Raw genomic sequence first — 263,998 nt, forward strand, 5'->3', positions numbered from 1 at the left:
TATAGTTGAATCTACACATGCATATTAACACGTCAGTACACAGACAAGTGATTTCTTCTGCACAAATGAAACCTCATACTAATGAACCCAAAATTTGCTATTAGATGATGCCAAGTTTGTTCATCACGTTTAATGACTCTATGATTCTTCTGTATACTTTTAAAAATGATAAATGCTCTTTGTGATTTATTTAGGAGAAAAATGTATCAGTGGCTGTTTTTAACTCGTGTGTGTCTCCTGTGTCTGTGTGTGTGTGTGTGTGTGCATGTTGTAGAAGATCAATCAAGACTGATCTACGGCCGCAAGCAACTGGAGGACGTCAGATATCTGTCTGACTGTGGCATCGCACACATGTCAACTATTCACCATGTTTTCAAGCTACGAGCCGGGTGACTTCCGGGTGACGGAGAAGGTGGAATGGGTGACAAGCAGGGCCAAAACCGAAGTAAAGAAACACTCTCTAACTTGTAAACCTACTCTGGATGTATCAGAGCTTTGTTTGCTCCTACTAAACTCTCCTGACCTCGCATAAAACAGAAACATTTTCTATGAAACCATGGAAACCTTCAGACTCATGAAGACCTAAAGGAACGTTCAAATGTGTCACAATGGTTGAGCAAAGCGGTCTGTTGTTCTAACACTAGAATTTCAATAAACATGTAAAAATGTGTTTTTTAATTAAACTCCTTTTTCAGTCATAAAAATTGTGGTGTGTGTCGTCATCAGTCAGTTATTCTTGGATTGGCCTACAGAGGGCGCTACAGCTCCTCCTCAACCTCTGGAATACTGTCTGTGTGACATTCTGCTTCACTTCCATACCTTTGTGAGCATAATTAATCATTTCAGCTACTCCACATGACCATAATTATTTATTTTTATTTTACATGTGGTTAACTGTTATTATTTTGCTGTGATTTGACCCTGTTAAACGTACAGGAAGTGTATTCACACACACACACGTGTTAGATATCAACACACATTCAGCTTTAAAGTAAAGAGACATTTTATTACTTGATGCAGTTTTAAAGATGAGCCATTACTGAGCAGACTAACATTTGTAAGAAGTAACTATAGTAGCATTATACGACATTATGAGGGAATACAGCAATAAGCCTGAAATAACGATGAAATCAAAAAGGAAGAGTTCAGAAGACGGCTGTAAGTGAAATCAGAAGTAATGAGTGTGCGCGCTGATTCCCTCTTAGTTTCTGCGCCACACAGGTATGGAGGTTTGTCTCGGGGCCACACCATCGCTGCAGTAGACGAAGTGAGTGGTCGTCTGCAGACACTGGGGAGTGAGCTTCAGACACACGAAGCAGAACTCCACCATGCAGCGATTACAGAGGATGTTCTTACAGCCCGTTTTGTCGTGCTCCACCCTCTGACCGCAGGTGGGACAGGCCCGGATGGAGGGACACGCGGTGACCCCCCGCACCTGAGAGAGCGTGATGGTCTTGCAGTTCTTGAGAAGCTCGAGGTCGTGGTTGGTCACGAAGCAGGTCAAAGCAATCAAGAAAAACTGTAAAATACTGTCAGGATGTTTTATTTTGTGTAGATGTTGGCGCCCCCTGTGGACAAAGTAGGAAGTTTTATTTAGAGCACTGGTCATCTGGATTTTGTGATCTTTCAGTCTGTATCTGGATAAATTGTGGATAAAATTGATCCAATCCAGTTTTACTTTGAAAAACCAGGATAAAAGTATGCTGGATTTCCTGATCCTGGATGGAAAAAAGTGGATTATTGATCCACATTAAACCTTTTGAACAACCGGGCCCAGGTGTTCAGGTAAGATTCCATTCAATGTTTTGAAACCCTTTAAAATAATAACAGAATATTAAATGACAAAGTTGTGACTGAGAGGAACACACATATCTGTTGTGGAGACAAACATTACAAACAGCCTGCCATCCAAGCGCTTTTAACATTTCTCAGAGAGACACGATGAGAAGACAAAACCAAAACAAACATTCACTTTATTCAAACATTTTAAAACCTACGACCGGCCTATCATTATAATAGACTTAGCCTTGGTTTCAAACTTAAACTTGTTCTACAACTGGACGTGCGTTATTCATCATGATTTCAGTGTTTCCTTTTTCTTTTCATTCAAATTTTGATTTATTTTATACTGACTACATACAAAACCAAAAATACAAATGGAACAGAGATGATATGGAAGAATTCACAAGGAAAGAAAAGGAGAGGGACTATCCCCCTTAAAATAAAAAAGAAAGAAAAAACAGTATGACAAGAAAAAAGAACCAAAATAAGAAACAAAACAACCCCCGGCACCCCAATAGGTCAAACATCAGTATATTCATCTACACATGCATGCACTTTTATCGTATGTACATGTCTACTGCACCTTCTTGCACGCACTCTACACTAGGGATAGACCGATTATCGGTGCCGATATTCGGCATTTTGACGCATATCGGCATCGGCCTTTTTTTTTAATCCGACGGCCGATAAGAGATCAATTTAAAACTGGGTTATTTTGGCTCTGAGGCAGCCGCGCCTCTCTGTCTGCAGCCACTACTCTGTCTCCAGCATTGTCCCACCCACAGCACTGATTGGTTACTCGCAGAGCCATGGCACGGGTAACAGCCAATCAGCAGTGAAAGCTGTGCATGCAGAGTGCTCACACACACGGCGGAGAGGAGAAAAAGTTCATTTCTTTGCAAATTTGATTTAACTTTGTTTTATTTACTTAATAAAACTTCAGGAAGTTATTTATTTATTTATTTACATTTTCAGTTAACTTTATAAGAGATGCTGCTGACCCTGGGAACTGTTTAATAAACATATGCTTAAAGGCATTTAAACAAAGTTAAGTGTTGGAGTTTGTATTATTCAAAATTTTGACGCCAATATTTTCACTTTTACTGCAAATGAATATCGGCTCCAAATATCGGTTATCGGCCTCCTTGACTACTAATAATCGGTATCGGCCCTGAAAAAACCATATCGGTCTATCTCTACTCTATACCCTCTTAAATGTGCTGCACCTCTAATATAGGCCATAAAGGCCTTCCATATTGGGCTAGTTTTGCTTTGTACCTTATTTACCCGAGCAATCATTATTTCAAATCAGTTGTTTGAGAATTCTTTGTTTGAATTACCAGTTTATATAAAGGACAATTAAAAGTTTGAGGAACTATTTACAGCAACACTATGTAGAATATGTGTGAAACAGTGCTTGTTGGACATTACACATGAAGTAGACTACACCAATTCTGAAGTAAACACCCTTGTTTGTATTTCCATTGGGCAGTGGTCCCGGGCCTCTCCTTACATTTTTTATGGTTGCATGAAATATCATCTGACTCAGAGAATCCTAAAGAAATGTTGGCGATGTGTTATTTTGTATGTAGATCAATGTGGACATTTTTCAACTGTAAGATTTTCAAGAAAAAATCAAGAAGAAACACACTTTTTTATTTTTAACATTTCTTATAATATCAAACAGCTTTTCCAGCCTTAATGCTTGCCATCAGTCATAACTGTTCAATGTAATTCTTTAGATTGACCTATAGAGGGGGCTGTAGCGCTAGTTTAGCCTGTGTTTAATCTTATGAGTTCCTGTTATGCATAAAAGTTCATACAAATGTGCACATTTAACATTTCCCTGCGTGGGTAAAATGAGCATTTTTAGCAACTTATGACAATATTAAATAAATATAACATCATATTAATATGTAAAATATCTATCTTATATTTTGAATTTGACGTCGGCAGTGTTTTTCGCCCTTTTAAGAGATGTAAAAACATTTATATTTGAGAGGAAATGAATGACAGTTGATACGCTCACTACCTGAGGTGACAGTAAGTTTCTAGGTTAGAGCTAATTTAAATGTTCTCTTTGAGGTGAAAGGCGGGTGTGTGTTTCTTTAATTTGAGGGATGAAAGTGAAAGTTAAATGTTTTCAGCTCGTCTGTTTTCGTGTTAGCAACCTGACAATCTGAGTGCTATAGAAGAAGACAAACACCGCAGAAATGGTTGTACAAGTCGTCGTGAAGTTAAACAATGGGAATATTGCCAAATTGTTACCCCTGTGCTACACCGAGGAGCAGTTCAAAAGCGTGACGGTGCTGCAGCTAAAGACGAAGATTCGTGAGCTGGAAGGCTTTCCAGGTACCTGATTGCAAACATTCACGATGAAAGTAGACACTTCCGGTTATAATGCTTACAGCATACAGTTCACATTAATGTTTATCTGATGTAACATGAGGTTGCATTTGTGCCACAAAACCAGTTGTCTATGTCGACTGAACATGTGCTAATACGTTTGTCTGTGTATTAAACTATTAATTGTAGGCTACCTTCAGTTGTGACGGAAGTATTTTCACAGTGTCTGTTGCTCACTTGACGACACATTTGTCTGTCAATCCAGAGAGAGAGAGAGAGAGAATGTTGACCCACGATAAAGGTCAGTGCTACATGTGAGTAGAAAAGAGCAGAGGAGCAGATATGATAGTTGACCACTGTGGAGATATGAACAGGACAGGCTCCTGCTCACACCAGAACTGGCCCTTCGCAGCACCTCCAGTGCAGTAGGTTTAGTGCAGTCTGAGCTGTAACCTTAAGATAAGATCAGCTTTTATTGATCCCGCACAGGGGTAATTTGTTACAGCAGCTCAAGAGCAAATAAAAAAAATGACTCAAGTAATAAAATTAGACAAAAAGTACAGTTAGCGATAGGAAATGGCAAAAAGAACAATAATCCGACAATAGAAATAATAACAGTAACAAAAATAATAGCAATTAAACTATACACACTATCTACACAATTTTCTGTGTCTGCATGGGTTTATTCTTGTGCACAGAAAATTGTTCAGCCATTTGAAAAGATAAAAACACGCATGGTGAGTCGCATGATTAAAACCAGAAATGAGAGAAAAGATATTGCAGTAGTATTGCACAGTGTAGCAAAGGTTATTGCACAGCATTTATGAACTTTGTATGTATCATTGGAGTATGAATGTTGGATGATAGTTGCAGTACAGTTATTGCACTATAATGAGGTGTCATGAGACTGCAGACCACCACAGTGTCATGAAATGTCCCTAACAGAGTCCTGCTCACCCCAAAGGACCTCAGTCTCCTCAGCAGGTGCAGTCGACTTTGGCCCTTCTTGTACAGGACGTCTGTGTTGTGTGACTAGTCCAGTTTATCGTTGAGGTGAACACCCAGGTACCTGGATGTTACAGTTACAGTTATAGTTGAATCGACACATGCATATTAACACGTCAGTACACAGACAAGTGATTTCTTCTGCACAAATGAAACCTCATACTAATGAACCCAAAATTTGCTATGAGATGATGCCAAGTTTGTTCATCACGTTTAATGACTCTATGATTCTTCTGTATACTTTTAAAAATGATAAATGCTCTTTGTGATTTATTTAGGAGAAAAATGTATCAGTGGCTGTTTTTAACTCGTGTGTGTCTCCTGTGTGTGTGTGTGTGTGTGTGTGTGTGTGTGTGTGCATGTTGTAGAAGATAAATCAAGACTGATCTACGGCGGCAGGCAACTGGAGGACGTCAGATATCTGTCTGAATATGGCATCACACACACGTCAACTGTTCACCATGTTTTAAAGCTACAAGGCGGCGAGGGGCTTCCGGTTGAGGGAATTGGTGGAATGGGTGACAAGCAGGGCAAAAACCGAAGTAAAGAAAGACTCTCTAACTTTTAAACCTACTCTGGATGTATCAGAGCTTTGTTTGCTCCTACTAAACTCTCCTGACCTCGCATAAAACAGAAACATTTTCTATGAAACCATGGAAACCTTCAGACTCATGAAGACCTAAAGGAACGTTCAAATGTGTCACAATGGTTGAGCAAAGCGGTCTGTTGTTCTAACACTAGAATTTCAATAAACATGTAAAAATGTGTTTTTTAATTAAACTCCTTTTTCAGTCATAAAAATTGTGGTGTGTGTCGTCATCAGTCAGTTATTCTTGGATTGGCCTACAGAGGGCGCTACAGCTCCTCCTCAACCTCTGGAATACTGTCTGTGTGACATTCTGCTTCACTTCCATACCTTTGTGAGCATAATTAATCATTTCAGCTACTCCACATGACCATAATTATTTATTTTTATTTTACATGTGGTTAACTGTTATTATTTTGCTGTGATTTGACCCTGTTAAACGTACAGGAAGTGTATTCACACACACACACGTGTTAGATATCAACACACATTCAGCTTTAAAGTAAAGAGAAATTTTATTAATTGATGCAGTTTTAAAGATGAGCCATTACTGAGCAGACTAACATTTGTAAGAAGTAACTATAGTAGCATTATACGACATTATGAGGGAATACAGCAATAAGCCTGAAATAACGATGAAATCAAAAAGGAAGAGTTCAGAAGACGGCTGTAAGTGAAATCAGAAGTAATGAGTGTGCGCGCTGATTCCCTCTTAGTTTCTGCGCCACACAGGTATGGAGGTTTGTCTCGGGGCCACACCATCGCTGCAGTAGACGTAGTGAGTGGTCGTCTGCAGACACTGGGGAGTGAGCTTCAGACACACGAAGCAGAACTCCACCATGCAGCGAGGACAGATGATGTTCTTACAGCCCGTTTTGTCGTGCTCCACCCTCTGACCGCAGGTGGGACAGGCCCGGATGGAGGGACACGCGGTGACCCCCCGCACCTGAGAAAGCGCGATGGTCTTGCAGTTATTGAGAAGCTCGAGGTCGTGGTTGGTCACGAAGCAGGTCAAAGCAATCAAGAAAAACTGTAAAATACTGTCAGGATGTTTTATTTTGTGTAGATGTTGGCGCCCCCTGTGGACAAAGTAGGAAGTTTTATTTAGAGCACTGGTCATCTGGATTTTGTGATCTTTCAGTCTGTATCTGGATAAATTGTGGATAAAATTGATCCAATCCAGTTTTACTTTGAAAAACCAGGATAAAAGTATGCTGGATTTCCTGATCCTGGATGGAAAAAAGTGGATTATTGATCCACATTAAACCTTTTGAACAACCGGGCCCAGGTGTTCAGGTAAGATTCCATTCAATGTTTTGAAACCCTTTAAAATAATAACAGAATATTAAATGACAAAGTTGTGACTGAGAGGAACACACATATCTGTTGTGGAGACAAACATTACAAACAGCCTGCCATCCAAGCGCTTTTAACATTTCTCAGAGAGACACGATGAGAAGACAAAACCAAAACAAACATTCACTTTATTCAAACATTTTAAAACCTACGACCGGCCTATCATTATAATAGACTTAGCCTTGGTTTCAAACTTAAACTTGTTCTACAACTGGACGTGCGTTATTCATCATGATTTCAGTGTTTCCTTTTTCTTTTCATTCAAATTTTGATTTATTTTATACTGACTACATACAAAACCAAAAATACAAATGGAACAGAGATGATATGGAAGAATTCACAAGGAAAGAAAAGGAGAGGGACTATCCCCCTTAAAATAAAAAAGAAAGAAAAAACAGTATGACAAGAAAAAAGAACCAAAATAAGAAACAAAACAACCCCCGGCACCCCAATAGGTCAAACATCAGTATATTCATCTACGCATGCATGCACTTTTATCGTATGTACATGTCTACTGCACCTTCTTGCACGCACTCTATACTAGGGATAGACCGATTATCGGTGCCGATATTCGGCATTTTGACGCATATCGGCATCAGCCTTTTTTTTTAATCCGACGGCCGATAAGAGATCAATTTAAAACTGGGTAATTTTGGCTCTGAGGCAGCCGCGCCTCTCTGTCTGCAGCCACTACTCTGTCTCCAGCATTGTCCCACCCACAGCACTGATTGGTTACTCGCAGAGCCATGGCACGGGTAACAGCCAATCAGCAGTGAAAGCTGTGCATGCAGAGTGCTCACACACACGGCGGAGAGGAGAAAAAGTTCATTTCTTTGCAAATTTGATTTAACTTTGTTTTATTTACTTAATAAAACTTCAGGAAGTTATTTATTTATTTATTTACATTTTCAGTTAACTTTATAAGAGATGCTGCTGACCCTGGGAACTGTTTAATAAACATATGCTTAAAGGCATTTAAACAAAGTTAAGTGTTGGAGTTTGTATTATTCAAAATTTTGACGCCAATATTTTCACTTTTACTGCAAATGAATATCGGCTCCAAATATCGGTTATCGGCCTCCTTGACTACTAATAATCGGTATCGGCCCTGAAAAAAACATATCGGTCTATCTCTACTCTATACCCTCTTAAATGTGCTGCACCTCTAATATAGGCCATAAAGGCCTTCCATATTGGGCTAGTTTTGCTTTGTACCTTATTTACCCGAGCAATCATTATTTCAAATCAGTTGTTTGAGAATTCTTTGTTTGAATTACCAGTTTATATAAAGGACAATTAAAAGTTTGAGGAACTATTTATATCAACACTATGTAGAATATGTGTGAAACAGTGCTTGTTGGACATTACACATGAAGTAGACTACACCAATTCTGAAGTAAACACCCTTGTTTGTATTTCCATTGGGCAGTGGTCCCGGGCCTCTCCTTACATTTTTTATGGTTGCATGAAATATCATCTGACTCAGAGAATCCTAAAGAAATGTTGGCGATGTGTTATTTTGTATGTAGATCAACGTGGACATTTTCAACTGTAAGATTTTCAAGAAAAAATCAAGAAGAAACACACTTTTTTATTTTTAACATTTCTTATAATATCAAACAGCTTTTCCAGCCTTAATGCTTGCCATCAGTCATAACTGTTCAATGTAATTCTTTAGATTGACCTATAGAGGGGGCCGTAGCGCTAGTTTAGCCTGTGTTTAATCTTATGAGTTCCCGTTATGCATAAAAGTTCATACAAATGTGCACATTTAACATTTCCCTGCGTGGGTAAAATGAGCATTTTTAGCAACTTATGACAATATTAAATAAATATAACATCATATTAATATGTAAAATATCTATCTTATATTTTGAATTTGACGTCGGCAGTGTTTTTCCCCCTTTTAAGAGATGTTAAAACATCTATATTTGAGAGGAAATGAATGACAGTTAATACGCTCACTACCTGAGGTGACAGTAAGTTTCTAGGTTAGAGCAAATTTGAATGTTCTCTTTGAGGTGAAAGGCGGGTGTGTGTTTCTTTAATTTGAGGGATGAAAGTGAAAGTTAAAGTTTTTCAGCTCGTCTGTTTTCGTGTTAGCAACCTGACAATCTGAGTGCTATAGAAGAAGACAAACGCCGCAGAAATGGTTGTAAAAGTCATCGTGATAACCCTCTGGGGGAAAAAAATAGAGATAGACCTGTGTGACACAGAGGAGCAGTTCAAACGCGTGACGGTGCTGCAGCTAAAGACGAAGATTTATGAGCTGGAAGGCTTTCCAGGTACCTGATTATATTAGCAAACATTCACGATGAAAGTAGACACTTCCGGTTATAATGCTTACAGCATACAGTTCACATTAATGTTTATCTGATGTAATATGAGGTTGCATTTTTGCCACAAAATCAATTGTCTATATCGACTGAACATGTGCTAATACGTTTGTCTGTGTATTCAAATATTAACTGTAGGCTACCTTCAGTTGTGACGGAAGTATTTTCACAGTGTCTGTTGCTCACTTGACGACACATTTGTCTGTCAATCCAGAGAGAGAGAGAGAGAGAGAGAGAGAGAGAGAGAGAGAGAGAGAGAATATTGACCCACGATAAAGGTCAGTGCTACATGTGAGTAGAAAAGAGCAGAGGAGCAGATATGATAGTTGACCACTGTGGAGATATAAACAGGACATGTATGTATCATTGGAGTATGAATGTTGGATGATAGTTGCAGTACAGTTATTGCACTATAATGAGGTGTCATGAGACTGCAGACCACCACAGTGTCATGAAATGTCCCTAACAGAGTCCTGCTCACCCCAAAGGACCTCAGTCTCCTCAGCAGGTGCAGTCGACTTTGGCCCTTCTTGTACAGGACGTCTGTGTTGTGTGACTAGTCCAGTTTATCGTTGAGGTGAACACCCAGGTACCTGGATGTTACAGTTACAGTTATAGTTGAATCGACACATGCATATTAACACGTCAGTACACAGACAAGTGATTTCTTCTGCACAAATGAAACCTCATACTAATGAACCCAAAATTATCTATTAGATGATGCCAAGTTTGTTCATCACGTTTAATGACTCTATGATTCTTCTGTATACTTTTAAAAATGATAAATGCTCTTTGTGATTTATTTAGGAGAAAAATGTATCAGTGGCTGTTTTTAACTCGTGTGTGTCTCCTGTGTCTGTGTGTGTGTGTGTGTGTGTGTGCATGTTGTAGAAGATCAATCAAGACTGATCTACGGCCGCAAGCAACTGGAGGACGTCAGATATCTGTCTGACTGTGGCATCGCACACATGTCAACTATTCACCATGTTTTCAAGCTACGAGCCGGGTGACTTCCGGGTGACGGAGAAGGTGGAATGGGTGACAAGCAGGGCCAAAACCGAAGTAAAGAAACACTCTCTAACTTGTAAACCTACTCTGGATGTATCAGAGCTTTGTTTGCTCCTACTAAACTCTCCTGACCTCGCATAAAACAGAAACATTTTCTATGAAACCATGGAAACCTTCAGACTCATGAAGACCTAAAGGAACGTTCAAATGTGTCACAATGGTTGAGCAAAGCGGTCTGTTGTTATAATACTAGAATTTCAATAAACATGTAAAAATGTGTTTTTTAATTAAACTCCTTTTTCAGTCATAAAAATTGTGGTGTGTGTCGTCATCAGTCAGTTATTCTTGGATTGGCCTACAGAGGGCGCTACAGCTCCTCCTCAACCTCTGGAATACTGTCTGTGTTACATTCTGCTTCACTTCCATACCTTTGTGAGCATAATTAATCATTTCAGCTACTCCACATGACCATAATTATTTATTTTTATTTTACATGTGGTTAACTGTTATTATTTTGCTGTGATTTGACCCTGTTAAACGTACAGGAAGTGTATTCACACACACACACGTGTTAGATATCAACATACATTCAGCTTTAAAGTAAAGAGACATTTTATTAATTGATGCAGTTTTAAAGATGAGCCATTACTGAGCAGACTAACATTTGTAAGAAGTAACTATAGTAGCATTATACGACATTATGAGGGAATACAGCAATAAGCCTGAAATAACGATGAAATTAAAAAGGAAGAGTTCAGAAGACGGCTGTAAGTGAAATCAGAAGTAATGAGTGTGCGCGCTGATTCCCTCTTAGTTTCTGCGCCACACAGGTATGGAGGTTTGTCTCGGGGCCACACCATCGCTGCAGTAGACGTAGTGAGTGGTCGTCTGCAGACACTGGGGAGTGAGCTTCAGACACACGAAGCAGAACTCCACCATGCAGCGAGGACAGAGGATGTTCTTACAGCCCGTTTTGTCGTGCTCCACCCTCTGACCGCAGGTGGGACAGGCCCGGATGGAGGGACACGCGGTGACCCCCCGCACCTGAGAAAGCGCGATGGTGTTGCAGTTCTTGAGAAGCTCGAGGTCGTGGTTGGTCACGAAGCAGGTCAAAGCAATCAAGAAAAACTGTAAAATACTGTCAGGATGTTTTATTTTGTGTAGATGTTGGCGCCCCCTGTGGACAAAGTAGGAAGTTTTATTTAGAGCACTGGTCATCTGGATTTTGTGATCTTTCAGTCTGTATCTGGATAAATTGTGGATAAAATTGATCCAATCCAGTTTTACTTTGAAAAACCAGGATAAAAGTATGCTGGATTTCCTGATCCTGGATGGAAAAAAGTGGATTATTGATCCACATTAAACCTTTTGAACAACCGGGCCCAGGTGTTCAGGTAAGATTCCATTCAATGTTTTGAAACCCTTTAAAATAATAACAGAATATTAAATGACAAAGTTGTGACTGAGAGGAACACACATATCTGTTGTGGAGACAAACATTACAAACAGCCTGCCATCCAAGCGCTTTTAACATTTCTCAGAGAGACACGATGAGAAGACAAAACCAAAACAAACATTCACTTTATTCAAACATTTTAAAACCTACGACCGGCCTATCATTATAATAGACTTAGCCTTGGTTTCAAACTTAAACTTGTTCTACAACTGGACGTGCGTTATTCATCATGATTTCAGTGTTTCCTTTTTCTTTTCATTCAAATTTTGATTTATTTTATACTGACTACATACAAAACCAAAAATACAAATGGAACAGAGATGATATGGAAGAATTCACAAGGAAAGAAAAGGAGAGGGACTATCCCCCTTAAAATAAAAAAGAAAGAAAAAACAGTATGACAAGAAAAAAGAACCAAAATAAGAAACAAAACAACCCCCGGCACCCCAATAGGTCAAACATCAGTATATTCATCTACGCATGCATGCACTTTTATCGTATGTACATGTCTACTGCACCTTCTTGCACGCACTCTATACTAGGGATAGACCGATTATCGGTGCCGATATTCGGCATTTTGACGCATATCGGCATCAGCCTTTTTTTTTAATCCGACGGCCGATAAGAGATCAATTTAAAACTGGGTTATTTTGGCTCTGAGGCAGCCGCGCCTCTCTGTCTGCAGCCACTACTCTGTCTCCAGCATTGTCCCACCCACAGCACTGATTGGTTACTCGCAGAGCCATGGCACGGGTAACAGCCAATCAGCAGTGAAAGCTGTGCATGCAGAGTGCTCACACACACGGCGGAGAGGAGAAAAAGTTCATTTCTTTGCAAATTTGATTTAACTTTGTTTTATTTACTTAATAAAACTTCAGGAAGTTATTTATTTATTTATTTACATTTTCAGTTAACTTTATAAGAGATGCTGCTGACCCTGGGAACTGTTTAATAAACATATGCTTAAAGGCATTTAAACAAAGTTAAGTGTTGGAGTTTGTATTATTCAAAATTTTGACGCCAATATTTTCACTTTTACTGCAAATGAATATCGGCTCCAAATATCGGTTATCGGCCTCCTTGACTACTAATAATCGGTATCGGCCCTGAAAAAACCATATCGGTCTATCTCTACTCTATACCCTCTTAAATGTGCTGCACCTCTAATATAGGCCATAAAGGCCTTCCATATTGGGCTAGTTTTGCTTTGTACCTTATTTACCCGAGCAATCATTATTTCAAATCAGTTGTTTGAGAATTCTTTGTTTGAATTACCAGTTTATATAAAGGACAATTAAAAGTTTGAGGAACTATTTATATCAACACTATGTAGAATATGTGTGAAACAGTGCTTGTTGGACATTACACATGAAGTAGACTACACCAATTCTGAAGTAAACACCCTTGTTTGTATTTCCATTGGGCAGTGGTCCCGGGCCTCTCCTTACATTTTTTATGGTTGCATGAAATATCATCTGACTCAGAGAATCCTAAAGAAATGTTGGCGATGTGTTATTTTGTATGTAGATCAACGTGGACATTTTCAACTGTAAGATTTTCAAGAAAAAATCAAGAAGAAACACACTTTTTTATTTTTAACATTTCTTATAATATCAAACAGCTTTTCCAGCCTTAATGCTTGCCATCAGTCATAACTGTTCAATGTAATTCTTTAGATTGACCTATAGAGGGGGCCGTAGCGCTAGTTTAGCCTGTGTTTAATCTTATGAGTTCCCGTTATGCATAAAAGTTCATACAAATGTGCACATTTAACATTTCCCTGCGTGGGTAAAATGAGCATTTTTAGCAACTTATGACAATATTAAATAAATATAACATCATATTAATATGTAAAATATCTATCTTATATTTTGAATTTGACGTCGGCAGTGTTTTTCCCCCTTTTAAGAGATGTTAAAACATCTATATTTGAGAGGAAATGAATGACAGTTGATACGCTCACTACCTGAGGTGACAGTAAGTTTCTAGGTTAGAGCTAATTTAAATGTTCTCTTTGAGGTGAAAGGCGGGTGTGTGTTTCTTTAATTTGAGGGATGAAAGTGAAAGTTAAATGTTTTCAGCTCGTCTGTTTTCGTGTTAGCAACCTGACAATCTGAGTGCTATAGAAGAAGACAAACACCGCAGAAATGGTTGTAGAAGTCGTCGTGAAGTTAAACAATGGGAATATTGCCAAATTGTTACCCCTGTGCTACACCGAGGAGCAGTTCAAAAGCGTGACGGTGCTGCAGCTAAAGACGAAGATTCGTGAGCTGGAAGGCTTTCCAGGTACCTGATTGCAAACATTCACGATGAAAGTAGACACTTCCGGTTATAATGCTTACAGCATACAGTTCACATTAATGTTTATCTGATGTAACATGAGGTTGCATTTGTGCCACAAAACCAGTTGTCTATGTCGACTGAACATGTGCTAATACGTTTGTCTGTGTATTAAACTATTAATTGTAGGCTACCTTCAGTTGTGACGGAAGTATTTTCACAGTGTCTGTTGCTCACTTGACGACACATTTGTCTGTCAATCCAGAGAGAGAGAGAGAGAGAATGTTGACCCACGATAAAGGTCAGTGCTACATGTGAGTAGAAAAGAGCAGAGGAGCAGATATGATAGTTGACCACTGTGGAGATATGAACAGGACAGGCTCCTGCTCACACCAGAACTGGCCCTTCGCAGCACCTCCAGTGCAGTAGGTTTAGTGCAGTCTGAGTTGTAACCTTAAGATAAGATCAGCTTTTATTGATCCTGCACAGGGGTAATTTGTTACAGCAGCTCAAGAGCAAATAAAAAAAATGACTCAAGTAATAAAATTAGACAAAAAGTACAGTTAGCGATAGGAAATGGCAAAAAGAACAATAATCCGACAATAGAAATAATAACAGTAACAAAAATAATAGCAATTAAACTATACACACTATCTACACAATTTTCTGTGTCTGCATGGGTTTATTCTTGTGCACAGAAAATTGTTCAGCCATTTGAAAAGATAAAAACACGCATGGTGAGTCGCATGATTAAAACCAGAAATGAGAGAAAAGATATTGCAGTAGTATTGCACAGTGTAGCAAAGGTTATTGCACAGCATTTATGAACTTTGTATGTATCATTGGAGTATGAATGTTGGATGATAGTTGCAGTACAGTTATTGTTATTACTATAATAAGGTGTCATGAGACTGCAGACCACCACAGTGTCATGAAATGTCCCTAACAGAGTCCTGCTCATCCCAAAGGACCTCAGTCTCCTCAGCAGGTGCAGTCGACTTTGGCCCTTCTTGTACAGGACGTCTGTGTTGTGTGACTAGTCCAGTTTATCGTTGAGGTGAACACCCAGGTACCTGGATGTTACAGTTACAGTTATAGTTGAATCGACACATGCATATTAACACGTCAGTACACAGACAAGTGATTTCTTCTGCACAAATGAAACCTCATACTAATGAACCCAAAATTATCTATTAGATGATGCCAAGTTTGTTCATCACGTTTAATGACTCTATGATTCTTCTGTATACTTTTAAAAATGATAAATGCTCTTTGTGATTTATTTAGGAGAAAAATGTATCAGTGGCTGTTTTTAACTCGTGTGTGTCTCCTGTGTCTGTGTGTGTGTGTGTGTGTGTGTGCATGTTGTAGAAGATCAATCAAGACTGATCTACGCTGACAAGGAGCTGGAGGACGGCAGATATCTGTCTGAATATGGCATCCAAAACATGTCAACTATTCACCATGTTTTAAAGCTACGAGGCGGGGGGCTTCCGGGTGAGGGAGAAGGTGGAATGGGTGACAAGCAGGGCCAAAACCGAAGTAGAGAAACACTCTCTTACTTTTAAACCTACTCTGGATGTATCAGAGCTTTGTTTGCTCCTACTAAACTCTCCTGACCTCGCATAAAACAGAAACATTTTCTATGAAACCATGGAAACCTTCAGACTCATGAAGACCTAAAGGAACGTTCAAATGTGTCACAATGGTTGAGCAAAGCGGTCTGTTGTTCTAACACTAGAATTTCAATAAACATGTAAAAATGTGTTTTTTAATTAAACTCCTTTTTCAGTCATAAAAATTGTGGTGTGTGTCGTCATCAGTCAGTTATTCTTGGATTGGCCTACAGAGGGCGCTACAGCTCCTCCTCAACCTCTGGAATACTGTCTGTGTTACATTCTGCTTCACTTCCATACCTTTGTGAGCATAATTAATCATTTCAGCTACTCCACATGACCATAATTATTTATTTTTATTTTACATGTGGTTAACTGTTATTATTTTGCTGTGATTTGACCCTGTTAAACGTACAGGAAGTGTATTCACACACACACACGTGTTAGATATCAACACACATTCAGCTTTAAAGTAAAGAGACATTTTATTACTTGATGCAGTTTTAAAGATGAGCCATTACTGAGCAGACTAACATTTGTAAGAAGTAACTATAGTAGCATTATACGACATTATGAGGGAATACAGCAATAAGCCTGAAATAACGATGAAATCAAAAAGGAAGAGTTCAGAAGACGGCTGTAAGTGAAATCAGAAGTAATGAGTGTGCGCGCTGATTCCCTCTTAGTTTCTGCGCCACACAGGTATGGAGGTTTGTCTCGGGGCCACACCATCGCTGCAGTAGACGTAGTGAGTGGTCGTCTTCAGACACTGGGGAGTGAGCTTCAGACACACGAAGCAGAACTCCACCATGCAGCGATTACAGAGGATGTTCTTACAGCCCGTTTTGTCGTGCTCCACCCTCTGACCGCAGGTGGGACAGGCCCGGATGGAGGGACACGCCGTGACCCCCTGCACCTGAGAGAGCGTGATGGTCTTGCAGTTCTTGAGAAGCTCGAGGTCGTGGTTGATGCAGCCCTCGTTGTCGCAGCGGTCAGAGCGCGGAGCTCTACCCTTCCACGGCTTCAGACACTGCCAGCAGAACTGGTAAGCTGTCTTCTTGTCAGCTCTGCAGATTGTGCACTGCACGTTGAGGTTAGTCAGGTCCTCTCGCTCCAAGAAGGTTTTGCACCCAGGACACTGTTGGTCAGGAACATTAAAGGAAAGGTTTAATATTCAAGGAAATAAATATATTGTTGAGTTAGGTAAGAGAAACCTCTCTCAGATCTGTCTGGTGAATATGTAGCTAGAGCTAACACACGTTTAGCTAAACTTAGCTTAAACACAGAAAGCAGGAGGAAACAGTTAGTCTGGCTCTTTCCAAAGGAAACTTTATCTGCCTAACTGCACCTCAAACGCTCCTATTAAAATAGGTATTTTCTATTTCTTCATCTAGCAACTGGTTTTAAGGTGCTGGCTTAAATGTGAGGCTAGCTTCTTCCCCCTGTTTCCAGTCATTGAGCTACGCTAGGCTAACTGCGCCTAGCCTCCAGCTAAATATTAAAATAAAAACAATCTCTCTCCTGACTAAACCAGTCTGCAATTTTTTGAAGGTCCACTCACTGTTTTGAATTCACAGAATTCTGTGGCAGCCATTCGCGCGATGTTCTCTTCAAAGTGCTGCATCTCTTCAGCTGTCAGCAAGGCCAGACGCCGCACCTCTTGATACGACCACACTTTGTTACACTTTTTATTGGTGCCCGCCACCCCAGCAGGACACTTAAATTTATACTGGCCCTGAAATGCAAAGGACAGAACCTGCAGTTATTGTTTTGGCCACTTGGGGTCCGCAAAAACAAGTCTTATGCTGTTGACATTCTTTTATTTACACACCTTAAAGTTACGGATCAACATTATCACTCATTTAGAGTCATGTTTGTCTCCACCTGACAAACAAAAGTCCAATATTCACTCTCTTTTTACTCTGTTTTGGTTTCAACACTAGAGGGCAATATCTGCTAAACGCTCCGCTATGTTCACAAGCTAATTGCTAGCTGATGGTTAGCATTTTAGTATACAGCGGGTTTTTGGAGATTCTTTGCTGAAAGCAGCTGCCCTGTATGGCCAGAAAATATGCTAAAGAAGGAGTAAAATAAACGAAAACAGTAAAAGTTGTAAAATACAGTCAAAAAAAGGACTGAAAGTCACTATATGTAGGCTAAAACTCCATGAAGCTGGTTTGGGTGTTAATTCTCTGTAAGACGGTGTGACATATCAGACATGGCTAATTCTGCTAAAAATATATGCATCAAAAGTGTCAAAATACCTTTCAGACAACAAAAAGGGCTTCCGTTTTACTGTCAGTGAAATACAATGGCATATAAAACAGATGGGTAATTGTTAGGACACATTTGGAGCCGAATTCTGCTCACAGAAAGTGAAACACATCTCTGTACTCTATAAATAAAGTGGTGGAAAGTACCTGATCGATGAGGCTGCGACACCACCCAGTGAGAGACTCTGGAGTGACCGCGTGACCGCAGGACATCTCTGCGCGGAGCCCCTCTGTTGCTGAGGAGCGCACAAAAAGGGCAGACATTGAACTCAGCATCACATAATGCACATTCAACATGGAGGAAACGATTTTACCTGCCTTCCTTTTAGAGAGCAATTAAACATAAACACAAGTCAGTGCGACAAATTCAAAAGTAACAATGTCGTCGTTGCTCACAATACGGATCCAGATCATCAGGCCTGTTGACGAACTTCAGAGTCGTGTCATTGGGGTCGTATCTTTTCTCCTCTTGCTCCTGAGTGCTCATTTTGTTTCAGCTCTGTCGACAAACTTCGTCTCTGTGTGCGATCTGATTAGAAGCCCCGAGCCTGTTGCCTTCACTGACTCCACCAAGAATTTTTTTTCTTATAACTTTCATTTTCCCAGGTTGAAATTCGAAGAAATCACGTGGGTGGGGTGGGCATAGCAGAATCAGGTGATTTCCAGTTGTCGTTACAGTTGTTTTGTTGTTGTTGTGTTGTTGTTTTTATGATGTCAGAAAATAATTATATATATATTATATCATTAAAATCATAAGTGATGATGATACTTCAATAAATTCCAGTTATTTTCTCTTTTATATTTAATATTATTTTAATAGTTTCCTTGTTGTTTTTCACATTGACGAAAGTGAAAGTATTTTCGTTCTCTCCCTTTTTATGAACAACACCCTGAACTGTGGCATGACATTACCTCTCAGCGTCAGAGCCGACAGCATCGCTGCAACTCGCACACCGAAAAAAAGACAATCAGCGCGACGATGGGGAAAATCTACCAGGTCATGATTTCTGGACCAAGAGGGGAGAAAATGCTGGTCGACCTGTGCAACACGGAGGAGCAAATGAAGAGCATGAAAGTCCTGCAGCTGAAGGAAAAGATAGCAGAGAAGCTTCCGGAGAGCGCAGGTACTTGAAGGCACCAAAATACGTTTATATAAATATATATAATTTCTCTATTAACAGAATATACACAGTTTTTTATACCACTAAACCAGGGTGGCCTACGGGCAAATCATTATGCAGAAAGGCCCATTTCAGAGTTGTGTATTCTGTAGCTATAAGTCTTTATTATTGAATTTGCACGTTTAACTAATGTATCGACAAATGAGTTTATTTTTTTAACAGAGTTGGTTTAGATGAAGCTGCTTATAACTGTTTTTAACCATTAACCACACGTGAAGTTTAAAGCAGCACAAAAACACGCAGGCTACAGCAAAGGTACATACTTAGTTTGATTTCATTTGTTGAAATTAAAAGTGTTTTTATGTTTTAACTGTTTAAAATAGCCACATTGTTCTGTTTTGTGTGTGTGTGTGTGTGTGTGTGTGTGTGTGTGTGTGTAGGACTGGGATCGTTGCGGCTGATTTTCGCAGACAAGGCGCTGGACGATGACTCTGATCTACTGTCCACATATGGAGTCCAGAACAAGTCCATGATCATGATGGTGTTGAGAGTTCCGGGAGGACTGACCGCCTGACAGAGACCTCCTCCTCCTCCTCCTGCTCCTCCTCCTCCTGCTACCGCTGTTCAGCCCATGAAGACTCCTTACACCTTTTGCACATTCTTTGTGAGCTATTTTATAACAGTTGTCCTTTAACACTCTGATGTTGTCTCGAAATGTTTTAAATTTGGCTTTTGTTGTTGTTCAAATAAAGAAAAGTTGTCTGTTATCCCTCCTCATTGATTATGTGTTCAGACATCAGCTGGTCATTGGCAGCACATCAAATACTCACAGAAAGTATAAATCAGCTGCTTAAAGTGTGGAAAAATGTAACATTAAATCAGCAATTACTAATAAATATTTCCATATATATGTGTGTGTGTGTGTGTGTGTGTGTATAGATAGATATGGATATCTGTATGTACACACACACACACACACACACACACACACACACACACACACACACAACTGCGGTAATAACTAGGTATCCTGTGTAAATAAATAAATATAGAAATATTTATAAACTATACATACACAACACACACAGAAAGAGAGAGAGAGTTTATAATATATATATAATATTATATTAACTCTATACTGATCAATTCGTCCCTTTATAGTCACAATTTGTCTAAAGCATAATACCTACCTACTTTGATCTGACAACACAGAGGAAGCTTTATGGTACTGCCAGTAAAGACATTTTGCAGAATTGCATTTCATTTCCTTGTTAGTTGTGTGAGCAGTCTGTCAAAATCTAGATAAAATCCGACACGCCTTGAATGCAGCATTCCAGCAGGGTTTGGACGTGAGGCGGTAAGTGAAAGAGAAAGTTTGTCTAAGCTCGCGTTTTTACAGCAGAAAGAGACGCTGCTTGTTGGGTTGTTTCGCACGTTTGAGTCTGACAGCAGAAGGTAAGCTCTTATTTTAGATAGATTTGTTTTTGCGATTGATTTATTGTGAAGAATTAATGTCAAACGTAAAATCCTCTGCAGCTTTATACAGCGATTACGCGGACTGACAAAACTGTCCGACGGAAATCAAAATGAGTTACTGGTTTTACAACGTTCCTTCAGGTGAGATTGCCGCTGTTACACTGCTTTATAATCCACCAAATGAGGACAGGTGTGTTATTTACATTATGAACTATCTCCTCCAACAGTTAAGTATAAAGGCTTGCAAAACCAGGGGGCTACTTGTTACCTGAACAGCGTGCTGCAGGTGTTGTTCATGACTGAAGACTTTAGAGAAGCAGTGGAGAGGTTTGTGACTACATGCTCATTTAAAGCCCATGTGAGGACCCAAAAGTTCCTCACAGCAGCTTTAAGTTTATTTGAAGCTCCAGTTGTGTCTCTTCATGACCGCTTTGTCTTAACTTTGCACAGGCACATCAAAGAGAATCCTGGCACTGACTGTATTGATCGTCAGCTTAATAGCTTGTTTGCTGAATTAAACAAAAGAGCAGCGCGCACCGATGGCATCACAACAAAACTGGGCATCAAACGAGGTACGTTAGCACACAGAGCTTTTGAAGCTACCGGACGTTTTAATTTGGGAGTTTCAATTCAGGTGTCATGCTGAAAAATCATGTATTCCTCTCCTGTTTCAGTGTACGAACAGCACGATGCTGTCGAGTACTTTGAGAAGATTTTAAGCCTGACCAGCAATGAGGCATCACAGGTAAAGCAATCAGTACTAAAAAGGAATATGTACGTTAACTTAAAGAGCAGCTCCAGTCATGTTTTAAGACAAAATGCTCTGCTTTAAATAATAAAATGTTTCTGTCATGTAAAATATGTTTAATTACCTTGTAAAAATCCTCCCAAGGCCTCTCCTCCTTCTCCCTCATTACAAAATCACAAATCTGCACAGGCCCCGCCCTACTTAGCTAGCTTGAAATGTAGTAATTAGTAGCAGTAACGTGATCGTTAGTAGTCAGTGGTGAGTTAGCAAAAATGACGATGACGGTTACAGCTGGCTCGCCCATCGCCGGAGTGGTTGCCATAGGTTACACATAATGATATGCATAGCGTCGCCCCGTCCATTAACGGGATTGGCTCCTTAGGTTTGTGACGTCTCAAACCTGCCAGTCTGAAAACGTGTTGTTCAGCCTGTCCTTGGTACACTGCAGTTTAAAAGCAGACAGGCCCAGCCATGATGACTGCTGATGTTGTCCCTGATATGTCTTGTAGCACATGAAGAACACCACATGGAGATGTTTACAAGGTTAAACACTGGAGTTTCCCTGGAGGGGGTCTTTAACAACCAGTCTTTGTATTTTTGTCTTTTTCAGATCTTCCACGGCATGTTGACACACAGGAGTAAATGTTCTGCAGGTCATGAAGGGGCTGACACAGACGCGCTGTTTTGGCATCTTCCTCTTACACTGGTTGATACCAACACTGAATACAGCGTGGTATGAATCTGAATACCTGCACATTTTAAAGCATTTCTGTGAAGCTAAGGGATCTAGTGAACTTGCAGACTAGCATTAGAACAAAAACACTAACACAACTGACCGCACTTCACGATAACATAAAGCTACTAAAAAGATCAAAAACACACAAATTCCCGCCAGGATAGCAACTCCTGATGTCAGAAAACCAAACTCTACTCAGGAAACAAGCGTTTTTTAAATCATTTCCTTTAGAGATAGACCGATATGGTTTTTTCAGAGCCGATACCGATTATTAGTAGTCAAGGAGGCCGATAAACGATATTTGGAGCCGATATTCATTTGCAGTGAAAGTGAAAATACAAACTCCAACACTTAACTTTGTTTAAATGCCTTTAAGCATATGTTTATTAAACAAACAAACAAAAAGCGCAGGGAGTTCCCAGGGTCAGCAGCATCTCTTATAAAGTTAACTGAAAATTTAAATAAATAAATAAATAACTTCCTGAAGTTTTATTAAGTAAATAAAACAAAGTTAAATAAAATTTGCAAAGAAATGAACTGACACACTCAGCAGGTTAAGACACCTTCATGGGGAAGGCGCTGATATCCTGTCAGATTTTAAGACACTTGGTGTATTTCTATCACTCATTTGCCTGATGGTTGGTTGTCTGGTTCTGGTTGCATTAGGTGAATGGCATTGAGGAGTTTTTCCGACCTTCATATTTCAGCGGAGAAAACCAGATGTACTGCGAGCAATGTGATGCCAAATGTGATGCCACCTTTGTGAGTAATGCCAAAACATGTGATCATAAAAATGTAGTATTAAAGGGGAATTCCTCTGTTTATTAAACAGGTCCCTATTTTAACATATTTCAGGGTCTAAATGACAAGGGCCTGTGTCCACTAACGATGTTTTTTGTGCTGGCCACGCCCACAACCTCAATATCAGAGCGCTTCTCACTGGCACTTACTGTTGCTACGTTACGAAAGTTGCATCACTGCACTTCCACTTCCCTTGGTAGTGACTGTTAAAGGAGCAATTCGCCCCAGTAAAAAGCCACTGCCAGTCACAGCTGGTGTTCTCTGTAATCGATAGAAGCAATAATATTTGAAATTGGCGCCATAGCTGTGGAGAAAGTTGTACAAACAGCTCGTGGTGTCGCCCTTTCTACATTCCTACAAATACCCAGAGTGCATTGCGCTTAGGATGCTGAGAACTGAAAACATTGAACTGCTTAAGTATTGTAGAGAAAATGGGCGCTGCCAGCACAAAGAACAGCATTAGTGGACACAGGCCCTTATAGGTATGATTGCTCCAGGCTGTAATGGCTGCAATGTAATGAGTAATGTAAAGTACGTTAAAGGCTCGCATAGTAATTTAAAGTGTCTGACAACATTACCAACAGAATCCATGCCGAGATAAACCTGTTTTTTAAAGGTAAGATTGTTCTTTTTATTCCAGAACCAGATTTTACATCGCTCCTTTCAAAGCCACCAGACTTCATTGATAAAAATAGTAATTTAACCCTGCAGAACATGGGAGTTGCTGGTCTACCGCTGCGTCTACAGATGCGTTTGTTTTTTACTGATGTGTGATTTTGGTGTTTTAAAGTGTAGGCACTGGATCCTATGCAACTAAGTAACAATAAGAATTAGAATTCATTAACTAGGAGCAGTGTCAGAACAGCAACTCCCATGTTATGCTAAAATAGCTGTTTTTGTTAATGGAGTCTGGTGGCTTTGAAGAGAGCGATGTAACAGGTGTTTCTAGCCAAAAAGTAGGATCTCTCCTAACAAAAAGGTATTTTTCTGTAGCATCAGACACTTTGAATAATAATCCATCAGTGGAAAATGAAGCACTTAGTGGACATATGTTGATCATTTGCCTCCAAGTGTAGCAGCCATTACAGCCCATTTCACAGCTGCGGGCTGAAGTAACGTACTATACTATACAATGTAGACCCTTAACTATGTTCAAATCTGGCCTGTGTTGGTGTCCTTAGGGAAATATAACCGCATGATAATAATGATAATATGTTCTGTCATTCAGGAATGTGTAGTAAAGCATCATCCAGAGGTTCTGATGCTGCTGCTGAAGAGGTTTGACCTGGACTACTATTCCATGACTTACTTCAAAATCAACCGCTCTGTCCGTGTTCCCTCCACCCTACAGGTATCAGAGGTATGTATGGACAGTATGTTTCAGAAGGCTATTTAATGACACCAAATGTTTCTTTTTAATTCCCTATTCTTACGCCTGTCATTGCTCCCATCTGCGATCAGAATCAGACGTATGAACTGTACGCATATGTGGAGCATGTTGGAGATCTTAGAAATGGACATTACACTGCAACAATCAAGTCCCAGGAGGATGACAGATGGTATAACTTCAATGATTCCAGTGTCACATTGGTGAGACGGATCTCTTTTGAACTTAAAGTTCAATATTACAATGCAGAAAATCCTCATGACAGATGATGTATCATGTGATGTTTGATTATTCTTTTCACCAACAGCCTGAAAACCAGCCATTCAAGACGGAAACCTTTGAGAGGTTAGTGTGATCTAGTTATTGCCTCGAGTTTGGCAACTTGGTCGCCGCCATTGTTTGTTTTCTGGAGCCAGAAGTGACCGCTGGAGAGAAGCAAGAAATTATCAAAGCTAATCAGCATGTACCCATGGCTAATTCATTAGCCTGCAAATTAGCTAGTTAGTTAGCTAGTTTGTGGGACATAGTGGACTCTTGTACTAAGCAAGTCCACATAACAAGTATGTGATCGCTACTACCCACTGCGTCTTCTCTACAGGCAAAGCCAACAACATACCCGACTTCAATGCGGGAGCCCACACAATTTGACAAACACTGAACGAGCTAACTGGCCAGGTATAGTGAGCCCAGACACCGATACCTGCTTATTAGCGCTAATTTTGAGTAAAAATACACTTAGCGAAACGATTTACCGCATAGCAACTCGTATAATTCGTCTGATACTTGCATGCCAAGGCTTCAAACGGTACCAACAACACAAACACAGCTGAGATATGTAGTTCAGTGACTGATTAAGCTGTGTTGATGTCTAGCTGAAAAGTAGCGGTATCCACTTGTCACTCAAAGGGACCACGCCCCCAAATATGCACCACTTTCAACATTAATACAATTGAAACAAGTCTGTAAACATGTTAAACTCTGCTGTAAAGTTGGACATTTTAACATGGAGCGTAATGGAGCTCGACTCACTTTTGGAGCCAGCCTCTAGTGGCCACACGAGGAACTGCAGTTTTTTGGCACTTCTGTTTTAGCTACTTTCTCAGCTCTGCAGGTTGCTGCTTGGTATATATATTTTTTAACAAGTTTACAGCCGCAAACACAAAGCATGAATTTAGCTGTATTTGAGAATGACCCCACTTTCTTTTCCTATTTCTCTCCTTAGATCCGACAGCGCCTATCTTCTGCTCTACAGGAACAAGACTGGTAAGATGATGAACATCTTTGATGCTTACTTATTAGTCGTGTAAATGAATGTTGCCTGAATTTGTTTTACACCTGCTTTCCAGCGCGCGCTGCAGATCCTTGTTCTCCACAAGACAACAAGGAGGTGTTTACTCCTGAAGGCTCCTCTTCTCCAACCATCGATGACAAATGTCAAGAGGCTGCGAAGCGGAGTGAGGAAGAGGAGGATAAGGATGAGGGGGCTGCAGAATTGACAAAGGTCACTGACATATCTGGAGAACCAGGGATTAAAGACATTACAGTCAATGGTCAGCCCAGGGGAGAAGGGCTGTCACATGACCCTAACTATCATGTAGAGGATCAGGAGAAGGGAGTTGATGCCAGGCAGAGCGTCACATACGATGATCAGGAGTGTGATGAAAAAAGGAATGACGTGTATCAGCAAGGTCAAGAGAAACAAAGAGATGAGGGGGGAATAATAGCAGGTGATGAGGAGGTTAAAGGAGAGAAAGCAGAGGCTGATAACCAGGCAGAAGATGAAAGTCAACGTGAAGAGAGTGTTGATGATCAGGGCGACATCAGCGACATGCCTGGGAGACAAGAACAGTCTCCTTCAGTTTGTGTGGACATGCAGACAGAAATGGAAGTAGGGGATGAAAAGAGAGACAGGGATGGACAGATTGAAGACGATGAACAGACGGAGAAGAGAGGGAAAGGACAGCATCAGGACCATGAAGGATTAGATGATGTCAGACAGGACACGAAAGGAGATCTGGGAGTTAGACAGGAAGTTGGACGAGACTTTGACCCCAAAAGCGTAGACAAACAGGGAGGTGAGAAAAGGACGACAAGAGATTTTAAGGCCGATTCGGGAGTAAAGATTGGAGCAGAGGAGAGTGGAAAGCGTTCTAAGAGTCAAGACGATGTAAGAGTTGGTGATAGGAAACAGAACATGGCTAAAGATCATCAGAAATGGAAACAGAGAAGCTTTAGCAGTTTTGAGCAACATGGAGAGAGGAAAAGGGATGTGGAGAGAGTTTTACAAAGGGGAGAATTATTGATGACAAAACGTCCTGAGGATTCAGACGATGTGAGACAGAAAAGACCACAAATCAGTGCAACACACCCCGCACATATAGAGACTAATGTGGCAGGAAATCAGGAAAAGAGGGGAGATGAAGAACAAACTCGAGACAGGGGCAGCTCTTCTTCTAGACGAGCAGGACGGACAGGAAGCGGAAGAATGACAGAGAGCAGTCAGGGAGAAGTAATGATGAGACGAGATGGAGCTGAATGTGACCAAGATGTGGGAAAATCTTCAAAGAAGTCAGGAGCACTTACAGTGAGGATATATGAGGAGGAAACTAAACATAGTCCAAGTGGTGCTCAAAGAAGCAGTGAGATGAGGGAGATCTCAATAGAAGCTCATCAAGAAGCCCCCCAAGAGGAACGTAAGAGTTCGGTAGGAAGAAAGAAACTAAAGGCTTTAAGAAACTTATTTACCATCCGTCCAAAAAGAGGTGAAAAAAGTTTGTCTGAAGGTTTGGGTAATTTACAAGTTAGCGAGGCATCACAGAAACACGGAGTAAAAAGAGTCATTGAAAATGTACAGGAGGAGAATAAGACAAATCCTTCACAGACCAAAAAGGTGAAAGGAGCACCTGGAACACAAGAGCAGGCAGCTGGAATAAAACATAAGACATGGAAACGCTGGCGAAATAAGCATGGCAAGGATAAGAAAAAAAAGAGGAAAACGATTTCTTGTTTTAATCTTTTAAAGAAAAAACAGACTTCAGATTCAGAATAACGAGGAATCTACACAGGCAGCGTATTTGAAGTGGATTTCTGACACGTGTGTGCCGGGACAGAACCGCTCCAATGTTATTCAGTGCTGCAATCTCCACCAGCTGCGTTTGCTGCGCGGCAGGACGGCGTAATACGCGAGTAATTTTCTGCCTCTCCAGTCGTTTCTTACATCAAGTCAGCAGATGCCCACAACCAAGGAATCCATGTTAAACGATGAGATCTCTTCATTTTGACTAACTTCGATTTCAGTTTCCTTTTGAAGTTACTGATCGGCCAGATGAGCAGGCAAGACTAATTTAAAAGAGCGATGAATATGTACATTTCCTCAACATCTGGGTAAACCAGTCCTGTTAATTCATCCTCATTTGACTCCTACATAAATACAGAATTTAAGCACAAATAGTCTGTCTCATGTTTTGACCTACAGAGGCTCATATTTATAGAACTGAAGAAGCCTTTGGATGAGAGGTGAAACATCTTTGAGATTAAGCTTAAAATTACAAGTTGTCTTCTTCTTTCCGGCACACGGCACGCTTTTTGGCATCACTGCCACCCCCTACTCATGGCCTGAAATCGCAACTAACTTTGAGACTCTTTGCTGTAGTCACAGCCGGTGTAGATTGCAAAATAGCTGCTGCTGTGAGCTCGTTCCTCTGACACTACAGTGTCCGTGTAGATTCCCAGTAAGATGAAAGAATGCAAGATTCATTGAGGATGATGCGAATTGTAGTTTTTGTTAGAACTACATGTCATAGTTTCTAATTGATGCTGATTCAGTTCACTTTACTTTACTAGGCAGTTAGTGTTCAGCTGGAGCACACGTGTCCAAATAGCATTTACTGACTGTCTCCATGTGTTAAAATTAATGTAATCTAATATGTGTGTTTTATTAACCGGTGTTTTACATGATTACAATTTTGTTTGGATGACTTCTTTTTCTTTTAACCTTTGTATGATTTGTATGAGTCTGGCGGTGATTAAAAATTACACATTGGACATGTGAAATAATAATAAAGAACAAAATAACAACTGATGTTGTGCAAAGTCTTTAATCATGAAACTGGAGCGATTACCTCACACACAAATACCTCAAAACAGTCAGTCAGTCTGTGTTGCTGTTTTCACTTTCACTCTCTTACACAGTTACGAGAATTCACATGACATGTCAGCAATCAGGGTTTGCCTCTGCATCATTTCATTGGATTGTAATAAGGCCAAAGCTATAAGGGTTCAATGACACTCTTATTTTGGCTCTTTGGTATTTGAAATTCGAATAAGCAATGAGTGTTACAAACATCCATCCATTCATTATCTATACCGCTTATCCTGTACAGGGTCGCCGGAGCTGTCATTGGGCCAGAAGCAGGGTACACCTACAATTCTGTGTGTGAGTTACACGAGACAGTTTTGACGTCCATTTTTTATGGTTGATTTTTGAAGTCAGTTTTTGACCTACATTTTTGACCTACATTTTTGACCTAGATTTTCGACATCAGTGCGGGACTTGTGTCAATGTCCGTTTTTGACCTTGATTTTCGCCGTCAGTACCTGACCTGTGTCGACGTCCGTTTTTGAGGTAGATTTTTGACCTCGATTTTTAACGTCTGTTTTTGAGGTAGATTTTGACTTCAGTTTTTGACCTCGATTTTTGCCGTCAGTACCTGACCTTTTTTTTTTTTAAATTTATTTATTTATTTATTTTATTAAGGCTGATTCATTGACAAACATTAAGGCAGAAAACGATAATACATTCCTCTTAACATACAAGGCACATTAGAATAGGAGAGAAGAAGATATAACATATAAAATAATAACATGATAGAAAATAGAAATTAAATACATAAAATCATAAAATAATTTATAAAAGTAAAATAAATAAAATACAGTATAATACTTCTACATTCTTCCAGTTGCATTAGAGGTCCTCAAATATTTTCCGTTCTTCATAAGCTCTGAGAAGAGACATTGCATGTTTTCTTTTCATTAGTCTTAAAGCACTGAGATGATTGTTCACAAGGTCCCTTTTGAAGACAGAGAAAAGGGGTTTCACTTTCCTCCATTTGGATGCGTGGATGAAAAACTTGGCCAGGAGTATCAGGTTGTTCAATATCAAGTCACTGTCAATGTCCTTCATGTTAATACCAAACACAATATTATTCCTTGTGAGAGGAGCAAGTAGTTGGATTTTGGTTGACAGCCAGTCCTGTAAATCCTCCCAGAATGTCACAGAGCACATACAGTGGAAAAACATGTGATCTGCACTTTCAATTTCAGTATCACAGAAGCTACAGTTATTGAGGGTCAGTACCTGACCTGTGTCGACGTCCGTTTTTGAGGTCGATTTTTGACTTCCGTTTTTGACCTAGATTTTTAGGCGACTGGACAGGACAAACATCTTTAATATAGTTAGAAAATAAACACACTGGTCTTAACAGTACACTCTTAGTAATAGGCAAGCATAACACAGGCAGATGTGATTAGTGTAGGCAAAAGGAGACAACATGTCATGATGTATTGTGATAATATAAAGAAGAAAGTGTATGACGGTATTTTTATTTATTTTTTAGATATAAGGTAAATATTAGCTATTTGATCCACACTCCATACCAGTTGGTGGCGGTAATGCACCAAAACGTTGCTTGCCAAACGCCAAAAAAAAACAAGAAGAAGAAGAAGGCGAAGCCGAAGTCGAATATTGACTTCTTACGCTTTCCGTAGCAGGTTAATATTCCAACATGGCTGCCATCAGGAGCGGGGTGACTCCGGGTTGCCTGGCAAGATGTTTCCTCAGGCAGACTGGAAAACCGAGAAGAGGCAGTCACCCTCTTTCAGACATTCTGAACCATGTAGGTCTTCTCCACATTTTGACATCTGAAACTTTATCCGTGCTTCTGAAACAAGGACGCAAACAGCGATTTTGCCAAGCTAACTCGCTAGCCGGCTAGCATCCTCGCTGCGTAGAAGTGCATGCCTTCTGTGTGACTTTGACAGGAGCAGCCTCACTTGTAAAGAGAGTTCTCAGCTGTTTAGTACAGCTGACATGTCACCGGTCTTTAAACAAGAACAACACAGGCAATGTAGCTAAAAGCACTGAGACACGTGCACTTGTTTACAAGGAGTTTTTCGAATATAATCAAAGTATACCTGTGTGGTCCTCAGGCTAGCAGGCTCTGTTAGCAGATGCTAGCTATGTCAACAACTACATCACAACAACTTATTCTTAGGGGCTAGTTGTGTAAATCTGAATTACCTAACTAGTTCTATAGTCTTATCTAATATATAGATTATATTTTTACAGCCAAGATTATAAAACTAATTTCTGAAAGTTCACATCCTTACCAAGTGTCAAACTCTCTGTCCCTCTGCTTGGCAAACAGCGGTTGCTCCAGAAGTCCCGTCTGCACACAGTGTTTGAGTGTCGCAGTCCTGCTGCCAGGTCTCTGCTCGGCTGCAGGCACCATGGGAAGATCCTTTGGGTGAACGCCGTGGCAGTCAGACACAACAGCTCACAGGTGAGTTTGCATACAGGTGTTGTCGTCTAATGGCAATCCTCTAACACATTTGTAGATTTAGGTTGATGATATGGTTGCATGTCTTTGCTGAGTTATCCACCTTAGGGGCGCTGTTGTAGATAAAATGATGGGTCCAGTGTGATAGCGGAAATACGCTAGTTACTGCGTTTTATCGACAACAGCGGTTCTTTCTAAATAAGTGATTACAACTTTTTTCTTTAAACAAATTAACTGGCTTTACTAAGATGTCTTTGCGGAGCTGTGGCTGTGGCTGTACCGACAACCAGACGGAGCTAAATCTGTGGGTTGATCAACAGTGTTTCGAACATGCACTGAGTACTAAAAGGGATTGTTCCTGTGACCAGCGGTGCAGTTTATCGCCTGTGGCTGAAAAACCTGAACTTAAAGAGACCACCGAAAACATAAATATCCCCGTCTTTCCCTGTCTGACTGCATTCTCAACCTACGCGAGTAAATCGTCCGTTATAAAACACCCTCAGCGATGACATCAAAGCACAAATCAGCCGACATGTTCACCTTCCGCAGGATTGCAGCTGCGTAAGGCTCAGGCTAGGCTCTAATGTCTGCTTTGAGATACATGAGTTTGTGTCCCACCTCCTTTAAAAAAACCGTGACCGACCTTTAAGGATGGGTACCGAGATCTGGTATTATTAACCGGCACCAGGGGCTGAATTATGAAATACCGCAGTATTGATAAACTTCTGATGTTTTTGGTTCTGCTGTCGGTACTGGAGAAATTAAGACAATGACTGTCCTGCTTATTATTGCTCCAAAAACCTTATCCTGCACATTTAATGTCACCATTAAGATTAAGACATGATTGTGTATGAGCCTGAGCATAAGGGGCGGCGGCAGCTCTCTCTCACACACGCTACAGCACACACGCAGACGCGTGCGCACAAAAGAGATCCTGCTGGTGACGATGGCGGAGAGAATTAACTTTTAAAAGTGCGGTTACGCTTCACCAGAGTCGATGCCGACGATGCTCGTTGCCACTTAACGCTTGTAAGGGCGGAAACACCAGCGATCAGTCCAAACAGCTGTCTGAAGTAGGGATAGACCGATTATCGGCCGGGCCGATTATCGGCGCTGATATTAGGCATTTTGACGCATATCGGCATCAGCCTTTTTTTTTTTTTTTTTTTAATTTAATTTTTTTTTTTTTTATCCGACGGCTGATAAGAGATCAATTTAAAACTGGGTTATTTTGGCTCTGATGCATATGCCTAAAGGCATTTAAACAAAGTTAAGTGTTGGAGTTTGTATTATTCAAAATTTTGACGCCAATATTTTCACTTTTGCTGCAAATGAATATCGGCTTCAAATATCGGTTATCGGCCTCCTTGACTACTAAAAATCGGTATCGGTATCGGCCCTGAAAAAACCATATCGGTCTATCTCTAGTCTGAAGAGCCCCGCCCACTACCAGCCAGCTAAATGTGTTTTATATTTCCATCCTCACAACTGTTCTGATCTGTTCTGAACATCAGCTGTGAATAATTCTTTATTTTACATTTCAGAAACTAAAGCTTAAATCTTTATTCTGTTCTTAATTTTTTTTCGTTTTTCTCTTAGAAATAAAAAAAAAGAACCGTTAAGAATACCGTTAAAGTACCGGATCGTTAAGCAGTATCGATAAGAGGAGTAATACCGTTAAAATATTTACGATCCCCATCCCTACCGACCTTGTTGCTGTGGAAGTACTGGTAGAGCTTTTCAGAGCTTTTCAGATTGTTCATAGCTTCAGTAAAGCACAGTCAATGAAGTAGCTAAATATGCTAGTGTACGTTGTCTGAGGTTGACCTCCCATCACTCGATAGTAGAAGGCAGCGGTGTGATAATATGATCCCGTTTGAGGTCTAAAAGTTTGTGTTTTATCCCCCAATCGCTTCAGAAAAGAGGATTAGCGTTAGCCGTTAGCATGGAAAACACCGGTTCCGTCTCAGTGACAGAAGCAGCGGCGGAAGTCGCGCTCATAATTCATGCCAAGGATCATGGGGGCATCTGAAGTTGATCGAATCATGTTGAACAGCTGATCTAATCTTACACTTGCACCATGTTGATTTTGATGCTGCTATTTCCAGATCCCGCCTGAGGGAGGGAGCACGGCAGCTCCAGTGATGGACAGCCTCTCCGTCTCTCTGCCGGCCGACCCCGCCCGCATCATTGCACAGCCAATCACAGAGCAGGTGTGTGAGACTACATTTCATTAAAACTATTCAACACTTTTTTTTTTTTTTACCTTTTAATCTAAATTCCATTTCGTTGATATTTTCAGATCCCAGCACCAGTAGTGGACGTCTCCCCTCCAGTCCTGGCTTCCCCCCCTGAGCTCGTGTCTGCAGACCCCTCCCTTGTTTTAACGCAGCAGGCGTCCGACGTTGCACCGACTGCAGTGGAGGTCCTGCAGGCTGCGACCACAGAGACGAGCTTAGCAGAGCTGGGATTGGCCGGGCACACACCAGTAGGGCTGATCCAGAACATGTTGGAGTTCATGCACGTGGATCTGGGTTTGCCTTGGTGGGGGGCCATCGTCGTGGGTAAGTACAGATATACATTGATTTCAAGCGATTCAGTCAAAGTGTTGCCTGTTACCTTTGTAATTGTCGTCTGCTTCCCTGTTTCTATTTCTTTCTCGTCGTCGTACAGGAACGGTGTTGGCTCGTCTGGCCGTGTTTCCGGTCATAGTGAAGGGCCAGAGGGAGGCAGCCAAGCTCAACAACGTTCTCCCTGAGATGACCAAACTCACCAACAGGATGAACGAGGCCAAACAGAGTGGAAACAAATTTGATTGTAAAGTTTTGCTTTGCGTTCGTCCTTTCAGTTGAAATTCAGACATAACTCTTCATCTTGTAACGAGCCGTTGTTTGCGTCTCGCAGTTGCCAAAGCCTACTCTGACCTGAACTTGTTCCAGAAGAAGCACGACGTGAATCCTCTCCGTGGCTTCCTGGTGCCTTTAGTGCAGGTCAGTTCTTCTCTGTTCATACTGTTTTACTTTCATGTTGTGCGGCGCTCTGACAGCAGTCATGTAACTGTTGGCTTTAAGCTCGCCCTCAATCTCAACTTTGCAACGAATAAAAACAAAACGTCTATCTAATTTATCAACTTGAACGCATGCCTGTGTCTGATGAACATATTGTGTAGTTTAGGTTCTGTCCTTTACTAGCATTTTACTATTATCTCAGCAGTAGCTGTTCCTTTTTATGGCCACTAGGTGGCGCCAAATATAACAAAGCTGAGGACTTTGAGATGATGTGGCACCTTCCGACAAATGAATACACAAATGTTGATGATATGAAAAACTGTCGTTTTCCTCCAAGTAATAAAAACAGTTCAAAACAATAAAAGTTGCATTATGATGAAATCACTGATCCGTCTGCTCTCGCAGGCGCCAGTGTTCGTCTCCTTCTTCATCGCGCTGAGGAAGATGGCCTACCTGCCGGTGCCCAGCTTGCAGACAGGAGGCATGCTCTGGTTTCTGGACCTGACGGCTGCAGATCCTTTTTACATCCTGCCTTTTGCCGTCACTGGAACCATGTTCTTCATCCTGGAGGTGAGACGGATCTTACCCAACCCGTCAGAGATAATATCGGTGAGAGAGACACCTGGTGTTATCTTGGTATAAACCTTTTTCTCTTGTAGCTGGGTGCAGAGTCTGGTATCGACAACCCCAACCTGCGAGCCATGAAGACCGTGTTCAGGGTCATGCCCTTCGTCATCCTCCCCCTCACTATCAACTTCCCCACGGTCAGTCGATCGTTCGCTCACTTTAGTTTCAGGAAGTACATCTTCACATCATAAACCTGCTTACACTCAGCGTTTAAAATCCTTTCTCCTCTCAGGCCGTGTTCACCTACTGGCTGACCTCGAACTGCTTCTCCCTCGGTCAAGTCGCCCTGCTCAGACACCCCCTGGTCAGAGACAGGTTGGGGATCCCCGAGAGGATCAAACACCCGGCCTCCGCCATGCCCCAAAACGACGGCTTAATCGAGAGCATGAAGAAAGGTTGGTATCTTGACGTTCATGTGATGGGGCACATTTCATGGACGGATATTTGCTGTTCATTCACCTTCTGCTTTGTTCCTCAGGTTGGAAAAACGCTCAGCTGGCGCAGCAGCTGGAAGAGAGAGACAGGAGAATAAAAAACCACCTGGACCTCGCTGCTAAAGGTCGGTGTCACCACGACGTCATCAGCTTCACAGCAACAGACTTTTTAGTCCTTGTTAGGATTCATTTCAGCAGAGTGCCGCTGAGAGACGGCTGCACGTAGAGATTGGTGAATGGTTTACAGTGTATAATATTATCCCTATAATTATTCAGGATCTATATATTTAATAATAATAGTTCTATAGTGCTCAGCTGATCAAATATTTAATGGACAGATTCATTGCTTCAGTGTTTTAAAAAGCACCTTCTGGTTGTCTTAATCCTTCATGACGCTAAACTCAGTATCTGCAGCTTTTGGACTGTTGGTCGGTCGATCTACGTAGACTGTGTTTTGTGGAGCAATCAGATATTTAATGATTAGAAATAAGATTTTTAGATTAATCGATAAGGAGAGTAATCTTTATCAGCCATTCTGTGTCGGACAAACATGTTTCGTTAACCTTTTTTTAAATGTTTTAACGAAAAGAAGACAATCAGGGCTCTAGTGGCAACTTACAATAAAAACCTCAGGACATGAAGTTTCTGACTCGTGCTTTCAAAAAAGGCAAACTTATATATAATCCAAAGAGGAAACAAGATCGATGTAAAATGAAACAATCAGATGATTCATTCCACAAAAACAAACAGTTCTCGTCACTATAAATGTCGTCTACAAGTTGCCCGTTACTATATATCTGACAGTCTGAAAAATGTTGCTCCCCGTCCTGCTCGGTTGAATACCTTCTCCCCGAGAGCCCACATGGCACTTTACTACAATTAGCTGCACTTTATGACCGCAGGTCAGATGAAGGGAGCGTTATTAATCTGCTTGATAAACACAAATAATATCGATTTGAGATAAAGATCAAATATTGCTGAAAGATACAAATTAAAGACTTAATTATTCAAATGCGACACAATCTGTTTTCTCTGTGTCTCTAACGAGGGCATTTGTCAGATGTTGGTATGACAAAGGCAACATTTGAGGTCTCCGTTCTTTTTGAGCTTTCTCACTGTGTAAAACACAACCTGAACACTAGGGGGAGCTGTTTGCCCTGATGTGTTTATATCTAATTAGGAACACTGCACATGTGTGAAATGATCACATTCCCCTAACGTCTTCCCTTCATTTCTCTCTGCAGGTCCACTGAGGCAGACTTTTACCCACAATCCCCTTCAGCAGAATGCAGCATCTGATAAAAACAAACCTGCTGTTGAAAAGGCGAGGCCCTGGAAGGACATTTGATAGATCAGACTGGCTGATCGCTCGACAGAATCATGAATTATGTACATATTTATGGACGGAAGTGAGAGGACGGGGTGGGAGACGGTTGTTGTTATGTATTATTCTAATTAAAATGTCAAATCTGCCTCGAACAACCAAAAAACTTTCTGTGTCTGTTTTTAATTGTATCACAGCAAGCTGTCAATCAATTAAAATATTTAATCGCGATTAATCGCATGGTTGTCCAAAGTTAACTCGCGATTAATCGCAAATGAATGGCACATTTTTTTACCTGTAGTAAATGTACCTTAAAGAGATATTTTTCAAGTTTCTAAATGGGAATGAACAAATGTGCTTCCTTTATGCAAATGCATGTTTATTATTACTGCAACATTCCAAAACAATTACAAATACTGTCCAGAATATTCAGAATAACCTCAAAGGTACTGCATGCTCAAAAAATATGCTGAAAGCAGACGGCATATTGACCTGAATGTAGCTTTCCTAAGTAATAAGTCATTGAGTCTGTAGTAGGAGATAAAAAATAACATTATTTTAGTCAAAGTTTAATCACTTACGGACTTCTTTCACAACCTGGGGCTCTCTGCATCAGCTGTGTGCTTGGCCAGCAAGTGGTATTTAAGACTCGACGTACTCCGGTGGTAACTCCGTTCACATTGACAGTAAACACAAATAACTTTAGTCTCGACCAGAGAACCATCTAGCAGGGCTTTGAGGCTGAACTTGCCATTTAAAACACCCTTTTTTTTTATCCATTTCTGCTCACGGAGGTTTGTTTCTGCATGCTTTCCACAACATTACCGCTGCATCGCTTCCTGATTTCACAAACTACGGGGCGGGCGGAGGGTCATAATAATAGAACGCACGTGTGTTAATCGCGCGTCAAAATAAATAGTGGAATTAAAGGGAAAGTGCGTTTCTGTAACGGCCCTAATCACGACACATGAACGTGTGTTGAAATAAGCAATTTCAAGCTTCGTATTTCACTCTGTGATACCTGTGGAGTAGCTTAGCATCATTTACAGTTTCAAAGACAACTCTCACACTGGTGCTCTGTGCAGGCCCTCACACAGCCTCTGCCTAAAACCACTCAGTCAGCTCTGTCCCTTTAAGAAACCCCGCCTCTACAAGCCCGCTTTCTTCTGATTGGCCAGCTCTCCAAAGCCTGCGGTAGAAAGTGTGAAACAGCATAACACCGCCTCTTTAAAAAAAAGAAGAAGAAACAAGTCGATTCATGTTGTCAACAAGTAGTTTTATTATAAATACATGTTTTTAGCTTAATTGTCTCAAACTATTTTACGTTTAACATCGTGTGTTTGAGTCAGACGCTGCGGAAAAAATGTGTTAATCTGTTTAAAAATAGCCCTTCACTAGACTAGTATAAAACATCTCCTGCTTTCACCACCACATTATACTCTAATCTGTTTTACTGCGAAATTTTCTTTGTGCAAATATTAATAATAAAACCCAGACTGTTTCTATGGTCGGCAGTGCTTTTTATGCCTACCGATAACATCAGATAACATGGTTGTGATTTCTTTTCATATCAATTAAATAATTCTCTACTAATACATACAGTTCTGTAATAAAAACAGGTGTTGTTAAAACGTTCTCTCTGTAGTCTCAGTCAGCTTTGCCAGCAAGCACGTGGTTGTCATCATGAACACATTCATGAACATGATGATTGACAAAGCAGAGAGCTGTCCAGCACAAGCCTGAATGATTCGTCCACTGAGACGTCACGGCGGCAACAACTGGCCAGGATGAGTTCAGATTCTACATTTGTGCGTTGTCGGTCTCCGGCCGGGTGTGAAACATCTACTCTGCTTTGTTGTCCATTTCAGTCAGAACAGAGTAGCACACCTTCTGAATCAGCAAGCCAGATTTAGCTAAAGGAGGAGGAGACAGGAGCATTTATTATCAGCCTGAATCCAGCTGAAAACACAAGCGCAATTTAAACTACAAGTACTCTACAGCCTTATATTAGGCTATACTTCAGGCTCAAGTAGTTTGAGACCCTTGAATGAATAAAGATAATTTTTTTAATGTATGAAAACAAAGAGAGAATCCTGTGTCTCTTACCAATGGCACGCCGTACCCACATTGGCCTCTTAGTGGCTGGAGTGTAGCAGCACAGGAAGTAAACGGGCACACCTGACAGGGCGATGCCGATGCCGATAAGGGAGTTGATGGTGTCACTGTAGAGCGGCACCACCACCAGGAAGACGGTGAGTAAACAGAAAACGATGGGGTAGAAGAGGCTGAGCTGAGGGAGGGAAAGAGGAAAACAAGATGAGACCAGGGTCAGAATTACCTCATGTTTTTTTTTTATTTAACAGTCTGTCAAAAAAAGTTGTTCAAAATCTTTGGTAGCTCTAAACGGAGCTGCACACGTCTCATAAATTGCCTCTAGTGATGTCACTTGAGTCAGTGTGGTTTAACTGATGTTTGAAGACAACAAAAATCTGACGACGTTAAAGTTAGAATAAAGTTTCCTGTACCTCTGTAAGCTGCTACTAATCTTTGTTTCAGGCTAACAAGCTACATTAGCTGCTACTAGCGTACCTAAATCTCTGATTAAACTAGCCGGAGCCAAGCTGCATTGTGGGTAATTTAACAAAGATAATTGGAATGAAAAAAAGACAATATATCTTTGTTTCTGCTGAACTTTTTTTTCCATCCTTTTTTTAAAGATATAATCTCAAAGATTTATAGTCTTCTTCATCTATCGCCCAATGAGGTAACACAATGGTGACTGAGCCTATGGCCCACTGATGAAAGCCTTTGCATTTGCAGTATTACAGACTGGGTGTCTGTGGCGACATTCGCAGAAAAAAAGCAGCGCCCAGTTAGTGACGTGTTTTCCATCAGCCAGCAGTGGTTGGTCTGCCAGAGAGGGTAGGCGGAGCTAAGCGGCTGTTTTTCCGCTCTCTGCAAGTGTTGCGAGTAAACAGTTATCTACTATGGCTGAACAAACAAAGAAAAGATGGATGACTACAGATACAACTTCAACAATAAGTGAAAATCCAAAGAAGAAGAAACAAACTCGACGCTCAGATGAAGCAAACAGTCTGAAAAGGAAAGCGACCGTCAGCCAGAAAAATCAAAAGTTACAACCGTTAGAAAGGGAGCCAACTGTGGACGTCTGATTATCTGGGAAGTGTGCTCCCATAAGTATAATTTATCGCCATTTGGTAGTTTCAACGAGAACAGAACTGAAATCTTTGAGATTATATCTTTAAAAGAGGCCATCACAAGTCGAACACTGTTACAGGAGTGAAATGCTACCTAGCTAGCAATGTAGTGCAGTAGAAGTGTGTTACCTTGAGTGGTCTCTTTCTGTCAGGCTGCTTCCACCGCAGGTACAGTTGCCCCAAAATGGACAAACCAACAAAGAACCAGTAGCTGAAGCTGTAGTAGTTGATGAGCCTGAAAACGTCTTCTACGCACAGGTATATTAAAGCCATTAAGCCCTGCAGAGACGTACAAGAAACACTTTAAGTACAACTACAACAGAGGTTTTTTTAAAAGATGCAAAAGTGGGTTGAAAAAACAAATTTAAAGACAATAAGACAACGGGATGGTTGACTGACGTTGAATAGCAGGGCGGGGACGGGAGTGAAGCGGTAGACATGGATCATGCACAGGTAGTCGGGCAAGTGACCCTCTCTGGAGCCGACGAAAAACAGCCTTCAAAGACAAAAGATATGCAACAGAGTGGTGATGAATGATAAACAAAGGATGTGATGGCAAAAAAAATAAAAAATCATATTCAAATGTAACCCTTCACCTGGAGGAAGCCAGGATTGAGGCGTTGAGTCCTCCGAAGCAGGAAAGAGCTACAGCGAAGGGAATAGTCCAGTTCATCACACCAAACACCTGGTCTGCAAACGTCTAGAAAAAAAAGGTAGAATCACGTAAAGCTCGGTTGACTATAAAGTCAAAGTAAAGTGATTTATGCGAGTGATAATGCCCTTCAAGGTGTCTATTATCAGGAATGTATTAACCGTCCGACCTGCTGCTACCGTGGAGTCCTGATAATGAACACCTCCAAGAGCATTATCCTACTTATACCATGGTCAGTTGCCTGCTAGCCAGCTATCAGCCAAAAAAGCTAACGGTATGCTAGCATGATTAAAATGTAACAACAGTGCGTACAGTTCACATAAAGTATATATAATTTGACAGCACGTTTAACCACAAAACTAGCTAGCTAACCAGCGATGTCATTGTCCCCAAAGCCACAATAACACTTGCTACTTCCAGCAGCCCGTTGTAGCAAGTTGTCACTTCATGTTAGCATACATTGTTAACGGAAGCTTTGACCGCGTATCTTTTGCTATGGTTACTCATTTTAGATACAGGCTGCTATGTAGCGACCGCTTTCAATTAGAAAGATGAACAAACTATTCCACCGGATGTACTTAGAAGGTGTTCATTTGACCGTAATCACACAGCAGCCATCTTTCTCTGTCATTACGCTCAGGGCAGAAAGCTTAATATTGTTGTACCGCTGTGTTCTAATTTCGGGGATCTGATTAATCATTATCATTTCAGTGAAACAGTGAAAATCTTGACGGAAATCTGGCCGAATTTCCAGTTTAAACCTGGTGGCTACGGTCAGACAACAGCTCACGTTAGCATTTAGCCAAATTCTAGCTAATGTTACTGTTAGCTAGAACGTGACTGAAAGGTAATACTGTTTGGTAGTGCTAAATAATACGATAAGAAAGGCCTAAATTCCCAGAATGTTAGCTAGGAATGAAGGTTACTTGCTAGCAAATCTAGTGTTAGCTGGGAACTGGTTGAATGCTAATGTTAGCTGTTGTCTCTTGGTAGCTAACGGCTTACTGACTATCTTGTTTTACTTTGAAATAAGGCCAGATGTCCCTCCGGATTTTCACTATCAATTCTCTTTTCAGTTGCTCATTAATCTGGAAGCGGTGAAGTGATAAGATTTACGACCTGTAACACTTTACAACTTTCTAACAGCATTGGAGCTTCCCACCTTGAGGAAAATGGCTGAGTAATCAATTTACATCATACAGCCAATCAGAATCGAGTATTTACCCAGACTATGGTATATTGCAGCTTATATGCACTTACCACAGCTACAGCATCACTGACTAAGATGCTATTCATGGGCAGGATGGTGTAGTAGGCCACGTTGGTCAGAATGTAGATCACCGTCACTATGGGCATGGAAATGGCGATGGCGAGCGGCAGGTTCCTGCAGTTCACACAAACAAACAGCAGGGGGAAGCAGCAGAGATGAGATACAGAGCATGTAATGACTTCCTCAGGAGTCTCTGGTCAACAGCAGATCAACCTCGTGTGTGAGGGGAGGATGGGGATTTTGATAAGGTGTGTGTGTGCGTGTTGGGGGTGTGGGGGGTGGATGTTTGTCACTTAATCTGCCTGGGAACTCTGGGAGAGCGTGTGAGCCAGTCACATGTGTGGTCTTCAGTGCTGGAATGTAACTAAGTACATTTACTCGATACTTAAGTGCAAAAAGGAATATTTCTTCTAATCCGGAAAGAAAGTGTACTTTTTACTCAGCTTCAGCTCTAGTTACCTTTCCGACTCTTCACACCCTGTCGCTTCAGTGGAACCATGTATCTCCAAATGTGGTATTATTTTCTGATAAAGGGAAGGATTAGGTGTTTCTTCATTTGGAACTAATACCTGGTTGGATTAGCTTGAAAAATGCATCGTGGAAAACAGAGCTCATGAATACTGTTGACTTCTCAGAGACACTCTGTTCTCACTCGACAGGAACAAACAAATATGATGCACACATGCAGTTAAAAACGTCATGTGTACGAGTAAAACTCCAACACAGAACATAGTACTGCACACTTTACTACTTTAATGTTACATAAGTAAGGCTTTGCATACAGGACTTTTTCTGCTGCTTTCACCGGAAGGATCTACTTCAACCATGTGTGAACAACAGTAAAAACATCCACACACGCACATGTGCTGCGGTCTAACGTGCTTCCTGATGTGTGGTTTCCTGAGGATCACAACAGACTGATTTATTTTCTTTCCCGTGTCACTTCGTCAGAATGTACCATTTACTACTTCATGACACAATGGTGATGGAGCCTATGGCTCACTGATGAAAGCCTTTGCATTTGCAGTATATAGTATTATTACAGAATCCCAAGCAGCGCCCAGTTAGTGACGCGTTTTCCATCAGCCAGCAGTGGTTGGTCTGCCAGAGAGGGTAGGCGGAGCTAAGCGGCTGCTTTTCCGGTCTCTGCAAGTGTTGCGAGTAAACAGTAATCTACTATGGCTGAACAAACAAAGAAAAGATGGACGACTACAGATACAACTTCAAAAATAAGTGAAACAAACTCGACGCTCAGATGAAGCAAACAGTCTGAAAAGGAAAGCGACCGTCAGCCAGGAAAATCAAGAGTTACAACCGGAGCCAACCGTGGACGTCACACATGCAGCACTGTCTGCAACACCCGCAGTTACCGTGTATTGCCATAGGTGCCGCCAAAGAGAACCAAACTGAGCTCTTCGAGATTATAACTTTAAGTTTATAATGTTTTTATCAGATGTATGTTGTTCATGTTTACAGCCTTGTACAAAAACGGCTGTAGTCTCAACCAACACCTACACAGGAAGTTACTTCATGATGAGCTAGAAGACGTAAGATGGTAAAATAATGGCAAAAAAGAATGGTCAAATGTTTCTTGTTGCAGCTGTATTACAGCTACTACGTTTTACAACGTACTTTCATCTGATGTGATGCATTTGGACAAGACAAGAGGAAACTAGCAGCACTCTCAACACTCTCAAATCGACTCGACCCCCTCACCTCTCTGGGTTCTTGATCTCCTCTGTGACGAAGTTGAGGGTGTCCCATCCAGAGTAGGAGAACAGAGCCGAGTACAGAGCCAGAGCGAGGTCTCCTGGATCCTGAGAGGAGCCCTCAAAGAGGCCTTCAAAGTTCTGCGTGTGACCTGGAAAACACCAACACAATTGTGAGATGAAATTACCTGGAGCATCAGCTTCCTTATCTCACGACAGAGGTAGGAGGAAGGAAGGAGAGGGGTTAGCACCTTGTCCGATCTTCACCAGGCCTGTGATGATGACAGCGATGAGGGCGATGACTTTGGCGTAGGTGAAGAAGTCCTGGACCCTGGTGCCCCACTTCACGTAGGCACAGTTCACGAAGGTCAGCAAACCTGTGAGAAAGCAGCCACACATAAATACACAATTATACTCATACACACACACGCAGAACAAACGGTGTGAGCGGGTGACATTTGCTCTGTTAACTCTTGAGTGTGTGCCAGCGTGTTTCTGTGTCAGAGTATGACGGCCTTAAGGAAACGCTGCTGCTGACTCAAGCGGAGCGGCCTGTTGTTTTTCAGATGAGGAAACAGCTGAGTGCAGCACATACAACCTCACACACACACAGGTACAGTCTCAGAAGCCAGAGCTACAAAGGATCCAAAGGCCGTGTTTATTTCCAGATTTTGGTTTGAACATTTCTGCCGTATGACCCAGATTCTGGAAGAAGGAAAAAGTGGTTTCAACTGCTTCTTTATCTCTCTCACCGCCTTCGCTTTGAGCAGCACTGATGTTCTTGGGAAACATGTTTTCGTGCTTCACTCTGCGACTTATCTCCCCTTATCAGCACATGATCCTGTAGCTCATAAAAGTGTGGATAGTAGAAGTGAACGAGCCATTAAGGAGTGATTTTCAAAATAAATCACACTTCCTGTCGTTCGTAGTCTGTAATTCCTGTCAAAAACCTCTCGAGGTAAAAGCAAAAACATTTTATTTTGAAAAGCTTCACCAGTTCACCGTTATCCTCAACATCACCCAGACACTCAAGGATGAGTCCAAACAGGATTACATCAAAGCCCTCTCCTCCACATGGACCACCGGTGTGACACAGTGAGGGGACGAATCACAACACTATCGTCTTCCACCTCAGTGACAGGTAAGGGATCATAATAAGCCCGCTCCCGACAGGAGGTCCGGGCAAACACAACAAAAACACAACGCCCCGGACGGAGTGAAGGAGGGGGAGGCTCCGCCAAACAGAAGTAAAGGAGTGGTGTGTTGACAGTGAAAGGTTAGACGGGTGGGAGGTGTGAGATCGGGCTGACTGGCAGTGGAGGTCGAATGTGGTCCACAGGTGGAGTGTAATGGAGATCCTCAATAACTCATTGAGGGGCTCCCTGGCTGTGAGCTCACGTGTAAGAGGGAAGTTTGATATCCAGGACGTTCCTGCTGAAGCTGTTATTTACAGGTGATTTCACTGGTAAACAAACGCATCAACAGATTTCTTCTCCCCCTGATTTTATTTTTTCCAGATGACACAAGATAGTGTGTTTGGAGTGTGGGGTTACATCATCTCTCTCGCACAGAAGAGGCAGTCTAGTCCGTTATCCAGATATCCCATGGCTACATTGAAAGCCCTTAAAGAGGCAGTATTACGCTGACACATTTTAACACATATATATATATATAATGTTACAATGTTGGATTTCCAGACTAAACGTGGGTGAAGTTTCAAATCTGTAGGTGAAAGTATGTTGGAGTAATCCCCAGGCCTCTCAGCTCAGGCTGCAGGCTGCTTTGAACGCCAGGTTTTACACTGTTTTTTCTACATGCTGCACTTTGTGACATCACAAAGTGCAATTCAATTTTTATATTTTATTTTAAAAATAAAAAATAGAAATAAAAATATATTTTTATTCCTATATTTCTATTTTTATTTTTATTTATTAAACTTTTTTTTTCCTCTTACTTCATGCTTTCCTTTATATGGATCTGTGCAACATGGGTTACGTGCAATACATGTTTGTGGTCTTGTTGGTATGTACTCTTGTCTACATGTGGATTGTGTTGGTTTCTATTGTCTTTAATTTACTGATCCTACTGTATTGGGAGCAAAGTGTGTGCAGCATTGGAGTCCAAGACACATTTCCTTAAGGGGACAATAAAGTGTATCGTATATGACAATAAACTTCTTGAATCTTGTAGGGGCGGGCTTTCTTAAAGGGACAGAGCTGACAGAGTCGTTTCAGGCAGAGGCTGTGCGAGGGCCTGCACAGAGCACCAGTGTGAGAAAAATTAGGAGTTTTTTTAACTGTTGATTATGCTAAGCTCAGCACAGGAGGAGCAGAGTGAAATATGAAGCTTGAAATTAGCATAATACCCCCCCTTTAATATTGGCTGTTCCCAGAGGCTCCCTCACAGTATCCATGTAACACAGGGATGTCAAGGGATGTGTCAAAGGTTTAGTTAATAAAACAATTGCAAGAAAAGTTAAAAGTACTTTACTTTGTTTGGTACTAAGCCGACATTTTTTTTTACCATTAAAAAGTTATTTTGCCAAAATTCTTAAATAATACAGTCAGTCAAATGTCTGACTTAACTACGTCGTGATCATGAGATCTAAAGTAGAGATAGACCGATATGGTTTTTTCAGGGCCGATACTGATTATTAGTAGTCAAGGAGGCCGATTACCGATATTTGAAGCCGATATTCATTTGCAGTAAAAAATATTGGCGTCAAAATTTTGAATTATACAAACTCCAATGCCTTTAAGCATATGCATCAGAGCCAAAATAACCCAGTTTCAAATTGATCTCTTATCGGCCGGCGGATAAAATAAGTAAATAAATAAATAAATAAAAGGCAGATGCCGATATGCGTCAAAATACCGAATATCGGCGCCGATAATCTAAAGTATGATACAGCTAGAATAAATGTTGCGTTATTAAGCCAAATCTTGAGATAATAAGTCATAAATGTGGCACAAAAAGTAAAATAAGAGTAAAGAGTAAGCCTATAGTTTGACTTAATTAGTTAAAACTTATTAACTTCATTTTTACTTTAATAACTTAACGTTTTTTCCTTTTTTTTCTAGCATTTTTAACTTTTTTTTTTTAAATTTTTCAGTCCAAAATGTTCTTCCGTACAAAATGGACTTTTCAAGCTAACACATATTTAAGGAAATTCAGGGAATAAAAAGTGTTAAAATAAACTAAACCTAACAATAACAGAATCAGTAAATAGTTATTTTATTCTCAACTAAAACTGACGACAAAATGAGGTCTCATATCATCCTTTCAGAGCAGCAGAGGCCCTGTTTCCCAGCCTCTGCCTCCCGCAGAGAGAAAGTGTTTTACTGTTAGGAAGCTTATTAGTTTAGTTATGAGCCTGCCTCCTGTGCTGAGCTGTCAGTAGCCTGTTAGCCTCTCAGGTCAGAGTCTCCCTGCAGGACTTTACCTCACAGCTATCAGCCCTCCTGCTCCGAGCGCTGCTTATCGGTGCATGCCTCGAGTGTGCGTGAGCGTGTATTCCAGTGTGTCTTCATGCACGCATTCCTTTTAGGCGGGTGGGCGGATGAGGGAGTGATATTTATTGCAAAATAGGCGCAATATGTATCTTGAATTTCAGGGCTTGTCTGCAGGATATCACATTAAAAAGCTCTTTTTCAGTCGTTGGTTACTTGTTTTATTGCCTGGTTGCCTGAGTGTTGGTATTTCTGTTGCCACGGTGAGCACTTTTGTGAATTATTGTTTGTTTGATTAAATCAGTTTGTCAGCTTTGCTCTTTTGGAGCCTCTCCTCTCATTGTGTTCGGGTAACCTTGGCTATCTGGGGCGCATCCTTACTCTAAGGTCACCCCTGAATTTATGAATCGCTTCCTGCTTTTCCCACAGATAAAACGTTGTGACTCAGTGCTCATGTGCAGGACAGCATGCTGAGATTTCTTAACCTGTGTTTTTTTCCATTAGTCTTCTTTAAATTTTAAACCCCTCCACTTCCTCTTTCGTGCGATTTCGGTGAGTTTTTCAGCCTCAGACCTGCTGACCGAAGCAGTAGCGTCACCAATTTTCACTTCTCTTGTCTGTACCGCTCACGTGTTGCGGGACAAACTGTGGCTGCTATAGACATCGCAATTGCCTCACTGACTCGCACACATGCACACAGACTCACACTCCAGATGTGTACTTACATATACAAGCAGCCGCCAGCAGCCTATTGGCCACATACGGGGCTATACAGGTGGGGAAGATGGGCTGCACCATGTAGTTGGAGAAGGTGATGGCGATGACGGCCTGGCTGGTCGGCTCAATGATCAGCAGCGACGTCCACAGCCGAATGAAGGCCATGAAGCCCCCGAAGGCCTCCAGGATGTAGGCGTAGGACGCCCCCGACTTGGTGATGGTGGTCCCCAGCTCGGCGTAGCACAGCGCCCCGAACACGGAGAAGATCCCCCCGATGGTCCACACCACCAGGGAGAGGCCGTAGGAGGCGCTGTGGATGAGGACGCCCTTGGGGGAGACGAAGATCCCCGAGCCGATCATGTTCCCCACGATGAGGCAGACCCCGTTCAGGAGGGAGATCTCCTTCTTCAGCTTCATGGACTCCCCGGCGTCTTCAGACTTCGCCGACTTGGGGCCGCCATTGGTCGCTTCTTGTGTCGGGGCGGGGCTGTAGGAGGCCATTGTTCGTGTTTTTGGCGGTTTATTAAGTTATCTAGTAGGACAGTTTAAAAATTCCCTCAGAAGAGTCACAAATTAAGAGTTTTGTGCGACTGAAGACTTAAACTTCTCTGTGATGCTCTCCTGCCATCTGTGGAGGAAACACAGGTCATATTAGGGATGCTGGTACAATGGCAACAGAAAATACCTGCGTCGTTTCAATCCGCTCCAAATCCAGTCAAACAAGAACATTTTCACATGCCACGAGCGCTAATGTGGACACACAAAAAGAAATCACATAATACCACACGAGTGTGCACGCTGTCGGCTATGAGAGCAGGTTTGTGGATATGAGAGCCATTAGTCTGCACAGCAAATGGCCTTTTAAGGTTGAGTGTATTGACACAGAGAGGAGCAAACATGCCTGAAAACACTGGCTCTTCATTAGTAACCACACGTGGAGCCGAGGTAGAATTACTGACAGAGACAGAAACACACATTTTGACTCAGAGCAGCCCAGAAATCTGCCCACACACACTCACACACACACGCACACACACACACACACACACACACACACACACACACACACACACACACACGCGCGCAAAGTTTGAGAGTGAGAGTCAGCACAGTGGTCGGTCACATGTTTGCCAAAGTTCATCATCCTCAGCATGAGTGAATAGTGATGATGAGACAGACACGTCCTCTGCTAGATTAAAAACAGCCTTAAATTGGATGAAATGTTAATGGAGTTTTGAATGAGAGAGGGCACACGACAAGACCAAGATTTCAGTGACGCTACACTAAGATTTTTAAAGAACAATTGTTAGTTTGCCACACTGAAATGAAATTTAAGGGTTACTTAAGGGTAAAATATGTTTAAGAATTACGTGAAAGACTATCTGCGAGTTTTTCTACCTTCTAGTTCAACCCATGTTTCAACATTGACCTTCCTGCAAGACAAGCTTCAATAAGTAAATATCACTCTGTTAATGCACAAATAACTTCAAAACTGCCTTAAATTTTAAAAACTGTTAATGGGGTTTTGAATGAGAGAGGGCATGCTAACTCAAGGCCAAGATTTCAGTGATATGGCTTCAATCGAATTAGGCCCAAATGCAGACAGCCTTAAATTGACTAAATGCTTATGGAGTTTTGAAGGACACAGTCGTGGCAAAGATTTCAGTGGCATGGTACTTTTAAAGAAACATGATGTGTGCCAGCTGACAGGAAATTTGTTTTCATTTTTGGGTTGATTTAAGTTGTGCTAGCATACAAAATATATTTGCTTTAACATCAAAAATGTTTCTGCATCAAAAACACTTTCTGCAACTTTTCCTTATTTCTAGCTGACAAGTTTTAACCTGCCTGACGGGCTTCAATCAGTAAATATGTCTCTGCTATTGGATAAATCACTTCTTTTAATTTTAATAAATGTTAATGGGGTTTTGAATGAGAAGGGAAACGCTACATCCAAGATTTCCAAGAGATTTCAGTGATATGGGATAAAGATTATTAGGGACATATTGTTTGCCTGCTGAGTTGAAATGTGTTTTCATTTCAAAAACATTTTTAAGACAATTTAAAGATGAAAGACGTCTAAGAAATAAGAATACATCAGCTTTAAAAGTGTAACATTAGATTAAGCCGTAGTTTCAAGGTGATTTCAAAGACTGTCTGAAACTTTTCCTTCCTTCTGGCTGACCTCAAATTTTAACCTTCACCTTCCCCCCCGACTGGATTCAATCAGTTAACGCCACTCTGCAACGTTGCACTTTGAAAAAGGGCTTAAATTTGATTAAATGTTAATGGGGTTTTGAATGAGCAGGGGTAGGCTATGTTAAGGCCAAGATTTCACTGATATGGGATTAAGATTTTCAGGAAAAAGTGTGAGCCTGCTGCATTGAAACGTGTTTTCATTAATGACGACAGACGTCGATGAAATAAGAATATATTTGCTTTAAATTGTAATATTAGATTTAGCCGAACTTTCAAGGTGATTTCAAAGACTTTCCGTAACTTTTCCTTCCTTCTGCTGAACTTTTAACCTTCACCTTCCTGCGTGACTGTCTCCAATCATGTATGGCCATTCTGCAACTGTGTAAATCACTTTGAAAACAGGCCTTACATTTGATTAAATGTTAATGAGGTTTTGAATGAGAAGGGGAGAGCTACGTTAAGGCCAAGACTTCAGGGATGTTACACGAAGGTTTTAAAGAAAATCAGAGCTGGAGTGTGTCTTCATCTCTTATTTTTAACCTGTTTCAAAGACTGTCTTTAAGTTGTCTGAACCCAAAGTTTAAACCAGGCGACTTTTCACCTTCAAATCACGCTGTTTAAAGGATATCTTGATGAGCCGACCAATAACAGTGACTTAGACTGTTGGAAAATAGAGGTTAGAAAAGCAAACAAAAATCCAGATAGAAAACACAATGAGGTGTATAGACGTACAAATTGATCCAAAGATAGTGAACAGGAGACACAAAATACGTCATTCAGTGTTGGAGATACAGAAGAGACTCAGGCAGAGGAAGGATTAGACGCGAATATGAAAGAAGGAAGGATGTGCAGAGGAGGTAAGAGGGACTGAAAATCTCAGATACCTTCAGGCGGCAGCAGCAGCAGCAGCACGTGGGTTCACACACTGCAGAAGGAAGAAGAAGGGACGGTAGATTGAGTGTTCCTGTATGTGATCAAACGCCTGCTGCAGACACTGGGAGGCGAGGCTCTTACAGAAAGAGAGAGCAAGGTCCAAAAACTGCTGATAAGTAGTCCTTCGTGTGTTGGTTTCCTCAAGGTTACATCCTGGATCCTCTTTATTCCTCTTTTTTTCTTATCATGAAGATTATTTCATGTGAATTTGAGTTATATCTTACGTAAGATTACATCGAGAGACCAGGTGGTGCTTGGCTACTACCTGTCCTTTGACCCCTATAAACACTTTAATTTGATCATCTAAAATATGATCAGGCTAAATCTAGCTCGCTTAAAGGGCTTGTTTGATTTGATTACAAGTGCTAAACTACAATAAACGCACACGTGGGTGGACGTTACAGCTTAATCATACACAGTTTGTGTTGCAAACTTCACTGTGACTTGTAACAGTTGTCACCTGCTTCAAATATAAAACACAGCCTCGTTGAAGGAACAGCTGTTTTAGGAAGACTCACCTTCTCGTGATGTTTTTCGGCTCCGTTTGTGACCAAAAGTAACGTCTTATTTCGTGTTCCTCTTTCCACGCGCGCGCTCCAATTCTTCTGTCACGGTGTCAGAGCCAATGAGAAGCGTCCTCGGGCGTTTTGCTGCTCTGTCTCTGTTTCCTTTTGGTGCGGCTCTGCTCTTCGCGTGTGTTCAGCATCGCATGAAGTTGTGGCTTTTAAGCACTTCTGGTTTCTGGCGCTTTACAACCAAGGAAACGAGTCCGAAGTGGGAGGGGGCTGATTGTGCCCCTTGAGTGAGTTTCGCTGTGTAATGAATGAAATGCTAAATGTTATCATCAAAGGTAGAGGAAGCGTTCTATTACCGGAAGTCCTTTGATTAATGTAATAATGCAATTAACAGCAAGGCACTGATTTGAAGGATTTTTTTATATTGTATTTTTTACACATATCATCTTATACAGATAAAATGCAATAAATATATTAAAATACACACTCAAAGCCCACACGGTGATTATAGCGTGTCAATGTAGATGAATGAAAGAAAGCAGTCTGCATTCATACATGAAATATAAAGTCTTGAAAGAGTGAAATCTGCCTCTAAATAAAACAAAACAAATATAAACAAGGGGGATTACTTAATGTTCGTTATTTCTGTGCTGGATAGACGACAGTAACGTTGTAACAATCATGTCAGTGTAAAAGAATGAGTTTGTTTTCTCTCGCTCATATGATGGGTGGCTAAATATTGGACGATAGCTCCCCCTTGTGGAGTTCAAAGATACTGACTTCAGAATACTGACAGATTTACAATCTCTTGTTTATATTTTTTGTGTGTTTCTAAAATCACAATATTAGAGTTTCAAAACTATATAAAGGTGGGAAATCACCCAAGGTTTGACTTAAAGAGTGTAAAAAGTCAGATTTAGTACACGCTTGCTAAACTGTTTGTAACAGTTGTACGCAGCTTTAATTATGTTTTTAATTTAAATCAATAAGTAGTAAGCAGTAATGTAACAGAAAATCAATAAAAACAATACAATCACCCCCACCCCGCAAAAAGAATGTAATAAATAAAAGAGGAAGCTGACAAACCGAGGAAACACGATCATGTAGCCTGTTTGTAATGAGGAAACACAGGAGGTTAAATAAAAGTGTTAAAAGTCTAAATAGCAAAATAAGAAAATAAATACATTTTAAAAAGCTTATAACACAATAAAAGATCATCAGGAATAATAAAATAGAATTAAACAATATTAAAAAATCGATTAAAATGTGAAATATATAAGAAAATAAAGATAAAAAATATATAACTTGATTAAAAAACTATAGATAATTACAATAAATACATTAAAATAAAATAAATAAAGTTACATAAGATAAAATAAAATGTAATTAAAGTAATTAAAATCCAGACTCAAAAGGTACGTCTAGAGTTTGCTCATTAAAGTATTTGTAGTATTTTCAGGAAGTAATATTTTTTTATTATTACTATTATATAATTATTATCTGTTTATACACGAGTGTATCCTGAGGGTTACAACAGGAGGAACTCTGTTGACATACATAAACAAACTCTTTAAGCTGCTTACAACTTCATTACGATGTGTTTGGTTTTAAATGATTTATAATGTTTATATATTCCTGTTAAAGATGTTAAAACGAAGAACAAACATTACTTGTTGTCTGCAGGCGGTCTCAGGATGAAGTCACAATCCAGCTGAATGTTCTGTAATGAGCAAAATCAACTGTATTAATGACCAATAAACACTTTCTTTGTCTCCCAAGCGAGTGTTGATCTTTATATGTCGCACACAACACGACCTTTAACACCACTGAGAACTTTTGTTCTCTCCACTGAAGATCATTGATGTTCACAGGAAGTTGATTAATGCTTATTGATTAGAGGTAAATGTGATTAAAGTCTGCGACTGTCACCATCCCATCACACCTGTGGACTTTTGTATTCACCTCCAGCTCCGTGTTTCTTCTTAAGATTGAAAACTATTAAAGTGACTTTTCTTTCTTTTTCTGTCTTTTTTTTGTTTTTGATTGAGACACGTCTCTTGTCGCCTACGAACGCATGTGGACAAACTTCTCACACATGGCTCTTTTCACTCCTTTTGTCCTCCTCTCTGCCCTGAGCATTCTTTGCCTTGGTTACTGGTGGTCATGGTTTCGAGAGCCCCTGTAGGCTAAAAAACTGGAGGGATTAAAGGCGGCCATTTTGGGGACAGCTGGGCCAGGTTGGTCCCTGTTGCCCCCTGTCCCGCTCCCAGTCACTTTGGGGGGAAGAGGGGTGGCATTGTGTGAGGATTAGAGCTTCCTGTGTGTCAGCTCATTACATGGGGTGGGAAGAGGGGTGGGGGAGAACAGGGGTGAGGGGGTGACGGGGGTGAGCAGAAAGAGTGAGGGAGAGAAATGAAAGAGAAAATGAAAGAGCGTATGACACAGAGAGGGGAGGGAAAGGCAGGGAGGGAGGGAGGGAGGGAGGTGGCGGCCTCTACAGCTGCACCCTCAATCACACTCATACAGGCTCTGATTATCCTTTTCACACATACACACACACACACACACACACAGAACTGGGGAACTGAAACATATTAAAAGACATTGAGGGCAAAAAAAAAGGCAGAATTAGGAGACAGCAAGCCCAGCGCCCCAGACAAAGGACCCCTCGATCCAGACACACAGAAAGCTGGAACAAACAAGCCAAAACTAACCAACAGCGTACATGCAGGCGCACAAAATAAGAGTCATGCACACAGAATACGTAAACAGATAAATTATTCAGAGAGACACAGGCCTACGCTGAACCAAGACAGAAAAAAACAAGAAAAAAACACACGTCTCCAATTCCGATCATCATTGTTTTATTTATCTTTTTTACATCACATGGGAGGCATGGGAACATAGTTTGTCGTCGCTACAAAAAAGGGTTTACAAAGGGAAAAGCAAAGCATACAAATACTAAACTGGGCAAAGCAGGAATGCAGTGAGCGTAGACAATTTCTGCAGGAGCAGAAAACTCTCAAGTGCTTTGAGAGAGGAGAGCAGGGGGAAGAGGAGGGGGAAGTTACAACGGACAGGGCTCATCCTAGTTAGACAACAAGAAAGCCCGTTTACAATCATCGGTAAGAATAAGGTCATCTGCTGGTAGCGAAGATTACAGCTACAAGTACAAGAATGTTCACGAAAGTACTGATAATCTAACACAATCATCGCCATCATTATAATAAACATCATCAGGGTTATCGTCATCGCTAACATGTTTCTATAAGTCGATGTTTCGGCAGCACAGGACTCAGTGCAACTCACAGTGCAACTCACAGTGCAACTCAGCACATCAGAAACATGCTTTCAGCAGCATGGCATCAAAGAAAAAGGACAGATGAAACTAACATAAAAAGGCATAAAATGTGCTGCAGCTCGTATTTACAAACGTCGGCCATTACTAATTTAGCCTGTTTTGGTATGGAGTTCATCTTGTAAAAATTCTGGACTGCCTCTTATTCAACTCAGCTTATACTGGTTGTTCAATATTGTACAGTATGTGCTTAAAAAAAAAGCGCAAACAATTAATTCTCATTTTGACATTGCTATGAAGTGTAAGATAAGGCCTCACTGTGGTCTTTGAAATACAAAAATACATCTCTAAAATACTACATTCACGTATCTCTCGTAACGTTGCTACAATACAAACTAGATCTATCTGCCTAATACAAAAGGTAAACATGAATTAGAATTAATGACTCTAGAAAACAAATCTATTAAAAAATACATTCCCTTGTCAGGACCCTTTAAAATGCTAACTCTTCTACACAGTAGTGTCCATAGGCTCGTCCGCCACGCTAGAAACAACACTGGCTGGCGGTGGATCTGTGCTGTCACCTTTCTCGGGAGATTTAGCCAATAGCTGCTCTTCTCCCGGCTGCTCCGGGTTTTTATTGGCTGAATGTGCACTGTGATCCTCTTCAATGTCATTGTCATTGGTTGGAGCTTTGGAGGGGGTATTGGTCATCGCTCCGGGGTGAGTTTTCATATGACCCTGTTGATGGACAACAGAATGGTTATTTACCCTCAAGTCTCTCATAACCGCTGAAATATGTTCCTGCTACAACAGCATCCTTGGCTCAAAAACAATGTAACATTATCTTACCTTAAGTCCACTCCGGCTGGCGTATGCCTTTCCACACTGTGAGCAGCTGTAGGGTTTGTCGGAGCGAGGAGCCTGGGTGTGCTGTTCTTTTGCTGGTACAGAAGACTCCGGGTCCGCTGCAGGCTTTTCTGGTGCACTGTTACCCTCCTCCATTTGAATGTTCCTCTCTGGTTCTGGATCCAAAACTGGCAAGGGCTCTCTGGGTGTGGTGGTGTCACTCTTGCCCTTGCTTTGGGCAGCATCTCTTTCTTGGGACTCCTCTGGTTTACTGCCATGGGCTTCTTCTGCTTCAGGGTTAGCTTTAGGGCTGGTAGGTGGAGTGAGTGCAGGTAGGGGGTTTGCAGCGATGGGTTTGGGGTTCGAATCAGGACTTATGGAGGGTTTGACATCATCTTTATTAACCCCTCTATGCAGCATATCATTTTCTACTCCAGACTTCGAAACACAGAGGGAAAGAGGTGTGTCCTCTGTATCTCCATTCACTGCTGAATGAGAACCGGCTAAGGGTGCTTTGAAAGGACTGGTGCTACCCGGGTCAGCACGGGTCTCTTCCTCAGAGTACACAGAGCCATTTATAGGGCTACCATTAGCTAGGGGTGTGTCTCCCAGATGCAGGGGGTCCTCAGCTCCTGCTGAGGGGGGGTTACGGGTCAGAGGTGGGCTTACACTGGATGTTGAGCCCTCTGATTCCTCCAGCTTCACAGAAGTAGCATCAGCAGCTGTGGATTGCTTAGAAGTAGACCCTGAGTTAAGAGCACCAATTGAGGACTTGGAGCTTGTTGTTAAGGCTAGTGGAAGGAGTTGTGGTGCTGACCCTGTGGAGTCATTCTCCTCAAAGGTGGCATTCTGGGTTTCTGGGCCATCTTCAGGAGGCATATCTTCGTCGGGTGGTATTTGCCCTCCTAGATGTAAGCGGATATGATGCTGAAGAACCAAGGCATTGGTGAACTTGCGTGGGCACAAGGGGCAGGAGTTCAAAGCACGGGAGTTGGCTGGTCTTGCACGGTGAGTGGCCAGGTGAGCCCTAAGACTGCCCTTTGTAGAGAAGGAACGACCACACAGCTTGCAAGGGAACGGGCGCTCTCCCAGATGTGTTGCCTGGTGCAGACGCAGAGCTCTTGGGCAACTGAGGACACGCAGACATACTCCACACTGATTAGCAGCCTGAGCGGTAGGCAGAGAAGGGGTAGTTGTGGTTGTTGTAGTGCCAGAACCTGATAATCCCTGGCTGCTCATCAGTCCAGCAGCATTGGCACTAGGGCTTAGGCCAAGAGCAGCCAACATTTCCCTGCGATAGGCACTGGAGGTGGTAGTCAGATCATGGCCATGTGTGTCCCCATTGGCTTCAGCAGGGGATTGTGAGGTGGTGGAAGAACCTCCATGTGGCTGCTTTTCAAGTTTCTGTACCAGGCGCTGCAACTTAGAGGTGTCCGAGGTCTGGGTAGAGGTGGTGGGAGAGGATGAAGAGGGGGAAGAAGTTGATGGTTTGGGGAAAGGTGGAAAGGGGAAGGGCAGCTGATGAGGCGAAGTGAGGTGGGAGGTGGATGGGTGGCCTGGGGGCCGGAGAAGTGCAAGGTGGTGAGGGGAGGTACCTCCAGGGAAGAGAATCTTGGGGAGGTGAGCCAGTTGGGAGTATGGGGAGGCCGTATGGAGGCTGGAGTGAGGAGGTGTGTTTTCATCAAAGCGCTGATGCTTTGCTCCTTTGAACTGGCTTCCCATGGAGGAGGAGGACGAAGAGGAAGATGGCAATCCAGTGCTAGATGCGCTGGCAGCAGATGAAGCCGAGGCTCTGTTCAGCTGTAGCAGTGAATGGGCTGTGGAGAGCAATGCCATGTCCACTGAGGGAGGAAGAGGTAGAGAGGAAGGCGAGGGCCGAGTGGATGCACCTGACAGGAATCCTAAAGCCATGTTCTCAGTCACCCCTGGAATGCTTCCTTTCACTCCATTAAATGGCTCGTCATCATCAGCACGCCGTTTTCTCCTTCTCTGGATAGCACCGGAAGCAGAGCCACTTTGTGTTTGCTCAGACAGCGCTGGGGGGAGCAGGGAGAGGGACAGCTCTGGGTTTTGCTCTCTGTGGCGCAGGAAATGGGCTTTGAGGTTCCCTCTGGTTGTAAAACGGCTCAAGCAGACTGGACACTGGTAAGGCCTTTCACCCGTATGTGACCTTAGATGGATCTGGAGGGATGAATCGCTGCTTAACACCTTTCCACAAAAACGGCACACATGTTGAGGGCGTCCTGATGAGGAGGCAGAGCCCAGGGAGGAGCTGGACTGGAGATCCAGGGAATGGCTGGTGGTAGGAAGGGGGGGAGTGGGGAAACTCATACCGTTGCTATGACCAAAGGAGGAGGTGTTGGATGATTTCTCATGGAGGTAGCGCGGTGGTAAGCCCAGTGACAAGGAGAGAGGGTGTAGTGAGGCGACAGAGGAGCTGATGGTAGATGCAATAGATGAGGAAGATAATGAGGAAGAGGTAGAGGAGGATGGAGCTCTGCTTCCATTGACATGTGAAGCACTTGATTTGGGAATGGATGACTGGGGGAAGAGGGAAGATGGAAGGCCAGTAAAAAGTGTTGATGCTGTGGTAACTGGTGTGGCAGTGGAGGGGTGTGTTGGTGACGATAATACTACTCCTGTAGACTTCTGGTTGTTGTCGGTACCACTTGCTTGTGTGTTATTATCTTGGCCAAAGACAGCCCCTCCAAGCCTTAGTACGTGCCTACAGATCTCCTCTGTTATCTGCATCTGGTGGATTTGCCTTTGCTGTAAAACTCTCAGCTCCTCTAGGAGTACTGCCAGTGTTGGCGGCACCTGGATCTGTCCCTGCTGCCCCGGAGAGCCAGAGGCCTGCTGGTGGCCTGGACTGGAGCTGTCGCGGTGAGCCGGCATACACTGAGAAGATGAGGAGGAGGAAGAGGAGGAGGAGGTAGTGGTGGTGGCTGAGCTGCCCATCGGAGGGGAGGTCATGGTGGAGTGAGAGTTTCCTTGGTGGGGCAGGCTGTGGGAACCAGAGGTTTGACCCAAGGGAGGAGGTGAGTGAGTCTGGGACGACAGTGAGGGGTGAGGGAAGTCTGGGGAGAGAGAAGAGTGGGTGTTCGGCAAGGAGGTGGTGAAGGGGGCAATGTGGCTGGGCCAGTGGGGAGGAGGCGAGCTCTCGCTGGGTAAGGAGGGCGCGTGGAGCCCACCAGGGGATGGGCGAGGGGCCAGAGGCGGCTGGCAGTCTTGAAGAGAGGTGGGGGATGAGGAGGAGGATCCTGATGAGGTCACTTCTGAGCCAAGAGACGTGGATGGAGACTTCATGCCCAGGTGTTCATCTGAGGATCGACAGGAAAAAAGGAGAAAACTTTTTTATTCTTTTGTTTCTTTGCAAAGACTTTTTTATGCAATATCCAGTCTTCATTATCAGCCCAGCCTCGGTATGTCAATTCATTTAAACTTTCTGCTTCATCTTAATTTCAATACTTCTGATTATTTTTTGAAAAGATAGTTTGCAAATGTATGTGCCAGCCAAATCCTGTGACGACTTGAAAAGAAATGCCTGAAAAGAAATGGACTTCAACAAAAAAATAAATAAACAAGTGGAAGATCCTCTGCAGTCTATGACTCTTTGTAATGTCTTGTCTCAATCTGTGCTCTCCGGAGCAAAACTCCTCAAACATCTTGCACACACAAAAAAGCTTACAGACCACCTTGCTGCTATGGCAACACATTTTAGAGGACAATGGGCATCACCAAGACAACCCATAACCCCTCTTAACCCACCCCCTCCCTACTGCAGTTACGTCTTTCATCTCCCCATTCACCCTTCCCCCCTTACGTCACAGGAGAGGTCAAGGGTCAGGCCACGCTAAGGGTTCTGGGCACTGTCCAGGCACTCTGATTGGTCAACTAATCTGACCTCTGCAGCTCAGGGGTCAAATTCTTTCAGAATCTTGAGCACAGAGTGAGAAAGAGTAAAAAGAAAAAGAAGGGGGGAGGGTAACAACAATGGAGAGACAAACTAACTATTCCCTCCTGGAGAGATATAGTGATGGAATGAAAGACTGTACCTCTGTGAAATTCCTTCCCTGTGACTTATCAACAAACCTGAACCTGCAGGAAACTGAAAACTAGCTCCTGGAGTAAACTCTTGTTTGTGGAAGTTTACCTGCAGGGAGACTTAAGGGCATTTGAAGATAAAACCAATTGCGACAAAGGACAAGTGCGAGAGCAATCTCTCTATCCCATCTGAATCCTTTTTCTCAACCATCGAAGTCCCCCCCCCCCCAAGTGTGTAGGGGTATACAGTCAATAGGACTGGGGGGCGAGAAAGAGGGAGAAAGAAAAGGGGGAGGGAAGTATTGAGAATGTGGAAAATGGGGGAAGAGGGGTGCATAAGAGAGAAAGGCATGGACTAAGAGTAAAAGACGAAGAGAATAGAAGGGTGGAAGATTAATCTTTACCAAAAACACTGCCTTCCCTTCCCCCCACCCATGCACCTTATTGTTAACAAATAAGAGAGTGCGCTATACTAATCAAAGACCTCCAGCAGTCAGCGCTGAGCAGCCTGTTGGTTTCCTTGAGGACGAACAGCACATGAAAATGGCCACAGATGTATGTTAGTTAATCCTACTCTATTCACTTCACAGGGACAAGTTTATTGGCCCCGACCAAAGTGCCTGAGGCCTCCATTTAGTGGGGCCCATTACAGTGAATGACAAAGCAGGAGGGGTTTCTTCAGTTGACAAACTTAGATCTTAAACTTTTTTGTCAGTTAAATCAGGTGCGTTTGTTGGAATTTGGCCATGCATAAATTTAAACAGAAACTCACACAGTAAATACACAACTCATGCAAATCTTAACCAAAACTTTTGCTTCTGTAAAGTCCTATGAAGACTTTAAGATAAAAAGGTCAATTCACCATGCAGCTCCATTAGGTTGCAGTGTGGTTGCCCTCTCTGGAGAAATTCAAACACAAAAACGCATGCAAACTCGTAAAGATGTTTTCTCACCGTGAGATAGCAGCCGTGGGCCCCCTGGATCCGCGTTAACGAGATGCTGGGGTCGCTTCTGCTTCCGGCGTGACATGATTCACGACGAGTCAGACAGAGGGGGGCATCAGTCGGTTGAATGACACTCGGCACGTTTTTGCGCACTTGGAAAGCGCTCCTGAAACCATCCAAGCATCTAAAGCTCAAAAGTTGGAAAGTCCGCAAGCATTGGGATGCGAAGGATATTTAAAATAACGCGAATGATGACTTCTAAACGTCAAAAAGTACAATAATAAAGCGTAGGTGTTTGGAAATCCGCAGGTCGGTCGCACCGTGTCATATGAAGCTGCAGTGAGTGCGTGTGTGGCTGTTTTCTAAAGTCTCCTCTCCCCCCAAAAACTTGTCCAATTTGCGCCCCTCCTCTCCCACTGCTGCCCCGCTGCATGCACATACAGAGAGCACACACACTCATACAAACACACGCCATACACACACACTAACACACACAGAACCACTCCTTGTTCTTCAGTGATATTTGCATTTCAATGGCGTGTAACACACAGCCTCCCTGGTTCTCTCTTTCTCTTTCTCCCCAGCTTTATTTTTTCTTTACACACTCTCGCAGCAGCTATAAACTTTCAATAAAACATGACAATTAGGTGTCAAAGCCGCTGGATCCCAAAACAACACATTTGAATTGATGTTAGAATTGTCTTTTTGTTACAGATAAATCTTTCCATGATCCTTAAAAAGAATAAAATCAGTGATGCAGTAACGTGTAAAAGAAGTCTAACAGGTGACTAATCAATCACGTGACATCTTTTTAGGACCCCAGGTGAACTGCATCTACTTTTTAACTCTGAGCAAGGCAGATAACAATGACATCATACTCGTATGATTGACTGGCAGGTGGTTTCCATCTTCATGTGTCAAAAAAAATCGTCTTCCCAGCGGTGTTATTGTAACGGACGACGAGTGATCAGGCGATATTTCTACCCTTTGTTTTCCATAGGGCCAATTATCAACCACAGTGCAGTGACTGGCTGTTTTGTGCAAGAGGGGCCACACAACCATTCCACATGCATGCATGTATTTCGTGTGTTATCACCAAGCGCATAATACCCCCCTCCTACTGCCCCCCCTCAAAAAAGCATCTTACACTGGAGCTCTATTTAAAAGGCAGAGAATAGATGGGAATCTTTGACAATGGCGTGCTGGACACAGTTGAGTGAGCATCTCCCCTCTCTCACTATGAACCCCCGGATCCACTGCTGCACAGCACAATGCCCCTCTTTCACCCCCCGCCTTTACTCCTGTACCACGTGGAGAAATGGATAAAAGAGAGAGAGAGAGAGAGAGAGAGGTGGGAGGTGGAGGAGGAGAAAGAGGAGGGGGGTATATTTAAGTAGGTGTCTCACATTATACATACATCCACACAGAGGCTGCGTAAGAAAATAGGGCGTAATTTGATTTGGGGGTAAATAACTGCCATGTTAACCTGAAGGATAACAGATTAGGCTGCTCAGTAAAACATATTCCCTCATTCAGGCTCATTTGCATCACAAGTGTCATATTCAGAGTGAATACAGACTTTTTACTCAAGTAAGTGGCATTAAAAAAACGGCATAAAGTTCTTAAGTATAATCAGCATATTAATACCAAAGCTAAAAGTACTCAATATGCAGAATTTTATAATAATATACACAATATTTTCTTTTTGTCTTTCAACCATAAATGTAACACTTTTAAGGTATGTTTTGGGACATTTTAAAAAATATTTGAAGGAAACGATTCAATATTGAACGGCAGAGATTTTGAGTTGAGATCAGCCAATCAGATTGCAGTATTCATTAAGCGTCACCTGCTGCCGCCTGCTGAGTGAAGGACTTAACTGGTGAACTATCGAATTAAAAGTCTAAATAACGGCTCAGCTACATTATTCTGTTAAAGTAAAGGTATTGGTTTAATTTTTAAAAATGGTTTTAAGAGTCAGAGTTGTTTTTTCTTTCAAAAGCAGCCGTTGAACAGAAAGAGGAAACAACAGTTTGGCTTGCTAATGCTAATATTTAACGGCAGTTTATATAGCATTAAGCTAGCTATGTACCGGTAAGCTAAACTGACATACATAGGCTACTGCTTCATTCAACCGTTGATTATACTTGGAGCGTTTATTAATTCTTTATCCAGCTTTAATAATTTAAAATAGATTACATATTAAATTTCAGTTAGTAAACCGTTTGAGATAACTTAAAGTTGTTAAATTGTTCTCATATTTAAAGGTAGCAACCATTGATACAATAGTAATATTTTGTCGTATATTTAAATGTTGGCATCAGCTACAGACAATAAGACCCTGAATTAACAAGTGGGGTTTTTACCAAATATTAAAATACAGCTACTGTGTCTTTGAAAAATTGTTACCATTATTACATAATGTTTTAAACAAAGAAAATGAAACCCCGGAAATGCTTTAATTTGCTTAATTTATTCAATATTACATGATTTGTGATTTAAAGTCACCCGTTTTCCTAAAAATAGGACCTTAAATTCTTTAAACATCATAAAATTTAATGTCAAGCAAGTTTTATGTGTAATACATACATATAGGGATGCATGATATTATCGGCACGTTATCGGTATCTGCAGATTATGGCTTGGAAATGACAGATCAGCATTTGCAGATATATAATTTTTCTGCCGATATTTTCCACCAATAAATAATATAATAATAATATAATTATTATTGGTATCAAAATCGGCAAAAAGGGTTGGAAAATATCGGCATATTATATATTGGGAAAAAATCCAATATCATGCATCCCTAAATAGCTACATCCACACTGAGGATTTGCTTATTTTCATCACCTTGATAAAGTAAAGGTCTTTTAAACTCAAAATGTACGTGATTGCTCAATAAATGACTCACCTATTATTACAACTCTCCAGCAATTTCCAGATACAGCCATGTCTGTCAGCGACGACGCCATCCTCTGTAACTTCCCAAAGTGTTGGACCAAGCTGAGCGGCTTCGCCTGGGTCACAGTCTGCTCACATGTTTTCTGCGATCAGCACGGGTCCGGTGAGTTCAGCCTCTCCCCCGCCATCTGCCCGGCCTGCTCCTCTGCGCTGTCCGGGAAGTGGGACGTCGTGAGGACGGATCTGTCGCCCTCTGAGGGGTACAAAGCCATGGTGCTGGCAGGTCTGCGACCAGACATAGTTCTGGACATCAGCGCCCGAGCTTTAGCCTTCTGGAGCTATCAGGTCAAACTTCCTCCTCTCTGTATACATATCATGAAGCTTTGCATCCTTGAGCCCTGAAAAAAAGTCTTCCCTATTTTTCTTTACAAACAGGTCCGTCAGGAGCATATGTATCAACAGTACAGTCTGTCAAGGGCGGAGGCACAGCTGAAGCAGATGGAGAAGGTGTTGAACCAGCAGAACCAGAGCAGAGAGCTGGAGCTCACTGCCATGAGAGGGGAAATCGCATCCCTGAAGAAAGTAAAGCACAGTTCTTAAACTCAAGTTCAGATATAATAGATAACAGAGATAATGACTGAAGTACCTAACATATGTATGTCAACAACCTTCTTCTTTAAGGTGATGGAGGAGTATAAATGGAAGTACAACGAGGTGTCCGAGCGGCTGATAGAGAGGAACAAGCAGTACCAGAAACTACAGGCGCTGTACGAGTCTCTGAGGCTGCGCAACATGGTGGTGGGCGTGGGGGAGGGAGACACGCTGACACAACCAGGATATCACGACTACAATACTGGTAAGGACAACGATAAGAACGACAAATGTAGATGGATTAACTCCTAACATTTCTCTCTGACGCTCTCTCTTTCTTACTTGCTCGACCACTCGCTCACTGCGCACTTACTGACACAAGTTGCAGCGAGAGGAGAGGAGAGCTGGGTTTCTCCGCCACTCCAGATTCGGGGATCTGAACCCGACAGAAGAAAATAAGTTGCAATAAATAAAGTTAAAAAAAAATAGGGAAAAGAAATAAAGAAAAAGGGGAGGAGAGGTGGGTTCAGGTCCAGGTGGAAAAACTCAAACTCCATCTTTTAATAGAGGGGAGGGTAGGAAGTCCTCTGTAGTACGTTCTCAATAATGTTTTAAACGACATATATTGTTGTTTAATTTGCTTGCCGTACTCGTACAGAGAGAGAGAGACAAATGATGGAGAGATCGTGAGAGAAGAGAGAGTAGCATGATGATGAGAGGTGCAGCGCTACGATGCAACTCTGGTCAGTTAATGTTACATGATAGCAGATGAGGTACAACTTTTTAAGGTTTCAATGATTACTTTGTGTGTCAATTAAGAGTGCATAGAGTCCCCCAGACCCCCCTTACTGGGGTCTAAGGCCCCACTATACCATCATACCTTAGTAGGTAGGAAGCTCGATCTTTCGTGAAATATTAAATCTGTGTTGCAACAAATTGTGGCAACAAATCTTGTCCTTACATTTACACAACATTTACAATATGATCCTTATAAACAAGAATAATTATTAACAGCAGAAGATATTTCGTATCTAATTCTCCCAGTAAATGTTTTTTGAAAGCAGCAGGGAAAAACTTTCCAACACTAGCTTTTCAACAAAGACTTAAAGGTCAGATGTCCTGGAAAACTTTAGGCTTTTTATTTGACCAATAATAGACGAAATTAATCAATACAATTGTTGATAATAAATTAATTATAAAGCAGAAATGTAAGAAATCTGCTGACTGGGCATAATTTCAGTGCCTTTTAGAGTTTGGAGCACTGGCCGGACAAAAGAAGCAATATGAGGTACATTGAAAAAGACTAATTAATAAATTAGGCCATGTGTATGAAAATAATTAGTAGCTGCAGCCCAACACAATATGTAAAGTAGATTAAATGTGCTGAAAATATCCCTTTCATTCATTGCAATCAAAGATAAAAGGCTTTTGTGTGTCTGCCTGAGAATTAAAAGCTTTCATTAAATCAGTTGTCTTGTAGCGCCCACACTGATTAATGAGAATAGGAAGGAAGCACACAGAGAATAATGTTAACAGACAAGCTGTGGGTGTTCTGTCATCAAGAAGGAACAGTAGGAGCAAAGAGCTGATTGTCTGTGTAAGGGAATTTTACCTGCCGTAACAATGAGACACGTCCGTCAACCCCCTGCGTGTCACCCAGGGGCGGCTCGGCAGGCGACTCCCCAGAGAAGCCCTCAGTTCCTCCCCGCGGGCCTGGACGGGGACGGCAGATTCTTCTCCTGCCTGGAGGCCGACAGAGCCAAGACCTTCGTCCAGTTCAACTCCTCCTCCAGAGACAGAGCGTGGCCGCTCGTCAAGAAGCACTGAGGCGGCAGCAGGTTTCACGCTGACTGTGGCACATTCACGTAACTACACGTATTTATTTATGACAAGATGTTCTGTTGTTTTAGGATCAGCTTGGTTTGCGGTGTTTGCACAGAGTTTATTGAGCTCTTTTTGATAATTATAAAAATGTGATTAAAAATAGCAGTGAAATCAAATGTGAGACTTTTCATCCTGGTCTCTACTAAAGCTAATTTATATTAATAAATACTTTGTAACATAAACTTTGTGTTCACGCAGAGCTCTGCCTCACAGTCTTCTCTGTTAATGTAGTGTGTGTCAGATGTACTCCAAGTTTATGGTCAAAAACAGACACATTTAAGGAACACGTGTAATCAGGAGGACTGCATCGTGTGTCTTTAAGAATTTGTGTGCTTCATATATTATAAGATTAGTTTAAAGGAGCAGTTCTCCCCTTGAAAAAGCCTCCGTCAGTCACAGCTGGTGTTCTCTGTGATCGATAGAAGCAATAATATTTGGCGCCATAGCTGTGGAGAAAGTTGTACAAACAGCTCGTGGTTTCACACATTCTAAATTCCTACAACACCCAGCATGCATTGCGCCTCTCCCTCAGAAAGGAACGGCCCAGCCAGAGACGCTGGAGTGAAATACCGTTTTCGCTCCAGGCAATGACTGAGAGCGGGACAGAATCCGAAACACGACGAGAATATTCCGGTGGATTGTCTAAAACATCTTCAGGTGTGCAGTCGACATTTCAAACCTGACGATTCTGAACGAGACATCAGAGTCGGGCGTCCTAGATTGAGGAAGTGTAGTTTAGCGAGCTCCCTGGCCTCCGCCAGATGATGCGTTTTACGTTGTCTGGTGGAGGTTTTCCAGGGCCCATTGGAGAAGCGGATAGCGTCCTCCAAAGACACAGAGCCAAATTGTATCTTTTTACTGCCTTAATGGCGTTAGCTCCCCATGATAGCATGATAGGACTGAGGGGTTAAGTTAGAATTGTTAGTTAAACCGTAACCCTAAATGACAATAGACGGTTTGTTTTGGGCGTACAAATAAAAATAAATCTGTATCGTAACTTAATAAAAAAAAAGTCCTTACTGCCGGCTCAGATGTTTACACTGACGCCGTTTCGCCTCTGTTACTACCTCCGATGCCGGCTCACCTTTACGCCTCCGTGCATTTTACATAGAAGACGAGATGTAACAGGTGTAATAACCCCACCTTGAACTGGCAGTATAAGGTAAAGTATAAGGGGCTTATCTGTCAGCCCTGTGATTGACCACGTCTCGCCTAATGACAGCTGGGATAGGCTCCAGCCCCCCCGCGACCCTGAGCAGGATAAGCGGTATAGATAATGGATGGACAACTAAAAAAAGACATGAAAAGTAGAATCATATCTTACTAAGAGAAGTGTCTGCTCTGAACAGGACCCACTGTTAAACCCAGAGATAATACAGGTATAGTACCTTTGAAACAACATCGCCATATGACGGCACTTATAAACAGCTGTTTTAAGACATCACACAAACAATATGTTTTAGACAAAAGGATTTTTTTAAGGTAAACAGAAGTTATAATGGTGACATCATATTCTCATCATCACAGGTTCACTCGTTTCCTAAAGAACTCCCACGTTGTCCCAACAACAACAGAATAAAAAAAGAAATATTTATAAATATACACAAAGTGTCTCTACAGACAAAGTAACGGGGTGAAGTCTATTTACAGGACAGCACATAAAAGAGACAAACTTTGGAAACGTAACACCTCCAGAACTCTCCACACTTGCTTTCAAAAACATTTGGTCCTCTCGCTTGTTGGTCGGCTCATTCGCTCTGCGGTTTGTAGCTGACGGAGGCGGCGATCTGACTGTGGGCGTTCTGCTTCTTCCCGTTGACGATGAGGAGCAGAGGAGAGTCCACTCGTATACTTCTGAAGTCAAACGACTGCCGGATGGAAGATGCGTCAAAGTCAGACCATTTAGAAAGAGTTCATTTTAATCATTTAGCTGCACGTGAAACACTCACCTCGTCTTTATGCGTGATGCTGTTTCGTTTGACCTGAGGTTCAGGAATGACCACAGTGTCTCCTATGAGGACGCCCCAGCTGTCCGCTGTGTTGTACACCATCACCACGATACACGTCTCCTCGCTGTCCACCATGCCGAACGTGCTGCAGGAACACAGAGCGCACGATCTCACAACACAGCTCCACTGATACACGTGTTTCTCCAAGCAAAGCCTGAGAATAAACGATAAACACTCACAAGGCCATGCGACCCTCAGAGGCCAGGCTGAACACCACCTTGCCCAGGGCGGCCACCCCGGCGTGGTGACCGTGCGTGAGGGAGGAGAGCGTTCGGGGCTCCAGGCTGCCGACGCGGCCTGCAGGGGAGCGGAACTGAGGGGAGGAGCAGGGACCCAACGCAGACGTGTTGAGGGTGGAGAGCATCGTCCGTAACCGACGCGCCTTCACCTTCCCCTGGAGAGGAAACAGACTGAAGGTTAGGACTGGAGACGAGATGCTGCTGCCATCTAGTGGTGAGAAATAAGATCTTTAAATGACTTACACTTCATTATTTTACACATTTCTTTCAATTAAAAAACGGTGTTTCCCTACAGTGTCTTTCAGTAAGTTACCTCTTCCCTCCCTCCCTCTTCTCATAGCAGTTTGCTCCATTATGTTAGTTATTATTTCTTTCTGATGTTCAACAACAAAATTAGGTTTCATGTTTATAAGTAGGCATCTTCAAAGCCCGCCTCCAGTGAAAATCCAGAGTTTAACCTTGTAACAGTTTCATGCGCTACAAGACATATCAGGGACAACATCAGCAGTCATCTCCATGGCTGGGCCTGTCTGCTTTTAAACTGCAGTGTACCAAGGACAGGCTCTGTCCTCCAGAACCTCCATGACTTCCTGTTCCACAACACGTCCACTTCAAAGTCCTTCTTCTCCCCCACAGAGCCCTTCATAACCAGGCCTCTTTGTACCTCACAGACCTGCTCCACCGCCACGCTCCCTCCCGCAGCCTCCGCTCCTCTGATGTTTTAATTGTGTGGTTTCCTCTTATTGTGTTTCTTCTGTTCTCATTTTGTTTCTTTAGTTGTTTTAAAAATGGAAAAGTGCCTTTGATATCATGAAAAACGCTATATAATTATTATTATTATTCAAATAGGTTTGGATTTTGGCCTTCTGACAAAACAAGACCTTTAGAAATGTCCTATTTTCTCCGGAAACTTCTGATCGAAAGTTTTCACTCTTTTTGGACATTTTAAAGACAAATAACAAATGACAGATCATTCGAGGGAGTGTGAGACTCTCCTACCTTGTTCTGTATGAGTTCTGTGACCTTCCTCAGATACTCCAGCAGCTGCTTCTCCCTCTCCGGCGGCTCCTCCCAGCCCGGGTCGAGCGCCGCCGCTCGGCTGTAGCCGCAGAGCGCGGAGCCGAACATCTCCTCGTACTGGAACAGAGTGGATCGGTTGAAATGCAGCTCCGGGTAGCAGGAGGCGGCTCTGTCCACTTTCTCCTGCAAATTAAGAAGTTAAATGTCAGTACAATGCTGCAATAAGTGCTTTAGACTCTACGAAGCGTGTTAATACTCACAGACTGTGCATAGGCGCTTAGAGCTTGTTGAGACAACTGGGGATTCTGTCCGCAGGAGAAGAACAAGGACACATAGGCATTTCCCAAGATGTCTGGAAGAACAAACACATTAGATACAAACTATTTCAGGTAAGTAAACAGCAGCAGCAGCAAATTGAGCGTCCTTTAGTGTCAACACATTTAGATTTCTAGAGTAATAAAGACATCAGACGCTGCTCTTTGTCTCCATCTAATGGTTAAAAAATGCCACTGCCTCAGCTTTTATTTTGAAAGTAGAAGAAGTTCTAGCAGGATGAGCCTTCTCTTCCAGTTTTGAGCATTACAAGCGTAAAAAAAAGAACTTTCTTATTTCTGATGTCGCAATATTTCTATACTCACACCAGGACGTCCCGTCTGTGACGTCCAGCTGCACCGCCTGTCGGGCCATGTCCACGCTCTCCATCACCTGCTTCCCGTGTGCGTCCCTGTCCACCGCTGGCAGCTGTCTCAGCACCATAGAAAGGTTACGTAGAGACACTTTGTTCTTGTTCTGCAGATAGAGCACAAAACAGACGAGCCAATGAGTGAAAGTTTATCACAGATATAGTATACAGGTTGGGTTTTCAGATCCTTCTTTCTGTCTGTCTTTCTCTACCTGTTGCAACGCTCCAGTGAAGCAGTTCTTGGCACCGATCAGGTCTCCTTTTTTCCAGTACTGCTCCCCTAACGTGTTCCAGCCCTCCACCAGGCCCGGCTCCAGCTTCACCGCCCGGGAGAGGCACTCTTCTGCTACGGCGCTGAAGTCAGGAGCTACGTTCAGACACCTGCCTTTCTGCAGCAGGAACTCTGCTTTGTGTTTTAATTGATCTATAATCACAGAGAGGCGGTGGGTGTGAGTTATTTCCTTTGAATTAAAGAGCTTGCTTGTTGTGAACACAGCGCTCACCTTCTTTCTCCTCCAGCTGCCGCAGAGTCTTTTCCATCTCCTGCGCGACATCGCTTTGTTTCCTCCCAGCTTCCTCCACACTGTGAGTCTCAAAATAGCAGTCTCTGAAATTATACAGGTCATCCACGAGCTCCTGTAATGGGGAATGTTTGACAGATTTATAAATAGATCAAAGGCAGCAGGACTAAAGGCAATATTGGTATTCCGAGAAACTTGATAATTTTGGATATACATTAAAAATAACAACATCTCTCTTTGTGAAGATTAGAACAATGAAGTCCTCGTGTTTGTCCCTGGTGTTCTCACTGTGACCGCACCTTTAGCAATGCTTAGACATGTCATTTAAAGTCTGAGCAAAGAAATATTGAAAGCTAAGCTAACTAAAGACTTCTTTAGTAAACAAGGTATTGGATGATTCAAGTAGACATTACATTCAATAATTCAAGCATAAAAAAGTGTATTTAAATGTGCATTTTAATAGGTAGATCGTTTAGGTTAAATTGGCTATTATTTATACAGGTGAACAATGTAAAAAATGTAAACACCTGGACCTCAGACTTAAACGAAAACCTGCCCAACATAGTGGGCCTATTAGGTTTGATAGATAAAAGGCTAACTTTAGAAAATTAAATACTGGTGTATCTTCAATATGGAACCATGTGCGCATTGGGACTGCATCTGTACCGATTGCAAGTAATATTGTGTAAGGTTATTCATAAAGGATGGTTCAGATTCAGAGAGCATATTAGCGCATCTCAGTGTCCATGCCGATTGCTTTTACACTGACAATCTGGTGACTCAGCAAGAAGTAGGATGGGTGCAACCAAAGCATGCATGTTTAAACTCATTTTGTAGGCTGTTAAATGTCGCTAAATAAAAACAAAAGGTGGCAAATCCACAGTCAAAGAAAAAGCATGCAATACATTAACAATTTATATTAAAATACAGGCTGAACAGCAAGAAAGGTGTGTTAGCGTGACAGTTGTAGCCTGTTGTTATAGTAACGACAGTTTCAGGACATGTCCAGCGAGGAAATCAGGACAAAACGCGACTCTGATCTCACGAGAAGTCAACAAAACTTGCAGGCACGAATCACTTCTTCGATAAGATATGAATCTGATGTAATTAAGAAAAAGTACCTTCAAAATTTGCAGTTCGTTCTTGTCTTTCACAAGCTCGCCACTCTTCTCGTCTTCCGCCATCTTTGCGTCTGCTAGCTGAAAGCAGCAAGAGCCCGATAGCGCAGGAGGGCTGCTTTAGGTAAATAAAATGCACAAATTTACGGAGCGAGTGTTAACAGGAATGTTCTAATGTAATATAGCGACAGAGAAGAGTAATTTGTTTCCTAAAATAGCACGAATTCACTACATTTTACACACAGGAAACAGACTTTTAATTTCAGTGACGCCGGAAGTTGGTGTGGTCCGGTTCCAAAATGAGTCCGACAATGAACCGTTTCATAAAATAGGTAATGACACAGAGAGCCCTTTATAGAGTTGTTTATCGGTCCGAAATAGTAGTAAAGCAGATACAAGAATAATGGTATATTTATTTATTCAGATAATAAATATTTTTAAAAGAATTCGTTAAAACACAAAAAGTGAGGCGGAACCTTTAATTTTAAATCACGATGCCCGAGACTTTTTCGCCGTGTACCATACATTTCTGCGCTCCAAACAAGGCGGACTGTGTTCAACTGTTTGTCTGCAAACTATTCTACAGGACTGGTGTACTCATTGCTATTGAATCCAGCTCGTCATGTCGGACACATGGAGCAACATTCAGGCGCACAAGAAGCAGCTGGACTCTCTGCGGGAGAGGTTGCAGCGGCGGCGGAAAGACCCCGCACAACTGTCCGCGGGTACGTTCAGACCGGGGAGCGGGTACCAGCAGGGAGGCAACTATCGATTGTTTTTGTTATCAATTAATCAATGAGGTATTCGTCCGGCCAGTTAGTTAAATATTGCGCATACTGAGTCCATAGATGGTGAAGAATTAAGTCAAATGTGCATGTTTGGTTTTGAGGCCACAATAATGCATACTATTATCAACAAGTACTGGAAAATATAAGGTGTCAAACTGTTTCCTTCAAACGTCTCAGCAAGTCAATATTTCTTCTTGCTTATTATTTATTATGCAATAACTAAAATGCAATATTATGCATTTATTTATTTATGATGCAAAATGTCAAGTTTGGTTCTTCGGATTTTGTAAAAGATGAATTTTATAAAAGTATTTTAATTTTGCATCCAGACGACAAACCTTGCAACAATTACACTGTTGATCTTTGTCGTCTCCTCTCCGTCAGACACCGGAGGCGGCAGCACGGACAGCTCCACAGCCAGGAGTGACAGTCCAGCTCCGTCTGCACCGCTGCCCCCTCAGGAAGAGACGGAAAAACCACCAGACCCCGAGCTCGAGAAGAGGCTGCTGGGATATCTGTCTGACCTGAGTCTTCCTATGCCGACAGACTCCCTTGCCATCACGGATGACCTCAGTGTGAGTATTTGTCTTAAGCACTAAAATGCATGCTTCAAAAAGTACACCGGTCTTTTATAAACAACGTTCTCTTTTCGCAGTCTGAGTCAGCCGTCAGTCACGGATGCATCCAGAGTCTGCTGCTCAAATTTTCTGCTCAGGAGCTCATCGAAGTCAGGCAGCCCACCTCGGCCTCTTCTTCTTCTTCCTCCTCCCCCTCAGTCGTGGTATCGGTGGACCACACAAAACTATGGGCCATGATCGGGACGGGGGCCGGAGCCCAACGAGCCGGAGTCAAGCGAAAAGCAGAAGATCAAACTCAGCACAAAAGAGCAGCAGGCTTCTCACCCTCGCTTCAGAGCTCCGCCTCTCCTCCGCGCCCTGCCTTCTCCTCTCTGACTCCGGCTGTCTCGACACAGCTGGCGGGGGCTTCGGCGTCAGGGAGCGGGGCTGAGAAGAAGGGCAGGAGCAGCAAAAGCCAGTCGTCACATGTTGACATGGAGATAGAGAGCCTCCTGAACCAGCAGTCCACGAAAGAGCAGCAGAGCAAGAAGGTATGGAAAAGAGATCTCGTTGTGTTTCTTACAGCGTTACAGAAAAGTGAAGCGCGGTAGTTTGAAAGTATGAATGTTGGTCATTCCCAGGTGAGCAGAGAGATTCTGGAGCTGCTTAACGCCAGCACGGCGAAGGAGCAGTCCATCGTGGAGAAGTTCCGGTCTCGCGGACGAGCTCAGGTCCAGGAGTTCTGCGACCACGGGACCAAAGAGGAGTGTGTGCGCTCGGGGGACACACCACAGCCCTGCACCAAGCTGCACTTCCGGTCAGTGTCGTTAAACATGATTAAATCTCTCTGCCTGACACATCACGACAGAGCTGCAAAGGTCTGGTTTTTTATTAATTCAGTAGATAAAAAATCTGCATTGCAGTTCAGTGTTTTCCCTCATTTCCTGTCATCTCTCTGTCAGAAAAACAGTCAAATTCAGGCAAAATATGACCAAAGAAATTACAGAACAGAAGAAATACCTTTATCGGCCTGAAGGTGTCACTATAATCAAGGTTAAAACATTATTCCAACCAGAAGAAGCACATTATGGTAGTGATCTGACCTCCATGATGCCTGTAGTGTAAATAATATGTATCTAAAATACATATATTTATATTTTTCTCCTCGTAAAAATGACATAACACCAACATGTATTTATGCAGCTTTGTTACATTTCCCAACACGTTTCCTCCTTCAGTCGCATCATCAACAAGCACACAGACGAGAGCCTCGGCGACTGCTCCTTCCTCAACACCTGTTTCCACATGGACACCTGCAAATACGTCCACTACGAGATCGACAGCCCTCCCGAAGCCGAGGGGAGCCTGCTGGGGCCGCAGGCGGGGGCCACGGAGCTCGGCCTGTGTGCGGGGGACGCGGACAGCAACGTGGGCAAACTGTTCCCCTCACAGGTGAGAGGAACGGAGGAGAGGGATGACGATCATCGGTATATTTGGTGTGTTATAGAATTCACAGATGTTTTGGGGGTTCTTTTGCAGTGGATCTGCTGCGACATCCGCTACTTGGACGTGTCCATCCTGGGTAAGTTTGCCGTGGTGATGGCCGACCCGCCGTGGGACATCCACATGGAGCTGCCCTACGGGACGCTGACTGACGACGAGATGAGGAAACTCAACATCCCCATTCTGCAAGACGACGGCTTCCTCTTCCTCTGGGTCACCGGCAGGTAAATACAACAACAATCCGAACAGTCTGAACAAGAAGAGGCCTAGTTCTCTTTGACATCAGGAGAGTTTAACAGCTGATTAACAGATCTGAACTAAACCCTGATGTCCCTGCCCGCTTGAGAAAACCGTTCTATTAATTATACTCTGAGTACACTCGTATTTATGTTGGCTTCTGCAAAAGCATCTTCTCTTCTTCTCTTCTTGCAGGGCAATGGAGCTGGGCAGGGAGTGTCTCAGTCTTTGGGGGTAAGTGCATGAGCTTCCATCAGGGCATCATTTTGTCGTAACACCATTTCATTTCTTACACTTTTTATTGCTCTGTTTTCCTCCCTCAGCTACGAACGTGTCGATGAAATCATCTGGGTGAAAACCAACCAGCTCCAGAGGATCATCCGCACAGGAAGGACGGGCCATTGGCTGAACCACGGGAAGGAGCACTGCCTGGTATGCCCTCGTATATTTTACACTGTAAGAATGATTTCCCTCTAATGAGGAATCCTGCCTGCAGCAGTCTTTGCGCGCTCGGGCGTGAGAGAGGACGCCCTGTAGCCGGAGGGTGTGTTGGCAGCTTCACTGTTAGTAAACATGCCTGCAAAAGCGTGTGCGATAAAAGATATAAAACACAGCCTGTGATTTGTTTTTCAGGTGGGCGTGAAAGGAAACCCTCAGGGCTTCAACAGAGGGTTGGACTGCGACGTCATTGTAGCAGAGGTGAATGATTACATCCTCTGGTATTGTGTAAACCCTGTATTGTTTCTACATGCGGAATAGGTCGCTTCATTTCACACACTCCCTTCCAGGTCCGCTCCACCAGTCACAAACCAGATGAGATCTACGGCATGATCGAGAGACTGTCGCCCGGCACCAGGAAGATCGAGCTCTTCGGTCGACCCCACAACGTCCAGCCCAACTGGTAACTTACCATCATGCTTTCATTTAAAGAGGGGGGTAATTATGTTGTTGCACATTTTAACACATATATATAATGTTACAATGTTGGATGTCCGGACTTAACGTGGGTGAAGTTTCAAATCTGTAGGTAAAAGTATGTTGGAGTAATCCCCAGGCTTCTCAGCTCAGTCTGCAGGCTTCTGTGAATGCTTGCTTTGTGATGTCACAAAGTAGAGGAACTCTATATTTGGGCGTCTGCCCGAGACATAGCAGAACTACCTGCCCCTGGCACAGTTCAAGGACATGCCCACCCAGCAGCTCAGTCTGCCTCTGCAATGTTTCTCACTCCACCTCTCTGCTCGTCAAGTTTGTTCTGAATGTCTTGTTTCTGTGACCGTGAAGGAACGACATCAGTGTTTACTTTACCAAAGGACGAGCGCAGGAGGCATTCATGAAGCTTACTCTTTAACAGCTCTGTGACACGGCCACAGGGTAGGAGGCATGCCTCAAACACTGAGTTCTTCAGAGAGCTGGCCAATCAGAAGAGGAGCTTGTAGGGGCGGGGTTTCTTAAAGGGACAGAGCTCGTTTCAGGCAGAGGCTGTATGAGGGCCTGCTCAGAGCACCAGTGTGAGTTTTTTTTACTGTAAATTATGCTAAGCTACTCCACAGGTATCACAGAGCTAAATATGAAGCTTGAAATTAGCATAATACCCCCCTTTAAACTAACTGTTCTACATATTAAACATGTAATATCTGCTCTCTCTCGCCTCCTCTTGCAGGGTCACTCTTGGAAACCAGCTCGACGGCATCCACCTGTTGGATCCTGATGTCGTGGCCCGGTTTAAGGAGCGTTATCCAGACGGCGTCATCTCCAAACCCAAAAACATGCAGTGATGACGTCATCACAGGTTTGGGGGAAGTTTGTCTAAAGACTGCTTTTTGCTTTTCTGTTTTTTATACTTGTTTCTTAAATAAATGTTAACAAGATGCATCGTCTGCGTCTTGTTTAGGAAATGATTAAAACCAGGTGAGGAAATAATGTGGGCGGCTTCATTTCATAACTTCTGTACATATTTAATGCTGTAAAACTTCATAATAAAAAAACAACAAAGGAGACTTTTTTTCATGTAAATCTTTTGTTATTTTGTTAGCAAAGAATAAAAGGTATTTTGAAACACTGTAGATTTGAAGAAGTGACAATTATTGTTGCATCAATTTAAATGTATCAATCCCAGCAGGTTTCTCACAGTCATCAGTTCATTTCAAGCAAACACAGAACCCTTTTCATTCTTTAAAACCTGCTGCTTGTTAAAAAAGTAAATACATTTGAATATCAAATAAAACCAGGAAGTCGTTTTCATATAAAAATATACAAAGATAAGAAACGAGCCGGGGGAGCAGAAGCCAGACGGGACCGACTGAATAGTTAAAGCTCCTGTGAGGAGTTGAAACGGACTGAAATGATTCTGAGGCTTTTATGAGCTACAAAAGCAAACCAGAGCATCAGCGACAAGATTGATTATTTCTATAAAGTCAGACGAAGCGATTAAACGATTAACTGCACGCTGCCTTTGTTTACATTTTCCAGGGCAGAAATTTAAAGTGAGTGAGACACATGAATGTTAAAGAAAGCAGATTTTTTGTTCAAATACACCAATATTCAACCTCAGTCCTATCAGGTTATTATGAGGAGCTAATGCCATTATGGTAGAAATGCACTTTGGCTCTGTGCCTTTGGAGGGCGCTATCCGCCTCTCCAATGTTCCCTGGAAAACCTCCACCAGACTACTTAAAACGCGTCATCTGGCGGAGGCTAAACTACACTTCCTCAATCTAGGACGCCCGCCTCTGATGTCACGTCTCGTTCAAAATCGTCAGGTTTGAAATGCAGACTGCAGACCTGAAGATGTTTTAGACGCTCCACCGGTATATTCTCGTCGTATTTTGGATTCTGTCCCGCTCTGACTCATCGCCTGCAGCGAAAACGGTATTTCACTCCAGCGTCTCTCGCTGGGCCGTTCCTTTCAGAGGGAGGGGCGCAATACACGCAAGGTGTTGCAGGAATGTAGAATGGGTGAAACCACAAGCTGTTTGTACAACTCTCTTGACAGCTATGACGCCAATTTCAAATATTATTGCTTCTGTTGATACAGAGAACACCAGCTGTGACTGACAGAGGCTTTAAGCACAAACCGAAAGTTCCTCACAGGAGCTTTAACAGAAACACGTTTCGCTGAGCAGCTCAGTTTCCTTCACGCTTTCAAAGCTGAACAAACTAGAGGCAGAAAACTCCTCAAACCTGGTCTGCAAACATAACATCTCATATGCTTCAGTTCTTCAGTGTTAAAGCAAAAGACAGAAACGTCAGCATCAGGTTCAGAGATACGATTCTTTCACTCTTTGACTAATGATGGAGCTCAGATTGAGATATTCCTAATTTTAAGGTTCGCTCGTTTAAACTGCTTCTTGAAAAATCTGCGTCACAAAAGAAAATAAGAAACAAAGCTTCCCAACAGAAAAAAAGTAAAGCACTTTTTGGCTGTGAATGCTGTAAACAAGTCTCTGTCTTGTCTCCTCTCACGTCCGTCTGTGAACTCTTAATGCACAGAGATGGAAAACCAACTCTGCTTCAGTCTGTCTTCCTCCGTCCATCGTTGAGTCGAATCAATCATTGACAGCTTCTTCGATGGCAGCAAGCAACGAGGGGTTAAAACTACTGTTAATGTTAGACGCGTTGTGTTCAGGTGCGCGGGTCCTGGCGTGAACAGGCAACAGGAAACTTTGATACTGGAGTCCATTGATCTCCTCCGCCCTCCTCAGTAGGTGGCGTCCACTGCGTTGATGTTGCTGTCCAGCTGGTGTCTGAAAGACAGCCGGGCCTTGGTGGAGAAATATATTTGGGAGCCGCGGCTCAGGCTTCCTGCTCCTTCGCTGTCGCTGCCCCAGGAGGTCGTGGAGGAGAGGCGGGGCTTCATCTCCTCGATGGGAACTGAGGGGAGGAGGACAGAGAAAATGTGGCGTGACTAGGCGGCACAAGCAGATCTGCATCAATCAATCAATGCAGCAAGATCACAACAATATACATCATAGACTGTTTATAAGAAGTGGGCGTAGCCGCTGTGATGTCACCAGTTGGGTTGTGGATAATTTAAAGCCTTAAGTTCTGCATTTCAGCCGTCGCCATCTTGGTTCTTTGGAGCCTTAAGTTACCATAGCTGTGAACATAGCTGTGTCCCTATCCAGGGGCGGCATCCTTCGGAGGACATATTTGAAAGCCGACTGTGTCACAGCGGCGCGTCGAAGGCTCCTTCAGATGCGCCCTCCTTTTCCCGGGGAGGATCCATCGGGTGCATCCTTCGCGGCCGGACGTATTTTAGATTCATTGCACGCCAATTCAAACAGACTCTCAAACGGCCGAGGAACACGCTTTGAATGTAAAAGTTTTTGGTTTCAACTCAATCAAATAGCTAGCATTACACATAGTTAGCCCACTAGCTACCTGTTGCTAGGCAATAGGAGCTGCGACTGTCTCATTTCAGTTCGGCCTGAGCGGTCTACACAGGCTACGAATGACTCATCCTCAGTAGACCGCGTCCTTCGAAGGATGCAGGAGTTGAGACACGGCTCGTATTTGGACGTCAGGACGGTTAGGTAGCCATTGATAATTCTCTAGACTGATTGACAGGTCTCCGATGTATCAACTTATGAATCACAGGAGAAAGAATAACCTGCTGTATTGTCGAATTTCCTCATAACTGGACCATCATTTACTAAATGAACACTGTTTTATTGAAACTAGAAACTGAGCCAATAAACTCGTTGGAATCATGTTTCCAGAGGTCATAATTCTTTCAGAGAAGTCGGGCGTTTTCACAGACTTCAATACAATCTGCTGTTTTTGTAACCAGCAGAGTCGCCCCCTGCTGGCCATTAGAAAGAATCGCGGTTTCAGACATTTGGCTTCGCATTTCAAACGTAGAGACGACCTCCGCTACGATTTTTTCAACGTGCAGCCTCGGCAGGCTTCGGGGCTGGCCAATCAGAGGAGGGGTGGGGTTTCTTAAAGGGACAGAGCTGACTGAGTGGTTTCAGGTGGAGGCTGTATGAGCGCCTGCACAGAGCTTGCAAGATTCAGATTGTAGTTGGCGCTCACCTGCAGCTGGGGGGCACTGTCTGCTCTTGCAGCGCTCTTTACAGCGTCTGTAGAAAGGAAAGCACTGCAGCATCTTCACTCCCATGGCAGAGACGTCTGTGAACAAAAAGATAAGAAAAGTTGAGCAACAGAAACAGAAATGATGGTCTGTTTTACACCACTTGAGAAACTCTTCTTGGACACACAACGCAACACTTTCCAGGATGCTCACTTCCATCATAGCGGCCGTCTAAGCTGCGCCGTCCCGCTGACACCATGTCTGAGTGCCAGGGCCTCCTGACAGCTCCTTGAGCCCTCACCAGGTCACACTTTAATGGAATTATGATCCTGCACCTCAGCGACCTGATGGTCTAATTTAAGCCGACAAATTCATTGAATGGCACCGTCCAAGAACCAAGCTGATCAGTCGGTATTTACTGTGCCACCATCCTCATCCTCCATGCCGTCTAATCCTGGGAAAGGACGTACACGGGCCGCGGCAGCCAGAGGAATTATTAAGCCCTCATCTGACACTCGCTCACAGATTACATAGAGGTCGTCTGATGTATGCGAGTTATGACTAACAGGTGCTTAAAGCGGGACACGGCTACAGAAAAGCTACTTTAAAGTCACCCCACTGCAGATCTAGATCTAACCGTGCAGGTCCTGCAGGTCTGAGCACTGAGCAAAAAGTCGGACTGAAGCATAATTTCCCTGAGGATTCTCCCTCTATCTGTGGCAGCGATAAGATAAAGCCAGGGCCACTCGTCGGCACTGAGCTCTATTTACTTAGAGTAAAAAAAAAAGGTATTTATTTTAGTCTAATCAGGTTAAGAAATGGGTCAGGTGAAATGGAGCAGGAGGGAGGCGATGGATCTCCACTGTTTCTATTGTAACGCTGTTTTGTGGTGAAAGAAGAGCCGTGCAGTTTTAATGTTTCTGCTGCCAGTTAACTCTTAACTTTTATTTGAAGCCGTTACATGATCAGACATCAACAGAGACGGGAACAGCCTGCATCCAGATTTCAAGCTTCCCCCAAGTTAACAAAGTATAACTATCAAAGTGTAACTAGAGCTTGTAAGCCACTTCATGAGAGAGGGGCAGTTTTTCAGATGGTTTTTCCACAGAGTGACAGTTTTGACACTAAACGGACACTATGTTTAAAAATAAATAATTTCCATTACAAAAAGACAAATATAGAAAAGGTGACACATCAAGTATCCTGGTCAGAGGGGAGGCACCGCCACAAAACAACTACAAACACCCAAAATGACCACAAAGAGATGCAAAGGGACATCAAAGAGAGACAACAAGCAACTACGAAGAGACGCAAAATGACTTGAGAGACAGAGAGACGTATAACCACTAAAAAAACATTTAAAATGACAAAGAAATAAAATACAACTACAGAGATGCAAAATCACTACAAAGTGATGGATAACAATAATTGATGCCAAAAGACTTCAGTGACGTAACATTACAAAAAGAATGAACGACTACAAAGACATAGGAAACAAGCAAAAGTGATTCAAAGTGACGACAGAGACACAAAATGACTAGTAAGAGAAACAAAACGCCGACAAAGTGATGCGAAATGAGTACAGAGATGCAAAATGAGTACAGACACAGAAGGACAAGCAAGAGATACAAAACAATAACAAAGTGAAACAAAACAATCAATGATTCCAAAAGATAAAATGATGATAAATGACTACAAAACCACGCAAAACGACTAGAAAGAGAAACAAAACAACTACAAAGCGATTGGAAACAACCACAAAGACATGCCAATCCACTACAATGTTACTACAGAGATCCAAAACAACTACAAAGAGATCCAAAACAACTACAAAGTGAAACAAAACGACTACAAAGAGAAACAAACGACTACAAAGAGAAACAAACGACTACAAAGAGAAACAAACAACTACAAAGTGAAACAAAACGACTACAAAGAGATCCAAAACAACTACAAAGTGAAACAAAACGACTAAAAAGAGAAACAAACGACTACAAAGTGAAACAAAACGACTACAAAGAGAAACAAACGACTACAAAGTGAAACAAAACGACTACAAAGAGAAACAAACAACTACAAAGTGAAACAAACGACTACAAAGAGATCCAAAACAACTACAAAGTGAAACAAAACGACTACAAAGAGAAACAAACGACTACAAAGTGAAACAAACGACTACAAAGAGATCCAAAACAAATACAAAGTGAAACAAAACAACTACAAAGAGAAACAGAACAATAATAAATAATGCAAAGACTTCAAAACGATGTAAAGTTACCACAAAAAGATGCAAAATGACTACAAAGAAATGAACACCTAAACGATATGGAAAGTAACCTCACAGAAGTATGCATCTGCAGTGACTCCAAAATCCTGCAAACTAAACAAACCATCACACAAAAATGACAAAACTTCAAACACAGCTCCTTCTTCAGTCTGACAGCTAAACCCACTATTGTGACCGAAGCATCAACCCCCACTGCTCATTGATCACACACACTGAACGATGTGGACACCTCATGACTTTGATTACAACAGCTGTCCTCTGTGCTGTTCCTCATGCGGCCTGACTCAGGGAGGCGTTTTCGTGGGGACGTGACAGCTCGCACATACACACAGAGTCCCAGAGCTGCTTTAACACATTGCAGACACACCAGGGTGGAGGCCCTCTCTGTGCAACTCTGATTTCAGGCTCTTTTTTTTTTAATGAATGAACACAGAAAAAAGGCTCCTTTTTCTCCTCCTGCTTCTTCACCACCTATAGCACCTCCCTTCTTATTTTCACGCAGGTGTGGCTGTGAAATCCTACCCGCTTTACAGACAGTGAAGCCATTATGTTAAGTTCAATTCAGTCTGTCAAATGAGACCTCACAGTATAGCACACAGTATAAAAGGACGGTAAGTATATTCCCACCTAGTTTCATCCCTCTTGCACAGAGAATTTAAAGTCTTTGTGCATAAATAAACACACTCTCTCTCTCTCTTTGAAACTAGTTTGTAACACAGTTCACACAACATTAAGGCCCTGGTCAGTGGAGAGGAATTTGGGCTCGGATCATGATTGGCTGTGGGGGTCTGGCAGCACGCAGCAGCCTGGAGGAGAAAAACAACCTCAGATGGCACACACACGCACACACACAAACCTAAGCAGAAAGCACAGACGGTGCCCACATTGACCGCACAGCGGAAGGAGAGAAAAGGAGATGTAAACCAGAAAAAATGTGTGCGTTGACTTCTTTTCCTCGAACTGGAGGCCCCAGCCTGCAGCCGTCCGATTCGAGCGACGTGCGGCACCTGAATAATGCAGCTCTACTTGTTCAATTGGTGGTGGCTCACTGAAAAATTGCGCAATCCTTCCAGAGAAAAAGTAGCGAGGGACTTTTGGTTGTTGCTTTTTTCTAGAGTTTTCAGTGCATGTTTGTGCATGTGTGTGTTTACAGGGAAAACAGCCTTAATCATGTTTGCTCAGCTTGATCCCGACACATTCTCCAGTTTTAAACTTAACTTCTCTCCCTGCAAACCGCCTCACCGGTGCGCACTCTGCCCTCTTATCTGCTGTGTAAACAATGTCAAAGCAGGCAGCAGGGCACATGCGCTTACAGTAACATGATAACAATCTTCCCACTGCCCCACATTTCCTCTGAGCTCCCCTTTTCCACTCGCTCCCAGAGGCTTTAAGGGGAAAAAAAAAAAAAAAGAGCCGTGCTGTGTCGCTGCCTCCAACACAAAGCCTCACACAGGCCTGCCAGAGGGTATGACGCACACACGACTCTGTGCATGTATAGCTGCACAAGTGTATGTGTCCATTAATAGCTGCATACAATCCGCCTTCGATCATATTCATCGCAGCCATGTGATGCTTTTAATGTGTTTCTAAGGAGCTCCATTGATGATTGATGAAATAATGTTGGTTATTGCTAGCTGTGAAAAGTATTAAATACTTAAATACACTTTTAAGACAAGTGTGACACCTCAGAGGCAAATATTGTACTTTTCTGCAGAACATCAGTTTTCATCACTTTACTGATAAACATTTATGGGGCTAACATGTGCTCATCCAGCAGCGTACACGTCAATATATCAGTGAAATCATACGGCCATATGATTTATATTTCATGCTCTGAAAGGGATCGTTCTGCAAAATTAACACTTTCAATTGCTCGTCAAATTTTAGGGACCGTGTAAAAATTACTTGGACGATGAAAAAGGCTGAACCTTCGCTTCCCAAAAGTTAGTACATTTTGTGTAATCCTCTTATAAAAGTACTGCAACACCGTCCCTTGTAACCTGTCAAAGTAACGTGTTTAAGAGGAACAACTTGTTGAATCGCGTGGCTAAATTTAAGCCTTAATATCTTAATGAAACTAGTGTACACATCAATTTAACTCTGATATAGAGACAGTATTGAACCCCTCCGTATAAGGTAATGTGCACTTCTTTGGCAGGTTATGCATAATGAAAGTTGCCTTTGATGTAGGTTATTAAATTATGTTACTAAAAAAGGTTTGAGGTTTTTTGGAAAAGAATTAATATGGCCAAAAAAACTGAGCATGTTTGTATTTTTATAGTTTAAAACGGGAGAAATCCAGCAATTACAGTCCGTACAAAACCAACACCTAACTTCAAAAAATTATCAAAAACTTTTATGCCATTTAAAACCTGCTGTTCCTAAAAGCCAGATTATCATACTTTAAGCCAAATAAAAATGTATCCTCCCCCTTTTTCTGCGCTCTTTTACCCCTCAAATAATTTCCGTACAGTCCCTAACCTGTCAGGGACTTTTAATAGGATAGCGGTTTTATCATTTTTACATAAATAAAGAAATGTCCTCCATAACTTGTGTCGTATTTTCTGGCCAATTTATACACCTTCAATTGCAACTACATAGGTGTGCGTGCAAGACGTGGAGGCTTCAGTGCGCGTGCGGGTGAAAGGTTGAATGAAAACGCGCTGCGCCAGACAGGATAATCTGAGCTTTCATCTAGATCACTATGCATCACTTATCTCCTCAGAGTCTCCGTGAATAACCTATTTAAGACGCGCTTGTTTACATAATGGACGCGGGGGAAGTGGAAACACTCTTTATCTGCTTATTTAAAGCATGAAGAAGACACGTTGTCATGTCGGAATTCGACCCTAATCAGTGACGCCAATTAAAATGTGCGACTGGACCGTTAAAAACAACAATAGGTGACTTGATCAGGCGTGTAGAATAAAGTTTGACAAGTGGTTTAAGCTAACAGTAGCCCACAAAAAGAACTTAGCATACCAAACAGGCTCATTTATGAGCACGAGCCCTCCCACTGACACACCTCCTGCCCCAAAACAACACTCATGTCAACTTTTCCTTCACTTTTTAGTCCCTTAACTCATTCCCTCCGGTTATATTATGTTGTGAAAGCAGCAGTTTATGCATTTATTTTCATTCAAAGTTTAAACAACTTAAATAGCGGTACCCACCTGGCGAGGCGCTGGAAAATGGATATTCTTGATGAGCTTCCGGTTAAAAAACGACTATTCTCGCTTCATGCGTGTCCCCGTCGTTCCCCTCATCAAAAAGTGGTTCAGCAGAGTGTGTCCTGCCCGCTTCTTTACGTCCTCATGCGTCCTTGTTGGCAGCATGCAGCGGTCTGTGTGACTGAACTTTAAATAGCTAAATCCCTGGTGGAGCATGGTGAGTGGACACGCCTGCTTTCTGCCCCCCTCCCTCCTGCCTGAGCTCCCCACTCCTCCTCATGCACACACACCTCCTCCTGCATGCCTTACTTCTGTTTTGCCTTCACCTCATTCACACGTTTGTTGTTACAGATAACACAAATTTAATCAGAAATAGCTCCTGGTGTATAAATAGCGTCTCCTCCTTGAAGTCGGGGAGGATGAAGTCATCTGTGCAGCAGGCAGAAGGTCAAAATTACTCAATAAGATCATGAGTGACGGGGATTTAAACGCTTAAAGTATCATCAACAGGGTGTCATTATAATCTAACAATAGACTCCTTGTTATCTGGAAGAGTATTAATCACAAGTTAAGTAATATTTTCTCCACATTCAGATACATTTTAAGACATTTTTTGGACACCTTTGGAGAGGTCAAAGGTCACGACAATTAAAGGACCATATCCCTGTTACCTGTTTGGTTTGTTTCCTTTTTAATGTATTTTAATATTTAAGCTTCTCGTTTCCTTTTATTTTTCTACAGCACTTTTAGCTAAACTTAAATGCTGAAAGATGCTAAATATTAGTTATTACCATCATTATTATGGGACTATACAGAGTAATTTAGATATACTGGTACTTTGAAATCAGCAATTTTAATTGCAAAACAGCTGGATGGTATTGCAGCTAGCAGCTGGTGCTAGATAAGGAGACAAAATTTGATGCCTAAATGACGTGAATCCCTGCTGTGACAAAAACAGACGAGGCCTCCCTTCTTCACATGTTCTGTCTCAGTCTGGAAAACTTCTGGAGGGAGGTCTTGCAGACTTTATCCCAAATCTTAAGTACTACCTCAGAGCCTAACCCTCTGGTCGCCTTTTTGGCACTACTGGGGAGGATGATGCGTTCAAATGCCGTGCATTATCCTTTGCTTCTCTCCTCCCTCGGTGTGCTGTATTGCTAGCCGCTTTCCCACTGGTCAAAAAACCTGCTAACACTCGGCTTTTTTCGCTCAGTGAGAAAGATTACAATCGGCATTCAGACCCGGGTCAAATGATTCTGCAGTAGAACCGGGTAATCATCGTCTCGGCTCCAATCGGCATTGATGGGAACACAAATGAATGAGTAATAGATACAATAAAGACCTAACCACCGTAACATCTTCACTGCTTACTAACCCTGTCTCCAGCGCGTTTGTGACGTCAGAGGGTGACGCAGCAGAAAAGAGGCCGACAGGAGGATACTTCACTGGCAATGGGAACAGAGACAATCAGCATTTATAAGCGGGTCTACCCGGGTCTAAAAAACGTACGTCAACGCACTAATTTTGGTGGGAAAGGGGTTTATGATGGAGGGATGCTGCTCCGCCCACCTACATTCAGTGGTTGAGGGAAATTATGTCCTGTTTTGACCTCCAAAAAATCAGTTATTCAGTCTCCGGCTGTAACAAAACATTTGCGGGGAACTCTTCTGAACTGAGTAACTACTTCCCCTCTCTTTTTTATGTTATACTGTTTTTTGGCCTTTGTTTGTAAGACGTAGAAACTAAAGGGTTCCCCACCTCCAGCACCTTTATGCTTGACTCCAAGGTTGAAGTACTTTCATGAGTATGAAATCCCGGCTGATAGTTGGGGACTACATGGGGAAGAGGGATTGAAGCATATAAGAGGCAGCACTTTTTAAACACTGGAGCAAATGCAGACATAGCTCTGGAGGAAATCCCGACCTATCCCATTAGAGCGAGAGGGGCTTTAGTCTGAAGGGGATCAAACCTACAGAGAAGAATTAACAAGCCGCCGAAGCCCCTCCAGACCCACCTTTTGCAACAGACGTCACTCGACACCTGAGCTTTCTTTTGAATAGACTTTCAGAGCCTCGATATGATTCAACGCGGACTTGGTTTAACCTGTTTCTGCTTAGAATTACAAAGACATTTGTTCTCTGTTTTTAGATGTCACACTGAGATCCATGCAAAGTGCCAAAGGCCATAAACATAACCTTCTCTGGAGACGCGAATAATGCTGCCAATGAATAAAGGTGTGCCGATCTGGCACCGCTGGTTGGACGCTAAGGTTAGGTGTTTTACCATCACGTCTGCCAAAGCAAACCTTTTTTTTAGTTGCAGTTGAAACCAGGTTGTAAATCAGCCAAACAGTGACGGTTTCAGAGTCTTCACCCTTCAGTGACACATATAGGGCAGGGAGATCGACGGAGGAGGCCTCGGCTGTTCTCGGCCTGTTAGATGGTTTACTGCAGCTCATTAGCTCTCAGGTCTGTGTTTATGGCTTACTGAGGGCATTTCACTGCTCGGGCGGATTTGTCCGAGTGGAAATTTACCCAGACGAGCTCTCAGACTGAGTGTGCGCCTGCTGGTTAGAAATCACCCAGGAAACAGTCTGCGTAGCAGCAGGCACACTTTGTGAAGCAGCAGGGACACACACACACACACACAGAGTCATTTTTACATACAGGTTATATGGAAATGTTAGACTGCTATCAGGTCAGGATGAACGTGGTGAATGGTATATCTGTGACCGTTGCATGTTTTACAGCAGCTTTAAAATGTCTGTATGGCTCTCCAGTGTTACCTACACAGACATGCATCACATACAGTATGTGCACGTATGGGCCTTTCTGTGTGGCGTTTGCATGTTCTCCCCCGTGCATGCGTGGCTTCCTCCTACGCTCCAAAGACATGCTCGTTAGGTTCATTTGTGACTCTGAATTGCCCGTAGGTGTGAGCGCGAAAGGTTGCCTGTCTCTGTGTGTCAGCCCTGTGATTGACTGGCGATCAGTCCAGGGTGTAACCCCGCCTCTCGCCCAGTGACAGCTGGGATAGGCTCCAGCCCACCTGCGACCCTGAACAGGATAAACAGCATTCTTCACCCCGACTTTGTGCAGACTTTTTCCTGCCAGCCTCCTGGTAAAATGTCCGAAGAAGAAGAAGAAGTCGGGCTGAGCCGTTTATATCAGTGGTTCCCAACCTGGGGTCTGGGCCCCCCTTAGGGTCTGCACTGAGATTGTCAAGATTAGATTTGCACATGTTATAAAACCATTAAAACACCTTACGCACATGTATGCACACAGATATATTTTTTGACATACATGCATGCAGAAATGCCTACATCCCCATATTTCAATTGAAATTAAAGGAATGTAAACTAAAACGACAGGCTGTTTTGGTGTACGTGTGTGCGGGCGAGGGGGGCTCAGCCTTTCTTAGATACAAGCAGGAGGGGGGGGGGCTCCAAGGGAAAAAGGTTGGGAACCACCGGTTTATGTCACGTGACCAGAGAGGCGACACATAGCAGGATGATTTAACACATCCGAGTTTGAAGAAGACGGATCGTTTACAAGACGACAACAGCAAAGACGGATAAAGAGCTTCTGGCTGTGAGGGCCGATGCCGAAATTGTACCGCCAGTTGCGGGTTTCCTGCCCCATGAGACCCCCTGGAACCATCACGTAATCTGAAATTAACACCACACTTATATCCTTTGAGCTTTTTCACAACTCCTAACTTCTAACTTTAATAGTATTAAAGTCGAGAATTCAGCTTTACAACCATTTTAACTCGTACAGTTCCTGGTTGTTCAGCAGTGCACTCCAGTGAGATTTAACCTTCCCCAGTGCTCATTTCATAATCTGAAAGCTTTAAGTTATGAACACCCTGCAACAGATTCCAACCTTGCTCTGATATACAGAGAGTCAAGTGGTCACCCCCTCGCATTCAGTCACCCGTTCCTCTCCTTGTAAGGTGACAAGTGCCAGTGTGCCGGTGGCCTGAATACTATCATGAGCCCACACGGTCGCTTCCTGTGAGCCCACGAGGACGCCGTGATATATCAAGAACTGAACCACTCCCCCTGTCCCATTGGCCTAAAGTGCCACCGTGATATCAGACACTCTCAGCCGGGGGGACCGACGCGGTGGCGAATGGAAAGTGACATTGTCATAATACTGACATCATCCCCTGTGAATTCCTGCCTCCTCTGGAAACCGAATCCCTCGATGCTGCTGCTCCACTGGCCGAGAGACGGGAATAGCGGCGCTGTGAACGTGCAGCAGGAGACGAAGATAGAGCCAGAAGGAACAAGAGACGGAGGAGGGTCAAAGTAGTCCATCCATTATCTAAAAATACTCACGTTTAAGACACCCGTCATAATAATTTATTCCTCCTCTTAAAATTTTGACGTTTTAAAGATAAATTTGACCTTTGATTCGGTTAAGAAAGGGCGTATTTTGATCAACTAGTTCCCATTGAAGTTCGTCAAATTACGACACTTCGTTATGCCTTTTTTTAGTCTTATATACATACACACAATTCACCCTTTTGCGTCCAGTTACGGCTCCTTTTCTGCACCTTTATTCCTAAAGACAAGTGGTTCCAAACGATCCTAGTTTTGGCCCAAATCTAGGATCAAAATCCTAAAGTGTATGAACCATCCATCGCACAGACTTCCTCGTTCTTTCTACTTCATCACCTGACTTCCCACGTGCAGGACGGCAGGTGCAGTTGCTCCGACTGTCCTATATTTCTGCAGATTGGTTTACACGGGGCTAAGTTTAAAACCTGGTGCATCTCAGTAGCCCCTTTCATGCATGCACTGCACTTCTGAAAATGTCCCTGCATTGATAAGACAAGAGAGCTTTATTAATCCCGAAGACAATTATAGTGCCGGATAGCTCCAAAAATACAAAATTGGAGAAACACAAAAAAATGAAATGTAGTGAAGGTACAGGGCAGGTTTCCTCCTCCGCAGCCATCGTCTCCTCCCGGCTCTGCAGCCCCGGTACTTCCTCCTTAGATCCTGGGGGATTTCAGGTCTATCGTCTGAGTCCCATCAGCTAATCCCAGGTGTAAATAATACCCCTTTCCCGCCAAAATTACCATGCTGACGCAGGTTTTTTCCAGACCTGCAAACCCGCTAATATATGCCGATTGTCTGTTTTCCCATTGCCAGTGGAGTACACTCCTGTTGGTCTCTTTTCTGCCGCGTCACCAACCGTCTTTTTATCAAACTTGCACTGACCAATTTGGAACGATGTTTGAGCGCTACTTGGACGGAAACGGGCGTCATAGCATCGCGCCGGAAAGGGGATGGAGATTAGCGTGTCGACCCGGGTTTTCTGTTCCTATCATTGCCGATTGGAGTCAAGCCGATAATTACTACTGCAGAGTAGAGTTAGAGAGAGAGAGTTTAAACAAAAAAGCCGTGTGTTAGTGGCTTTTTTGACCAGAGGGAAAGGGGCTCAATAGAGCCCTGGCACAGCTCTGCTTGGACGGGGATCCCGCCCGGTAAAAGTACTCCAAACACGAGGAAAACAAGAAAGAATGTGCGAGGCCTCATTTTTTTTATAGCCATAAGAATTACAAACTAATTACATGAAAAAGAAAATTGAAAAGGGTAAAAGATATCAAATACAAGACGATGAGGTGCGACTCTGGCAGGCTGGCGCCCTGGACGGCGCCGGAAGTAAACTGGAGGGCTGCATGTGTGAAAGCAAACAGACGGATTTTTAACCCAGACTTTACGCAGACTTTTCCTGCCAGCCTCCGGGTAAAACGTCTGCAAGAAGTCGGTGTGAGCTGATGTGTGAACGCAGCAGGTCGTACTCAGGAACATTCACCATGAGCGAGTGGGTGGGGTGATGACGTTCATGAAATGCAACCAGAGAGGCGGCACATACGGGATGATTAAAAACATCCAAGGTTGAAGAAGGAGGATAATTTACAAGACAACAATAGCAAAGATGTCTGCACTACTATTTTTAACACATAATTATTTCACAATAAAAGCATTCAGACTTATTAAAATGCTGCCAACCTAAAATGAGGTCATTCAGGATCAAACCAGCCCAGTCGTCTGTGTGAATGTTTACTGGTCCCCACTGTTTACAACTTGTTCCCTCCCTCCTCCCTCAGCCTTTCAGACGTTCCCACACCCAGGATTTGTTGATTTTCTGTTGATGTTGGCGTGGTTCTGTGGAGCCGGGACCTGGACGGACTGAGGCTGGCTGAGGTCACTCAAGGCCGATTCCAACCGCATCCTTTATTCTCCTCTGCCTGCTCCCTGGAGATACAGCGTGTCTCTTATCTCACGCGTCATGCTGTGTTTTAATGTCATCAAGAGAATTACGACACATTTATTGTTCTCTGTGATTACATTAATCCTGAAGTAAAAGATCTAAGCATGCCTGTAGCCTAAATACCATGCTAATCAGCTGATAATGCTAGGTGTAGTAAATAGACAGATATTTGGGGACAAAGAGCAGGCTAACGTTACTTCTCGGAGAGCTACAGAAGCAGAATGTGCTCTTTGAAATTTCAAAGTGCATAAATCTTGTTTTTCTGGGTACATTTGAGTTACTTCCAAACCAATTAATATGAGTGTATATTTAAAAGTACTTCAATGACGCTCAAATCCTAATCGAGTCACAATATGAGCTGGCAGCTGACGTCTTAGCTTGCTAACACTTAGCTAGTTAACATTAGCGCTGGAGTGAAGGATTGGACTTAACCGTGACCTTATTTAGTTTTGTAAAATAACAGAATTGCCAAGATAACATACCTTAAAATTGATATGATTCATCTGATAACAGCTGAGGAATGTTGATGTTAATCTAGTTTAGCTTTCGTAAAGCCTAACAGGAACTACCTTACACGCTAGCTAGCGTTAAAGTGTTTCTGCGCTAGTTTCTGTGTGGCAAAAGAAATAAACTCAACTTAGTATTTTAAGTTAAGCAACTGCCTCTTGTCTAATAGGACAGATTTGAAGGTGCTGAGTTGATTTAACCAACTGAATTTCTAAACATCAAAGCTACACACAAAACAGAGGATTTGCAGTATAGCTAATTTTCTGTTTATGCTAGCAATAAACAATGACGCATAAAAATACCTAAGAAAGAAAAGTGATGCTACTTCTTGTTAGTCATTTGTGGTTAAAGTGTTAAATATCATGTTTAAGGTTTTTATCATAATATAGCAGCAGTAACGCAGGTGCTGTTAGCATCTTTAGGAAATTAGCTTTAGCAGAAATAGCAACCAATTATTTGGCAGAATTTCTCCTCAGTGTTGTAAGATACTGACTCAAGTTGATTTATTGATAGAGAACATTAAAAACAACGCTGACAGACAGGTGTCAAAGTACGTTAAACAATAATTTAACTAAGAGTTAGAAGTGTAGTTTATCTTAAATTTATCAATGTCAGACTTGCTGACACTTGTAAATAAACTGCTGAGTGTGCCTGACTGTCTTCCTTGTGGCTTGGCTGGGTCATTCATAATGTGGCTGACATAATTATTGGGTGGTGGACACTGCTGAGCTATCACGTACGTGTGTCTGAGTTTGTGCCACCAGTGACAGCATGACTGTTGCTTTTAAACGGGGCTGCGGTTTGTGGGTGTGCTGGGGAGATTTCAAACTAGGTGCACATAATAAGAGACAAAAAAAACAACAATATTTGAAAAATATTACTTAAATTAACAGTGTTCATCGGCTCGTACAGGTTGTTCTGTAGGTGTCCTGCTCTTTTAAATCAGGAGCCTGTTCCAGAGTTCAGTTCTGCTTCATTTCACCCTGTTTTTCCCTTCTGCCTCCCCTTTGTTTGTCAGTCTGGAAAAGATCAAGCGGGGAGAGAGGGGAGGCGAAATTTCGGGAAAGGGGTACATTTCAAAATAAAGGCCTCACACCAGGTTCTTAACAAGGTCTTTTTGACCTGTTTTTGCGGGGGGTCTATTTTCTGAGGAATCTCTTTCTCTCATTCAAGTCTCCCTCAGCGCTTATGTGCAATTACATCATTGTTTATCCACCACGCCATTAAAAAACACTTTCTTGGCCTCTCTGGATTCTTTCACAGGGGCTGCGATTTGCATGAGAAGTGGCTGAGAGCGGGCCCCTTTCCCGTTTTCCTCCCTTTGTCCCACCATTCTTTTATTCCAAATTCTTCTCACTTATGCTCCTTCCTCGCTTTGTGCCGCGCATTATATAAGAGAGCTGCAAAACACCGGCTAATCACTTAAGTTTAAATGGACGCAGGCCTGATTTCCACAGCTATAGTTTCCCCTTCGTGTCCGGGAGGTATTTGAGCACAGAAACAGTTGAATAAAAACTCTATTAAAGGGGCCACTGAAGCTCAGCTATGTGTTTATCTGTTCTGTCAGAGACTTTAGCTTTGAGCCACAGCTTTGTGTTATTTGGTCTCCCTCAAGACACTGTGTCTATATTTACCCGTGTGCCGCTCTGCAACAGGCTTTTAACCTGAAAGTTAGGTAACAATTACCTAGAAGAGGCTCCTTGGCAACAAAGGCTTATAAGCTTAACCTGCACCTATGCTAACAGGCGCTGCTGGTCCAGATTGTGTACAGTTTATGCAGCTGCAGTGCTCGGAGTTTCCACAGGGGGCGATCTGACCTTTGACATCGTCTCCGCTGCACAATAATCCTGTTAGATCTGGCTGTCTGGCTGCTTGGGCACAGCACGGGATGAGTAATTGACAGTGATTGTGCAAAAATTCTTCAACTGGATAATCAGCGTCACAGTTGTTGCACTGGTTTCCGTAAATATCCGTGTGTATGAGGGGAAGCATAGTTGCACTTATCACACAAGAATCCAATCATAAAAACATGGACAAATACTGAATAATGTTTGTATATTTTTTATTAATTAATCAGCTCTTAATTCACCTGAAATACACGCTATGCCACATCAAACAACACAGATTATTATCTACAGCAGTTCTTTGATCTGTATGTCCCATGTGGAGTCTTCTGCACACAATAACAATCAGCTCAAATACAATTCATACATTAAAGGCTTTAAAATATATGGAAAAAAAACATCCAAGACAAAATTCTGCTGTGAAACATAAGCATCAAAAAGTATCAAAAAAGAAACCACCCATGTGTTTCATATGGATGTATCCCTGAATATGAACTCGTGCAGAGAAGCCTCCGGCCTTTTTGAAGGTTGATTCTTCCTCACGTTCACAATCCACCGTCATCCTCCTGAAGGACAGAAGTCACATGTTTATTTGTGTTTAGGACAGGAAGCGCGCTCTCAGATGACTGACAGAGCTGTAAATGAATAAGAGCATCACCTTAATGTGTAATGTGATACAATACACAGGTGGATGTTTCTATATTTTCTGAGAATTGTACAGAAGGGTACGGAGCATTTAGGTACGGTAACGGTCCCTTTGCCTTATTTGTGTGCATATGTGTTGGAGTCAGCAAAAACTTTTTAGCACACTTAGCTTTACGTTCAACCATGTGCTAAATCTGAGTTTAATCTTCAACCGGTGGAGACATTTCTGTTCAAAAGTACACGTCCAAAGTTCTCACCTCACCATATTTTTAAGTCACTGATTGAATGAGTCAGCATTTTGGGAAAAATTGTATTTCTTTCTAAGAGTTCGATTAGAGGATTCATATCACTCTTATGTCTATCCGCTGAATTTAAGCTATGCTAACAGCTGGTTAGCTTACCCCAAAAATTAAGGCGACGCATAGCTTAGCTTTATGAGAAATCTTAAAAATATATGCTAAAATATAAATATGCTAATTAGCTTTCTTGACATGAGGTAAATAAGAAATTGGATATCACGCTTGTCTGTTTGCCAAACTTATACTATGCTAGCAGCTGGTTAGGTTAGCGCAAAGACTTGGGGAATAGTTAGCCTGGTTTTACGCAGAGATTTAAAAGATCCAGTTGCCTGAAAGAAAAGTTTAACCAGTTAGGAAATATGCTAATTTGCTTCTTGCCATGAGGTAAAGAGAAGACGGATATCACTCTTGTCTGTTGGCCAAACTTATACTATGCTAGCAGCTGGTTAGCTTAGCGTAAAGACTTGGGGAATAGTTAGCCTGGCTTTATGCTGGGATTTTATTCCTGTGAATGAAAACATATTGGAAAATTGCCTGTTTTGCAAGAATGATGATTCTATTGTCATGTTTGTACAATAGATTATGAGCTGCAGCTAGTTAGATTAGCTTAGCATATGAACTAAAATCCAGAGGAAACAGCTCAGCTCTGTGCAAAAGTTACAAAATCCACTGACCAGCACCTCTAAAGTTCACCAGCTAACTTGTAACATATTTTTTGTTTAGTCTATACAGTGTAAAAAAGAGACACAAATAGCAAACTAGTCCTTTAAGTGAGTGCAGCGAGTCCATTTTCCTGTTTTGTTGCGCAACTCTCGCTACAATCCCCACCAACCCACTTCCTGTCACACATTATGACCACGGGGTCACAATGTTTTCCCTTTCCTGTTTTCCATGAGCGTCAGCCCTGATAGAAATCCAGAATCACTTTCAAAACAGCACTAAATCAACACTGTAGGACCCTGCTATAAGCCAAGTCAGTCACTTTCAGCAACCAACATGTTAGGAGATATGTCGCTTCAAGTTGTTGAAATAGTTTAAAATTGAATTGCTTCCCCCTTTTATTGCCTCTCCAGATTCTTTGTGTGTCTTTTATTGCTCAGGCATAGTTCTAAAACCTCATTGTGTCATTTTAATGATTTTCATGCATCCATACTCCAGGATTTGTTCACCTACATCTTTGCTGCTGCGACAGTCCCCGCAGATGCATCCCAAGCAGCCGTTGACCACCTGGATGCCGCATAGCACCAGCTGCAACATCCCCATCGCCAGCAGAATGGAGAACAGAACGACGTGCCACATCACTGCGTTCTTGGGGTACTCGCAGATTGACCACATAGTCTGGTTTACAAGGTAGCTGCCATTACCTCTGCAAGAACAACAGCAAAGCATGAGCTGAATCCAACAAAAACAAAGCAGCATTAGTGAAAATATGTAGAGCAGGCCAAGTTTGGGGATGCAGGGAGAAAAAGTGTGATGACTGAGTTGAGGAAAAATGTGTCAGTAAGGAGGCGAATGGAACAAGTGAGGAGTGGAGAAAGAAAGCACATAGAGAAAGGAAAGGAGCTAAAAGAAAGGATAGAAATATAGAAAAGCGTTCACAAGTTAGAATTCACAGTGGAGTATTTAATAAAAGGATTTACATTTTGGAAATGCTGCTTTCTCATCGTCTTGCCATGTGTTAGATGAGAAGATTAATACCTCTCACATGTCTGTACAGTAAAGGTGTTGCTGCCACAAGAGACTGCTAGCTTAGCTAAGTACAACGCCTGGAAACAGCTAGCCTAGCTCCACCAAAAAGCTACAAAATCTGCCCTCCAACACTTCTTATGCGTATTAAATAACATATATCTCATCCATACATGTGTAAAGATGACACCTTTTGTCGTTCAGTTGAACAGAGTCAAGCTAGCAGTTTGCCTATATTCCTAGTCTTTGTGCTAAGTTTAGCTAACCTGCTGCTGCTAGCTGTAGCTTTATATTTACAGACAAGAGAGTGGTGTTGGTGTGATCCTCTAACTCTGGGCGATAAGGGCAGTAAGTGGACTAACCAAATTGTGAACTATTGATTTAAACAAACTAATATTTTTAATCCGAAGTCCTTAAGTGCTTAAAACTTGAAATAAGGGGCGGCGACAAAGACACCACAACAGGGCTAACTTCGTTATACCCCTTCCCACCTAAATTTAGCGTGTTGATGCAGGTTTCTGCTCCGTCACCGTCTGACATCACAAACGTGCCGGAGACAGGGTTAGTAAACAGATGTTACGGGGGTTAGGTCTTTATTGTATCTATTACTCAATCTGTCTGTTTATCAAATCCGGCGCTGACAAATTTGGAACGATGTTCGAGCGCTACTTGGACGTAGACGGGTGGAATTTGTAGCTGAGAAGACAAGGAGTCGCAGAAGTTCCCGATGGAGCATAGCATCACGGCGGAGATTAGCGCGTCGTCGTTTTGTTTTCCCATCAATGCCGATCGGAGCCGAGGCGCTAATTACCCAGGTCTACTGCAGAGTCATTTGACCCGGGTCTGAACCTTTCCCATTAGCCAAAAGAGCCGGATGCTAGCGGCTTTAGTTGCTGGTGATTTTGTCTTCAAACAAAGTTATTCAACCAGGAAAGATACATCAAAGTTGAAAATACTTTTGCAAAAGCGATCGGTCCAAGCTTCAATAGTCTTGTTTTGTTCCAGCTAAAAGATCCTCTCTCTTTTACATGTGAGTCAACTGATCGTTTCAGTACTGTCAAATGTACTGGGTGACTAAGTAAAGTCTGTTCACTCAGTAAAAGTAAACAGAAGTTTAACTGAAAAAAAAGAGGAAATTGAGGTTTGCAGGAGGAAGAACAAACTAAGGTTGAACATTAATATCCCACCATTGTTCCCTCTCTGACGCCCTTTAATCTGCTGACATCACAGGCAGCACTACATATTAACAACATGCTCTTATTTATTAACAATTGTTCCAATCAGCTGATGGGCCTCTGTCAGGTGATTCAGTCTTTCCTGCTTAAGCTTGTAAAATACTTCAGTGGTGCCAATCCTGTTATCCTCTGAGCATTATCACTGTTTCTGGGCCTCATGTTGTTTTGGGGCCAGAAAGGACACAAAGTATAATAGAGCAATTGTTCCTCGACTGCAAAAGCCAAGAATCATAATCTGTAGCTTAGCAAGAGCGAGCTAAAAAAGAATTTTCCCAGGCATCACTGCTGCTTTTTTCAAGTGAAGCTGCAAAATGACACAAAACAGGAAGTGCTGGTCCAGTCTGCCACCTGCTGGATTTAAAAAAATACTGCTTTTTTCTTCTTCAATAATGAAGAACTGAAAGCTCCCTGCAGCTCTAAAAAGGTCATTAAATTTAGAAGTGGAGACAACAGAGAAGGGCAGACAGGCAGCATACCGGAAAAAATGAGGAAGAGCTGTGAAACATTTGTTAGAACACTGTAACGTGAGATTTAACTATATGTGAGTGATGGGGTCAAACACTCACGTGCCAAGGTCTTCAAATGGGTAGTCCCATTTGCCATTTTCCAATCGACATTTGGGTCCAACAGCAAGACCGGCTGAGGCCACGCTGGTGCAGTAGATTGCTCCGACCAGGCCGAAAGCAGACGAGAAGACAGAGTTCAGCATCTGGAGGAGGGAGGGGGACACAGTGGGTCCTTAATTTGCTATTTTGTATTAAGTGAAATTCTTGTGTCTCTTTAAGGCTTTTAATGTGACCTTTGAACTGCACTATGCGCAGCCTGACTACATATGGGGATATATTTGATAATCTAATTTTAAAAGATACAAATAATGTCCTGATTGGAAAAATCGGAGTAAAAAAGTACTTTTACTCCGACTTGTCTTTTGGCCCACTTTATCATTTATAATATCAATAAACACAACAATCAATTCAATTAATTAAAGCTCCTGTGAGGAACTTTCGGTTTGTGTTGATTTTGGCGCCCCCTGTGGACAAAGCCGTACCTCTTATCGCTTTGCTGATTTTGTCCTGTTCATGCTTAAGTGGTGGTTTTTAACAAAAAAATCTCATCCTGCTTTCTTCATGTATAAGTCACTTAATCTTGAATCCTTTCAGATCACATCATAATATTGTGCATCTATTTGACAATATAGGCCAAAAAAATACAGAAAATCCATTTCTTCGTATTCTTATATCAAAATCCGATCATTTTTTTCTTCTGGTAAAATCAATCAATCTGCAACATTTAGCCGCAGAGCACCAAGAACGCTCGGTCAGTTAGCTAGCTACTGCGCTATGGAGAACGTTTGTCTACGCTCACTTCTCAACGATCAAATCAATTTCAACGTCCTGTTTCACTCGGAAAGATACGGAAGCTAGATACTCTCCAAATGCCGTTTCAGCTCGACTTTAAGATTGTGAAGGTCAAAAGATGTACTTTCACACTCAACAGAAACTACTATAAAAGGGATTTAAACAATTAGAAAATTAGATAAGAAAAGCTACAAAATTTCCAAATAAAACGTGCAAATTAAAGGCAAATTACACTCATTATCTTTGCTTGCAGACAGCTCATTTTAACTGTCTCTACTACTGACCAATTAGCAGTTTACTCCCTGATAATTAAAGAGAACTTCTGCACTTCTGTTTAACATATTTAACACAAACAAAAGATATATAATCCTATAATAATGTGTTAGTACTGTCCATATGGTGAATTGTAGATGAAAAACACATCATATGAGTTGTAAACTTCACCCTTGCCTTTGCCTTTTACCACCGATCATTATCAGTCAAGTCCGGTCACTTCACTGAAATGTAGACCTTTAATGACTTTACTCACCCTGCAACGGTTTCCACAGCATCCTGCTCCACAGCAACCCTTGCCCCCGGCCCTGATAGCCGAACAGCTAGGGCAGAGGATCTGAAAAGTCAAACATGCGTATATTTTCTTATTTATGAAGAGAATCACAGGTTATATCGTACTGTAGGTTTATTAAATGTAAGCTTTAGGTCTGATGTGTCTTTTTGTGCGTTCAAAAACCCATAGCAGTAAATTAGCTTTTGTGTGTTCTCTTATCTCTTAAACCAAATATTTGTGATTTGTAGTTTCACTCTGTTCTCATCCGAGCAGGTAATGACATCAAACATCCACTCGGTTTGAATGTAAAAGACTTCCTGGTTGTAAACTGTAATATCTTAGTGATAAAGTAGAGTCTCAAAGGTCTGATCCATTAGTGAGATTATATTTTATCAATTATTTATTCTACTCGTCAACCTTTAAAATGGTGGGATAATATCGGTGGCATTATCAGATCTGTAAAGTGTGTGTGTGTTAGGTTCATAAGTACAAAGTTTAATCTCTTTATGGTTGAATTTTCTTTAAAAGTCAACTTGTATCAAAACCTGTGTTTCCAAATATGAGATGTTTGAGCTATTGCTTTTATCGTTACTATTAGTCAATGTAGCAACAACACAGTATAATTATACCCCATTACACATAAAAGTATTTTATTGTATTACAAGCAAAAGGTATCGAAGGTCAATTAAACTCTATGAAAAAAAACAGTTAATAAAAACAGTGCTACACTTTTATACATTATATTTAATTATCTTATAAAAGTCTAACATGCACTTTAATCTTAAACGCCTTGAAGTGGAGCTTATTTTCTGTATGTATTTGGTTATTAAATAACAATTTATTCTTTAATAAGTGGATCATATGTTTTGTATGAAAAGTCTTCATTTTTAACATAAATATAGCTGCGAACATGGTGGTGTAAAAAAATAAGTGTATTTTTTTTGGTACAAGTTGAAGTAGATTCAAAGTAACAAAGTAGCATCAAGTACAAGTGCCTTAAAATTGTACTTGAGTTCAACGACACAAGATCTACATCCATTATTCTTTTTTTTGATAGTTTTTTAATCTAGACTACAATTTTAAATAAAGTTTTCTTTCTGTTTGGACTTTGATTGACAGCTCAATATCTCCTTAAAATAATACGCCACTAACATTAAAGAGTTTTTTAGTGGGGGAAAAAGTGGGTATCCAATAACTGTTGTTCACTCAACATTAAAAAAGAAAAGTAACATTTTTTCAATGAAATTATGAGACAGAAAATGTTGTTATATTTCTACAAATATCTCTCCAGTTATTCCCCCAAATACTCAATAAAACACCATTTAAGCACACAATGATATTTTACAGGTTTACACAGAAGTGAGATAATGACTGAACAACCCAATAAACCACACAATAAAACATCACACCAGACTTTATATATGTCCACACATCATACTCACAAACAGGCCTCCTCCGATGAGCCCCCCCATGAGCCAGACCTGGAGGGAGATCTCATCATTTTCCAGACTTTTCCCATCGGGGAAGAACAGCAGCAGGTTGGAGATCATGCAGATGAACGCTGACGGCAGCAGGATCAAGCCCACCAGGCGGGCACACTTTCCCGTACAACACATGTTTTTTTTGTAATATTTTTTTCTGATTTCTGCTCCCTCTCTGTCTCTAACCTCACGATGAGTGCGTTTAAGTCAGAGGGAAGTCTGTGATAAGTGGGCGAAACTATAAAAAAAGGAGGCGTATGATACAAGCACACCTCGCTGACACACTGCGAAAGTCAAATACGACCAGTGACAGTTAGAGCAGGAAAGAGAGAGAGAGAGAGAGAGAGAGAGAGAGCACAGGAGAAGTAGTGGTTTCATGTCATCTGATGTCCCTTTAATCTAATAAAGGGTCTCAGATAAAATTCTCATCTTCGTGGAGAAATCTGTCCTACAAATGTTAAAATTCAAATGCAAAAATTAAAGAACACAGAGGAGAGAGGTTGGTGTGTGTGTGTGTGTGTGTGTGTGTGTGTGTGTGTGCATACGCACGTGTGTGTGTTCAAGGGGCTCTATCATGCAGTTCACTGCCCTTTGGTAACTGATAAGAGCCTGTTTGTTCTATTTATGGCTGCCTGAAAACACAAGAAAAGGCTTGGCTGACAGTTCGGCTTAATAAAACCAAAGATGTAGCGAGGACATATGGGGTGTAAATTAATAGGATGGCTTTTGTTACCAACTGGGGACCTTTACCGGTAGGCTATATACCTTACGGGGACCTGTGGTCCTTATGGGGACACAAGTCATTTCTGAGGTCCTTAGGTTAGTGTTTGGGGTAACATTTAAATTGAGGCTAGTTTAAGGTGATGAATTTCAGGGTCAAAGGGATGCCCTTATAAGGATAGCTGTGCAAACGTGTTTTGGTGTAATGGGGAGACACTGGGTGTGAGTTTTAGGTGTGTGTATGTTTAATCAAAGCTTTACAGATATGAGTATTACATAAAAAAAATCTACCACCAAATTAATCTTATAAATGACAAACTGAGAGGTGAACACAACAATTAAATATGATCATGAATCCACTTTTCTACAGTTATCATTCAGATTCTTTAGTTCAAATCAATTATATAAACCAAGCTATACAAACTAAGATATGGATTCTTATTTGTAACCGAAATTTCGAGGATCCTGAAGGCAGCAGATTCACTGTTTGGCAATTTGATCATTTACATATTTGTCTGCTTATGATTTCTTAATAATCTGATGTAATACATAATTAACTACTACTTATTGTAGTTATAACTGTTCTCAGTGTCAGTTCTTTGGGTCATAACCAACCTTTTTACAAAATCTTGAGCAACTCTGTGAATCCATTTGGAAGTTGCCTTATTGCGATAAACCACTCCCATTGCCACGGCCCCCCAACTTGACCTGCAAATTTTAGCTATCCGGAGCCATCACAGGATCTGATTTTTTTCCCCCTTTGGAACAACAAACAGCAATCCATATCTTACTTTCACTTTTGTTGTATTGTTGACATTTTTGGAATGACATCACATGCTAACGCACATAGAAACAGGCTAAACCTGTTCAGTATGGACATCAGCTTCAGAACACATCACCTTGTAGAAATCCCCAGTGGTTCCCATAAATATCTGAGGCTCTCGTTGAGTAATTGTACGAAACGTTACTGGAAAGGAAGCCTCAGCTGCAATGTCAGGCAAGTTTGTTCTTGTTAAGTTGCATGAAAATGCATTTTATATGCTGGGGCTGTTGGTGTGTCACGTATTTCAGATGATCTCTGCTATATTCGGTAAAGTGTAGCCGACTACTACTTAAAGAAATGGCTGGTCTATAAAAATCTAATTCAGTGAATTATTTAAAGAATCATTTGATTTTGCGTGCATTTATCTTGTCTCAGGTTATTTCTTGTGTACTTAAGCCGCAGATGTACGTCCTATATTTGATTATTAAGAGTTGTTTAAAGCTATTAAACTGTAGAGAACTCGTGATAAACACATCACACATAAACAAATTGCAGCAAATGGTCTGATGGAGTCACATCTAACTTACTTTTCTAAATGTTTGAGCGTCAGCAGTCCTTTCACTTTCACTTTTGGATTTTATCTTAAAAGTGAATGTAATACAATAAAGAAAAAAGACAATGTAAATGTATTTAATAGTGATGGTTATAAAAAGGGACAACCTATACCTGCATTAGATGAGGTGCATTCTGTGCAAAAATTGTTGGGTACTTGCTCTTCTCCCATATCCTTTCTCTCCATTCCTCAACAGAGGATGAAACGGTTGTGTTTTTAAGTGGCCTTAAGATTTTGCCATTTGTGTGACCATAAACAACAATGAAGTGCACAACACATATACAAAAGTGTTGCAACTCAGGGATAATAATTCCGGTTTATATGTTTGCTCTATAGCCCCATCTACAGGTCGCCCGGTGACAATAACTGTTGCTGCCGTTTGGAGACTTCAGGTGAAACCCCAACCCAGACCCCCAAAACTGACAGGTGAGTATAATAAAGACTCAGACACCAGTTTATTTGGTACACAGAAGAACTTCTGTTTAATCTAATGTTGAATTGTTTTATACTGAGAGACGTTTCTAATATGTTTACCCATGAGTGATTTAAATTTTGTCAAACTACAGATACATACATTTCTTAAATAAAAATACAGGGACCATAATCAATTATTGCTCTGACTTTAAGTGTCTTAAGGGTCTGTTTAGCATTTAGCATCACATTTAAGTCAATTTTTCTGTGACGTTAAGTTAAGAAAGTTTGGTTAATAAGCAAGATTTTGGTCATAGTCTCATATAATTAAATGTTATAATAAAAATTGCCCAAAAAACAGACATTTCTGTGTGTTTTTTAATGTAAAAACGACACTCAAATATGACTTTTATCTCTCATTACAAATTGAATGTGACCTTTTGTTCAATTTGACCCCTCTAGTTGCAGCCACAGTTGGATGGACTGTCTTAATTCTGGCACGAGTCATCTTTGGTCAGTGTGCTCTTCAACATCATATTTAACTATATCAACTTTTAACATCTCTTAATCATTCTTTAATCACCATCCATCCACAGGTGTTGTGTATTTGAAGGAGTGCCCTCAGCAGCCGAACATTCCCAACTTCCTGTTAGGGCTGGCTTTGATTCAGCTGCTGTTGGTACCATTCCTGACCCTCTCGTGTGAGATCGACGCAGCTCATCCACAGCAGCAGCCCAGAGGTGCCAAAGCCTGTCTGCTGTGTTTAATAGTCGTTTTTACCAACATGTGGATCCTGGCAGGTAGAGATGAAAACATCACATTTCTTTACATCTTGAATTAAAACACTACTACTAAATGTTTGTATCATTTTCCCTTACTGTACAGGTGACGTGTGGGTCTTCTCCATCTATCAGCCAAACTATGATCACACAGCAGTGGATGGCCTGTACTGTGATAAGAAACTGTACACATTCGCTTTCTGGAACGCAGTGTGGGAGACGTTTGTGATCTGGCTCATCCTGGCCAAACTCTGCAAAGGACTGATATGTTGTGTGATGTTAAGTCCTGCACCCGCAAACACTGAATTTTACAGGAATGTATAAGGTACGGATAGATCGTCAAAGATTGAGAAATGTTTGTTTATGTTGCGTCTGAGTTGGGAAGTTAAGGTCTTTGTGTCTCAACAGTTGCAAACTATTCAGTTTAATGTCACATAAGACAAAGACAGGCTTAAAATCTTAATTAAAAAGATGGAACAAGGGAAAGACTGCTTTCACTCAATTATTAAAACTGTGCAAGTTATTCTTCAAACAACAAATAAAAGACTTATTTTTCTTTTTAATTTTTGCTGTTAAGAATTGTCATTAATTTTACGTTTCCCTGCAGAAAAGTGTGTGAATTTATATAAAAGTATAAACTGTAAAAGTGTGTGACTATATGTGACTTTTATGAATGAAATGTATGACTTATTTTATATCATATTTGGTTTTGTCAGAATTTCCCTTTTAAATAAAGTTGTAAATTGTTTTTAAAAGCTTTGTGTAGCGTTTTTATCAAAATATGACGTCATACTGGTGATGTAGTTCCGCCGTATATCAGTGAAGTAACGGAATATGAGTGATTTGGGGTTTTGGGGTACTTTTGTCCTAGCAACCGTTAGATTAGAATCTTTTTTTCTCGCGAAAAACCGACAAAAAATCAAGTCCCATCCCGGTCACCACAGACCAGCCCCAAGCCTGTCGCTGACGCTCCGTTCAACCAGCCAATGACGTCAAAGGTAAACAATGCGCGTGCAGCTGACCCCGCTGCTCTCTCTCCTTTTTGTCAAACCCGATAGGTTGAATCAACATTCATTTTTAAACCATTAACAGGGATATCATCCTTTTTTTGGTCACGTGACGGTCAAGCTGTTTAGGGTGAAAGTCCGAAACTGACCCCTTCTGACTGCGGACACACTTCTTCTACGATGACAGGCAAGTGCCCCTCTCAGTGACACACTCTAACAATTTACACGTTTATTGACGCATAACTTTTCCATTATATTTCACATTTAAATGTGAATACGTTTACAAACCTGTGTGTTAATTTCTTGTGGTTTCTGTCACGCGCAGATAAAGTTAAAGAGCTCGTTTCAAAGTGCCTGCAGGCCCGGGACATGGCATACTGTCCGTACAGCAAGTTCCCGGTCGGTGCCGCCATATTGACAGCAGGTGGCGCTATAATTACAGGTAACAACGACACAGGTGACTTTTTCTCCTCTTTCAAGTGTGTGTCAAACTGACTGAAAACTGTAAGTTAAAAATATGATGCATTTCATTAAAACATACAACAATAATCAATCAACAGTAATATGCTGCTTACACATTAATGCATCAGTATAAATGATAATATATTTCATTAATGATAGTATCAATTAAATACAATAAATATATATCATTAAACTTTCTTGTGATTTTTGTAATGTTACTCTTTATTTTTACTTCCCAATGGTGTTTATTTTGTTACGTAACTTTGTGTTACTTTGTCTCATGTTATATATTAAAGCCAGCAATGCGTAGTATTCTCCTTTTTTATAGTTTAAAGTCAATAAAATTCATCTGTTCTTGTACCTCTTGTCTTATCTTACATAAGAATTCTGAGGTGTCTTACAGCACATCGTTATACTGTAAATTAAATTACGAGAAAGTGTATAAAAAGTTGTGTGTAAGTTGTAAAAATGCTGCAAACACACAAATGCATCAGCAAAATCCAATATCATATAACAATATAACACTAAGAGGTGCCGAACTGACGCGTGATTCATTTTTACTTTTGTTGCTTCAAGTTAACTTCATTCATAAAACACAAATATAGAAATTTACTGACTTTAAGATACCTTTCATAGAATCTCAAACTAACTTTTAACACCGTGAAAAAAGTAAGTCTGTGTATTTGTGTGTCTTCAGGCTGTAACGTGGAGAACGCCTCCTACGGTCTGACAATTTGCGCCGAGCGGACGGCCATCCAGAGGGCCGTGGTGGAAGGACACCGACAATTTACTGCCATTGCTGTGACATGGTGAGAACCTAAGTATAAAAGCAATAAACGTGTCATTTAGCACATGTTCTCATGCATTCATCCTCTCTCTTCCTCTTTTATGTACGTAGTGATATCAAAGACCGTTTTGTTGGGCCATGTGGAGCATGCCGACAGGTTCTTATGGAGGTGAGACGTCTCTTTTATGACACAAAACACCATCACTAACACGTGATTGAAGAGTGATACACAGAAAAAATTATGATGTCTATAATTTTCCCATAAAACTTGCCATAAGAGCACCTTTGCAGTTTTTGTTTTAAGAAAGTTTATGAAATAAACTGTGTAAATGAATTCACAAGAAATAGTTCTTATAAACCAGGAACACACACAGATCCTTCCTGTCAGATCTGTCTTATACTTATACTACACAGTGGACGTATGTAAATGAGAATGAGAGTATTTTAAAGCCTTGTTAAACATTAATACTAATATCCAAGTTCTGTAAAATATTGTAGCTTCCTCATAATGTCAAGCAACATTACTTTAGACATTTTGAAATGAGGTATCCAAGAGTAAGTAGATTTTTTTGTCTGTTTTCTCAGTGGTTAAGAAGGTGTCAAATTGACAATTACAATAACCAAGAATTTTTTTTACCAATGTTTTCTTTCCATCTTCACATATACAATTTTAAAACCATGACTAAGACAGAAAAACCTTTTTTAAACTTCTTAATTTCAAATGAAACGTAGTATTTGTCAGGTGATTTGGGGTTTGAGCAACATGGTGATTTTTTTATGTGCTGTTACCAGTATTTTTATAACAAAAACAAGGAGATATGGGATTAATCTTTAAATCTTTATTTTGGAAAAATGTATATATTAAAATTTGGGGGTTTTGGGTTTCTACAGCTTTCTATATACATTGCATGATGCACGTATTTCTCCCTCTCTCCAGTTTGGAGCAGACTGGATTGTATACTTAACCAAGCCGGATGGATCGTACAAAGAAACCAGCCTCAGTGAACTGTTACCTCTAGCCTTTTCCCCAGCACACCTCGCGAAGAACTAAGGAATCATCTCCAGCATCTTTAGACACCATTACTTCCCTCTTTAGTACTTTTTAGTCACAACGTTTCTTCAGTTGTGTTTTTGTAACACTGCAAATTAAATAAACAATAAAAAAATATATATTTCCCACCTAAAAGTGTCATTGTTATTATTATTATTATTATTATTGAGACCAAGCAACAGAGAATTTACCAGAGATCTACGGGTGACGTCTCCAACAGATGTGTCACGTGATAAAAGTGGGCGTGTCAGAAAGACGTTTCCGGAAACATGGAGGCTGTAGTGAGCGATGTGGTAGCTCCAGAGGACCTTTTAGTAAGTTTTCAAATCATAATACTTCTCTCTCTACTCATTAGACCCTTGAATGACACACATTACAGTTCTTACAACTCATGTTGACTCGGTAAAAAGTCAATTTAAAGAAAATGGGACGTGTCGTAGGTTACTTTGTCGCGTGACGTAGCTAGCTAATGCTAATGATGATGTTTGTAATCACAGTGTCGGAACTGGAACTTGGGAACTATATGATCTTCTGTGACCTTTTATACCACAACAGCTGGAGATTAAATACTTGAGTACTGAGTAAACATGAGTGCTACACCTGCTAAAAGATACACATTTAAGTTAACATGTTATATTAGCAAACCCAAGTGTTGCTGCGTCACTGCCTTGCTTTACAGATGTTTTAATAGAGTTAGACACAACATGGATAGTGAAGTCGCTTCATGTCGGATGCTTTCTGTTTTGTTTTGAAAGAAATTTGAGAAGAAATACAACAACGAGAAGGTGAAAGGAGCCGTCTCCAAGGACACGAAGTTTGAATATGCTTGGTGTCTGATCCGGAGTAAATACTCAGACGACATCAAGAAGGGAATTGTGCTCTTGGAGGGTAAGATAATGTTGTTATAAATTCTGTTTATCAGATGGTATTTGTTTCTCACATTGAAGCATAACATGTTCTCACATTCAAATATGTACTTGGACATTTTACAGTCCAGCCCTAAAATTGTAAACGGGACATATTTAACATATTTTTGGCTTTTCTATATCGCATATTCTTATGTTATCAGCTATTATAGCTATCACAGCCCTACAGATAAACCTCATACTTTTTGTTTGTTTTGTATTAGAACTTGTTCAGAAAGCATCAAAGGAAGACTCCCGGGACTTCCTGTTCTACCTCGGAGTGGCCAACTACAGACTCAAAGTCAGTGTCATTCCTAAAGTCCAGACTTGTTGACTGAAAGCATTTGTTTTCACTTGTCCATGCAGCATCACCCACTGAAGCTAATGCATCATTTAAAATGCACACATCTCAGAGTGCTTTCTATTTCTTCCCCTGCTCTTCTTCCAGGAATATGAGAAAGGTCTTAAGTACATCCGGACTCTTCTGAAGAACGAGCCGGGGAACAAGCAGGCTCTGGATCTTGAGAAACTCATCGACAAGGCTTTAAAGAAAGGTAACAAACAATCTATAACATAACAACAAATTGTGATCAGTTGTTTGAGTGAATAAAAACAGAATACTTACTCTCACATGTTGTCATCTAGACGGATTGGTTGGCATGGCCATCGTCGGCGGGATCGGCCTCGGTGTGGCCGGTTTAGCGGGACTCATCGGCTTGGCTGTGTCAAAGGGAGCCGCTAAGTCCTAACGAGGACACGGGGCGACATTTTTTCACTTTGCTGGACTGATACACTGACCTGCATAAAAAATGTAAACTTTGTGGCAAAAGCGTGAAGGATTTTCTTTTGAGGTTGAATATAAATAATATAAATTAAAGGGTTTTAATAATGACCTGCTTTCATACTTTAACAGGGTTGATTTTCATGATACATACGCCACTACCTAGCTGTCTATTCAAACACCATGCCACGGCACTTTCTCATTGTTTGTGTAAATATAATAGGATAGTCGAGGTGCATCTCAACTGTATGTAACTTCTTCGTTGGTTTGCACCTCTGCCTAAACTTCTTAAGTTGAAAATTACATTTTTTAAATAATTAAAGTGCAGTTGTGGTTCTGTAAATGTATATTAATTGTAATGTCAAAGGAAGTGTTATTGGTCAGTTGGAAGTGCAGCTTGAGATGCCAAAAGCAACAGTGTGCTTTGTTAGCTCGTTAGGTAGCAGCGATTCTGGCATGAAGCTGCTGCTGTGGAGGCGATGAGGAGATGTTTGCATTTGTTTTGGTTTCTTCTTATACGTTCTGAAAACTACTTTGAAATAAGGGAGGCAACGCACTTAATGCAAATTAAAACCTTTTGTTATGTAGAACGCATCCTAACATTTAGCTGTGCTGCATTTAATCGGTTGTGTTTTCCATCTTGTTAATTAAAATGGTTTTGAACTAAACTAAGATTTGTGTTACCAGGAAGTTATTGTCGAGCTGTTCATGAAAATGACCTCTGTCTGCCTGGCAAAGAAACATAATTCTATTTTACACTGCTGTTCCACCACAGCCGCCTTTGCTATTTTACATTAGACCAGGCAAAATAAACAGCGAGTGCGTCACACACACACACAGACCCTGCCGGCTCCACAGTTTACACAGACACCGTTTCGCCTCTGTTACTATCTCCGATGCCGGCTCAGAGGCAGGACGACTTCGCCCCACCATTCCGCCTCCGTGCATTTTACATTGCAGACGAAATGTAACAGAGGCGTAATAATCCCACCTTGAACTGGCAGTGTAAAAAGGCCTATAGTCCCGTAAATGCTGCTCCACCAACAGCATCAGAAATGTCTTTAAAACATTTACATCGTTTGTTTTGTCTCGCCAATATCTAGACTAAATAAACAGAAAAAAATAAAGTAATAAGCAAAAATAAAAAATGAATTTTTGATAAACAGTTGCCAGTTCATTTCCTGTCTTGACTGAACAGTTTTAGCCCTAATTGCATACACTTTTGGAATGATTAAACTAACAAAGCATTATATTTTATAGGCTCTTTATACTGTATTTTTTGTGTGTAAATTCTTAATTTAAAGTAGCTTGTACTTACACTGTAAGAGACAGAGGTATACTCAGGGTGCAATCACCCCCCTTGGTGCCCCCATGTCTGAAAAAGAAAAAACACAGTGAAAGTGCCCTCATTGATGCGTCTGTCATTGATTAAAAAAAGTGCCCTCTGGGCGTCCGGAAAATAAGTTGGCCATGGTACACTATAGGTGTGAGACGATGTGCCTTCATGGGATCGCTCTAAAGCTCAAATGAGCCGGTGAACAACAGATGGACGACACGACAGCTCCCTAAAAGTGAAGCCAAAACATTTCGGGCGCCCCCTGCTGACTGGCTGCAGTATAGATCATAAAGCCCGCCTCCTTCATGTTAACAGATGGGACATGAGTCAAACTATAAAATCAAAATACACGCCAGATAAATGTTTCTCAAACATGGTTTCTGTCATTATAGTTAGTTCTTATCATGCTGATTTATGTCCAAGTGTTCATTTTTCTGACTAGATTAGTTTTAATTAGTTATTTGATGCTGTCAAATTGACGATTGACAGCTCTGTTGACAAATTCGGCTCCTGCAGCCGATCAGTTCTGGGTGAGCAGAGGAGAGGACGATCTGCGAGTGGAAACGTAACTAAAACAATCACTACAGTCATTGAAGTTTCCATACCTGTGAACGTTAACCTCAGACCAACACAAGAAGCTGTTCTGCTGTTAAACACGCCGGTGTGCGGGATCCTTGCTGTTTGTTCGGTGAGTTAAGTGTGTGTTTGGGTTAGCGGAAGTGGCTATGGCCGCTTCACTAGCCAATCTCTACTGCGCAGTCTCTGGCTCCTTATGACGTTGCCAGCGCAAGATGGCAGCGCCTATCACAGGGGCTATTTTGGCATCTCTTTCGTACAATGGGAGCAGATGGAGGCGCGTCGTCCATCTATATATACAGTCACTGATCCAAACACAGAAGACATCTTTGTGGCAGGACAGAAAAAGTCAAGAGGATCAAAGTCATAAGGACCGATCCTCTGGGAACCATGACCGCTTGCATGTTTTTTTCTTTCAATGTATATAACGGCTGACAACAAAGCCATTCATAGAACCATGATGCGATTGTGGCTTTAAGAGCATATTAGCCCTTTTAAAGTGTTCTAAAAGACAAGCTTGTTTTTCTGCAGCTGGTGCAAAACCCACAATAAAACCAACAAATAAACGTGACTGTATCATGGGTAAGATCTCCAGATAACTCCTGTTATCTACATAGATAAAGAACAAGTGTTTCCTTTTATCACCTCACATCTTGATGCCCTGGAAAGTACAATCTAAGATCGCAATCAGCACGGTAAAAGACGCCACATTAAAATCACATCTGTGTCACTGCCTGTCATAATACACAGTGTCAGACAATAACCTGCTGTTCTCCTGGATTACACAGTAACTTTAAATGACTGTGATGACATGAAAACAGGGTGTAACACGATGAATGCACAATGTTCTCAGACGTATTCCCTTTCTTCGTGGCGATTACACATTAATATCCCTCAGCTGTGTTTAAATCTGCGGTTACTCAATAAACATTGGCCCTTGTAACTGAAACTCACTGAAGCGGATCTGAATTACACTGTCTTTGATGAATCATTGATGTTTGTAAAACGGCACACGGGATGAGTCTGACGTCGATGTTGGTCATTTATTAAGCGTGTTTTCTGCCCTCTTTTTGGATTTCAGGAACCATTTTGGGGACCTCTACCCGCCTCGCTATCTGCTTTCCTATTCTCCTTCGCCCACTCGATCACCTCGTTCACACCAAAGGAGATTAATGTCCTGACTGTGGAGTTTCGGTCCCGTCAGGCGGGTTAATAAGTAACACCCCACGAGGCTGATAACGCCACACACATCTGATAGCCTCCAAAAGCCTTCCTGTTGTAAAACAGCGACATGAATCTCCCCGCGGGTCAAGACGAGCGGATGATCGCCAGCAAGTGAAGTAGGCCAGGCACGTTTTTGTTCAGACGTGTACGGCCTTATCTCAGTGCTGGCGATAATGAGCAATCATGATGTCCTCTCCTACCAAGTGTCAAACAAAAACTGCATTGTAAATTCAATCATGTCCATAAATGGCAGAGATAAGATTTAAATATTGGACTTTGCCCCATACACCAAAGATTCTCGTGACATAAATTTGATAAATGGTTGAAGGTTTAATTGATGGAAAAGAAACATTTCCTCATCTTTGATTACAGTTAAAAACACAGGAAATATTATCCCCTTTTATGCAGGTGATACCATTCTTTACCTTTATTTGAAACTATATGTATAACTTCCTGTTTTGTATTTCTCTATTTAGCGCCACCATCTAATTAAAATTTGTCCAATACTTTTTATAGCCAAATACCTGCAAAACTAGTGCCTCAGCTGTACTGAACGTTTAATGCTAATTAGCATGTTAGCACTAAAATAGATTAAACTTAAATGTCTGCAACAATGACTGTATATAGGACTAGTCTCCATCTGCTCTCATTGTACAAAATTGAAGCCAAAATAGCCCCTTGTGACAGGTGCTACCATCTTGCGCTGGTGACCTCATTTGGAGCCAGGGCTGTGCATTAGCCACTTCCGCTAACCAAAACGCACACTTAACTTACCGAACAAAACGGCAAGGATCCCACACGCCGGCGTGTTCAACAGCAGAACAGCTTCTTGTGTTGGTCTGAGGTTAACGCCTCTCGCCTTTCCTTCTCTACTCTGCTAATCCAGAACAGATCGGCTGCAGGAGCCGTATTTGTCAACAGAGCTGTCAATCATCATTTATACAGCATCAAATAACTAATTAAAAATAAACTTGTCAGAAAAATGAACACTTGGACGTAAATCAGCATGATAACAACTAACTATAATGACAGAAACCATGTTTGAGAAAAATGTATTTGACCTGTATTTTGATTTTATAGTTTGACTCATGTCCCATCTGTTAACATGGAGGAGGCGGGCTTTATGAGCTATACTGCAGCCAGTCAGCAGGGAGCGCTCGAAATGTTTTGCCGTTACTTTTACGGAGCTGTCATGTCGTCCATCTTTTTATACAGTCTATGGTTTGCTAATAAAACAAGGTAAACACGTTTTGTTTTAGCTAATTTAGCTCAAGACACATGTTCCTGTGTAAAACCTCACAGTGCTGCTAGCCTAGCTTTATCTTAGCTTTGTTAGAATATATGTGCAACACTTGTCAATTATTTACAACAAAAGCACAATATATATTTTTAACACTAAGAGGGTTTCTGATATTTTGAAATGTTACAACAATTTCTCTGAGATTTTGTTGAAAAATGCTAAAGCCCCTTGAAAAAATATGGTGTAAATTTAGCATTTTTGAAACAAGCCCACATAATCTGCTGCATCGTGACTGTGTGGGTGTGGCTTGATCAGATGTGAGCAACACATGTCTGGCAACATAAGGAACACCCATTGTCAAGTTATTATAAGTAATGCTACAGTCTCATTGGTGCAAAGAAGCATGTGACACTATATTTTTCAAACTAAGCCACACCCACTTTTTTTTCTTAATTAAGCAAAAATCTCGCAGAGTTATTTTCAATTAAGATTTCTTAAAAATCGTATTTTTCTTTGCTGTGCAGTCGTCCGTGTTGTCCATCTTCATCACTTGCTCATCCCACTTCTCTTTGATGAGTCATCCCTCACGAGCACATGAAAAAGTTATGGGCTTTTAAGCTTTCACTTAAATCACATAAAGTTTGTTTTCACAGACAGAGCCTCTGTTATATTCAATGTCATCACACAAACTCATTAACAGCCAATGCTGGGGACGATTGAGCTGTAAAAAAGGGCTTTGCAAACAGCTCGACCATAAAAGAAAACATTTACGACAGGGCGGGATCCAGTTTTCAGAGCCATGCCAGTGAAGGTGAAGAAGGCTAGCGGGTTCAGATTTACCTGTTTGTGGTTTGAATTTCTGCCTTTGTTTGAACACAAACTGAGACTGATAGCCTCATAACCCTGGTTTTATTTATGTCAGCATAGTTGCTGCTTCACCCTCGGTGGTTCAGACTTGAGGTTACTGACAGCTGACTGCTTCCTAAAGATCTAGCAGGCCCTGAGTTAAATATTCTTTAAGGTGAGCAGAATTGTATCTCAGCCCAAGGTTATTGGGTGATCTATAAACTTGCGGCAGCTCTTTAAAACCTATTCTTTAAGTAGTGTATATATTTTATAACTGATATGATGTGCATATCTTTTGGTTCTCGTTAGAGCTCCAGCAGCAGTGTCACGAAGAAGTCTGATGGTCATAAGACCAAACAAAAAGCAGTAGTCCACTTTACTGGAAATGACTGGTCTATATTTGCATTTTATATTCACAATGACCTGGTGAAATAGGAGAAAAAGTAAAGCTAAGTGTCGTCTGCATAGACGTGAAGAGCCACATTATTGTCCAAACCTTATTAGAGCATTTTGTGAAATACTTACAATACTTATAATATATTTAATAGTGGTGGGAATCGTAGGATTACTCATGATACGATACACGACACTTGCCACATGATAACGATAATATCACGGTACATATATAAGGATACATCTCGATATCTGAGTAACTTCTTTGGCCAATTAATATCTGTTCACGTTACCCTCACTCATGTCATAAGCGCCACCGTGAAGAGTCATGAAGTAGTGACGCAGTGAGTAAGAAACACAGATAAATCTGTTTAGAGCGGCATATTTTTGTAAATTAAAATATCGATACTTGGCACCATTATATATCGATAAGTGTATTGCAGGATGGCGATATATTATCTTATCGATATTTTGTCCCACCCCTAGTATCTATAAATTAATGTACTTAAAATGTTCTGTTGTTTTTTTGATAGTCAGCTTCACTTTCAAACAAACATATTTCAACACAGTAGATTTCATGCAAAAGAATGACATTAGGAGGTCATGTGACAGCCAGAAAGGCCGCGCCACCAGGTGGTTGAGGTGGACGAATGGGTCAAACAAAAACAGGACTGTCACCCAGGAAACACCAATTGGTGTCTCGTGAGAACAAACTGATGTTAGTGGTGTACAAACATGACTAAATTACCTTTTTTATTTTTCAGTGAACTAGTGTATTAACCCTAACTTAGTTCTTTTTCAAGATTATTTGTGGGCTAAAAAATTTGCCTGCTTGGTGAAAGAGAAAGGCCTCTGTGATGTAAGAAGACCTGAAGGATTACCAAACACATAATGCAGAGTTCAGAGGTCAGGCTGACTGTCATGAAAAAAAAAGACTAATTCAGGTCCCTGTACATGAATCCTATAGATCATATTTTGCTCTCTGAATCAGGGTTGTGTCGTAATGTCTGATTTAACCTAGCTATAGAATGTAAAGGTTTGAATAATAGAGGCCCGAGAATGGAACCCTGGGGAACTCCACATGTCACGGTGACCCGCTGAGATTTATGATAACCAGTGGCAGCATGATAGCCTCTGTCTTAGAGATAGGGTCTGAACCATGTTACAACTTGTCCAGATGTTACCACACAATGTTCCAGTCTGTCAAAAAAGTGTTTTATGGTCTACAGTATCAAAGGAGAGAAAGCAGCACCAAAACTGCCTTTGAAGACGGGGTTGAGATAATTAGCGGCACACTAGGTCCTGTCCTGTGCTGGGAACATTCACTAGTAGCATCGTCCTTGTGGCCTGGACCTCATAGTTATCAGTAGGAGTTTGCTATATTTTATCCACAATCAGTTGTGTTTACTGAACATGCTGTGCTTTTATCAGACTGGGAGGACAGATTACTGTTATGATGCTGTCAAATTGGGGTGGCAGACGTAGTAACTGACGCTTAGCTTGTGCGAGGGGTGACATCAGGGGGAAGTTAGGGGAGACAAAATAGTATTTGGGGGGAACTCCTGACTTGTTTAGGCATCTATTGTTTTCATTGTGCTTACTCTTTTAGGTCTTTTAAAGCAAAAACACCTATGATCAGAATTTGAGGTCTTTTCGCTAGCTTTCCTTGTAGCCTTTTGCTTTCATGAGTACTTCCAGTCCTTTATCATTATCCCAGATATCAGGGTGCTGCCCGTTTCAGAGGGGAAGAATTCATTCCTTTACTTTTTACTTGTAGAGTTCCTAACAGGACTACTACTTGCAGATTTAACAGCTATAAACCTGATCCAATAAGTTTGGCGGATATCTGGAGGAAGTGAGGCGTGTTTGGTGTTTGCTGTGAATCATCTGCAGTGACACAGAAATGGTAAAAATGTAACCAAAATCTATTTTTACCACATGTACTTAAGAGAATTGAGAAATCGAATTGAAAGTTTGTTTCCGGGTTATAAACTTGAGTCAACAGGCCATACTCATTTGTTTTAACATGCTGCGGATGTTGTGCAATTTAATCTGATGAAATAAACCAATTACAGATAACAGCATTTTCTGTGATAACAATAAAAGCTAGGACATGTTGTCTTTTTTTCAGTAGAAGAATGCAGTGGAACTTTCCAAGACATGTCTTCCCCAGAGGATGCACCCTAATAATCTTGGTAATCCCCAGAGTTTAAGCTAATATCTTTGATTGTAATATATAGCTAACAGTTACAGTAAGCTAATCCTTGAAACGTATAAACAGATAAAATAAATACAGATAAAAGATATGGCTAACACCAGACTTATTGCTTTTATTACTTCTTCAGCACTGCAAGAGTGTTACCTACAAACAGTACAAGCCTTGTGCTGTGTCACTGCTCTGAGACCTGAGAACTAATATGTATGCGTGTACATATTAAAGGTTTAAAGGTATAATAAGAAGGACTTTCCTCAAAAAATAAAATATAGACATTTACAAATATAATATAATATAAATCATCACTTATGGGCCACTATACATGTGTGTTGGTGAGTGTGTGCAGACCCTGTGAGACCCTTCCCCCTGCATCTATTCTGTTGTATTGCTTTGCAAACATTTCAGGAGGGGCGCTGTTGTGGTTACCTGAGCCAATCACAGCGTATAGGTGAGTGTGGGAGTGGTTGTAGCGAAAGAGCGATGCAGAGTTGGCCTTCTTTCTGTTGGACAGGTAGGCGCCTCAAACTGGGTAGGACAAGCTAACCGGCGGTTAGCAAGCTAGCGTAAAGCTAACCGGCGGTTAGCATGCTAGTGCAATGTTAACCAGCGGTTAGCATGCTAGCCAAAAGGTAACCGATGCTCTCGGTGTTAGCTTGGCGGAGTGGGCATTTTCTCAGACGAGAGAGCTAGAGTTAGAGTGAGCTTCTGGTGACGAAGAGCCCAGGAGGAGGAGGGCCCAGTTTGAATGTGTTGTTGACAAAATGAAAGGACAAATCTTACTTATTACACCTTTAATATTTAATGTTTAAGTGTACAAAGAAAGCAAACGTAAACTTGAGTCAAGTTCCTTGTTTGAGTATATACCTGGCCAATAAAGCTGACGCTGATTCTGCCCCTGTGTGTGTGTGTAGTAGTCTTGTTGGTGTTAGCTAGCTACGCATTAGCATTCTCATGTCCACTGTTAAGGGTTCAGAGTTCATAGTAAATTGGTTATAATCCCAGTCAGTATATTCACCTCAACAAAAGCTTAATTTGAAACACTGCAATTTTCTATGGAATTATTTGAATGCCCGCTTGCTGCTAACAAGCTTCTGCTAGGCTAACGCTAGGTCTCACAGCAAACGGCTTGTACTGTTTGTAGGTCACGCACGTGCAGTACTGAAGAAGTAATAAAAGTGACAAAAAGTCTGGTGGTAGCCTTCTGTATCTCTTGTCATTTAAGGTCCCAGTGATTTATACATTTCCAGGATTAGCTTACTGTAACTGTTAGCAAAACAAATTAGCTAGACTACATCGCTCGAGTATTAGGGTTCATCCTCTGAGGAACACACGTCTTGGAAAGTTCCACTGCACTCTCCTACTGAAAAGAGCTGTTTCGTATTGCAACCTGTCCTAGCTTTTATTGTTATCATAGAAAACACTGTTATCTGTAATTGGTTTATTTCATCAGACAAAATTGCACAACGGCAGCAGCATGTTAAAACCAAATGTTCACACAAGTTTATAACAAAAACACGATCTTTCACTCGGGACGGTTTGAAAAATGGTTTTAAAAAATCTGTAAATGCGGTAATGACTTTTAAGGTGTAAAAATAGATTAATTTGTACCATTTGTGTGCCACTGCAGATGATTCACAGCAAACACCAAACACGTTTCACATCCTCCAGAAATCCGCCCGACGTCTCGGATCAGGTTTATAATACTTAAACTGAAGTGTTTCTATTTCTGGCGCCTCATTCTTGACCTTTAAACAAATGAGTTTGCTCGTTCAGAAATCTCCTCGCCGCTACACACTTCACTGAAATGCGGGTTAAGATTTATCTCAATATTATCAGCGCTGTGAACTCGGTGTGCCCTGGATTTGGCAACGCTGACCCGGCAGCTTATCAGGGAGATAATTAATGAAGACACACAAACACAGAAACCACAAACTGAGAAGAGCTTTTGTCTCAGCTTTTAGCTCAGACAAATTACAGGCTGGTACTTTATGAAACATTACAAAACGCTGGGTGTGCTGCTATGTGATTGTGACCTTGGCCTTGAGATTTTCAAAATAAAACAATAAAACTAACCAGGCCCTTTTTTTTTTATATAAAAAGAAGTTTGAAACTTGGGTTAAAAATACAGATATATCAATATTTTTGAGCAAGACTTTTCAGAACTTGACATAAAGTTAAAGTCAGATCAAACCTGATCAACTCCTTGTCATCAGGTGCATTTTAAAAGTTAAAAACGTGATAGAAAACGTTTGATAAACACACACAGTGCTGTGTCATTAGCAGCAACACATGACCATTGGACCCTGAGAGCGAGCAGATAAACACCTGTTCCGTTTCAGGGGTGTAAAATGCAAAAAAAAAAAAAGCTGATGGAGTTTGTGTGTGAGGGGAGGAGAGACAGCGAGTCATATAAATCATTATACATATTTGTGCAGCTGGGCACATCTCACAGTGGCAGACGAGACACCACACACTCTCACACACTCCCTGCCTTCAAAATAAGAGCTTTTATTTTATTAATTAAAAGGAAACAAGATCTGGATTTACTTTCTTTGACTGCTGGGCCGAGGAGGCATCATGGATCCGATTGTGGAAGTAGTGGCTTTTATTTTAGGGTTCGTCGGTTGGGTGATGGTCGGGGTCACGCTGCCGAACAGGTACTGGAGGACCTCCACCGTGGACGGGAACGTCATCACCACCTCCACCATCTATGAGAACTTGTGGATGTCATGCGCGACGGATTCAACCGGGGTCCATAACTGCAGGGAGTTCCCTTCTCTGTTGGCTCTGAGTGGTACGAAAAATTTGTCAGCAAATGTGAATGAAAAGTTTGTTTGTTCATTTTACAGCCCCCGAGCTTTGTTACTGAACTTCATAAAAACATGTTTACAAGCCGACATTAAACTCTCACTCGGCCTTTAATCACATGATCGTTTTAAAGGCAGATGACGGGTAAAAGATGGTGCATTCAGTGCCTGTTTTTTGTTTATTCCCACACTTTTTTCAGGCTACATTCAAGCGTCTCGCGCCCTGATGATCATATCCATAGTGTTTGGCACCTTTGGACTGATTGCAGCCCTGATAGGAATGCAGTGTTCGAAGGCCGGGGGGGAAAACGTCGTTCTCAAAGGGAGGATCGCCGGCACCGCTGGAGTGCTTTTCTTACTGCAAGGTAACAAAGAACCTAATAAGATTAATTATTGCACATTTAAATCAATACTCCATGAATCTCTTCCTGGTTTCCTGTAAGATTCTTGACCTCTGGAAGCTCCTGACTACCTTTTACTGATTATTTTTCTCCATCTAAAGGTGTGTGCACAATGATCTCCGTGTCCTGGTACGCCTTCAACATCACTCAGGATTTCTTTGACCCATTCTACCCCGGGATAAGGTGAGACAGTGAGTACAGAGGGGTCACTCACTGAACATTAGGCTCACAGGAGGAATGGCTGACTGATATTTTCGTGTGTGTCGCAGGTATGAAATAGGAGAAGCACTTTACATCGGCTGGTGCTCGGCCGTCCTCGCCATGGCAGGAGGAGCCTGTCTCACCTGCTCCTGCAGGATGGGCCAGGAGGAAAAGTAGTGAGTACAGTTGTTGCTGTTTAATCCCATCCTGTAGGCCAAAGTGTCATTTGGTTGATGTGTATACTGGAGGTAAAAGTGTGAGGTCACTTTTAAATGTAAGATAGTGAAATTATTGCAGAAAGAATTAACATAAAGTATTAATATCAATAAATGTATCAACTAATGACACAAAAATCGCGTCAGGCTGGGAAAATAATATCTAGATATATAGTTGACGTTAAAAACTAACATACAGGTTTAAACAGGAAGTGACGAGTAACGTATAAATAAATGTATAGATACATTTCATGTATTTGTGTTTTGGCTCTCCATATATTCTGACGTTTGCCGAATCTTTTATAATTTTCATACGCATGCCGAACACGTGATCAATGTTTTGCTGTCGGACCAAAAAACACTTTATCAATCATGAAGACAGAAGTTTTCGGCACTCTGGCGCCCCGCTGTGGCCAAACTTTAGAAATTCACCTGTGGGATTTATCGAGCTCTTATTAAACGTCATCATTAAACTTGACTTATTTCTAGCATATTGAAAGTTTTATTTTGGGCTCTATTTGGAAAATACCTTTTTTTTTTTGTCAATATGCAGGATGGGATAAGTTATAACAAAATATTAAATCAACAGAAGAATATAGTAAAAAAAATACTGTTGTGGCAGTCAAAGATCCATTAAACAAATAGAAAGAGGTAAGAAATATAAAAGGGGCACCTGGTTATTGGAGTGTTTGGACGGTGAAAAGACAGCTTCCGGTGTAAACTGACTGCACGCGACCAATATACACATCGGTCTAGCCTCGCTGGTCACTTATTCGTGAGAATTGAGGAGTCTTTTCAGTCAAACTAACACCCTACAAGGTTTATTTACTAAAAAGTATATCACCCCTTTTCTTTAAATGCATAATTATGACATAATGAGGGAGAAAAGCAGTTAGAAAGTGGCGCCGCTTGCCTGGTGCAGGTGATTCGCTGCTCAAAGCATTCTGGGATACCTAGCAACGCGCAACAGGTTACTGGCGTCACTTTTTAATAGCTATATTCATCCATTTTAAGTAAACGATGTTATACTGTTAAGTATACAAGACTGTGGGGAGCTGTCTGGGTTGAAAAGACTCCTTAATTTACGCCGACAGCTTTTCTAGTTAAAGACACTCATTTTAAGATGGAGTTTGGCGCCACCTAGTGGATGGGTTAAAGAAATACAGCAGCATGTTTACAGAGCTGACAGAGCAGAAGATTGTGCTGAGATTTTACGGATATTAAATTACTTTTTAATATTTAAATAGATTATTTTAAAGAAGTTTTCGGGGGGAAATCACAGCTATAAATGGTTGAAGGATGAATTCCATTTAGTTGCTGCAGTTTCAGAGTAAAATGTCTCTTTCAACATTGTTGATTATGTGAGGACACATAATGATTACATTATCCAACGTCAGTGACTGATGCTTGTGTTTAACTGCCTTGTTTTGCAGCCCTTTGCCTTATCAAACCAGAGGAACAGCATATTCTGGACCAACACAGACCAGGAGCGTGGCTGCTAGCACTTATGGACGAAACGCTTATGTTTGATATCAAAACAGAAATCAATCATCTTACAACGTTTTCATCACCTCAGTATGTTTATGCATCGAACATAGTGTGCAGTTTTTACACTTCAGATGGAGATTTTTGTCTAAAAGCCAAATGTCCATCAAATATTCAGAGATGGATTTAACATATCATCACTGAACTGTAAATAATCACAATATCAGGTGTGTATTTTGTAAAAAATTAGAGCATCTAAGCTGTAAAATGCTAAGCTACTTATCACTTTGTCATCGCACAAACAGGCTGTATGCCAGCTTTGATTCTATTTATGTTTCCCTGCTGATGTTATAGAAATACATTAACATACAGTCACTTATTTCCAAAGGAAACCAATGATTTTATGATCTTTATACACCGTTCTGGACATTTGTAAGGGGAAGGTCAAAAACTTTAATAATCCAGATATTTGTGTGTGTTGTTTTGTATAGTTTTATAGTTAATACATGTGAAAGATGGTGGAGGAAAAGTTATTTCAATGTTGTGTTTTTTTGTTTTTATACGATTGTACACAATAAAATGTGTTATGCCAAACGTTTCTGTTGTGTTTTCTAAATGTTTATTACCTCACAAATATCTGAATATTATATACTTTTTAAAAAGCTAACTACTGAATAAAGATTAATACTTAAAGTTTCTTACTTTCCAGAAATGATAAATGTGTGTTAAAATGCAGCCTGTCCTGCTCTCCAGTTATTTACATGATGAGTGATGACGTGCGCAGTGGCGATGCCTGGTTACTGCACATACCTCCCGCCGGGCCCATGCAGGGACATGGGGATGTATCTGTGTTGGTTAAAATAGTCTCTCCAATGAGAGCAGCCCACGTTTCTAGACCAACACGGATGTGCGCTGCGTGGACCAACCACCGAAATGTAGGGCAGAAAGGGAGGGGACGACGATACCGGAGGCAGAAAGGTTTCGTGTACAACTTTACAGACTGTCAGCTGGTCAACTTCTAAATGATAATGCTACAAGAAGGTGTTTTAAGTATAAGTCAAGTCAGTTTAGTCGTCGTCAATGTGGGAAAGTGCTGTTAAATCGATATTGTTTTAGGAGGAACCTTTGAGCTGCGTGCCTCATTTCCACCCGGAGGACTGTCACACCGGGACCGTAAATATACCTACCTTCGTAGCTGTTTCTGCCGTCCGACCGGCGGGGGAAACGATGAGGATTTAATAGGACATGTCGCCGATTCAATGACACAAGCTGTCATTTTCACTCGACGTGAAAGCAGAGCCGTAAAGTTCGCGGGTTCCGGTGTCAGAGAGGGAACACTTTGAGGGATGGATTCGTGTCGGCGGACGGGACTCAGCGGGGTCCTGTGCTCCCTGTCACTGCTGTGTGTCATCCTGGACATCCAGCTGGACGGTGAGACGGGCTTTACATTCAAACACAAGCTGTTACAAAGACTCCTCCAACACAAGAACAGTTATGAAGCTGCTTTCCGTTTTTAGCGGTTAAAAGTTTAACAAACTGTCAATGTCTGTTTGCTCAGCGAGGTGACGCCCCTCTGAGTCTCACTCACAACGAAACGAAATGACAATTTTGTACTGTAATAACACAACAAATGATTTAGTAAATATAAAAGGTGTTTCCGGTCTTCAGGACCTCATTCTCTAACGCCACCAGGCGCTAAAACACGCACTGTTTATGGCTCCTGGTGGTTTCACACCCTTATTACACGTCTGGTAGTGCTTGTAAACATACACTTCATGTACACCACGAAAAGCTGTTGTATGCTGTTAGCAGCTAGCTTGAGGTGCTTTTACCACCGTTCCTCACAAAAGGTGCATTTAGACCAAAAATACGTGTGAAGATTGTGGTGTGGCAGGTTGAATCAATATAGATTTAGTTTTGAATACCTGTCGTTAATTTCCTGCAGTCGAAATCATTCCCACATGTGCTGTTATATTTGTATCGCCCTCTCTTTGTCAGTCTTGTATTTCCACTCTGGCTCACTCGCCGTCTTATGTTTCAGGTGTCTTAGGGGCAACTCACGTCGAGATCGAGCACCACTTGGAGATGGGCCGCAAACTTTTGGCTGCTGGGCAGCTGGCTGAAGCCTTGTCCCACTACCACTCTGCTGTGGGTAAGGTTACACACAGACACACACTCACTGACTCACATTTGTCCTCTCACTGCTGGCTGACAGTTTCAGTCTTCACTAACGTCTTCCATACAGATGATTGTTGATACAATAGAAATGTTGTCTTGATATTTCAGAGGGAGACTCTAAGAATTACCTGACGTACTACAAGCGAGCTGCCGTGTTCCTGGCGATGGGGAAATCCAAATCCGCCCTGCCAGACCTCACCAGAGCCATCCAGCTCAAGCCCGACTTCCTGGCTGTAAGTTCAGCTGAACACAACCAAGCTGATCACAATCCTGTCTCTTGGGACTCTCTTCTTCTTCATCACATCTTTCTTTGTCGTGCACTTTCAGGCCAGGTTGCAGAGAGGAAACATCCTGTTAAAGCAGGGCAACACGCAGGAGGCCATAGACGACTTTGAAGCAGTGGTGAGTTCAAGTCCTCAACATTCTTTCCTTTTTTAGTGTCGTAGAAGAAGAAGAAGTGTGATTAAACGCGGAGTCCACTGCTTTTATTTTGTGTAGCTGCTGCGCTCCCCGGACCACGAGGAAGCTCAGGACCAGATGACGAAAACCAGCGAGCTGGCGGAGCTGCAGGAGGAGGCGCACGCTGCGTACCACCAGGGGGACTACAGCACTACGATCTCTGTGCTGGAGAGAGTCATTGAGGTGTGTGACAGCTGGATTAGGATTTAAAGCTGTTATCTTATGTTTGTAGCTGTATTTTGGATAACTTACCAATACTATTATTTAGGGCGTAGGGTAACTTTCATGTGTGATTGTAACCCCCGGGGCAAACGGGGGGTAAAGAAACGTTCATGCTTCTTGTGATAAAACAGGCTAAATATGCGCCGAGCTCGGTGCAGTGTGCGCCTGTGTGAGCAGCAGAACCTACAGGGCAGAGCGAAGAGAAACAGGTGAAACAAGAGGGCGTGGGCCAAGAACTAAAGCCTACTTTTAGGGGGTTTCGTGGCTCAAAAGGTTCCTATAACCAGCAAGTTTACGACTTTATAATCTTGTAAATGTACTAGTTTATTTGCCAGACATCTCTCTTCAGATCTCTCCCTGGGATCCGGAGTCGCGGGAGCTTCGTGCAGAATGTTTCATCCGCATGGGAGACCCTCAGAAAGCCATCCAGGATCTGACGCCGACCACGCGGCTCCGCAACGACAACCGCGCCGCCTTCCTGAAGCTCAGCATGCTGCACTACAGCCTGGGAGAATACCACGAGTCCCTCAAGTGAGCTTTGAATTAAACAAAAACTAGGAGAGTCAAATGCAAATGAAGCTGCTTTCCATCTCATGTCTTCTTTCTTCTCTCCGTCTGTTTGTGTGCAGTCACATCCGAGAGTGTCTGAAGCTGGACCAGGATGACAAAGAGTGTTTCAGCCACTACAAGCAGGTGAAGAAGCTCAGCAAGCAGCTGGACGTAGCAGAGGAGCTCATTCACATGGAGAGGTCAGTGCCTCCTGTAGGAGCTGTGCGTTTCTCCCTCCGAAATCATAGTAATGCTTTAAAGTATGCATCTGTTCGACTACAAAAATACAGCTTCCTGATTGTTTTTTTCTATTCGCACACAATCAGGTATGAGGAAGCCATTGATAAATATGAATCGGTGATGAAGACGGAGCCGAAAGTCCTTTTTTACACTAACCTGGCCAAAGAGAGGATCTGCTTCTGCTACGTCAAGGTGAGACAGCCGAGGAGAGCCTCTGTCTGTTAAAGTGGTGAAAAAAGATGTGAGGTTTGGTTAGTTAAAGGTCGTCACACAAAGATATGCGCCCTGCCAACACATCATCTCTCTTATCTAGATCAAGTTGGCTCCCGAGGCGATAGACGTGTGTTCGGAGGCTCACCAGAGAGACCCGCGCAACGCCAACGTCCTCCGAGACCGAGCTGAGGCGTACATCCTCAACCAGGAATACGAGAAAGGTAACAGGGCTCGCCCTTCACAGTGTCGACCCACTGCGGTTTGTAATTTTTAACATTTTTAACATTTTCCGCTTCAGCCGTGGAGGACTACCAAGAGGCGAGAGAGTTTGACAGCGACAGCCACGAGATCAGAGAAGGGTTAGAACGAGCTCAGAAGCTGCTCAAAATCTCCAAGAAGAGGGACTACTACAAAATCCTCGGCGTCGGCAGGTAACCAGTCCGACCGGTTCATCTTCCAAACTTCTTCTAAACTGAGATCGAACACTCAAGCCATCAACTGGAGACAGCTTAATGAAGGAGGTCGCTGCAACTAATGCTGAGTCTTTGTTCTCCTCAGGAATGCTAATAAGCAGGAGATCATCAAGGCGTACAGGAAGCTGGCTCAGCAGTGGCATCCCGACAACTTCCAGTCTGAGACAGAGAAGAAAGAAGCTGAAAAGAAGTTTATAGATATCGCGTCGGCTAAAGAAGTCCTCACTGATCCAGGTCAGCAGCTTAGATGACTATTACATGACACTGGATATTTAGTGTCTTCTCTTAAAAGTGAAACCGCCTTACGCTGCATAATTATAATTTCACGTTTTCACACTACTTATTTAGAAAAAATAGTCTTACAGTTGTGGAACATTGCTCATTTTCTTACCCAGACTTAGGCGAGAAGATCGATACCAATCATGCCTGTGCGTTAAATAAGTAGACTACAGCTGACAGCTAGTTAGCTTAGCATAAGGTTGGAAACATGAGGAAACAGCTAGCCGGGCTTTGTCCAAATTAACAATATCTTCTCAACAGCACCTCTAAAGCTCACAAGTCAACACTTTGTGTTTTTTTTAGATAAAGGAAGCGTAAAAAACAAAACAGCGCAGATATATCTGTATCAGTTATGAAAATATTCTTATTGAAGTGTTTTGTTGAAGAATGCAGCGTTCTCAGTACCTTTGCATCGTCATATTGTTGCCAAATCCTCATAGAAGGTTTCATTCCAGCCAAAAATGTCAACATTTTGGCCGTAATATCAGTAATAACTTACTTTTTTCCCTCCAAAATTTAAATCAGTATCGGCCTTAAAAATCCAACATCAATCAGGCTCTCCTAAAATATATACATTTACATTTTTAGCCACGATTTAGCCTGCATTCTCTTTTCCAGACTTTGGTGAGAAGATCGATACCAATCATGTCTGTGCGTCAAATAAGAAGACTACAGCTAACAGCTTGCTAGTTAGCTTAGCTTAGCATAAGGCTGGAAACATGAGGAAACAGCTCGCCTGGCTTTTTATATCTGATTTCTATCATTTTTACAAAAACTGAAGCATTAAAAAAAACTATATATATATGGGCTATATTATCTGGCCAATATCGCAGATATATCTGTATCAGTTATAAAAAATATTCTTGTTGAAGAATGCAGCGTTCTCAGTACCTTTGCATCGTCATATTGCTAAAGGTCTATTTTATTACAGCTAAAAATGTCAATACTTTGGCCCAGATATTGGTAATTTGTTACTTTTTTCCCTCCAAAATTGAAATCAGTATCGGCCTTAAAAATCCAACATCGGTCAGGCTCTCCTAAAAATACTTTGGCTCCATTAGACTAAATAGATCATGTATAACAGCAAGAATCCAATTTAATGTTTGCTTCATGTTTAGCCCCGATTCAGCTTCTGCTGTCTTAAATTTGTCCCTCCATTGTTCCCATTGTCTCGCCAGAAATGAGGCAGAAGTTTGACGCAGGTGAGGATCCTCTGGACCCAGAAAACCAGCAGGGCGGCGGAGGAGGAGGACAGGGCTGGCCTTTCCACTTCGACCCCTTCCAGTCCGGCGGCAGCTTCCACTTCAAGTTCCACCACAACTAGAGAGAGGAGGACTTCACGAAGTCGGAACTTCTCTGCTCGGACTCGTGTGTCGGTTACTTGAACCTTTGATTTTTAACGCAGAAAAATCGGACTTCTTACCCCCAAAACAAAGGACCTATGCAGCTTCTGCCGAAGGACGAAAATGACGTCTCGTGTGAGAGCTTCAGAGCCTGAGGAACGGACAGGTCAATGGTGGAAGCAGTCAAAGTGGGACATTTGGGGTCTTATTTCTTTCTTTGTGCCATTTTTTTTTTTTTTTTCAAAGGACGCTCCTTTTTTTTTTTTTTAGCTCATTCTCGAACATCACACAGGCGGACCGTCAGTGCTCGCAGTATTCTCGCTTACTGATCTCAGTCTATATTTTTGACCAACCCTTCTCTGTACTTAGAGAACGGAGGTTTTTCTACACGACGACAGCATTGTTAACGGTAAGTAGGTGAGACTTCAGCACTATTAAAGGAAACTCGTCGCTGTTAAAAGTTTTGGAATCCTATGGATCTTAAATCAAAGCCGCTCTGTGATTGTTTTAATGTTCTTCTTATGTTGTTTTCTACAGCTATCTTAAAGGAATAATGTGTGAATTCTGTATTGTTGTATCCTCAACACGCTATTTATCGAGCTCCCAATATTGTGGTTATAACTTATGATTGAAGTCAAACTCGGTCTGAACTGAAAAAGAAGGGTTTATTTTTCAGGACAAAAGCGTAGCAACGGATGAGATGTTGTGTTTTTCTTTTCGATCCTTTCAAAGCGCGTCTTTGAAAACTTGCACTTTTACCCTTTTTTTGTTTGATGAATCACTCCGCGTGTTCTCCACTCCTGAAATGTTCCTGCAGGCTTTTCAAGGACTCTTTACAAACCACGTGTGTCTTCAGCGGTTGTGAGAGCCTCATTTATAAGTTGAGCTGTAGCCGGAGCAGTCGCGAACTCCTGCGACATACGGTATAATTCAGTATAATGCACAGAGGTACAATATGAAACCATTAAGTTGCAGATAAAAGTGCAACAGGAGAGACACATTAGTTTAACCACAAACTAAAACATCATTCTTTTTAAGGGTTTGACTGTCACCTCCTCTCTGCTGTGTGAACCAGACGTGACCGGCTCTTTGTAAACGACTGAGTGCAACGCTTTCTGTTTTCTGGGTTTTTCTTTTTTTCAGGGTTTTCTTCTGTTAGTGGCTTCAATTTTCCAGTTGCCAAACTGAATCAGCTGATATGCTCAAGCGTATTAAAATATTGAAACAATCTAATTGTCCTCTTGATTTATGGTGCGATAGCGACTGCTACAGTGCAGCATTCCCTGCAGCTACAAGCTTTGTAGAGGTTTATCTGAGATGCTAAAGCAAGATAGACGGGTACTTTTACAGAAGTTCAAAAGAAGCTAATTTGTGTAATTTCTCATTTAAGCCACTTTGATAACTTCTAATTTAGCATCAAACTCCTTTAAACAATAATCGTACACAGGAAGGAGCGCTTCCTGGACGTACACCACACAACTTCTGACTATAATTTCACGTTTTGACACGACTTCTTTAGAAAAAACAGTCGCACATTTGTGGAACTTTGCTCATTGACTTGTCCTGACTTAGACGAGAAGATCGATACCAAACTCATGTAGGTGTGTCAAATAAGAAGCTTACAGCTAGTTAGCTTAGCTTAGCATAAGGTTGGAAACATGAGGAAACAGCTAGCCTGGCTTTGTCTAAATTAACAAAATCTTACAAGTCAAAACTTTATATCTGATTTCTGTAATTTTTACAAAGACGATGAGGACTTGAAGTTTGGTTTTAAGGTCGACATAACGATGCCAGGACATTAAAGGCTTTTTAATTGCTTTAAAAGAAAGTTGTTTTCCATTGCTCCTTTAAACACTATCAGGCTGACTTTAAACAGTTTAAAACAATGGGCCATATAAGCAGTTAAACCAGAGAAAGCCTGACGCCTACATTACCCATAAGGACCCTCAGTCTTAAACAGTCCGGTCAGAGATTAAGGGGTGTCATGCTTGTAGCATCTGATGTAGCTTCAGGCTGCTAACCTCAAGCAGAGATGAGAAGTGGACTACAGAAGTCTGGTAACTTCTCTTCTTCCTCTGATAAAAAAAAACCCATTTAAACCTTGTAGTTTTTAAACCCAACGATGCCTCTGATGTTTAAAATCAGTGGAGCTCCCCTTTAAATAACGTGCATATCATACGAGTATGTCGGGCGCTACAACACTTCCAAATGAGCCGAAACATAAGCTGTCATTTCTGCCACTTTTTTATCAATGACAATAAACCACAAGGTGTCACATACAGGGTTCTGTTTGAAAACGTTATGAAACAAAAGCACCCACTGTTCACAGCACTGAAACATTAACACATCCACGTAGCTGCTGTTTGCTCACACCTTCTCCTACGCACACAGCACACACAGGCAGGCTACACACATCCTGTATTGTACAGCTGTCACTGCGAATGGACACATCTTCAACCATAGAGGGAGCATAGTGGGTAATCCAGATTGAAGAGTTCTGTTTCTGCATCTGAAGAGAAATCCTCCAGCGAAAGATATCCACTCTTCTTTGATTGCTGCGTTGAGAACAGTCACACTGAGAGGCGCCCGAACACGCAGGTCTTCATCAACAGCTAGCTCCAAATCCTTGCGTGTCCTCCAGGCTGTCTGCCTCCACCTCGATGGATACGACGTGGTGACCGGGGATCATGGCCAGGCCCAGGACTCTGGGTTCGCCCTGGGAGAATGTGTCTGCGGACATAAATCACACAAACATTGCTGGGTTAAATATCGAGGTAGGTTTTTGCATGCACACACGACACAAAAACTGCAATAAAACCTCAAATTGAGTCTCAAAACAGGAACAAACGTGGGAGGAGACGAGGAATGTCAACAAGGGAATGAAAGCAGCAAATTGCAGCCGTTTATAGCTTGAGTTGCACTTCATTTTAGAACAAATAAAAAGGATACACAGTGTCTTTAATTTTCTTGTGGTTTTCTCATTTGATGTCAGTGATTTTTTGCGTGATGGATCAGGTGAAAAGTCGACGATCTTCACCCACCTGTTGATTTAAGGAACTCCTGAGCAGATCCCAGGATGACGTTGCAGTCCCGGTCCGTGCAGAGGAAAAGCCCCACCAGAGTCCGCCCGTCCGTCATGCGGATCCTCATGTTCTTGTTCAGAAGCCCCTCCAGTTTCTGCCGGGCCTGAGACGATGAGGACACTCCGGACTGCACCTGAGTGCGGACAGAAGGGTGACAGACTTCACTAACGTTGAAACTAATGGTAAACAATCAGACTACTTACCATGTAACACTGTTTTCAACACGTTCATCTTTAAAAAAAAATACAACTATAAATTTGGTGCTTATAGTTTTCGCATGGTTAAAGAGTTTCTTAAAAATTGTGAACATTGAGACATTATTTGGACTCATAATCGACATTAAAACATATTTTACTCTCAATCCTAAAAAGTAACTCGGTTAAGTTAAACGTTTTTAACCATTATAACAACAGGCATTGTTATTAATACACTTTAAAGGGATTATTTGTGCTTATATTTTCTGGTAATAAAGGCTTTGGTTACACTTGTCTAACTGATCAGTTCTATTACCTAGCTATTTTGTTAGCGACCAGCTAACACTAAGCCACAATCAAAACCTTGGTAACGACGAATAATGTTTCATATAAACGGTATTTTCTAACTTATAACACGTCGAATAACGTCAACAATATTATAAAGTAGTGAATCTAAAAACAGAAATACATACATGAGTCGAAGGACCATTTTCCTCAATCATTGTTGCCATAACCACTTCTTCTTCTCCTACGTTTGCTTACGGAGTAATTTCACTGACGGACCAGCTAAACCGGAAACACCCCTTACAGCTTGTTTTTTAAAGGGAACGCACCATAATTAAACTGATAAAGTATAAAGTAATATAATATTCAAGTTAAGCGTGAAAATACATGTTAACAGTTAAATCTGAAGCACATTGTAGTGGAAGGAAGTGAAAGAATTATTCTCTAAATCGGTACATTGTTACACTAATTGTTTTAGCCCATTCAGCCTAGATATTATTGATTTTAACATATAGTATTATATATGACACGTGCCTTAATTAAAATAAACAAGGGTGGATTGTATTACTTAGTTTTTATTACGACTCAGTTCGGCTTGTTTTTCCCCCGTGTATCCTTTTGATATTTTAATGCAGGAAATAAAAAGGTGCACAACTATATCATGATTTGTGTGTGTCATTCCTCAAGAAGAACAAAAAGTTATGAAGAGCTTCAGACAAGATATGATCAGACAAAACTCTTGATTAGACAAGCCATTATACAGCTGCTTCTCTTTAATTATAAACGAGTACAAAGACCAGCTGCTGCTGCTGCTCATGTGTCTCATTTATTCTGCCAAATAAAAGGCACAAAAATACTGCTGTCTGGGTGTTCTTTGCCAATCGCGAACGAAAGATACACAGCACGACGTCACTGTAATGCTGAAAACGCAAAACGCTTCGTCCCTGGGTGGGCTCGAACCACCAACCTTTCGGTTAACAGCCGAACGCGCTAACCGATTGCGCCACAGAGACGGATATGCCACTCAGGGGCGTGGTTTCATTATAAGCCCCACCCACCGGTATTTGCTTTTTAATTCTAATTGGTTGGCTGTATAACATCGCAGATCTTTGATCGTGGCCTTTTAAATCGAGTACTCATATCTAATAAATAAAAAATTATGAGCTACCACAATGCATCATTCCTTGCTATCATAACCTGGGTGTTTAATCGATGATTTCCCTGACGAAATAACAAGTTGTCTCTATCAATCTGCGCTGGTTGGTTGATCATAGAGAGGGGGCGGAACAGGTGTACTGTTGCCTCCAGTTTCTGTGTAGTTGTGAGTTTCAGGTAGACAGTAACATGGCCGAACAAACTTTGAAAAAAGAAGTGCCGATTCATGGAAAACAAAAAAAATAATTTAATTAAACTGTAAAAACCGTCAGAGAGGAGGCTGTTCGGATCCTTCTTTCAGTGAGGTCTCACGCATATGAGACGACAAATTTCGCGAGATCTCGACCGGTGATGACGGGAACTAAAATTCTATGCTGTAGTTTGAAGCGATCGCCATGCAGATAAAGGCAGTACGTGCATTATACACGGGCATGACATGTCAATTAAAAGCTCCAATAAGCACGCTCATCTCTCTACCTACTGTAATGTGTTAAGGAGGAGAGGGGCGATGTCAATGGAAACGTGTGTGCTGTGTAGTTTCCTACTTTCACCTGCAGTCCTGCAGTAACTACTAATTTCAAGCCCTTAGAGATTAAACTGTTACATTAGCCTTTGTTTATTTTACAAAGCTGGTCTACTGGAATGTACACTGGTGTGGACTGTGATTTATTTACGTCTTCTGTTTTACAATAAACCAAAACAATTAGTTATTTTGGCCATACCATTTTGGTTAGAAAAAACATTTCAATTGTATCTGTTAGAATCTTTTCGAGTGGTTTATATCTATGTAAATACTATTTTCAAATGTACTTTTACGTTATAGATGTGTACTCATCATTCATCCTCAGTCGAGCTTTGGCTCCTGGCTCTTAACCGTTGTCAGTCTGTCCTTTCTACCATATTGCATGATTAAACGCAAAACACGTCGTCCCTGGGTGGGCTCGAACCACCAACCTTTCGGTTAACAGCCGAACGCGCTAACCGATTGCGCCACAGAGACAGGTCTGTCATGATGTGGGCGTGGTTTCATTATAAGCCCCTCCTACCTTTAAAGATTTTATATTTATTTAAGGTGGGCTGAATGAACCGTCAGAAACTTTCCGCATGGAAACTTTTTTAATTTTGCATTCTTAAGCAGTAAAAGATACATTAAAAAAACTTTTACGTGACAATAAAGTTATAACAGATATTTAACAGTTTATTAATGTATTTATTTACAACTAAAACATGTCCTGTTAATCCATTTAGTTTTACAGGCAAATAATGACTGATAAATACAATAAACATACAATACTACCTTAAAAATATAACCGCGTCCACCTGAGCATTCAACTCTCCACTCTCGGCTCACTTGCCAACTCTTCTCATTGTATCTTGGCTTGACTCTCACTTGGTATTTTAAGATGATGTTAGGACGTTATTTGGTGGTTTGATCTTTACACCAAAAACGGGAGAATTACTTGCTCAAAAGAATGTGTGTGACATCCTGTTTCCTCAGGCTCTGCTGACAGCCAAACTGTGTGGGTGCTACACCTTCGGGAAGGTTGTGTGCACGTGCTCGCTCTTGGCCTTCGCTCTGAGTTGACCAGTGGTGTCGGAGAGACCTGGCATGAAGCAGGACCACATAACGAATGATACACTGACATCAAGATGTTACAGCTGCAGGTGAGTAGCATGCTGGATTTTATGCATCCTTTGTTGAACCCTTTTAAGCAGTTGTTTAATAGCTACTTGTAAACCCCTTGTCATAGGTAAATGTCCACCTTTAGTGACCACCTAGTTAAAAACTATTTTGCATTGAAGCACTGTTTTAGCTCTTAAATTGTGATTAAAGTTACTTAAAGACATCCGTAAGGTGCAGTTTGACATCTCACCTGAGAATCAGAAGTTCATTGCCAAAGTAGGTTTACATATAAAAGGAATTAATCTTATATTTTGGTGCAGAACAATGAACACAGAAGTGGAATAAAAATGTTGGACTCCTACTGCCAGGGAACTTAAATCGAATTACATAGAAATAGACAGTAAGAATAAAATATAATAAAGCAATATAATCCAAAATATGTTCAACAGGTGTAATTAAAGATGTGCAGGCAAGATGATGATGAGTACATATATCTAACAGTATAAAATTAAAGCCATTGCACTGTGACGCATACAGTGTCCACCATTGATGGTGCATTTACTTACCTTACTTTACCTTAACTGTACACTTTTTTATATCAAAATTAAAAGTGAATAAGTACGGAAGAGGATTAGGGCCACTGAAAAAAAAAAATTAAGGTCTAATAAATCTTTTTTTTTTTTTTTTTTTCTGAGAAAAAAAGTCAGAATTCTGAGAAAAAAGTAATTAATCTCAGAAATCTGACTTTAATCTCATAATTCTGACTTTAATCTCAGAATTCTGACTTTTTTCTCAGAATTCTGACTTTTTTTCTCCAAATAAAAATAAAACATTTTTTTTATTGGACCTTAGAAAAAAAAGGTCTCTGAATAAAAAATAATTTTTTATTGGACCTTAATTTTTTTTTTTCCCCAGTGGCCCTAATCCTCTTCCGTAAATAACGGTTAGAATAAAAAAAGGAACTTACTTGCAAATACACCATGCAGAAAAAAATCAACACAACATTACAAATGTCTAAAGACTGACTAAACCGCTTATTACCACTATCGCTCTTACAACATAAAACCCATTTGGCATTTAATAAAACAGTTAAAGTATCGTCATCATACCACAGCAAAAATGATACTTTCAATTCTTTCTATAATTTTAAATATTAAAAAAACCTGAAGTAGCATACTACATCTGTAAAGTTCCTATTTAAGAGTGTCACATTAATGTGTCTGTTAAACTCCACTTTGTATTATGTTAAGAGCAAATTTAAACCCCAACTTCCTCGAAAGCTTCAAGCATCAAAGGGCAGAAGAACCTATAATTTAAACCTATTAAGTGGCTAATTCAACACTGAATACATTAATAACATGTCATACTTTCTCTTTGAACACTTTGTTGGGTTGTGTAAAGCTACCTTTCCCCCCCTGCATGAACATCGTTCAAGCATTATCCTCTCTCCGGGCTGCCTGGGATTCAGACAGCTCAGCTCTGAATGCAACACAGGCGCCGGTGTCTTCTCTCTGTGTGTCACGCTGCATAAAATCTGGGTTAGCTACAGCGCAGCACCCAGGGGAGGCGCTTTCCCCTCTCATCCTCTCATGTCTCCCTGCCAAACGGACACGGGGGGGCGAGGACGGGAGAGGGGAGGGAGTGCGGGCACAGCATAGTAGTGCAGTGTGTCAGGGCCTGCGGCGTACGAGAGAGAGCGCTGGCTAGTTTAACCCCTGTTTTTGTGCAGAGACACCACACACACACACACACACGCACACACACACGGACGGCTGGTAGGTGTAGATGCACTTTCCCAGCACACACACATCTCCTCCCTGTGTGGCTCGTCTCTCACTTGGCAGATGTTTCTCTCTTGGATCGGGCGCTAACGAATTCCTCTCCTCTCGTTTGCAGGCGACAGGAGCAGCTCAGACACCTGTTGCTGCAGAGAGAGCAGGCGGGAAGTAATTGAATTGCTTGTTTACACCGTATCCAGTTATTCGCTCAGGTTAACACACAGACGGAGGGCAAAGAGGGTCAAAAAACAACACAAAAAAACACCTTAAAAATCAAAGGCGATGGAGAATATTACATGAAAGTGACACCATTTGTCCACATATGAAGGTGAAGCAGTGAGATAGTAGAATTTTAGGGTTTTAAAAAATGTATTTTAAGGGTTCAATAAGGTTTTTACGGAAGCCCTAAGTGGACATGCATACCATCCATACACTTAATTTACAATGTCTTCCTGTGAGGAGTTATTTCTGGTCGTTTTTATCCAAGACTTATTTTTCTTGTCAACATGAGGTAACGACACAGCACCACCGTAACGTCAGGTGATCATAACTCGTGTCCCCTAACAGTGACCAGCCTGTTGTTTTGTTTTCTAGATCCCGTTATCCCGAGAAAACGAGCTTGTTGTCTCGAGATAACAAGAAAAACAAATCTTGAAAAAAAACTACCAGAAATAACTCCGGGGAAAACGGAGCAAATAAAATGTATGGACGCATGTCCGCTAAGGGCTCCCGTAGCTTTTGGCTTTTAATCAGTGAGATAAAAAAGAACCAAGCTTAAAAAACGTTTGAACTACATACATGTGTTAAAAACAAGACACAAGGACTGGCATTACATTAGCCTGAACATTTGTAGTGAGTACTTGTTAAAGTAAAACATACTTAAATATAAGTTTAAGAGGATTTTAAACTTTAAAAACATCTTAATTTTTTAAGATAATGAGGAAAACTCTTCAACTACAGAGGCCTCGATTGCCATAATCTATCTAAGGCGTTATCTTGACATCTCTAGGTAAAAAAGATAATTTTCTTAACGGGTTGGTTAACAATTTAACGGGTTAAATATCACGTTATTGCAAGAAAACAAAAGACAGATTTCTCATGAAAACACACCTTTTTGTTTTGTTGTTTTAGTTTTTGACTTCCTGCCTTTGTACGACCTCGGCTGACATTTTCATTCTGATTTTTTTTTTTGCAGTCGCTACAGTCGTCACATCTTTGCACTCTGTCATGCCCCTCCTGATTCTTGATAAACATAGTGAGAGGAAACAACTGTTTGCTTCCTCTTGATAGCAGGTTCATTATCTCGCTAACTTGAGATAACGAAGCTCGTTTTCTCGAGATAAGATAATTACCTTTTGATCTCGAGATATCAAACCACAACTTGAAGCATCGTGGCTTCCATAGTATTTTACAGCTACATTTTTCAACACAGTCAAATTGTTTGACTGGATGTTTCTGTACACGGCCTCCAGCTGCACCGGAGTTATGACAAACACGCGGAGTGTATTCGACACGGACGAGGAGGAGCTGTTGACCTTTGCCTTTTGTGCAGCCTTCTCATCTTCTCAACGATACACCTGTTCCAGACGTCCTGACTTATAATAAGACAAGCTGCGTTAAAGTGCTACTGACAACATTGACATTGGCTGTTATATTCTAGAACGACTGGAGAGTTAACCAGCTTAAAAAGATTTAAACCTATTTTTCAACCCTTTTCCTACTGTAACGTTTGAAATTGTCTCCTGTGAAACACCCTCTGCTAATTCACGCTCTCCATTTAACAACAGTGTTTTGGTTTGCTCTGAAAGCTGCTTAAAGCTACAAAGTTTATTTATACAAGGTCAAATAAGAATTTTAATCCCACGCAAATGAATACATTCAATAACTCGAACGATAATGAGCGCCCCTCATTGGATTAAAGGTCATGAGAAATACTGCATGTTGCTACTTGCTCATTTTGCTGTTGTGCATCTAAATGCTTGCTGTAGCTTTTCCCTTTTTTTTTAGGTTGAGTATAAGATCTGTTAAATCTGGACATGAACGTACATGCTTTTTGGCATGTTTTTGCGTGCATAAAAATGCTCCAGGAGTTCATTAGGATGCATTAAAACACTGCTCATTTGCATTTTTTTATCTGTCTCTGTGCCACGGTTTCCCCACTTTGACCCCTATTTCGGCTGCAGCCGAGCTTTGAATGTGAGAGGCAAATCAAAATTCCTTTTGTCAAAACACAAAGTGCCCTGAGCGGCCGCTGAGGGCTGGATGGGATCTCGGGACTCCCATGGCCTTACTGCCATCCAGCCGACTCAGCCTGCAGCTCCTGGTTTTACAGTAAGTGTGTATAAAACCTCTCGTGTTTGTTTTCAAACCTCACTTACAGAGACGAATTGTGCACTTTGAGCTGGTTAATACGGTGGTTTAAAAAGGGGGGGATGTAGTTTGCATATTCTGAATTGTTTTCATCCCCACCACAAGTAGTTAATTTTTAAGCAATACAATCTGATGTAAGTCTGGGCATGGCTGCGGCAGATTTTCCCAACCCCCCTCTCTCAATCCCTCCCCAGCACTCTCACACACACACACACCGTACACACGCACATACACACACACAACCCTGCTGCTCCAAAATACTTTTTTATACAACGGTGGGGGCTCCGGAGAATCTAAGGTGGCCATATTTGATAGATTTGTGTCGGGCTCTGCAATGCAGAAAGCGAGAGTTGTCGCGTGTGATCTTGCAAGTGACAGTGACACCAGGCGAGTCTGTCGGATTCGTGACTGATCCGGACTTGGAGAGGGAGCTAAAAAAGAGAGAGGGAGGGAGGGGGGCAGACAGAAAAGAAACAAACAAGTAACAATGTAACTTACATGCAGCCACACACCCCTTTTTTCTTGTAACAATGTGTACGTTTTTAAGGAGGGAGGGGGCGCGCGGAGGGAGAAAGAGAGACGGAGAGAGATAGAGAAAGGAGGAGGGGGGTGCGTTCTGAAATAATATAGTCAGCCATTTTTTATGTAAGGGGATTTTTTCTTATTGGGGGGGTTGTTAAAAAATAAATATAAGAGGGCGGCCATCTTTGTTGCTCTGCCTAGTGTAAAATATTTCAAAACGCCCCCCACTTTTTTCTGTGCCGATTTGAATATTAAATAAATATCACACATTCGAGCAAGAATACGCTTTTTTTGCATACAAGGACGGACCCAATGACAGGAATATAATGTCCTCTCCTCTCCGGTCCTGTGAGGAAGACGAGGGCATGGTGGTTAATTCCGAGGGAGGAGATTTTGATGAAGAAGACGACGACGGAGACCTAGACGAGAACGCAAGCGACATAAACTCGCCGGCGGCGCCTCGGGAAACTGCAACACCAGCCGCGCCAGGTACAGTAAAGAAAACTGGCGGACAAGTCGGGAGCGCGCGCACGGGATAAAAACACACTAAAAATGTGCAGAAATGGGGGTTGTTTGAAGTAGCCGCAGTTTGTGCCCCATGTCTGCTTCTCCACGTACAGTAGAGAGCGAGGAGTCGAGTGCGCGCGTACAAAATAGAAACATACTTATAGTGGAGGATTTTTTTAAAAGGCAGGCAAACGTGTCACCACCTAAAACCGCTACATATCCCCGTTAGCGCACCTTTATGTCGCTGTAGGTGCCATGTTTGAAGCTAGCTGCAAAAAAAGGACGAGCGCGCGCTTTCAAAACACTTTGCAACAAACTGCAAAAAATACAAAACCGGCCAGATGTGTGGTTCCTCTGTTGTGAGCTCATTTTCTCCTACTCCACTTCCTCGTCACCTCCTGCACATCCCAACAAAGTTTACACCAACTTGCCACAGCTGCTTTTTTTGTTCTCCACCATCAAAAAGTTGTCCCTTAAATCCCTTTTGACAGCTCCCAGACATGTCCTGGCATGTAAATGAGCTCGGTCTGCGGGGTAATAAGGTCGCCCTGAAGGGTAGAAAGCACAAGGCTGGCATAAACATGGAGTCCGCTGGCCGGAGGCTACTTATATTTGATACCCATCTCGGGAGGAGATGATGCGTTTTGCTGTGCAGACATGAAAGCTGGTGTGAGACAGAAACTTGCCCCCCTTCTGCCCTCATTGTCTCCATGACAGGTCAAAATAGGACACTGCTGCTGCTGCTGCTCACTTTCAGGCCAGGAAGGTAGCTCCATCGTGTAGCTTAGCATATTAATTAGCTCAATTGCATTCTTATTTGGGTGTTTTTTAATCAACAGAGCTGTTTCATAGCTGCAGAAGTTGCTTCATCTGCAGTATTGATCTTGTCAAATGATGATTGACTGGATGTCATTCTGGAAGTTTCTGTGACAGTGAAGCTGTTGCAGTGAGGGTGCAGAATGTACATGTTGGTTAACCACACTGCAACCGTAAAAGTAAGCTGCAGCCTTATGGTTATTCGTAATAACTTGTAACAATGTGGTGTGGATGCAATGCAGATGCAGCTGGAAGACTTAAAAGTCACAGTGCACGTTAAATAAAGGAGAAGAAGGGAGATTATGCAAAATGAACGGGACATTAGTGTGTTTCCTTTATGAATATTACAGTAATGATGCATTGTCTGAAGGCTTAATTAGCTCTACTCCGGACTCGCCGCCATGCCGGAGCCAGACAGATGAATTACAGTGTCTTAATCCAAAGTAGGACCTTATATTTTAACCCCCTCGCGACCTCTGGCTGCTGTGGCGGTCGGGGTCCCGGTGTGGGAATAGCACAGCGGCAAATAAGTTGTTCCCAGTTCACCGCACCGTCTTGTCTCTGTGGCTGGCGGCCTCTGAATCACCGAGCCCCGCGTGCGTGCTGCCGCCGCCCCCGGCTTGACTTCGGCGGCTGCGCGCGGCACGGATACGCGGGAAGCGTGTTTGTTTTACAGGACGGGGGTGGGAGCGAAGAGGAGGTGGTGGAGGAGGACGGGGAGGTGGGGGGCTGTTGCTGCTGCTGGTGGGTTAGCGCTCAACAACAAAGGCAGGCAGACAATAAAATCAGAGAAAGTGCAGCCTAGCAAACAGGCTGGTAGCATGCTGGAAACCGCAGCACGTAGTTTAGTTATGCTTTAATGCTCTGCTGCAGTTTCTACTCTCAAGCAGATACTGCTGCTGTTTCTCTCTTTCTACTCCAAAGCCAGGTCAGGTTACAGGTTAAATTGCTTTCCTTGTGGTTGTGATATTGCACAGGTGCCATGGGGAATAACTGGCCTGATATTTTCACATCATTTGCTCCCTGCAAGCAGAGATACAGTCATGTAATTTACACGCACCGTGCTTGAGAGTCCACTATGATGTAAAACAGGACCAGAGGCTTAAATTATTTGCATTTTTACTTTTTGTTTTTCTTAACCCAATAGACCCCAATAGAACTCTCACTTAAATGAGCATTTTCCTGCCTAATCTCACAAGTTGTTTTCATTTAAAAAAACTCAACTTCCTTTTTAATTTGATACATATATGAGGTAAAGTCGCCGCGGCCCAGCCAGTCTTCCTCTCTACCGACGGGGGCGCACTGCCCACTGGAAAACAGTGTCCGTCTCAGGCAGGGAAAGATGGGTAGGTCCCACTGATTACGTGATTTCGAGCAAAAACGTTAACTCACATCTTCGTCACTTTCCATTTTGCACGGTGGTTCAGGATCTGAGTCACAACACAATCTTACGGCTTCCATTAGATTGTAAATACGGGGTCACTTAGTCGCTGGAGCCATTTTTAGATCTAAAAAAACGGATGGAAACCCGCGGAAAAAAACCTTCAACGTCAACTTAAAAGTATCTACAATGTAAAGCTCATGAGTTTATTTTCCATTTTTGATACACTAATAACTTTAAAATGACAGGCGCTCTTGGGCGCTATAGTGAAATATAGAACGGGCGCTCTGGGGATGGTTAAAGCTCCTGTGAGGAACTTTCAGTTTGTGTTGATTTTGGCGCCCCCTGTGGACAAAGCCGTACCTCTTATCTCTTTGCTGATTTTGTCCTGTACATGTTTAAGTGGCGGTTTCTAACAAAAAATCTCATCCTGCTTTCTTTAACAGTCGTACAAAGGCAGCTTACAGTTAAGCGTTTCATCTGACACCTTCCCCCCCGCCAGCGGTTTCAGGCATTAAAAATAACTTTGTAGAAATAATCAATCTTGTCGCTGATGGTCTGGTTTGCTTTTGTAGGTCATAAAGTCTGTTTCAAAACCGGAGAAAAACTCCTCACAGTAGCTTGGAATCAAAAGTTTTATAAACATAAAATTAGATATTGAGATTTCGACCTTTGGATCAGGATTGAGGGATGTTTTTCAGCAAAAAACGTTTGTTTCTGAAGTTGCTGGTCACACTTTTTCACTCCCATAAACCAATTATCTCTATCCTACGGAGAACCAGCTGTCAAATCTACTTATAGCCATCTGACAAACTGTATCTAATTTAGCATGTGTCACAATTCAGAAGAGGTCAGAGGTCGCGGAAGCCACCGTGGCTGTCACGCAGCTTTTGTTGTGTGTAATTATGTTCAGAGGGGATTAGCGCAGGGTGTTGGGAAGCGTTTGAGAAGATTATCGCTCATCAGATCCCGATAGCCCCGTCTTCCTTTTATGCTTTTCTTCAAACCCCCCGTCTCCCCTCCGCTTTCTCCCCTCCCAGAAGAAGAGCCGGAGATATCAGACAGAGAGGTCCCGGTGAGGAAGAAAGGGCGGCCAAAGAAGAAGAAGGACACAAAGAAAAAGGAGAAAGAGGGGAAACCAGTCAAAGCAAAAAAACGCAAGAAGATTGTGAGTGTGTTAATCTGTCACGCCTTGGATTTTCTGACATCACACGTCTTTATTACTTTCAAGTATCTCCCTCTTGTCTTATCTCCAGGACAGCGATGTAGAGAGGGACTCAGACAGAGAAAGAGACTACGGCGAGAACTCAGACAGCGTAGCCAGCGACTATGGATCAGGAGAGAAGAAGAAGAAGAAGAAACATAAAGAGAGGAAGGAGAAGAAAACCAAGAAGAAGAAAAAAGACGATGGGGACCGAGACAGCAGTCAGGAGGAAACAACAAAGGTAAAGCACCTAAGTCGTCTTTGACGAGTCCAGTCCAGTTTTTATTTTAAATCTTACTTTGATTGGTTGTTCTTTTGCAGCAACCGATAGAGCAGAAGACGTCGGGCCAGCTGGCGAAGGAGTGGGGCCTGGAGGATGTGGATCATACCTTCACAGAGGAGGACTACAGGGAACTCACCAACTACAAAGCCTTCAGCCAGTTCATGAGGTACAGCAACTTATACGTAGCTACAGTGTTGCCACATGTCTTTAAAAATAACTTTTTTAACGACTTTTTCCATTCTTACATAAAACAAAAAACAGACCGATATATTAGTTTGCCGATATTTCAGATATATCAGTATTGGCATTTAGTATGTACAATATGGGCACTTTTTTTACAGAACATGTAATGCAGAAAACAATGTTTATGTTGGTGAAAATGTATAATATACCAAATGCTGATAATATCGGCCAATATCTACTCGTTATCGGTATTTGCAGGCTCATTTGCAGAACATATAAAAGTAGAAAACAATGTTTGGGGTGATTTGGAAAGTTGAAATGTGAAAATGTGTAAAAATGTTGATTATTCTTTGGTAACTTTGTTTGAAAAAAGACGTCACTAAATTACACTATATCGGCTGCTTTTACCCTCATCATCCCAGTATTGGTCTGAAAAATCCCATATCGGTCAGGCTCTATTTTCAAGCCTCTCTTTATCGCACAAACCAGCCTCCCTTAACATTGGCAGCACCATTCAACAACAACTGTCCCTGCTGATACAACAGATACAGGTGTCAGGGAGTGAACACAGGAGAACATGTAGTTCCCCGTGTCTTACTTGCTTCCGTCTTCCTCTTTATCATCCCAGCGTCTTGCTCTTTTCAGACAGCAGTTCTGTCAGTGGCAGCCTGAGCCTTGGCCTGTATCTGACTCATACCTGCTCTGGCTCTGATAACATTAAGTGATCTATAATGTCTGCTGCACGTATATACAGGGAAGTAATTGTCTGTTTCGCCTCCACTGGCTGACAGAGCTGTGGAGGACAAATAAACTCTCCTCCGACATGTTATCTCTGTAATTCTTTCACCAATCATATTGGAAAACTTTTTAAATACTGCAGATTATTAGCTCTTTAAATAATCCCTTTAATCATCCCAATTTCTTGCCCCTCAGGCCGATGATAGCCAAGAAGAATCCTAAGATCCCCATGTCCAAGATGATGACCATCCTGGGGGCCAAGTGGAGGGAGTTCAGCTCCAACAACCCCTTCAAGGGCAACGCTGCTGCCGTCGCGGCGGCCGCTGCTGCTGCCGCGATCGCTGTCGCAGAGCAGGTCTCCGCAGCGACTGCCTCGCCTGAACCACTGCCGCAGCCTCCACCGATCAGAAAGGCGAAGACGAAAGAGGGCAAAGGTCAGCAGTAAGCTTTAGTACTGTAGCTGCATCTCCCTGAACACCTTAAAATATAATTTCCGAAGACGCTATGCTGCTAAAAGGCACATTACACAGCAGTGGTCATTGCTGGCTTTTTGTTTAGCCTAGCTTAGTAAACTGAAGGAATCTTTAGCTAAAAACAAGCTAGAAACAGGTTAAGCTAGCGTTAGCTGAAGTTTGGCTAGCAACAACAAACTGCTTTATTTCGTGTTTTTACCTGTTTTACTTATCTTAACTTTATATGAAAAACAATACAGCTTTAAAATGTGATAGAAAAGCCTAGCTTAACAAACTGAAGGAATCCTTAGCTAAAAACGAGCTAGAAACAGGTTAAGCTAACGTTAGCTGAGGCTTAGCTAGCAACAAGAAACTGCTTTGTTTTGTGTTTTTACCTGTTAACTTTATATGAAAAAAAAAACAGCCTTAAAATGTGTGACAGAAAAGCACTGATGCCTAACATTAAGCCAGCTTTGGCTAACATTACAGTCTTAGCTAGCTGTGCACTGTTGTCGTTTGCTAACATTATTTGATCATTTTCATGAAACCAGTTCTTCTTTTACTCTCTCAAATGCAAGTAGCTAGTGGCATGTGTATTATTGCTATGTAGGCTAATTTTTTAGAGAAGAAACAAGTCGTATTTATAATTTTAATTTTAGGCTTCATTCGAGGGTTCTGACACCAGAATCGTTGTCGGAGCATCTCTTGTCAAAAATATCTTTCTTATTTCTTATTACTAATTCTATGTTAAATGCTGCACACTATCTCATGTGTTCAGGCGTTGGCTATAAGAAGCGCAGTAAAAGTCCTCGAGTCTCTGACAAGAAAAAGGCTTCAGCATTAGCCAAGGCTAAAAAGATGGCACCCATTCGGATCAAACTGTCGCCTATCGGAGCCAAGAGGAAGAAGAGCTGCTCGGTGAGTTTTTTTTTTTTTACCTGTCTACGTCTTTTTTCTTTCTTTTCTTTTGCTCATTTCCTGGCGTCTTTCTTGCTCCCTGTCAGAGCGAGGATATGGACGAGGATGAGTCGGAGCAGGAGGACTCCAGCGTTCACAGCTCCTCGGTTCGCTCTGACAGCTCGGCCCGGGTCAAGAAGAACAAGCGAGGACGGCCGGCCAAGAAGAAGAAGAAAAGTAATCTTAAGACTCCTGTGTCAAGTTTACTTAAACCTTTTGGTAAAATTTGCTTTTTAAGTTATATTTCCCAAGTGTCGGCAAATTGGTTTGATGTCTCTGTTTTATGTCCCATCTTTAAAGTGAGAAACGAAACAAAACAAACATCTTTTCAGAGAAGTTTCGGACGTTTCAGTTTACTCGTGTTGTCTCTCACCCAGCAGTCCCAGGCGGCGAAGAGGAGGGCGACGGCTATGAGACGGATCATCAGGACTACTGCGAGGTGTGTCAGCAGGGCGGGGAGATCATTCTGTGCGACACGTGTCCCCGAGCTTACCACCTCGTCTGCCTCGAGCCTGAGCTGGACAAAGCCCCCGAGGGCAAGTGGAGCTGCCCGCACTGCGTGAGTACTGCCCCACACGAACACGTCTGCTCCTGCTTTCTATGTATGACCTTTCTCAGCATCCTCATTTGCATATTTCTGTCCAAGAAATTTGTCTACTTGAGTGAAAAAACAGTTGAAAGTGGTTTGTGTTGACTTGCTTGGAGCAGCAGATGAATGGAGGCTTTGTAGCTGCTTCACAAATCTCAGAGGAGAGTTGGCTGCATTCAGACAAACACAGTACAAAGACAGATACCTGAAGGGGCGCTGTGAGTGTGGATCTATTCAGTAATAAAACCCAGTGCTTATTTTATGTTTCCTTGACATGGTGCTTTGTCTTTATGCTGGAACAAGTTAGATTAGTCAGCTCAGCACTTCCAGGAAGCAGGTTTATTGCAGCTGTCAGTTTATTTTAAGGTGTTATGTTTTGTGTGTTACAAAAATGAGCTGTGAATTTAATGCAGACTGGTCAGGTACTCGTTGGACCTTTATTTTATAGACGTGTATACACTACAAGCTGTTATTCCACGGCCGTGTTAAACACTTGATTCTGATTGACTGACTGGTTAATGACGGCATTCCGAGGTCTGTTATTTCTCAATAACAGACCGTTGCTATGGAGAACAGACCGTTGCTAGGGATTCGGCTCCAATCACACAATCCAGAGGACTAAATGTGATCATATCAATCTGCCGAAAAACGTACGGTAAATTTGACGTCGGTCTGTTAACAGAGGGAAAAAAGAAAAGAGACGAAACAGCGGAGAGAAACAATAAAAGTTAAAAGACGCAAAAACTGAAGGCTACAACAGAGAGATCTACAAACCTGAAGGCGGCACATGAAGTAAACATTAAACAGAACACAGTACGGGATACTGCGTTTGAAGACGGTGAAAGGAAAAGAAAAAGTCAACAGACTCTGACAGTGATGAGACAGAAAATCTGCGGCCCCTGTGGCCCCTTCAGGGTTTGCTCTGCCTCTCGGGGTTCCATTCTGCTATAACAAGCTGCTCACTATACATTATCCATTACTTAATGCACGTCCTCATTGAATACTCAAATCTGATTGTCAATTGTAGCGTTCTGCAGTCTGTTATTTCTGCATAGCAGACCGTTGCTATGTATACCAGACCGTTGCTATGGATGGAGTTCTAACCACAGACACTGAAGGACGATTTAAATCAACGTCTTGTGTCAAATCATGAATTTAAAGTAAGTAAGTAGCCGTGTAATGAGCAGGATGACGTATAGTGAGCCGGTCATTGTTGTGAAATGAACCCCCGACCATCACTTGTTAATGTTGTCACTAATGTGTAGTTTCCTCAGGTGTTTAATGCACGGGGTGTATAACCAAATCTACAATCAGCCAGAGATACTTTTTACTCTCCTCTCACTCATGTCGAACATGAAAAGAGACAAAAGAGAAACTGCAAGTGTTTGTGCATTTTGCGAACAACAATGTAAACATGACGCTGCCACCATTTGCCGTCTGTGAGTAAGTGCCGTTTGTTATTGTGCACAAAAGGCTCAATAAACGACTCACAACCATCTTTTCTTCTCCTCCATCACTGCCTCCTTATAACAAGCCAATGTCAGGTTGGAATATGACTGCACGAGTATGACTATCACGACTTCCAAATACGTCCATTTCCAGAACACTGATATCGACAAACCCCATTTTACAAGCCCTATTTTTATACATGTTTGGGGTCTTACTGACCTCAAATCTACCGTGATTTCTAAATAGGCTTTGGTGCTCAGGGAAAGGAGACCACACATTTGCTAAACATCGCTCCACATCACATTTTGCTGGAGAATTTTTGCATGAATCTGGTAGTTCAGATCATGTAGCTGCATGCCGTCCTTAAGGGCCTGTCTGCTGTGATCATTATGAAATAAAGTGCAAGTCCAAGTTCTTTTCTATGGCCTTATTGGTTCGGTCGTAGTTGCTCAAAAGCCAGTAAGAAACCACAGCTACCACCTGAATCCACCTTGACTGTTAGATTTTCAGTTAATCCATGTGATGTTTCCTCTCCCAGGAAAAGGAGGGAATCCAGTGGGAAGCGAAGGACGAGGACTTCGAGGACTTCGAGGAGGACAGCGAGGACAGAGTGATATCAGAGGTCTGCGCTGGCGTCCCCAGCGGGGCGGGGGCCGAGGAGGAGGATGACGACCACATGGAGTTCTGTCGGGTGTGTAAAGACGGAGGAGAGCTGCTGTGCTGCGACACCTGCACCTCCTCGTATCACATCCACTGCCTGAACCCGCCGCTGCCGGAGATCCCCAACGGAGAGTGGCTGTGTCCGCGATGCACGGTGAGTCGTCTCTGTGATTTGTCAGTGCTGTTTTTTTATTTCGGACGCATTCCAATTATTTATTTATACGTGTATTCCCCGTCTAGTGTCCGCCAATAAAAGGACGTGTCCAGAAGATCCTCCACTGGCGATGGGGTGAACCTCCGCCTCCCATCCCAGTCCCCCCGGCTCCCGACGCTCCACCCGACGCTCCTCTCCCGCCGCCCATGAAGGGCAGAGCGGAGCGGGAGTTCTTCGTCAAGCTGACCGGGCAGTCGTACTGGCACTGCACCTGGATCACCGAGCTGCAGGTGAGACAGTGAAGGAACGCTCAAATCCAAGAATAACAGGATGGGAAATTTAACTCCATGATGTTCTTCGTTCTTCCAGCTGGAGATCTTCCACTCGGTGATGTACAGAAACTACCAGAGGAAGACGGACATGGACGAGCCTCCCAGCCTGGATTACGGCTCGGGCACGGAGGACGAGAACGGGGTGGGGAAGAGCGAGAAGAGGAGGGCCAAGGACCCCGAGTACGCCATCATGGAGGACAAGTACTACAGATACGGCATCAAGCCCGAGTGGATGATGATCCACCGCATCATCAACCACAGGTACGCTCGTCGCTTATATTGAGCTCTGTACACGTGTGATGTTAAAGGTGAAGTTTGTTTACTGTGCATGCCTCCCTCCCAGTGTGGACAAGAAGGGAACCTACCATTACCTGGTTAAATGGAGAGACCTGACGTACGACCAGTGCACCTGGGAGAGAGACGACCTGAAGATCCCTGATTTTGGGATTTACAAGGGCAACTACTGGAGGCACAGGTAGGCCCTGTTGGAAACACACCTCGCTATCACTTTGACAAACAAGCACTTCTTGCTTGGTTGATAAATGAAATGACTCGCGTGCATCGACAGAGACGCCATCATGAAGGAGGACCCGGACAAACCGAGGAGGATGAGGAGCAAGAACCAGGAGGGAGATGAGGAGGAGTCTCTAGCGTCACCGGTCACTGATGTGAGTTCACTTATTTATATATCACACTGTAAGTGCTCATCATTTAAACTCTCAGACACTGCTGATGTTACGCTTCTTGAAGTGCAGCTTTAGTTTCACTTTTATGAAGTCTGATGTTTATCTGCTTCCTGTCTCTTTTCTGCACCTCATTTCTCTTCCGGAAAAAATGTTTAACTTCAGTTTCTTTGCCTCACAGCTAGAAGGTTCCTGGTTGGAATCCCGGTTCAGATCGGGTGGACCTTTCTGTGTGGAGTTTGCTTGTTCTCCCCGTGCATGCGTGGGTTCCCTCCGTGTTCTCCGGCTCCCTCCCACAGTCCGAAGACATGCTCGTTAGGTTCATTGGTGACTCTGACATTGCCCGTAGGTGTGAATGTGAGAGGTTGTCTGTCTCTAAAGCCGCTTTCCCACTGGAACCCGGCTTTTTTGCTTAGTGGAAAAGGCTACAATCGGCATTTAGACACGGGTCAAATGACTCAGCAGTAGACCCGGGTAATTATCGCCTCGGCTCCGATCGGCACAGGTGGGAACACAAAACCCGGGTCGACACGGTAGTCCCTTTTTTGGCGCGATTCTACAACGCACATTGAGTTTCCGGCCGATACAGAAGGAAAAACATACAGTGGCAAATTTGTTCTTTGTTTCGTGCAAGATGCAGCAACACTGGCAAGACAGCTAGGTGAGAGAGCTTCTTCTGATGCGAGGGCAAGTTTGTTGTTCGCCCCTGCTTCCGTCACGTTTTGTGACGTCAGACGGTGACGGAGCAGAAAAGAGACACAAAGAAGTATACTCCACTGGCAGTGGGAAAAGAGACAATCGGCATTTATAAGCGGGCCTTCCCGGGTCTGAAAAACCGGCGTCAACACGTTAATTTTGTTTGGAAAGGGGTATATGTGTCAGCCCTGTGATTGACCGATCAGTCCAGGGTGTAACCCCGCCTCTCGCCCAATGACTGCTGGGATAGGCTCCAGCCACCCCGCGACCCTGCAGAGGATAAGCGGTATAGATAATGGATGGATGGGTTTAAAATCTCTCCTCCTTTTTTCCTCCTTTCATCCTCCCAGCCGACGATTAAATACGAGGAGCAGCCGGACTTTGTCACGTCGACAGGAGGGACGCTGCACCTGTACCAGCTGGAGGGTCTGAACTGGCTTCGGTTTTCCTGGGCTCAGGGCACGGACACCATCCTGGCAGACGAGATGGGCCTCGGAAAGACCATCCAGACCATCGTCTTCCTCTACTCGCTCTTCAAAGAGGTACGGGAGCCGCTTCCTGCTCTTCATATTTGTCTTGATTCACCTCCGCCTAAAGGCTGATGCTGAAGGATTTATGTGAATTCTCAGGGTCACACTAAAGGTCCATTCCTGGTCAGCGCTCCGCTCTCCACCATCATTAACTGGGAGAGGGAGTTTGAGATGTGGGCGCCGGACTTCTACGTGGTGACGTACACGGGGGACAAAGACAGCCGGGCCATCATCAGAGAGAACGAGTTCTCCTTCGACGACACTGCGGTCAAAGGAGGGAAGAAAACCTTCAAACTGAGGGTGAGGAAAACAGATGTTTGTGTTGGAATTGTGTTGTAATGATCAGATCATCTGTGATTTTACTCATATCTTCATTATAGGACATTTAGTGTTTGGGCGACTTTCAATTGTGTCTCTGCATTGGGGAGTACCTCAGGGTTTAGTGCTTAGCCCACTGCTCTTTTCATTTTCAGGCCACTGCTAGCACACATAATCCACACAAATAATATTAGCATTTTTTCAGTTTAATCTTAATATATACTTTCAACAAGATTGCGTAGCCTTAATGGTTTTAAACCTCCTACAGAAGCCCTGAAGGGACAAAGGGGATAATAAAACAAGATTCTTTTGAAGTCTTCTCCCGCGCATTGGAGGAACATTAACCATCATAATACTTATATATAATATGTATATATATTGCTACATATTGTCCTCCTGCAGAGAGAGGCTCCAATCAAATTCCACGTGCTGCTGACCTCCTACGAGTTGGTGACAATCGACCAGACAGCGCTCAAGTCCATCGACTGGGCCTGTCTGGTGGTGGACGAGGCTCACCGCCTTAAGAACAACCAGTCCAAGGTACTGTAGTGTTTGAGAGTGTCAGTGTTCATGTACTTTAATTTAAAACAATCATTTAAATCAGCTACAATCAAAGTATGTTATGAGTGGGACATTTTACAGTACAAAAATAATCCGCCCTCTGGTGGACAGATGATATAATGGCAACAACTATATATTAAAAAAGACTATAAACCTTAAATAAAAGTCGATTCAAACATTTAAATGTCTTTTTTTTTGCAGTTTTTCAGGCGTCTGAACGACTACAAGATCGACCACAAGCTGCTGCTGACAGGAACGCCTCTGCAGAACAACCTGGAGGAGCTGTTTCACCTGCTCAACTTCCTCACGCCCAACCGCTTCAAGTACGACTTCTCACACCAGTCCAAGTTATGTATATATATATATATCTGCTGAAGAAAGATTTACCCGTCCTTCACCTTGTCCCTATCTCTGTTCAGTAACCTCGAGGGCTTCCTGGAAGAGTTCGCCGACATCTCCAAGGAGGACCAGATCAAGAAGCTGCACGACCTGCTGGGGCCTCACATGCTGCGCAGGCTGAAGGCCGACGTGTTCAAGAACATGCCGGCCAAGACCGAGCTGATCGTCCGAGTGGAGCTGAGCCCCATGCAGAAGTACGGCACAGAGGATTCTTGACCACTTAGCCTACATTTACTTTTATCATGGGTTTGTTTTTGTGGGTCAAAACTTCTAAAACATCTGGGTCAGAAGAGTAAAAGTGTTCTTCCAACAAGTCGTTTAAGCAACCCTTCAGATGGTTCGATATTTTCCCTGACTGTTGCACAATGGAGGGCGGAGAGGAGGAAGTTCATCATTGTTCTTTGTGTTTTTAAACACAGGAAATACTACAAGCTGATTCTGACAAAGAACTTTGAGGCTCTGAACTCGAAAGGCGGAGGAAACCAGGTCTCCCTGCTCAACATCATGATGGACCTAAAGAAGTGCTGCAACCACCCCTACCTCTTCCCCGTCGCCTCCATGGTGAGATTAAGCGCCTTTGCAATTACCGTAATGGTCCTAATTTAAAGCGTCTTTTTCCCTTTGACATACATCTGAAAAAGTGCGATCGTCTTATATTCGAGTCTAGACTTTTAAATGCCGAGATGAGTTCAGCCCTCGTGACTGAGGCCAGCCGTCACTCACAACTACAGAGCCAGACACGGTGATCGTCCGGAACAAGTTAACCAACAACTGAGACGGAGTTATGATGCCAATTTCAAGATAATTAAAGCAACAGGGTCATTAAACAACCGTCAAGCAGCTAGTAAATACGGTGTCACAAAGTGTAACGTCTGAAGATGGCGATCAGAGTCCAAGATTGTCTTAAAAATGCTAACGGTCTTAGCTAATAGATGCTAACAGATAAAATCGTATCGTTGTCCTCAAAGCGGACTTTGATGGTTAATGACATTTTGAAAGGCATTTCATTTAATTTAAATGTGATGATCTCGATGATTTTCATTTAGATAAAGGTCTGTTAGGTCTCTGTCTATCGCCGAATGAGGTAACACAATGGTGATTGAGCCTGTGGCCCACTGATGAAAGCCTTTGCATTAGTTAGTGACGCGTTTTCCATCATCCAGCAGTGGTTGGTCTGCCAGAGAGGGTAGGCGGAGCTAAGCGGCTGCTTTTCCGCTCTCTGCAAGTGTTGCGAGTAAACAGTAATCTACTATGGCTGAACAAACAAAGAAAAGATGGATGACTACAGATACAACTTCAACAAGAAGTGAAAATCCAAAGAAGAAGAAACAAACTCGACGCTCAGATGAAGCAAACAGTCTGAAAAGGAAAGCGACCGTCAGCCAGGAAAATCAAGAGTTACAACCGGAGCCAACCGTGGACGTCTGGTTATCTGGGACGTATGCGGACGCCTTTTATCACCTTTAGGTGAACTTTATAAAAACAAGATTTGGTCTTTAAAAAGTCTTGAAAAGGGGGCGTCGTCTTATAATCAGGGTCGTCTTATATTCGGACCAATGTGTGTTTGTTTATGTGTCTCTCAATTTTTTACTCAAACATCTTTATATGGCATCAACCATATAAAATGAGCCTGTTTGGCTGAACCTGCCATGTTTATATGATGGATTTAAGTGCTTATGTTAATTAACATGCAGATGGACTTAAACAGAAACACACACACTTGTTATAACACCTCCTTCATGGCCCTCTATGTTACCCTCTGTTTGCTCCAGCTGCAACCATAAGTCTGTCCTATACTCCTGAATTGCAGAACGGTGACACCCTGTGGTGATTTTCAGTACTGCCTGTGCATCATATTTCTGCTTTTATTTGTTTTTTATTTACATGAAAGAGCTTTCACAAAACGTCTCATTAAGTAGACATCATTGGAGGAAGTGAATAGGTGTAGACTTGTTGCTATGTGCTGTTATTGACCTCATGCCGTGCTCTCTCTCTGTGTGTCTGCAGGAGGCCCAGAAAACCCCCAGCGGTGCTTACGAGGGCTCGGCCCTCACAAAGGCTTCTGGGAAGCTGATGCTGATGCAGAAGATGCTGAGGAAGCTGAAAGAGCAGGGGCACCGAGTGCTGGTCTTCTCACAGGTACACACACACACACAGAGCAGATGGACACCTCCCTGCACAGATGTTCGGTTAGTCCTACCTCAGCACCGACTCCAGCTGCGTGCGGGTGTTATAGTGGCCTCAGATGAAAACATGCTCTCTCACCAGCTGTCTGTCTGTGTCTCCTCCTGTTAGATGACGAAGATGTTGGACCTGCTGGAGGATTTCCTGGACCATGAGGGTTATAAATATGAGAGGATCGATGGCGGCATCACAGGAGCGCTGAGACAAGAGGCCATCGACCGCTTTAATGGTGAGATCCTGGATCATACACAGTTTAAAATGCACTTCCTCGTCTGTGGCCTTTAAGCCATGACCTCAGCTTTAGAGGATAGCTGCACACTGGATTTTAACTAGGCCGGTCCGCTTCACGACTTGGGAAGTGGCCGTGTGTTCAGATCAAAAGTGAAGCGAATTTCTCCCCTCCAGATACAAGTTGGAGGAGCGCCCGTTCATCTGTTTCGAGTGAGTAAGTGAAATAGTGAGCTGCACAGAGGCCGCTAACTACGGCGGTATGAACCCCAAAAAGAACCAGCTCTTATGTTTGCCTAAATAAGTCAAAAGCTTTGTCGGGTCCGTCCTCAAGAGGAGAAGAAAACTACTTTTAAAATGGTTGCTGAACGGAGGTCGGATCGATCCTTTCTGATGCATTCGAGGAAGTTGGGAAATCTAAGCACTCATCGGCCTTCAAGTTGAGTTTTAGATCTAGAGCGGATTGTTAGCTGTTAGCATGCAGACGTCCGTTTATAGAGATTAATAAGAAGCTAAATCGTTGTCAGATGACGCTGATGGAATTTGTTATTCCTGCATACGCCGCAGCCTGCTGATTGGTCAATACAGCTCGGACTACAAGCGCAGCACACTTGCCGCACTAAAGGTCACATGCCTGTAAAAGAGAGATTACTGACCGACTGTTTGTGTCCCCTCCTGCAGCTCCCGGTGCCTGTCAGTTCTGTTTCCTGCTCTCCACCAGAGCCGGAGGTCTCGGCATCAACTTGGCTACAGCGGACACGGTCGTCATCTTCGACTCCGACTGGAACCCTCACAACGACATCCAGGTACGACGCGCCCGCCTGCTGAGGAAGAAAACGGTTTGATACGAGCTTAAACTCTCCGCTTTCCTCCGCTCAGGCGTTCAGTCGAGCTCACCGCATCGGGCAGGCCAACAAGGTGATGATCTACCGCTTCGTGACGCGAGCCAGCGTGGAGGAGCGGATCACGCAGGTGGCCAAGAGGAAGATGATGCTCACTCACCTGGTGGTCCGGCCCGGCCTGGGCTCCAAAGCCGGCTCCATGTCCAAACAGGAGCTGGACGACATCCTCAAGTTCGGGACGGAGGAGCTCTTCAAGGACGAAGGAGAAGGTGAGGACGTTTTGTGAAATCCATCAGGAGGAACGAGACAAGCGATGTTAACCGTTTCCTCTCCACGTGTGGCAGGTAAGAAGAAGAACGCGGGGGATAAAGTGGAGGACGAGGGCAGCGTGATTCACTACGACAGCGGCGCCATCGAGAGGCTGCTGGACCGGAGCCAAGACGCCACCGACGACACGGACGTCCAGAACATGAACGAGTACCTGAGCTCCTTTAAGGTGGCTCAGTACATGGTCAGAGAGGAGGACAAGGTGAGCGGGGTGTTTATTATAGTGTTGTTTCATTGTCCTCCAGTCACAGGCGGCTGTGGGACTCCAGGATGTTTGTGCGACACATGCGGCACATTTTAACAAATCATCTTTTTATTTCCGTGGCTGTGGTCCACGTGTGGACAGTCCTCTGGCTCCTGACAGTCTGTTTTGGATGAAGAGTTTAATTAAAGCTGCCATTTTTAGCCTCAAAACACACAAATGAGACCTGATAGGAGTCAGAGAAGTTTATTCGCTCTGTGTTTGGTTGCGGTTACTCGCCTTTTTAATATCTTGACATGCCAATAATACAAGATTTCCTGCTTTTCTTCGTCCTCTGTTAAACTTGGCTGAATATTTGGGCCTTTTTGTCAGTTCGTGGTAACTAGAGGAAGTTTTCCTTGGCTTTGGGAGATTGTGGTTTAAATATTTGGGCCTTTTTATCTGAATATATATCGGACTGAAAGTAGAGGCTGTGCTTCTGCTGAATATTGCAAGGTGGTGCTGCTGGACAGGTAATCATGCAGACTGATGCTGTACCGTAAGATCAGGAATATAAGACGCAGTCTGTTTGGGGGTGTCCCAGAGGGAAAAAGGTTTCTATAGCTATTTATAAAAACGTGTGCACAAGTTACTATTTCAATTTATTATCATTTAAAACACACACGTCACAGCCGACCGTCTGTTTTCACCACGTCGACTTTGCATTCCTAGCTGGCAGCCTGAGGTAACGTTGGTTGTTGTCAGGGCGGCTGCACTGGCGATCATGATGGAGCATCACCGTGACGACGCGTTAGCAACAACTCAAGAGAACAGCGCTGCGGCAGATTGTAAATAGGAGACGTTGTAGCGGCTCGGACCCGGAAACAGTTAAATGCAGAGACGTGGTGTTGCCACTTCACAGCCGCATAGCGCCATCGTCTGGGTGAAATACTGTAACACAATAAGATCCCTCTCTCTGCAGTTTATACTGGTATATTCGCACCGGTTTATAGGACGCAGCCCACTCTCAAAAAGTATTAAAAGTGCGTCTTATACACTGAATTTTACGGTAAATAAAAAGATCTTTATATTGTTTTGTGAGGGAATGATGAAGGATTCAAAATAACTTCAATATAAGAAGCCTAACTGTGTTGTTGCAGATCGAGGAGATCGAGCGCGAGATCATCAAACAGGAGGAGAACGTGGATCCGGATTACTGGGAGAAGCTGCTGCGGCATCACTACGAGCAGCAGCAGGAGGACCTGGCCAGCAAGCTGGGCAAAGGGAAGAGGAACCGCAAGCCCGTCAACTACAACGACGCCGCTCAGGAGGACCAAGGTAGGAGCCGGGGTCGGACCTGGTGCTCTAAAAAACATACGATCTATCACGTGTTCTGTTTGAGTTATTGTTGCACAGTGGAAGCGAATGGGCCTGGCCTATTGACCGACCACCATGTGCTGTTTCAGAGTGGCATGCTGACATTTCAGATAACCAGTCCGAGTACTCGGTGGGCTCCGAGGAGGAGGACGAGGACTTTGACGATCGGCCAGAAGGTAAGACGAGACGTGAGCTGGTGAAAAATGAAAGCCGCCTCCCGTTGCAGCACACACGCAGAGCCGGGTCTGTGTTGAATTACAGGATGAAATTGATTTAGTTGTTACAGTCGCCTGGCAGAGGAGACGGAGACAGAACGCCAACAATTCAAACCGCCGTCCAACAGTTCCTCTGTGCTCCAGAAACTTAGGAACAATGCTAGAAGCGACTTTTAGGAATTTCAAGAAAGTCTCTCCCTCCCGTCACATCTTTGTGTTTTTTCACCGCGCAGGTCGACGGCAGTCTCGTCGCCAGCTGAGGAACGAGAAGGACAAACCTCTGCCTCCTCTTCTGGCCCGAGTCGGAGGCAACCTTGAGGTTTGTACGACTCTCTGGAACCAGATCTGCTTCTTCATTCTGCCTGTTTTTTTATTGTGAAATCTGTCCGCTTAGTTTAAGTTCAAATTGCACTCGTACATATTTTTCTAACCATCTTAAATCAGAGATGGCTGTTTAATAAAGCTCTTTGGAAGTTTGAGAAATACACGGATGTCCAATCCCAACATGGTCTTCAAGAATATTAACAAACCACAGATTGTTTTTAACAGACCGGCGCAGCGAGGGCCAACTCCCCTCAATGATCTCTGATAATGTCCTATCATTTGCATCGTTAGGTCCTCGGCTTTAACACACGGCAGCGGAAGGCTTTCCTGAACGCGGTGATGCGCTGGGGGATGCCGTCTCAGGACGCCTTCTCCTCTCAGTGGCTCGTCAGAGACCTCCGAGGAAAGACGGAGAAAGAATTCAAGTAAGGATGAATAGTTGTGCTTTCATTCAGAGAGATGATTTCTATCTGTTCCTTTAACGATGTGTTTTAATCTTCGTGGAAACAGAGCGTACGTGTCTCTCTTCATGCGTCACCTGTGCGAGCCGGTGGCCGACGGGGCGGAGACGTTCGCCGACGGCGTGCCGAGGGAGGGCTTGTGTCGGCAGCCGGTGCTCACCCGCATCGGGGTGATGTCGCTCGTCAAGAAAAAGGTCAGAAATAAAACTGTTTTTCATCATTTTAAACATTTAAGTCCTGTGGTTACTATGGTAACAACAAGGGTAGTTCAGTACTACAGCTAATTCCTTTCGCACCTTTTGGTGCACGTTGTTTAAGAAGTAAGAATTCAAACTGAAAATTTGAAGAAAAAACACGACCCTCTTCTTGTTTTGTAGACAAGTTTTTAATGAACAGTTGCTTCCAGCACCGTCCTCTGAGACATCAACATGTTTCCTGTGTTTGCTTCAAAATAAAAGCCTCACATGTGATGTGAAGCAGAGACAGTAAAACAGTCAAATGTTAGCAGTAACTTAAAGGACCAGTGTCGTTTGTCCATTCTGGGCTCCTGTCGAAACAAGGTGGTGTAACATTGGAGCTCCATTAAAAAGAGAACTCAATCCATCTACTATCGACTATTTTACCAATGAGTCAGTTAATCTATACGTTTAATTTTCCTCAATTATTCAGACGTTATTGTTTTTCTAGCATTCCCACCACAAAGAAATGTGCTCAACATAACGGCAGAAATAAAATAACTACTCGCCCAAACATTTTCTCAAACACTTATTCCATGGAATTTCTAAGGAAGCAGGCAGAGCGCTCTCCCTACCAGTGAATAAACAACACTCACAATGGTTTTGCCTTTTCTGGCGGTCCGTCATCCAGAATAGCGCCTGTGTGTGTGTTTTCTCTTCAGCTGCTCGTGCTGCTGCGGTATGCCGGCAAAACTCTGCACAGGGTGCAAACCACCTTTGTGTTTTGTAATCATTCGAAGTACTCCCATGCTTTCAAAGCCTTTAAAAACTTTAACTCAGAACCAATGACTATATATAGATGGACGACGCGTCTTTATATGCTCCCATTGTACCAATAGAGATCGACACTTACCAAAACACACACTTAACTTACCGAAAAAACCGTCGGCGTGTTTAACAGCAGAACAGCTTCTTGTGTTGGTCTGAGGTCTGTGGTCTGAACGTTCACAGGTATGAAACTTCAATGACTGTAGTGATTGTTTTAGTTACGTCTCCTCTCACTGATCCTCCTCTACTTTGCTAATCCAGAACAGATCGGCTGCAACAGAGCTGTCAATCATCCTTTTGACAGCAGCAAATTAAAACTAAACTTGTCAGAAAAATGCACAACAAATGCAAAACACTTGGACATAAATCAGCATGATAAGAACTAACTATAATGACAGAAAGCATAAAAATGTATTTGATGTGTATTTTGATTTTATAGTTTGACTCATGTCCCATCTGTTAACATGGAGGAGGCGGGCTTTATGAGCTATACTGCAGCCAGTCAGCAGGGGGCGATAGAGAGGGTTTGGCTTCACTTTCAGGGAGCTGTTATGTCGTCCATCTTTTTATACAGTCTATGCTCTGAGCTGAGGCGGACCCTGCTGCTCGATTACGTCGACTACTCGCGGCAGCCCTACTCATCGATAAAGATCTTACACCCTAAACTGTAACTCTTATCTGTCATTTGGAGAGTGGAAAATCACCACTGAGGCTTCTATTGAGAGGAAATCAAAACATCTTTATTGTTTACATTCACCCATTTCCTGTTTGGGAATCACAGACCTGGCCACTAACAATAATAACTGCTTCCTGGAGAGATAGTAGCTCATAAAATGCTGCCCATAGATCAGGATTGCATCTTGCCTCCATGTGAGGCAGCCACATGTTTTTAATCGAACACACTACAAAGACAGAAGAGTCTTTTCGTCCTGAATAAGATGTCAGAGGTGTTTTTGTAGTGAAGAAATCACCCCTGACATCTGATTACCCCTCTGCTCCCACTTTACCCGACTTTATCCAAACATCAATCCAGTTTCCAGTCCAACTTGTCCAAACCTGCTGACATCCTTCTCTCAGTGCCAGAGGGAATGTAAGACACTGTGCCAGGCGAGCAGAGCAGGGCATGTGGGTGGTGAGTTTAAATCAGGTGGAATCAGGTGCCAGGCTTTTTATTTTTCCAGATTCAGGAGTTTGAGCACATCAACGGGCGCTGGAGCCTCCCCGAGCTCAAGCCTGAGGTCAGCGTCGATAAAATCTCCTCCAGGGCGTCCTCTCCCGCCGTGAAGACCGCCACGCCCACCCCGGACGCCAGCTACAACAACACACCGTGCACCTCCAAGCCAGGTAACCTCACATGCACGATCGTACCCGGGAGCTCCAGCAGGGGGCAGCAGAGAAAGCCGGATCTTGTAATGTGTTGATTTTATGGCACTGTTGCAGCGACTCCTGCTCCTTCAGAGAAGCCGGAGAAGAACGGGAAGGAGGGAGAGAAGGAGGACGAGAAAGAGGAAGGAGAGGCGGCGTCTGAGAAGGAGAAAGGGAAGGATGAGCTGGAGGGGAAGAGTGCAGACGCTGAGGTGGGAGAGGTGGGAAAATGTACACTGAAACACATCCTGTGGCTTTCAGAGGCCGATAACAGCTAATAAATGCATCTGTTCATCTGAAGGTCATCAGTTATAAATAATAATTAGATTCCATAGTTTGATTGATTATAAGCTAATATTTGACGAGTCTTCTGTCCAGTAACAAAATAGATTAAGAGACGGATGTGTGACTTTCCGCAGCTCTCTTCCTCGACAAAAGAGACGTCACAAGCGGCGTCTCTCGGTCAAAAGGCCGAAGGCAAAGAGGAGAGCGACCTGAAAGAGGAGGAGAAGAAAGAAGGGAGTGAGGCTCCTGCTGCCGCGACAGACGAGAAGAAAGAGGAGTCGAAACAAACGGCAAAGGAAGACGGAGACGTCAAAGAGGAGAAATCAGGTAAGAGCAAAACAAAAAAGTACAATAGGTGGTTTTTAGGCTTCAGTTCGGAGAAAATGTTATTCTATTTCAGGAGAGGGAGAAAAAGCGACGGAGGAGAAGGAAAAAGACAAAGAAAAGCGAGAGGAGACACAAACAGCAACAGAAGCGACGGATGCAAAGGAGAAGAGCGAGGCAGCTGACGTGAAGAAAGGTACGCCCCACACCGCGCTGCCGTAAATATGTAAGCACAACTCTTCACTAAGTGATACCATGGCTGTGTTTCTCCACAACAGAGGAGGTCAAAGGTGAAAAGGATGCTGGGAAAGAAGTCAAAGCAGCCAAGGAGGAGTTACCCATTCTGCTCAAGGGGAACGGGAAGCCTCCAATTGAGCGGCCTCGCTTTATGTTCAACATCGCAGACGGAGGCTTCACTGGTGAGTACAGAGTCACATGTGGAAGAGACTCCACTGACCTCTGTGTTATTTAGAGGCATTGTTTAGGTGTTTAAGTTGCCCACCTACATAAACAGATGCACCAAAATCTTCAAAAACATACAAGAAATGAAGCTAAAAAAAGAAGGATTGCTTAGAGGTAGTGGCAGAGACTCTAATTGACAGTTAAGGCAGGGCTCCAAGTTGCAGTGCTGACTAACTGCACTTTCTGTGCTTGACTCTTTAGTTGTGTGGTTTAAGCTCGGACTCACACAGAGAGTGAGTAATAAGATCAGGAATCACAACAAAGTTAATGACACGAGAGCTTGGTTTAATGCTTTGTGCTGGAAATACAGAACAGTGCACGTACTGATGAGGAAATGCATCGTCGTCCTGACTCGTGCAAAGCAATTATCGATAGGCCGGTGCCAAATATTTTAGTTTACAAATATGTGCTGCTCTAAACAGATTTCCTGCGATTACTACTGTGATGAATCATTTTATATAATTGTCTTGCAATATATCAATTATCGCAGAATCTCTGTATCGTGATATTTCCGTTACCGTGGGCTACGTATCGTGTATCGTGTATCGTGTATCGTGTATCGTGTATGTATCGTATCGTTTTGTGAGTTACCCTACGATTCCCACTCCTATATGGATCTGTAACTAACAGTGTCTATTAATTAATCTAAAATAACTTCATTTTGATAACTGTTGAATGTGAAGCCATTTTTTGGCTGAAATGTCCAACATTTGATAGCAGCATGTTTTAAATTAGCTGCTTTTATTTGTCTTGAATTACAGTAAATTGAGTTTCGGGGTTTTTAGACTGTCTCAATTCTTATGGTGATGACACCGTAGTTGCATTTTCTTCACTGTTTTGTGATGGGTCAAATAGTTAATCAAAATAACAATGATCAGATTATCTATACTGAAAAGATAGCCCTTTTTACAATTCTGCCGTAACGACGCTCCACCACTAAGCCTCCTTTAGCATTTTACAACATCTGGACAAAGCAACGCCGGTGTAAAGCTGCCCCAGTGCACTGTTCCGCCCTGCCTTTACACAGGCGCCGCTTCGCCTCTGTTACTACCTCCAATGCTGGCTCGGACGGATAAGACTTCGCCTCATCATTCTGCCTCAGTGCGTTTTACGGTTGTAATAATCCCGCCTTGAACTGGCAGTGTAAAAGGGGCGACTAATCGACAATATAGCACTCCAGTAATTCAACTTGGATTGTTACCTCGAACATTTCAGGACAGGACTGCAATACTTAAATATTTTAAACAGTAACTGCATCCCTATTCATTGTTTGTACGAAGAACATCACATTATTACCATAAATAAATGTAATGAGGCTTATTCACTTCCAATTTAAGACTTTCCTTTAGACAAACTGTTCAACAGAATCCCTGACAGATGGTGAGAGAAAGGTGAAAGGGTGAAAATATCTCATTAAGTCATCCAAGCATGTTTCAAAGCAGTCCAAACAACATAAAACTCACCAGTAATACTGAAATAACATTCCCCTTGCTTTCCAGAGCTTCTGTACTAAAGCAGCAGGGAGGCAGAATTATCTCCACCTTGATCACAAACCCAGAAAAGCTCCCCGCGCTGTGAAAACACCTGCGGCCAGGTTTCAGCTAGCTAAGCACTCTGACACAAACCTCATTTTTAACCTGTGTTGGCTTCTCTCCGCAGAGCTGCACACTCTTTGGCAGAATGAGGAGCGGGCTGCCATCTCCTCGGGGAAGATGAACGAGATCTGGCACCGCCGACACGACTTCTGGCTGCTGGCGGGAATCGTGATGTATCCTTGACAGCGGTTGCCCACGCGATGACCCCAGTCTGTTTATTTTTCTATCAGCCGGCAGAAGCCCAAAGTAATAAGTCAACAAGCCAGCAAGAGCTCAGTAAACAGCAAACTGTGTCTGCTGGAGACTGATGTAGTGGGTCATTTAGTTCATGCTGCTCTCTCTATTATGGTAATGAAGGCCATGCAGCAGTCACATTAAACGCTGTGTTCATTATTCTGTGAGCTAATGCTGTAGGCTAGTAAGGCTGAAAAAAAAGGGGAGAAAGGCTTTGTTTCAGAAGCTGCCCATGCTAAAAATATATATATATATATATACATGTATATTTACGACACTAAAAATAAAATAATTCACCCTCAAAAATCTATATTCATCTTGAGCAAAGCTCAACATTTTGGGAATCAGACTTTTTTTAAAAACTCAGCATAAAGACTTGAGGCATCGGGAAGCAGCTAGCCTAGCTCTGTCAAAGTTCAAAATAGCCTACCAAGGATAAATGCTGTACTGTTGTTTAATTTATTTCTGTTATTGAAAGTACGAAACAAATTACTGATCATAAGAAGAGTTGGTAGTTAGCTTTTTCCACCTTGATAAAGAGGCAGGCTAGCTAGTACCTCATGCTGATAAATTAGCTAACCTGTGGCTAGTTTCATTTTTATATTGGATGTTGGATTAATGAGACTGGTAGAAGTTTTTTCATTTTTGCTAAAAAAAGAAAATGCTTATACAAAAAGTAAAACTGCCTAAAAGAAAGTAGAAGTATAGTGCTGGAGCTAGAAAGCGTTAAGCTAGCATAAAGACTGAAAAGAGTGGGAAACAGCTAGCATAGCTATGTTATACGTTTAGCGTAGGGTTCCAGCACTTTCTCAACCTTACTAATTAGCACTAATTTATCCAAGAAATACAAAAATATAAACTTAAAAATGACAGGTTGTTGTTTTAGGGGAGCAATCTGCCTTTTCCTCACAAGGTGTAGCCGCTTGGCTAATATTCTGTCTCTACAGAGAACTATTCCTCAAAATAGTTACAGCACTTAAACACCCCCTAAAAACAGACATTGACTTTACATTTTTGGCTGTGTACAAATTAAACAAACAAGTTTGACCTTTAGATGAGCTGGGAGTTGAATTTTTAACTTCAGACAGTGCCAGGCTAGCTATTTTCCTCTAGCTCTTTATGCTAGTTTTTTTGCTTAGTCATGCTAATTGTGTGCTGGTTCCATGGACTGTAACTAACACACACACCTGAGAGCTTTTGTTAAGGAAACAAATTAACACATTCACCAAAAAGTTAAAGTCCTTTATTTATTTTATTTATTTTGAAGATACTTATGATGATTAAAGATGTTATATGAGCCTTGACCTCTGTGCCAGTCACGGCTACGCCCGGTGGCAGGACATCCAGAATGATCCCCAGTTCGCCATCGTCAATGAGCCTTTCAAATCGCAGGCGAATAAAGGCAACTTCCTGGAGATGAAGAACAAGTTTCTGGCTCGACGATTCAAGGTAAGACGAAGCTACAGATTCACCTTGAACAGAAATACTACATTTATTTGTCAGTTCTGCTGTTTTATTTAGTTTCCTGTACCGAGAACGTTACAATATATATTGCTCTACAAACTGCCTTTTTTATTCAAGCTCCAGTTCTCTGATTTTATGTAAAATAAGATTGATTAAGACCATGACTAGACATTAAAAAGCCAAATTTCAGCACTACTTCTGCTAGACACACTGTGGTTGGCATCAAACAGATCTTGAGGTTGAAACCCAGCCTCACTTCCATGCAGACATACTATTTATGTAACACTTGGCAGCGCCTTCGATCACCTGACTTGTTTGATGGTCGGATGACGGATGCCCCTAGACCCACATATTGGCTGGATGGTATTGCTGACCGCTGCATTTCTGGAACAGCTCTCATCCTGTTTTTGGCCGGCTCACATGTTTCAGATCCTGCCCTCAACATCCTCATTTACTGTATCTTCGTCTCTCTCAGTCTCACTTTACATTTGAGTTTAAAGCACAATAAATAATGCCACATAAATAAACTTCTTTTGCCAAAATAGAACAACAACGGTTGGTAAGGGAACGCGAGTGAGCGAGATCTTAAAGATAAAGCTGTGCCCAGTCCCAAACTTGATACTAAATTTGGGCGGTTTTGGAGCATGTTGTGTGTTCACTGGACAAATTGCAATATCAATATCAGTGGAACTGAAGCCTTCTCACAGCTTTAAAACAAAACAAATTGCAGATAGTGGTGAGATAGCTGAGGACAATCTTAGAACAAAAAACACATCGTTTAACGTGACAGTTTCTGCCTCTTTTTTGACTTATACATAAACTGGACGTCTGCACATTTCCTCCCTCCTCCTCCAGCTGCTGGAGCAGGCGCTGGTGATAGAGGAGCAGCTACGACGGGCGGCCTATCTAAACATGACCCAGGACCCGAGTCACCCGGCCATGGCGCTCAACGCTCGCTTTGCAGAGGTGGAGTGTCTCGCCGAGTCACACCAGCACCTCAGCAAGGAGTCACTGGCGGGGAACAAGCCGGCCAACGCCGTGCTGCACAAAGGTGAGGGGATGATAACTGGGGGGAGATTCACAATCACAAGCGAACAATGAAAGAGACACACTTTTAAAACCTGTGCAAAGTGAAAGCTTTAAACATTTCCTCACTGGCAGGTCTGACCACATTTGTATTCTGTTGAAAGGTTAACATACTCAGTACAGCAACGCACTACTGGTCGTGTTCCTGACTTTAACTTTTGCTTGTAAAAGTTCTGAATTTAATGAATACCAAGAGCCTTTGACGACATAGTGGTGAGATGATAAACAAGCCTTGTAAACAAACTTTTTACAGTGTTTATACCCTATAAATGATAAGCCACAGAGTTATCACTGTTATAACCTTTAAAGTTCCCATAAAATCAAGGTTTAATTGTGCTTTTTGTAACGTTTATGCCAGTTTGTGGCCCAGCGATGACAAAAAAGTTGCTGTTGTTGCAGGGGGGAAAAAAAATTCCTCGCCCATGATGCATAGGATCTATGCTAGGCTAGTTAGCAGTTAAGCGTCATCACTAATGACTGTTTATATAGATGGACGATGCACTCCATCTGCTCTCATTGTACGAAGCCAAAATAGCCCCTGGTGACGTCATTTGGAGCCAGAGCTGCGCAGTAGAGAGGGTGGACACGCCATAGCCACTTCCGCTAACCCAAACACACACTTAACTTACCGAAAAAAACAGCAAGGATCCCGCACGTCGGAGTGTTTAACAGCTGAACAGCTTCTTGTGTTGGTCTGAAGCAGACGTTCGCAGATATGGAAACTGTAGTGATTGTTTTAGTTACGTCTCCTGTCGCCGATCCTCCTCTACTCTGCTGATCCGGAACAGATCGGCTGCGGGAGCCGGATTTGTCAACAGAGCTGTCAATCATCTTTTTTACAGCATCAAATAACTAATTAAAAATAAACTTGTCAGTAAAATGAACACTTGGACATAAATCAGCATGATAAGAACTAACTATAAAGACAGAAACCATGTTTGAGAAAAATGTATTTGACGTGTATTTTGATTTTATAGTTTGACTCATGTCCCATCTGTTAACATGGAGGAGGCGGGCTTTATGACCTATACTGCAGCCAGTCAGCAGGGGGCGATAGAGAGAGTTTGGCTTCACTTTTAGGGAGCTGTCATGTCGTCCATCTTTTTATACAGTCTATGGTCGTCACTTATTAACACTATTGACTACTATAAATGCCAATCAATATCACTGACGAGCCCCCCCCAACTTCCTACTTTTAAAAGGAACTAGCCAACATGCTAAATCAAACTGCTAACTGTTTCTTGGGAACTTTAAAGATCCCGTTTTAATACTGAGACTGAATACAGAAGGAAGCAAAGGTATTTTTTCTTCATTTATCAATAAAGTATCCAAACAAAGTATGAAATAATCAATAAGAGGGGGAAAAAGAAGCAGGAAGTAGAAATTAAAATAACTAAAAGAAGTGAAGTATTCGATGTTTGTTGTTGTCATTGCAGTGTTGAACCAGCTGGAGGAGCTGCTGAGCGACATGAAGGCCGACGTGACCCGGCTACCGGCCACGCTGTCCAGAGTCCCGCCCATCGCCGCCCGCTTGCAAATGTCCGAGAGGAGCATCCTCAGCCGGTTGGCCAGCAAGGGCACAGAGACGCACACACCCCCGGTCAGCAGCCTTCCCTTTTTTGAACACACTAAAACTGCAGCGTTCACAAGTAGAAACCTGCTTGCGCTGCCTGTGGAAAAATAAAAGATGGAGGACAGCCAATAAGAATAAAGAGCCCATTATGTTGTCACCCACCTGTGGTTTTTCCCTCCTCGGGTGTTTAGTCAGCAGATTTTCTCTTTGTCAGTTATGCAACCTTCAAGTGTCTTATTGTTAAGATAAACTCCTCTTCCTCTGTGCAGCCCATACCTCCAGGACCCTACGCAACCCCCCAGAACTACGGAGCACCCTTCACCCCCGCCCCTCCGAGCGCCCTACTCATGGGAGGGGCCAACTACAGTCAGATGCCCCCTGGATCCTTCATATCAGGTCAGTTTCTTTTGCTCAAACTCACTGAACTTCATAGGAATATGTTTTAAATGATGCCCTTGAAGTATAGCCACAACAATAAAACAAGGCTTTTATTTTGAAGGGGTTCCACAAGCATGTTTATATAGATATATAAACTGTTAAAAGGAACATTAGGCTTCACCTGCCAGTGAAACTGATCTTCCTGTGAATCTGAGAGAAAGGTGAGTGTGTTGCAATAGGTAATAAAAACATCATAGGGTATTAAGGCATCCATAATTATAGTATTCATGGTGATTTACACAACAATACACGTTTGATTGATCTGTTTGGCTCTTTGCCAGCTGGCAATTTCAGCCAGATTTATGCTTCCTTCAGGTGTTTGAGGGATTTCCGTGTGCATTCTTTCATTTATGTTACTTGATCGAGGGCAATTATAACTTTTGTATAATGTCTTTTGTGGCTGGAGGAGAAAATAACCCTAGTGATGTCATCGTGATGTCATCAAGGTTGCCTCTGCCTCGGCTTGTGGACTTATTTTGTAACACTTTTGATGAAATTATATAAAGCTTTCATTACAAACTAAGGGCATGGAGTTTAAAAGATGCAGGCATGGAAGCTTACATGAAAGCCGAGGTTGCATCATGGGAAATGTAGGATTTTAAAAAACGGTGTATTGCGGCCTGTGCTGCTTTCATTTTGACAGTTTTTGTAAAGTATCTCTTTGCAAGTGAAATACTAAATCGCTAAAAAGCATCTTAGTAGTTTATTTCTAATAATGATGTAATTATTTTAACAATGACTTTTGCACACAATATAAATGTATCATTCATAGCTAAATGAGTTAGGAATCAGTTACTATGTTTTTCTTACCATCAACAACCTCTGGCAACGTTGGAAATGTATGGAAGCCTCTCCTGTGTTAATGACTTAGAACAGATTTATTTTTGCCATGATAATGGCATTACAATATTCTTTGAAAATTTTCAAGGTAAAACAAAAGTTTGGGAAAATTTTTGATTTTTTGGGGGGGGGGGTTGTCTTTAACAGTTATATTACTTTTTATTTGTAAAAAATAAATAAAATAATAAAAGTTTTAGTGGGAAAAAAAAATCTTCTTCCAAGTTTTTTTTCACCTGTGAAACTTTTTACCCTCCTGCCAAAAAAAAAATGAAAGAAAAGAAAAGAAAGAAAAATATTAGGAACTTTTTTTGACAATTTTTTGTTCAAAATTTTCACATGTAAAAAAACTAAAAAAAATTGTGGGTGTCAAGAAAAAATGAAACTTTTTCCCTCCTAGCAAAGAAGCAAGAAAAATATAAGGACATTAGAAGGAATTTTCTAGCTAAATTTTCACATGTAAAAGAACAAAAAGTTTGGTGGAAAAAGAAACTTTTTCCCTCCTGGCAAAAAAAGGAAAAGAAATTAAAGAAAAATATGAGGAACTTAAAAAGATTTGTCTTGCAAAATTTTTACCTGTGAAAAAACAAAAGTTTTGTGGGTGAAAAGAAAAATAAATTTTCACTTATGTTTGTTTGTTTGTTTGTTTTGGGGTTTTTTTTGTCTTTTTGGGCTTCCATAGCATCTTTTAGTGAAAAACCAAGCAAATCAAGCTCATTAATGACAGTTCTTCTGATCTCTGCTGCAGCCTCATTAAAAGTGAAGCATGAGTCCGGTTTTGGAGTTCTGGACTTGATTATTTGGCACGTTACGCTGATGATGGGCAAAAGCATGCCAAAAAGTTGCTTCTATTTAAAGATACCATCTGAGGAATTCCAGCTTTATTTGGTTATGTTGTTGTGGAAAAACATTTGGGAAAGAAAACGATCAGGCTTCATCAAAATTACTGACTCTGGGAAACGTCTTTGCACTCGAGTCATGTGATCCAATCGGGGTTATTTAACTCTTTAATTCATTACAATCCTGCGTGGAGTAAAGCGCTACCTGATGGCGTTAGAGCAGCTCTGTTTTAAACACTGTGAGTGGACACTTTATCTCAGGCAGCAGCTTGAGTTGTGAAACCTTCAAAATCCAGACGGGAGCGCATATTGGAAAAAAACATGTGTAGCAGAGTTTCTGATGTGGCTGCCAGACAGACACCTGAAATAGACATTACCCAAAATCAAACACATAACGTGCTGCGCTGCTATATTAAGGCATTTTCATCTCTTAACATGTCCAACCTTGAAACCTCAATGCTCGGCGCAGCAGCAATGACACATTGTGCAACAATAAAAGCACAGTCTGGAGCGCTATCAGACCTGTCTGAGGAGTGTTTTCTTTTCCAAGCATGTTTATTTTCTCTTTGAAGTCCGATTGTGGCTCTCATTACTCTTAAGTCGTAAAAAAAGAGTATGTTTTGGCCTCCCCTGGCCTGCAGTCTCTCAAGCACACACAGGCAGTTTGTGAATTTTTTTTCCCACAATTAGTTTGGTAACAGCATATGCTCACCAGGCGCACTCTCCGCTCTGCGTGTGTATTCGTGTTCAGGGATGTTTAGATAGCAGAGATAACTGGTAAAACCTGATATTCCCCAGTAGCTTTGCCCTAAAAAACCACAACACCCAGCTCCCTCCTCGCCTCTCACTCAGTGTATCATGATTTATGTAATTGTAGACTGAGACATCTGTCAAAGGCATTGCATTTTGGAGAGCCAGGGCCTATCTCTGAAAATGTCATTATGCTCAGCCCGTCTGAATCCGGCCGTGCCAAGAAAACATTCGGACTTTGTGCCGAGGTATTTTGAGAGGGACCGAAACCACAGAAGGAGTTTGGTTGTGTAAACGTCGTGTTGTGACTTGTGAACCGGCGGAGGGCTGGGCTGTGCAGAAATAGTCGCGCGCGTTGTGTTACTCTGTGGGTTTCTTAAGCTCACGGGGGCCTCGCCGAGCTGAGCCGAGTCTGAACATCCTGAACTCTGGCAGGGCACAAGCATGCAGCAAATGAGGCCACATTTATGGTCCTGATTGGGGTCACGCTGGTTCCTGACCTTTTTAGACTCGGCCAGGGAGGGAAAAAAGCAAAATGGACGGAGTTATAACAACAGAATCCTCTGATTCTGCGACCTTTCAGCCTCCCTCCATTAATAGCCATCTCTTGAGAGAATAAGTACAGACAACAAAAATATGTCTGCTGTGGCACTTTTTAACATCTACTTTAGCTGCACTCTGTGAACTCTGGTGAAAAATGTTAATGATGCACCAAATGCTCCAATAAAGGATTGTTTTGTGCTGTCTCACACATATGCACAACATCTTGAAATGCATTTTGGAAAACCTGTTTCAGCCATCAGTACTGCAAAGAGGAAGCTACTCATCTGCACTAAAAGGACCCACACTGTAGACAAAGCTTCATCTGGTAGGGGCGTAGAAATTAGGGAAATTGACCCTCAACTGGAGCGAGCCCTCATGACTGCAAGCACCTGCCCTGCTGAAGCGAATCCCCCCCTGACCTTTGATCTCCACACTAAAAGACAATTCCCTGCGGGGACGAGTAAAGTGTCACATTTTCCTGCTCCCCTCTCCGAGTCTCCACTACAGTCTGCCGCTTGTCTGCCCCCACAGAAGCCGCCGCCGCTGCTGGGGCCACCGGGGGAGCCGCCGGAGGGTCGGCCGCCGCTTGCCAGAAGACCAAGGAGCACGATGTTGGGCAGCGGCAGCGGGTGGTGGACCTGTGGAAGGACGGCAAGTCAGAGGGCGCCATCGGGCAGGAGCTGAGGATGCCCAAGTCGACGGTGCACAGCATCATCGTCAAGTACCGGCTCAGCAACACGGTGGAGAATCTGCCGCGCAACGGGCGACCAAAGAAACCCTGAGGAGAGGAAAAGACAGGATGAAAAAGGAGAGATGAATACCTGAAAAGACCCAAGGACAGAGCGCTTCGACTCTGCTGGAATGTAAGGAATAAAAAGGGAGATATAAAACTTGATGGATGGAATAAGGACGGGAGGACGCACGGAAAGTGAAAAGAAGTGGCTTCCATTAAAAGAAAACAAGCAAAGCAAGAGGGGAGAGGTGCAAAGCTGGCCCTGAGATCAAGCACTAATGATGCGTGGGGGAGAAATGAGGCAGAGCGAGAAGAGAGAAGAGACCTGGAACAAACAAATCCGTGCTGCTGAAGAAATCTGATGTTAATGGAAAAGATGCTAGAGGGGGGGAAAAAAGGACGGTATGTTAATGCAATCACAGGTTCGTCAGGAATTCAGATATGAAGGCAGAAATGGAGAATTTTTTTATAACTTCTCAGACAGTTTTCTCCAGACTCCTTTTTTCTGCGTCTCCCTCTGCGCCCAAAAAGATTTCCCCCCGGATCAATTCTTCATCCACCGGCTGACTGAACAAGCCCGTCCCCTCGCTCTGACCCTGTACTCCCTCATTCCTCCACAGTCCTGCACTCCTCCCGTCTATCTCTCTCTCTGTAACACACAAATATACAGTATATATACACACCGTGGACCTCACACACAACCTAGAAACCTGCAAGGGACTTAATTTATCTGCTGAGTAGAGGCGGATGAAGTCCAAACTTTAAATAGAAAGGGACAAAGTGGGAAAGGAGGCAGAAAAGGCAGTTATTTACGTATAAAACACTACTTCTCATGGACTCTTTTGTCCTATAATTCCTGAGTTTATCCATAAATAGAAGCGAGAACAATAGATATATAAAAAAAGCGACAAAGTTGAGCAATCTGATTGACTTACGTTGAGATATGACTGTGTTTCAGAGCAAAGTTAACACGGCGCCTTTTTTTGTGAGGCTCACTTAAAGGGATAAAACACTCCATTAAATCTACATTTCCTGTTTTTAAGCCCCAAACACAGCAAAAATCTGTATTTACGAGCAGCTCTTCCCCAAAACTAAAGACTGTAATCCATCAATGAAAGAAAAACGGAGACTCTTTCTGAAGCCCGAAGAGACTTTTTTTTGTTCTTTAAGCTTCTTTTATTGTGACAGCGTGATGGATGCCACGCTGGAAAATGTCCCCCGATCCCTGAGAAAATAAAACACTCTGGACTGTGTCATCGGTTTTCCAGCTCTGAGTGTGTGTGTGTGTGAGTCTGTGTTAGTGTGTGTGTGTGCGCGGAAGAGCTGGACAAACTCCTCTGTCTCAAGAGACGTGAAAAATCGGTTACACGGTTCATACTTTTCTAGGACGTCTGAGGATTTCTAAGTTAAAATTTTAGTATATCCCTATAAGCTTGAAGGATATGAAGACAAGAGACGTGTGGCCTGCAATGAAAACTATACTTTATGTGAATGTGTTTGTGTGCTTGGTAGAACTGCAATTTCCCCCCATAGGTAGTTATTTCAAATTTGGGAAAATTGGTTCCCAACGGATACCCACATTTTTTACCAAGTCCCAAAAAAATACACCTTATTTTGAGCAAGATAAGAAACCCGTTCTTCAATTTCACTTACTTAAAGCTGCACTAATGAGTATATTAATATTGATAAATATCCATCCATTATCTTCCGCTTGTCCGGGTTGGGTCGCGGTGGCAGCAGGCTTAGCAAGTTGACCCAGCTCCTCCTGGGGGATTCTGAGGCGTTCCCCGGCCAGGTAAACTGGTAAATGGACTGTACCTACCTACACTTTTCTAGTCTTGCGACACTTACATGTCACGTTCACCCATTCTCACTCACATTCACACACTGATGGGCCTAAGTGCCAATCGGCAATCAGCATCTATGGACATTCATACCCAGTGGCTATGCCTTCGGGAGCAACTTGGGGTTCGGTGTCTTGCCCAAGAACACACAGAGCCCAGGAGGCATCCTAATCAGATGCCCTAACCACCTCAACTCCTTTTGATGTGAAGGAGTAGCGGCTCTACTCCGAGCTTCCTCCAGATGTCCGAGCTCCTTACTCTATCTCTAAGGCTGAGCCCAGCCACCCTGCGGAGGAAACTCGACCGCTTGTATCCACCACATCGTTCTTTCGGTCACTAGCCAAAGCTCATGACCACAGGTGAGGGTTGGAACAGAGATCGACTGGTAAATCGAAAGCTTTGCCTTCAGGCTCAGCTGCCTCGTCACCACGATAGTCCGCAATAATTGCTGATGCTGCACAGATCGGTCTGTCAATCTCACGATCCATTTTCCTCTCGCTCGTTAACAAGACCCCAAGATACTGCCCCCAAATTCCTTCGCTTGAGGCAAAGACGCTCAGCGTCCAACGTGTTTTAAGCTCACAGTGTTCTGAGTTGAAAATAGGTCAACTTTTTGAATACCGCTGCGCCACCAGACAACTTTTGTAACCTAGCAACAGGAAGCGCCGGTGAGAAGCGCTCTTAAATTGAGGTTGTGGGTGCTGCCAGTGCAAAAATAACGCCATTAGTGGACACAGGCCCTTTCTCACCTGAAGAGCCGATTAATTCCTTCAGGAATGGTGGAGACCAAAACTGAGACAATTGTCCTTACACTCAACGTTTGCTTTTGACAACCTTTTAAGGTAACTGATTGTCTGTGTTGTCGATTGGGGTGCAAAAATCAGTTACTGGAAGTTAAATGAAGGAAGTTTGTGATCAAATAACAAGTAATCGACATTGTTTATTATGCAAACTTTGAATAAGTAATCAAAAAAGTATTCAGGTGCAATACCCAGCCTTATAAGCAAGCATAACACACATGTGAATGCACACAGAGATGAACAGACATGCGTGAAAATCTTACCTCCAAACTCCGGCAGCACATGGATTTATGAAACCCTTTGAAAGTCTCGGCTGGAAAGACTCTCTATTCAAAAATCATGCCGGAGCTTTTCAAGTTCCTGAACAGTCGACAGTTCAGACACAGAAGGTTGTTCCTGATGAAAGCTTTTGGCAAAGGTACACTCACGCAAAGCTGTTTAGCATGCAAATATGCTGCGCTTCCTGCCAAGATGGCAGCGTTCACTGCGATCAGATAGTAGGCAGGACCTACAGGGGAGGGACACAGGCTGTCATCTCAGCCAGGACTGAGTTTTATTAAACTTCTGGAGTTGATATGAGACATGCACTGAAGTCTTAAAGTTTTAGGTCTATAAAATAGTTAAAGGTTGAGGAATTCTTTGGGACTGTCTGCTTGTAGACTGCTGGATTCATCTTTTTTTACTGTTGCTACAAATGTCACTGCCAACCTTATTTGGGAAGACAAATGTTTTGTCTTTCATAATAAGTCTGCTGCTACTGGGAAGCTGCAGACAGGCTGGACTGAGTTTATGAAAAGGGAGATGAAATAGGGCTTTGGATCGACAGAGGTGAAGAATCGCCGAGTGAATTTGGCCGCAAAGTGAAATGTACTGAGCTGAACGTGTTGGAGGCAATCTGTTATCTGGTGTAATACAAGTACCTCACTGAAGTCCTCCTCCAGCTTCTTTACCTCATATGCCCCAAACTTTTACTTGATGTTTGTGAAGCTGATATTCAAGTTATAACCCCTAAGAGGCTGTTGATCCGTCAGAAATACTCATCTTTTACGAGTTTCCAGTGCAGCCAAACTAACACATTTTATTGTAATAAAAAGTCAGTCAATAATAAAACAGATTTCCTCTCGGTGCTGAAAATGGCCATGTTTTGTTCTGTGGACATATTTCTGAATAGTGCGTAATGCCAGTGCTAATCTCAGTGACAAAAAAGCCATGCTTTTAATAGTAGTACGAAATGTTAGATTATAGTCAGGGGCAAGAGAGTGAACAAAAACTAAGGCAGTAATCAATGACATTAATCCCTTGTGTGTAGGAAGGTCATGTGAATCTTGCTGGGGCATGTGGGACTCAGCCTCTACCACTTAAAATGACTGAATAGAACAACTAAATGTAGATCCATCCATCCATTTTCTTCCGCTTATCCGGGGTCGACTTGCGGTGCAACATTTTCCTGTTCTTCTTGGGGGATTCTGAGGCGTTCCCAGGCCAGGTGGGGTATATAATCCCTCCAGAGAGTGGGTCTACCTGGGGGTCTCTTCCCAGTTGTGCTCGGAAAAACCTCCAAAAGGAGGCGCTCAGGAGGCATCCTAATCAGATGCCCGAACCACCTCAGCTGGCTCCTTTCGATGTGAAGGAGTAGCGTCTCTACTCGTCTCACTTGTCTGAGCCCAGACGACACTCCACAGTGTGGCTGTGTGGCACTTGTATCCGCGACTTCGTTCTTTTGGTGACTCCCCAAAGCTCATGACCATAGGTGAGGGTTGGAGCGAACTGTAGATCGACTGGTAAATTGAGAGCTCTTCCTTAAGCTCCTTCTTCACCACAGCGGTCCGGTGCAATGCCCGCATTACTGCTGACGCTGCACCAACCCGTCTGTCAATCGCACGATCCAAGACCCCAAGATACTTGAACTCCTTCACTTGGGACAGTACCTCTCCTCCCACCCGAAGGGAGCAATCCACAGTTTTCCGGCCGAGAACCATGGCTTCAGACTTTGAGACGCTGGCTGTCATCCCAACTGCTTCACACTCGGCTGCAGGACCTCCCCAGTGACTGTTGGAGGTCAGAGCTTGAGGAAGCCAACAGAACCACATCATCTGCAAAAAGCGGAGATGCAATTCTGAGTCCCCCGAACTGGACTCTGTCTTCCCCCTGGCTGCACCTTGAGATCCTGGCATTTTAACTTTACTTTTTTTCAATGGAACGAGTTACATAAACACTTCAGATAATCATACTTTAAATCCGTTTTTTGCACATAACCTAGAAATGTACTGAACATGGCTTTTACAGCTAAAAGCGCCCTCTGGTGGACGAAGAATGTAAAGGTGACACTGTTTCTAAATGACTGTTTCTTCACTGCATCGTCTTTCTTTTATTCTCCGCAGCGACTTATCGGTCTGATTCTTCCCTTCCAGATCGTCTACTGTTTTGTTACATCCGTCTTTTTTTATCGTCTCTTTCTTCCACGTCTCTATCTTGTGCTTCTGCATCTTTTGTTATACTTTGCACCCGTAATTCCTCCTGCTCTTTCACCCAGTCTTTACCTCCATTTGTTTTGCTTGTTATCAGATTTTGTCTGCCCCCCCACACACTCACACTCACACACTTTCTAACTCTGTCTCTCCTCTCTCCCCTCTGTTGGCCTCCACTGGCCCAATGCCATACGTTTTCCCAAAAGTGGTCCCCCCTCTGGTTCTAGACACACACACTGTAACACCCCCCCCCCCCCCCCCCCCAGACGTCTTCAGCTCAATACACTCCTTATCGTATCTTCGATCTGCACAGGGGTGTTATGACAGTTTATCTTTCCCTGTGGCGCGAGTGAGAGAAATACGCTGTTAGTCTATTCCTGGCTTTTGTTTTGAAAGGAGCGCTAAACTCGCCGTTCCACTCCCCGAGCAGCTTCATGATAGCGCGCAAATGTGGAAAGCACAGACCTTTGGCTGGCCAGCTGTGCAGTTGTGAAGAGAGATGTTAATTCTCATGTATGTGTGCGTTTGTGTGTCTGTGACCTTATTTGCCTTTGATTATGTGTGTGTGTGTTTAAGAGGGTGAATGAGTGTGTGCTCACTGCAGGCCTCACGCTCTGCAGGTAAACACTTAGGCCCTCTGGGGTTTTATCACTAATGTAAACAGGATACTGTATATGTAATATGATATATAAATGTACTGTAACATGCAAGTTTGCTCATTAAAAGGATTATTAAGGTATCAACAAAACCTCCACGGAGTTTGTTTGCTTATCTTTTCAAAACATTTTTTTTTTATTTTTAATTTTGCAAAACAGTTTGTTACTTCTTCTTGTCCCTCTCATAACCTTCTGCAAAGGATTTTTCAGCAAAAATCACACAGATTTGTAAAAGAAAGGATGTAGTTCTAACAGACTTCCATTAATAGAAATTATGTACCAGTGAATGCTTGTGCCTTGAATTAGCGCAATAATATTAGCATGTCATCTGCATAGGCGGATATATGCTTTAAAACTCTTTATTACACGGCTGTGTTAAATACTTGATTCTGATTGGTTAATCACGGCATTCCGAGGTCTGTTATTTCTTGATAACAGACCGTTGCTATGAAAGACAGACTGTTGCTAGGGATTTGTCTCTAATCGCAAAAGCTGAAGGACTAACTGATCATATCAATCCGCCAAAAGAAGAAGATCTGATTGGACAAGAGGCATTCCATGAGTGCTGATATAGAGTATAACAGCAGCGTGACTTTTCACTGTTTCAGTCCACCTCAGCCAGGTGATTTAAATACTGTTAATTAACATCACAGCAGACCATGTATGTCTACACTGATCAAGCTGGTGCCTCTGAATCACACAGCAGACTCTTATTTCACTGGTTGATGATACATTAAAACATACTGATAAATGTACATGATAAAAAACAGCTGATCTGTGGTAACCTCCAGACCAGGGGTGGCCAACCCTGCTCCTGGAGAGCTCCCTTCCTGCATGTTTTAGGTTACTCCCGGTCTAACACACCTGATTCGAATGTTTCGCTCGTTACCAATCCCCTGAGATGCTTCAGTTGGTTGATAACGAGCAGATCATTCAAATCAGGTGTGTTAGAGTGCGGTGAAACCTAAAACATGCAGGAAGGTAGCTCTCCAGGAGCAGGGTTGGCCACCCCTGCTGTAGACACAGAGTGCAGGAGAATGTTTGGGTTGCTCGGCAACAAAAGTCCAGTTTCAGTTAAGTTTTCGAACAAGTTGAGTTGGTGGAGCAAAAAATTATCTGTTGTTGATTGTTGTTCAGTATTATTTGCTGCTTGTATATAACTGTTGTATAAAATCAATACCACACGAGGTTGTGATGTTATGCTAAATATCAGCACAGTACGAGGCAGCAGCAGTGCTTATATTTAGTATAACATCACTCCCTCTCATGTGGTCTGTTATACTGAATATCAGCACAGTATGAGGCAGCAGCAGTGCTGATATTTAGTCTAACATTATGGTACTATATTATGATACTTTATGGTAACATGACACAAGCTATTTTACTCTAATTGGGACCATTATTAAGACATTTTATAATGCTGTATTGAAGAAGACTTTTAACTAGAAATTAAGACTGTAAACTAATTAGGTAAAAAGGTTACCAAGGTAATAAATCAATTGAAAGTAGGTTTATTTTCTCTCCTGGTTTCATACAATTTGACTTTTTGCCCCCTGCTGACCATTAAGAAGAATGCAGGTTTAAGGTACTTCGGCATTAGCTTCACTTTTTTATCCAAGAGTTTCAGTCAACTTCTTTCATACAGTCTGCACCATATGTCTGAATTTTGAGCCTGCTTTTCCCTGATGTTTGGACGCGTGTCATGAATGTTCAACTGAAGTTTATTTGCGGTTTGAAAAAATGTCAAAATTTGTGTTTCTGTGTTTGTCCGTTCCAGTTTTTCTTCTAGAATTTTCTGTTTTCTGTTTGATTGCGAAAACACAGAGAACAAAGTCAAACTTCCATGCTGAACTCCTCTCTCTCTCTCTTTGTCTCTCTCTATCTCTCTCTCTCTCTCTCTCTCTCTCTCTCTCTCTCTCTCTCTCTCTCTCTCCTCGCAGTGTTGAACGGGCCTCCCATGTCTGTAAAGAAGGAGCGGGAAGTGGAGCTGCTGATCAACCGGCGGGAGCAGCGCAGCGGAGAGGTCATCTGCATCGATGACTAGACTACACGCACGCAAACACACAAACTGAAACCCATCTGCTGCAAAGATATATCCGAGAAGTCCTCTGAAACTTTACTGACTGGTACTCCCTGAAAACTACAATCACACACGCACTCCTTCAGTACATACTGTCTCATAACTTCCCGTGACCTTTTCTCGTCTGCCTCAAACCATTATACTCCTCATACGCGGCCTCCTCACACAGGCCTCCTCCTCCTCCTCTTGGGATGCTTCTAACCTCACACACTTGCACACACACACACACCTCAATCCTCGAAAACCTTTAGATCTCTCAATAGACCATGTAACCTTCCTCTTCCTCCTCCCGAACTCCTGACAGGAAGCTGCATGTTAAAATAATTTCTCCCGCCGCCCTCCATCCCCTGAAGCATGCTCTAATCACAATAACGCTGTCTCGTGGAAAGGAAAAAAAAAAGCTGTGCCTACACTTAACTGTTCTGAATACTCCGAGAGAGGTCGACCTTCTGATCTCTCGATCCGAGCAGCTCCAAGCACAGCTCCATCTTTTATTTTTCGAGGGTCAATCTTCAACTGAAGCAGGCGCAGAAAGATGATAATTATATTCAGGACTCGTTCGACCACGTTAAGTATTTCCCCGGCTACATTTTATGTACAGAGCTTTGAGGTATTTTGGAGGTTTGTTCCAAAAACCTCCTCTGAATGTTTATAACCTTTCATAAGCAAGTCAGTGTTATTAAAACCGATCGAACAACCCGACACTCCTTCTCCTTCTTTCCTCTTTTGTTTCCAACTTTATTTTTTCGTTCTCCAAACCTGTGATATACTTTGCATATTTAAACAGCTCATCTGTGTTCTCTTGTGTTTTTACTCTCGCAGTTATGAGTATCGTCGTCGTTCTTGTCGCTGTTGTTCTCGCTGTTGCTATTTGAGAAAGAGCTTCTACCAAAAGAGACATGTGTTTTTTTTTGTAAAAGTACGTGCGACACACAATGCACCTCTCTGCCATGTTTGTCCTATGATTACTATGAGAGAACGAAGAAGTTGCGCTAACTTCAGAGGTAGATATATTACAAGAAAACTCATTTTTCTTGCTTTCGTTTTAGATTTCGGGGCTTGCAAATGACATATACACATATAGAAAATAGGCCATATGTATCCCTTAATGCTTCCCTAAGCAAAAAGAAATGTATTCTATCTAACCCAAGTTAAAATAAACGGTTATAATCTTGAAAATCGAAGGCTGGAAATCCATTTTATAAACCGCATCATTAAAAACGCCTTAATAAACTTCGCTGAACAAATGTAAAGTCATGAAACTGAATTAAGATCCTGATGTCAACATGTAAATTCTAGTCAGTCTGCTTTAAGATAGCTACTCTAGGAGTTAATTTATTCCCTAAATCCCAGACATTTTACACCAATGTTCCCAGGAAATAGTCAGTCCATTTTCCAAATTATGTTTCATACGAAAGTTTTGCAACCCCTCGACTAAAATGTAAAAAATCAAGCACTTACTATTTTTTTGTTCCACTTTTACGTTGTCCTCTCTCCAGATTTTTGTGTTAATTTCTGGGTATCTTGTGTCACTGTATATGTAGTGGTGCCGATCAAATGATGAGTGGCAGTTAAAACATGTCAATGATGACGCATCTCCTTTTTTTTCTTTCTTTATTTTTTTGTTTGTAATAAAACTGAATGAAATTATTAAAAAAAAGCACTGTGTGGATTTTTAAGGTGTTTTTTACACACATTGTTATTTAGCAGCATAGCCCAATAAATAGTTGTGTCAGTTAGTCAACCATTTTGATGTAGGCTATACTTACTAGAGTTTTATACAGACATTCATAGTCCCAGCTTTTTTAGGATGGACCCAAACGCAGGACACAGTGGGATTTTGGAGAAGAATGATGGGAAGGGAATCCGGGGGACAGCAGGAGAGGGGGAGGCAAGTGGTGAAGCTGAGGTGTCTTGAGGGAGAACAGGGCTGGCAGAACAGGCGTAGGTGATCCTGAGGCAGAGAAAAAACAAGTGAGAACTAATAAGGCAAAAATAAGGCACTTTTTAGTTAAGTACAAAATTTCAGGCTTGATGACTTGATGAGAGGAAGGTGTGCAGGCTGGGAGGAGTGATGAGCCGATTGAGAGCAGGTGTGTAGGAGGAGCAGAGCTGGGAGTCAGGGAAGTGGGGAAGCCACGCCCATGCCAGGTGCACACACACACACACAACCAGACACAGAGACAACGAGGAACAGACAGGGGAACACTGGGAACACAAGGAGAGGGAAAACACAGAGAAACACGAGGAGATAAGCTGTGGCACTGCCATAACACCCAGAGGATAAATCCTGCACTCTTTGGTGAATTTACTAAACTATAACTTCACCTACGTAACCAATATAATCCCAATTAGCCTGAGTTGTACTTTGTGTTTAGAGCCAATTAGCTAATGTTAACATGCTAGCATACTAAGCTAGAAACTAACAGTGTATGTAAATGTAATGTGAGGGCTCAATATGTCGTGGTTGGATCACTGAATAACTTATTTTATCCAATTTATAGGAAAAACCAAGCTAAACATCAGCAATGTCAATGTGAGCATGTTAGCTTAAAAAACATTAGCATTTAGCTCTTAGCAAGGTGTAACCCAGTACCCCGAGCTAGCTACAACTAGTAAAGCTGTAAATTTAAAATCCAGATATGCTAAGACAGTCTTTTTTTTAAACAGACACATAATAAGCTTGACTTTGGTGCTAAATTACTCACAAAATTTGTTGCTCTTTTAGCTATCTTTATTACTTCGGCTAAACAGCAGCCATGTTGGCCACAAGTGTTAACAATTAAATGCTAAAATATAGTCAGTAGCAAAAGTAATATAAGAGTCAAAAACTAACGTGTAAATGTTAGTAAATGTATCTTTAATTATTGTGCTAGTGTTAGCCACCCTAAGCTAATATACCAGACTAAGGAAAGTAACATCACTTCTAAAGCTAGCTAAACCTCAGCATTGCCAAGGTGAGCATGTAAGCTAAAAAAACGTTAGCATTTAGCTCTTAGCAAGCCTTAGCATCCAGAGCTAGCTAAAACTACTATAGCTGTAAATAAAACCCAGATATGGTAAGTCAAGCAGCAAGCAGACAGTTATAGGGACACATAATTAGATTGATTCTGGGGCTACATTACTCACAAAATTTGTTACTGTATTTGTAGCTATCTTTATTACTTAGCCTAAACAGCGATGGTGGCCACACTTGACAATTGTTGGATACAGTGAAATGCTAAAATATAGTCTAACAGTAGCGAAAGAAGAGTAAAAACATTTGCTTGTAAATATCAGCAAATGTATTAGTCTTTATTTACTTCGCTAACGTTAGCCACCCTAAGCTACAATACCAGACTAATTAAGGCTGTACTATGTGGTGTAATTAATTGAAAAGGGGCGCATTTTAATGCTTATGAATATAATTGCAAAGATTGGTAGGTTAATAGGAAAGTGTGAGTAGAACATGTAATGAAAATAATTCAGATCCTGATAGTCTAAAAGCCTGTAGACCAAAATAAGCTGATAAATGTAACATTTCCAAAGCCTTAAATACTGTTGAAGGATGGCTTTGGTTAAAAAAAAAATACTCTATTTAGCTTTCATTAATAAATGAAGTTAAACAAAACTTATCCTTGAGTCTTCAAAGACTGAATACTGCCACCAATCAGCTCTGATGGCTGCTGATGCTGCTGCAGAAGGAAGATGTCAGTGTGGGCGGCTGTGAAAGAGATTCAATGATTCAGTGTCTCTTCTTCACAGGCATTTATCACACTTTCTTCTGTTTCCAACACACACACACACACACACACACACACACACACTTAACCTTGAAGAGCAGATGGTTAGTGATTCATGATGACTAGAGGTGAGGAGTCATCCTGCTCTATTAAACAGATGCAACAAAGTTCACTGTTTACTGTTATCCTCACATGATGAATCCTGGTGGAAGAGTTTGGAGATTAGTGCACGCTGGCCGGCTCATTATAGATAATATATGTACTGTCTAGGGTTGAGGCTATTCTGTAATGTGCATTACATTTATGTTTCAGGCATGTAGCTGATGATTTTATGTGGGGAAACTTGCAGGATTTATTTTCTTGCTTGGGCTGCAAATGTCCATAAAATTTGAGGAAATTTTAAGTAATGAAAATGTAATCAAACCACTTCGTAAAGGTGTCATAGATTCAACAAACTGATGTAGTATTCAATCTTCAGATGAGCAATTTTGACCGTCACCATCATGACTATTTTGGTTTAGGTCAAATATGCAATTCTAAAAGAACTGAGTACTGTACTGATGTTTAGAGGAACAACGTTGAATTAATCTTGATAAGTCTTTAATAGTTCATTAAAAGTAAAAGTCTGAAAATCATACTTAAATAAACATGGCAGTAAAATTTTACTTGGACTATAGTGTCAATATGGCACCCTGTTTGTGTACATTTTTGTCGGACAAAAGCGTCCCTAAGGTTTCCGAGTTAAGTATCTCTGAAGCCCCTGGTGGGGGTAAAATTTTTGCCAGACTAAAGTGTCTCTAAGGCGCCTGGTGGGTGTACATTTTTTGGCGGACAAAAGTGTCTCGAAGGTGCCCAGTCGGCGTAAAATTTTTGCCATACAAAAGTATCTCTAAGGCGCCCAGTGGGCGTAAAATTTTTGGGCAGACTCAAGTGTCTCTAAGGCACCTGGTGGGTGTACATTTTTGTTGAACAAAAGCATCCCTTAGGCACACAGTTTATGTACATTTTTGTTGGAGGAAGGTCTCCCTAAGGCACTTTGTGGTGTAAAAAATGAATAAGGTGCCCACTGGCTGAACATTTTTGGTGGACAAAAGTTTCCATAAGGTGCCCTGTGGGCGTAAACTTTATTTTCATTTTTAAATGGTCCTTAGGTGCCCAATCAATGGAAAGTTTTTGACAGATGAAAGTGCCCCCCAGGCGCCCAGTGGATGCTAATATTTTGGCAGACAAGTGTCCCTTGTTTGCCCAGTGGGTGTAAAATTTTGACAAATTTGCCCCAAAAATTCTGGTAAAGTCATCTATAACATCTGTTACAGAGACAATAGGCAATTTGAACCAACCATATTTGGCTTTTTAGAGACAACCCAGACAGGAAAATGAATGCAACCTAAAACCAGTTAGCTTAAAGATGCTAACATGCTCTGTAAAGCTGAGTGGAGCTGTCCAGTTATTGATGGGTTGTTATAAATGGATCACATTACACAACATTCTTTGACCCTTTACAAATATAAAAAACTTAATTTATAAAATGTTCACAGCTTACTACATTTCACCCTCACCAAGGTTGGCTGTAAATGTAAGTTTGTTCATGATACAAATTGAAATAACTTTTCAAAAAACAACAACAAAAAAGTTTATTCAACATTTATGCTGAGTGAGTTGACAAGAAATGGGAAAAAAAAAGGTCAAGGCCTTGCATAATTCACCATTTTACAGAGAACTACTTCACAAGGCTTCACAAGAATTTCCAACGTATTGATAAAAAATAGGAATTGGGGCAGGGAAGTGGGTGTGACTTTGTGTGTGTGAGTGTGGGGGGTGGGGGGGGGGGGTGTTTTTCCTCAAAGACCTTCAGCTATGTGGTTCAGGTTCAGATTCAGGAAGTGAAAATTTAGATGTCTGCTGGTGTGTGTGCGTGTGTCTATGCAGAGGACACCCAGGGGATTAAGTGTGTGTGTGTGCGGTCTGAGCGGTGCTGACAGGGAAATTTGAGGTGCACGGGGACGCGGGGGTGGTGTGTGGGTGAGTGGGACACAAAAGGGAAGAGGAAAACGATGAGGAAATCAAACAGGATATAACGTCTACACTTCAAAATCAGACTTTTTTTTTCCATTTGAAAACATGAATGTTTGGCTCCAATTAAAAACACAACGTTCTCTGCAGTAAAGTGCTGAGGAGAAACCAATGTGGTCCGTCCACAAAAACTACTTATAAACAAGAGTGGGTGTGCTAAACCCACTGCTAGAAATACACACAGTTTGTATTGTACAGGGAATATTACAGAAAGTAGCAGTAGCGACATACAAGAGGATGGAAGAAGTTTCATTTCCAATAAAAAACATTAAAATAAAGAAGTGACAATCTTATGACGTGACTGAGAAACCTATAGGAACACAAATCAGGAGCTTAACATGATGAACTGTGTTGATTCTGTCAGTATCTTTAGAAAAAGAAGTAATTTCTCTTAAACATGCTGAAAACCACAATGTTAGCATTGCGAGCTAACATGGTAAGCTAACAAAAAACATTCCCAGACATGCTCAAATAGCTCAAATAAGATGTTAAACATTAAACATGCTGAAAACCCCAATGTTAGGATTATGAGCTAAGGAGCTATGGTAAGCTAACAACAAGAAACATTCCTAGACTTGCTCAACAAGCTCACAACGCTAACGTGAGCTAACAACAAAACACACTCCCAGACAGGCTCAACACGCTCAAATACGGTAAGATGGTAAAAGTTATTGCAAGCTAAAAACCAACATGTTCGCATTCTAGGCTAACAAGGTGAGCTAACAACAAAAACATTTCCAGACTTGCTCAACACGCTCAAATAAGATGGTAAACATCATACAAGCTAAAAACCACCACGTTAGCACTGTGAGCTAACATTGTAAGCTAACTAAAACATTGCCAGACATGCTCAACAAGCTCAAATAAGATGTTGAACATCAACCGGGCCAAAATCCAACATGTTAGCATTGTAAGCTCACAAATGGTGAGCTAACAAAAACATTCAAAGACATCCTCAACAAGCTCAAATAATATGGTAAACATATGAGATAAAGACAAACATGTTAGCATTGTTAGCTAACATGATGAGCTAACGAAAAACATTCCCAGACATGCTCAACAAGCTCAAATGAGGTGTTGAACATTAAATATGCTGAAAACCACCATGTTAGCATTGTGAGCCAACATTATAAGCTAACAACAAACACTTCCACACATGCTCAACCAGCTCAAATAAGATGGTAAACATTATAGCTAAAAACCACCATGTTAGCAATGTGAGCATACTGACATTAGCATTTAGCTCAAAGCACCGTTCTGCGACAGTGAGCCTGACGGAGCTGCTAGCATGATTGTAGATTGTCCTGGGGAGTAAAATGCTTGTGTGCTAACTGATCAACATGTTTCATTTTGTGTTGCTATAGGCTTCTCAAGATTTCATCAGATAGACAACAAAGGCAGAAAAAGAGACAAAGCTAACTTGCAGCGACTCTCCAGCAGTGACGCTAAAACTATACATAAAAATACCTTACAATCAAATCTGACTTTAGAAAAGAGCACAAATTCACATCCATGTTATTTAAGATGTCCCCTTTCTTTGCTCCTGGCTTGATATGCACAAATAAAAGACGTGTGAAGTATATACAGAGTATGTAACGAAAAGACTTAGTAATTTCACACTTGTTGCATTGTAAAGGTCCTAAAATCAGTATACAAAAAAAATGCTTGATTCATAAAATTTCACAAACACACAAGACGTTGCATTGTATAAAATATCACTGACAACTCGTGTAGGCTGTTTAAGGTGTCGGGATCTGACGCCTGCAGACGTGCTTCAAGCTTCTTGAGGCCGCTGTGATATAAAAGTCGAAGGTGCATGCGCAACTTTACAGTCATTCTTATAAATGGAGTGTAAGCACATTTTATTACATGATAAGAAGGCCAAGATTAAGTACTTTCTGTTTTATATGAAGCCCTTTATCTATAGCACAGCTTCCATCCATCATCTGTTCCCTCTGCAGACATTCATCGAGGCATTTCGTCCACTTTGTGTTTTGGTTCGTATCCAAAAGTCTGTTTTTTGCGCTCCAAAACAGCACAGCTGTCCAGAGAAAAATTCCACAACAACTTCCACAAATGTCAGGTCTGTCTTTCAAATTAACGTCTTTGGGAAGAGGCCGTGGCACGATTTGATGTCCTGACCGTTTTTACCACATAGAGAAAAAAATGTCATCCACATAAAAACAAGAGATTTTTGTGCTCCCGGATGAAACTCAGTTGACTTTAAAGATGCTGAAGATGTGAGGCGAGGCGGAAGGGTTGCCCACAGTGTGGAGTCTGAAGGACGACCCGGTGATGGCCTGCAGCTCGGTGCCTCTGTCCAGCCGCAGCAGTCCGGACACCTGGCACGGCTTCAGGAAGTGGAAAGGGTGCGGCCCGGCGGAAGGGGTCGTCCCATATCCCTCCATGCACTGCAGCTTCTGAGGCCTCTGTCCGCTGGTCACCACGTCCAGCTTCACATACTGAGACTGCTGCTCGTTGAACAGCACCTGAGGAGACAGAGAATCCCATCAAGGAGATTGTTTTTTCTCAGCTACTTAAATGAATACTAACTAGGCTGCCTTGAGATTTCCAAGGTCCCTGCATTGTTTTTTTTTCTTGTTTTTTTTTTGGCCTAGATATTCTCCAGACCTCCGTCAACTTGACAACTCCAAAGTCTGGCTACAAGAGATTACCCAAAACCTGATATCCCCACTCCACAAGACACGACACACAGCGGTACAGAATGACTGAGGCACAGAATAAATGCTGTTTATTATAAAGGTGCAGTAAATAAGACACCCTTAGAGTCTGAAGATCCACTCTACTCACAATTAGACTATCTTCAGTGTTTTCTTTTTTCTTAACATAAGCAGCAATACAAGAACTTTGACTTCATATGCTGCAGTAGATAAAAGTTAGCAGAGCAGATTTCTTTTGCACAAAAAATAAATATATGGAAATGTAAGCGGCAATATGTAATTATTTACTGGCCACTTGGGGGCAGCAGAACAACCTGTAAACACTGACATAGTATTATCATCTTATAAAAGTGTTGTGGTTAGCTTGCTAGCAAAATTGCTACATCCAGTAGACACAAATGTGTCAACAGTTGTGTGTCTGGCTGCCCAGATAAATCCAGGCTTAGTAATCACAATGACATTCGCTCTGTTTTGGTCTCCACCAACTCCTCAGTGAAATACCTGGTTCATTAGCTTCATTATGTTCACCAGCGAGTTGTTAGCTTTGTAGGTAGCACACATTGGTTTTGTTTTGTTTTTTTTCTCAATGAAAACGGCTGCTACGTTGATAAGAGCTGTGAGTAACAAAACATTAAAGGTGGGGTGTTATGCTAATTTCAAGCGTCATATGTCACTCTGTGATACCTGTGGAGTAGCTTAGCATCATTTACAGTTTAAAAAAAACTCTGTGCAGGCCCTCATACAGCCCCTGCCTGAAACGACTCAGTCGGCTCTGTCCCTTTAAGAAACCCCGCCTCTACAAGCCCGCTTTCTTCTGATTGGCCAGCTCTCTGAAGCCTGCTGTAGAAAAAACTGCCTGAAACCTGACGTTCACTGCAGCCTGCAGACTGAGCTGAGAAGCCTGGGGATTACTCCGACATACTTTGACCTACAGATTTGAAACTTCACCCACGTTTAGTCTGAACATCCAACGTTCTAACATTATATATATATGTGTGTTAACATGTGAAACAGCATGATACCCCTGGAAACCAAAACAATGCGCTAAAAGATGCTAAAATGCTAAAATTCTAGTTCAATTCTCGGTGGGTTTGTCACTATTTGTAAATTTTTGAATATTAGACATATTCATTTGATCATAGAAATATTGATGACTGTAGCTTTAAAGTGGAAATAAGACCAGAAGGTTATACAAGGGGACAAAAGTTCAACACTTAATAAACTACAACTCCCAGCGCAAACTCACCTGGCAAAACAGGAAGTAGACTCCCGCCTTCTCCACGGTGAAGGTGCCTTGTTCCCTGTTGTATCTCACCGCTTTACTCATATTCAACGTCCTCTCCTCCCATCCCTTTATCACGCCTCCCTCTCCCACTGACACACACACACACACACACACACACAAGGTTAGTACTCTCACAGGTAAAAGCTTCACAGATTCTCCTCCATCCTTCACTTTTACGACTCTTACCTTGCTGCGAGGAGACTTTGGTTACTGGTGGAGAGTAAAAAAAAAAAGAGACACAGAAAGAGAAAGAAAAAGGGAAAGTCAATTAAGATTTTACGAGTGCAATCGTATAGGGGTGTATGATTGGGAAACTCTTCAGCAGATGCTACACGAGACGGCTATAAGCGATCTGCCAAGCCACTTACTCTCGAAATGAGACGCCGCTTTCTTTCCACTTCCATTCCTCCCTCGCACCGTCCCCCCTTTCGGAAAAGCAAAGAGAGAGAGAGACAGATTATGAGTTTAAACGGGGGAGAAAGTTCTTCTGTGGCTTTTTGATAAAACAATCATCCCCGTCTCCGTGTGTCTAATAACACCGTGCGTTAATTTGCGGGCATTTCCATTCAACCTGGCTTGTTTTAACGCGGCGAGCAGATGGGCAAAGGATTTCCTTTCACGTGCTTCAATATATTTCCTCAAACTGTTATTTTCGGTCAGACGCGTGTGCCTCTTGTGCTTTTTTTTTCTCTTCTTCTCTTTCCTGTGGGGGCTAATCTTAGTGCCAGCTGGTCGCAGTCATCGAGAAAGTACAGGATGCAGAGGAGAGATGGAGTGAAGGAGGATGGATAGAGAGGAGACAAAGCTAAGAAGGCTAAATAAGAGGAATGAAGTGCCGGAAAAAGAGAGTCAAAAAGGTCTTTGGCTCGAGAACAGAGTGAAGCAACATCTTTGGATAAATACAATAAATAAAAGACAACAGTAAAAGCACAGAGTTTGCAATGGAGCCTGCGGGGAGCTTTTAAAGGCAGATACATCTCATATAGTGTGCGTAAGAGCTGTGAAATAAATGCTTTATGTTTCGTGCAGGAGCAGCCAAACACACGGCCCCCGCCGTCCTACTGGAACATTAAGCCCCTGCTGAAATAACTCACAGGTGGGTGACCCTGTAGATTCAGGATTCGCTATGGGTTAGCAGAAAGCCCTCAGGCTGGAAAGAGTTTCCTGACTGGAGCTGTCAGTCATCAGGAGGGAACATAACAGCAGTGTCCTGGTGGTCAACTCTGCACAAACTGGAAAAAGCTGTTTTTTATTGAATTTCTGAACTTTTTTTATGCGTTTTGGAAGAAAAAATATGAGATATTGAGCTCATATCTGCAGCGTATCTCTATAAGTGTTTCAGCTGGACGCGCATTTGTCATATTTCTTCCTTCGAGTGAAACCCGGCAGAAAAGACGCCTCAGGGTTCACTCTCGGCCAAAAGTGAACAATCAAGCCATCCCGTGATGGTGACGCAAGCACGGGCTATAAATACAGCAATGATAGGTCATCAAATATCACCGCTTTCACAACAAATCATAGCTGTGTCAGTCGTGTGCTCAGGGGGGGGCGAAAGAAAAAATCAATTCCACTGCCCAGAAGCGTGCAACAAGGCCCCGCTCCCGCGCCAGCTGGTTTTGTGGTTCTCCGAGGCCGCTCCGGTCAGACCTGTAATTTGTGAAAATCCAGCTGCCTACTTTTTCCTGTGTCAACTTTTAGCAGCGGGTAGTGCCTGCTGCGGCCCCGCTAGACCTGACCAAAGTGGCATGTGGGCCAAGAGTGGCCGGCGTTTGTGTTAAATGTTCTTCCCAAAGAAAACAACACGGCGCGCTTGGTGTGTATTGTGTCTGTTTTTCAAAACTTTCTGGAGGACTTTGAATGTGAAATACCGTCTCTTTTCACTCTCTGCCCCACCAGCAGCTCTCGCTTCTCCAGAATGAGCTGCACGATGGCCTTCCTCTGCGTGTTGACCTGTTGAAAGAGAGAAAAAAGGCTCCATTAACACACATCCAATACGTTTATTATGACTGTTGTCTGGCACCGATCCCGCACAGCCACATAAACAGGCTCGGCTTTTCCAGTCATCCTGCCCCTGCTGCCATGCTAGCTTTAGCTTCAGCCCACCACTTCCTCCGAAGCCGGTTGCGACACCTAATGCATGTTTTTAGTGCTTTGCATTCCTCACATGTCTTTACTCCCTTTCTGATTTTTTTGTCAAGCCAGCAAAGTTTTAAATCCTCTGGCAGGGGGCCCGCTGAGTGACCGGAGGAGGCCTTTAAGGGAGAAGCAGCTGAGGGAAAGTGTGTTTAAATTTACTGCTACTGTGGAAATAAAGGCAGCGAGTCGCTCTGCAGACGCTCGCTCGCTGGCTCTCATCAGGAGTTGGCCAACGGTCAAATGGACAGAACGGGGCCCCTTGGGAGAGCTCCAGCATCAACACTCCACGTGGCCAATCTTGGGGTGTTTGTGTGTGTGTGTGAGGGAGACAGAGAAGGTGTGTGTGTGTGTGTGTGTGCGTGTGCAACCTGTCCCCCTGATCTTAAATCCAGCACAACCTGGTTTTGGAAACATTCTGAGACTTGAAACCAGAAGAATTTCCATCAGCTCCTTTTGGCTGCTTTCAGAGAGACAATTTTCCTTGTGATGCAACTTCACGCTGGAAGCTAACATTTGCTGCAAGTGCACGAAGCTTAACCCTGCACTTTGCATGACATTGCACTGAATTCCGTGCTTATTTCTGCTAATTTAACCCCCTAAAAAACGATTACATCCTGCATGTTTCACATGATTTACACTTGCCTCTGTGCACTCAGTTGGGTTCAAAGTGCTCACGTGCCAAATAGTTGAGGCTTTCCAGTAAATTGAGATAAAACTGGAGCAAAAAAACTGGCACCAGACTAATTAAACATGGCGGGAGGAGGGGAGCAGAAATAAGCAGTAACTCCACCACAACTTGACTTGCACTTATTGGTAAGCAATAAAAGTGCCAAGCAGAGAAATGGTGCAATAAGAATGGAGTACGTGCAAGAGGGGGGAGAGAAAAGAGGAGAGGGGGGGGGGGTTAAGTGTGTGGAATTGCATTTTTCCATAAACCCCCCGCGAAGGTTCCACATAACTGCAGCCATAAAACAAGTTACATAAGAAACACTTTGGTTTGCAAAAGTTGCAGCCGCGTAAATATTATTTTTGGGTACAAATATGCATGCTCTTTTTTTCCTGTTTGGGTTTGTTTTTAAAGTGTGATACAGACCTGCTCCAGTCGGTCCTGCAGGATCTTAAAGGACTGCGACAGGTCCCGCGTCTGCCGCCAAGTCCACGCCGTAAACAGCGCGCTGCACGCGGCCAGAGAAAGCGCCACCAGGGCCAGAGACGCCCAGACGACCCGCAGCTTGCGCACTCGCCTCCTCTGCAGAATCCGATGCATGTTGCTGCAGACTGCACTGCCGCTGCTGCTACTCCTCGCCGCCGCCGCAGACCATCCGAAACCCCCGCTTCAACTCCATTCCAGCAGAGGAAGAAGAAGAAGAAGTCCCTCCAAATGCGTCTCTGTCCAAATGTCCATTTTGGCGAGAAAGACGCGCGAGTGGACACGCTACAGCTGCTTTTTAAAGACACGTAGATCTTTCTGATTGATTTAATATGACAGATTAGGCTTTTAAAGCAACAAAACATCCACTCCTTCCTTTACACACATCAAAGCCACCATCCTCCGTGTGCGCGCGCCGTCTCCAAACACCAGAAAACTGTGCAACTCGCGCACATCAACTGTTGCATCCTTCTCCCTGCGATTCGTTGACTCAGCTCTCTTGTCTTCCCTTTAAACAGCGTGCTGGGGGGTCACTCTAATAGACAGACTGAGCGCACACACACATAGACTACACACATGCAGACTCGGAGGTGAACTTTCCGCGCGCCCTCAAACAGCTCTGATGATGTGATAGCCGCGTGCGTCCGCCGTAAAAAATCAACGAGGGGACCACAAGGAAAACACACGAAGCGCACCGGAGCTTCCTCTGCTGCTCAAATCACTTTCATCAACTTGCATGGCTTGAAAATATGTGCCACTCACGCGTGTAACCGTTCCGTTTGTGACCACAAGGTGGCAGTAGCGTATCGTTAAAGATACAGCAGCATTCTGGGGACGATGTGCTTACTGTGTATTCAGTGTAGCAGCAACAGGTGAGTTAAAGAGGTTCGACCCCAATTCTCAAAGGGAATTTGATCGTTTAACCCCCAAAACAGAATATTTCTAAGATTAGTTCAAACTGGAATTTCGTTTGACCTTGATTCAGGACATGTGATGTCTCTTTAACAGTAGTTACCCAATCGTATGTGCTTGTGATCCCCTCGCACAAAGAAGTGATCCTTATGACCAGTCATGACAAGTCGCATGTCTCTGTGATCGTTCCCTCACTTCTCCTTCCTTCTCTGCTTTTTAGAGGCAACATTAACTGCATCTAACAAGAACACATGCTCACTATATGAGCTTTTATAGCTTTTAAAGCTATGTAGCTTTTTTATTTTTGAACAAAGTTGTGTTTAAATTCACTGTTTCCAGGCAGAATACATTGTATGTATCACCGAGGCCTCAACAGCAAAGCCTTTTGTAACCTTCATTGTTTATATCAGTTTGTTAGCTAGCTAGCTTTCTGTGAGGAGTTTGCATGTTCCTCCCCGTGCATGCGCTGGTTCCCTCCGGGTACTCCAGCTTCCTCCCACAGTCCAAAGACATGCTCCTCGACCCCCTCCGCGACCCTGAACAGGATAAGCGGTATAGATAATGGATGGATGGATGCTAGCAGTCTTCTTTTTTTGTCTTTGTTGGCCAACTTGTGCATTTTATTGGTGTGACCCAAACAACGGTTGTTCAAATAAAGCACTTATGTTTATGTGTTACTATTTATGAATGTTTCATTTTACAATGTACGTATAGAAAGCACGTATACGGAGCGTCTGTAGGACAAAATTTTAACACTATGTACTCACACATGTACTCCCTCGCAGAAGGAGATTTTCCCCATAGGACAATTCCGATGTCGGCCCTCACAGCCAGGAGCTTGCAGACACCTTCTTCTTCAACCTCGGATGTTTTTAATCATCCTGTTCAGGTGCTGCCTAATATATAAACATCAACACCCCGCCCACTCGCTCGCCGTGAACGTTCCTGACTGATCACCTGCTGCGTTCACACATCGGCTCACCGCCACTTCTTACAGAAATTTTACTCGGAGGCTGGCAGGAAAAAGTCAGGGTGAAAGATTCGGCTGCTTGCGCCCACCTGGACGATGTCAGGACATTCACAGTGCATGTGTGAAAGGGGCTTTATTGGGATTGAGGGGACAGGTGGTGCTGTAGGCCCCCTTTAGGTTAACTGCATACTGCCTATCATTTCTGAATTAACCCTTTATTTATTTTAGTTCAGTATTAATGTGTACATCGACTTCATTATCTGTATTGGTAGCTGTGTCTGACTGATTACATCGTTGACAGACTGAAGAAACAATCACACAGCGTCTCATTTACACAACGAATCACTTTATTCAACCGCCGACAGGTTTAGTTCCTCGGTGTGAACAGAACCCAGCAGTGAAACACACTTCTGGTTTAACAGGAATGGTTAGACAACAGGAAGCCTAAGAGACACGTGACTCTCATGCAGGTTCTAGGCTAAATGCGACATGATACACATCATGACTTCTGGCACAACACAAAGTGTAAAAGGTGCTTTTTGAGGCAGCAGTCACGGGTTGAAACATTTTGCTGGTCGTGTGAAAAACCTATGAATCCAATCTGAGTCAATTGAGGGTGATGGATTTGCACGATGTTATGAAGCCCTTTAAAACTGAGAGGATTAAATGACTAGTTGACTCTTAGGGTTCACAAGGCTTCACCCCGACAATAACTACTGTTATTTTCTACCATATAAAAGACAGAATGGAGTGAACACACTGTGAACACTCCCTAAACTAGAGCAGTTGTGCAAACACACCCAATACATCAACTTGGTCGTCTTTTCTCTGATGGTTTAGTGACTACAAACACATCCTTCACAATAAAATCTGAACAGTTATGACTTATGAATGGAAAACCTGCTCGTCCAGTCTGATTTATTGCAGATATTTGACAGGAATCAGGTTGAAGGTCGGGTCCGTGCTGGGAGCAAAGTATTAAGTAGTATATTTTACAGCTCTGGGTTTGATGTTGTGTTGTAGTGGCTGATAAGGGCGGCTATAAATAACTCTTTATGTTCCCTTGGACTGAGTATTGATCTTAGGGCTTATGTGCTCTGTAAAAGCACATTAAGTGTACTTGTCTGTAGATATTGCACGGAAAGAAACATACCTGAATATTTTACATCCCAATGTCCCCAGTAAAAGAAGAAACTCTGCACATTTTTGAAATTATTTTGCAAACAAAGTCTGAAAAGAAAAGAGAGTTGCCAAACCTCCGACGGAGGGTCAGCGGTTCTTTCTTGTTTAGAGCGAGAGAAAACAAACTAAATATAACTCAGACTGTTTTCATTAAATTGCTGGAAATGATACAAAAAAAAGAAAGACTGGATATAAAACAGAATTGTGCCCCTTTTCGTTTCAGCAGGACAGGTTCAAAGACACAAACTGAGCCCGGTCCAAGACTTTTATTTTCTAAATCCCCCCAGATGCTCCTTTTTTTTGTCCGATTCCAGTCGAACTATTTCTTTCAAACTTGCCCCAAATACGGTTTAGATTAAGCTCAACTGATTCCCTCACAATTTAACCACAAGAACTGTGTGCATACATGCCTTTAAAGGATGAGAACAGTGCAAATACCAACATTGTGCGATACAACAGCTCTACATGCTCCTCATCTGGAAGACGACAGGAGTGGTGACTGACTCTTTGGTAGCTGTTGTCATACTTTATAATGAATTTAAAGGGATAAGACACCAAAAACTCGCTCTTTTCCAACATTCATACATACAACAGTCTGGCTTTGCAGTGCATTTTCTACATTTTTGTGCAAAAAAAAGGTTTAATTTGTGATTAATTGTGAAGCTGAACACTCCTGTAAGACTTTTCTTATGGCCATATATTCTATATTTTTTCACGCTTATCTGAACCATATAAAAACCAAAATGAAAAGGTGCTCTGGGTCATAATATTTCACCAGGGGAAACACAAAACACAGATTTCAGTGCCTCCGTTGTGTTCCATTAAAATGTATTGCATAGGCCCCATTCCAATACTTTTAATTGCATTCTTGTCTGTCTAGATAAAAAGCCACTGACTGTTTCTAAACCCCTTTAAGTATCTTAGCAAGCCATAGCAGGTAGCCTACATGTTTAGGCTGTGGTGACACTTAAAGAGTTTGGCGGGAAATTGAAGAATTAGCCGTGTCTGTCTGCTCAAACAAGCTAACAACAAATGTTAGCTTGCCCGCTTAACTAGCTGTTTACAAGCAGAGTTAACTAGCCCCAAGTAATGACTACCTAACTGAACTGACACTTCTGCTACTAGCCAAAATGCTATCAGTGATTAAGCGTAAGCGGTACTGCTAATTATAGGATTAGAGATTGCTTTTACTTTAGCAACTTTAGCTAATTTCAAAGTAGCTGTATGTTTAAGATTTTAACTGTTAACTTTACATTTTTAGCTTTAACCCTACTTTTATACAGCCTAGCTTGACTGCAAGAAAAAACAATGCTGCCCAGTTATTTCCATGTCCTCAGCCTTTTTGCCGGGAGCACGTAGCCTAGCTTTAGCCTCAATCTTTAGCATTAAAAACTAACAGTCTTTTAGCTATAAATGAGAATCCTGCTTTTGTTTACAGCTTTTAAAAACTGAAGACCTATATTCTTTAAAAATACGCAAGTTAGCCTCTGCCTTTTAGCTAGCGCTAGCTAACTACAGCTCATAAAATCTGACAGCTCTCAACATGTTAGCGGAAAAAAGGACAGATATCAGCTCTAATAGAGAGTTCTGCTTACGTTCACGTCTATGTCAATTCATGTTGAATCCGTATTAGAATTTCAGTCGGTAAGTTAGCCAGTTAGTGCTTCATTTGTGCTATCATGGAAAACTCAACAGGTGTAGCAGCAGTAACTAAAGGGCTTAACAAACAGTCAGTTATGTTATTAATCTTCTGTTTGTGAATTCAGTGGAATGATTGTCATTGTCAAGTTTTGGAACGGGGCCACTCTTTCCCTGTACTGTGTGTGTTGACCTTATTGTTGCAAAGGTCAAGCCCTGGTGTTGGGTTAGGGTTGGGCGAGGTGCTCCAGAGCTTCTCCTTTGCAGCTCATGTAGTGGTAGCCCATGTCATTCGTGACATCCGTGCAACCCTGGTTGAGGTAAAAGTCCAGAGATGATTTGTTCCAGTCCAGGACCGTGAAGTTGAGCTGGCCACAGCCGGCAGCGAGACCCAGCTACAGGAAGGCAAACGAGCAGGAAGACAGACTAAGTACTTCTGTTTACAGAACATTTCCATTTCCTAAATACCAGATTGATGTCTAACTCACCTGTGCTACCTTGCTCATCAGTGCTTTACCGATGCCTTTCCCTGAAAGAAAAGACACCACATGTTACTTGAGACTTCCTGCTTTGAAAGGAAGTGAGAGCATTAAATTTACTCCATAAAAACAATGAAGTGTGAATTTTTCCAGATAGTGCTCTGTACCTCTAAACTCAGGCATCACGTACAGGTCCTCCATATAAACAGCTCTGCCTGACCATGAGCTGTAGGAATAGAAGTAAAGTGCATAGCCTATCTTCGTATGGCCTGAAAGCAAACAGTCAAATGAAATCAATGCATCAGGAAGTGGTAGTGAGTTAGAGTAGTACTAAAGCTCCTTCCCTCTGTTTTTTTTCCCCACCAACTCCAGAGGGAAATATCTGATCTTTAGCTGCTAAATGTTCAAGTGTTTAAAGCTAGTCGCTAACATGTTGCTTGTCTTCCGTTGGTGCTAGTTTGCTAGCATAAGGAGGGTTAAAGTTGCAACAATAAGCTTAAAGATGCTAGACCAACCCTGTTAAGTCAGGGACAGGCAGATATATATTGTCTGTTTGTCATTTGTTGTACATTTGGCAGGGTTTTTTTTAGCATCATTTGAAAGTTTAAGAAAAGTCTTTTTAACATCTGTCATCAAGCTAGCACATGTTTTTATAAGGCAACTGTTTTTTTATTTTAGATTCCTGTAGAGTCAAAAACAGTCCACAGAAAGATTGTGAAACGAAAGATTAGATTATGTATGTGTTGGTCATTGAGCTAAAAGAATCCAGGAAAAGTGACCAACTTAAAATGGACCCAAAATGGAAACGGCTACCTGAACCAACGCTAACCTTGAGTTGTGGGATGCTTCGTAATTAAATGTTGTAATGCAGCTTTAAAAATACCACAAAAAACATCGTTAATATCTATAAAAACCAACAGTGAGGAAAAATCATACAACTCAGTACATTCTGGTTGTTTGTGTTGCGAAAACTACTTCATCGCTGCTACCTGCTAGCCGCTATCATTAGCTAGCATCTTTTTAACCTTTAGAAATCAGCAGTTTTTAGTCTTTCCTTAATTCTGTGTGCTTATTAGTTTTATTCCAGCTGCCACACGCTTATTGTACGTAGTTTGAGAAGCTATTTGGCTATCAATATCCTTGTTTATCATAGTAATTGGATATGGTATTGCGTAGTGATCCCTGCATACATTAACATGCAGCCAGGAGTCAGATATCTAAGGCTAGTGGAGAGTGGTCAGTGATGACTGTATGGAAAAAGCTCCGTGTCATGGAATAAAGCGGCTCAGCTGGTCAGCGGAGCGTACGTTAATGTTCTCATTACGGTACTCTGAGGAAAAGAAGTGTGTTAGCCTTGTTATGTAAGCAGAGGTCACATTAGCATTGTGCTCTAACTTCAGGCAACACAACTGATAAATATGGGGTGATGACCCTGGCGGCTGTCAGACAACAAGTGAAAAACATGTTGCACAATATCTTCAATACACTTATTATAGTGCTACAAAAGCTGTACAGAGAACTTTTATGGCAGTGTCCCTAATAAAAAGGCAAAGAGCAAACCATAAAAAAGCTACAGTCCATATTTATCCCTGTAAGCTAATCTTCCTATTATGTTGTCAGACTTTGGGTTAAGGCTAAATAACAGTATTTATATCCAGAAATCAATTTGAAGCGATCATTTTGCTTGGCTAGATTTGCGGTTTATCCAAATGAGCCACTTTAGGCACGGGCAAAGTATCCAATTCCCAGAGCTGCCATTTGGCTAAAGACCTTTAAATTCTAACTGTCATATTTGATTACAGGAAAAATACACAAATAAGGAGCTTAATCAGCTTTGAATTGCATAAAGAAGTGCAATAAAAATGCTGATTAATTGCAATTGCTTGACTCACAAATGAAAGATTGTTGTATATCTGGCAAAAGTTCAGACTACAGTCGTTTAAACTGCCTGCTGACACGTCTCTAACCTCACGCGACGCCGTCAGTCACACAAACACGAGACTGTTTGCTAGTTTGTCACAGTTGTAATTTAAATAAATGGTGTTACTGTTGGTTCTTCCTCACCGTCGTTGGTTTTGTGCTGTTCCGGCACCTCAGCGACGATCCCATGGAAGAACGGGTTCTTGGAGAAGCCGTCCTGCTCCAAGTCTGCGTGTGAAGTACAGGAACAGTGGTAGCTTATATGTTATATGCTCTGAATGTATTTGTGTATCTGTTACTGTCTGGGTGGCATGAAATCTTTCCTGTTGGTATACGGCTTTAGTTTGATAAAGTAACTCATCAGGCGATAAAACGTACATCACATATTGTAAATGTTAATTGGACGTTGAAACAAGGTACATTGCATCCTACTGCTACGCCACGCGTTTCATTGCTTTGACTGGTTTAAGCATCCAGAGGCATTGTGGTTTGTGTCATTTGATAACGCCACTTGGAAATCAAAAATAAATTGAGAATGCCTGGCTCGTTTTTGTTTCCACAACTAGAATAGAATTTTGGATGTTTAAAACAAACAACAAATAATAGCTGTGTCATAATCCAGAGGCTGCAGCCTTCGAAGGACGCGGCCTACGCTAGCATAGCTAACGTCAAGCAAGTTATTCGATTGAGTTGAAACCAAAAACTTTTACATTTAAAAGTTTATTTGGCCGTGTAAGAGTCTGCCATCTTTGAATTGGTGCGCAATGAATCTCGTGATATGTTGCACCGCGAAGGATGCACCTGATGGATCCTTCGTGGCCCGGGGAAAGGAGGACGGATGCAGCCCCTGGGTTGAGACAAAGCTTATGTGGTATTGGGTCGGTTGTTGCTACCTGTTTCCCCCTGCAACTAATGTTTATGGTAACAAAAGTAAAGCTAATTGACTTCTGGCTGGATAGAATCAGTGAATTGGTCTTTTGTTGCCATTCTGGACCTTCTCAGATCTTCTCACATCATCATCGCATGTGACATTAAGAATAAAGCAGCCAACATGGCTGTCTACAATTTGCATGTAGCTCAGGAACAGCTAATAAATAGACCGCGTGGTGACACTGTTTTGTTTCCTTTGTGAAATGAACTTCCAATCTCCACGTGGGTGTTGATTTATGATTTTTTATGAAGGTCAAACGTGGTCAAAGGCCCTGAACTGTGCCCTTTTCAGAAGATATCAGCTCTTAATACAGTACCTTTCTGTGTGACTTTCACATGCTGTGCGATTTTCTCGTATTCAGCCAATTCCTGTGGACACATAAAAATAGCATCAGTTCTTCTTATCAGCCTGAAACATCACAACATCAGCCATTACAGTTAATTAGCTTAAATGACCCTGTTTGCGCTAACACAAGTGGGTCAATCTCGTGCTCTCATATTCATCCAATAATATCTCAATAATCTAATAAAAGCATCTTCTGACGTAAGCATTTGAGTCATAGCCTGTTCATGTCCTCCTGTCATACACAGCTGCCCCCCACCCCCCCCGGTACCACCATGGCTGCACTGCACGGCTCCTCGCGCGCACACGTGTCCGCTCACCATGATCATCCGCGCGATGTCCTTGCAGTCCTCCACGTTGGCTGCTCGGATAGAGAAGTCCATGTTGAATGGATTTAAGAATGTGATGCTCACAGTGTGACGGTTCTCCGGTTGTTAACGGAAGACTCGGACGGTAAGGAAACGACGAGGAAGGCTGCAGCTGTAATGTGAAACTCAACTGCACAAATGAGGCTGAGAAACAAACCGAGAGCGCCCCCGTCCAGGAAGGAGGCGAGCGGAGGAACTTGCGAAGCTTATGAAACAGTCGAAAGAACGAGTTTTAGCGAGTTAATTATTAACTATTCACTTTCTGTATCTTTAAAGAGCCTCAGTATCGGGTCAAAATGCAGGCTATAGTCACAAGAAAAGTTAGCAGAACAATCATAAGAAGCTAATTGCTACAAAAATAACCTGAGGCTTTGGGGGGCTTTAAAACTCTATGGCTCTAACCCACTTTTGGTAATCCAGCCTGATCTCTAATATGAAGCAAAATTCCATTAATAATAAGCCTATTAACAACTATAAACTCGATTAATTATGTTAAAACTCCTTTAAATAGCATAACAACATTAAAAATTGCAGATTACCGACTAACTTTGGCTAATGACCAACGACAAAATGAAAAACCTTCTTATTGATTCGTTTTCACTCATTCACAATTGAAGGGCTGCGGCACATTTCAAGAAGAATATTTAGAGGGATTCATCACAACCTGGCAACCCAATAGATACCCATAGTTATTAACCATAAATGGAGCGACGCCTGCGAGCAAGTTCAGGCAGGCGACTCGAGCTGCACTGATTTCACACTTCCTCCCAATGTGGCGGTCTATTCAAGCTGTGAGATTTCCGCTCTCTCCCTTTGCTCTGTCATTGCCGCCGCTGCCCTGCGCCAGTGCTGCGCTCAGCCCCACCACCACCACCACCCAAGCATCCACCTGTAGGCTCCAGTCCAGACTCCTCCGAGGAGTTGCCTAGGTAAAACACTGTCAGTCAGTCAATTGGCCTTTTCAACACTGTTGTTTAGACTCACAAATCTTTAACCTTTAGTGCCGCTATTTTGCGGCGTTATGAGTCATGACTCCATTAATGTAATTGTATTTGAGTAGTAGTAGTTAGAGAAACAATTACATTTGTTTGCTTACTCTGCTCCATCCAGTTTTTAGGGGTGTAATAACCATTCTAGCCTCTAGAGGGCCCTAGCAAGGTTTTAGACTTTAGGTCCAGTAACGTCTCTGTGCAGTTAATAGGAACGTCTGCACGTCTGTACCTCCTCGACTGCTGAGGTTTGTCTCTCATCAGCCTCCTTTTAAAGAGTTTGACTTAAATACCTAAACACATATTTGTTTTCCTAACAAAGCTCTTCAATACTTTTGACCTCCGTATGTCAGTTAAGGATACCGTGTGTGGGTGGAGCGCTGCTTCATCATACTCTATAACATTTATCATTTTTCCCCCGAAGAAATCCCTCAAACTAAAAACAGCATAGTGTTGCAGAATGTGTCAGAACTTGGGGGGTTATACCGAGTCTGTGGTGACGCACATTGTAGACATGTCAACTTCAGCGCCAGAAATAAGAATGATCTCATGGATTTACAGTTTCACAAGCTTAACGGGATGTCCCGGCATGCAAAGCACCGAGTTTGAGGAACTGAGAATTCCTTGAGAAAGACAAGTCAGACAGGAGACAAACCGCATGAGTGAATGAAGTAATTAAGACATTATTCATCTTGTGAGGGGTGGCTTGTCCTTCCTCGTGGCGGCCTGTCATGTGAAAGTCCGTGATTTAAGGATCCAGTTTGTAGCATTTAAGTGACATAAAGAAGGTGGGCCTATTAAAAACATACCTCATTCATGACTTCACTCTTCAACACCAGCTGCTAAATGATGAGCTTCAGAAGGCATGTCAATAAACATATACCACAGCCTAAGGGCGAAGGTAGCAGTCATGCAATCCTATCTGAGCCTTTTTTATGCATTGAACTATTAAAAGCAGCTTCATCAAATAAGAAGTATTGAACAATGTTTTGTATTCTCTGAAAGTTTACATTATACATAGATGAGGGAGGAGGAACTGGCATTACAAGCGACAAATGTTCCCAGCTGGTATTAAGTGGGATGTTGTGATTACATGGAATGCATGTTTTACCAAAAGGCCGGGGACACGCCCTTAAGAAGCAGTCTTTTAACTCTAAACTATGCTGTGTGAGACACATACTCTGAAGTTGAGTGACTGACAATCCCTTTGTGCCTTTAAGATATGCGTTTTCATTCACAACCTTTTCTTAGAAAACGAAACAAACAGCCTGGAACCAAATGCAGCAGATATATATATATATATATATATTTTTTACAGTGTTTATGTTTATGAACTACTACTAGGGTTGTGCAATCGCTTCATTGTGGTTTTATCTCCTAATCATTGTTTTGTATTATGTGGATCATTTGTAATATGCTATGATATAATATGTGCCTCTCTTACATGCTGATTGTTTTGTATTATTATAACAACATTCTAGTCAGATTTTCCTACAGGGACAATAAACTGTATTGTAACTCATCGTATTGTATCATGTTATATTGTATTGCATTGTATTGTATCGTATTGCATCGTATCGTGTCGTATTGTATCATATTGTATCGTATTGTATCGTATTATATTGCATTGTATTGTATCGTATTGTATCGTATCGTATCGTATCGTGTCGTATTGTATCGTATTGTATTGTATCATGTTGTATTGTATGGTATTGTATCGTATTGTATTGTATCATGTTGTATTGTATGGTATTGTATCGTATTGTATTGTATCATGTTGTATTGTATGGTATTGTATCGTATTGTATTGTATCATGTTGTATTGTATGGTATTGTATCGTATTGTATTGTATCATGTTGTATTGTATGGTATTGTATCGTATTGTATTGTATCATGTTGTATTGTATGGTATTGTATCGTATTGTATTGTATCATGTTGTATCGTATCGTATTGTATCGTACTGTATTGTATCATGTTGTATTGTATCGTATTGTATCGTATTGTATTGTATTATGTTGTATTGTATCGTATTGTATCGTATTGTATTGTATTATGTTGTATTGTATCGTATTGTATTGTATCATGTTGTATTGTATCGTATCGTATCGTATTGTATTGTATGGTATTGTATTGTATAGGCCACTGTGCTCATTGGGACCTTCAAAGCAGCAGAAATTATTCTGTACCCTTCCCCAGATTTGTGGCTCGAGACAATCCTGTCTCGGAGGTCTACAGACAACTCCTTTGACTTCATGCTTGGTTTGTGCTCTGTGTCCGAAACCGCATACTAACGTACTGCCTACTACACACTCAAACAGTATGTACTGCATACTGCCTACTAACCTGACTATTAGGATGCCGTTGGCATCATACTCAGAGCCGTCTTCTCCGTATCACGTGACGTAATCGTTTACGTATGTCCGGTCTGATCTCCGGTCCATCTCCGCCATAGTAGAAGTTGAATAGCCGCAATGCATTTTGGGGCGGTTGAGTACAACCAGAGAGCTCCCGTCTCATACTCAGACATTTGGGCCGATCTAGTATACATCGGGGCATTTCTCGCATACACAAAATTACATACTATGAGATGGGAACGCATGACATACTCAATTTTAGTTAGTATGATTAGTATGATAGTATGCGGTTTCTGACACACCCATGCACTGTCAAGTGTGGGACCACAGGTGGACTCCAATTAAGCTGAAGGAACATCTGAAGGATGATCAGTGGAAACAGGATGCACCTGAGCTCAATTTTGAGGTTCATGGCAAAGGCTGTGAACACTTATGTACATGTGATTTCTTGTGTTTTTTGTTTTTAATAAATTTGCTAAAATCTCAAAAAAACTTCACGTTGTCATTCTGGGGTATTGTGTGTAGAATTTTGAGGAAAAAATGCACTGTATTGTATCGTATGATATTGTATCTAATAATAGTGTTTTGTATCCTATTGTATCATATCACAACCTCCCCATATTGTATCATATTGTATGGTAACTTGTCATATTGTATTGTATCGTATTGTGTCATATTGTCTCATGTCCTATCATATAGCATTGTACCGCATGTTTTCCTACGTAGTTTAAGTTAATCTTTGTGTGATCCTTTGGTTACAGAATGGTGTAATGATTGTAAGTGAAACCAGACAATGTTAAAACTACACCTGGTTTCGCAATGTGTGAAGTCTGGTTAAAATCAATAATTGGTGAAAGACTCAGCAGGAACATATATCAGTGGCTTTCTCACATGAGGAGTTTGCTTCTTGATGTTTAGAATTACTAATAACACAGGTCCACCTCCGTGCCTTTGGGTGTTCATGTATTGAATCTATACATAAACACAGTATAAATACGGGAATGTGGTTGCTTGGGGCTAAAAATAACTTTATGAGAGATTCGTCACAGTACATGGCATTCTGCAGAGTACAGGGTGGGGAGGAAATGAGCAGGGAAAGGGGGGATTTCAGCCAGCTTTCTCCTGAGGAAAAAAAATAAGGCTGCCTGTGTGGCTATTAATAGCTCCAGGAGGACGGTGTGGCTCTATAAGACTGACTAATGGCTCCTTTTCATACGACGCAAGCAGAAAAACCAGAGCACTGCCGCTGTGTTCATCAGCGGCCTCACCAGCGCTGGTGATGACGTGCGTAAGTCACCCCTGACAGTTTTTACAGACGCACATGAGGGCCTACAGGCAGCCTGAAGCAGAAACATTGTAGACGATATTAGTCAGTACTGTGAGTAAGGGAGAGTGGGGCCTCTCACTGGGTTTTACGGTTCCGACAAATGCTGCAAAAACCCTTGAAAAAACGAATAATTGAAAAGATTTTACTGAGAAAGTAACTGTTACTGAGGAGCCCGTTTTCCAATTGTTATAATGTTATATTATTGTGTGATGTGTGGGATTGTGTTGCCTGGGAAGCAACTCAAGTGTCCACTGAGCGAGGGAGTCTGATGTTGAAAGATTTGAAACCCCAGATGACCCAAGACTGATGATGTACAAAAGGCCAAATGTATCTCAAAATGAATCATTTTCTGAAATACAGTTTTTTGTTTTATTGACGAGAGCAAGTTGAGAAGATTGATACCATTCTTAAATAGGTCCATTTAAAAATAGGGCTGTAGCTTGCTGCCGATTAGCCTAGCATAGCATTAAGATGGTCCAAAGGTCACTAATTAACAACAATATGAGAATTTGTAATGTAAAGGTGCTAACCAGAAATGATCGCCTTTCGACTGAACCAGGCTACCCATCATTTTCAGTCTTTATGCTAAGCTAAGCTAACTGTCGGTGGGCTGTAGCTTCATATTTACTGCGCATACTTGAGTTTGGTATCAATCTTCTTGTCTAACTCTTGGCAGAAAAAAGCAGAAAAGCTTATTGCCAAAATGTTTGGACTATTTCATCAAGACCTTTTTTAATTCAAGGTATTTTATGAATTAAAATTGAGGAAACTACCTCCCCCATAAATTTGATTGTAGTCACAACTAAATAAGACTACAGGTTAAACAAAGATACAGGCAAGTTAATGAGCTGTAGATACATATAGAAATGCATTGAGAATATTACATTTTAGTACAAGCTGCTACAGAGAAGTACAAATACGGTCAATGTAGAGATCACATAACGGTTATATTTATTTTCCATTATCATTTACTTTACAGGACCAATTTAATGAAATAATAACAAATAAATGCTCCTCAGTAAAAACCCTACACTGTACGTCTCCAAAATTGGTGAAATTAAATTTTTCAGATTCACGTTGAAAGCTGACAGGCCTGTTTTTCTCTAATGTTTTACCTTGTATAAATTCTCATCACTTCAGGACATAATATTGCCGTCACACACAGTATAACGCTTACAATGCAGACTGATTCTAAGCCAAGGTAGCGTCACATCTATTCAGCACTCATGAATAGACCACTTATTGCATAACACTTACATTATTCACACCTCCTTATAAATCAGAAAGTTGGAGTGCTGTGTTCCAACTTTTGAAGGTCAATTTACAGACCTCACTTTACAGCCAAGTTCTGTTAGCGTCATTAAAACAACCCAATATGCTGTTGAATTAACTGTTCTGGCAGACTCACAGAAGGGCAAACACTTAAAACCTGGCTTTTCGCAGGTCATATATCATGTTGTAGTGGTCTGTTATAATGATCTAATGATCTTAGACACCTACTAGTCTAGAAAGCAAGCCTGTAATGCGGTGAAGAGAAACAGCCGCTTGACTGTTGATGGATAGGGTGTGGAGTGTTTGTATCTTCACATCTAAATAAATTATATTTCTTTAAAAAAAATACTGTGTAAACCAGAACAAACCTTATGTAAGATAAGGTGTTACTTTGAAGGACAAAAGTAAGTACACAGGTTAACTTACCTTGGCATAAAGACAGAAAAGACACAGCCAATGATAACAACCATATAATTGTTGTTCTTAGATTTATACTTTTGTTTGGTTTAGCCCAGCCAATTATTACACAAATTTTGGACAGAGCTAGCTGTTTAGCCATTTTCAGACTTTGAGCTACACTAAGCTAACTGCTTGTTAGCTGTAGCTAGCTAGGTATCGTTGTTCTCATCTAACTTTGGGAAATAAAGTAAAGAGCTAATTTCACAAAATGAACAGCTAGTTTTGTTGTTGATGTTTTAGTTTGGCATTTTGTCATAATCGTAACTGGAGAATTTATTTTTGGGATTTTGTGAGGTTTTTCTCTTTAAGAAAGTCGTTCCACTACGTTCTTACTAGCTAGCTAGCAATCTGTCTGTGAGGGTTCTCAGTCATCTCAGCTAGCTAGCAATGTTTAATGTAATCCTGGAAAGAAGGTAATAAAGCATATTTCTCACAACGACCAGCTAGTCGTTTTCTGACTTTCTTTGAAACTACGCTCTTACTAGCTAGCTAGCAATATTGAATGTAAACCTGGGAAAGAAAGTAATAAGGAAAACTTCTCAAATTGACCAGCTTGTTACTAGCTAGCTAGGTATTAATGTTTCATCTAACTTTGGGCAAGAAAGTAATTCAATTTGTCAAAATGTTGAGCTGTTTTTTTTTGTTTTAGCCGACATTTTGTCGGAATGTAACTGGAGTATTTGTTTAAATGCATTTTGTCGTCCCTACTTTTGATTTTGTCAAGCTATTGTCTTTCTATCTTTGTTGTTCCAGTACACTGTTAGGAGTTCAGACGACTGACAAACTGTCCAGGCCTGGACAGGAAGCCACCTCCTCTTCCTGTTTAGTCTAGATTCTGATTGGTCCCTGAGCTCTGAAGCATTTCCACAACAAAGCAGTCAACACCACATTTATCAATTTATAACAAGAGCTAAAAGTGGTTAAAAATCAAGCAGGAGAAGTGACCGAAATACAGTCAAAACAAAAGACAGATTGCTGCAGACATCTTCCTCCCTCTATCCCTCAACTCCTACATTACCATTTTTGGACATTATTTTGCTTTCAAAATAAGTGCCCACCATAATTAGCTATGCGCTAATGTGTGTCTATGCATGAATAGAAAGCACAGCAAAGCATTGTGATAACAACTATCAAAGTAGTTTAAAATGAACATCTCACTTTGGGAATACAGCGGCCACGAAAGAAAGCATGCCGATTACATTTTTGGATGTATTTTAGGATGTTACATAACTGGTGGGTCTCTCTTTTTGGCGTTAAGTCTCCTCCTGCAAATAGCTGCAATAATAAAGAAAGTCTTCATCAGAATGAAACCACAACTTAAAGAATAAGTCTTCCGATTTAAGGAATTCCCCCAGACAGCCCCTTCCTCCTGTCTCAGACCTAACCAGCTAGCTCAGAGAAAAAAGGGAAATTAGCTCATCAGCAGCCTGACGCAACCCTCCTGTAAAGATAACTAGGAGAAAAAAGCAGACACCGTGTCATTCCCTCAGCTCCGCGCAGGCCCATTAACATGCCATATTAGGACATCTGCAGCTGGTGTGTAGAAGCAGTCATGCTGGCAGAGGTTGCTTTCTTTGTTTTCAGTTTTTTTTCACTGCCTCTGAAAACTTCCCTCAGACAGTCAGAGTCATGTGATTCCTGCAAAGGTCAGGTCACTTGGACACTTAGTCACCATGGGGTGAGGAGTGGGACGCGTAGTGGAAGATTAAACAATGACAGGTACTTTCTCGGTAGGGATAAATAAACAACCAGCTTTTACTGTAATGAGACGGTATCTAAATCATCAGGTTAGCTCACTTTTGGCAAGCTACTGGCAAACGTGTTATCTGTGGCTTTAATCTGGTATAAATGACCCTCTTTCATTCATAACTCAAACTCAAACGTGTCATTTACACACCTCATATTTCTTTTCTGCTGATAACACCTCCACTGACCCAACAACTTCCCTTTTTGAGCAGAGGCAGCACACTGCAAAACACATTACCAACCTGTTAGCCTTAAGGGCAGGTCACAGCTGAGGTTAAGTTTACACACAACACAGATTCACGTGTCAAACTATTGCTACTGCAAACAGGCACTACTTCTGAATTGTTTGAAAGTGTAATAGTACACCTAAAGCCAGAGGGCTTATTTGCACTTTGTTAAGCTGTCCTGCATATTTGCACACACAGCAGCACTTCCCTTTTCAATGCAAACTTTCTAAATTTGTCCCACTTTGCTTGTTTTTCCTGATATGAGATGTGAGTTGCTGAAAGAAAGTACACACGGAGCCAGGAATTCCTCCGGCAGTACCTACACTAAAAGAGTCAAAAGAAGTCGAAAACATGCTAGCTACTTTGAGGCTACAGCTGTGCTTTGAGCCAAGCATGTTAGCATGCTAATATGCTAACTGTAACCGTCAACATGTGATATTTAACATGTTTAATGTTTACCGTGTTCATCATCTTAGTTTAGCTAACTAGCATGCTAACATTGCCAATTAGCACTAACTTTGAATCAAAATGAGATGGGATTGATAATTAAGAAGGAAAGGTTGCTCTGTATTATTAAGTGCAAGTATGGGCCTGCATATTGGTCTTGGAAGTTGGAAGTGTATAATTAAAGTAACTCTAACATGACATGAACAAGCTATTTGGTTATAAACCCCATTTAATGGTTTAGTCCTGTCCTAGATTAAGTAAATCCTGTGGGAAACAAGAATGTTTGTACAAAATTGAATGCCAATAGGTTCATTAGTTCAGACATTTAGGGAAAAACAAAAATAACTGTATAGTGGTATAGTCCATCAGGGGAGCATAAAAGCCATTAGGGTTCATACTCTTGGGGTTATCAATGCATCTGCAAAATTTCATGTCAATCCATCGAATAGTTGTTGAGATAGCTCAGTCAGAATGAAGTGGTGGACCAACGAACAGATTGATAAATACTCCCTTTTAGCATTGCTGCTAGCATGGCTAAAAGATTATTACAAAAAGTCACGAAAATAGCTAAATTAAATTGAACTGATTAGAAATGTTGAATGATGACACTTCATTATCCAAGAAGTACTCTTTAAGTACCAATCAAGGAACTATTACATAGGAATTATAGGTTTTAATTGCATACTGTCCTTGGGCTGCTTACTTAGCCAACAACCTCTTATGTTCACAGTACACAAACAGTGAACAAACAAAGCCTGTACATCTGGTCCACAAATTCCTGTATTTCCACTGAACCAGCAGCTTGTGAAGTGTGTGTAGCGTATCTTAAATCCAAACACAGAGAAGCTCGGCAACATCCTGAGGAAACCGCCTCTCCCATAAAGCTTTACTGTAATGAGGCATCAAAGCTTGGACTGCAGCCAAAAATGTAACGTGTATGTGCGGATTAATCGTTTTTTAAGTGGAAATGTGTGTAACCTCTCAGATTGTGAGTACACGATTTATAATAAGAACTTTAGAGCTCCTTTTTTGTCAAACGCAGCAGCTTCCCACTTCTTCTCTTTCTCCTTAACAGAGTAATTTCCTTTGATTTGATTCCTCTGAATTAAGGCGAATAACAGGAAAACTTGACTATGAGGCCAACTGATACAATAATACAATGAACCCCCACCGTTGACTTCTCTTTTGAGTAACTGAGCCATTTCCTTCTATGAAACCAGAGGCCTGTTGTACTTGTTCAGGATGGTGTAACCTGGGAGTGGATTTACATAAATAATTCCGGGAACTCTCACTGGAAGTGCGACTTTTGTCGCTTTGGAGAATCTGGTATTTATCATTCCCATTGACTCCCATTCTTTTTGTCTCGGGAATCCATACATGCTGTTTTGTTTGTCAGAGTTATGTCATATTTCTGACACTGCTGGTCGATAGATATCTTAGAGACTTAGAGACTTAGACTTAGAATAAAGTTGGGTCTAAGTCTAAGTCTAAGTCTCTAAGATATCTAGTCCCTGGACCATTAATAGAAACACAAACAGAAAACAAGTTATTTTCTTCCCGCTGTACTTTTCCATAAAAAGCAAGGTCATGCTCACAACCAAAACACACAACAGCTGAAGACTGACAAAGTTATGTAAAGCACATTTGCCGCGATTACAAGCCCTGATTTGCATAACACACATGTACGGGACGCTTGTCAACTATTCCTATCATGTTATCTTTTGAAGTAAATAATAGAAGAGTACAGAGCAACCCATAGCACCCACCATCAGCAGTTGCTATTCCTGTTTTTATATCTCCACGCCTCATCAAACTTCCGTGTACAGTTAAGACATAAAGGGTGTGCGTGGAGTGAAAAACAACGAAAACCTGTGTGACGAGAAATGATGAAATGCTGGCTCAAAAGTAAGGCAAGTTGTTGAAGGACGAGTTTACCCACGTTGAACATGAAGGATGAGCGTTGTGTTTGTTATGCTGCATTGTTGACGGAGACAACAAAGTTAAAGGTATTCAGTTTCAAGAAGGTCCAGGTCAAGATTAGCATCAATAACAACAACAAGAGTTATCTAACCATAAAAATACACATGGTAAGCCACATGTATTTTATTTTTTGCTTCCTTTGTGGAGTGTAAACATTTACACTTCGAATTATTTATTCATTTGAATTTGCTTCATTGGGAAATATTCTACTTTTAATTCGTTCAGTACGTATTCTAAGACTAAGGGCATATTGCTAAGCTAGCAGCTACATGAGGCCTCACAGTTGCACTTAAATAAATGCTAATATTGCCATGCTAGCATACTCACAATGACAATGCTAACATGCGATTTTTTAGCAGGTGTAATATTAATGGTAAATAAAATGGTATAATGTTCAATATTTTAGTTTGGTACGTTAGCATGCTAACTTTTGCTAGGCTATTTGGCATTAAAAATACAAAGTAAAGCTGATGGAAATCATTGTTTCCAAATCAAACCACAGTCTTTTATTAGCTTCATGGGGAAATATTGTAGGTCTAGTATTACTTTGTTGAATACGTTTTCAAACAAGACTAAGTGTCTATTGCTAAGCTAGCAGTTCTGTGAGACTGCAAATTTGTACTTAGAGATAAATGCTAACATGCTCACACTGAAAGCGCTAACATCCTAATTTCAAGCAAGTGTGAGTTAATGGTAGATAAAATGGTATAATGTTCACTATCTTATCTTGGCGTGTTAGCATGCTAATATTTGCAAGGCTATTTGGCAATAAATACAAAGTGAAGCTGATGGAAAATATTATTTCCAAACCAAACCACAGTTTTATTAGCTTCTTGGGAAATATTCTGGGTCTCCTATTAAAAGACTAAGGGTCTACTGCTAAGCTAGCAGCTCTGTGAGGCTGCACAACTGCACTCAGAGATAAATGCTAATGTCACCATGCTAGAATGCTCAGAATGATGGTGCTAACATGCAAATTTTAAGCAGGTATTTTGTTCATGGAATATGAATGTTAGCATGCTAACTCCTGCTAGGCCACTTAGCACTAAATACAAAGTAAAGTTGATAAGAATTGTTCTTTCCAAACAGAATCAAAGGAACATTATCGCCTGTACACAAGTGGTGGTGCTAATAGAAAAGAGCAAACCTGTTTTTTTCCCAATCTATTCAGTAAATGTTGAGAAATTTTAGTCTTTACCAATCGGGCCATCAGCCATTAGACCGACACAGCTAATCACACAAGAGGCAAACAGGTGAATGAGAGTTCCGGTAATAATCACATGCAGGTAAAAGTTCACGACGTTCCTTTTATAGCACCGTATGTGATGGTGCCAGGGACAGATTGTAACGTGCTTTTTGCTTCAAACGGACAATCAGAACTGGAATGCTGAACTACTGCAGATGAGAATGTTTGATTTACAGCAGTTTACAAAAAAGGAAGTGGGCATAAAGCATTGCTTCAACAAATGGGTGGCAACTCATATGGTGTCACTTCACTTCCTAAATCTTCAGTTTTTGCCTTGATTCCCACAATACCAGAGTTTCATCGAACTGAGGTCATAACCTTTTTAATCTAATGGATTCTATGCAGCAAAGTGTATCGTTTCCTGGGGAACAAAGCCCATTTAGGACTCTCTGGTTTGCTAGAGTTGTAATAATCTTCTGAATGAAAAGCTAATCTCATCAACAAAAGATTCATTTTTCCTTTCACAGCGACCGGCTCTTGTCTTGTGTACTCTGTGATTTCGTCCTTCCAAATCCCCAAATTTCCTCCCAGCTCAACTGTGAAATGTTTTGACTTTGACCATTAAAGGAGCTGTTTTGTCATGAGTGTTACAATGTGCTTTTTTGAATAGGCTGTTTTACCTTCAGGCAGGGTCTTTGCCTCCCCATAATGCTTTGTAATGGCCTCCTGAGAGAGTTGTGGTTTCAGTCCCAAGTAGCAGTCAAGACATTGAATTAATTGTTGCCTATTAGTTTCAACAACTGGGTGTGTCTTTAATAGCGGCACACCCACATATGGTAATGTGTTTCTGCTAATTGTGGCGTCTAAAAATAGACTTAGCTCTCTGAAACTTACAGACTGACATTCCATCTTTGACAATTTATATAACTGGAAATAAATCTGCTCCAGAATATTAAGACAAACCGTCTACAGCCATGCTAGCTGTGTCATCTGTCAGGCTGTACATTAGCAGTGCTTTAAGCTAATGCTTAGCCCACAACAGCAGGCTAACATGCTCACTCTGGAATTTGCTAACATGTCAATGTTCAGCAAATATGATGTTGATGATAAATAGGCTATAGTGGTTGACTATCTTGGATTGGCATGCGTATGCCAATGTTTTCAGCAGGTATAATATTTATAAGTTTGATATGTTAGCATGCTAACATTTGAAGCATTGCTAGCATTTGCTGCATTCACAAGACTTGAACGGGAATAACTGACATTATGATGCCACAGTGACATTGAACTTTGACCTTTTGGCAAAAAAATAATGTAGTTTCTTCTTGTATGACACTTTTAAGTGAAGTTGTGTCAAAATGAAAGTGAGTTGAGAGAATGGACATTTAATATAGAAAACCCCAAAACATACTGCAAATTACAATCCATCCAAAACGTTTTTCACTCTGAACTTTAAAAGTTAACTTCATGGTGGCAATAGAGGAAAAGTGAGTCACTAGAGTCGGTGGGTTAAGTGTTCTGGGAACCATAAACGTTTGTACGAAATTTCACATCAATCCATCCAAAAGATGTCAACCAACATTAATCCAAAGTACAGGCTGATTAAATCAGCATTTCTCTATTGTTGTGCTGTCTGAACAGTGCTTTGACCCCTACAATCTTTACCAATCAAGTATGCAAATTAAAACACCATTCACATTTGCATAAACTGAATAGGCCTCCGAACGAGAGTGTCCATTAGACTATACCTCAAAAGCAATATGCCACAACATGCCCTAGAACCGCAGCTGCACTCCCGCCCTCGCCACAGTTTGGATGCTGACTCTGTACCCGCTGCGCGTTGTGAGATACGTAGAAAGGGTGTGTGCCCGTCTGAGATGGTCCATTATGTCACCGTTGCCCCAAGAATAGTTCCAGTGTGTCCTGAGAGGCACCGAGGCGAGTGTGACGTTCAGAACTTAACTGTTGTTGGGCCAAACCCAGGAGAAAACAGGGGCCCTACTGTTTCCCCACGTCAGGCACACCCAGCCACACACACACACACACAGATGCACAGGCGCATACACACATGGAATCGTTTAAGCTTTTCCCTCTGCCACTGTTCAAAATCCCCCCAGAATAAACAGGAGAAGCAGATCTGAACCAGCGAGGCCACTGATCCCCATTAGAGACAGGCTGTGACGCAATGTGTCGGTAATGAAAGGTAGCTGGTTTCAGATGTTTTTTTCAGCCTTGTGTTGTACATGTTCTTGCTGTACTCTGGTAGAGCATATTGTTAATGTTATAAGCTGTCAATCATCCTTTTTATAGCATCAAACAACTAATTAAAACTAAACTTGTAAGAAAAAATAATAAAGCAATCACAATCCATACAGAAAACATAATCTGACTTTACAACATTTTCTTTTATAGTCGAAACATACATTCCTTTAAAGCTCCTGTGAGGAACGTTGGTTTGTGTAAATTTTGGCGCCCCCTGTGGACAAAGCCGTACCTCTTATCTCTTTGATGATTTTGTCCTCTACATGCTTAAGTGGTCATTTTTTAACAAATCTCATCCTGCTTTCTTTAGCAGGTATCACGCACTTTACATTTTCTGCCCTGGAGAATGTAAACAAAGGCAGCATGCAGTTAATTGCTTCGTGTGACACCTACCCCCGCCAGCAGTTTCAGGTATTTAGAATAACTATACAGAAATATTCAATATTGTTCCTGATGGTCTGGTTTGCTTTTGTAGCTCATATAGAGACATCAGAATTAATTTCAGCCCGTTTCATAACTAGTGAAAACGCCAATGCCGGGAACAACAACTAAACTTTGATTAATTGTTATCCACCCTGCTTCTTTTGTAAATCATCACTACTTCCCCCCCCGCAGACCCCCCTCTCCTCCCACACCGACCTGCCTCCTCACTTCACAGACGCAAATGCTCGTCCGCGTGTGACGAGCTCGCGCCTACGCTGTTTAAAACGGTCTTCCCACGAGCCCTCTGATTCACTCAACTCACACAGAGAGCGGGGAAAGCAGAGCGTGATTCAGTCAGTACATAAACTGTCTCAGGCTGTTAGCGTCTCACTGTCGTTCGTCTGCGCACGAGGAACACTGAGCTCACGTTAACACCGGACATTTAGAGCGCGTGCACTAGTCTCTTTCATGTCTTTTACATCAACTAACAGTCATAGAGGTTTGTGTGAACGGACAGGATAGCAGACTTCCACCTGCCCAGTACATTGAAGACATCACGGAACTCCGCGGTTTACCTGAGACGCACGAGGACATCGTTTGCATGAAACTGTGGCCAGGTAAGACAAATTTTAGAAAAAGTACATTTGAGTAACATGCGTGAAATAAGTCACAGCTTACAAACCATGTAAGTCTACTGAGAAATGTATCTGTTTTTGACTGTGTGGCAGTTGTATTGCCCCAAAGTTTGGAGTCAATACGTGACGCTTCGGGGCACACCAAACCCCACTCAAAATTCAACCAATTTAAGGTTATTTGGCGTATTTTGGCGTCTGTACGTCGCAAATCATTTGTTTGTTGTTTGAGTAACTACAACACTTATCTGACCAATTCGGCATGGAATAAAGGATAATGTTATTTGAAGTAAAAGTTATTTTAATGGTTTGCCTTTACTCTTACTGCCTTTAACTTCTTTTTCAATTAGGTGAACCAAACGTGCTTAGCTTCATCTAAATAAGTTCTACCTTGGTGGATGAACCCTAAAATGATAGATGCTTAATACATTTTAGTTAACATTATTCTCTGCTTTATTTATTTATTTATTTATTTATTTATTTGCAATCTTCATAATAAAGTTTGGGACAACAATCTGTTCATATGATGTTGAATTGTTTAGCATTAAAAGTTTGTTGTTCATATAAGCAGAAATGTTCTCACTTCCATAGGAAACAAAAGGAGGAAATATTTGGATGCGACGCCTCTTTGCATATGTCAGAAATCAGATGGATAGTTGTTTATTCAGATCACACGACATATTTGGATTGTACTTGTTTGATTATTTGGCTTAGCCATGAGCCCAGTGACAGGGAGAACCAGTTTTATGCAGTTGCCTTGATTTAATGTAAACTTTTCTGTGCACTAGTTTCCAAGTGAAAGCTGCGCGTCTGTCAGTACTTGTGCACTTTAGTAACCTGCACGTGTTTCTGTACATGTGCATGTCCTGGTTTCAGCTCAGGCTCTGGGTCAGTTTGCATCCCCTGGATTCTGTGATGTGACACACTCGCAGAAGCATGCTATTGTTTGTGGGGAGAAATATTTAGCGGGGAATGCAAAGCTGCTTCCTGAAAAAGGGGGCCGACTAACAATGGCTTACCAGCTCAGAACAGTCGGTGGTTCTCTCTGCAGCTCACTTCTGAGGATGGAGCGAGGATGTTGAAAGAATGGCCAAGAAAAGAGAAAGGGGGGAAAAAATAATGTTTAACACAATGGAGAACAGGCGTTTTCTGTGGGTTTGTAGGATGGGACACAATGGGGGGCCAGATGTGGTTGCATAAGACTTGTGCTGGCAAGGTCACAGAAGCCTTTTAAGTCATCAGTAGCTGAAAGTAAGGTGTTTATATTTGCTTTTGTTACAGTAACCTTTGTAGGCCTATTAAAGGTTCACCGCAATGAGGACAAAGCCAAAGTCAAACCTGTCTGTAAATATTTAATGGCTTGTGTCTGTGGTGAGCGAATATTCCTCACTGAATGCGTCACATTTGTAACTGATCCTGTTAGGTGGCCTTTTGTTTTTCCATGCTGCAGCACAAGTTGTGCTGACTGCGTGTTCCTTTCTGAGGGAGTTGAAATCATTAGATTGCACAAAAATTGCAACAATTTAAAGAGTTGCTTCATACAAAGGAAAGTCCACAGTGTCAAAAGAATCCATTTCACCTTATTTAACTCTGAACAAAGCTTAGGAAACTGTCTCACTCAATTATTCACGCGTCTTTAAAATTGATTTCCTAACGTCAATGTCTTTATCTCCCTCATTCCAGATAAAAGCAGTAGATGCAACTACGCTCCATTTATAGAAGAAAGGTGGAAGAGCGGCAGAGGCTGTGAAGAGGACACGCTGACCACCGGCAGATACACCGCTGCAAACATTTCCACCAAAAAAAGCCTGAAGCGCAACATGTCTCTCAGCACATTTCACCTCATGCAGACACTAAAGAACTCTCCTGCTGCGTTGCGTCGCCGCTTTCGCCGCGACCGCACAGAGTCTTTATCACATGGGGACCCTCTTTTTAAGGTGCACTACCTGGGAACAGAGAAGATCTTCTCTTTGGATCGAGAGCAGGCCCAGGACGCTATTAGCCACCTGCTCGACGGTATCGCTAACGGGAAGAAGCTGAGCAAAGATCATGCTCTAGTGGTGCGACCAAGATACGTCGAGGTCAAGGAGCTAAGTACAGGGCGGCAGCTAACAAAGACGTACCTGCAGGACATAGCGTACTGTGCGGCGGACGCCAACCGGCCCAACGTCTTCCTCTACATCTGTAAACATCAGGGGCAGCAGCTGCAGTGTCGGGTGTTCTGGTGCAGCCGCGCAGAGCGGGCGCGGGACATGACGGCGTGCCTGGCGCATTCGTTCCAGCGGGCGCTGAGCGACTGGCAGCAGGACGGCTCGGCCACGCTGCAGCCAGGAGAGGGGAAGGGGAAACTGGTGGAGGAGTCGTCCAACTCTCCTGTCAACAAGAGCTCCACGCTGCCCGCCAGTCTGGGAAAAGGTGAGACCAAAGTACTGTTATTGAAGGGCAGAGAGACTCTTAGCAAACTGCTACTCTTAGCATCTTTTTTTGTGTCCATTTGAACCAACAAGCTAGTTCAATACATATATTTTTATAGAACATACATAAAAATGTGATTATAAAAGTAGCACGACAACCTCAAGTTATGTAAAAACCATTAGCGTTTGAGGCGGCAGAGTGGAGGTTAAGCTAGGCTAGTCTAAGCTAGGCTATATACCTTTTTAGCAGCGCATTTAAAACAACATTATATTTATTTATATGTTATACTAAATTGCAAAGATATCCAAACATTCTTCTAACAAGTTAGACAAAATGCTAAATTAGCTTTAGCTTAGCCTTTCAACTTAGATAACGGAAACTTGCAGGAGTGCAGTAGCAGCAGTAAGCTAGTTCTTCAAAATTTTAGACTTTTTCTCTTTAGAAATTACACATTTCAATGGCTAGATAATTATTTAAACATTTCTGACTCTTGTACCTTAGAATTAGATAGACATTAGTGCATTTTTTAAGTTAAAAGATATGCTAAATTAGCTTTAGCTTAGCCTTTCAACTTAGATAGCAGAGTGCAGTAGCAGCAGTAAGCTAGTTCTTCAAGTTTGATACCTTTCGTCTTCATAAAATACACATTTCCTTGGCTAAATATTTTTTTAAAGATATGTAGAAATGTCTGACTCTTGAGCTGAATTAACTTAGAATTAGATATCAGAAAGTTAGAAGTTAGGCTTAGCTAAATTAGCTTTAGCCTGTTAATCCAAGTAGCTTGAATTTGCAGGAGTGCAGTCACAGCAGTGTGGGTTTTATCTAGTTCCTGCTAATTTTACATGCGGTTTACTTACCATAAATAACAGATGTCAAAATGTCTGACTCAAGTCTTGGCTAAATTTGAGCAACTTGTCATTCTTCACAAGTTGTTTGGAGAGATGAGATGAAGCAAACACATTTAGTTAAAGTAAACGTAAAAACAAGTGCTTCAGTAGTAAATGAACAGCCTTACAAGGACACTTTGGAGACAACTTCATGTTCATGATTAACCTTTAAACACCAGTGTTCACTTTTCATTAGCAGCTGCCGTGTTGACATCACTGACTCTGCGTCTTCTCTCTCCTCAGTTCGCTGGAGGAAGAGGGGCTCCGTGTCTCGCAGCCCCCTCAGGGCCATCAGCAGGAGAGGATCAGCCTCCGACAGCTGGAACTGAACCCTGACTGTAACCCTTCAGACGTGGGGGGACTGTATTAACCTGACTGCAACCTTCAAGGACGACAGCACTGACAGGAGGGAGGGAGCGATTACAAGACAAAGGGGATGAAAGCAGGAAAAGGGGAAAGTCCTTATTTGGACGTGCGAGGATGATGCTGTAATCAGTGAGCGTGTGGACTTGAAGGTTTTTTGACGCAGCAAAGCTCTCTTGACTCTTGCGAGGGGGCGTCCATTGTGGCACAGAATGCTCCTGACGGCTGCTTTTGTTCACCTGTCAGCAGCTCTGTGAGGACTTCTGGTGGGCTGCGAGCCATCTAAGGAGCGGATTTGTTCATTTCCTGAGCTCTTTTTATGGTCGGCTTGTTTGTTTTTTAAATCTCAGCCACCGAAGAGTTTGATCCGCTGGCAAGCGATGATCAAAGTGACAATGATCCGCAGAGGACGACCAAAAACTGGAAATGGACATTGACGAAAGTCTTGATTTTTTTTTTAAAGACTGATTTTTATTTAACTGACATTTGTGACAGGTCATTTTACTTTATTGTTAACCCTGTGGCACTAGTAGGCATGTATGTTTTTATTTTTGATGTATGTTATGAGAGTTTTGGCCAGGATTCGTAGACGTCAAGCAGGTGTGTCTTAGAAAGGAAAACTGAACATGCACCTGAATGCAGTAAATTCAGAGCACTTTCTTGATTCCCCAGCTGTAAAATATGACACCTGAACACATCACAGTTTAAAAACAAGACCCAAATTTGATCATGTCTTATATTGAACGTAGCTTCTAGCTTCATAAAGTGTATAAATTATAGACCCTCAATGAAATCCTCCTCCGCACCAAGGCAGCATCCAAAACGACACAGATCCTAACTGTCCGCTGCGATGAATTATTTGCATTTATGTGGAAAAAAACACACCCGGCCATGACTCGCCGGGTTTGTTTGTGTCCGAACACTGGGAACGCTGTGTTCCTCATGTGGAGCCTCTGTGTGGAATGCGCGGCCGTGCACCTGCATTCCAATCGGGGAGGGGAAATTTGAGACGTTGAATCTTCCTTAAAAAATGCCCTAAATTCTTCTCCACGTCCGTCCATGACTTTGAATACAGAGCGGCCGAGTCAAGTGATGTTTTTAACTCCGAGCCCGACACTTGGCCACATAATCAAAGCCATTAAAGGTGCCTTAAAGGGATGGTTTGAGGCTTTTATATGTGCAGGATTGCATAACACGCTCCTGAACACGGTTGTTAGATCTTAAGGTTTACAAATGAGGGACTTGAGGATTAGTCGTTCACCCTGAGGCAACACTAAGCTATTTTTTTATATCTTTTACCAGAAAGATGTTCTGCCTGATGTGCCACTTGGTTTTAACAGTTAATTTTAACATTTTATACTCATAATGTATTTTTTTTTATTACAAACGGCACAGCCTCGATCTCAAAAAAAGGGGTTAAAGTGCCGGCTTAAAGCGTATTTTATAAATGTGCTGTTTTATGTAATTGTACATATTTAATTAAATATGTATTTTATGAAGTATTAAAACTTTTTATACAACATTTCCGTGTCCAAACATGTTCAGATGTTTAACCGGCTGTAACTTCTGCAGCTTTGACCCTGACGAACTTTTTTAAAATGTTATATTTGGCATGAAGGAAAACAGAATTCCTGTCGTTCAGCGTGTGTGTGTGCGCGTGTGTGTGTGTGTGCGCGCGTGTGTGTGTGTGTGCGCACGCGTGTGTGTGTGTGTGTGTGTGTGTGTGTGTGTGTGTGTGAGAACGGGATTGAAAGATTTGGGGGTAGCAGGGCAAGAGACATTCAGAGAGGTCCTGGGATGCTTAATCTCAGTCATGTGACTTATTTCCCAGGGTTGTTCCTCCACATTTTGAAACGCTCTCGTACATGTGACTACCTTCCGACTGCAGTATGATGCAGATGCAGCTCCCACCGGACGGTGCAGGCTTGAGAAAAATAGCTTTGTACCGCGTGTTCGAAGGTTGTGACGAGGCACCGGTTAATAAACACACATTAGATCTCTTTGTTAATGTGGTATTTAACAGTAAAACGCACAATCCAAGACACAAGACATTAAAATAAAATAAGAATAGCCTAAATACAGTCCTTCACATGAGACTTTGCACATTTAAACTGATTTCCGGTAGTTTTTTTCTGTCGGTAAAAGTGCCAACATGATGTCTCATCTTCATTCAATGATCGTCACTCCTCTCCAGACGAGTCCTGCGCCGTTTCGCTGCTGCCGGCCAATCCGGCGCTCTCTCTGTGTCGCTGCAACTCCAGCAGGGACTGCACATGAAGACGCCTCAGAGACTTCACCTCCTCAGTCACTGAAAGGAGAACAAAATCTTTAACAACAGTCACTTAAAGCTTAAAATTCAAGTGTGTAAGAGGAGAAAGGCTGTCAAAAATGAGCTCTTTGAAATGTAGCTAAACAGCACCACCTAGTGGCTTTAAAAATAACATTTGTTGGGACAAAATCTTGGAAAAAATAACCCAACCTTTGTCATAGTGCATCTCGTCCCGGTTCCCGTACACCACATACATCTCCAGGAAGTTAAGGAGAGCGCCTGTTACCAGGAAACGGTCAGGGAGGGGAAGGCTTTTAATGTAACGCATGTCCAGGGCGAAGGGGTTAGAGGGAGAGGGGACGGTGCACAAACACACCAGCTCGCTGACCACGTCCCATACACGAACACCTAAGAAAAACAACAGGAAAAAAGGCACTAAATTATATTAAATGTTTGTATAAGTCTAGCAGTGAGAGGTTCAGTTCATAACTAAAGCACCTGGAGCTTTTTCCACAAGCCTAACCCACTTCAAACAGAAGTTAAACTCCAGCATCTGCGTCTCGTTTAGCTCATGGAAAGTGGTGTAATTACTGAATCAGCGCAGTGAAACAATAACTTTCTCCTGTTTGGATTCCGCACATTGTTTCCGTACCTCGTGTCTGCCAGTCTGTGATGGACTTGAGCTTCATGGGCGTGTCTTTGACCATCGAATCGGTGCCACCGATGTTGACCAGGCGCTCGTGGTTGGAGCGTATCCAGGCGTAGGGGCGGCCGTACTTGACGTAGCCGGCCAGGAGGAACAGAGTGCAGTTCACCTCCTGTTGTGGAAAAAGTGGAGGCAGGGGAGGTTAGAGGTTTTCTGTAAATGTCTTACTTTCTGACTGTTTTTTGCCGAAAGCTCTTACAGGCACTGCTATCTCTCTTTCACTAGGGGAGGCTGGGAGGAGATGGTCCTCGCTGCTGGGCTCCCTGAGGACACAGAAACATGTACAATGATGCGTTTAAGTGTCTAAATTCTGTAGAAAACCTGTAACTGAGCTTAATTAGCAACATTAGCTTAACAATATGCTATAAATGTAAAGAATGGACATTTAAAAACACTACAGTGATATAAGAAAATAAAGGTTTACATTTCTGATTGTAATAGATCACACATAAAACAAATGACATACAAGTTGCAGCATTCACCTGCCAGTCTGCGGTTGCGTCTGTGTTTTTGTGTGCGTGTGCGGCTGGGGGTCTCGTGGGCCCGCAGGCTCCCCAGGAAGGGGCGAGCTGCTCCGGCTGTCCACGCTCGGGGAGCTGCTGCTGGGGGAGGCGTTGCTGCTGTTACAGCTGCTGGTGGAGGAGAAGGAGGAGGCTCTGGACACGGCAAAGCCTGGGGAACGCCAACCCTGTGGAAAGGGTAGATATCAGGTGAAAATACTAAATTTGACATTGTCTCTTTCTACCACAATTTGTCCAAATGTGTTGCATTTTTTCAAATACTAGTGTGCTAAATCTGTGTATTTTTTGATGCACTGTGTATATTTCTTAAGAAACTAACCAGATCCTCATTGACAACAGTCAGCAGCAACTCTTCTTTCCCTCTCAGCCAAGGCTGGAAGTATTTAAATCCCTGCAACAGAGAGAAAATCATTTATTACGAGATATAGTTTGACCATGTTAGCTGTGTGTTTATCTCTGCTGCCTGCAGGTGCATTCACTGACCTGTAAAGATCCAAGCAGAGCCAGGTCACTGAGGAAGTGCTGCAGCTTCCTCCTCTGCTCCCTCTCTCTTTTCTGTTTAAAGAGGAAAAATATTAATGCAAAATGCAAATTAGCACTAAAGCTTAATGTACCTCATCATGTCCCTTCTGCACCCTCCCAGTATCCTAACAACACGTGCAACGCCCCCTCCCAGCATCCAGCATCCCTCTTGACAACAAAGGCTTAATTCGTTTACATTTAAGGATGTAAATCAGGGTCAATGCAAAGATAAAGGGTAGCTTTGAATGTAACAAAATGCATGCACAATCGCCGTCTTTCGATTTTGATTCTATTTAGAAACCCTGCAGCTGATGGGAAAAAAAAAAACACATAATGAAGGAAACAACTCACACTGCACATCTTGTCCCAAACTGCACACCACGTCGTCTCCTTCCCATGCGACAAAGGCGTTTTATTATCTACAGCATAGTAACACTACATTATCCTTTTTGATATGACTCCTCTATCTCATAAATTAGTGTAAGTTGTTGCCGTTAAACACAAACAGACCGATGGTTCTCTTCTTCCTCGGGTGTTGCCTTTCGGTGCTCACTGTTGCTGCATGAAGCTGGTTTAGTGGTGGGAACGTGGAGTCCCCTAGCGGCCGTTTAAAGCTGCAATATGATATCAAAACTGATACACTTTATTAAGCTCATAACGCAACAATATCACAGACTTCATAACTTAGATGTGAAAATATTGTCACGAGAATGTTAAATGTAGTAAGTTTTAGCTTTATTTATTTTATAGTTGTCTTTATTTTGGCCCAAGACTCGTCAAAGTCCAAGTAAAGCATTTGGGAAGAGTGGTATCAATTAGCTAAGCTAGGCCAGGAGACGATTAGCTTAGCCTAGCATAAACATAAGCGTTAGCATAAACTTTCGGGACACAACTTCCTGTAAAACTACAAGATGTGTTCTAAATGTGTATTAATAGATTAAAAACTACATATAACAGGTTACTACTGTTCAAAGCTAAGGTTGTCCATTTTCAATTATTAGCTTAGCGGTGTTTGGGGGGGTATTATGATGTATAATGTTAGTAAATGTAAGCCAATGGCAGTATTGCCAATATGGAGTATTTCTGCATACCTCACTGTGAACAGATTCCATATGTAGCACAATTTCTATAGTAATTTTATAATAGTTAATCCCAGTTCCCTAAAACTGTAGATAATAAATTCTTCAGAAAATCCTTCACTTGTATCAAGCACTGATGTTTTTTAGATGCTTAGAGCACATCAAACAAAATTCCATATACCCACAAAACATGGACAAATGCCTGGATAGATACCTCTGGAGGATACTTCCTGTAAAAAAAAAACTGACAGGTCTTAAAAACTGAATACAATTTTCCCCACAGCCCTTAAACCTATGAAGATCTTTTTTTTTTTACCATAGCCTATAAGGTATTCTTATTCATTATTCAAACCTGTAACAGAGCCGTCTTAACGTTATCATAAATTTTAATAGACATCTTACAGTGAAACTTATGTAACATTATGTAACACAAGTAAATGAAGCAAAACTCAAATAAAAGGGGTTCTGTGGTTTTAACATCCGTGTGCACTTCAATGCACACAAAATGTGTCCCCTGGCTCTCTGTAATGTTTATCGACCAATGTTGGTGCTGAAATAGTGTGCAAAGAGGACCTATTTAACCTATAGGCATATATTTGTTCATTTGGTTTTATTGGCAATGTGGTTCCCCCAGGCGTGAGTCCTGTTTGGGCATCTCATGGCTTCATCTTTCATCCTAAGAGCACATTTTGAAAGTGGTAATAATTTTTCTTATGTAGCGTTAGGAATGAAAGTGAATAAACATATTTTTACACATTCAAATCTGATGTTATATTTTATTTGGCTCTAAAATTGGTCAAGCTAAAATTATGGTGTTAGTAGAAGCTTTAGCCCTTCCATGTACTAAAAAAGAAATAACGTGTCTTGTTCAGCTGTTTGGAGACTGTTTAAAATGCTTTTATTTATTAATGTTTCAACTGTGACTTTTTGGGTTTCAGTCAGCCAGTGCAAGCTTGTGTGCCGTAATGACCCACCTTCACTGGCTACAAGTCAGACATTTACACTGAAGCAAACGTTTTCAAGGCATCCGTGGTAGAAGAAACTTATGAGCAGCTTTCATCAATGTGTTTTGATTTCTAATCCATAGTTGAATAAAAATCTCCAACATCAGACAAACTTCATCATGGTGTTGATTGGCCTGTGTTAGTGAAATTTGATTAAACATGACAAAAATAATCACTATTCCTTTCCTTCAGTCAACAGAGTCTCAAAGTGGGAATTCTCACACCTCATCAAAATCAAATTTTTTTTACAAAATGTGCAAAAAGAGCATCAATTAACAGTGTAGCAAAGGTTGAAATCTTTAAAAGCTTTGTCATATTACGTCTAAAGATTGGTTATCTTCACAGAAGACAAAAGGAGAGTTCGGCCTAAACGTTCCCGAAGGCAAAGTGAACAAAGAAGGTCCTGATCTCTTTGGGTGAGATGGTGACAGTGAAAGCTTCATCTCCACAACTCCAACACCTTCTGTTGTCTGAGGTGAAGAAAACACAAACAATAAGGTATGTTAACGTAGTATTTCATACATAAAAACTTAAGTCTTTTTAGAATGTAATTTAATGTGATTGCCAGAAGAAAAAAAAAGTCTTTCTTACTAGTTTCTAGGTTATCTGTAGTGTTCCACTTCCACCTCTGCAGACTGTTTATATCCCAGGTTCCTGTAAGAGAACGCTCCTCCAGCACTTTTACTTCCCCTATGCCCCGCAGAGCTTCCTGTTTGCACAGGAAATGACCAGTGAAAAAGAAAGAAAGATTATGTAAATCCAATTTCAAAATGATGAAATCATTCCTGTAACAATATGGGAATTACTTTTTCATTTGAAATGAATATTTTGAAATAAAGCTGTATTCTTTTAAAAACACCTTCATGTTTATGGTGACTGGCTTTGAAAGCTCGGGGTCCTCTCCCTCCTCGAAGAGATGCATGATCCTCAACAGGACCCGATCGTAGTCTGGCTCGGAGTGCAAATCCTTACCTAGGTTTATATGATTAATAAAATTACACTTTTCAGAAGAAAAATCAAAAATCTATCAATTACGTGAAAAATCGACGAACGATTAGTGGACGAAGCTGACCTGAGTGAATATGGCCGAGGTGGACCTCGTGGTTAGAGCTGTAGTTCCATCCAGGGATGCTGAGGCTGAGCAGGTGGATGTTGGGTGGCAGGACCACTGAGCGCACAGAAGATTTTCCCTTGGGTTCTTTCTCCCACCAGGGTCTCTCTATTGGTACAAGAGATAACACTGTTCCTAGATCCTCCAATATCGGCTTATCACAGATATCTTTATTGGAGTATAAAATGTGAAATAACTGCACAAACCACAAAGAAAAAGTGTACTTAAATTACAGATCAAAAATCCTAGATTTCGGTAAGTTCTTACACTTTAATATCGGTATTAGTATCGGTGTCAAAAATCCTATATCGGTCCAAAATCTCCCAAAACAAATACAGCTTTTGGTGTCATGCAGCCACAAATCACAAAGAAAATGTTTACTTTAATTACAGATCAAAAATCCCAGATATCGACCAGGTTTCCCCCCTATAATATCGCTATCAGTATCGGTGTCAAAAATCCTATATCCTTTTGGTGTCATGCAGCCTTGTTTAAAAACACATCATATGCACTCACGGGGTTGGTCTATGGGCATGATGACAGGTCTGTGCTGCAGCTCTATCGCCTCCCTCTGGTAGAGCTTGGAGGTGGCACTGATGGAGCCCAGCATCATCCACAGGGTGGGCCTCACCACGGAGCTGTCGTTCAGGGTCAGGTTGTAGCCGAGGTTCCAGGGTAGGTTGTTCCAGAGGCGGCGATGGAGCATGACCTGGAGGGAAAACACAGGATGTAAACACAAACCTGTGGTGATTTAGGAGGGTTTTATCTGTGCAGCTTTTTGTTTTTACCTCTAGCTGTCCGTTAGCTTGGCTGGACACGCCGTGAGCTCTGTCGCTAACCAGCACCAGCCTGCTCAGGTTATCCTCAATGTAGGCAGCCCGCACCATGGGGAAGTAGTTCTGAAAAATGAATATTAACATTCAGGACATTTAAAAAAACTGTTCTGTTTTTATTAAAATTCTTTTATAGAACAGTTTATTTAAGCTCTTACTCTTGCTAAAGTGTTATTAATGAACTTCCTGTATGTCCTCTTCATCATCTGGTAGCCGTTGTCGTCAGTGTACAGGGTCCTGTTGTTCATCAGGGAAGAGCTGGTTCTGAGGACGACCTCTGTGTTGAGACAGAGGGGGCCTAGCGAATACATCTGCTCCAGCCTGTGACACCGGGGCCTGCTCTCAAAGCATTCTGGGACACGGGTGGTGATGGAGTAGGCGTAGTCTTTGTCACCTTCCTCCCTAGAAGATGGGATTGTGAGTTTAAATGTCAGAAAAATATCTAATAAACCTAAAGCTGATGCTAGTCTAATAGCACCCACCTGTAGAAGTTCTGCCTGATCTCAGTGACGATCTTCCCCGGAATGATCTCCATCTCCACGGCCTTGTACGCCCGCGCGGCTGAACCGTTTGCGCTGAAGATGTAGTTATCAGAGATGGGTCCTGCTTTCACATCTCCATTCGCGTGGTACTCCCAGAAATCCTGGGTCATCCTCACTCTTCTTTTTTCTTGACTGCCAAAGATGACAGAAGTCAAAGTTCAGAGAGGTTAGCATTAGAATAGGAGGACACAAAAGGGTAAAAAGTTGGGCGTGTTGCTGTTCGAGTCTTTAAATCTTACAGGTAAGTGATGCTGTGCAGCAGGTTTGTGTCCTGGTCAAACATTAGCTTGTAGCATCCGTTCAGAACAGGCAGGAGCCTCCTCCCTGTTTTCAGAGAGCCCCCGATGTTACGTCTTTCAAACCGAACCGCTTTAGCTTCAGACGTCCAGCCGCACTTGGACCTCGCAGAGCATTTCTTCTCCGAGAACTTAATCAGGTATTTCCTGTGCTGAAGGCCTCCAAGTTCCACCATGATGAAGAGGTCGTAGGTCACGTTGGACTCTGCTGACCTTTGGATCTGTTACAGAGGCAAATAACATTAAAGTATGTAGTATAGGCTTTATTTTTACTTTATTTAGTATTTAAAAAAACTCAAACATGTCAATTTCTGTAACAAATAGTAACACTGCAAATGAAAAGATAGGCTAATGTTAGCCTATGTTAGAAACTGCTGTGTCATTATGGAGTAAGTTTGCTCACTATGATTATTACCCAGTAAATACCACATATAACCCCAGTTCAGAAAAAGTGACTTGGTTTTCTTGTAACTTCGTCTTTTTCGATTAAAAAAATGTACCTGCGCAGGCACAGCGTGTCCAGCTTCATCAAAGACGGCTGCTGCGGGGAAGGTTGCGTTGATGTTGATGATAGTGGTGATGTTCCATGCTAACGGGTTGTAAACGATGACGTGTTGCTCCAAAGTCTGATGAGCACCTGGAATAAAGAGATAATGTATCTCAATTTAGCCCAAATGTTTACTTAAACCCCTTGTTAGCTAAGCTTTAATTCAGCGTTAGCAGCTAGCTTAAAGCTCATTTTTAGCTCATGCAAATATAAAATGGAGAAAACATTTGCTTTTCTGTTTGAGGAAATATAAGTCCTTCCTGAGTTTGAGAATAAAAGATAATGGAGCAAAAGTCAGGAGGTGATAAGCCTAGCTTAGCATAAAGACTAGAATCTAAGGAAAACAGCTAGCCTGGTTCAAAAAGCTAACAATTAGCATGTTTTGTGTTGTTTGTTTACTCCAAGCCCAAACAAAAATACAATAGTCCCAATTTGTAACATTATACAGGTATTAGCATGCTAATATAAGCTGCAGTCATACAAACCTTTTCTGTGGTAGCGGCTGCCGAGGATGCTTGGTAAGTCAAGGTTGTGGGGCAGCAGGAAGAGTGCAGCCAGAAGCTCCTCCACTCCCATCATGGCCTGCGTGAGATGCTGCAGGTACATGTCTGCTACTTTAGGGGACTCGGTGCCAGTGATGCCATCATGATGCTGGACCTGAAATCACACACGGTAGCTAACATTTTGTGCTAAATTCTTAATGCTAACTTCCCAGTTAAAACCCTTCTCAGGTATTTCTATCATGCACATTCATTATTTTCTTTATTACCTCTGAAACAGCCCAGCGAAGCGCCCTCAGTTTGCCCAGCGCCCAGTCTTTAGCCACAGGTCCATCAGGGTAGCTGATTCTGTAGCAGGTGAAGAGAGTGTCCGCTGCATGTAGCTGGGAACTAGCCTGTCTTGCCACTCCTTTAAGGACATTTCTAGACGCGTAAAACCCCGTCCACGCCTGGTGCGGTTCTAGGAAATCAAGCCACAGAAGTTTAAACTTATTTTCTTCCTTTTGCCTGAATCAAGTTGCGCTTTTACAGGATTCTCACCAGTGGAATATGGCAGGAAATCTTCACTCCCGCGGAGCTCCCAGACGAGATTTGATTGGTAGATTGCTTTGAAGTATTCGCTAACAGTCGCGTACTTGACTGTCACCCCAAACTCTTTGCTGTTCTGGTTGATGTACTTCATTAGAGGATCCATGTTGTTGAACTGGACGGATGAGTTGTAGAACTGTTTGTCACAGCCCTGAAACACAAGGAACACTTTATTTACATTTCAATCTTCGACAAAAGATACGTTAAATAAAAGGAGTTTCTTTTTACTCACCCAGGGCCAGAGCACATTGTTCGTCCTAAACCAGGCTGCCCTCTGCTTAATGTTCTCCACCATCGTCTTGGCGTAGGCGTGCACAGTATCTTTAGTGACGGGCAGGCTCATGTTGGGGTAAACTCCATTTTTAGGAGGATCAGGGAACAAGGCGACTCCATTCCAGTAGAAACCAGAGCTGAGACAAAAGAAGATGCTTTATTTTGTCTGAAGGAAACAATAAAAATCATAACTGAAAAATAGGAGCCTGCCCGGGCAAATAAAGTGTCTACACACGGACTACCTGTTGGAGAAAGGCAGGTATGATGGGGTGCAGTAGCTGAACTGGTCCATAGTGTGAGTGAAGATCTGCTGCTTCTCTTTTAGAGAGCGAGAACCTCTCCAGACAAACTGTAGTTTCTGTACAAAGGAAATAGATAGACAACTTGACTATTTATCATGCTCCAAAATATGTGTTCCTTTGGGTTGTCAGCTTATACCTTGTTTTTCTGCATGGTGTCTTTAAGGTCGTAGTCAATCCTGGAGATGAGGTGGGCGTTGAACCCAGCCAGGGCAAACAGGACCGGCGTGGTGGCGGAGGCTCCAAACGGATCCACGTGCCAGGAAAACTGAGGACGTACCCCGAACGTCTCGTACAGGAAACCGTGTCCCTCTGAAACAGCACAGAGGAACGTGAAACAGGAACACAAAGCTCTTTTTAATACATGTCCATTCTCTTACAGTGACATTTACAAGAGCAGGAAGTGTGCCGAACTACCTGTCATCTGTAAAATCTCATCGTCCAGATCGGTGACAGCCTCGTCGTGCATCACTTGGCCGCCGATGATGAACTCTAGCCGACCCTCTTTTACAAGCTGTCGTACCTAGAAGCCAATATAACCATAACAAGTAAATTATTCACTGTATTTAAAGGGCCACGCAGACATTTTTACATATGAAGATTAGGTTAAGTATGATGGAAATAAAAAATAAAACTGTGAAATTTTGGCATCCATTGCATTGATTTTTACCACTTTTTAACATGAAGGTATCAAATTTGCATTACTTTATGTGGTTAGGGATTTCTTTTTTACATATCACGTGACCTTACTTGTTTCTTATGGGAGTCTGTAGCCACAGTATCCCACCACAGTCGAAAGAACTCCTGCTCCACAGCGATGAACCTGCGGTCTTCAGCCTTTGAGAGCTCCTCAGTCACAGTGGTGTACACATTTGCTGCATATGCGTGCATACTCTCCTATTAAAAATATATAAACACGTTGTAATATGAAAAAATTAAAACATTAGTTCACTTTATTTGGGTTTGATGGAAAAGAAATTTCTTAAGGCAGGTCATTTTTGTCAAATTCAACAACTGCCAAAGAATATGGAGAAAAAAACCCACCTGAATAGTGTAAACCCAGCCGACATCCATGTGACTATGCGGGATTACAAATGTTTGAATTGGCTCGCTTTCACCTGTCGCTCCATTTGAGTAACAGCAGCAAAGAAAAGACACCAAAAAGCCTAAAAATGTCATTTTTCCTCTAAAAAAAAGACGAGACACGTTTAATAACCGCTTAAATCATCTCCGACACTTCCTTATTATTGTTGTGCTGAAGCATGTGATCCTGACGACTCATATATTTATGGCTACGGAAGCCCAGAAACACCAAAGTAGCCTCATGCCGCTTTTCTTAACGCATGCGTTTTGGTGACCTTTAAACCGGAAGCAATAGAGGTAAACAGTGTGTACATTTGGAGGTGAGAGTGTTGCAGTGGATGCAGCATTAAAATGTCTAAAAATAAGAAAATAGCGTTGGTATTTGGAGGATTTATAACGGCGGTTGCGGCTGCGTTTTACCCCATATTTTTTTACCCGCTCACGCATAGAGATGAATACAGTAAGTGGCTAAAAGCTATACTAATGTTTCAGTTACAAAATAAGACAATATACAATGTGTAGCTTAGCGTGATGTCGTATATTGCCGTAACAAAAATCTAAGTATTGGGCTATTTTTTTCTAGCTGCAGGTTAACTAAATGTTTCTTTACTTTACAAATAAAGTAAGCTAGCAGTTCTAGCTATCTAGCTACCTTGCTGGCTAATAGGATGGTTAGCCCAGCCTTAGTACACATTTAAGCAAGTTAACCTCTGTTTCATGACACTTTCTATGTCTCTTCTCATTAAAGAATTGGGGTTTTTTAATGTTTCCAAAGCATTTTCCCAAAGCTTGTTAGTACAGTTAAAAGGGAATACATTTAGGCTACATCTAGTGTTTAGCTAAATATGGCTAAAGTTATAAGAAGTTTCCAACTAGACATCCAGAGGTCTACTTTCCACTCTTTAAACATCCCAGACATTTTATAAAACCAGCACAGACAAAAACTGAGTGAAGCCAGGAAAATTCATGTGGCTTCACATGAACAGTTGTGGTTTCACTATATGCATTGTACAGCTACTCCACTTATTGGACAGACCTTTTATTGTGAGCCAGGTCTGGCTAGCACAGATGGAAATCTATAGTCAAGACTTTAAGTAGCTTGTGGATGAACTTCTTCCTGTGTTACTGACAGTGCAGACAGAAAAGAACAGTAAAATGCAAATGTTGTCATATCATTTGTTTTGACTGTTAAAATCTTCTGTCTTTTCTAGGACAAGTCCAAAAGACGAACCGGACAGGAATCAACCAGGCAGACATTCAACCTGCAGGTAAGAGCACATAGATTATGGACCATGTTTCAGTCCATGTAACAGGTACATCTTATACCTGATGAAGGTAAGAGTGTAGAGTGAAATGTCATTAATTAATATACCGGTCGGAAGTGAGACTATTTTTGCAGTCAACTATAACATATTGGAATTTCCTGGATGTGAGAGGAGCTTATAATACGTACTGTGCGTCTGTCCTGTGCAAATGTAAATAAAGCTCTTAGCACAGTACTTCCCAACATATGATGTTTGTTTTAGTGAGTTTAACACCGGATGTTTGAGGTTTATAGTATCAGGACAAATATGAGTGCAAATATTTCCAAATATACAAAAATATTTGTCAAAATTTAAGTCTGTAGGCACCCTCTGCATCATCCAACATGGTGAGCTCGCACATGTATGGTAAATTGAAATTTGATTTAATTGTATAACAGAGCTACACCGAAGGGTTAAGATAGATAATTAATATAATTAATAACTTTTTGTATTATTTTTCAAGCAAAAATTTCAAAAATTTGCTGGTTCATGCAAAAAAAAAGTGTGAATTTGCTGCTTTTCTTAGTAAATCTTTAAAAATAATAAAAAGGTTTTTGATCGTTGATTGGAAGAAATGCAAAAAAAATGTGATAAGCTTTTTGCAATTTATTGACCAAATGTTTAATCAATTACACCTGGAAATAATGGCAGATTAGTAGATGTAAACCAATTGTATAATATGTGCAACATAGCACCATAACAGCAGTGTAATGTTGCAGTCTCACACATGGTGGCTCCGTTTATTTTGTTGTATTTTATTTATGTTTTTCTACAGGTGTAAAGATTTGGTCAGATCCCTTCAAGCCTGCAGGCAAATGACGACCAGTGACCGATAACCCTTCACTAATTCCACACATGGATGCCGATGAAGACTTTGAACAGACAGCGCCTGATTGCTGAGTGCTTGTGTGTGCGTGAGTGTGTGTTTGAATGTGTTTTTTTTTGGTTTTTGTTTAGTGACTCCTTTAAATCGTATAAATAAAGTTTAAAGCACTTATAACTAAACAATGATTCTTTAAATTACTTCTAAATGTCGGCTTTAATAGGTATGTTTTTGTAATGACAGAGGGGAAACCTGAGAGAAGTAGGAAGGACTTTCTTCCACTAAGTGCTACTACCCTTTTTGTCCACAAGGGGGAGCTCCTTGCCTGTCCGTTTGAACCAAAGGCCCTGGATTCTGTCAGTTTTGTTTGTGCATCTCAGATATTTTGGAAAAACTTGAGTATTTCCAAAAGCCTCGCTCTGGTATGCAGCCTGTGGGAAATTATAATAAAATACAGTGGGTTTGTTTACCCGTCCTATTCACAAGAATCTGTTTTGACATTTTATTTTGATTTAGTCGGTATGAGAGTCTTAAAAACGGTTGAGCAGATGAGGGACAATGTCCAGTAATGTGCGGTATCCTCTTCCAGAATGGAAACAGTGGAGACAGAGTTATTCCAGGACACATCACTCTGTATTATCATCTCCCCGTCACAGACACAGGCTTTAATTGTTGCCCGGCTCTTTAAATGCCATGTGACTCTGGCTGTGTTTTGCCCATAGGCCGATTGGGACGGGGCAGAGCTTCATGGTTGTTCAAAAATCGTACTCAATGCGATCCAGACTCCCTTTACGAGTCTACGGGAGCTGTAAAAGCAGGGAATTCCAAAACTACACTTTTTTCCCTGTACTTTTGTGGTTTCCTGACATTGACCAGCATCCTTATTCAGAGTTTGGTCCGTCAGAGTCCGTTTGGAGGAAAGATAGCTTAAGAAAGAGCTGAAGCATGTGTTTATGGTGCTTCGGAGATGGTGCGTTTTTTAAAGCTGGCCTTAAATCTCTCACAGCCCCAGATCTAGCCTCTACTTTCGGACTTTTAGGAGCATTCGCGAGGCTCTCTGCCAACAAAACCGACTGCACGGGCCAGCAACGGCCACTCTCCTTCTCAACCCCCCAATCAACAAGCCCCATTGTTTATGAGAGGTTGTTATTGTTGGGCTGCGTTCAGAAACAAGAGAAAACTCAAGAGCCCGGCTGTGCTGGAGGGATCCAAAGTAAAGAGAGCAAAAGGGGTGAGGGGGGGTGGTTGAAGGGGAGAAAAAAAAAAGCTAAAATTCCTCTCATTCCCCGCTGGTGTTTTCCAGATTCCTCAAGCGACGGCTTCTCGGCAGCGCGAGTGAAGTAAGCAACCAGAGGGGAAATTGAAGCAAACGGAGAGAGGAAGAGAAGCACATTCTTGAGGGGACGCGTCACCTACACACAGAATAGAAAGACACTCAATCTCTGTTACTTCGCCTGGCAGAGAATGCAACAGGTTGTGCAGCATGGCCCTCAGCTCTGCAGCCTTTCCTCGCCGTGAATCACTGTGACGTCTCATTTCAAACACGATTTCCCTCCTCTCATGTGTCTTTTCTGAAGCTTTTATGCCGTCTAGTCCTCTTTATGTGGCCCCTCAGCTGAATATGTAGATAGACACCCATCACTATAAAACCTCCAATAGGGTCACGCTGCACTATAAACCAACATGAACTCAACAATGTCGCCTCCGCAGCACTTTTACAATCCGACCATTAACCCATCACACAAATCTCTCCCCGCTATTGAAGCGTTTTTTCTCCGGAGAGTGTCGGCGGGCCGTCGATCCGAGCACTTTGTTAAGCGTGTGTTCAAGAGCGAGCAGATAATTGGCAAAGGTTTCTGACTAATTGCCATGGGAACAAGGGTTGACAGACAGGTCAGGGGGTTGGAGAAACAGCAGAGAGCGTTCGGGAAGGGGCGGGAGTTAAAATTTGGAGTGCGGTAAACAGAAAGAGAAAATAACACGTAAATAAAAGAAGAGATCTAAGGAGGATTCTTGATGACAAGCTGTAATTAAAGACAGAACTTATGCTTTCATTTCTATTTAAAGAAATGTGACACTTTAGGGGATTTCATGCTTTTATATACAGTATGTAATGCTAGTGAAGAGTTAATTAATGAGGTGCACGCTCACATGAAGACATGTAATTAAATATAACTGCTGCAGTAGTTTTTTTTTCTTTTATTTTGAAGGAGTTTGGTTACACATTGTCCTCTTCAAAATAAAAGCTGGTAAACTCTCCTGATTGACTTGTGTAGTTACAGCAAAGCCAATTCCAAGCATTGAAAGTCAACATGAACATAGAATACAGCCTATAGAGAGGTCAGCGACACGGGAGAGCAGTGGTTAGCGCTGTCGAAGGCTCCTGGTTCGAATCCCAGTTCGTTCGTATGGGGCCTTTCCGTGTGGAGTTTGCATGTTCTCCCTGTGCGTGCGTGGGTTCCCTCCGGGTACTCCGGCTTCCTCCCGCAGTCCAAGGACATGCTAGTTAGGTTCACTGGTGACTCTAAATTGCTCCTTGGTGTGAATGTGAGTGTGAAAGGTTGTCATTGTGTGTCAGCCCTGTGATTGACTAGTGATCAATCCAGGGTGTAACCCCGCCTCTCGCCCAATGACAGCTGGGATAGGCTCCAGCCTCCACCCTGTGCAGGATAAGCATAAAGTTAATGGACGGATATTCTATATCGCACCATAACTTAAAGTGCAAATGTACAATTAGGTACCCAACATATTTGCACTTACATAATATTGTCTTTCTGGATGGACCTTTAAAAAAAACCAAATCAAAACACATCAGAAACCTGACGCCTACATTACCCAAAATGCAACTAATGTTCCTCAAATGAACAGATTCAGGTGTGTTTTATGCTAGTAGCGGCTAACGTAGCAATCTGAACCCCAGATTTTCAAACTTTAGTCTTCAGCCCGAACATGCGCTAACTCAAGTGACATCACTTGAGACATCAAAAGGCTTTTCACCACACTTCACACATATGCAGTAGCGCTTCCCAAAAGCTTTCAAAAGACATTAAAGTGTAACATAAGTGGAGTTCAGAGCTGATGTATTCTGGGTCTGAGTGATGCAGTATATTTACATGACATTGCGTGCAGATCACTGAAGCGATGACTAAATTTCACCAAAGATGCAGCCAAAAATGAGAAAAAACAAAGAATATCACAGATCATCTCTTAAAAACAAATTCACCGCACATCCACACGAGCGCAAACACACACACACACACACACACACTTTGGTTTTATCCCACAAAACAAGCAAGCGTCTACATTTCACATCTCAAATACACTGCTTAGCCTTGTAAAACAATGTACCGGAGTGCCGTCCACATTCTTGGGTCAGCAGGCGCGCGGCTGTGGAAACAGATAGTATAAGACTGTAGCAATGTCTCGGAAAAAAGGCACCGAGTGTGTGCGTGCGTGTGTCATGCAGGAAAGAAAGCGAAGAAGTTCAGCTAGGAGGAACTCGGTATCCCCTGGAGATTACACTGTGGTTGTGGAACTTACTGGAACTCCAAACATCGTGTGTGTGCTTTTGTATTATGTTCATGTTTGCCTGAAGCAGAACCACAAATAGATAATTATGGTTTGTTTTAGGTTGCATCTCTGTTGCCCAGTCGTGAAGGCATTGCAGTTCATTGCTGCGGTATGTCAGTTCTTAGTTGGAGCTGTGTGCGTGCATAGAGATCTAATGGTAAAGAACAGATGATGTAATCATGATTTACATGCTTGTCCTGCTTCTTGTTGGAACGGATTCTTGAAACTGTTTAGCCACCAAGCAATGTGCGTCTGAAAGCATGTTATACTTCATGAGTTAGCATTTGTTATAAAGTCATTTTTATGCACGCCGCTGATGCCGAGCAACCCTTGCTGTTTTACGTTAGCATGTTTTAGCAATGCTAAAAACACAGAGAGACGTTGCTTTAAGGATGGCGCTATCTCTTATTGGGACAATCAACCCATCCTTTTGGTCCAGAGTGAAATGTCTCAAAAACTATTGGATGGATTAACATTCATCTTCCCCAGTGGATGAATCCCACTGACTTCAGTGATCCCCTTATTTTTGCGCTTATGCCCCCAGCACGTCAAAGGTTATTCAAATATAATTCATAATATCTCAGTATGTACCCAGTTGTTTTAGCACAGAATTCTGAACAGACATCATGGCTCCCAGATGATGTATCCTAATTAGGGATGCACAATATTATCGGCACGTTATCGGTATCTGCCGTTATTGGCTTAAAAATAAACTATCAGATATCGGCCAACACGCCGATAGCCGATATAATTAACCGATAAAATAATGGGCTGCTGCATACTTGACTAAATGCCCGACCTCGGCGCAATGTCCCCGGCGCAAAGAAGACCTGCGCGGCGCAGCGTGATGACGTCACGTGTGTCTACCTGCAGCATGAGAGAGTTAGAAGCCAAAATGTCCGTGGTGTGGAAGTTTTTCAAAGTGTCCGAAATAGAGAGCAAAACTGCTGTTTGCAATGACTGCTCAGCTTCGGTGATGCGAGGAGGAGCCAAGGCAAAGTCTTTCAACACTACAAACTTGATTAACCATCTGAAGACCCGTCACGCCGACTGTTGTAATAAATGTGACGAGAGTATCACCATTATGCTGTACGCTAATACAGAATAGAGTTGGTGATCTCTGCAATTAGGTGCGCGGGGGAAAAAAATCGATATCGGTAATCGGCTAAATGAGTTGTAAAATGCCACATTGAGGTTTGTGCTATTTAGTGACTTTCATCAACATTAATTCAATGGATTGCCATGAAATTTGGTACACCCATTCACGTTCCCCTCAGGATGAGTTGAGGCAACATTGGTGACCCCAAACTTTTTATCTTGGACCATCATCCATCCATCCTTTATCTATACCGCTTACCCTGTTGAGGGTCAAGACGGGCTCGCGCCAATCCCAGCATTCATTGGGCGAGAGGCGGGGTACAACCTGGACTGATCACCAGTCAATCACAGTGCTGACACAGCATGTCTTTGCACTGTGGGAGGAAGCCGGTGAACCAGGAGGGAACCCAGGTATACACAGAGAGAACATGCAAACAGAAAAGCCTTAGTGTGAACAGGGATTCAAGCTAGGAACCTTCTAGCTGTGAGGCAACAGCGCTAACCACTGCCTCTGGTACCATCATCAGATCAAAATTTCACTTTGTCCAACACATTGGATTCTGACCAAACACCCTTCAAACTAATTACATTCAAATCAGCCTTGATACCTTTGTGCTAATTAACAAATGCTATCATGCTAACACGCTAAACTAAGATGGAAAACTTGGTAACATTAGCCTACTTAAACCAGCATGACATCATTGTCTTTGTGTCCATGTTAGCATACTTACGTTAGCTTAAAGCACTGCTGTGTCTAAGTACAGCCTCACACAACCTCTAGCATGGCTGGAGACTATTAGCCTTGTTTACCACATTTTGGTGAGATCACTTGGCAAGTCGGCCGTAAATCACAGAGGACAAATGGAAAAGATGCATGTTTTAGGGACACAAAGCTTTTTAGCTCCTTTGTTATTGTCTGAGCTTCTTTTTTGCATTTTATTCCAGAAAAGGATTTATACTCTGACCTTCAGTGGTTCCACTTTTGACCCGAAATGCACCCAATGATGGCAGAAAAGGGGTTCAGACAGCTTTGGGTAATTTTAAGAAGGATTTTTTTGTTTCCTGTTGGAAAAAGAAAAAAAGAAACAACATACATTAAAGTAGGACCAAATGGTGTCTACTGCGCTTTGGTCCAAACTCAACAGGGCCTACTTTCTCCGTGGCTCTTCAGGCAGCCAGTGGATGTGATCAAAACACCTTTAAATGAGGTTAGTAGGAACGTTTTGAAGAGTGCCAAAACTCTTTCGCTTGGCTCATGTCCACATCTGGATCCTTAAACGAAAGCTCTAAGCAATTAGTTTGAGTTTCAGGTCGGAAAAAACGTGTTATTTTCTCCATTTTTTTAAATGAGGAGGAAAATCTTTGTTATGGACCGACCTCATCATGCAAACCATCTTTCCCCCTTTTGTCCGATATTCCACTGATTCTATGGAACCAAAACGTCGAAACCACAATTACATTTACTGTTTGATTAACAGCGACCTACAAAACCACAAGCGCAAGCACACAAGCTGATTGAAATATTACTGTCATCCATTCTAAGCACACGCCATTACACCACAGACGTCTGAGCCTCCGCCGTCAATCACGTTATATAGCAGGTTTCCGTTTTACAGTCCCATTATAACCTTAAAAAATTTCGTACGCACTAAAATAGCAGGACGGCTGTTGATTTAGGCACGGTAACTGACAAAGAGGGCCAGCGCTGTAAGCAATCACGCTGCTCTTCCAAACCTCTCGGAAAGGCTAAGAAAAGAAAGGAGGAGAAAGTGAGGTAGAGTGATTTATAAGGCACCTTAATACTTGACACGTTCATTCGTGAAAATAAGTCTGCGGCCTATCAAAGCCGTCGCATGCATTAAAAAAACATGGAAAGCTCTTTAAAAGCAGCTTTTTTTTTATACTCGGCGGGCCGTTTTCATTCATATTTCCTGGCACGGCGCTTTACTTCCCCTTAGTCTGAAGGACTATATCAAAATAAACACTTTAACCCCAAGACGGCATTTAAATATTATATTGTAGTGAACAATACAGACGGTATGTAATTTCACGGAGCTGTTAAACAGCAGGCAATGCAATAAAGATTGATAAAAATGTGCAATGTTATGATCTAATACGACATTTGAGTCGTGTTTTAGTTGGACACAGAGTACCAGTGGTTTGAATGATTCACAGTGTTGAAAATACCCATGATACCCGGCTATTTTCATCCAGCTAGATTAACTGTATCCTATCATTAGTGGTTTACACGCAGAGTAAATGAATTCAATAAGTCAAACCTATATCCTATGGTATATCAGCAGCTGCATTTAAAGACACAGTGTTGTGGATATTTAGCATCCAAAGTGGTGCAAGATGAGTCATGTTTGGTGTGTGTTTTCACTTTAGTGTAAATGGCGTGTGGGTGAGCAGACACTGAGTGCCTCCGGGTTCCTCGTGGGTTTTCATTAGGGCCGAGTGGATGACAACATAATATATGACTTGGCTCGAGCAGGGAATTCTGGGAAAGTCGTGGAATTTTGGACGCCTTGACGGAACACAGGCTGTCCGCTCTTGGCCCGTTCCCCACCAAGAGGAGGAGGAATCCTTGTGTGCAATGTGTGTGTCTCGGTGTGTTCGTGTGTGTGCGGGACTTCGGGACATCCTCAGGGAGCTGACCCAGAACAATGACAGGTTTACAGCGCAGCACCAGGCAGCCAGGCTCACATGTGGCTAAAATCAAACAGAGACCAGGATCGCTCTGAGCGCTACAACAGATTTGACACAATTGAATTTTCCAATTGACCAATAAGACTGGTGATTTGTATTTCTACTGTATCTGTTCAACACATTTAGTCCAAAAAATCTTAAGAAGAAATTCTGGTAGGAGTCACTTAGTCCCTCTTTTTTTGGAACGCTACCTTTTTAGATTTTTGGTTGATGAGCAACATGCAAAGTGCTTCAAGAACTCCTTCAGAATTTCCAACCTACAACCTACTGATATGATTCACCGTATTGTTTACAGAGCTGGGTACTTGGGACAAATTAAATCACAAAAATGAGGACTTGGCAAGACTACTGCTCAGGGAACAATAACACGTGAATTTGCTGTAAGATCTGAAACAACATATTTAAACGACTTTGACAAGAAATGGGTTGAATCCAGTGTTGACCATACGGACTTGACACTGACTTGTCCTGAAGGACTTGAGACCACAGGGGACTCACTATTGCAAGACTTGAAACTTGACTTGAATATGTCTTGAATTGCTTGAGGCTTGGTCGCAAATTAAGACTTGACTCTAACTTGTCTCAAATGAGTCAAGACTTGACTATGACTTGTACTTGCCTCATGTCTTGCCTCGAGACTTGGTATTACAAAAAGGACACATGAATCTGACTTGTCTCAAATGTCTTGTGACTTATAGACTTATTTTGAATGATCTGAGACTCTTTAATAGTCTCAAAAGACTCGTAATCTAAACCTTAATTGTCTGAAAGGACTCAAGACTTACTGGAGACTTATTAATGTACGACTTGTGACCTGACATTCGTTCATTGTGACTTGACGCAAGACTTGATATTACAAGGCTTGCGTTGGATTGTCACCAATGACTTGAGATCCTACGTGGACCTGTCTCAAATGACATAAATTGGAATCATCTTTAACAGCTTCTCTTGAGACCCCCATACGAGGACGTGACCTTCCTCAAATGACATGAGATTTGCCTTGAAATAGTCTCAAATGACTTGTACATTGGTTTGATGTAAACGTATCCACAAAGACTTGAGACTTACCATGAGACTTGCATTTGCATGACTTGCGAATTCCCATTACAATCTTTGGGACATGAATTTGATTTGACATAAATTACTTATAACTTGATGTGGACTTATCTTGACTTAATTGGGACTTGACTCAAGACTTGATATTACGAGATTTGCCTCGGATTGTCACCAAGGACTTGAGATATAATGTGGAACTGTCTGAAATGACTTGTGACATGAATTGAACTCATCTTTAACAACTTGACCTTGAGACCCCCATACCAGGACTTGACTTCCTTCAAATGACATGAGATTTGACTTGAAATACTCTCAAATGACTTGTACTTGGCTTGACGTAAATGGACTTGAGACTTACCATGTTTTTGCAAGAGTTGCGAATTCCCAATGCAAGCTTTGAGACATGAATTGGACAAATGACGTACGCTTGTCTCGCTTGTTTCAAATGATCTGAGACTTTTCTAGAATTAATTTTAACATCAATTGGACTTGTCTGTAAGCACACTTGAGACTTTCTGCCACTACAAGATTTGAGACTTCACTTTGTCAAATGACTTGTTGTCCACAAGAACTTGCAATTAAATGACTTTTGACTTGACTTGTAACTTGCTATAACAAGCTTTGAGAAGATCATTTGGATTTGCCCCAAATGACTTGTGACATTAAATGGACTTGAGACTTTTGTCTTTGCCTTTGCTTGACTAAACTCCGCTTGCATTAATACTCCTAGATGAATGGACTTGCTATTGCATGACTTAAACATCACTTTTGACTTGACATTACAAGCTGATCTTGACTTCGTAAAAACGACTTGACTTGAACTTGCCCCAAAAGACTCAAAAACAGCTCTTGCTTGTCTGGTTTTACAGTATTCCAGCCTCTGAGGGCATCATAAATTCAAGTTAAGATTGTGGAAATTGTATTATTGTATCCTTTTGAATTGTTTTAAAAGCTTGGAAAGGATTTTCTTTCCACAACTGCTCCAGAACTTCATTATTTCCTACATTTGTTCGCCTCGGCTGTACGTGCAACGGAGGGTCAAAAATAAACCATGGTCGTGTCATGTGCATAACCCTAAACCTAACCACAGGATTAAATAGCACCATATGCACTGATGTCAGTAGGAAATTTGCAAAAACGATTGAATTGCATGCATAAACCTCATCCTCGGGGTCTGCTATTTAATGCCATCCACACAAGAAATCCACCCGGAGATGAAAGCAGAATCATATCCCACCTGAGCTACCAAAAATCTCCCTTTGGGCTGTTAGCTTACGTTGTGGTCTCCCTTTTTCCTGCTGTCCTCATCCATCCATCTTTTCATTGCTGCTCCATTCAGAAAAAGAGAGAGAGAGAGAGCTAACCACATGTTTCAGGGGAGGAATCCTAAACGGGCAGCATCCCAGACCAAAGTACCTCCAGCTCTCCTGCCCCCCTGGCATCACTTAGCTCTACCCTGTCATTATGGACCGGGTTGGATGATTTGTGTTGGAACGCCGTTCTTTGTTCGAGTAGGACGGGTGCAGAAGGATAAAAAGACAGGGAGCGAGGGGGGATAGAGGGATGATGTCATGTCAGGTCGGCGCTGAAAGTGTGCCAGGACCTGTGGCAGGAGGAATTGACTGTATTCACACGGCAGCCATATTCGTATGACATTCCGTTCAGGGTGGGAAGTTTAATGCTATGTTTATGTTGCACCACTGCGTTCTAGGTTGTAAGTCATATAAATCTAGAGAATCTGACAAAGGGTTGGAATTTCACAACTTCTGTTTGATCAGCAACTAAGAAGACAATACGATAGTGAAAATCTGAGACTTATTTTAAGTTAAAAAGACATATTTGATAACCCTTTATCTGCCCTGTTCTGGCATCCAGCCACAAAACCTAAGCTTAAGTGGGGGAAGTGATGCTAACATTGGCTGTCGTGGTTATATGTTAGCATAACTGTTTGGAAAATAACTACAATAAGATTAAAATAAACATGAATTCCAAGCTAACAGTAATGTTAGACAACAGCTAATGTTAGCATTTCACTACTTCCTAGCTAACATTACTGTAAGCTTGGAATTTAACATCCAGCCGCAACAGCTTAGCTAGGAAGTGGTTGAATGATAACAGTAGTTTTAGTTTGGGGACTTACACCTGTATTATCATATTGTATAACTCTTATTCGGACAGTAATAGCATCCGGTCACAACAGCTTAACTAGTAAGAGGTTGAACGCTAATAGTATTCATATCGTTAAACTCTTTTTCATATAGCAATGTTAGCATCCAGCCACAACAGCTAATATTAGCTAAGAAGTTGTTGAATGCTAACATTAGTTTAAGCGTGGAATTTCTGTGTTTCTTATCTTATCATATAACTCTTTTTTCAGACGGTAATGTTAGCATCCAGGCGCAACAGCTTAGCTAGGAAGTGGTTTAATGCTAACATTAGATTTAGCTTGGAATTTCTGCCTTTCTTATCATGTAACTCTTTTTCAGACAGTAATGTTAGCACCTAGCCACAACAGCTAATATTAGCTAAGAAGTTGTTGAATGCTAACATTAGTTTAAGCGTGGAATTTCTGTCTCTTATCTTATCATATAACTCTTTTTTCAGACAGTAATGTTAGCATCCTGGCGCAACAGCTTAGCTAGGAAGTGGTTAAATGCTAACATTAGTTTTAGCTTGGAATTTCTGCCTTTCTTATCATGTAACTCTTTTTCAGACAGTAATGTTAGCACCTAGCCACAGCTAATGTATGCTAGGACATTGTTGAATGCTAACAAACAGTAGCTAATGGGATATCAAATATGTTCTCTTGATTTTCAGTATGGCATTAAAACAGGTACTGAGCTTCCATCCCCGAGCATAAAGTCAGAGGAAAATGACCGCCATTTCAATATGGTGAATTGTGTTGCCTCAAGGCTTAGGTTCAAGGAAAGCCAGATGGGAAGAGTGTTATTTGGCATGTGTGTATCTGGATGAGTAAATACGTGTCTTTCTATGTTTTGGACTGCGGGTGCACAAAACTTGACGGCATGTGGTCGGAAAAGTACAGGCTGTTATATGTAGCACTCGCTCTTTGTTTCAGTGTTTCTTTAGTGGGTGGATGGTTGAATGAATCATTCGGACAGAGGCTGAGGTATCAGAAAGAGCGGTTTGGCGCGGGGGTGAGGAAGGGGGAGTCAAGAGGGAAGGAAAACCAACTTGTTCTTGTGGTTTCTTTATTCATAACGCACACTACTGCACAGTAATGTCTGTCTCCCTCGCACTACCTACAGTATGTGGTGTGGAACATGTCAGATCCACCACAGACAGCTACGACTGAAAGTATTTATCCAAAGTATTTCTGTAGAAGTGAAGTGCTGAGCTAAACGTGTTTGTGTTTTCTCGTCAGGCTTTTTTCCAAATGTTTGCTATTTTCTTGTAAAATACTGTGTTGTTTTGCCTTTTTGGGCTTTAACATCTTCTTCTAATGATATATCATTTAATAAATACAGTATACTATACCAAATAATTTGGTGTCATACATCATATTTAGTCATTATTTTAGGATTCTCAAGCATAAAAGGTTGAGAACCACTTAATAACCACTATGACTACCAATAAGTACTATTACAGTTAGTTCCAACAAAGCACTCTGATTGGATAAGAGGCATTCCATGAGTGCTGATATACAGAATAACATCACTAGGATTCTTCACTCTTTGTATCACTCCGCCTCAGCCAGGTGAAAACTGTTAATTAACATTACAGCAGGACGTGTATGTTTACATTGATCAAGCTGGTGCCTCTGAATCACACAGCAGACTCTTATTTCACTGGTTGATGATACATTAAAACAAACAGATAAATGTACATGATAAAAACAGCTGACATGTGGTCACCTGTAGACAGAGTGCAGGAGAATGTTTGGGTTGCTTGGCAACAAAAGTCCAGTTTCAGTTAAGTTGTGGAACTAGTTGAGTTGGTGGAGCAAAAAGTAATCTGTTGTTGATTGTTACTTGTTACTATTATTTGCTGCTCGTATAACTGTTGTATAAAAGTAATATCGCACTCGAGGTTGTGATGTTATACTGAATATCAGCACGGCTGTGATTATCTGTGACCGAATCACAGCCAGGATGATATTGGTCACTCCCTACAAGTAACAATGTAACGTCTGAGGATGCATCTTATGACTCTTTTGAAAGCAGGCAATCAGATCAACCGTAAATGGGCCCCGGACAATTACACTCGACAGCAACTTTGTGGAAGTTAAGTAGCCTTGAGATGAACACTCTGAAGTACAAGAACTTTCTATTGAGCGTTTACTTTTACAAATATCAGCCACATCTAACTTTGACTATCTTCACACATGAGCGCATTAATTTTAAATCTAAATTGCGTACGAAATGGACTTCCTGCGCCCTCCTGATGTTATTGCACATATTTATTGCATCTCTTATTGTCTCTGCCTCCAACAATATTTAGATGGAAGAGGACTGATAGGAGCTGCGTTCCAATAACAGAGATTAAGTGCTCCGGGGGTGATTGTGCAGCGTTTTTCGAGGAGCGAGGCGTCTGCCTAAGTAAACTCAGCTCAATACTGAGGAATTGCGCTCTGGAACGTGGTGGTGTAACCGGAGCGTGGGTTTGGGAATAGCCCAAGGGAACTGGGCTCAGTTTTCCGAAAGCCTCTATCTTCTCCTGCGATATGTAGTGTGATGTGAGGCGAGTGTGTGTGTGTGTGTGTGTAACGGGGGGAAGTGGATGGAGGGCTTACAGAACGGCTAAGTCAGGAAAACAAGTCTCAGGAAACCCTATACCTCGCTCTGGCACCGAGACAGACGTTCTTTCTTTCTCTTCCTCTGTCTCACTCTTTCTTGCTTTCTGTCTCTCTCTCTCAGCGCTCCTGTCTTGCCGAGTGTCTCTCTCTCTTTCTGCCTGTACTGTAAAAAAAAAGAGGAGTGAAAGCAACAGCGGTCAGAGCAACAAGCTGAACAAAAGCCATCCTTGACACTCGGTGTAGGGATGACCTTGTTGGGAGTTCAAACGTCTTTAAAGCTTGAATCTTTCTGTCTTTGTTTTCTCACCAATTCTTTAATATTTTCTTGTGCTTTTTTGATACATAATTATCAATCCAATTAAAAGAAGTCAAAAAACCAGTCCCTGTGGGATTTCACAGGCTTTTACTTTGAGTGACTGGGACAAACACTCCAATAAAGCCATCCTTGTCTGAGAAAGCTGTTTGTCTTCTGACATCACTTCCTGTCGATTTTCAAGTCAAGATGCCAAATAGAAAGCGTAAAAACGAGCCATGGCCAATAGCCATCAGACACTCAATTCAGGCATAACAATGCTGTCCATAAACACAAAGAAGAATTGTTACGTTATAAATTACATCTTCAATGTGCTACTTGCTATTTCGAGTGCTGCGTTCGTATAAGACCATTAATAATTGACGGGGGATTGTTGTCTCACTGCTCGGTGCCTGTTGGATTGGCTAGTATCATAGTATGGCTAGTGGATGGCTAACAGTTATCAACATTGTACATTGTATTTCAAATTATGGATTTCCTATACAAAGTCTATGAGAAGACGTCATACTTCAAGGCTGGATTAGAAACCTTCTGAAAGAGAGACAGTCATGCCGGAGCAGTCGTTGGGACAGCGCAGCTGGTACGGTTCACAGCAATAAAAAAGTACGTCTCTAGCCTGCAGCGGTCCAAAGATATTGACGATGCGGTAAAAGAGACCCTACAAATTGATTGGTGTAATTTGCGGAAAAGTCGGGTTCATTGGGCAAAATTGAACTTGCATTCGAGTTTTGGTGATCGCGACTGTCTTATTCTTCCTTTTTTCAATCTTTCTTTGCTGCTTTTATTTTGAAAAATTCTCATCTGTAAGTGCACATAAGAGAAGCTTTGTATGTCCTCAAGCCGCTTCCATATGTCACACTATCTCCCTGCCTTGCACACTTCCCCTTTATCTCCCCTCTCCACTATCTGTCCTTGTCACCCCCCTTTCCTTTTTCCACTCCTTTCCCTATCGTTTCTCCCGACTCTTACCCCCCCTTTTTCTATGTCTCTGGACTCCCTAACTTCACCCCCCCCCACTACAAACACCACCACAGCCATCTTTTTGTCCCTTTTTTTCCTTTACACCTCATTTTCCCCGTCTTTCTCTTTGTGTTTACCTCCATCTATCATTATTAGCCTCCGTTTCCACCCCCCAGTCTTATCAGCTCGTCCCTTCTCTGCCCCCGCCTCTCCTCCCCTCCCCACATGTCTCCCCTCGCTTCTCCTCTTCCTCTCTCCTTCCTTTTTCCAGCTCTCTCTGTGTCCTCGGTGTGTCTGCGGGGGCACCGAGTGGTCAGGCCTGCCTGCGGGCATCAACAGCACACAGGGCCACTGCCTCGGGCTGTGTGTGTGTGTGTGTGTGAGGCTGATTGGCACCGTGCCTGGACCCACCTCCTGTGGTGAAACTCACTCCTTTTTCTTCTTAGCAGTCTGGACTACTGCCCAGACTGACCCTCACACACACGCACACACATATACACACACACACATGCAAAATAAGAGCAGAAAATCACCTCCTTTATATCGCTGTCAAAAGCAGTATATGCATGTAAATGTTTGTATTAGTATTTGCCTCCTCGTGTAGACATTCATCGTAGCCACAGTGTTTGTATATGTGTGTGTATGTTTGAGAATTTCCTTGGCAGCCTGTGTGTGTGTATGCACGTCACGCACAATGGCCCTGACTTCCACCAACTCTTATTCCCCAAATTGATGTGTATATCATTCAATTTAGGATGTTTGCATTAGATTAAAATTGTATATACAAGAAATGGTTCTGCTTTACAATAAAGGAAAATTCCACCCAAAAAATAAATAACACCCGTCTGTGCTGCTTCGTGGGTTTGGGGAGGTGCTTTCCGGTTAATGTCGGGCTCAGACTACAGAGGTTTCATGATCCTGACTGATTTTAAAAGTGGGTTTGCATCACGCACATTCGGAGAAACAAACATTACTCTCTCTAGTCTCATACATGGAAACATTACAAGAATATTTGATGCGTGCTAGACGGAGCGACGTACCATCTCGCATGCGCTTGCCCGATCTCACAGGGAAGCCGATGTAAACAAAACAAGACCGAGTATAACCTTCGTTAAAGTTTATTTGTTGAATATTCTTCTGCAAACAGTTGAGAATGAATGACCCCTGCTTAGTTTTCTGTCAACAGCACTATGCTAGCTAACGTTAACTTCGAGAGCTAGAATGTTTACGTTAGCTGTGTCCCAATTCAGGGGCTGCATCCTTCAAAGGACGTATTTAAAAAACGATTGCGTCACGAATGCTGTCCCATTATGAAGGCTCCTTCAGATGCGGGCAACAAATGCATGCTCCTTTTCCCGGGGTGCGAATGATCCATCGGGTGCATCCTTCGCAGCCCAGCATATCCCGAGATTCATTGTGCTCCAATTTAAACAAGATGGTGGACTCTTAAACGGCCGAGGAATACACTTTAAATGTTTGGTTTCAACTCAATTGAATAGCTAGCGATGCAAGTGTTAAAAATAACGGAAGGGGCCTTGAAACAAATGATCTTATAAATAAGAGGTTAAGTTGCGTAATGTAAGTTATGTTAGCCAGCTAGCTACCTGGTGCTAGGCGACAGGAGCCGCATTTGGTGACGCAAGGTTAGGCGCTGGGACAGCCGCTGACGCAAACAGGAAGTCCTCTCATTTCATCTCGGCCTTAGCCAATGACTCATCCTCTGCAGAACCCATTCCTCGAAGGCTGCTGCCCCCGAATTGAGACACAGCTATTGTTTGGAAGGGCCATCAGCAGCTTTGTCTTCTTGTAGCCTTCTTTCTCATTGGCTTTTGGTAAGTTAATAGTTTATTTCAGTCATTTCTTGTTTGTTTCTCAGCAAAATCATGATATTTGAAATTGCCTTACTTTTTTCCTCTGTCATCAAGTCCTTGCATTTCGTGCGTTACAATGCTAGCTAGCTTGCTACACATTAAGCCTCAGTGGCTACAAGAAAAGGAGTCATGTTAACTTCCTGTCCATGTTGTCGTTGCTTAGCAGGGTTGTTCCACGGCTTGACATCTTGAACGCCAAGCTTAACGTACACATAACCTAGCTTGTTGTAACCACAAGCGACTTACAGGTTAGAAGGTAGCATTAGCAGAAGTCAGTAAAGAGGTCTGTTCTCCCCTAAAGTATTTAGTATGTAGCTGACAGTTTTCAAACCAAACTTTGTTGTAAATAAACTAATAGAAACTTCAAACTAGAACTTTAAAGTGTGTTCGATTTTTCTGCCAACAGAAACAGGTACAGCACTGACTTTAGACTGGAATCATGGGGCGAGCAGCTGGTGTTTTATCAGTCCTCTGGTACATCTTGCACAGCCGTGTCACTCTTTCCACGTTATGATCAACTAGCATGTGGCTAATGGCCGCTACACTCTCATATCTGCCTCTTGAAGCCTTTTAGGCAGACTCTGAAAATGTGAAAAGCTGTGTTATTTTTCTCTCTGTCTCTTCTGGTCTCTCCCTGTTTCTCTTTTTCTCCATCATTTTAATCATTCTATTTCTCTTTGAATGACTCCCTACTAATTCATACCTTCTTAGAGTAGCAGATAGAAGACTAATTGATACATAGAAAGGCAGACAGAACATTTAAGAGCCACCAGGATTTGTCCCAGATCCATTCCCCAGATGTAATGCGAACGAAGGCCAGCGCAAGGCCTGGCTGCTTCTTCCCTGACACTTGGATGCCAGCTCCTCTGTGGTTTCAGCCAATGAGCTCACCCCTATTGAAAATAACAGTGACATCACTGTTTTTGGCCCATCGCAGCTCCCACCCAGTCAGGAGTCCGAGGTAACCCGCAGCGAAGGCAGGAAGAGGCTAAAAATGAACGGAAAGAAATATAGAAAAGGGGAAAAGACGGGGAGATGTTTTTATTTAAAGGTAATAAGGTTGTTTTATTGGCAGGAACAGAGGATGTAAAGGGTGAGGCCAGATTGAGTACAGACACATATGCTTGTATATAAATAGATACACATTTTTACACTGGCCACAGTGGTGTTTTGGCTGAATCTTCCTCTTTGTCTCCAAACATTTAACTTCATTGTGAGTGGTTTTGTTCAAGCCAGTTTTTGTCTTAACCTCTAAACACATTATTTCTCTCTTCCTGCTTCTTTTTTTCCACCCCCAAGGTCATCAGCTGACGTACCAGCTGCTGTTCAGGAAGCTGCCTCACGTTGATCTCCTGACCTTTCAACTTTGACCTCTGCAAAAAAACACCCCACTCTCCAGCAACGTTTCTCCAATCACACACTTTACATTTAATGTCCAGTAAGCCTCACTTAGACCACCTGACACACATTTACAAGGACTTGAGAAATTGTGTGCACCAATGTTACACATTCAAAATTGTATCATCTGCATAAAAAATTACATTCAAAAAATGTTTTGTGAAGGAACAAATGTTTTTAATGTATAGAGAGAAACAGAGGCCCAAGAGCAGATCCCTGAGGAACACCTCTACATATCACAGGCACAGGCAGTGAAACCTGCTTGTAGAAGGGATATTGCAAATGACTGAGAAGAAGCATACGTATAGAAAATTGTATCATCTGCATAAAAATTTAATTCAAAAACGGAACAAATTTTCATTGAAAAGAGAAGAGCAGAGGCCCTAGAATAGATCCTTGAGGAACACCTAAATGTATCCTTAACAAATGAAACAATACATTATCAGATTATATTAGACGTTTTTTTAAAACAGGTGTAAAGGAGGAAGAAAGATTATATTTTTATACATCAAAAAACGCTACGTAACTTGCATGACATTAAGCATGTAACGTCAAGTTCTGCCGCCTTTGTCACGTATGTCATTTAACAAACGTAATTTAGCTAACATAACTTGCATCCAGTTTTTAGCTTAAATATGACAAAAATATTCGATCCTGTTAAAGGCCCAACAAAAGAAGAAGAGCAGGTTTTAGTTTGGCTTGTAAGGATTAAGGATTTTTCCGAGACGTCTGCTCCCGTGATTTGAATGACCAACACCGCGGTCGTGACCTCACTTCATTAACCTTGAGAGGGTTAAAGTCACCCTCTCCTCCCAGTGATGTCATGTTCGGTGATGGGGCTCGGGTTGAGGGGGGCCTCAGGGGGGGATCTGTATCCAGTGTGTGTGTGCGTGCGTGTGTGGACTTGGTGGTAGAAGGGAGGAGGAAGATGAGGGGGATCCTATTTGTTTGTTTTGCCCTCCAGACGTGTCCGAGAGCAGATTAAGGGATTTAGCTTGGGGGGGGCTTGCACAGGAGGGACTTTAACTCCTCACCCATTTACATCCCTGCTTGATGACACACACACACTGAAGAGGGCAAAGAAATCAAAGAAGTTTTTTTTTGTTTTAGATAATAGTGACAGCCATGAGACTGGGATAGATGCACGGTTGGCTTTAGGGAAGAGAAAGGAAAACAGGAAGTCATTTGTAGACAGAGTGATACCTCTTCCAGCCGTCTGATCTTCTCTTGTTTTAGTGCTAATCCCAACTTTAAGCACCAACAGAATTAAAGACCTCAGAGCCGGTGGCTTTGCCAGCTTTGGCACGCAATGGCTCTGTTAGAGAACAGGAGCTTTTCAGTTCTACAGCGCTAATACAAGTTAATGTATTTACTGTGGGATATGGCGAAAGAGGACTTGTGGAGAGCAAGCGCTTTTCCCAAAGTACTTTAAACATGCTGTGAGGAGTTTTAACTGGTTATGAAACACTCTGATAATACTGATGCCTCTTTATGACCTACAAAGGCAAACGAGACCATGAGCAACAAGAGTGATAATTTCTATATATTCATTTTTGATGCTGGTAGCCACCGAGTCATTGTCTAACAAAGTGATTTAACGTACGCTCACCAGAAGTGCTTTTGTTTACATTTTTACGGACATAAAACAATTAGTGATACAATTAACAGTTAGAATTTTTTTTTCAATAGTGAATACTACATTTGCCGCTTTGTCCACAGGGGTCGCCAAATTGACACATCACATTTTTTTACTGGTATTTTATACTTTAATTCCACCATCTTTAAAGGGCTATATATTATTTGTACTCCACTAAATATTTCTGACGCTTATAGTTAATTTGCAAGATTTTTTTTATCCAAATTGTACAATCAATGTAAAAATTAAGGTTGCACTTTTATAGATTAGACTACCCAAAAACATATAAAGAAGGTAATAACAGATCCACATTGAATGGCCTCAATGTTAATGTAGCAGGAATAATATCCAGTAATAAAGAGTACTTTTACTTTTGGTGCATAATATTAATTAAACAGTAGTACATTTATTTTGAAATGCAGGATTTCTTCTTGTAACAGATTATTTTTATATTGTGTTAATTTTACATTTACTTTATCAAAACACTTGAATATTTTGTTCCTCCATTTGAAACAGATTAAAAAGTTCAACGTTTCGTACAAAATTAAGTAAATAGTGTAAAAAATGTCCATCAGTATTTCCCAAAGCTCGATGTGAAAACTTCAACGTTTTTTATCACACGGCTGTGTTAAATACTTGATTCTGAATTACGGCATTCCGAGGTCTGTTATTTCCCCATAACAGACTGTTGCTATGAAGAACAGACCGTTGCTAGGGATACGGCTCTAATCACAGAATCAGGAGGACTAACTGTAATCATATCAATCCGCCAAAAGAAGTCAGGTAAGGCGTCGGCCTGTTCACAGAGGAAAAAAAGAAGAGACAAAACACTGTACATTATCGCTTACTTATCCGTCCAGCAGTACAAAACCTAAAGATGTTTAATTTTAAAGATGTCGAGCAGAAAAAAAGAAGAAAATTCTCACATTGTGTCGTAAACGGTGAATAATCTGACTTTTGGCGTGATAAATTACTTCCACTCTAAGGTTGGTTGATTTATTAAACTAATCCTTTCTTACTGCAACTCCACCTCCTCCAGCTAACACCAGTCTGCCACGCGTGCATGTGTGTGTAATTTTGGTGGGGTTAAGAGGAAGGAGGTGGAAACAGGGTGGGGTTGAGGGTGGGGAGGGAGGGGGTGCAAACTGCAAACAAACGAACGAACGCCAAGCTCAAATCCAACCGCAGGTCGGCCGGCCGGGCCCGGGGCCTGCCGTGGTGCGTCTCTTTTGTAATGTATATCAAGTTCACGCGGGGCCTTTTCATGTGACAGGCCATTGTTAGAGGGAGGCGAGCCGGCGTTGCTCTCCCCTCTTAACCCCGCCCACCCGACACGGGAGCAGGTTGGCTCGCAATTGTTTTATGGAAATGCGCGCGGGCCTGGCCGGGTGTCTGCCAGGCGAGGACGGAGAGGAGGGTGCGCGTGTGTGTGTGTGTGAGTGTGGGTGGGTTGGGGATTGGACGTGACGCCGACCCCTTCGAACGCCCCTGACCCTGAGCAGATGGCGAGGCAGGGTCTCTCCGCTGAGCCAGAATTAATAGCGTGTGCCATGTCACATTGTCTGAGACGGGTCTGCAGAAAACTCACCCCCCTCCCTTACTCCCCCACTTCTATCCTGATTTTTGCCCCCCTCCTCCTCCTTCCCCAATCTCTCTCTCTCTCTTATCCACCTTTCTTCTATTTCTCCTTCGCCCTTCTCCCCCTCCTTCCTCTCCTTCTTTTTTTACCTCCCATACATCACATCACTTCCCTCTTCCTCCCCCCTCTCCTTTAACATCCACAATCCCCCCCTCTGCTTCCCCGCAGAGTGCTCACTCTTCCAGCCACTCGTTTCTCTCATTCAGTCACTCCTTCACTCATTCATTCATTCACGTGCCTCCTCATTCATCTCTCCCTTTAACAGACACTCTTTCACAGGTTTGCCCACTCGCCGAGGCTTTATCGCAGGACAATTAAGGCACCTGCGTTTCTAAAGCTCCCCCGCTGAATGCCTGCCGCCCCGTTTCCTCACCCGTCTGTTCACACTATACGACCACTGTTCACCCGCTCACTTGTTCCAGGATCCGGCCTCGCTCACTCGTTCATGTACAGAGTTGCTGGCTCAGCACAATCAGTCCATGTCACTCAGATAAATCTGAAAACACATCTCTTTTTCAGGACGTATCTGAAAATTCTAGCCTCACATAGCAGCAGCGTCTCTTTATTAATCAAAGAAAGGTTGAAATTATGCTAAATTGCAGGTGCAACTCACACGGTCTCTCCATGGACAAAAATGGGTTGACTGCAAACTAAAACAAAATCTGCACAAGTTGATATTTTAAGCAATATCACACTCAAGGGCGTGATGTTCTACTGAATATCAGCACTGTAGTGATTCGGTTGCAGATAATCACAGCCGTGCTGATATTCAGTATAACATCACACCCCTCGAGTGTGATATCGCTTTTATACAACAGTTATACAAACAGCAACTAGTAATAAACAGTAACAATCAACAACAGATTACTTTTTGCTCCAACTCAACAAATTAACTGAAACTGGACTGTTGTTGCCAAGCAACCCAAACATTCTCCTGCACTCTGTGTCTGCAGGTGACCACAGATCAGCAGTTTTTATCATGTACATTTATCTGTTTGTTTTAATTTATCATCAACCAGTGAAATAAGAATCTGTTGTGTGATTCAGAGGCACCAGCTTGATCAATGTTGACACACACGCTCTGCTGTGACGTTAATTAACAGTATTCACCTGGCTGAGGCGGAGTGATACACAGAGTGAAAAGTCCCAGTGATGTTATTCTCTATATCAGCACTCATGGAATGCCTCTTACCCAATCAGATCACTTGTTCGGAACTAACTGTATATATATATATATAAAATGCCTTTTACACCTTCATTTTACTACCTTCCTGTTCTAATATCACAAATTTATATCCTATCACAAGTTACGATAAGAATTTTCTAAAGCTTTTATCCAACTTGTGGCTTTCTCCAGCTGCACACTTTGGGATTTAAATCATCAGCGCATGTTGCATGTTTTTAGGTGTTGGAGGCGTCTGGTGTTTGTTGGTAGTCCAAGTAGTAATGTCCACTATTGTTTCAGCGAGCATTATGCAGGAAAAAACATCCGTTTTGAAAGCAGAAGAGGTGGGACGCAATCCCAGCTTAGACCCGGTCACCTACCGACCTACCAACCGATTCGTAGACGTCGTTTCTCAACTCCAACTCCATTCGCGCTTCTCAAGTTGCTAGTCAGACAGTGCAGCGCATGGAAAAGGAAGTCTTTGCTGGAAGTCCTTTATTGCTAACTGCTAGCTACAGCTGAAAGTTGGCCATCGCTCCCAGAGGCTACATTGTCATCAGACGATAGCCGATGGGCTTCCAAGAATTAACCTAAAAGAGAGATAAGGGATTAAATATGGAAGCCATAGGAAACCTTTTTTATAGGCTAAATAGTTGACCTGTTAGCTGTGTGTTGGCCAAACATGTCCCAAAACCTTAAAGAAGTGAATGAATAAGCCATGTTATAAATAATCATGCTAGCTGGTCTATGAGGCTACACCTAAGCTCAACCTAGAAATGTGAGTTTTCCAGGTTTTGGTCACACCTTAAAGATTATTAGTAAAATTAAAACTCTTCTCTAATGATTGCAGAAGATTTAACTTCATGGGATCACCAAACCAAATCAGAATTTATTATCAGGGGGGCAAGAATTTCTCACAGACACACAGAGCAGCTAGCTTGTCTCACTGTGTAGCTCTGTGTGCGAGAGTGGACGTCCATTATCTAATCTGTGGGTGTGGATCCTTCTCAAATATTTGCTGGGCCTCCCCTCTCTCCCTCGTTCTCTCCTGGAGTGGCACGGTGGCTGCTAAGAACGGGACAGAGGGTCAGGGGTATGTTCGACCCCCCCCAATGCCCCCACCCCCTCCTCCTCCATCCTAATCACATAGTCCTCTTCCTGCACCCCTCTGACCCCGCCTCCTTTGCCTCTATCGGCCTCCAGACAGACAGCATGGGAGATTGGAGGAGGAGGTGGAGGGCGCGCGCGGGGGGGGGGGGTCACAGCCTCAGCGGTGCAGCAGTCACTTGGCTCGAGTGCAAGCGTGGGCGTTTGTGTGTATCTCACATTGTATCTTCTGCGTGTTTTGTTCCTCTTTTTGCGGATGATGCAGCGCTGTTTGTTAGTGTGTGTACATATATGTGTCGTACGTGTGGAAAGAGAGCAAGCGTGTGGGCGTGAAGAGGGCAAAGGTCAAGGTTTTAGAGGTTAGCTTGGCCCCTCTTAACAGTCAAATATGCTGCGGTTAACAAAGTGAAGCTGTCTTTCTAAACACTACCATCTAAACCATAGCAACAGCAGCCCAGAATTGAAATAAATATATGTAATTTAGCATGTTTTACAAGTTCATGAGTGCATCTGTGCAGGAAAAATGAGACTAAACTTTCTTCAATATCAGTTTCAGAGCCACTGAAACAAAAATATGTTTCTATTTGAGCCGTGCAAAGTGCTTTGTACCCACTAATAACTCTCTATAAATCTTTTTTTCGGTGATATAACACAGGCTGTCACCCGCTCTTGTTAAAAGAACATTAGCATCCACCATTGTAACATTATCAGGCTGCGTCTGCTACGAGCCTTCAGCGAGCTGCTTTGGCTTTTTAACTGACAGGGGCGGCAGGCCAAGCTAAACGAGTTATGCTCTTAGTTTACTGGATGTGAATATCCCACAAGGTTTTTTTCTCAAAGCGGAGAGCTTTACTTTTGTTGGATGGATCCATTGTTTTGACATTTTGACCCTGTTCCTGATTAGTCTCCTAAGGGTTTGAATTTTGTGGATTTTTGGCCCCCTTTTTTTCGGCCTAACTGACCACGATACCGAATCTTTCGGGCCCGGAGATGATGTTACAACCACATCCTGACAACACACAAAATACCTTGAGGATTCTTGCAGCTTTCACTCTTTATAGCATCCTTTAATCAGGTTTCAGGACATACAAAAGGGGGTCGAGAAGAGGAGGCTTTGTTTGTGGCTGCATGCATGAACTCAGATTTTCCGAGGTGGAACGTCATGTCACTCACAGGAACACACTTCTGATGAATAACTCTAGAAGTGGAAGTGACAGCGCGCATCGTGGCTGAGTCACTAAATTTGAATCATGTTTTGAAATGATTCTACGAAAAAATTGCAGTACTTGTTTCAAAATGCTGATTTATCCAGGAAAGGTTCAATGATTTTGCATGTATTACCAAATCTTGAAAGAAGAAGATGAATAAGAAGAAGAAATGAATGATCATGTTTCCGAGTTGACCATGTCTTTACTCAATTTATATCCAATATACTGCTAAAGGGAGTCTCAGTGGCAATTGAAATATTGGTGAGCATTACACATTTGCTGTTCCTCACTAATGTTCTCCCATCTGAGCTGAGAATTGGAACCAGAAACCTTCAGCAAGCTGTTTGGCTCTTCTTGTAGCCTAGTTTTGCTCCTAATTCCTAACAGAGCAACAGAATGACAAGAATTTTGCATGTAGCTTGCTATTTTTCACACACAATTAAAAGTAGAAAATCTGTATTAATATCTGTATTAGCGTCTGCGTGTTAAAAAAGAAGCTGGAAAAAGGACACAATTAGCCTAACTTAGCATAAAGGCTAAGCTAGCCAGACCCAGAGGTAAATTAGGTAAAAAATGTTCTAACGTTTACAGCTAGTACACTTTACATCTCTGCACCATCTGTACACAAACAGTAGGTTATATGCTTTAATAATGTCTTGACAAACATTAGCTTATCTTTCAACGAGCCTTTCTGTGTTAGCTTTTTAAGCGTGTCAGATAAGGTAAGTGCGCGCAGGTTTTGGTCTCGACGACAACACTCTGATAAGCTTGCCACAATCACTGCGTCACTTTATTTCTTGCCAAAAAAAATAAGTTGCAACACATAGCTTCCTCTTGAACCACATATTATTTTTAAATTAGCTTATGTTTGTTTAAGGATTGAACAAACAAGATCAAGTGTTGTGTTTTGGAAGTTTAGAGCTGTTACTAGGCAATTTGAATTGACTATTCCTCTGAGCCAGGCTTTGCTCAGCTAATTGGCCGCTGGGGGTTTAGCCAAGCCTAGCACATCATAACAGACGGAGAATAGGGAAACAGCTAGCTCCTCTTTTCTGGTTGCTTGAAAGCCAGATTGAGCAAACTTCATACAACATTTTACTGGTAGATATTTTGTGAGATTTAAGGGTGCTGGCAGACACATTTTTCTACCTGGAAGGAGCCAGGCTAGCTGTTCCTGCAACTTTCCAGTGTTAGTGCGAAGCTAAGCTAAGCTGGCAGCTAGCTGTAGCTTCATATTTACCAAACAGATACAAGTATGGTATCAATCTTCTCAGCTAACTCTCAGCAAAAAGATAAAAAACTGCATTTATCAAAATTTTAAAATATAAAGTATAAGTCAGATTACTTACCAAGTAGATTGTCTTGCAATAAGTGAACCTCCTGACATCAACTCCCCTCTTACAATGTTACATTTTTTTAAGAGACAGTTTGCTGGCATGAATAAAGGCAACAAGCTGCTTTTATACTTTCCAATACATAATGCATTCGACATATTCTCAGAGCTCATGATCAACTCTGCTTTTTTAATCAAAGTATAATACCCTGAGGCAAACGCTGATTTAAAAAGATGATAAGAAACAGAGCCAAGTCAGCCCAGACCCGGCGGAGATTGAACATTTCACGAAAAGGCTCCCATCTAGTGTTTTTTGGTTTTTCTAACTGTGCTTGTTGTTTCTGCTGATAATCATCGTACTAATGGATTATTGGGTTCTTGTGATTGTGTCATGCATCTGGGAGCCTATAATTTAGCTCTATTATTACGGTATGAACGGCTGTAAAGTATATTGTAGCTTGATTGGTCCTGATTATAAATTTCATGGAGGTGTTATCAGCTATCACAGATTGTAAAAGCTTTCATTATAAACATTTGAATTCTGCTCCTAGACGTAGACTAGAGTCAATCGTATCATATTGCTTGTTTTCCAATGTCATATACAGGCTGTGTCAGAGCTGCCAAAAAGCGTGCAGGAGCAGATCTCACCTTATATACATTTGGCAGCTTGAACTCCACGTGAACCGCTCCGGTCCAGGAGAGGGGAAACGTCTCTTTCCTCATGACTCCCATTCGCCTCTCTTTCAAAAGCTTGCAAAACAGGCGCTTTGGTTCCCTGGACAGTCTGCAAACTTATCACCCTGTCATTTTTTTTCTCCCCCCTCGGAGGCTCTGTGATGTTTTCGGGACCTAATTGAAATGACAGTCATGTGATAAAAGTGGGAGGCTGTGAACAGAGGGGAGTAAAGGCGTGCCCCCCTCTCGTCCTTTCCATTTGTCAAGCTGTCTGCCCTCGTCCACCCTTGGGTTTCCCCTTGTGGCAGACACACGGACATAACGGACGGATGGACGGACAGGGACGCCCTTCCCTCGGCTGTGAACTCAGACTCACACGAGCCAGACTTGATTCATTCCTGACTTTTAATCTTTTTATGTTCACAGAGGGAATATGATATTATTTATTTGCACCGAGGGTGAATTTGTTTGTAGCTTAGGAGTTCAGATTCTTATTTCCTGTTCCTGTCCGGCACCCAGACGGTCCTTCAGGTCCACGTTAGCCGCTTGTCTGACATGTGACCCAGTGTCTCTCGTCTTACCTTTCACTGTCTGTCTCATTTCAGGAAGTTTCACCACACGCAGGCTGAATCAAATGACTTTGAGTCAAAGAGCTAATCAGGAAACTGCACTTCCTTAATTTGCTCACTTTCTCCCTCTTTGTTCTGTTTTCACTCCTTAAATCTGCAGCTACAGAGAATTTTAGCCTTTTATTTTTGGCCTCATAAGCTGGATGTGAAATTTTATGGAACAAAACATTCTAACTTCCTCATTTCTGTTCAACATTTTTTGCGCTTTTCTGAAGGCCTTTGAGGACAATCAATACATTGGACGCACGTGTATTTTACAGGCGGAATCTTTACAGAGACTTTACGAGACTTTTGATCGACCGTTAAGGGGCGTTTCCACATGAGAGTAAAGAATCGTTCCATCTCAATCTTTCTCTCCTTCAGAGCCACGAGCTTAAGCGGTCAAGTGAGTGGATTTATAGACCTGAGGCTTACGGCTTAGTCACGATTGCTTGAATTGGCTCTGTCTCAATTAAAATAAATGGTTTTACTCCTAATGAGAGAATAGCATGTTGGGGGAAGGACTGAGACAGTGTTATAGGCTCGCTACACGCTCATTGATTTAAATAAAAGCAGAGAAAGATTCACGTGGTTCCAGATGAAAAAGACAGGCAAGGAAGCCTTAAATCATATGTGCTCTTTAAAGCGTGTTATACGTTTCACAACAGACAAAAAGGGTCAAAGTTCAAACACTGGACGGCTCTAAATTTGAAAGTTAACAAAAAAGGGCCTCTTCTCCTTTCCCATTCTGGTCCCATTTTCTCTGAAATGCCCTCGCACTTGTGTAGTCTCTCTTTTTTTTTTTGTTCAGCTGTAAAACATTTGAGGAAACTTTATGCTTCCCCATTCAACCCGGAGTGTAACTGGAGGTTCTCCGCCGGCTATAAAAACGAGAAGGAAAGGAAAAATGGTTGAGGGCAGGATGAGGTCCTCGTCTCTGTGTCTTCATAGCGCGGGCGGCGGGCCAGGCACACTCTCATGCAAAACCTCAGCCCTGCAACTATTTTCTCCCGTTTTTTTTGTCTTTCAGGAGGAACAGTGAAGCTCAATGAAAATCTGAAATGCATAGATTTCTGCAGTCTACACAGGAGGAACTGGTACTTACAGAAAAAGAGGGTCTGATCATTTGTAGACGAGAATTAGATAGACACCACTCTCACTCTGAAAGGTAAGTATGAAGCTGGAGACGGCAGCCAAGTTAGCTTAGCTTAGCAAAAAAAATAATTAAAAAAACAGAGGGAAAGCATCTAGCAGCTAGCATGGCTTTCTCCAAAGCAAGTTGCCAACTCCAGGGCTGAAAAACGAAGCCAACGCTAAAGTGCCCAAAACTGCATTTCCCGGAATGACCACTTGGGGCTGGCTCCAAAAGCGAGTCAATCCCCATAGAGCCCCATGTTAAAATGCCCAACTTTACAGCAGAATATAATTAAGTACTAAAAACGGTTTTAGGTCTCTTTAGCTAATTTCCCTTTTCGAGACAACAGTGCAAGATGAGGGGATGAGTTTTCCAAAATTAGGGGCATGGCTACTTTGAGTGGCAGCTTAGTGCTGCTAGCTGTCTGCTAGGCTAGCTCCACTACAAGTCACTGAGCTTGACATTAAGGCAATGTTTGTTATGTTAGTACCTTTTGTAGAATTAGCTAGGCTAATTGGCAGGTATTGTGTCCACGCTAACCATGCCTAGCTTATTAGCTTACCATATTAGCTATAAAATTAGCCAGTTAATAAATTAGCTGTGGGCATGACAGACTGTTCAACTTTTATGATTCTGCTAACTCAGTGTTTGCTAACCCCTGGCTTCTCTTCAGCTCATCCAAATATGGTCACTGTTGGCTTGAGTAAAACAAGATGGCGGCAGCCAAAATGCCAAACTGAAGGATTCTGAACAGTATTCCTAGACGGACTGGGTGACTTCATAGTGGCTACATCATGTTTTTTATTAAGTCCATGGTCCCAATAAAACTAAATCCTCCTTTAGAGCTCACTGATAAATATGTTCTTTCATTTTCATTTAATCCATAAAAAAATCTTAAAGTTAAAGAGGACAATTTGCCATTTCCTGTCTTAAATCTCTTGGCAGGAAAGCAAATAAGCATATTTCCCAAGTATTGAAGCATTTAAGCAGTCAGGTCCAAAATAGTTATTGCATTCATACATCATGGTAACTATTTATCTTTGTGTATTTGTCAGCCAACAGCCACTTTTTCCCATACAAAACTGCCGCAGGCCCATCACACACAGAACATCTAACAAACGAGAGCATTGACTCGCCACCAGTGTGGTCTCAGAAGCCTTCACTTTTTCTTTGAAGTCGGGAAAACTCCCACCAGAAGTCACTTGAAAGGTGAACAAAGATGCCAAACATATTTAAATGAAGGCTGCAGAGACAACAACACGCAGACCTACATGAAGGTTTACGGCTTTCTGACCCCTCCCAGATAAACAAGAACGACCTGACTCGTTTGTGGAGGGGCTGGTATAACACACCGAACTTTTGAAAATGCTCTGCGGCTGGGGGAGAAACTGAGGCAGACACAAACAGAAGGGCTTATAAATCCCATGCCACATTTCCAAGCATGATCATTCTAAATAATAGCCTCCCTTGTGCTTAGACTGAGGTTTGGGCTGTGTGGAGGGTGGTCATGGGGCTCCCCAATGTGATGGCAATGCACTAATCTGCCCTGTATGGCCTATTCACATGTGTTCACACCATTGTTTCCACGTTCTAAACAGGAACTGCAATGTTACC

At 42.1% G+C, this 263,998-nt stretch overlaps 24 protein-coding genes and 2 non-coding genes across 28 annotated transcripts; 13 read left to right on the plus strand and 13 right to left on the minus strand.

Moving 5' to 3' along the window:
* Positions 1-16,237: 16,237 nt before the first annotated feature.
* On the minus strand, positions 16,238-18,633 carry LOC138600350 (E3 ubiquitin-protein ligase RNF144A-like). The gene is made up of 4 exons (XM_069671717.1): positions 18,441-18,633; positions 18,192-18,280; positions 17,333-17,506; positions 16,238-16,909 (listed from the first exon to the last, which is right to left on the minus strand). Exons 1-4 carry the CDS (start codon positions 18,529-18,531, stop codon positions 16,454-16,456), a joined length of 810 nt encoding a protein of 269 aa, XP_069527818.1. The 5' UTR covers positions 18,532-18,633; the 3' UTR covers positions 16,238-16,453.
* Positions 18,634-18,906: 273 nt separating this feature from the next.
* On the plus strand, positions 18,907-20,043 carry LOC138600351 (uncharacterized). Its single transcript, XM_069671718.1, has 2 exons — positions 18,907-19,168; positions 19,606-20,043. Exons 1-2 carry the CDS (start codon positions 19,024-19,026, stop codon positions 19,737-19,739), a joined length of 279 nt encoding a protein of 92 aa, XP_069527819.1. The 5' UTR covers positions 18,907-19,023; the 3' UTR covers positions 19,740-20,043.
* Positions 20,044-20,563: 520 nt separating this feature from the next.
* LOC138600362 (uncharacterized) lies at positions 20,564-28,394 on the plus strand. Its single transcript, XM_069671736.1, has 12 exons — positions 20,564-20,620; positions 20,702-20,782; positions 20,869-20,968; positions 21,092-21,213; positions 21,316-21,386; positions 22,000-22,122; positions 22,792-22,887; positions 24,155-24,286; positions 24,388-24,516; positions 24,621-24,658; positions 25,536-25,576; positions 25,660-28,394. The coding sequence occupies exons 2-12, from the start codon at positions 20,752-20,754 to the stop codon at positions 27,360-27,362; spliced, it is 2,586 nt and encodes an 861-aa protein (XP_069527837.1). The 5' UTR covers positions 20,564-20,620; positions 20,702-20,751; the 3' UTR covers positions 27,363-28,394.
* Positions 28,395-30,096: 1,702 nt separating this feature from the next.
* On the plus strand, positions 30,097-36,417 carry oxa1l (OXA1L mitochondrial inner membrane protein). Its single transcript, XM_069672392.1, has 11 exons — positions 30,097-30,207; positions 30,739-30,873; positions 32,979-33,083; positions 33,173-33,434; positions 33,544-33,687; positions 33,775-33,860; positions 34,284-34,448; positions 34,538-34,642; positions 34,738-34,900; positions 34,984-35,064; positions 36,184-36,417. The coding sequence occupies exons 1-11, from the start codon at positions 30,097-30,099 to the stop codon at positions 36,285-36,287; spliced, it is 1,461 nt and encodes a 486-aa protein (XP_069528493.1). The 3' UTR covers positions 36,288-36,417.
* Positions 36,418-37,533: 1,116 nt separating this feature from the next.
* slc7a7 (solute carrier family 7 member 7) lies at positions 37,534-51,016 on the minus strand. The gene is made up of 10 exons (XM_069672247.1): positions 50,929-51,016; positions 47,287-47,906; positions 43,364-43,489; positions 43,120-43,264; positions 41,394-41,517; positions 40,078-40,181; positions 39,881-39,977; positions 39,611-39,760; positions 38,370-38,553; positions 37,534-38,176 (listed from the first exon to the last, which is right to left on the minus strand). Exons 2-10 carry the CDS (start codon positions 47,777-47,779, stop codon positions 38,106-38,108), a joined length of 1,494 nt encoding a protein of 497 aa, XP_069528348.1. The 5' UTR covers positions 47,780-47,906; positions 50,929-51,016; the 3' UTR covers positions 37,534-38,105.
* A 2,763-nt stretch (positions 51,017-53,779) lies between these two features.
* On the minus strand, positions 53,780-60,337 carry LOC138600753 (sal-like protein 2). The gene is made up of 3 exons (XM_069672246.1): positions 60,070-60,337; positions 55,076-58,392; positions 53,780-54,964 (listed from the first exon to the last, which is right to left on the minus strand). The coding sequence occupies exons 1-3, from the start codon at positions 60,143-60,145 to the stop codon at positions 54,734-54,736; spliced, it is 3,624 nt and encodes a 1,207-aa protein (XP_069528347.1). The 5' UTR covers positions 60,146-60,337; the 3' UTR covers positions 53,780-54,733.
* Positions 60,338-63,012: 2,675 nt separating this feature from the next.
* On the plus strand, positions 63,013-65,382 carry LOC138601229 (E3 ubiquitin-protein ligase CCNB1IP1). The gene is made up of 4 exons (XM_069672810.1): positions 63,013-63,309; positions 63,400-63,546; positions 63,646-63,820; positions 65,216-65,382. The coding sequence occupies exons 1-4, from the start codon at positions 63,013-63,015 to the stop codon at positions 65,380-65,382; spliced, it is 786 nt and encodes a 261-aa protein (XP_069528911.1).
* A 1,563-nt stretch (positions 65,383-66,945) lies between these two features.
* On the minus strand, positions 66,946-71,288 carry ttc5 (tetratricopeptide repeat domain 5). Its single transcript, XM_069672577.1, has 9 exons — positions 71,032-71,288; positions 69,893-70,025; positions 69,602-69,813; positions 69,346-69,496; positions 68,968-69,059; positions 68,687-68,890; positions 67,628-67,842; positions 67,389-67,533; positions 66,946-67,307 (listed from the first exon to the last, which is right to left on the minus strand). The coding sequence occupies exons 1-9, from the start codon at positions 71,092-71,094 to the stop codon at positions 67,188-67,190; spliced, it is 1,335 nt and encodes a 444-aa protein (XP_069528678.1). The 5' UTR covers positions 71,095-71,288; the 3' UTR covers positions 66,946-67,187.
* A 282-nt stretch (positions 71,289-71,570) lies between these two features.
* On the plus strand, positions 71,571-76,165 carry mettl3 (methyltransferase like 3). Its single transcript, XM_069672815.1, has 11 exons — positions 71,571-71,753; positions 72,201-72,391; positions 72,472-72,924; positions 73,015-73,190; positions 73,612-73,825; positions 73,913-74,100; positions 74,309-74,347; positions 74,437-74,545; positions 74,747-74,812; positions 74,902-75,014; positions 75,774-76,165. The coding sequence occupies exons 1-11, from the start codon at positions 71,651-71,653 to the stop codon at positions 75,886-75,888; spliced, it is 1,767 nt and encodes a 588-aa protein (XP_069528916.1). The 5' UTR covers positions 71,571-71,650; the 3' UTR covers positions 75,889-76,165.
* LOC138601236 (uncharacterized protein C17orf114) lies at positions 76,058-84,758 on the minus strand. Its single transcript, XM_069672817.1, has 3 exons — positions 84,606-84,758; positions 79,148-79,243; positions 76,058-77,983 (listed from the first exon to the last, which is right to left on the minus strand). Exons 2-3 carry the CDS (start codon positions 79,230-79,232, stop codon positions 77,811-77,813), a joined length of 258 nt encoding a protein of 85 aa, XP_069528918.1. The 5' UTR covers positions 79,233-79,243; positions 84,606-84,758; the 3' UTR covers positions 76,058-77,810.
* A 9,027-nt stretch (positions 84,759-93,785) lies between these two features.
* tm4sf5 (transmembrane 4 L six family member 5) lies at positions 93,786-100,626 on the minus strand. Its single transcript, XM_069672799.1, has 5 exons — positions 100,453-100,626; positions 98,993-99,073; positions 97,672-97,814; positions 95,358-95,550; positions 93,786-93,803 (listed from the first exon to the last, which is right to left on the minus strand). The coding sequence occupies exons 1-5, from the start codon at positions 100,624-100,626 to the stop codon at positions 93,786-93,788; spliced, it is 609 nt and encodes a 202-aa protein (XP_069528900.1).
* A 1,480-nt stretch (positions 100,627-102,106) lies between these two features.
* On the plus strand, positions 102,107-104,503 carry LOC138601197 (transmembrane protein 272-like). The gene is made up of 5 exons (XM_069672777.1): positions 102,107-102,208; positions 102,924-103,013; positions 103,461-103,511; positions 103,595-103,798; positions 103,884-104,503. The coding sequence occupies exons 1-5, from the start codon at positions 102,202-102,204 to the stop codon at positions 104,099-104,101; spliced, it is 570 nt and encodes a 189-aa protein (XP_069528878.1). The 5' UTR covers positions 102,107-102,201; the 3' UTR covers positions 104,102-104,503.
* Positions 104,504-105,153: 650 nt separating this feature from the next.
* Positions 105,154-107,084, plus strand: LOC138600430 (cytidine deaminase). The gene is made up of 4 exons (XM_069671855.1): positions 105,154-105,226; positions 105,944-106,055; positions 106,145-106,202; positions 106,971-107,084. Exons 1-4 carry the CDS (start codon positions 105,154-105,156, stop codon positions 107,082-107,084), a joined length of 357 nt encoding a protein of 118 aa, XP_069527956.1.
* Positions 107,085-107,322: 238 nt separating this feature from the next.
* Positions 107,323-109,438, plus strand: fis1 (fission, mitochondrial 1). Its single transcript, XM_069672398.1, has 5 exons — positions 107,323-107,398; positions 107,840-107,972; positions 108,214-108,290; positions 108,438-108,543; positions 108,635-109,438. The coding sequence occupies exons 1-5, from the start codon at positions 107,354-107,356 to the stop codon at positions 108,736-108,738; spliced, it is 465 nt and encodes a 154-aa protein (XP_069528499.1). The 5' UTR covers positions 107,323-107,353; the 3' UTR covers positions 108,739-109,438.
* Positions 109,439-119,177: 9,739 nt separating this feature from the next.
* Positions 119,178-121,754, plus strand: cldn15a (claudin 15a). The gene is made up of 5 exons (XM_069672433.1): positions 119,178-119,394; positions 119,608-119,772; positions 119,910-119,991; positions 120,078-120,185; positions 121,658-121,754. The coding sequence occupies exons 1-5, from the start codon at positions 119,178-119,180 to the stop codon at positions 121,752-121,754; spliced, it is 669 nt and encodes a 222-aa protein (XP_069528534.1).
* Positions 121,755-122,669: 915 nt separating this feature from the next.
* dnajc3b (DnaJ (Hsp40) homolog, subfamily C, member 3b) lies at positions 122,670-128,893 on the plus strand. Its single transcript, XM_069672818.1, has 12 exons — positions 122,670-123,140; positions 123,751-123,861; positions 123,996-124,120; positions 124,215-124,289; positions 124,386-124,529; positions 124,918-125,099; positions 125,198-125,317; positions 125,444-125,549; positions 125,671-125,791; positions 125,869-126,001; positions 126,129-126,277; positions 127,501-128,893. Exons 1-12 carry the CDS (start codon positions 123,056-123,058, stop codon positions 127,644-127,646), a joined length of 1,497 nt encoding a protein of 498 aa, XP_069528919.1. The 5' UTR covers positions 122,670-123,055; the 3' UTR covers positions 127,647-128,893.
* A 998-nt stretch (positions 128,894-129,891) lies between these two features.
* Positions 129,892-131,481, minus strand: naa38 (N-alpha-acetyltransferase 38, NatC auxiliary subunit). Its single transcript, XM_069672639.1, has 3 exons — positions 131,416-131,481; positions 130,707-130,881; positions 129,892-130,395 (listed from the first exon to the last, which is right to left on the minus strand). Exons 1-3 carry the CDS (start codon positions 131,452-131,454, stop codon positions 130,271-130,273), a joined length of 339 nt encoding a protein of 112 aa, XP_069528740.1. The 5' UTR covers positions 131,455-131,481; the 3' UTR covers positions 129,892-130,270.
* A 685-nt stretch (positions 131,482-132,166) lies between these two features.
* On the minus strand, positions 132,167-132,240 carry trnan-guu (transfer RNA asparagine (anticodon GUU)). Its single transcript has one exon. It is a non-coding gene; the product is annotated as a tRNA-Asn (tRNA).
* A 1,068-nt stretch (positions 132,241-133,308) lies between these two features.
* Positions 133,309-133,382, minus strand: trnan-guu (transfer RNA asparagine (anticodon GUU)). The gene has a single exon. It is a non-coding gene; the product is annotated as a tRNA-Asn (tRNA).
* A 5,109-nt stretch (positions 133,383-138,491) lies between these two features.
* On the plus strand, positions 138,492-177,081 carry chd3 (chromodomain helicase DNA binding protein 3). Of its 3 annotated transcripts, none has more exons than XM_069672032.1 (40): positions 138,492-139,165; positions 142,421-142,548; positions 142,637-142,825; positions 142,906-143,033; positions 143,984-144,222; positions 145,019-145,158; positions 145,245-145,374; positions 145,575-145,756; positions 147,774-148,049; positions 148,136-148,339; positions 148,419-148,642; positions 148,725-148,856; positions 148,950-149,049; positions 150,111-150,302; positions 150,390-150,590; positions 151,011-151,148; positions 151,371-151,492; positions 151,589-151,762; positions 151,988-152,129; positions 153,576-153,707; positions 153,864-153,981; positions 154,662-154,786; positions 154,860-155,091; positions 155,167-155,351; positions 156,491-156,668; positions 156,797-156,883; positions 157,156-157,241; positions 157,538-157,671; positions 157,757-157,901; positions 159,893-160,055; positions 160,152-160,297; positions 160,496-160,688; positions 160,762-160,881; positions 160,964-161,104; positions 162,807-162,915; positions 164,293-164,425; positions 165,296-165,491; positions 166,963-167,126; positions 167,369-167,495; positions 171,038-177,081. In XM_069672032.1, the coding sequence occupies exons 1-40, from the start codon at positions 139,003-139,005 to the stop codon at positions 171,286-171,288; spliced, it is 6,369 nt and encodes a 2,122-aa protein (XP_069528133.1). In that variant the 5' UTR covers positions 138,492-139,002; the 3' UTR covers positions 171,289-177,081. The 3 variants fall into 3 exon arrangements, with proteins under 3 accessions (XP_069528133.1, XP_069528135.1, XP_069528134.1); XM_069672034.1 differs by having other exon boundaries at positions 156,818-156,883; XM_069672033.1 differs by having other exon boundaries at positions 145,578-145,756.
* A 7,382-nt stretch (positions 177,082-184,463) lies between these two features.
* tnfsf12 (TNF superfamily member 12) lies at positions 184,464-192,615 on the minus strand. Its single transcript, XM_069672390.1, has 6 exons — positions 192,078-192,615; positions 190,717-190,798; positions 189,217-189,273; positions 189,035-189,058; positions 188,810-188,937; positions 184,464-187,371 (listed from the first exon to the last, which is right to left on the minus strand). Exons 1-6 carry the CDS (start codon positions 192,249-192,251, stop codon positions 187,096-187,098), a joined length of 741 nt encoding a protein of 246 aa, XP_069528491.1. The 5' UTR covers positions 192,252-192,615; the 3' UTR covers positions 184,464-187,095.
* A 4,399-nt stretch (positions 192,616-197,014) lies between these two features.
* On the minus strand, positions 197,015-200,996 carry sat2a.1 (spermidine/spermine N1-acetyltransferase family member 2a, tandem duplicate 1). The gene is made up of 6 exons (XM_069672609.1): positions 200,829-200,996; positions 200,483-200,534; positions 199,380-199,463; positions 197,483-197,584; positions 197,325-197,365; positions 197,015-197,231 (listed from the first exon to the last, which is right to left on the minus strand). The coding sequence occupies exons 1-6, from the start codon at positions 200,889-200,891 to the stop codon at positions 197,064-197,066; spliced, it is 510 nt and encodes a 169-aa protein (XP_069528710.1). The 5' UTR covers positions 200,892-200,996; the 3' UTR covers positions 197,015-197,063.
* Positions 200,997-215,879: 14,883 nt separating this feature from the next.
* Positions 215,880-221,369, plus strand: LOC138600361 (low density lipoprotein receptor adapter protein 1-A). The gene is made up of 3 exons (XM_069671735.1): positions 215,880-216,167; positions 217,866-218,597; positions 219,728-221,369. The coding sequence occupies exons 1-3, from the start codon at positions 216,152-216,154 to the stop codon at positions 219,811-219,813; spliced, it is 834 nt and encodes a 277-aa protein (XP_069527836.1). The 5' UTR covers positions 215,880-216,151; the 3' UTR covers positions 219,814-221,369.
* A 491-nt stretch (positions 221,370-221,860) lies between these two features.
* LOC138601085 (uncharacterized) lies at positions 221,861-224,418 on the minus strand. Its single transcript, XM_069672666.1, has 8 exons — positions 224,217-224,418; positions 223,827-223,898; positions 223,663-223,734; positions 223,305-223,510; positions 223,022-223,085; positions 222,769-222,934; positions 222,327-222,524; positions 221,861-222,155 (listed from the first exon to the last, which is right to left on the minus strand). The coding sequence occupies exons 1-8, from the start codon at positions 224,223-224,225 to the stop codon at positions 222,028-222,030; spliced, it is 915 nt and encodes a 304-aa protein (XP_069528767.1). The 5' UTR covers positions 224,226-224,418; the 3' UTR covers positions 221,861-222,027.
* A 1,311-nt stretch (positions 224,419-225,729) lies between these two features.
* On the minus strand, positions 225,730-232,116 carry man2b2 (mannosidase, alpha, class 2B, member 2). The gene is made up of 19 exons (XM_069672416.1): positions 231,982-232,116; positions 231,688-231,834; positions 231,355-231,460; positions 231,077-231,249; positions 230,881-230,996; positions 230,598-230,775; positions 230,318-230,516; positions 230,047-230,237; positions 229,763-229,934; positions 229,231-229,367; positions 228,674-228,951; positions 228,375-228,566; positions 228,051-228,294; positions 227,848-227,958; positions 227,576-227,768; positions 227,021-227,167; positions 226,808-226,920; positions 226,540-226,657; positions 225,730-226,418 (listed from the first exon to the last, which is right to left on the minus strand). The coding sequence occupies exons 1-19, from the start codon at positions 232,114-232,116 to the stop codon at positions 226,315-226,317; spliced, it is 3,054 nt and encodes a 1,017-aa protein (XP_069528517.1). The 3' UTR covers positions 225,730-226,314.
* Positions 232,117-232,302: 186 nt separating this feature from the next.
* On the plus strand, positions 232,303-234,594 carry smim20 (small integral membrane protein 20). The gene is made up of 3 exons (XM_069672665.1): positions 232,303-232,480; positions 233,232-233,288; positions 234,100-234,594. The coding sequence occupies exons 1-3, from the start codon at positions 232,372-232,374 to the stop codon at positions 234,141-234,143; spliced, it is 210 nt and encodes a 69-aa protein (XP_069528766.1). The 5' UTR covers positions 232,303-232,371; the 3' UTR covers positions 234,144-234,594.
* The last annotated feature ends 29,404 nt before the right edge of the window (positions 234,595-263,998 follow it).

This window comes from Semicossyphus pulcher, unplaced genomic scaffold (genome assembly GCF_022749685.1).
Source record: "Semicossyphus pulcher isolate SPU_LCO1_2020_fin unplaced genomic scaffold, fSemPul1.0.p SCAF_21, whole genome shotgun sequence".
In the NCBI taxonomy this organism is placed as follows: domain Eukaryota; kingdom Metazoa; phylum Chordata; class Actinopteri; order Labriformes; family Labridae; genus Semicossyphus; species Semicossyphus pulcher.

What these genes read in the sequence shown, in the direction of transcription:
- naa38 (XM_069672639.1), bottom strand. Translation starts at nt 131,454, where the DNA reads ATGGCAACAATGATTGAGGAAAATGGTCCTTCGACTCAT. An exon ending in AAAATGGTCCTTCGACTCAT is followed by an intron (nt 130,882 to 131,415) that starts GTATGTATTTCT and finishes GTCCGCACTCAG; the next exon opens with GTGCAGTCCGGAGTGTCCTC. An exon ending in GGAGTTCCTTAAATCAACAG is followed by an intron (nt 130,396 to 130,706) that starts GTGGGTGAAGAT and finishes TTATGTCCGCAG; the next exon opens with ACACATTCTCCCAGGGCGAA.
- ttc5 (XM_069672577.1), bottom strand. Translation starts at nt 71,094, where the DNA reads ATGGCGGAAGACGAGAAGAGTGGCGAGCTTGTGAAAGACAAGAACGAA. An exon ending in TAAGCGCCTATGCACAGTCT is followed by an intron (nt 68,891 to 68,967) that starts GTGAGTATTAAC and finishes CTTAATTTGCAG; the next exon opens with GAGAAAGTGGACAGAGCCGC. An exon ending in TCTGAGGGTCGCATGGCCTT is followed by an intron (nt 67,534 to 67,627) that starts GTGAGTGTTTAT and finishes GTGTTCCTGCAG; the next exon opens with CACGTTCGGCATGGTGGACA.
- LOC138600350 (XM_069671717.1), bottom strand. Translation starts at nt 18,531, where the DNA reads ATGAGCACTCAGGAGCAAGAGGAGAAAAGATACGACCCCAATGACACG. An exon ending in GTCGCAGCCTCATCGATCAG is followed by an intron (nt 17,507 to 18,191) that starts GTACTTTCCACC and finishes TTTGCATTTCAG; the next exon opens with GGCCAGTATAAATTTAAGTG. An exon ending in AATTCTGTGAATTCAAAACA is followed by an intron (nt 16,910 to 17,332) that starts GTGAGTGGACCT and finishes CCTGACCAACAG; the next exon opens with TGTCCTGGGTGCAAAACCTT.
- LOC138600430 (XM_069671855.1), top strand. Translation starts at nt 105,154, where the DNA reads ATGGCATACTGTCCGTACAGCAAGTTCCCGGTCGGTGCCGCCATATTG. An exon ending in AGGTGGCGCTATAATTACAG is followed by an intron (nt 105,227 to 105,943) that starts GTAACAACGACA and finishes GTGTGTCTTCAG; the next exon opens with GCTGTAACGTGGAGAACGCC. An exon ending in ACTGCCATTGCTGTGACATG is followed by an intron (nt 106,056 to 106,144) that starts GTGAGAACCTAA and finishes TTATGTACGTAG; the next exon opens with TGATATCAAAGACCGTTTTG.
- man2b2 (XM_069672416.1), bottom strand. Translation starts at nt 232,116, where the DNA reads ATGACATTTTTAGGCTTTTTGGTGTCTTTTCTTTGCTGCTGTTACTCA. An exon ending in TTAATAACACTTTAGCAAGA is followed by an intron (nt 227,959 to 228,050) that starts GTAAGAGCTTAA and finishes TTCATTTTTCAG; the next exon opens with AACTACTTCCCCATGGTGCG. An exon ending in AAGCTAACGGACAGCTAGAG is followed by an intron (nt 227,769 to 227,847) that starts GTAAAAACAAAA and finishes TTTTCCCTCCAG; the next exon opens with GTCATGCTCCATCGCCGCCT.
- LOC138600362 (XM_069671736.1), top strand. Translation starts at nt 20,752, where the DNA reads ATGAGTTACTGGTTTTACAACGTTCCTTCAG. An exon ending in CCACCCTACAGGTATCAGAG is followed by an intron (nt 24,287 to 24,387) that starts GTATGTATGGAC and finishes ATCTGCGATCAG; the next exon opens with AATCAGACGTATGAACTGTA. An exon ending in AAGACGGAAACCTTTGAGAG is followed by an intron (nt 24,659 to 25,535) that starts GTTAGTGTGATC and finishes TTCTCTCCTTAG; the next exon opens with ATCCGACAGCGCCTATCTTC.
- chd3 (XM_069672032.1), top strand. Translation starts at nt 139,003, where the DNA reads ATGTCCTCTCCTCTCCGGTCCTGTGAGGAAGACGAGGGCATGGTGGTT. An exon ending in GAAGACGAAAGAGGGCAAAG is followed by an intron (nt 144,223 to 145,018) that starts GTCAGCAGTAAG and finishes TCATGTGTTCAG; the next exon opens with GCGTTGGCTATAAGAAGCGC. An exon ending in CGCAGACGGAGGCTTCACTG is followed by an intron (nt 161,105 to 162,806) that starts GTGAGTACAGAG and finishes TTCTCTCCGCAG; the next exon opens with AGCTGCACACTCTTTGGCAG.
- fis1 (XM_069672398.1), top strand. Translation starts at nt 107,354, where the DNA reads ATGGAGGCTGTAGTGAGCGATGTGGTAGCTCCAGAGGACCTTTTA. An exon ending in GGGAATTGTGCTCTTGGAGG is followed by an intron (nt 107,973 to 108,213) that starts GTAAGATAATGT and finishes GTTTTGTATTAG; the next exon opens with AACTTGTTCAGAAAGCATCA. An exon ending in TGGCCAACTACAGACTCAAA is followed by an intron (nt 108,291 to 108,437) that starts GTCAGTGTCATT and finishes CTCTTCTTCCAG; the next exon opens with GAATATGAGAAAGGTCTTAA.
- sat2a.1 (XM_069672609.1), bottom strand. Translation starts at nt 200,891, where the DNA reads ATGGACTTCTCTATCCGAGCAGCCAACGTGGAGGACTGCAAGGACATC. An exon ending in CGTGATGCCTGAGTTTAGAG is followed by an intron (nt 197,366 to 197,482) that starts GTACAGAGCACT and finishes CTTTTCTTTCAG; the next exon opens with GGAAAGGCATCGGTAAAGCA. An exon ending in TGATGAGCAAGGTAGCACAG is followed by an intron (nt 197,232 to 197,324) that starts GTGAGTTAGACA and finishes GCCTTCCTGTAG; the next exon opens with CTGGGTCTCGCTGCCGGCTG.
- LOC138600753 (XM_069672246.1), bottom strand. Translation starts at nt 60,145, where the DNA reads ATGTCACGCCGGAAGCAGAAGCGACCCCAGCATCTCGTTAACGCGGAT. An exon ending in CCCACGGCTGCTATCTCACG is followed by an intron (nt 58,393 to 60,069) that starts GTGAGAAAACAT and finishes GTCGATCCTCAG; the next exon opens with ATGAACACCTGGGCATGAAG. An exon ending in CCAGCCGGAGTGGACTTAAG is followed by an intron (nt 54,965 to 55,075) that starts GTAAGATAATGT and finishes GTCCATCAACAG; the next exon opens with GGTCATATGAAAACTCACCC.
- LOC138601229 (XM_069672810.1), top strand. Translation starts at nt 63,013, where the DNA reads ATGTCTGTCAGCGACGACGCCATCCTCTGTAACTTCCCAAAGTGTTGG. An exon ending in AAATCGCATCCCTGAAGAAA is followed by an intron (nt 63,547 to 63,645) that starts GTAAAGCACAGT and finishes TTCTTCTTTAAG; the next exon opens with GTGATGGAGGAGTATAAATG. An exon ending in ATATCACGACTACAATACTG is followed by an intron (nt 63,821 to 65,215) that starts GTAAGGACAACG and finishes CGTGTCACCCAG; the next exon opens with GGGCGGCTCGGCAGGCGACT.
- smim20 (XM_069672665.1), top strand. Translation starts at nt 232,372, where the DNA reads ATGTCTAAAAATAAGAAAATAGCGTTGGTATTTGGAGGATTTATAACG. An exon ending in CACGCATAGAGATGAATACA is followed by an intron (nt 232,481 to 233,231) that starts GTAAGTGGCTAA and finishes TGTCTTTTCTAG; the next exon opens with GACAAGTCCAAAAGACGAAC. An exon ending in GGCAGACATTCAACCTGCAG is followed by an intron (nt 233,289 to 234,099) that starts GTAAGAGCACAT and finishes GTTTTTCTACAG; the next exon opens with GTGTAAAGATTTGGTCAGAT.
- mettl3 (XM_069672815.1), top strand. Translation starts at nt 71,651, where the DNA reads ATGTCGGACACATGGAGCAACATTCAGGCGCACAAGAAGCAGCTGGAC. An exon ending in CCCCGCACAACTGTCCGCGG is followed by an intron (nt 71,754 to 72,200) that starts GTACGTTCAGAC and finishes CCTCTCCGTCAG; the next exon opens with ACACCGGAGGCGGCAGCACG. An exon ending in AAGAGCAGCAGAGCAAGAAG is followed by an intron (nt 72,925 to 73,014) that starts GTATGGAAAAGA and finishes GGTCATTCCCAG; the next exon opens with GTGAGCAGAGAGATTCTGGA.
- LOC138601197 (XM_069672777.1), top strand. An exon ending in TCTGGCACGAGTCATCTTTG is followed by an intron (nt 103,512 to 103,594) that starts GTCAGTGTGCTC and finishes ATCCATCCACAG; the next exon opens with GTGTTGTGTATTTGAAGGAG. An exon ending in CAACATGTGGATCCTGGCAG is followed by an intron (nt 103,799 to 103,883) that starts GTAGAGATGAAA and finishes CTTACTGTACAG; the next exon opens with GTGACGTGTGGGTCTTCTCC.
- dnajc3b (XM_069672818.1), top strand. Translation starts at nt 123,056, where the DNA reads ATGGATTCGTGTCGGCGGACGGGACTCAGCGGGGTCCTGTGCTCCCTG. An exon ending in TGCTGGAGAGAGTCATTGAG is followed by an intron (nt 124,530 to 124,917) that starts GTGTGTGACAGC and finishes ATCTCTCTTCAG; the next exon opens with ATCTCTCCCTGGGATCCGGA. An exon ending in AGAAGTCCTCACTGATCCAG is followed by an intron (nt 126,278 to 127,500) that starts GTCAGCAGCTTA and finishes TTGTCTCGCCAG; the next exon opens with AAATGAGGCAGAAGTTTGAC.
- LOC138601085 (XM_069672666.1), bottom strand. An exon ending in CACAGACTGGCAGACACGAG is followed by an intron (nt 222,525 to 222,768) that starts GTACGGAAACAA and finishes TGTTTTTCTTAG; the next exon opens with GTGTTCGTGTATGGGACGTG. An exon ending in CGAGATGCACTATGACAAAG is followed by an intron (nt 222,156 to 222,326) that starts GTTGGGTTATTT and finishes TTCTCCTTTCAG; the next exon opens with TGACTGAGGAGGTGAAGTCT.
- tnfsf12 (XM_069672390.1), bottom strand. Translation starts at nt 192,251, where the DNA reads ATGCATCGGATTCTGCAGAGGAGGCGAGTGCGCAAGCTGCGGGTCGTC. An exon ending in GCAGAGAGTGAAAAGAGACG is followed by an intron (nt 189,274 to 190,716) that starts GTATTTCACATT and finishes CTTTTCCGAAAG; the next exon opens with GGGGGACGGTGCGAGGGAGG. An exon ending in AGCGGCGTCTCATTTCGAGA is followed by an intron (nt 189,059 to 189,216) that starts GTAAGTGGCTTG and finishes ACTCTCCACCAG; the next exon opens with TAACCAAAGTCTCCTCGCAG.
- oxa1l (XM_069672392.1), top strand. Translation starts at nt 30,097, where the DNA reads ATGGCTGCCATCAGGAGCGGGGTGACTCCGGGTTGCCTGGCAAGATGT. An exon ending in TTTCAGACATTCTGAACCAT is followed by an intron (nt 30,208 to 30,738) that starts GTAGGTCTTCTC and finishes CTTGGCAAACAG; the next exon opens with CGGTTGCTCCAGAAGTCCCG. An exon ending in AATCGAGAGCATGAAGAAAG is followed by an intron (nt 34,901 to 34,983) that starts GTTGGTATCTTG and finishes TTTGTTCCTCAG; the next exon opens with GTTGGAAAAACGCTCAGCTG.
- cldn15a (XM_069672433.1), top strand. Translation starts at nt 119,178, where the DNA reads ATGGATCCGATTGTGGAAGTAGTGGCTTTTATTTTAGGGTTCGTCGGT. An exon ending in AGTGCTTTTCTTACTGCAAG is followed by an intron (nt 119,773 to 119,909) that starts GTAACAAAGAAC and finishes CTCCATCTAAAG; the next exon opens with GTGTGTGCACAATGATCTCC. An exon ending in CCATTCTACCCCGGGATAAG is followed by an intron (nt 119,992 to 120,077) that starts GTGAGACAGTGA and finishes TGTGTGTCGCAG; the next exon opens with GTATGAAATAGGAGAAGCAC.
- tm4sf5 (XM_069672799.1), bottom strand. Translation starts at nt 100,626, where the DNA reads ATGTGTTGTACGGGAAAGTGTGCCCGCCTGGTGGGCTTGATCCTGCTG. An exon ending in TCATCGGAGGAGGCCTGTTT is followed by an intron (nt 99,074 to 100,452) that starts GTGAGTATGATG and finishes TTGACTTTTCAG; the next exon opens with ATCCTCTGCCCTAGCTGTTC. An exon ending in CCATTTGAAGACCTTGGCAC is followed by an intron (nt 95,551 to 97,671) that starts GTGAGTGTTTGA and finishes TTGTTCTTGCAG; the next exon opens with AGGTAATGGCAGCTACCTTG.
- LOC138600351 (XM_069671718.1), top strand. Translation starts at nt 19,024, where the DNA reads ATGGGGAAAATCTACCAGGTCATGATTTCTGGACCAAGAGGGGAGAAA. An exon ending in GAAGCTTCCGGAGAGCGCAG is followed by an intron (nt 19,169 to 19,605) that starts GTACTTGAAGGC and finishes GTGTGTGTGTAG; the next exon opens with GACTGGGATCGTTGCGGCTG.
- LOC138601236 (XM_069672817.1), bottom strand. Translation starts at nt 79,232, where the DNA reads ATGGGAGTGAAGATGCTGCAGTGCTTTCCTTTCTACAGACGCTGTAAA. An exon ending in ACAGTGCCCCCCAGCTGCAG is followed by an intron (nt 77,984 to 79,147) that starts GTGAGCGCCAAC and finishes TCCTCCCCTCAG; the next exon opens with TTCCCATCGAGGAGATGAAG.
- LOC138600361 (XM_069671735.1), top strand. An exon ending in GCCCGCCAGTCTGGGAAAAG is followed by an intron (nt 218,598 to 219,727) that starts GTGAGACCAAAG and finishes CTCTCTCCTCAG; the next exon opens with TTCGCTGGAGGAAGAGGGGC.
- slc7a7 (XM_069672247.1), bottom strand. Translation starts at nt 47,779, where the DNA reads ATGGCCTCCTACAGCCCCGCCCCGACACAAGAAGCGACCAATGGCGGC. An exon ending in GCTGGCGGCTGCTTGTATAT is followed by an intron (nt 43,490 to 47,286) that starts GTAAGTACACAT and finishes GCTTTCTCACAG; the next exon opens with GTTTGCTGACCTTCGTGAAC. An exon ending in TCAGTGATGCTGTAGCTGTG is followed by an intron (nt 40,182 to 41,393) that starts GTAAGTGCATAT and finishes TTTTTTTTCTAG; the next exon opens with ACGTTTGCAGACCAGGTGTT.